This window comes from Arvicola amphibius, chromosome 4 (assembly GCF_903992535.2).
Source record: "Arvicola amphibius chromosome 4, mArvAmp1.2, whole genome shotgun sequence".
Classification (NCBI taxonomy): domain Eukaryota; kingdom Metazoa; phylum Chordata; class Mammalia; order Rodentia; family Cricetidae; genus Arvicola; species Arvicola amphibius.
In genome coordinates this window covers 5,600,691-5,803,115 of record NC_052050.1, presented here as the reverse complement: position 1 = coordinate 5,803,115, position 202,425 = coordinate 5,600,691, and the positions used below count along the sequence as shown (strand labels likewise).

Below are 202,425 nucleotides of genomic sequence, written 5' to 3'. Positions count from 1 at the left end.
TCTAACTCTCCAGTGTGGCCATGACAAGTGTGATTCTTTTCTGGGGCTCAAACTCAGGACCCCTCGACGCTTATGTAGTGAGCACGTCACCTGCTGTTTCGGCTTACACATTTGCTTTTATTTATTTACTGTGCATGCATGTGCTTCTGCTCGTGTTTGTGCTCCATGTACCAGGACACGCAGTGAGAGGTCAGGGGACAATTTGTATGAGTCAGTTTTGTCTTCTACCATGTGTGTTCCAGGAATTGAATCCAGGTCTGAAGGCTTGGTGGCAAGCCCCTTACAGGCAGAGCCACCTTGCCTGCCCCTATTCCCAGACCTTGAAGGCTGAGAATTCATAGGAACCTCTGGTGGCTGAGGCATGAAAAAGGGAGCCGTGCATGCCACAAACATTTATTGAGCACCTACTATGTGCCAGGTAGTTCTTGAGAATGGAAAGGAAGGGCTGGGGCAGACTGGAGTTGTCCCAGCTGAAGTTCTCCTCCCCAAACAAGCCCTGCAAGGGGCCGGGGACCCCTGCCTTGAAAAGTGGAAGGTCTAGTTATACAAGGCAGAGACCTCTGGAAGTGGGGCAGTTGGCAGTGTGGGGGTCTCTGAGGCTGGCGCCTTCTTCTCTCAGGAACTATGGGCAAGGCCACTCCAGGATGAGACAGGCCCGCCTCACCTCCTCTTCAGTACGGATATGCATGATTTCTTGAGGGGCCCAATCTGCAGGTGGGCGTCCACACTCTCCAGGAAGAAGGCAGGCTTGAGCCTGTGGTTGAAGAGCCCTGAAAAGTGGCTGTCCAGGCGACACTGGAAAGGGTCAATGGGGGAGGCCGGGGCACCACTGCGGCGTGGCCTAGAGGCTTTAAGCCTCCGAAGAAGGCTCAGTTTTCCGTCCCGAACGGCATAGAAGGCCAGGGCGTGGTCCGCATACTCCAGGCAGACCCCAACCGTAGATGAAAAAGCGTGAGGTAGTGGGGCCTCCAGCCCGTAGAACCAGACGGAGAAGCCACGCCCATTCCATTGCAGGCAGCACGAGAGTGCGTTTCGGCCCAGGCGGCCCCGGTCATAGGGCTCTTGCGGAGAGAAGCCCTCAGCTATGACACCCACACTGACCCATCCTTCGATGATCTCTACCTCCCAGTAGTAGGTGCCCCGGTCCAGGGCCCCCTCTCCTAGCACCTGCTCACAGTGTGTGAAGCGGGTGGGCGACTCCGGGTAGTTGATGGGACATAATACCCTCTTGACACCCTTGGTTCCGAACAGCTGCAGGAACTTGTCTGCCGTGTCGCTGTCCAGGTCCACGATGTAGGCGACTGGACCCCACGGATGGGAGAGAGACACAGGTCACAGCCAGGCTCTGATGAGACAGGTCCCCTGCAGGGACCCACCTTCCCCAAACACAGCCTCGTCCCTTCTTTAGGACCCGTAAGATCCAGCACTAATGGGGACCACCCGCGGAGATGACCTTGCTCACGCCAGAGATTAAGGAGAGGGGCTTCCCGAGCTTTGTGTTCCGGAAGCCTAGCAGCTAACCGAGGCGCTTTGGTAGCGGCGAGCCGGCTACTTACACTTGAGGAAATAGTCCCTGGAGGCCTCACTCTCCACCAGGTTGGTGCTGTCAGGGTCCTGGGACTCCACATCGGCTGTATAGAAAGGAGCGGTGTGGAAGCCATCTCTTTTGGTACCCGTGACTGGCTGCTCGGCTACCCTCGGTAGTGCCCACCCCCACCTGCGGTTGTAATTCCCTTCACCCTGCCTCCCAAAGCCCCCTGCTACGTGGTAACAGACACGCCCATATGGGACTGTGTTCTCACGCACGTGTGTTGCTTGATTCCCCCCCCACACACCTCCTTGCATGCAAGGCCTCTCTGAAGTTCGTGGGGAGCTAGAAGAATCCCTTCCGCCCCCTATGTGTGTGTGGTGGGTGACTTCAGTTCCTGGCAGGGTTATGGCCCCTCCCCCAGTGCCAGCCACTTTCCCTCCTCCATTCCCGGATGGACACCAGATATGGGAGCCCACACGGTATATCTGGGGGAAGGGTGTGGGTCATCTCGGAGGGGCACCCACCTTCTGAGCCATGTTTCTGCAGCTCGTTCTCATCGCTGTCCAGCCCCCGCAGCTGCTCCCACTGGCTGGCACAGGCTGAGACCAGGATGTCTCTCAATGTTCTGACCACTTGGGAGGACTTGGTGAAGTTGAGTTCCCTGGGGGGCCCAGGGCCAGGGCTGCACCCCTCCTCCAGGGCCAGCCGTAGTGCTAGGAGTTCCTGTACCAGACAAACGCCCACTAAGGCTCAGTTTGCCATAGTTTCTCCCAGCCGGGGAAAGGTAGCAACTGTCTTGGAAGGCCAGGTACCCATCGCCTCTGCCATCATTTCTCAAGCCCCACCCCCATCACTTGGATTCCCCCTGTGGCTCAGGAGCTGCCCTCACCTGAAGAAAGCTGACTGAGTCAGCTTCTGGAACCTGACCGAGGTTGTGACGAGCCCGGCTCAGGCGGTTGCGCTGTTCCTCCTGTCTATGCAGGTCACCCTGGGAGCGGCCCAACATCGTGGCCTCTCCCTCCTCGATGAACCCCAGCACCTTGGTCTGGAAACTCTGTAGCGTGGCTGTGGCCTCGGCAAACATCTGGCTCACCCTCTCCCGCTCTGCCAAGGCCGCACTCTGCAGGATTGGAGAGTGGAGGCAAAGACCCAACCTGGCTTCAGATTCCTTCCCTGACTGTGTGTGCCCACCGAGTCCTATTGGGAGGGCCAGTCCAAGCTCTGGATTTGAGCCGTGTCTCAGGAAACGAGGTGTTCCTGCTTAGTAGAGATGAGCAGTTCCTAATCAGGGTGGTACATGCTAAAAGTTCATGTACAATTCCAGGGGCCTGCTGATTCAGGGGTGCCCATGAGGATTAGCGTGGGGTCTGACCTTGATGAGGGCCACGGTTCGGCGGGTCTGAGCAATGCTGGCGCCCAGTTCATCCATGCGGTCCTCCACAGCACTCAGGACTTTGGACTGCTCGGCCTGTGGATGGGGCTTTGTGAGCCTGGTGTCTAATGTCAAAATATGCCCAGTTTACCCCTGGTTCAGGTTGGTGTCATTACCAAATGCCTGGCAAGGAAGCAGGCTGTGTGCCTCTTACTACCTGTTGATCAGAGAAGCCAGTATAGGGCTATCTAAGGTTCTCGATTTATTTGGAATTTTTCCCCCCTGGTGGGGTAGAGGCAAAGAGTGAGAGGGTAGGTTTGGGGTGTGACTGAACTAGAGGGGAGCACTGGGGATTAGTTTCAAAGGAGCCTGAAAAATGGGGATTCCGGGCAAATCCCTTGGGCCTTATGAGTCACAGCTCCAGGCCGGAGAGACGGAAAATCCCAGAGCTAGAGGCGCCAAGACCGGGATGGAGGCCAAAGGAAACTGGGGGTGGGAGGTGGTGGGACACATGCTCCCGAAGGCCCCAGAACACTCGGACAGAGAAGTTCTGTGTGACCAGCCCAACCTCCGTCTTGCTCCTGGTGCCTGCCACACCCATCCACAGTGGCTGACTCAGTCCAGGACAAATCTGAATGGGGACCAGCAAGAAGAGCTCCATCAGCCATGGGGCCACGCCCGCAGGCAGCCGCTCCTGGTCCCCACCGGCTCCAAGGGCCTAACCCAGATACCTCTGGCTTTACACCTACACTGACCCAGCTACACACACACACACACACACACACACACCCTCCGTTTCAGATCTTTGCCACTCTTTCATCTGCTCAGCGGTCCCTTCCATCCACACCAGCCCCAGAGAACGACACTGTAGACCGGAAGGGGTTGCAAAGATCCTCAAGTTAGAGGAGGAAATTAAGGCAGCGCCTGTTGAGTCAGAGAGATGAAACCCACGTAAAGGTGGGAACCAACTCCGCAAAGATGTTTTCTTAATCTCCACATACACACCCACAAAAATAATAAAACGAACAAAAGTCACAGACCGCCGGGAGCGGGGGGACTAAATGGCTCTCCTGCCCCGCCTGTCACCCATCTCCACGTGCCCGTTCAAGGCGCCCACGCCCCACCTCCTGAAGCGCGCGCTCCTGCTCCAGCGGCACCAGCTCGTGGCCGCGATGCTCCTGAGCGGCACAGGCCTCGCACAGGCACACTCTCTCCACGCGGCAGTAGCGCTCCAGCGGGCGCAGGTGGCGAGGGCACAGGCTCTCCTCCAGCCGGCGCAGCGGCGGCACCAGGCGGTGGCCGCGCAGCGCAGGGCTGCGTTCGTGCGGGGCCAGATGCTCAGAGCAAAAGGAGGCGAGGCAGGAGAGGCAGGAGAATTCGGCGGGCAGGGCAGCGCCCTCGGGGCACGCGTCGCAGCGCACCGGCTCTTCGGCCGGCCAGGGCTCGGGCGCGCAGGGAGCCGATGGCTCCGGAGCCGCAGGGGGTGCGCTGGGCGCGGAGGGCTCGGGCGTCGCGCCCCGGGCGGGGCCTGAAGCCGGGGTGGACATGGGTCCTGGGCCCAAGCCCTGGCGGAGCTGCAGCAGCTCAGACAACGTGTGGTTCTTGCGGAGCTGCAGGCCGTCGGGGAAAGGCTCCTGGCACAGTGGGCAGCGGGCCGGACCTCCGGAACTACTGGTGCTGCCCGCACTCCGGTGCGGCCAGAGCGCAACCAGGCAGGCGAGGCAGAAGTTGTGGCCGCAGGGCAGTGTCACCGGCTCCCGGAGCGGTTCCAGGCAGATGGGGCAGCTGAAAGGCCCGCTGCCGTCCATGGCTCCGCAGCTGCCTGGGCACCGCCTGTGCTGTTCCCGCCTGGGAGGGACCTGGGACGGTTCGCGCCCGGCACCGCCCCCTAGGACCAAGGCCAAAGGTCCAGCCCCTTCCAACGCCTCCGCAGTTCTGCCCGCCCCTACGGGGCAGCAGATGCGGGACCGGGCAGCCTTCCAGGGGCACACGACCCTCTTGAGCCCTCCACTCCGCGTGGGCGGAGCGTGAAAAGGAGAGGACGAGGACGGAGGATGTGAGCGGATGCGTGAGGAAGAGGCTGGGAGAGAATCTCATCCACTGTCCCTCACCTTGGTGAGCCCGGTGCCTCGGGAGAGGTGGGCAGGCTCAGCCATGTCGCCGGTACCTTTGCCCTCTACACCCCCGCCCCCCAGGTGCAGTTAGCAAAGTTCCCGAGCTGCTGACATATAGAGAAAAATCACTGCTGGTGTGTGTGTGTGTGTTTGCCCCCCTTAGCGACTCTATTTACCCCTGCTAGGGAACTTGGTCTTGTCTAGAGCTGAAATGGGAAGCTGACATCACGGACAAATCCCTTGTCTGAGGAATTTACTTCCGTTCATGCACACTCGCGGGTGCCTGTAGTTCCTAAAGGAGGCAGTGGTTAGGACTTGCCCAACTATGCATTTAGAATGGTGCCTCTAATTGTAAGGATTTGTGTTTGTTTTGAGACTTAGTCTCTATATGTAGCCTATGTTGGCCTAGAACTCTTCATCCTCCTGCCGCAGCCTTCTGAGCGCTGGGATCACAGGCTTATGCCATACATTTGGCTTCTTGTGTTGTTTTTGAGACAGGGTCACTTTTTTGCAGGGGGAGCTTGTTTTTTTCTAGACAGTTTCTTATCCTTAGTTGCCCTGGAACTAGCTCTGTAGACCAATCTGACATTGAACTCACAGAGATCCACCTGCCTCTGCCTCCCCAGTGCTGGAATTAAAGTCATGTGCCACCACCACCTGGCTGACAGGGTCTTTCTTTTTGTTTGTTATTTTTCTAGACAGGGTTTCTCTGTAGCTTTGGAGCCTGTCCTGGAACTAGCTCTTGTAGAGCAGGCTGGCCTCGAACTCACAGAGATCTGCCTGTCTCCCAAGTGCTGGGATTAAAGTCATGTGCCACCACCCCCTGGCTTAGCCTAGAATTTTTTTTTTAAAGATTTATTTATTTATTAAATATACAGTGTTCTGCTTGCATGTATACTTGCAGGCCAGAAGAGGGCACCAGATCTCATTACAGATGGTTGTGAGCCACCATGTGGTTGCTGGGAATCGAACTCAGGACCTCTGGAAGAGCAGTCAGTGCTCTTAACCTCTGAGCCATCTCTCCAGCCCTAGCCTAGAATTTTTTTATGTTGGCCCTAACCTTCTGATCCTCATGCCTCCACTTCTCCAGACTTCAGGTGTGTGCCTACATGCCTGGGCAAACTGACATTGTGAATGATACTTTAATAATGTTAAGTTTTATAATACATAGAATTCAAGTTGTCAAAGTAATAATGATAATAAAGTTATATATTTTATTTACATATTATATGTAATTTTATTATCATTATTATTCTTAAAAAGAGTGGAGCCTCATGCTGGGGAGACAGCTGCTCAGCTGGTAAAATGCTGAGCAATGTGAGGACCCGAGTTAGAATCCAGGGCCCATATTAAAGGCAAAAAAAGAAAAGAATGAAAAAAAAAGTGGAATAATGTCGTTATAACCATAAACAAAAAATAGCATCGTTATAACCCTAAACAAAAAATAAGCATCCATGCTGATCTTCAGCTGATATATCAGCAGTGCCCGTACTGATAGTAACTGGATAAAAGAATAAGTAGGGGGCTAGTAGATACCTTTCCATTTCAGAAGAACCCCAAATAATTTCAGTAGGCTCTCCAAAATGAGATCCTACTCCTTACCTGTACTCTAAGCACAATGGCTTTTTCTTCCTCTTCCTCTTCCTTCCCTCCCCACTCCTGGAACTCTCCACGTAGACTTGGCTGGCCTTGAATTTCAAAATCCGCCTGCCTTTGCTTCCCAAGAGATGGGATTAAAGCATGGGCCACCACTGTCTGCTGTGGAATATTACTTTAACTATGTAACCATGTGTTACATTTGTTTATGCTGCATTTGCTTCGTTAGGCAAAGATACCTTGCCTGCCTCAGGCACCTGATTGGTCTAATGAAAAGCTGAACAGTCAGTAGCTAGGCAGTAGAAGGATGGGTGTGTCTGGTGGGCAGAGAGAATAAGGAGGAGGAGGAATCTAGGCTTGGGAGAGGAGAGAATGAGGGAGAAAGAGAGGAAGATGCCGGGGCCATCCAGCCAGCTGCCCCCACCAGCCAACCAGACACAGGAGGACATACAGAAGGAAAGAAAAGCCCGAGGCAAAGCATAGATGAAGAGAAACAGGTTAAGTTATAGAGCTGGTGGGACAGGCATAGGCTAAGGCCAAGGATTCATAACTAATATTAAGTCTCTGTGTTTTTCTTTGGGAGCCAGTAGGTGGCCCAAAAGAAAGCCTGCTGCAACTACTTGGGTAGCACAATGGCTTCTAAAGGCAAGAAAGGAGCACTTTCAGTGGGTCAGTCTAACACACCTTACCCAGGCAATCCTGGTCAGTACCAGCCGTGGCCAGTGACACCACCACACGGTGATGATGGGATGGGATGGGATATGAGCTTTCTTGCCCAAGACACATGGCCTCCCAAGGGCTGCCATTACATTTGTGCACCACCTGGCTAAAGACATTCATTTGGGGGCTGCAGAGATGGCGCATCAGTTAAGAGCAGTTGCTAGCTTGGCTGAGGACTCAGGTTCAGTTCATGGCGTCCGCCTCATTGGGCTCACAAACATCTCTAATTCCAGGTTCAGGGCATCCAACACCCTCTTCCGGTCTCTGAGGGCACATGGTGCACACAAGGACATGCAGGCAAACACTCAGACACATAAAATAAATATTAACGATTTTTTTCTTGTTTTGTTTTTCTGAGACAGGGTTTCTCTGTATAGCTTGGAAGCCTGTCCTAGAACTCGCTCTGTAGATCAGGCTGGCCTTGAATTCACAGAGATCCGCCTACTTCCTGATCTGCCTCCTGGGTGCTGGGATTAAAGGGGTGTGCCACCACTGCCCAGCTAACGTATCTTTAAAATAAATAAATTCCTCTTTATATAAGGATACAAGAAATCGGGTTAGGGTCCACCCTCCTCCAGCATGCTCTCATTCAAACCTGATTACAAATGAGAAGACCCTGTTTCCAAATAGTGTTCCAGCCACAAGCTTGAGGATTAGGACCTGGACATGTTATTAATGGAGGAGCATATATGACCCATAATGGTGCACACAGCAGGGCCAGCGGTGGTCATTCAGGTCTCTCCTGTGTCCCCATCTCTCCCTATATTCTAGGGCCCCACTCCTAGGACCGTCTCAGTGGCTCACTGCTGCCACCCTCCCCCCAGTTCCTCCTCGCCCACTCCTCTAGCCAGACCGGTATCGTTGCTTCTGTTTCCCCAGCTTTATCTGTGCTTAGAGATGGGAAAATTTCCCTCAGTCTCTCGGATCAGGCTGGAAATTTTTAGTTAGTACTTAAGTCAGGAGCCAAAGGGGAAACATAAACAAAACAGCGCGCGCGCGTGCACACACACACACACACACACACACACACACACACACAGACACACACGTCCCCAGTTTGTGTGCTGTTTTTCGGTGCTGGAGCTTGAATCCAGTTCTTTGTGCGTGTTAGGCAAGCACTTTAACCACTGAGTTACACCCAGTGCTGGCCATGTCCACGTCAACGTGACACAGGCTGGAGTCATTTGGGAAGAGGGAGCCTCAGCTGAGAAAAAACGCCTCCACAGGATTGGCCTGTAGGCAAGTCTGCCATGCATTTTCTTAATTGGTGATTGACGGAGGAGGGCCCAGCCCACTGTGGTGGTGTCACCCCTAGGAAGGTGGTCTTGGGGGGCTATGAGAGAGGGGCTGAGCAAGTCATGGGGAGCAAGCCAGTGAGCAGCACCCTCCCGTGGCCTCTGCACCAGCTCCTGCCCTGACTTCTCTGGATGACAGACTGTGAGCTGTAAGAAGAAGCAAACCTCAAGCTACTGATGGCTCTGGAGTCCAATTACAGCAACAGAAACCTAAGACCTGTCCCAGAGTCTGAATCCCCACAGAAAAAGACAGGCTTGATGAACATCCCTGAAATCCCAGAGTGGTGGAGGCAAGAGGTCCTGGAAGGTTGCTAGTCATTCAGTCTAGCCAATAGGTGAGATTTAGATTCCATGAGAGACCTGCCCTAAACAGTAAGGAGGAGGGGCTGGATAGACAGCTTAGTAGTTAAGAGCACTGGCTGCTCTTCCAGAGAACCCAGGGTTCAATTCCCTGCACCCACGTGATGGCTCACCACTGTCTGTAACTCCGGTTCCAAGGGATCTGGTGCCCCCGTCTGGCCTCTGTAGGCACTGCACATACATGGTGAACAAATATATCCAGGGAAACACCCATACACACAAAATAAAAACAAATAAATATAAATGCTTAAAATAATGAGGAGAGAGTACTGGAGGAAAGAATCTGACCTCCACACGCACACAGACTCACCTCACCCCCTGAAAAATGTTGGCAGGGACAGCACACACCTTTAATCCCAGCACTGGGCTGCAGAGACAGGAGGATCTCTGAGTTCAAGGCCAGCCTGGCCTACAGCGTGAGTTCCAGGACAGCCATGGCTACACAGGGAAACCCTATCTCAAAAACAAAACAATAAAGTGTGCAGTCTAGTGCTGACATGATCAAAAATGTTTAGCACCCGGCAGATAGAGGCAGGAGGATCAAGGATTTAAAGCTAACCTCAGCTACATAGTGAATTTCTGGCTAGCCTAGTCTACATGAAAGACTGTCTCAAAAAAGCAAAAAATATCCAAATATAAAGTGTATAGTCTAGCCAGTGTGGCGGTACTTGCCTGTAATCCTAGCATGTGAGAGGTCAGGATGGGAGGTTCAGTTCAGGACCAGCTTATAGAGAAACCCTGCTTCAAAACAGGGGAAAAGAGGGGGCTGGAGAGATGGCTCAGAGGTTAAGAGCATTGCCTGCTCTTCCAAAGGTCCTGAGTTCAATTCCCAGCAACCATATGGTGGCTCACAACCATCTGTAATGGGGTCTGGTGCTCTCTTCTGGCCTGCAAGTATACATGTAGACAGAATATTGTATCCATAATAAATAAATAAATAAATATTTAAAAAAAAAAAAAAACAGGGGAAAAGAATATACAGTTTTGCTTTGTTTTTTAAAAATCAGAGGCAGGCAGATCTCTGTGAGTTCGAGGCCAGCCTGGTCTACAAGAGCTAGTTCCAGGATAGGCTCCAAAGCTACAGAGAAACCCTGTCTTGAAAAACCAAAACAAATAAATAAATAAAAATTAAAAAAAACAGTAGGTTCTTTCTCTGAAGTTACCTTGGGCAATGTTATATGGTGAGCTGTATCCCTGACTTCTTCTACCCAGTGGGTGACAGGGACACCACCTAGTCATTATAGTCAAAATTGTCCTCAGACACTGCTCAGTCCCCACAGAAGGCTGAGTCTCTTCCCTGCAGACGGCTGTTCATGTTTCCCTCTAGCTGGTACAGGAAGCTATCCATGGTCTGCCCGTCTCAGAAAAAGGCAGGTCTCTGTCCCCTCGGTCCTCATTGTATATACAGGACTTCACCCTTCAGAGCCTGTATGGATCCTTCCTCTGGACCTGGACTCTCAAAGCTTCACTGATGATTCGTGGGCTGTGAGAATACAGGGAAGAACTAGGGAGGGAGCCCATCCCTGGGGAAGTAAGCCCAGTGTGGACAGTCCCTCAGAAACCAGGGCTGCTGGGGCCGAGTGAGGCCGCGTGCGCCAAGGACAGCTGCCCTGTATTTGTGGAGGCTGGGAGACTGGGCTGGGGGAGGGGAGGGCTCTTTCCAAATCTGCCAACTGATGAGATTACATTGTTCTCACTCAGAGGAAGGAGGATGAGGTCTCTCTGCATTCCCCTTTAAAGATTTGTTACTCATGTTATCGTTTTAATTTAAATTCTTTATAATTTTTAAAGTTGGTTTTCTTTTATTCGTATTTTGTGTGTATGACGTTTCTCCTGCCTGCATACATGTCTGACATCATGCGTATGACGGGTGCCCGCGGAGGTCAGAGGAGGGTCATGGATCCGCTGGAACTGGAGTTTCAGCCAGTGGTCAGCTGAAGAGGGCAACAAGGCCGTGTGCACACAGATGAGCCCTGGAGAAGCCGGAAAAGGCAAACACAGCTCACCTCTTCCATGGACTGAGTGCAGCTGCTCTTCCCGGAACTTCAGGAACGGTATCATCACCTTATAACCTGGTGACCCTTTGCTGCCTGGTGAGACAGGCATGCCGCAGCCCCAGAATTTTCTTAACTCACACCCACCAAATCTTGAGCATTGCCTTTAGACCATAAACCCTCTTTTTCTTTCTTTCTTTCTTTCTTTCTTTCTTTCTTCCTTTCTTTCTTTCTTCCTCTCTTCCCTTCCCTCCTCCTCCTCTTCTTCCTCCTCCTCTTCTTCCTCCTCCTCCTCTTCCTCCTCCTCCTCTTCCTCCTCCTCCTCTTCCTCCTCCTCCTCTTTTTTTTTTCCAAGACAGTTTCTCTTTGTAATAGCTTCAGCCATTCTGGAACTCACTCTGTAAAACAGGCTGGCCTCAACTCAGAGATCCCCCTACCTCTGCCTCACCACCACCTAACTTGAACATTATTTCTAAGTCAATAAGAAACCATCTTATGGATGAACCCATGTGTACTTTGTCAAGAACCTCAATGTAAACACAACTTAGGCTTTATTGTACTCATGGGGCTGAGTTGTTACCTGAATACTTTTTCCAAAATGGTGCTGTACTTAAATATGTCCAAAGTAAAATGATGTGAGCCAGACTCTAGAAGACTTGGTCCAGCACCGATCACAATAAAATCGGGCTGAGCTGAGTTTCGGTCTTGTCTCTTCGTGGGTCCTTTCCTCCCTGCCTGCAGAGATTCACCACAGTCACCTCCCATGTGGGTGCCGGGAATTGAACCCGGGTCCTGTGAAAGAGCAGCCAGTGCTCTTAACCACTGAGCCATCTCTACAACCCCAAGAGGTTCTTCTTTTTCTTTTCGTTTTCATTTTAATTATGTATGTGTGTGTATCTGTGCACATGAGCGCCGACGCACCAGGGGTGTTGGATCCCCTGGAAAAGAACTGGTACGCTGGGAGAGCAGGAAGCGAGTTGAATGGTGAGCCACTGTCTAGCCTCCATTATTAGTCCTTTAGGTATATGTGTCCGTGCGAGTATATACTGCGTGCATGTGGGTCCTCTGTTCCCCAGGAGCTAGAATTACAGGTGGTTGTGAGCCACTGGCTGTGGGTGCTGTCATTCAAAGGGCTCCCCACTCACAGTCGTTCCCAAAAGTCCCGCCTCCTAACGCCATCCACTCAAGGGTTGGAATTTTAGACGATGGATCCCGAAGGGACATACACACTCCAGTTGTGAAATGCCCCCTTAGGAAGGGAACAGGCGCTAGAAAGAGAAGCACAATGATGTCTGGGGACTCCTGGACGAGGCTGGCGATGGCAGAAGTGGCACCTGAGCTTGGGTGATCCCGAGCCGCTAGGATCCAGGCGGAAGGAGACCTGGTGGGAAAAGGCCTTCTGGACAGAAGGAGCGTGTTGTGTGGGAGGCAGCCTGGGTGGACCCTGCTTGGCAGGAAAGCTGATAATGAGTTCCATACGTTGGTCTCCGCTGGAGCTCTTGATCATGACCAGGGCGCGCTTGCCAAGCCCCAGGCGTGGCTGGGAGGGCGAGCCACAGCACCACCCTGCTCCGAAGTTTGGTGGCCAGGCTGTTTGAGTTTGCACAGACGGCAGACACACCTGGTTCTGAAGGGGAGAAGGTGTTTTAGGTTGAGATGGTTCCTCAAAGATGTGTTTAAATGGTCCCTCTGTCCTCTATATACCAGTTCTCTGTCCTCTTTGCTCCCCTAGAAAGAAAGCATGGAGATATGATTGGTCAATGTTGGCATGTTTTAATTTTTAAATTTTTACGTTTAAAAATTTTAAAGTGTGTGTGTGTGTGTTTCGTGTTTTTCCACCATGGAGTCCAAGGATTGAACTCAGGTGATGAGAACTTGCGTGGTGAGAACTTCCCCACATTGAAGCATCTTCAATTATTAAACATAGTTTATAGCTGGGCATGGTGGTACAGCCTTTAATTCCAGCACGCAGGAGACAGAGGCATGTCGATCTCTGTGAGTTCGAGGCCAACGTGGTCTACAAAGTGAGTTCCAGAACAAGCTCCAAAGCTGTAGAGAAATCCTGTCTCGAAAAACAAAACAATAAGAACAAAAATATTTTAAAAACTTTAGGGCCTGGGGAGATGGTTTAGCAGTTAAGAGGACTGACTGCTCTTGGGTTTTGTTGTTGTTGTTTGCCTACAAGATTTATTTATTATGTATACAGTGTTCTGTCTGCATGTATGTCTATAGACCAGAAGAGGGCGCCAGATCTCATTACGGTTGCTTGAGAGCCACCATGTGGTTGCTGGGAATTGAACTCAGGACCTCTGGAAGAGCAGCCAGTGCTCTCAACCACTGAGCCATCTCTCCAGCCACAGCTGGGATTAATTAAATAACTTAACGGTATTGCAAATCATTGGCACATTAGCGGACAATGAAAACAGCGCTCATCTGGAAATGACATTGAACTCTCAGAGGTTGTCCAGTTCTTATGTATTTTGTTTCTGTAGGGAGGGCTGGTCATGACAGTGTACGTCTGTAAACGCTGCACGGAGGAAGTGCAGGTAGGAACAGTAGCCCAAATCATCCCTGGAAAAAAGAAAGTAGCAAGTGATCTCGGTATGCTAGTGCACACATTTAATCCCAGCGTTTGGGAGGCAGAGGCAGACGGGTCTCTGCCAGTTCAAGGCCAGCCTGGTGTCCACATCGAGTTTCAGATCAACCAGGGCCACACAGTGAGTTCCTGTCCCCACATTCTCTCTCCCCCCCCAAAATAACAATTATTAGGCATGTAGCCCAGCGGTGGTCATAGTTATGACACCCGAGTCCGAGGCAATTGTGTTTATTTACTTTTTTTTTTAATATTTATTTATTTATTTATTTAGTATACAATATTCTGTCTGTGTGTATGCCTGCACGCCAGAAGAGGGCACCAGACCCCATTAGAGATGGTTGTGAGCCACCATGTGGTTGCTGGGAATCGAACTCAGGACCTTTGGAAGAGCAGGCAATGAATGCTCTTAACCTCTGAGCCATCTCTCCAGCCCCCTGTGTTTATTTACTTAAAGATGGGCTCTCACTGTGTTGCCCAGGCTGGTCTGGAAATAACGGGTTTAGGCGATCTCCTGCCTTAGCCTTTTCAGTAGCTGAGTGTATAGAGGCTTGTAAGCACCGTCCAGAATGGTGGTTGCAGCTTTTGTTTAGGGTTTCTGGTTTTGAGACAGTGTCTCACTATGTAGCTATGTAGACCAGGCTCACATCAAACTCATCGAGAGTTCTATGCTTTCTGCTTTCTGAGTGCTGGGATTAAAGGTATATGCCACTATGCCCGGCTTGGTGATGACGCCTCTTACAGGATTTTTGATCACACTCTGTGAAGATGTGTCTCTGTCCTTCCTTGCCCGCCTAAGGTACCTTCTGATTGGTTTAATAAACACCTGAATGACCGGTGGCGTAGTGGTGTTAGGATACTTCCCTGTGACGGTACAGGGAAGGCTCCCCTCTGGTCCAGAGTCAGTCCTGGGCCACCATGGAGCGGAAGATGAGTGACAGGCTGCGTGCCAGCCTCCCGGGGATAATGATGAGACGCTGACACCAATCCTGCATCTATCAGTGCCTTCTGGGAACGGTGGAGTTCAGCAGCTACCCGCCACGCAAGAGCATCAAATATGTCAAGGCCTTATATGTTATCTGCTGAGGATTCCAGGCGGAATGAGGGTGAAGGGGGTGAAGAGGGTGAAAGGGGTCACAGTTCACCGGAGCATGGTGCGAGGTGCTCCTCCCCACTGTATCATCAGCCTCCGTCTATCCGTCGACCAGGCAGAATGATTGACGCGGGATCCCACATGATGTCCTTAGGGAGTCCAGCTTCAAGGCCTGATGTCCGCTCATGTGAAAACAGCGGAAAAGCTTATACCAAGTGCTCTCACCTCGTGAGTCGTCAGCGCAAACACACAGGTGAGAAGCCCTGCACGTGGAAGGCTGTATGTGGCTTTCTTCCACTCTAATGAGCTTGGATGACATAGACAGATCCGCACCAGAGACCGACCACATAAATGCTCAGAGTGTGGCTGACAGTTCCTGAGTTCCGACCATCCCCACGCAACACCAAAACACTCATCAGCGCATGCCAGACCTCCCGACACCTCAGGCCAACAGCGAGAGAATAGGAGGGATGGGAACTCTGGGAAGAATCTGAGACTCGGGGAATTCTCCAGCAAGAGAAAGGGGAAGTCAGATGTAGAGTACAGAGGAGAGGTAACAAGCTACATGGCAGAACGTGGATTAATATAAACCGGGCAATTTAAGTGTTAAGAAGTTAGTTGCCTAAGCTGAGGCCAAGGTTTCAAACTTAATTATAAGCCTCCATGTCATTATTCAGGAGCTGGCTGTCCAAAGAAAGTCGGACCACAGGCATCTGAGAGGCCATTTCCATAGACATTGTTTTCTAATGTCAGAAGTCTTTCGAAATGATTTTTGGCATTAATGGCACAAAGTTATTTCAGAGTGATGCAAGAATGTGAAGAATGTGCCCACAGCTGCCTCTAACACCATCCTTGCGAGGACCCTGTCCAGAAGGGAGGCAAAGGGAAACCTGGTAGGTAGGTTACAAATCTCACGGCCAACCCTGCAGGGGAGGTAGAACAAGCACAGCCTGAATAACCGTAAAGCTTCTAGGAACGTGGCTGCAGTCGTATTGCTTCGGAAACAACAGCAACAATGAAACCTGGCAGGTCTGGTGGCTCACAGTTCATGCCTGTAATCCCAACACTTGGGAGGCTAAGCCAGAGGATTGCCAGTCACCCTACTGAGTTCAGCCTGGAGACGCTGCAACTTCCAGACCAGTCTGGGCTATAGAATAAGACTCTGTCTCAACCCCTCGCACCACTAAATAGTCAAACAGAAACAAAAACACAGGCCAGAAGCAGTCTAGCCATGCTGGGTGGGTGGGACATGTCTTTGATTGCAGTACTGAGAGGTAGAGGCAGGAGGATGCTTGGACTGCAGTGAGTTTGAAGCCATACTGGGCTTCATAGGGAGTTCCTGTCAGCTAGGTTACATAGCTGATGTGGGATTCCCCTCTGTGTGTTGTAAATACCATTGGTTAAAAAATGAACTGTCTTGGGCCTGTGCAGGGAATAGAGGTAGGTGGAGAAAACTAAACTGAATGCTGGGAGAAAGGAGGCAGAGTTAGAGAGAAGCCATGTAGCCCCGCCTGAGACAGACGCTGGAACTTTACCCAGTAAACCACAGCTACGTGGTGATACACAGATTACTAGAAATGGGTTAAATTAATATGTAAGAGCTAGCCAATAAAAATCTAGAGCTAGGTGTTGGAGAAATGGCTCAGAGGTTAAGAGCACTGGCTGCTCTTCCAGAGGTCCTGAGTTTAATTCCCAGCAACCACATGGTGGCTCAAAACCATCTGTACTGAGATCTGGTGCCCTCCTCTGGTGTGCGGGCATACATTGAGGCAGAATGTTGTATACATAATAAATAAAATCTTTAAAAAAAAAAAGAATCTAGAGCTAATGGGCCAAGCAGTGCTTTAAATAATACAGTTTCTGCGTGATTATTTCGGGGCTGAGCAGTCGGGAACCAAGTGGCCTGCTGCCACACATAGCAAGGCTGTCTCTGACCTGGAGAGATAGCTCAGTGGTTAGGAGCACTTGCTGCTCTTGCAGAGGACCCAGCACCCACATGGAGGCTCTCAAAGGTTTGTAACTCCAGTTCCAGGAGATCTGATGCTCTCTTCTGGCCTCCTCAGACATTGCTCACAATACATGAAGGCAAAATACACACATAAAGATTTTTAGAGAAAAATGCTTTATAGTGATATTTTATTTGTGTTTTAATAAATAAAACTTGCCTAAAGATAGAAAGGACAAAGTTATACCATTAGAAGTCAGGCAGTGGTGTCACAGACCTTTAATCCCAGGATTTGGGAGACAAAGGCAGCCGGATCTCTGTGAGTTCAAGGCCATCCGGGGCTACACAAGATCAATGCTGAAACAAATCCAGGTGGTGGTGGCTCACACCTTTACTCCCAGTCCTAGGGAGTCACACACCTTCAATCCCAGGACTAGAGGGAATATAAAATGGGAGAGAAAGTTTTAGTCTGCTTAGTCTGTGGTCACCCTGCCTTGGTAGAGGTAAGACTTCTCTAGAGGCTTGGCTGCTTTGCTTTTCTGGGTTTTGGGAGGAGCCGCTGATGGTGGGCTTTCGGAGAGGGCAGGGTTTGGAACAGGAGTGAGTCCGAGTTCCCAGTCAAACATCTGGGCGGGATTTGGAATGGGGCCCAAGCTGAAGATTCCCAACAAAAAGAATTTCTATAATTTTTTTATTGTACAAAGTTTACCCATGCATATAAAACAGATAAATGCTTAAGAGATTACAAGAGAGAAGAAGAAGTTACAAGAGTGGGCATCCTTGTAAACACCACCAAGATCCGAACACAGGGCATCTCAGGTTAAGAAATTATACTAGGCTGGGGATGCTGTCAGTGAGAGAGGGAGGAATCCTTTTTGTTGTTGTTGTTGTTGTTGTTGTTTGTTCTTTGAGTCAGGGTTTCTGTGTGTAGCCCCGACTGTCCTGGAACTCACTCTGTAGACCAGGCTGGCCACTCACAGAAATCCACCGGCCTCAGCATCATGAGTGCTGGGATTAAAGGTGTGAGCCATCACCACCCAGCCAAGGGATGAGTTCTTGTCTAGCATTCAACACACTCCAGGTTCTAGCCCCAGTACACATACACGAAAAATTCTACTTCCAGAAATGTGAGCAAAAAATAAAAAATCCAAGGACCCTCATGGAAGCATGTTCTGGGAGAGCTGGCCGCTCACATCCACAGCACCGAAGCCCATCACCACATCTACTCTCCACAACCTGCGCTTAGTCTCCACCTGGTGGAACCCTTTGGGAAGGACTAGGAGGTGTGGCCTTGTTGGAGGAAGTGTGTCACTGGGGGTGGGCTTTTTTTTTCAAATATTTATTTATTTATTATGCATACAATATTCTGTCTGTGTGTATGTCTGCAGGCTAGAAGAGGACAGCAGACCTCATTTACAGAGGGTTGTGAGCCACCATGTGGTTGCCAGGAATTGAACTCAGGACCTTTGGAAAAGCAGGCAATGCTCTTAACCACTGAGCCATGTCTCCAGCCCCTGGGGGTTGGCTTTGAGGCTTCAAAAGCCCACGGCAGGCTCAGTCTCTCTCTGCCTGGTACCTGTGGATCAGGATGTAAAACTCCCAGCTATGGCTCTAGCACTAAGCCTGTCTGCTTCCTGCCATGGAGCCATCTTCTAAAACGGTGAGCAAGCCCCCAGTTAATGCTTTCTTTAATCAAACTTGCCTTGATCATGGTGTCTCTTCACAGCAATAGAACAATGACCGAGACAGATGTCTAAATGCCAAGAATTTGGCTTTTGCTTGGGGCTGGAGCTTCCTATTTAATTTCTTTCCAGCCCCTGTCCCCTTCAAAGAGAGTAAAAAGTAAACTTTTATTTAGGGGTTCCCCTCCCATCTCTCTCCTCTGAGTCAAAAGAGGCCAACAGCTATTCCTTTTAGAATGGTGACCTGCAGTCTCCAGGTCAGAGGCTGAGCTACTGCTGGGCACACAGGCATGGCGGCACCTGTCTGTGCCTCCCTCAGGTGAGGGCTGAGGCCTCTTCGTGGGGCCCGGGAGGGAGCTTGGCTTCCGGCTGATGGCACAGAGTCAGGGTCCTCCCCTCAAGGAGCCAGAAGACGGGGAAGAGGGGCTGGCTGAAAAGTGCGTGGAAGGTGTGAAGCAGCTGTGTCTGTGGTTCGAGGCTGTAGAACTTGAGGCAGCCGGAGGTCAAGTTCAAATCTACGCCCAGGAGATGCCCAGGCACCCCGTGTAGACGCTGGACCTTGCCGTTGTGCCAGGCCTGGATGCTGTCCTCCAGGATGCAGAGGCCCCAGGAGCAAGGGCCACGGCCGATGTTGTCCGTGTGGGTCCCCTCCTTTCTGCGTGGTAGTTTGGGGTAGGTGATGCCCAGTGTCACAGAGTGGTCGGAGGTGTGCACCTCCCAGTAGTGCTGTCCCGTCTGGAAACTCTGGGTGCACTGTACCTGCCAGAGCTCGAAGCTGCCTGGTCTGGCTGGTCCCTGGGCCTGGTAATGGTGTGTCACCTTCTTGTCCTTGTGGGACAAGCACAGGTACTGGTTGGCAGTGTCCGGGTCAAAGGTCAGATTGCGGTAATCTATTGGGAAGAGATGAACATAGTGGTGACAGTGTCATTTCCCCCGAGTGGAGCACAGGGGGCGACTGTGGCTTCATTCACAGAGAGTTCAAATGTCTACCGTGTTGTGGACAGAGCACCAGTGAACTGCTCATTGCTGCCTCTGAGCTGGAATCTTCCACACGCCCCCTTTAACAAGAGGGGAAACTGAGGCTCAGAGAGTTAAGTTCACATCGTATTAAGTGGAAGAAATGTGATGGACCCTAGGTCCCCGTGATGAGTAGCTGCCCTTTCCTGCTCTGCTGGCTCGGTGGATGTGGAGGAGGGCTTATAACCCGCAACAGGCGTGCAGAGGTGCGGCTTGGCCCTGGAAGGACCACGGTCGGGACAGTCAGAGCAGGCCCCTCACCCCATACACTCACAGGCATATGCACACATGTACATACTCTCGCATGCACGCAAAGGTGTACACACGCGCGTGGACACGACACAGACATTGGGTCTCCTTACTCTGCCAGAGTTTCTTCCTCAGCGGGCACACTGTGCTGGGGACTGGTGGCGGGGGACCAAAGGCCTCTAAAGAACAAAGTAGAATTAGGGGAGTGGGTAGGGACAATCCCTGACTCCCCCCGTCTACCCACTGGGGGAGGGTAGGACCTAGGGGGCAAGGAGAAGCCAGCCTTACCCACAGGACCAGCATGGGCAGCGCTGGCAGCCACCCTGGGGGGCTTCTCTTCAAGGAGGAGCTCACACAGTGGGCTAAGCAATTCGTTCACGTTGTTCAGTTGCTGCACTTCATCCCACTGCGGAGCCATCAGTGGCTCAAGGGACTCTCCGGGCTCAGAGAGCTGCTGCAACTCCTAAACCCCAGAGACAGTGTCAGCGAGTGGGCGCAAGGTGTGTAAGCAAGGCCCTAGCCCTGTCCCGAGGTTTGGTACCTGGAAGAACACACAGTCATCTGCTTGCTCCAGGAGATCCTGCACCCTGTGGTCGTACTGAGACAGGGCCTCCAGGTGGCCAGCTAGCCACTGTATCTCGTTCAGAGCCTGGCCCAGTGCCTGCTCCTTGGCTGCCTCTATGTTCCTCAATGTCAAGTCCCGCTGCTTCTTCAATGCCTGTAACAGGTTGCTGAATCTGCCGGAGACCAGCGAGGCCAGGGTGCAGGCTGAACTCTGTGTGAGCACAGGAGGAACCTCAGGGTGGCCAGTCTCGGCACTATGGCAAGGCAGGCCAGGTCCTCAGTCACCCACTGGCCTGAAGGGTGGGATGGACGGGGGAATCAGTCAGGGCCCTCAGAACCTTCTCCCCACTGGGGCCTGTCTTCTAGTCTACTTCCCATTCCCTGCCCCTGGGTGGTGTTTTCGAGGCAGCTCAAGGACCATGGCAGGGCCCAGCACGAGGACTTGGCCAAGTACCTCGATCTGGCTCCTTTGCTGCTGCAGCTCCTGAAGCTGGCTCTCTGCCTCAGTGACCTGTTGCCGGGTAACCTCCACTCTAGCATTCAGCTGGTCCTGCGGCACCCAATCAGAGGGCAAGCATTAAAAGAGGGCTGGGTCACGCCACCACCACCATCTGCATGGATACTAGGCGCTCTGCCATGCCACACATGGTCAGAGTCCCAGGGAGGCCTGCACAGGGACCTTTCTCTGCAAGGCACAGGATGGTTTGTGACGGATGTGGATATCCTGAGTTGAAGACCCGACTTTCGGACCCACATCCCACCCCTCATCCCGGGCAAGGAATGAGAGCAGTAACTCCGGCCAGCAGAATCTGGAGCAGGAAGGGAGACGATGGGAGTTGTCTCGGTAGTGATGGGTTCAGCGTATAAGAGCCCAAAGGGAAGACAGGGCCCCGATAATTTGGTTGAGTTCCGTCGTCCTTGGGGCCTGAAATGTGCTGTCCCAGGAGCTGAGAATACCAGGCTGGGGCTCATACCTGGCCAGGAGTCGGTCGGTTTCACTCCCTCCTGCTTTCGCTCCTTCCACACCTTCTCATTACTGCCTTGGGACAAGGTCTCACTGTGTAGCCCTGGCTGGCCTGGAACTTGCTGTGTAGACCAAGTTGATCTTGGACTCGCAGAGATCTGCCTACTTCTGCCTCTAGCATGTTGGAATGAAAAGCATGCGCCACCACCATGCCAGGTAATCGTGTGAGTGTGTCTGTGTTTTCAAGACAGGGTTTCTCTGTAGCTTTGGAGCCTGTCCTGGAACTTTCTGTAGACCAGGCTGGCCTTGAACTCACAGAGCCTGCCTCTGCCTCCCGAGTGCCGTGATTAAAGGCGTGAGCCACCACTGCCCGGCTCCAGCTAATTTATTTCTATTTTTTAAAAAATCTTACAAATAAAGACTTTTATGTGAAGTTGGTGCAAGCATAAACAAATGCTCGAACGCTGAAGCGCACATGTGATGGTCAGAGGACAACCCTGGGGGCTCAGTCCTTGCCTTCTACCTTGAGGCAGGATCTCTTCACTGCACACGCCAGGCTAGTTGGCCCTTGAACTTCCTATACCTCACGTCCTCTCTCGTCTCAAGCACAATTCTGTTCCTGGGAGCATGAGTCACCTGACCGAAGCATCCTCCTTGCTGTGGGTTTCTAACCTCCCTGCAGACTTTTGGGCCCAGCTTGGTTGCTTATACTCGTCAGGAGCAGCTGAGTCTCATCCTTGCTGTCGGGGGCTTCGGCAGCTCCAGGGTTCACTCCCCCAACCCTCTGAAAGTCCCTTTCTTTCTTTCCAAAGCCGCACGCTCCCCTGACCCCGTCACCAGCATCAGAATGGCTTCCCAAGCACTCCCCTCTTTGCTCACTGCGCAGTCCTAACCAGCCACCTGCCCTTCCTTCCTGTCCGCCAGGCTTCTCAGTCACCCTTCTCCTTGTTGTCCATGCGCCGTCCTCCTGCGACGCTACAGAACACACCACTCTCCTCTGTCCCATCCCCGGCAACTTCAGCCTCACACTCTGGGCTGAGACGGCTGTGAGCAAGGGTACAAACCACAACCATAGGGCCGGTTTCATCACCAGCCCTCTATCCAAACCTCTCAGCAGCACGGAGCACCTAGAGACAGCGTTCTCCCTCCTGCAACCCACTGTGCCCTGCCCACTGTCTCTGTAGTCTGTCAGGGTATAGCTGCAGGCAGGCTGTCCCTTGCCCAGCAGGTCTCTACTCCTTCCAACTATAATGACTTCCAACTTTCTCCTCACTGCCCGACTCCCCTCCCAGCTCTCAGCTCATGCCGTCACCTGTCTGGCCCCCACACTTGTGTGTCCCACTGCATCTGCACTTTCTAGCCTTGCCCTCCCTCAGATCTCACCTCTTATGTCCCCAAATCTGATGGTATCATTGCCTTGTCTCAAGCTTGCTATACCCCTAGAGGAAGCTCCCCGCTGTCACTACCCTGCCCATCATGGTCTGGTTCCCCATGACATGGCGATCATCAGGGACCTGCCTATCTCCTCAGATCTTGGGCTAGCCTCTTCCCAGTGCCCATCCCCACAGCCTCTTTTTTTCTGTCTGGCACTTCCTCTCCCCTGATTTTTTTTTTTAATTTAATTTTACTTTTTTAGACAGGGTTGGAGCCTGTCCTGGAACTAGCTCTTGTTGACCAGGCTGCCCTCGAACTCACAGAGATCCACCTGCCTCTGCCTCCTGAGTGCTGGGATTAAAGGCATGTGCCACCACTGCCCAGCTCGCTCTTCTCTTAAGCAGGGTGGGTGGCCCTGCTGTCTCTATAGAAGGAAACATTCAGGTTTTGCTGGGACACTATCTAACCCTGGAGTAGATCCTAAGTCTCTGAGGGGCAGAAAGCCCCCCTTCCATACTGTGCAGTGTTTGTACACTTACTGAATGCTGACCAAAGTAGCAAATGGGGCTGCCAGCCCTGGCCTAACACTCTGGAGGGCTGGGTGTCACATTTAGGTGCACAGGCCCTCTGGTTTCTTCTGGGAACCGGCAGCCTCCTGCTGCAGCCCCAGTCTCTGGTCACGAATAGTCCCCGCCTTCCAAAAGGCCCCATCCCGCACCTCGCGCATGCGGCGCTCCACGTCCAGCAGCGCCCGCTCGTGGTGACGGCACTCGTGCACTGTGCAAGCACTGCACACGCAGAGGCCCTCGGTGCGACAGAAGAACTCGAGCGACCTCCCGTGGCGCGGGCAGCGTGCGCTGTGGCCGGCGCCGGTCTCCTGGCCCGGGATGGCGGTGGCCGGCGCCGGCAGCACGGGAGGCAGCGCCTTCAGCAAGTTGCTCAGCGTCACGTTGCGGCACAGCTTGGTGCCCTCCGGGAAGGGCTGGCGACACACGGGGCATAACTTCTCGCAGCAGCGCCAGGAGTCCTGGATGCAGGCCCCGCAGAAGCTGTGCCCGCAAGGCAGCGTCACCGGGTTCCGGTAGCGACTCAGGCAGATGGAGCAAGTCACCTGGTCCTCCTCCAGCAGCAGAGCCGCCATGGCGGAAGCGGGCCAAAGGGCGCAGACCTCTTAAAAGGGCTGAGACAGCCGCGGGAGAGCGAAGGACAGCCCAGGAAGACACGACAGCGCGCCAGACATTACGGGAACTGCCCTCCGGAGGCCTAGAACGTTCCTTGGCAGGGATCCAAGTCACCCTTGCCCGCCTTCTGACGCACTGGGAGCTGGGGTGCGGCTCCCACGTGTCCCACCCTGGCACCATGTTTCTTCTCTCGCTCCTCCTGAGGATCCGATCTTACTTTCAGGGGACCCCACTAGGAACCCCACTAGGCCCAGGACAGTCATTGAGATACCACCTCTGGGGGCCTTTTCCTGGCCAGTAAATTAAAGTCTGAGTGAGGGTCGTAAGGACTTGGTAAATGAGTGAGGGTCGTAACACTTGGTAAATGCTCCTGACCCTGGACCGTGTTTTTGTTTTGTTTTTTGCTGGAGCAGGATTTTAGGCACTGGGATATACCCCTTCTCTGGGAAATGTGTAATTTTAGTTTTTAAAATAATGATATGGAAATTTCTGGTCACCTTTTTTCAGAGACCCGTATTTTTTTTTGGGAGGGGGGAGGTTCAAGGTAGGCTTTCTGTGCAGTCCTGGAACTCTGTAGCGTGCACCACCATGCCAATTTGAGACTGTTTTGATGAGGTCTCACTATTGCAGCCCCTAGTGGCCTCTGAAGTCTTTCCCTAGCCACCTGAGCAAACACCTAAGCCTCCTCAGAGGCTTCTCCAGCAACCCAATCTTTGGCTGGGTGAGTTCCTGGTCTCTCAGCTGTTTTTGCACTCCATTTCACAGGGTGACTACCATTTCTCTACAGCTGAGCAGAGGGGACGCTAGGCCTTCTCCTTTAGAGCCGGAGAGACATCTAGCCATACTAGCTGTTCGAGGCCTTTGCTGGAGCTGTTGCTAGGTATGACAGGGAGGACCCCAGCCCAGGGGCAGGTGTGCCTGCTTGAAGAGGTCCTGATATCTGGGGCTGTCTCTCATAAACCTTAGAGGACAGGCAAAGCTTCACTTCCCATGCAGATCTCCAGCACCCAGCTGCAGGGCGCCCTCTTCCCACCCCCGGAACACTACGGCTTCACTAGAGGGGGATCTGGTGCCCACAAGAGTGTATGTATGGGCATGAGAAAAAATTATTTTATTCACACACAACTGAAACACCTTCCAGCAAGTCCCGGAGCCTGATGGGACAGGCCCTGCAAGGGAGTGTCTCAGAAAGGGCTCCAGACGGCTTGGCTATTCTGAGGTGTGACCTTCTTCCAGCTGTGCCAGCTCACTCTGAGGTGGATGAGTTCAGCCTCTCAGTAGATCCCATAGGTGGGCTCATGATTGTCCCTGTATCGGTCCAGATAGCGTAGGGGCTGTTCGTGAGGGAAGCGCTTCTGTTTGGGATGGTAAGGGGGCGGCCGCACAAATTCAAACACAGGTTCCCGCATGCCTGCAGAAAAGGAAAGGGACCGGGGTGGACGACTGCTGGAACTGCCCACCTTGGCTTGCAAAGGCAAGGTAGGAGAGGTTTCCCCGAGGCCTGCCAGACCACCAAGCCCTAAAATGAATGCCCTTACCTAAAAGCTGATGGAAGGTGTGGGTGACTGAGTCATCCCAGCGGCACTGGAAGAAAGCTAGACCAGCTGGGGTCATGGCGTCCTGGTGTTTCTTGTAGAAATCGAAAGTGCGGAATGTCCGCTGGGCCAGCTGGAAGCTAGGACAAGATGAGAGCGGGAGGGAGCACTACAAGCAACCCTGGAAAGCCCCTGCGGTCCAGCCAGCATGCTGGACTTCACCAGGAGGAAGAAGCAGAAGCCACGATCACAGAGAGCTGGCCCAGGGTGCAGGGTGCAAGGACGGGTATAGATTACCAGGGTGAGGGACGGGTGTCCTCAGAGAAGTTGATTGGCTTGTCCTGCTTGAAGAGCAAGAAGGCAAAGCGGTGGAAGCCAGAGCCTCGAGCAGGGAAGGGGGGGAGGTAGGGACATGTCTCCTGTCCTTCAGCTACCCTGTTGCTTGGGATGTTGGTCCTGGGAGGAGGAAAGAATCCATTAGCTGCCAGGCCAGTGAGGCGGCAGGAGAATCCCTAGTATTGCACCCTAGAGGCAGTCACCCCCGAGGCCAGACCCTGAACAGTCTGTAGCATGCTGACTTCCAGGACCTCAGGCACCCACTGCAAAGGGAGCAGGCATGGTTCAGAGACCAGAGACGGCTGGAGAGACGGCTCAGGGGTTAAGAGCACTGACTGCTCTACTGGAGAGCCCGGGTTCCATCCCCAGCACCCACATGGAGGCTCACAACCGTCTGTCACTCCCAGGAATCCAAAGCCATAGGCATTAGACTTGCAAGTGATGCACATATAAAAACACACAGCTAGATGTGGTGACGCAGGCCTGTAATCCAGCACTCGGGAGGCAGAGGCAGGTGGATCTGTGAGTTTGAGGCCAACCTGGTCTACAGGGTGGGTTCCAGGACAACCTGGGCTGCTACACAGAGAAATCCTATCTTGAAAACCCAAAACAAATAAACAAAACACTTGTACATGAGATAATAAAATTAATAATTCTAAAAAAAAAGTCTTCTGCACAAAACAGAACAAATAAAACCGAGACCACTACAGCAGTGCCAGCATGAAGCAGCAGGCTGACTCGGGGATGGGAACCGGGTGGCTGCCCATCATTTACGTTAGGGAGCCACACCATTTTGGGGCTGCTTTTCTCTCCATGCCCCAGGGTCATGTCAGGCAGTTTCCAGCCTGATGCTGTGGTAGCCACTGTACCCCTTGCTCAGTCACGACCCTCCAGAGTCCTGCTAAACAGTTGGTAACCGTAGTGGGAGAGAGGCAGGCAAGGCAGAAGTCAGCTTCCTTCCCAGTTACAGGGATCCCAAAGCTCAGGGCAGAAACAGGGGCTGAGTATCTGCAGAGCTGCTGCCACCAGGAGCTGCTCCTGGTCCTCTTCTCCAGTCACAGCACCCTGGGTAGGAAAAGCTGCAGTGACATCGCCAGTTTCACAGGACAGAAAATAAACAGCTCAGATCAACGAAGACGCTTGTGAGGACTGGCAGGGCCTACTGCACTTTCTCTTTTCTTTTCTTTTGAGACAGGGTCTCATTATATCATATCAAACTCAGAAAGATCTGTTTGCCTATGCCTCCAGGGTGCTGGGATTAAAAGCAGGTGTCACACCTGGCTTCTGCCATTTTCTCCTGCATTTGTGCTCAAGGACATACTTGAATCCCAGGGTCCAACATTTCCAGGGCCTCCTGGAATCCCCAGCTGGCTTCCCACCCAGATACTCACAGCAGCCAGTGAACATACTCGGCATCTGGCTCCAGCAGGTGTCCATCTGCACGGAAACACAGAGACTGTGCTTTTAAAGGAGCCAGGCCTGGAGGATGCCACCTGCCCAGATCCCCAGGTTCTTGGCTCAGGGAAGGGAGGCTGGAAGCCAGGTGGGCTCTGACACTTACCCAAATTGGTAAGTAGTAGTGTCCACAAGGAATCCTTGTCTGCCTCATAGGTCACCTCTGGGGCCTGGGAAGCCTAGCAGGGAGAGATTAAGGGAGAGCTTACCCTCACCAGGGAAAACTGTCTTCTCTGTCGAGGGCTGGAGCTTGCAGGGCCTGGAGGAGGGACTGCCTACACTGATAGGGAAAGAGGAGTTTGTGGACTGCCTGCCGCCCATCCTGAGACCTGAACTTTAAGGACCATATGACAAGAGACATGGCGGCCACTCCAAAGACAGCGGCAGCTGAGAACAGGAACACATGGTGCTTCTCTTTGTCTTATTTCTGTGACTTTCATGATATTGACTTCCAAGAAATCAAAGGCAGAATAATCAAACGTTAAGCCTAGACAGAGTGATGTCACGGTGTGTGTGCCCATTACACAGAGTCGAGAGGGGACGGCATGCGTTACCTCTGCTGGAGTCACTTCATTGCCATGATACACCGGGATCAGGTCCTCTTCTCCCATAGCGTAAGCCACGTGAAGGGGGACCCTGGGCACAAAAGTGGCACCGTGGAACAGGTCTCGGTAGAGGCCATAATATTCCGCCAGACGCTTCTTGTGGTAGGGACCACTGGTCCTCTCCCACTCGGCCCGCACTGCCTCCAGTGGGATGCTGGCTGAGGAGGAACAGTGTAGCTTGAATACAGTGGGAAGAGCATGCACCTGGGACCCCTCTTCTGGGAGGCTCACCTGTGCGAAGGCGGGCTGCCCGTTCTTCTTCCACGTTGGCTCGAAGCTCCCGGATAAAGTGTTTCCGCTCTTGTAGCTGTTGGGTCCTACTGACCCTAGGTGGGGGCAGTCCTATGTCAATTTTGTCTTTGGGATCTAGAGAAGATAGATATGCTTAGGTTGGGATAAGCACAGCCAGTTTTTTTTTAAATTCGAGTATGTGTGTCTGTGTGTGTGTTGATTCATGTGGAAGCCACTGTCTTTAGTTTTTTTTGTTTTTGAGACAGGGTGTCCTGTAACTTGCTCTGTAGACCAGGATGGCCTTGAACTCACAGAGATCACCTGTCTCTGCCTTCCAAGTGCTGGGATTAAAGGCGTGTGCCACCTTTGCCCCACCTGAAGTTACCTTTATAGTGATTCAAGACAGCCAGGCAGTGGTGGCGCACACCTTTAATTCCAGCACTTGGGAGGCAGAGGCAGTCAACCTGGACTATGGAGCTGAGTTCCAGGACAGCCAGGAATACATAGGGAAACCCTGTCTTGAACCCTACCTCCCCCCAAAAATAGTAATTCAAGGTGGTCAGGCATACACACCCAAGTCTTAAGTAGAGTTAGTAACAGTTTCAGGCAGATTTAAAGAAACGGCTCCCCAGATAGTGGAAATGCTTTTAATCCCAGCACTTAGGAGGCAGAGGCAAGTAGATCTCTGAATCAAGGCCAGCCTTGTCTACATAGGGAGACCCTAGTCTCCAGCCAGGCCTGGTGATTCATAGCTGTGAAACCAGGACCTGGGAGGTGCAGATAAATCAGAAGTTCAGAGCTGCAGTTACGGCAGTGGCAGTTACAGTTGCGTAGTGAGTTCAAGGACAGCCTAGGCTAGTGAGACCCTATCTCAAACAGCAACAAAAACAAAACAAACAAAAACCAGAAAATAAAACAATGTCATACTTTTTTTTTGAGACAGGGTTTCTCTATGCAGCCCTCCTTGGCTGTGCTGGAACTCACTCTGTATGACCTCAAACTCAGAGATCCGCCTGCCTCTGCCTCCCGAGTGCTGGAATTAAACCACTTGGAAGTTTGTTTAAATTCAGACTTTGACCCATTCAAGACCACATGGCTGGGCAGATCTTAGGGAATACCTGTGCTGTTGGTTGTGGGGTTCAGTTGGGGTACAAGGACCTAGAGAACCTTCAACCCAACACTTATTTACAGAGACATGACATGCACGGAACTCTAGTCTCCGGTGACAGTAGCCTGGAATGCGGGTGGCTGCGTCCTCTGTTCCTTATCACAGTTTACATTTGAGGAGCCAGGAGTGGAAGGCAGAGGCAGGGGAATATCTGTGAGTTCTAGGCAAGTCCAGTCTACACAGCAAATTCCAACCCAGCCAGGGCTACCGTTTCTCAACAATAAATACATTTGAGGCCACTGAGGATCAAGGATGTCAGCCCTCTGAGGAGTTGGAGTCTAAATTAGGCTATTAAGATCAGGCTCGTGCCCTTAAATACCACAGACACTGCTTGTACCGGCTGAGGATGTCGCTCAGAGGTACACTTGCCTAACATGCACTGGGCTCTAATTTGATCCCTACAAGGAATAACAAGAACAGTTAGCAACAAAAAAATCTACCTCTTTCAGGTGGATCTCTATGAGTTCGAGGCCAACCTGGCCTACTGATCGAGTTCCAGGATAGCCAGGGCTACACAGAGAAATCGGTCTCAAAACAAAACAAAACAAACACAACAAAACCCCACCTCTTTAAATCACACAATGCATGTTGTCTTACTTAGGGTTTCTATTGCTGTGATGAAACACCATGACCAAAAAGCAAGCTGGGGAGAAAGGGTTTATTTGGCTTATACTTCAGCATTGCTGTTCATCACTGAAGGAAGTCAGGACAGGAGCTCAAACAGGGCAGGATCCCAGAAGCAGGAGCTGATGCAGATGTCACCAAGGGGTGCTGCTTACTGGCTTGCTCCTCATGGCTTGCTCAGTCTGCTTTCTTATAGAACCCAGGACCAGCAGGGCAGGGATGGCACCACCATCATGACTGCGCCCTCCCGCATTGGTCACGAAATGAGAAAATGCCTTAGAGCTGGATCTCAAGGAGGCGTTTCCTCAGTTGAGGCTCCTTCCTCTCAGATGACTCCAGCTTGTGTGTTGACAGACAAAACCACCCAGTACACAGGTTAAGCCGAAGAGAGATGGTGAGCAGTTCAAAGGACTAGGTGCTTTATCCTGGGGACCATGGTCTGGACCCCAGCAGTGATACTGGGCAGCTCACCAATGCCCGTAAGTATAACTCCAAGGACGGATGCCCTTTTCTGGCCTCTGTGGACACCTACAGACATATGCATGCACATACAGATAAACTTTTTTTTTTTTTTTAAGTTTTTTAAGACAGGGTTTCTCTGTGTAACTACTCTAGCTGTCATAGGACTCGCTCTGTAGACCAGGCTGGCCTCGAACTCACAGAGGTTTCCCCCTGCCTGTCTCCTGAGTGCTGGGACTAAAGGTGAGTGTGCCACTACCGCTCGGCTAACCTTGTTTTTTTTTTTTTTTTAAGGATGTATGTTAGCTTCATGTACTGGTGAATGCCAAAAAACAAGCAAATCAAAACAAAACAACAAATTCTCTTAAGGCAGGAAGATTGCTGCAAGTCTGAGGCCAGTCTAGATTACAGTTTACTCACACTCTGCAAGATCCTGTCTCCAAAAATAACAGTAATACATAAAGAGCAAATTCTTTAAGGTTGGATTCCTAAGTCACTTTTCCCAGGTTTCCCACCGTGTGGGTGCAAGGATCCAATGATGGGCAAGACAGGCAAGATTTTGTGCTCAGGGTAGCGACTCTGGGGAGGCTGGAAGGCAGGACACGGTGTGGCAGAGCACATGAAGAACACAGAGAGGTGCTCCAACTCCAACACGAAACGGGGGCGGAGTCGTCAGGAAAGGATTTCGGTCGACGAGTTAGAAGGAACTCTAAGGGGTGCAAGCAGGTCCTCCCTCCCTCGTCCCGGGGGCACACAGGGACCGAGGCCCGGGGAGAGTATGCTACCGGGTCACCCGGTCTCCAGCCCTCCCAGCTCGGCGGCCATCGCCCGCACCTGTCTCCTTCACGAAATACTCCCGGTACGTCCGCCACCAGTGCGGGGCCCGCGCCTCCTGCTCCGCCCGGCGGCGGTACCGCTCGAAGCTCCGGTACTTCTCCAGCCGCTCCAGGTTGCTTACGTCAATGTCCTCGTTGGGCATAGGCCCGAGAGGGGGCGTCCGGCGGCTGAGGGGCGCTGCGGGCAGAGACCGGGGTGTCACGCCGGCTCCAGGCCCCGGCTGAAGCCCAGGGCTGGGGCTGCAGGACCCCAAGAGCTCCCTAAGCCCACACCACTCACCCGAGGTGCTGAAGCCCCGGCATCTTCCGCTCGCCAACAACGCAGCACGCCAGCAGGGCGCCGCCATCTTCCCCCAGGACGCCAGAAATGCCCTAAGGACCCAGACCGAGGTGGCCAGCGAGAAGCCTGAGCGCCCCGCTGGAGGCTCCGCCCCACTCCGGCCAGCCCCGCCTCCGTCAGAGGCCCCGCCCCTCGGAAGGCTCCGTCCTAGGGACTCAATCTCCAGACTTAATTTTGAAAGTTCAGGGACCTTTCCCGGGGCGACAAGGCTACAAATTGCACTTGGGCTGAGAATTGCTACTACTAGGCAGTAGCACGGACGTATAGCTCCAAGAACAACTATGGGTTTTGACCCGGGAGATCCCATGACACAGGGATTGATGGGGAGGATTCTGGAGTCAGAGTTGGGAATAAGACAGATGATAACAGCGCTCACTTCCTAGATCTGTTAGGATTTGCACGCTGGCGTATCTGTTATCTCTTGCTCGTCTCCAGTTCATAGCTCTGGTGGTCTCTATCCACTTCTGTCCCAGCCGCAGCCCCTCGGCCCTGGAACTAAGACTTCCAATACAGCAAAGCTTCACTTCCTCAGCTTCTCCCCAGACGACAGGGTGCATGTAGTGCTGTTAGGACTTTTCCCTCTGTGACCTGCCTGCCTCGAAGTGGTTCCAGAAAGTCTTGACGTCTCAAGTCCAGGCTGATGACAATCAGTTGCTTTACTAGCAGCTGTGTGACCCTCCAGCTCACACTGAAATGTAATGGGGTCTCTACATCCAGCATAAACGGCTACATCTTAGATTTCATTACTTCCAGACAGCTAAACCTCGCTCATCACTTTTTTTGTACATAAAAAACCCTTCTTGTGGCCGGGCGGTGGTGGCGCACGCCTTTAATCCCAGCACTCGGGAGGCAGAGGCAGGTGGATCTCTGTGAGTTCGAGGCCAGCCTGGTCTACAAGAGCTAGTTCCAGGACAGGCTCCAAAGCCACAGAGAAACCCTGTCTCGGAAAAAAAAAAAAACCAAAAACCTTCTTGTTTATTTATTTTATATCCCAGGTGTAGTTCCCCCTCCCTCTTCTCTTCCCACCCCCTTTTGTTCCCACCTCCCAGTCCACGTCCCCTGTTTCTGTTTAGCGACCTAGGCACTCTTCAATGTGTTACAGTTGTGTAGCTTGGTCTTCTTGTGGGACTCCTATCATTGGGAGCAGAGGCTGTCTCCAACTCTTACTAGCTTTTGGGACCCTACTCTTCATACTGGGCCGTCTTGCCCAGCCTTAATGTGAAGGGGAAGCCTAGCCAATTACCTTGTTTTGTAAGGCGTGTCCTCCTTCGGCTAAAGGTGTGTCCCCCTTAGGCTAATATTGACTTATAAAATCTTGCAGGCCTGCAGCCCGCCTGCTCTTTTGTTTTCCTGTGCTCCTCGCTGGAGTCTTGGATTTGTAAGTTCCCTTTTCTTTCCTTTATTAAAACTGAATATTATATATATATATATATATATATATATATATATATATATATATATATATATATATTAAAGCTAGTCTGGTGAATCATAACTGCCGATCAACCACGCACCTTCATTAATGGGGAGGTGCTTAGTCTTACCGCAACTTGATGTGCCATGTTTTCTTGGCACTCACCATCACTTCTAATTCCTCCAACAGTGAGCACCTGCTGTCCGACAAGTGTTGGCTCTCACAGGTCAGGGACCCCAGAGCCTTGCCCTGAGGAGTTGCCGAGTGTTAGGGGAACTGAAGGTGTCCTGCAGGATGTTTAGATGATCTCACTTGCTGTAGGTGAGCCTCTAAGCTCCCTTCTCTGCCCTTGTACGGCTGAAGGCACAGGGGATCTCCAGAAAGTGTGGAGGCTCAATGCTCACCCAGGCAGCCTGTAGACACAGGGGCTCTCCAGAAAGTGTGGAGGCTCACTGCTCACCCAGGCAGCCTGTAGACACAGGGGCTCTCCAGAAAGTGTGGAGGCTCACTGCTCACCCAGGCAGCCTGCTCTTCACTCTCATTCCATCTGGGAAGCTCTGACGAATGGGGCTTTGGATTTCAACTGTTTGAGAGGCCGTGTGAATTCATACATCCTGACTAGAAGCAACAGCTCAAACAATATTAAATTTAAATGAGTTAGGGTTTTGTTATGTGTCCCTACCTACCTTGGCACTTATTTTATAGTCTGGCTAGCCGTGAACTCATGGCAATCTTTTTTCCCCCCTGAGACAGGGTTTCTCTGTGTGGCCTTGGCTGTCCTGGAACTCGCTCTGTAGACCAGGCTGGACTCTATCTCCCAAGTGCTGGGATTAAAGGTGTGTCTCACCACAGCCCAGCTTCATAACAATCCTCTTATAGCAGTCTTCTGAATGCTGGGATTACAGGCATGTGGGCACCGTTTATCTGAGTGATGCTGCCACCATGCCAGGCTGTCAGAGATTTGGGCTCCTCATCATGACTTCCTTTCTGATGCATGTCCAGGTCCCTAGGAGCACTTTGCTGTGCTCCCTCACTCATGCACCTGACACAGGAGTGAGGGAGCACAGTAAGGTGCAGCTCTGCCCTCTGTCCCTTCCCGTGCATTGCAGTCTTCTGACACGCACACACACGCACACACACATGCACACGCTTCTCATATTCACTCCTGTCCCCTCTTTTGTAGCTCACAGCCACGACTGGTTTTAAAATATGTGAACGTGGGGCCAGAGAGATGATTCTGCTGTTGGGTGAGAGTGCACACTGTTGTTCCAGAGGACTTGAGTTAGGTTTCAGCACCCACATTGGTGACTCCCAACTGCCTGTAGGGGACCCAAAGTCCTTCTGGTCCCCTTGGGCACCCATACATTTTAGAAATGCAAAAGTCCTTCATAAAGCTTCAGTGAGTAGTGGTTACCCTGATAAGCTCAAACTTTTTAAGATTTTATGTTCGTGGGTGTTTTGCCTGCATGTATATCTGCATGCCATCTGTATGCTTGATGCCACATGGGTCAGCAGAGGGCACTGGATATCCTGGAGCTGGAGATACAGAGGGTTGGGAACTGCCATGTGGGTGCTAGAAATGGAACCGAGGACCTCTACAAGAACAGCAAGTGCTCTTAACCATGGAACCATCTCTTTTATTCTTTTTAGAGACAGTCTTTCATTGTAGCCCAGATTCCTAGAGCTCACAAGCCTGCAGTCAACTTCCTGAGTGCTGGGAGTACAGTGTTTACCACCACAGCCAGCCACATACAGACTCCTGAACAAGGTAACACTAGGCTGCCTTCACCTGCTAAGTCTCAGCTTGCTTCACTATGTAGGAAGACCAGGATGTTTGGGACTCTCTATGTAGTGCCTTCCTTCCCATGTGCTGGAAGTTACCCTCTTTCCCTTCAGGTGGTGGCAAACAAAAATGCAAGGTGGCCCCGTACACGCCAGCTGATTGCCCACTTTCAGTGGCCCCGTACATGCCAGCTGATTGCCCACCTTCAGCGGCCCCGTACACGCCAGCTGATTGCCCACTTTCAGTGGCCCCGTACATGCCAGCTGATTGCCCACCTTCAGCGGCCCCGTACACGCCAGCTGATTGCCCATCTTTATTTAGATCCACAACTCTCCAGGCAGGCTTGACTCACGACTGTTTATGTGCTGAGTCCCAGGCTCGTTTAGTCCTTATGGGCACCAGCTAGAGCAGCAGCATCACACCTGCCCCGTGTGTCACATCCTCTTCCCCTATGGGCATCAGGTTGACAGTCTGGGATTTCAGAGTTGGTCTGGGCGGCTGCTGCTTGTCGTTCTGTGCAAGGGTTTGCAATCCCCAATGTCCTCTTCCACCCTTGAGGCAGAGGTCATGAATTACTCACTTCCAGGTATCCCGAAGGACAGCAGGTGCCAGAGGAAAGGGTATAAGGTCATAGAAGCCTGTGCCTGACCACTTTAGGTCAGCTTTCTGCAGGACTACCTGCCTCTTCTGTGGACTGTTTTCCAAAATAACAGCAGCATAAAGCAAACACTGTATTTCATTCTTTTTCCGAGAAAGGGTCTCTCTACACAGCCCTGACTGTTCTAGAACTTGCTCTGTCGATCAGATTGGGCTCCAACTCAGAGATCCACCTGCCTCTGCCTCCCGAGTGCTCGGATTAAAGGTGTGCACCAGCACTTATTCTGTAGTCCAGCTGACCTGGCTTGGAATGTTCTGTAGTTTAGACTTAATCTCAAATTTAAGGCAGTCCTACTTCTTCAGTCACTTGAGTGCAGAGATGACACATGTGAGCCACAACTGGCCAGGGCAAACATTCTAATAACTACGGACACATTCCAGTGGGCCCTAACAAGCTCTAAGGATCCAGATAATAGGAACATATGGATGGGCTTCAAGGGCAACTACGGGGAAGAACATTTATTTACCTACCATGTGTACAGCCCCAGGTTTATTCCCAGCAATGCAAAAACAAAACAGAATCGCAAAGAATAGAGTGGTTTAATAGGTCCAAGAGAATTAAGTTCCTTTGAGAATAGCTCTGGAGAGCACAGGCAGACTCTGGCTTACCCTTTCACACCTTCCTCCTCTGTCCCTGCTCCTGTGGGTACACCTTCATGTGTCCCTCCTCTACCCCTGCTCCTGTGGGCACACCTTCACGTGTCCCTCCTCTACCCCTGTTCCTGTGGGCACACCTTCACGTGTCCCTCCTCTACTCCTGCTCCTGTGGGTACACCTTCATGTGTCCCTCCTCTGCCCCTGCTCCTGTGGCCACATCTACTCAGGTGGAAAGCAAGGAGAACCCCTGAATGCAAGCTGCTGTATTAACAACTGTGGTTTCTTTTTGAGTCCTTCTGTCCTGGTCTGCCAGATCATTTCCCCTCCCCTGCCAGCTCCTGATACCCTGATAGAGAGTCTTGGCATACCAGAGACTGGAGAAGCAGCAGCAGCTCAGCTGTGTGGTCCCTCACAGGCCCCAGGGCTGCCTTATTTCCAGGCAGAGGCTCCAGCTCCCGAAATCTTCCTCCCTCCTCTGTTTCTCTGTAAACCCTCGGGTCTACAACTCCCCATGCCCACCTCTGGTAGAGACGTGGATGGGAGGAAGGAGCTAGTGTTCAGGATAAGTTAGCTGGTTACCAGGGAGTAATGGGAATGAGATGGGGCTCAGAGGCCCTTCTCCCTATTCCCAACTGGGAAGGGACCTCTCAGTAAGGGAAAAGTAGAAGACTGTTCATGGTGTCCCACTCTACTGCCCTGAGATAAGCCCAGGCATGAGAATCTCCAGTGTCCTATGGGACAGGAGTGGGGTTGGTGGTAAGATGGTCTCCATGTCATTGCTCCCTGGGGAGGCACTGCTGCCTCTTAGCTGCAGGTCGTAGAGCATGGGAAGAACACACAGATACTCTGTCCGCACAGAAAGCTGTAATCAGGCTCTGGGTAGTGAGCCACCTTCCTAGGAGCCTGCTCCGGGGAGGGGGAGCTGGTCAGCAGCGGGGGAGAGCTTTGGGTCAGGCTGGCTGAGGAGGCGCTGGCTATCATCAGGCAGAATGGTATGCCATGTTGTAGGGCGCCTTCTTCAGCGTTTCCAGGAAGAACTGTTCATTCTCCAAGAAGTCGTGGTCCTGTGAGGCGGGCAGATTCAGGAGAGCGCTCACACTTCTGTGCACTGACAGGCTACTCCTGACTCTGGCAGAGCCAGCCTGCGCTGAGGAACTCCCTGCACTGGGGAGCAGTGGGGGTACATGGGAGCTCAGGCATGGAATGAGACAGGCCATGATGGCAGTCTTGGCAAGGACTTGAGAGTCTTGGAATTTATCAGCAATGACCTCATGTCTCTAGGCCAGTGTCTTCATCTACAAACTGATAAGACTGTCTCATAGCTGGGCATGCTGGCTCACATCTGTAATTCCAGCACTGGAAGGAAGACTGCATGCAAATCCAAGGCTAGCCTGGGCTACAAAGAGAGACCCCATCTCAACAAAACAAACAAAAAACAAACAGGAAGGAAAAGGCTAAGGCTATGGCTCTGTAGGGCTGTGGGAAAGGCAAGTTCACAATGCACATGCAGTCTTCAGCCTGAGCACACCATGTGGGACCTGCGCCTCGCTTGAGTGGCCACTATTGCCACTGACGACATAGGTTTCTGGCAGGTTAGGAGGGTATTGCTGACCTCTTGTGCCTAGGACAGGTCTTAGAAGCTATGATGTAGGCAGTTTGCCGCCTCATGTCTTTTTTTTTTCTCCTGGCAGATTTTCATTGTGTAGCCCTGGCTGGTTTAGAACTTCCTATGTAGATCAAGCTGGCCTTGAACTCAGATATCTACCTGTCTCTGCCTCCCAAGTGCTGGGGTGAAAGTTGCAGGCTCTGTATTTTTTTTCACTGATTTTTTTGAGACAGGATTTCTATCTGTGTAATCTGCTGGCTATCCTGGAACCCGCTCTGTAGACAAGGCTGGCCTCAAACTCAGAGATCCACCTGCCTCCCAAGTGCTGGATTAAAGGTGTGTACCACCATCACCTGGCTCAAAGCCAATTTTAACAGGGAGTATTACTGGGGATTGAACCAGGGCGCTGTACAAGTTAGACAAGTATTCTACCATTTAACAAATCCCCAGTCCTAGTGGTCTATTCTTCGTTCTATTCTTCCCCTTTATGAGCAGGAGCCAGACCTCCTTAGGGCCTTGGAGGGACAGTTCATTATAAATGTGCATGTGAGACCCCGAGCCCAGCAGCACTCACCTGCTCTGCTGTGTGTGTGTGTGAGAACCCGAGCCCAGGGCACTCACCTGCTCTGCTGTGTGCTTCAGCAGCAGCAGCTTGGCAAGAAGGTGTGTGGGCACCGAGGCAGCAGGAGTCTGGTTACACTGAGGAATGGTGGGAGAAGGGGCCTGGATGGCTGATGAGAAAGGCAAGAGCCAATGTCAGGGAGAAAACTGAGAGGCCTGTTTTTTTTCTGCAGGACCCGTACCCACACTGCCTACAGGGGAAGAGCCTGGCCCCATGCCCTGGGTACTCTGGAAAACCCAGGTCAGTCATAGCACCCACATGGCAGCTCCCAGACATTTGTAACTCCAGTTCCAGGGGATCTGATGCCTTCCTCCAGTACAGAACATCCCACACAACATTCTTTAAAAGGCACACTGTGCTGGAGCAGACACCTGGTAACCTCCTGTGGGCTCTACAGATACACGGGTGCACAGACCCACATACAAAAGAACAAGGAAGAAAGAAGACTTGGAGCCTGTGGTGGCTGGCAGAGCAATCCCAACAAGGGGTAGCAGAGGCAGGAGGAATACTCTGAGTTCAAAGATTGCCTGGTCTACAAGGTCAGACTCCACAGAAACAAAAACAAACAAATAACAACAACAAAAAAGTGTGGTGGCTCATTAATCCCAGCACCAAGAAACACAGGCAGAATTACTAACTGTGACTTCAAGGCCAGCCTTGTCTACATAGTGAGTTCCAGGCGAGCCAGGGCTACATAGTAAGACCCTGTCTCGAAACAAAACCAGAAACAACAAAACTCCCCTCAAAAAGGAAAACAAAGCTGGTGGCGCACACCTTTATCCCAGCACTTGGGAGGCAGAGGCAGGCGGATCTCTGTGAGTTCGAGGCCAGCCTGGTCTACCAAGGGAGTTCCAGGACAGCCAAGGCTACACAAAGAAACCCCATCTTGAAAAAACAAAATAAAATAAAACTAAACAAAAAGAAAACAATATAAAGGGGGTGGGACTAGAGAGATACTCAACAGCTCAGCAGTAGACACACCTATAATCTAACATTCAGGATGCTGAGGCAGGAAGATCTGAGTTTGAACTCAGCTTGGGCTCCAAAGCAAGACCCTGTCTTCAAATACAGCTTCAAGCAGCCCCTAACTTGAGCAGCTGGAGGAGGTCCTGCCACTACTACTCCCCGCTGTGTCCCATCTTCCTGGAGTCACTTACCATCCAGGCTGGCCACTACAGGGCCCTGAACTGTGGAGCGCAGCCCTGGAAGGCTGGAGGGCACATCCTGCCGCACACGGTCCAGCTGTAGCCTCTGCTGCGCCAGGCTCAGATGCTCCTGCGCCCAACCCCCAAGAGATGGACTCAGTGAGAAGGACAGGCAGGTGGGCCTGAGGGACAGAAGAGTGGGGACTGGAACCTTGCCTGGTGCATACGCTGCTCCTGCTGCCGCAGCCATTCCTGCTGCCGCTGAACTGCCTGCAGCCGGCCCTGCTGCTCAGACTGCATCTGCTGGGCCTCCTGTAGGGCCTGCTCACCCTCCTCATACTTCTTGGAGGCCACCTGCAGGGAGACCATGGGTCAGGGCTATCTAGAATCACATGGTGGCTCATCCCACAGCCCTTCCAAGACACACCTTACTCATGTGTTCCAGCTCCTGCGCGCGGGCCTGGAGGCGCAGGCTGGCCTTGTGTAACCTGTCCTTCTCCAGCCGAAGCTCCTGGCGCTCTCTCTCCAAAGCCTCTCTCTCAGCAGCCAGCTTTTCCTCCTTGGCCCGGAGCTCACAGGCCCTGACTGTCAGTTCTGCCTGCTCCTGAGAAGGTGGAATCAATGCTGAGGTCCCCTATCCAGAGCTACACCAGGCTCTGGACAGCCCTTGGGACCCTTCCCCTTACCTCTGGCAGTGGACAGTAGAGCAAGGGGCTTCTTGGACATGGATCAGAGAAGCCTGAAGCCCAGTATGGGGCCCCCACACAAGTCATGTAAATTCAGTGTGTCCAGTGTCTCTACTATCACTTTCCTCTCTTACATATCTGAGTCAAAGGAACCGACTAGTAAGTAAGACAAACGTGCACAGTGCCTTAGAAGAGGAAGTTACCCAAGATGCTGACTGCTGCTCCAATTTCTTGCCATGTCCAGCTGTGTGCTCTTATTTCCTAGGCCTGGGATTGTTTGTACACAGCCGGGAGGCCAGGGCCACCGAGGTTCTGAGCCCTACCTTGGTCAGGCTGATGATGGTGCCCTCCCGCTGCGAGTCTGCATGCAGCGCCCTCTCAGCCTCGCGCTCGGCCCGTTCCTTACTCAGCTTCTGCTGTGTGAAATACTCAGACCACTCTGCCGCCAGGCGCCGGCGCTCCTCCCCACACTTGTTCATGACTGACTTCTGCTCCTCTAGCAAGGCACTCTGTGTTGGGGCAGGAGGGGAGTGTGAGTGTCCTCAGGCAGGAATGGTGGGGTCAGCAGCTGAGGGTGGAGCTGGACTCACCTTGGCTCTCTCCAGCTCCTCCCTCTCCATGGAGAGTTGCTGGACCATGACCTTCCTCTGCTCCTCCAGGCTACGCTGTGCAGACTCTGCCTTGGACTTCTCAGCAGCCACTCGCCAGCGTTCCTGTAAGGCCCAGGACAGAGCTGAGGGTTGGCTCCCTACTCTAGGAGCAGGCCAGACTGTTCCAAAAGAGTTGGGCAAATCTGGCTTCTCCCAGGCTAAGTCATAAACCCCTCATTTCCAAAGAAATACGAAGTGACAGGTGCTTGGGAGGTACTGCCCAGGTCCAGCTCCTGCAGTTCTGAGTTAGGAGGCTCCAGTCCTCAGGTCAGACTGCACCACAGGGAAGGTTCAGGAGTGCCCTGCCCTGAACCGCCAGATCTGACCCATTACCTATCAGTCACACATGTTGGGAACGCACCGTTTCTATAAGCGTGAGGGGAGAAGCTCAGCACGTTTAGTCTTCCTTAAAGACTAAAGCGTAGGGACTAGACCCATGGCTCAGCAGTTAAGAGCACTGACTGATCTTCCAGGGGACTGGTCAGTTCCCAGTACCCCAGAACGGCTCACAGCCATCTGTAACTCCAGTTCCAGAGGATATGATGTTCTCTTCTGGCCTCCAAGGCAAACACCACACATTAAAAATGAAACAAAACAGCCGGGCGGTGGCGCAGCCTTTAGTCCCGGCACTCGGGAGGGAGGCAGGCGGGTCTCTGTGAGTTCGAGGCCAGCCTGGTCTGCAGAGTGAGTTCCAGGACAGGCTCCAAAGCTACAGAGAAATGCTGTCTCGAAAAACCAAACCAAACCAACCAACCAACCAACCAACCAAACAAACAAAAAAGCTCACTTTCATCTATGAATGACATGTAAGGTTGTCACATAAGGGGGTTAAATGACATTTAGTCAAGAGTCACGGGGTGATGTGACAGATCTGAGTGACGGGGGAAGAGAGATGTACAGTGATGGTGGAGGACTCTGCAGGGTGGCTTGCCGAGCAGGTGTTGGGGGAGCCAGCGTAGGGCTGAACACAGAAGAGGAAGAGACAGGAAGAACAAGCCTACTTGAGTGGAGGAGAGAGAATGGCTGAGCATGGGTTTGACATATTGGGTAGTGTCAAATCAGAGTGGCGGCCCTGGACTGAAGGCTTCCTGTACACCAGGACAGGCTCACCTGTTCCAGGAGCCGGCTCTGCTCACTCAGGCGCACCTCCATCTTCCCAATGACCTCCTGGAGTCGGCTGCGCTCTTCCTCCATGTCTCGCTGCTGCCGGCCCAGCCGCTCCTGCAGAGCTGTGGGCAATACACAGGGTGCTCACTGACTGCCATCCTTCCTAACATGGGGGTCTCAGTTACAGAGAGGGGCTACCTCGCAACTGCTCATCTTGCTGCCGGATCCCCAACTCCCGTTCCTGTGAAGTGGTGAGGTGTGAGGCCTCCACGCGGGAGGACAGCACATTCAAGCTGCTGGAAAATTTCTCCATCTGCTCAATGATGCCATTCAGGGACCTGAAGGATTATCAGGGCATCTCATCCTGGGCACGCCCAGGACACCAGGCCCAACCAATCCCTTGGGCAAGCAGCACCAGGTAGCACACATACCGAGTATGGGAGGTGGCACTGGTGACAGCATCAATCTCTTGGTCCTTCAGCATCTTTAACCTCTGCAGTTGGTGCTCGTGGTCCTTGCGCATCTCCAGGATGGATGCCCTGAAGAGATGGCAGCAGAGGCAAGGAAGGCCAAGGGTCACTGTGAGCAGGGCACAGACAGATGACACCAGAGAACATGAAAGGAATATGCATCTGAGCACCACCTCCTCCTCTTCCTCCTTCAGGCAGAGTCTCAGTGCCTCAGTTTCCTGGCTCTTCTGTCTCATCTCTCTTATTGCTTCTATGCCACGTGCACATCCACCCTGCTGCTCAGCAAAGGATACCTTTCACAGCGCTGGAGGAAGCTATGTGCCTAGCCCTCTGATGGAGGAGGGTCATCTGTCTATGTGCTACTTTCATTGGTTAATAAACTGCCTTGGCCCTTTAATAGGACAGAAAATTAGGTAGGCGGAGTAGACAGAACAGAATTGTGGGAGAAAGAAAGCAGAGTCAGGCAGCCGCTTCAGGCAGACGCCATGCCTCTTCTCTCTGAGACAGATGCAGGTTAAGATCTCTCCTGGTAAGCCACCCCTCATGGTGCTACACAGATTACTAAATATGGGTTAAAGCAAGATGTGAGAATTAGCCAATAAGAGGCTGAAACTAATGGGCCAGGCAGTGTTTCAAAGAATACAGTTTCCGTGTAATTATTTCGGGTAAAGCTAGCTGGGTGGCGGGATGCAGCCCTGCTGTCCTTCTACAGCCCTCTGTGCTTGTCCATGGGCTGCTCTGCCCTCCAGAGTCTTTTCTTAGTTCCATTCCCATCCAGAAAGGCTGAGTGCATGACTTTTCAGACCCTCCCATTCCAGTGGAGTGGGTGAAACCCTACCCATGAGAGGCAAAGGATTGGTGTGCTTAGCCTTGAGCCTTCATCTCAATGGGCTGAAGGGAAGGGCAAGCTTATGCACAGGCTGTAGAGACACACTGTGGTCTCCGGGGCATTGCTGTCAGCCGGCCAATCCTCATAAGCCTACTCCCCAGCCCCTGCCCATCCTCTTGTCAGTCCTGCAAGGACACTCCCTAGTCTCCTTACTGCTGCAGCTCCCGAAGTCGTGCCACCTCCTGGTCCTTCTCCTGTGCAGCCAGGGCCAATTGCCGCTGGTGCTGGGCTATGAGCTCAGCCCTGGCCTGCTCAGCTTCCCGGCAGTATGACGCATGCTGAGTTGACAGTGCCTCCTTCTCTCTGCGGAGCTGCTCCTCCCGCTGCTGGTAGGATGCTTCTAGTACCTTGATGCGGCTTCTGTCAACAGAACACCCACCTAGAGGGTCTCACGGAGCACACTGACATGATCCTGGGGCCCAGGGAGATCTGAACATGAGCTCGGGCAGCCCCCAAAACTGGAGACAGCGGATACCTGTGCGCATCTTCAATGAGCTCCAGGTCGGCCTGGTGCCGCTGCTGCAAACTCTCCAGCAGCATGCTGTGCTGGGTCCGCTCCAGCTCCAACTTCCGCACCTGGGCATGGGTGAAGCGAGGGCGGTAGGGTCTTTCAAGCAGCCAATTCCACATTTTGTGCATTCAGCCCCTCCTCCATCCTGGTGATGCCTCCAACTGCTTCCCAAGACAGCGGGCCCCCACTGCCCTGCAGCTCTCACCTGGGCCTCCAGCTCGGCCATCTTGGTCTGGCTCTGCAGCAGCTCAACCTGAAGCTGGGCAGTGCTGCCTGGGAACTGCCCTTGGGCACCCAGGAGCTGCTTCTGGTATCCTGAGCCTGGCAGCAGACTTTGCATCACAGACTCTGGGAGCAGGGGCTGTGGAGAGGATGAGAGCTGTTCCAACCAGAAGCTGGCAGACCTCTTGCTGAGCTCCTCTGCCTCCACACCCGGACCTCTCGGCATCCTTTAAGGTAGCTAGAGACGAGAGAGTTCTAGCAGGACAGGGTCTTGGCGAGTTCTAGGCCTTGGCCTTGCAAGGAAGCAGTCATCATAGCTCTAGTCGGGAAACAGAGCACCCTCCCTTCCCAAGGACATGCTCCTCCGTGAGGAGCCATCTCTAGCCTGAGAGGAACAAATGACTCAGTTATGACAGAAGCTTCTGACCTGGCCCTGTAGGTCAGGCCGATATGCCTAGGTGACAGTTGGTTGCAGTCAGCTCCCTTCAGGGACTCACTCCTGTCTGTCCTACTTCCCAGGCCCAGTGATGCAGTGGGAAGATGCAGAGCTGGGGTGTTTTCCAGTGCAACCACAGGGCATGTGTTTGTACTTTTTTGGTTTTTTTTTGGCGACAGGGTCTCACTCTGTAGTCAGGGGCTGGCCTGCCTGGAACTATAGCCCAGGCCTGACCTCAAACTTGATTTTCTATCTCAGTCTTCTAGTCCAGGTGTCTGTGTGAGACGGAACACAGTGGTGCTCTGAGTGATATTGTCCCCCATAGGCTCATGTTTGAATGCTTGGTCCCTGGTCAGTGGAACTGTTTGGGAAGGATTCAGGTATGGCCTTGTTGAAGGAGATAGGTCACTGGAGGTGGGCTTTGAAGCCCATGCCAGGCCCAGCATCTCTTTCTCTGGTTCTGCTGCCTAAGGATCAGAATGTAACAGTAACTAAGACTACATTCCTTTCTCTTTTTTTTCAGTACTGGGACTGAGACTGAACCCTGGGTACTGGCACACGCCAGGCAAGCTTCCTCTAGAGAGCAACCTCCACCCCTCTTGAATCCAGGCTGGGTTGGAACTCACTATGTAGCTTTAGGCCAACCTCAAACATGTGGTACTCTTCCTGCCTCAGCCTTTTGAGTACAACTGAGTACAATGCCAAGTCTGTACTCATGCCTTCTCAGGGGAGCATCCCAAGCTGCTCCTGCACAGCAGCCAGCTCCAGTTCCCTACCGATGTGGGCAGTTACAGCCGACTCCACTCGAGAGTAGAGAGGCTAAAAGTCCAGGAAGGGCTAATGAGGGACATCAGAGCAAGTGGGCAATGGCCTACTGGATATATGGGATATATTCCAGCAGAATGTCAAAGTCCAGCTCCTGGAGCAGGGGAGAATTGTTCTCTGGGCCCAAGACCTGTTTGTCCACCTTCCCTACCTGGACAGGCACAGAGAGCCCCGTGCGGTCCTGGGAATGTGGAACGTAAACTGCAGGCTCTGAAAATTTGACAACAGAGAAAAGAGAAGAAGGTTCAGGGGCATCTGGGCAGAGTCCCCGTCACTCATCTTCCAGAGTCCCCAAAGGAGCTCAAGGTACCTCTTCCTCACCCACGGCTAAACTGAAGGAAACAAACCTCTGCTAGAGAAGTCCCCAGAGGCAGAGGCCATTCCCATCTTGGGGTCACCTACAGGGAGGACAGTAGTGGCTGGGCTCCAATTCATGGCAGATCTGGGGACATAAAGATGAGGGCATATTGATTGGCTTCTGTGTCAGACAGAAGTAGAGAGGGGAAGCAAAGAAAAACACTGGATTCAAATACTGGGTGAAAAGGTCTCAGGGCTGGTACTCTACTGGACTGAAGGATCGGCTGCACTGGTGGCTTGGTAAAGGAGGTAGTATGTGCCCTCAGACATCTGTCATCTAGGCATAGACGCGGAACACGACAGAGTCAGCAAGCCACCCTGGGTCCCAGCACAGCCATCCGTCTATCCAGGAAAGGAGGCCTGTGCTGGCCCCGTTCCTCTCTCGCCCTCCCGGCCCTGTCTCTGGACATACCCTGTGACGCCAGGCCTGACAGCTGCAATCCCTTGTATAGCTGCTCCCGAGGCTTCTCCAGCAGCGGCCTGCTCAAGGGTCTGAGTGCTCGCAACAGGTTGGCTGAGGAAAGTCCATATTAAAGGTGAAGGCTTGTGGTAAGCTACAGGAAGACAGACCCAGACATGCCCCTAGGATGAAGCTTACTTCTTCTCCTGCCTCTTGGAATGTGTTCTAGGCTGGGCTCCTGGAGTTTGTGGGCCTGCTGCCCACCTCGGCATCCAGTGACCAGTGACACAGCCCCCAGGAACACGGCACACACACGGGAGCTGAGTTCAAGCTCAATCGCTGCCAGCCTTCATTTCTCTTTGTTCAGTGTTGGACTCTAGTGCGGCTCAATCGCCCCCCCCACAGCTACCCTGGTCACTCTCTTCTATCAGCTCCGCTTCTTTCTTGGCTCTCCCTTCAATCTCCGGTCACTGTCAAACTGCTCTCCCCCAACACACCAGCTCTAGGACGTCTAGGACCCGGTGGTGGTGTCCTAAGACTCTCACAAGGTCACACAATCTCCCCGCTTGGTTCAGTTGCAAGGTTTGTCACTGTTTCCTCTGGACTTGGCCTTGTCGGCCCCTTTCCCTTCTGGCCTACAGGGGTCACTCACTCCCCAGCCTCACTGGACGGCCATTCTATCGTTCTCAGGAGCTGCCTCTCAGCTTCCACATTTACTCAAACGCTTCCAAGAGGATACAGGAAGCTCAATTCATACATGCATTAGCCACTTTTAACGAGCTGACAGAAACACCTACATTTGGCACAGTGGGTTTCTTGGCCAGTTTGACTGGTGCTGTGGACAAGGCTTCAGCTCAGACAGACAGTGAATCCTGCTACCTCAAAACATCCTCTGAGCCGGGCGGTGGTGGCGCACGCCTTTAAACCCAGCACTCGGGAGGCAGAGGCAGGCGGATCTCTGTGAGTTCGACACCAGCCTGGTCTACAAGAGCTAGTTCCAGGACAGGCTCCAAAGCCACAGAGAAACCCTGTCTCGAAAAACCAAAAAAAAAAAAAAAATCCTCTGTTTTGTCTTGCCCAATCCAGTCAGTACCTGTCCCCACAGCAGTCAGGGCATGGGTGTCACCAGCACCTGGCCTCTCTGTCCACATTTGGGCAGCAAGGCGGAGCAGGCATCAGTGCCCACAATAGTATCTCTAACAGAGGATGACAGGTAAGGTGGGCAAGGCTAGCCCCTCAGACTTTGCCAAATCCTTTCCACCAACCATGGTAGCCCATGCCCATACCTGCTAGAAGGGGTCTGACCCGATGATCCCAATAAGTTCAGGCCCTTAGAGGGCGCAGCATGTTCCTCTCTGGCTAGACCGTGGGATTTCTTCTGAGAAATGACATGGCTCAGCCAGTCGTCGTCCTTCTCCTCAGAGGTTTTCAGTGAGGCCTGGCTGGCTTTGGGAGAGGGCCTCGCACCCTTGGCTGCTGGCTTTGCGGCTGAGGGCAGTCCAGCTGGCACAGAGTGTGGCTCTGGGGCTGAGTGTGGTTTTGTAGTGGGGGGTAGAGAGGGTGTCAAAATGGTGTCTTCTTGTTGAGCCTTTTGAACAGGAGAGGGATCCGGCAGGGCCAGGTCATCATCCTTAAGGCCTAACCAATCGGCTCCTCCTCTCCTGGGGTGGATGGGGCTGGAAGCCGGGGGAGGGCTCTGTTTGAAGCTAGGTTCTCCCTTAAGGTCTGAGCCACCTTCTCCCAAGAACCTGCTTCAAAACAGAGAAGAGAGTGTTGGACAGGGGAGGAAGTCCAGCCCATTACCCCATTACCCCCTATGAGCCTGACTCTTTGCTGTTGAGGGGGCGCATATCTGGCCCATAGCAAACTGGGCTTAGTGGTTCACACCCGTAATCCCAGCACTCAGGAGGCCGTGGCAGGACTGCTGTAAGTGCAAAGCTAGCCTGTGCTACAGAGACCCTGTGTCAGAACAGTGTGAACAACAGTGACCATCCCACAGCAGCTAGAGATGAGGCTCAGCTGGCAGACGACATGTCTAGCATATACTAAGCTCATCTGTAGAACCACAACCAACCAGGATGGAGGCGTACACCTGTTATCCCAGTATTCTGCCCAGTGACATCCTTGACTACACAGGGAGTTAGAGGCCAGTCTGTCTCAACAACAACAAAAAGGGCTAGAGAGACAGGTCAGTTGTCATATAAGCACGAGGACCTGAGCATCCTCCTCTGACCTCCTCAGGCACCAGGTACATGCATAGTGCACAGATATATACGCAGACAAAACATTCATACACACAAAAATAAAAAATAAATCCTTTTAAAACAAAAACATATACTTGGAGAAAGATTACAAATTCCAGAAAGTTTGTTGTGGTCTATTTCTGCTGCAAATAAGGAGTGTGTGCTATGAGGACACAGCCAATGGCAGGGTTCCTGGAAGGCGCGGAGGAGCCCCACTGCTGATGCAGGGTGGTGGCTGTGCTAGTCCTTGGATTGTGACATAACAGCCTTTCACGACACTCAGGGCGTCAGCAGAAGCAAGCCTACCTCTTCCTTCCCTGCTGAGAAGCTCAGGGCTTAGGGAAGCCCGCCCACTCAGCTCCTGCACTGTTGGGAGTTCCTAGCTTCCCTCTCCCCTTGGCACCTGCAGACTCATGTCTGTCAGGTGGGATGGGGAAGGCTACAGGGACAGGCCTGTGCCCAAGGCTGACCTCCCTGAGTCTCCACTTACCTGACTGACTGTCGGCGAGACTGCCTGCCCTCAGAGGAGGCTACAGTGGGCTGGTAAGCCCCAAAGGTGAGGATCTCATCATCCCAGCTGTCTTCTTTGTCTGTAAATTAAAGGGCATGAACATGATCTAGAACAAGGAAAGCCAAACTTTTTACAGGATCTGGCAAATGCTCTACCACTGGGTGACATCTCCAGAGCGAGGGAAGCCAGTTGAATGAGTGGAGGCAGCTCACAGAAAGCAACAGAGTGTTAGACCACCTACAGGCAAGCTATCTCATGACACAGCTGTCCCTGTGACAGAGTTCAGTATGTGTGTTCTGAAGGGAAGCTTTTGTTACAGCCTGTGGTAAAGATGTGGTTTGAGCTGAATACAGTGGCTCCCACCTTTTAAGTCCAGCACTTGGGAGGCTGGTGGAGGATTATCATGAATTTGAAGCTAGTCTAGAGTAATACACTGTCTCAAAAGAGAGGAAAAAAGTGGGTACAGTAGCACACATCTTTAATCTCAACACGTGACAAGGCAGAAGCAAGCAGATTCCTGTGAGTTCACAGCCACCCTGGCCTACACAGTGAGTTCCAGACCAGCCAGGAACTATATAGAGAAACCCTATCTCAAAAAACTGACCAACAAACCCCCCCACAAAAAAACAGGGGATGTGGGGGAGACAGAGAGAGCAACCTTGCAGCCAGTACAGACTCCTCCCCCCTCCTCCAGGCGTCCTCACCCTCTGGCTTCTGATACTTCTTGTCTAGCTTGAACTCTCTGTGCTCCCCAGTGCCTGGACGAGCAAGGAGCTTGGCAGCTGTTCCTCGTCCCAGCAGTTCATCCAGCTTCGAGCGAGCAGGAAGGGGCCCTTCCCTGAGGGACAGGTATGGAAGGACTGTGCGATGACATGGGGCTCCCATGTTGCTGCAACCTTTGAGCTTTTCCCTGGCCAGGGACTCCCTACTTCATAAGGATTCTTACTGGACTCCGGTCTTCTTCCTCTCTGCTTTGGGGCTGTCTTCAAAACCCAGGGTGGTCATGATGTCGTCCCCTTCGTCAAACAGCAATTCTTTCTTCCGGACAGGAGTATCCCCAGGAGTCAGAGGAACAGAAGGACCTAAGAAAGAAAAGCAGGGCCCAGTGCTTGGTGACTGAAGGGGGTGGGGAGGATGACAACCATTTGCATTTGTCTGGTTTGTTCAGGGACCATGATTCTAACCCCACCCCAGTTCACACATTCACCTCCCTAGTACCTGGAGCCTGCCCTGCCGAGGTCTGGGCTCTGTACTAGAAAGCTGCCATGACTCTGCCCACCCTGGGACCATAAGTAGGCCTCTCCTACCTTGGCTTGCAGCCATGCTGGGGCTCTTGGAAGCAGGCTTACTCTCCATTATGGGTGGTTTCTTGGCAGTCTCTTCCTCCTCATCAGAGAGAAGTCCTGCCAAGGGGTCTTCAAAGTCTCATGGCCAGAAACAAAGACAAAGGTCAGACTGCTGTCCTTTGCTTAGGTAAGCCAAGCCAGAGCTGAGGGTAAACAGGCTCTTCAGCATCCACAGAGTGGGGTCTATGAGGCAGGGTAGGCGCAGAGGGGCTTAAGCAAGGCATAGGGAGTTGAGTAAACCCTGTGACTCCTAGAAATGTCCCAAAGGCATGAATCCACTCATAAAGAAAAAGGGACCTTTTCCTTCACTTTGAAGCCTGGCTTCACAGTCTTTGCGAGTAAGTTCCTCAAACATCCTGGCTGCTAGAGCAGTTAGTTCCTAATCATGACCAGCTCTCTGTTCCTCTGACACACAGAGACTTGGCCTTCAGCAGCAGCATCCAGACTGCTCTCAAGCAAAGCAGTCCAGAAAAGGGGATGTGCGGTGGGAGAGAGGGGACTCTGATACCTTCAAAGGAAAATTTCTTGTACTGAAGCCCAAAGTTGCTGGAAGGGAGAGGCGGCTTCTTAGTGGCAATGGTGTCCCCTACAAGAAGAAGAGAGAAGGCAGTCGTGGAACTGAGTCTTTCCTGCCCAAGGTTTCCCTGTATTGGAGCGCCAGGGACAGTGGGCACTTTGTTCTGACAAACTGAGGTTCTTGGCTGTAAGCACAGCCACGGAGCAATCCATACACCCGCTTCTCACCTGAACCTCTGGGAGGGAGACATGATTGGAAGGTACTCCCACCCCTCACCACTAATCATTGGCTCAGGAGATTCCCAAGCAGAGCCACACTTCTCTTCTCCCTTTTGCAGTGTGGGGTAGAACCCAGGAAGCCATGCAGAGGCAAGTGCTCTATCACTAGGCCATATCCTAGCCCAGACTTTCCATTTTAGATAAAAATGATCCTCTAGCAGCTGTAAAAGAGGTGTGCTAGATAGTTTTAGTCAACCTGACTCAAGCTAAAGTTATCTGAGAGGAGGGCACTTCAATGGTCTGGTTGCAGGCAAGCCTGTGGAGCAGTGTCCTCAGCCATCCTAACCCTGCAGCTCTTTATACTGTTCCTCATGTTGTGGTCACCCCATCATAACATGATTTCATTGCTACTTCACACCTGTCATTTTGCTACTGTTATTAACTGTAAAGCAAATATGCCTTGCAGGATGTCTGATATGCCACTCTTGTGAAGAGCCGTTTGACCACCAGAGGCGCCAGGACCCACAGGTTGAGACCCAGTGCTCCAGAGCATTTTTTAAATTAGTGATTGATGGTGGTGCCCAGCCCATAGTGGGTGGTGCCATCCCTGGACTGGTGGTCCTGGGGTCTATAAGAAAGCAGGCTGAACAAGCCATGAGGAGCGAGCCAGTAGCAGTGCCCCTCTGTGGACTCTGCATCAGCTCCAGCCTCCAGGATCCTGCCCTGTTCGAGTTTCTGTCCTGACTTCCTTTGAGATGAACAGTGTTGTGGAAGTGTGAGCCAAGCAAACCCTTCCCTCCCCAAGCTGCTCTGGTCATGGTGAAGCTTCACAGCCACAGTCACCCTGAGACAAGAATGGAACAGACCTTTTCCCCACATAAACACACACAGTTGGCCCCTTGGCCTCTTCACCCTAGGCACATTGGTGGTCTGAATGAGAATGGCTCCCAGAGGCTCATATATTTGAATGCTTAGTTATCAGAGTGTGGAACTGTTTGAAAGGATTACAAAGATTAGGAGGTGATGTGGGATTCCCCTCTGTGCTGTGAATACCATTGGTTAATAAAGAAGCTGCTTTGGGCCTATTGCAGTGCAGAATAGGGCACGGTGTGAATCTAAGCAAATAGAGGATGAGAAAGTAGGCAGAGTCAGGGAGAAGGAAACAAAAGCTGGACGGTAGACGGAACCTTACCTGTAGGCCACAACCACATGGCAATATACAGATTAGAAATGGATTAGTTTAAGATATAAGAGCTAGCCAATAAGAAGTGTAAGCTAATAGGCCAAGCAGTATTGTAATAATACAGTTTCTGTGTGATTATTTTGGGTCTGGGCAGCCGGGAAATGGACAGGTAGGCTCAGACTACAAAGTCTGGCACTATTGGAGGAGGTGAGGCCTTGTTGGAGTAAATGTGTCACTGGGGGTTGTGGTTTGAGGTTTTAAAAGTCCAAACCAGTCCAGCAGTGGTGGCGCACACCTTTAATCCCAGCACTTGGGAGGCAGAGGCAGGCGATCTCTGTGAGTTTGGGGACAGCCTGGTCTACAAGAGCAGAGTTCCAGGCCAGGCTTCAAAACTACAGAGAAACACTGTATTGAAAAACCAAAAAAAGGCCGGGTGGTGGTGGCTCACGCCTTTAATCCCAGCACTCAGGAGGCAGAGGCAGGCGGATCTCTGTGAGTTCAAGACCAGCCTGGTCTATAAGAGCTAGCTCCAGGACAGGCTCCAAAGCTACAGAGAAACCCTGTTTCGAAAAAAAAAAAAGTTCAAACCAGACCCAGTCAGTGTCTCTTTCTGTCTGTGGGTCAGGATATAGCCCTTAGCTACTTCACCAGCACCATGTGGGCCTCCACGCTCCCTGCCATGATGATAATGGACCAACCCTCTGAAACTGTGAGCCAGGCTCCAATTAAATGTTTTCTTTTTAAGAGTTGCCTTGGCCATAGTGTCTCTTCAAAGCAATAGAACAGTGACTAAGACAGCACAGAAAACTCAAGACACAGAGCTAACTTCCACATACCTTTCTCATTAGCTGTTAATGTGCCAGCGGGCTTGGGATTGCTAGGCACTTCTTTCCCAGAACCCTTTGCAGGTCCTTTGCCAGAGGGTAGATGAGACTTCATCTGACCAAAGAGATCATCGTCCATGCTATCCAGGTCCTAGGACAATAGGAAGAGAAGCCTGATGTCTGGAAGGTGCTGTGGTTCAGATGATACGGAAGTCTTGGCCTTGGGAGGTGGTATTAGGAAGTAGGGGCCTTGTAGGAGCCCCTGAGTCATTGGGGGCAGTGTCTTGAAAAGAACTACAGAACCACATCCATCGTCTTCCTTTGCTGTGGCCATGTGACCAGTACAGTTCCCTGCTGCCATCTGCCACCCTCACCAGAGGCCAAACCAACTCCTGCTCCCAACTGCATCCCAAATTGGGCTAAAGAAATGTCCCTGGTGACTGAATGCTTTTCTGTGGCAGCACAGAGCTGACTGGCTTGGAGGGTGGAGGACTTCAGGCTTGGACACCAGGGGGAGGATGGAAGAAACTGAGGAAACTGGTGAGAAAGAAAAGAAAGCAGAGCCAAAGGCAGGCAGAGTGGGCGGGGGGGGGGGGAACTGGTTCTGAAAGACCCCTACAGCCCCTGCTATAATATCAAAACCCCGCTTGGCTGCTGTAACGCCATTTTGCAAGGCTTACACATAAACAAGTATAAGTTCAGAGTAAAGTCGGTGCCCCAAGGTTGCCAAACAGGGTATCTGTGGTCAGACATCTGGCCTGGGAGGGGAACGGAAAATTCTGGGGAAAAACACCTGTGCCCTAGATAGAGCCCACTCAGATATTTCAGACCTCCTGGTACCCGAGGGAAGTTGCCCTCAAGTAAACCATGACCACATTCAACCTGACCAATGAAATCCCTGTAACCATGCATCTACTTCTATACGCCTACTTCTTCCGCTCTTTTCCCTATAAAAACGCCCTTCCCCAGCCTGAAGGCGCGCAAGTCTTCTGAGGGACTTTGTCACCCACAGGTACCTGTGACAACTCAATAAACCTCTTGCTGTTTGCATCCGTGGTCTCGGCTTGGTCCTTGAGTAGGGGGTCTCTACCCGAGGGAAGGGTCCCTTCGGGGGTCTTTCAGTTCATGAGATTGCAGTGAGAGACACAAGTCAACACAGAGAGAGAACAATGGAGACAAGAAGGAAATGGATAGGGAAACGCACAGAAGCTCTGCCTTGACCTGGGGCCAAGGCAGAACGAGACAATAGTGCTGCTGGCCGTGAGAACACAACAGAGGTGGCTGAGGCCCAGACCAAGCCGCCCTGGCACGGTGAGCCTATGTTCTTACCCACATTTCACAATTCTCTTAAGAGTAAGATTTATTTCCAGTTTTATCTGACGAGAGGGAAGCGCTTTTGACAGGGAATTTGGGGGAAAACACAGGAAAGGCAAGGAACAGACTTTAGAGGAAACTTTAACCCTGATCTGCTCCCCCGGTGGCCCTAGCTAGGAAAGTCTGTGGTTCCTACTAGAGGCCTGTGGCAGACTTCCCAGGCTCCAGATGCCCAGGGCTATACAGGAGAAGTTACAGGACTGGAAAGCCTTGGCTTGACCTGCTGGGATCCCACATCTACCCCAGCCTTGAAGGGGGCGAAGCTGTTTGGTACCTTCATGTTCTGCAAGAAGGCCTGCGGGTCTGCATCCGAGACGCTGGAGACCTAGGCCACAGGTGAAGACAGTGAAACTAGCATTAGTCAGGGTCCAGCAGGCTTGGGGTTCCCAGTCCTAATCACCTTGCTTTTGCTCAGCAGGGGCAGAAAGCTTAATTGATGAGGCATAAACAGGAGGGTCTCTTGCTCCCCAATCTCCAGGGACCAGCTCTTTGAAGTCAAACCTGCCCGTCTGTGGAGACCCAGAAGTGTTCCCAGTGTCTATCCCTAACTGCAGAAGGTATTCCCACCACAGGCCTTCAGGAAGACTCCTTCCTAATCATGCAGCTAGACAGTCTGGACTGTCTCATGGGAAGAGGTGATGCCCATTTCTGCAGTTTGGAGCGCTCTGTCATCCAGCTAATTGTTTTGGTAAGGAAGAAATGGATGCTGTTTGGGTCCATTCAGCAGTCCAGGGACATTACTCTACTTTAAGAATCAAGTACAAGGGCTGGAGAGATGGCTCAGAGGTTAAGAGCACTGACTGCTCTTCCAGAGGTCCTGAGTTCAATCCCCAGCAACTACATGGTAGCTCACAACCATCTATAATGAGATCTGGTGCCCTCTTCTGGCATGCAAGCATACAGGGAAGGAATGTTGTATACATAATAAAGAAATAAATCTTAAAAAAAAAAAAAAAACAAGTACAAGCCGGATGGTGGTGCACGCCTTTAATCCCAGCACTGGGGAGGGGAGGGGCAGAGGCAGGTGGATCTCTGTGAGTTCGAGACAGCCAGGGTTGTTACACAGAGACTCTTGTCTCAAAAAACAAACAAACAAAAAAAAAAGAATCAGCTACAAAGCTAGGCATGGTGAAACATGCCTTTATTCCTAGCACCTACAGGCAAAGGCAGGTGGATTTCTATGAGTTCCAGACTGAGGCCAGCCTGGTCTCCAAGGTGAGTTCTAGGTCAACTAGAGCCACATAGTGAGACCCTGTTTCAAAAAAATCAAAAAACATGTGTGTGTGGGGGGGAGTCAAGTTATATATGAGTTTATACATCTGTAATCCCTGGTCTTGTTGTTTTGGGCTGACAGAAGGCCTGAGTTTCAGGCTAGCTTGGGTCACAAAGAGAAAATCTACCTCAAAATGAAACAAAACAAGCCAACTTTGCAGGAACGTCTAAACTTCTAAAACTTTCTGTGAGCAGCTATTAGGCCACCCCAGTCTCACTTTTTGGGGACAAGCACAAAGGTTAAAGACTGGGGAATGGACCAGGCTCACCTCAGCATCAGCTCCCGGCGCCCCTTCAACACTGTCTTTGGGGAGGGATCTGCAGAGAGATGGCATCATCAACGACCTCTATGACTAAGCCATTGGTAATTTTTAAAAGTAAAGACTTGGGTCTGGGGGTGTAACTCAGTGCTACAGCACATGTTTAGCATGTTCAAGGCCCTGGGGTCAATCCTAGCATCAGGGAAGGGAAGGGAGAGGAAATGACAGAAGGGGAAGGGAGGGGAGGGAGGCAGGCCAGTCAGGTGTAATGGCATACATCTGCTATCCGGCCACTTGGAGGCCGAGGGAGAAGGATTAGGACTTCAGGTCACCCTCAGGTACGTACTCAATTTTAGGCCAGTTTAGAATACACAAGACCTTGTCTCACAGAGTTGTGGGCAGGCTATAGTGTCAGAGTGAACTTGGGAGAGATTTCTCCGGAGGAGAGCAATAGAATAGGAATCTCAGGGCTGGAGAGATGACTCAGCTGTTAAGAGCACTGGCTGCTCTTCCAGAGGTCCTGAGTTCAATTCCCAGCAACCACATGGTGGCTCACAACCATCTATAGCGAGATCTTATGTTCTCTTCTGTGCATTCAGATAGATAACAAATGAATAAATCTTAAAAAAAAAAAAAAGAATAGGAATCTCACAGATGACTGTGTGTGGTGGTGCATGACTTTAATCCCAGCATTTAGGAGGCAGAAGCAGGTAGATATCTGTGACTTTGAAGCCAGCCTGGTCTACACAGTGAGTTCTAGGACAGCCAAGGCTACATAAAGAAACCCTGTTTCAAAAATACAAAACAACACAAAATCCACAGACCACATAGTATAGAAATTTTCTACTTAAATTGTTTTTTCTATTTTTTAAAGCAGTGGAGTTCTTTAAATATAAATTGTTAATAAATAAATAAATGTTGGGGTAAAGGGAAATATTGGGCCAAACGAATGGCTCAGTCAATGAAACACCTGCTCAGTTAGCATCTTAAGCATCCGTGTCCCCAACACCCATGTAAAGAACTGGGCAAGGTCTTGTATGTTTGCAACCCTTGTGCTGGGTGAGGAGAAGAGGGACATGCAAATAAATGAATCTCTGGAGCTCCCAATCAACCAGTCCCGCAAACTGGTGAGTGCCAGACACAATGAGAGAGCTTGTCTCAAAAGATAAGGTGGAGAACCACAGTGGAAAACACCCAAAAGACCAGCTCCGGCCTTCATATGCACGCACGCACGCACACACATACACACACACAAAGTTAGTTATAGTTAAAGCTGGCACAGTGGTACATGTCTGTAATTCCAGTATTTGGGAGGCCGAGGCAGAAGGATTGCTCCAAGTTTGAGACTAGTTCTCTATGGGCTACATGGTTAGTACCAAGCCAGCATGATTACACAGCAAGACCCTGTTTTCAAACAAACAAACAAACAAATAAACAGAAAGAAAATAAAAGCCAACAAAATCCAAATAATCTTGTTTAAAACAAGAGAAAAATCATAATTTTCTTTCTTTAGTCTCCCTCTGTTTTGATTTTTTTGAGACAGGGTTTCTCTGTGTTGCTTTGGAGCCTGTCCTGGAACTTACTTTGTAGACCAGGCTGGCATCGAACTCAGAGAGATTTAGAGATTTGCCTGCCTCTGCCTCCCGGATGCTGGGATTAAAGGCGTGCGCCACCACCGCCCGGCTCTCTCTGCTTTTAAGACAGGGTCTCACTATGTAGTCCTGGTTGGCCTGGAACTTCCATGTAGACCTGACCTCAAACTCACAGGCATCTACCCGTCTCTACCAGGAATAAAGGCGTGCCCCACCCCACCTAAGTGGAAAGAAGGCAAAAGGTGGAGTTCTCATTTTTAGGGGCTGAACAAATCTGAAAGGCAGTGATCTGAGCCATCCTTTTTCTTCAGGGATACGGAAACTGAAGCTCAGAGGAGCCTGGGATGACCAGTAACAGATGGAGGACTAGGAGCCAGGCCTTCAGATTCCATCAGTACTCAGAGCTGAGGGGAGAAGTAGTGCAGGAAAGGGGCCAACAGGGTCTACCTTGCTTTAGCCTTGGAAGCAGGCCACTGAGGTACACTTGCTGTGTCTCTGGCACGTGAGGCTGGCTCAACAGGCTTCTCAAGCAGTGTTGCTGGAGTGAGGAAAACAAGACAGGTCACACTACGCCAATTAGCCACAAAGTAGAGAAGCCACAACCAAGAGGGCGGTGATTCCCCCACTTAGCTGCCTTCTGCACCTTGCACAGAAGCGTTGTTGGCATCACAGGCACATCCTGATGCCATCCCTGATAAACATGAGCGGAGTGGGTACAATTCTCAGTAGGAAGTCAATCCAGATGCCAGGAATGCCAAATGGGCAGTTCAACCCACCCGCCTGTGCCACAGGAAAAGGCAGAGGCACGATGGATTTTCCATAATCCTAATACAGGCTGAAATACATGGTTCTCCCTGGAAACAGAAGTCTGATCCCCTGGTGAGCTCTGCACACCCCTGAGCCCTGTTCCTCAGTGCACTGACATGGAAACAGATAGTGGGCAGCAGAGCACAACGGCTCGTGGTTATAATCTTAGCACGGGAAGGCTGAGAGAGGGAATTTCCTCAAGTTTGAGGCCAGCCTGGGCTATAGGGTGAGACTTCATCTCAAATATAAATAAATAAAAAGCCAGCAAGATGGCTCAGCAGGTGAAGACGCTTCCACAGACTACAAGAAGGGGTCCTCTGACCTCCACATGTGTGCAACTGCACACGCATGCACCACCCTCCAAATCCAAAACGCAAAAAAAATAAACCTAAGAGATTTTTAAAAGAAAGACTCTATAAGGAACCTGGGGCTGAGAGAAGCAGCTCAGTAAAAGAGCAGTGTAGGGCCCTGGTGTCCCCTCCCAGCATTACAAAAAACTTAGAAAAAGAGCAAAGTAACAGAGGATATGAGGACTCTTACAGCCAGGTGCCTCTATCAAGTGGGCAAAGCTCTGAGCAGACATTTTCGTAAGATGATAAAGAACTGTCCTAAGCACATGGGCAGACACTCCACAACACTGGGATATACATCCCAGCCATTCACAGCATGGCCATCACCAAAAGGATGGGAGAGCTGGGCCTGGTGGCACAGGCTGTGACCACCGCTACTCTGGAAGCAGAAGGGAAAGTTCAGTGGCTCCCTGGACACCCAGGGAGTTCGAGGCCAGCCCGAGCATCACGCCGAGACTCTGGCACAAAATACAAAGTAATAAACTGGCTGGGGAAACTGCCCAGTAGAACAGAGGCTGCCCAGCCCGGAACAAAATCAAATGAAAAACCAAAGTTGGGAAATAAGCATTGGTGGGTGTGGTCAAAGCAGGAGCCTTCAGTGCTGCTGAGGAAATTCTCTCCTCCCCCATGTGGATCCTAGGGTGGAACTCAAGGGGTCAGGCTTACGCCCCCCACTCTTGCTAGTCTGCCCTCCCCTGCCCAGGGAAGGAGCACTTACTGTCATCTCCCAGGAGGTCACCAAGGACATCATCAATGGAACCTGAAAGCAAAGGGGCAAGAATGACACTTAGAAACCTGAAGCCCTGAGACTTCTGGGTCCCAGGCTTTGGGCCCAAAGCACTGTCGCTGGCCACGGGATAATCCCTAATGGCAACAAGCCACAGGGCCTTGCTTAAAGCCTCGGGGAGAAATTGAAAATGACCTTCCCGAAGGTAATTTTCTCACTGAAATGTTTCTACCCACTACACCCACCCAAAACACACAAGCCAGCACCGGTCCTCCAGCCCCTAGGCCAGTGTGGTTCCCCTCGAGCCCCTCCCCCACCTGCCACCTCCTGGGGCTGGACTGACTGCACTCTCCCTGGCCACTCTCAGGTGGAGGCATGGTGGGGACACCTAGGTAAGCACAGTTCAATTAATTCTCCTACCCAGCTGTATTTGCCTTCCCCACCCTGAACGTCAACCATATATCCCTGAATTCAGAGCTCAATGAGAAACTGTCTTTTTCTACGACTACATGTATTTGTTTTTAAAAACTGCTGAACAGTAGAGGCCACTCTGTGGTTTTCATGAGCGAAGACTGCTGTTGCCACCCCTCGTCTAGGAGGAGAGCATCAGCAATGTCTTGCTTCATCACACTCAGCCTTCTTGGGTCCTCCAGTCTTTTTAGTTTTTAATGAGACACTGCCTCTCTCTACATAGCTCTGGCTTCCTGGAACTGTGTAGACCAGGCTGGCCTTGAACTCACAGAGATCAGCCTGCCTCTGTCCTCTGAGTGCTGGGATTAAAGGAGTGCACCAACATACCTTGCCTTTTTTTTTTAAAGTTAGAACAGGAATGTGTGTCATGACATCTGTGGAGGTCAGAAGACAACTTGCAGGATTCAGGTTATCAGGCTTGGCATGAGATACCTTTGCCTGCTGAGCCTCCTCACTAACTTTTTTTTGGTTTAAAAAAAAAAAATAGGGTCTCAACCAGGCCGTGGTGGCACAACCCTTTAATCCCAGCACTCGGGCAGAGGCAGGCGGATCTCTGTGTTTCAGACCAGCCTTAAACCAAAAAAGAAAAAAAGAAAAGAAAAAAAAGGAGAGGTGTACTTGGATTAAGGGGATGTTCCATGCCTCCACTTACCTTTCAGTCCTTTCTTGGTTTTCAGTGCCTAAAATGGGGAGGGGGGAGAAAATCACATCAACAAAACGCAGCAGTGAGCTTGTGTTGGCGCTGGACAGGAAGAACACTCTGCCTTCTCCAGGCCCCGGGGAAGGAGCACCAGGCATCACAGATAAATCAGTTGTTTTCCTCCAGCTTCTGAGAATGAAAGCACTCAAGAGGCCAGAGACAGTCCTTCCTAGCCAGCAAAGCCAGGGTGCAGACAACACCTCTCCTCAGACTTACAGACATTACACACAAAAACCACCAGACATATGCAGTCAATACCAGAATGTCTTCTTCTGTTCTGTGTGTCCAATGAGGGTTTTAAAATGCTTGCAGCAGGAAATGCAGAGGACTTAGAGGCTTGAGAGATGGGCTGATGTGGCTCATCTTCAATCTCAGTCCTCGGGGGGCAGAGGCTGGTGGATCTCTGTGAGTTCCAGGCCAGCCTGATCTTTTACACAGCACTTTTAGGGCAGCCACAGCAATAGCGAGGCCTTGCCTCCACAAAACCAAAGAAAAACTACAAAAACAGAGGCTAATGGAAAACTTTGCTCAGGGAGGCAGGGCTGGGAAGGGTCTCACTGTGTAGTCCTGACTGGCCTGGAGTTCGCTATGTCAAACAGGCTGGACTAGAATTCACAGAGATCCACCTGCTTCTGCCTCTACCTCCAAGTACTGGGATGAAAGGCTCAGCTCAATGCTTAAGTTCTTTCTAATCCTACTCTACCATGGAGACCATCCCCTGGTCCTTGCCACAAAACTCCTAGAATATTCTACGCAGTCAGAACGTTCAGGGTGCAGGGGTGGGGTGGGGGTTGTTTATATTTCCCCGCGTCTTATGCTGCTCTCCGCCTACCATCTGGGACTTTGGGGGCTTTCTGCAGCTCCTTCACAGTAGTGTCCGGTCATGTGCATTCTCGCTGAGCAAGTTCATCCTCCCTAGCAGAGAAAATTAAAGTAGCTGCTTACAAGAGTTGTGGCTGGAGCTGGAGAGAGGGTTCAGGAGCTGAGAGCACAAACTGTTCTTGCAGAAGACCTGAGTTGGGTTGCCAGCACCTGTGCTGAGTAGCTCACAACCTCCTGTAACTCCAGCTTCAGGTGGCCTCCATGGGCACCTGCACCCACATATACTTATACACACAATCATATAATTAAATGGAAAATCTTTTTTTAAAAATGTAGTTTAGCTGGACATGGTGACCATCCTGAAATACCAGAACTTGGGAGAGGGAGGCAGAAAAGAATCAGGCGCTCAGGGTCATCCTCGGCTACATAGCAAATCCGAGACCAGCCTGGGCTATGTAGGTCTCAAGAACAAACAAACATACAAAACACCAAAATAATAAATAAATAAAATACAGCATTTATCAGTGCTTGACTCCAAGGTTGTTAAGGACCCTCTCACTTAGGAGGAAACCTCTTAAGGGATGGTGTACACCTTTGACACCTTTGTTCACAGCACTCGGGGACAGAGGTAGGCGGATCTCTTGTGAGTTCGAGGCCAGCCTGGTCTACAGAATGAGTTCCAGAACAGCCAAGAATAGGTCCGTGGGTAAAGGTGCTTCGGCCACCATGCCTGACTATGCGAGCTGGATCCTCAGGACACACATGATGGAGGGAGAAAATGGACTCCTGCCAATTCTCCTTTTACCTCCATGCAAATCTATGTCCCACCCCGCAAACAGATAAGTGCAATTAAAAAAAAATCCAGAGCTGAGTATGGAAATACATAACTTAGCTTCAATAGCAGAACTTGGGAGGTGGCAGGAAGAGCTATGTAACAAGACTTTGTCAAGAAAGAAAAAGCAAGGGGGCTGAAGAGAAGCCTCAGCCATTAGGAGCACTTGTTGCTCTTCCAGGGAAGCTGGGCTGGATTCCCATGACCCACATGGTGGCTCACAACCTCTGTAACTCCCATGGGGGGCAGGAGGGACAAAGGGATCTGACACCCTCTTCCAACCTCCCAGAGCACTTCATGCATGTGGCACACAGACATACAGACAAAACACCCCAACACAGAAAATAAAAATACATTTTTACAAAAAGAAGAAAAGGTTAGGTATAGTGGCTCATACTTGTAATCCCAGCACTTGTGGGGCTGGAGCAGGATTGCTATGAGTTGGGGCCAGCTTTGACCATATAGTGAGTTCTTGGGCTAGGGTGAGTGCCTATCTCAAGAAAGAGGGGGGGGGGGGATGAAGGGAGGGAGGGGGAGGGAGAGGGGAGGGAGGGAGGGGGGAGGGAGGGAGGGGGAGGGAGGGAGGGAGGGAGGGAGAGCAGTCCACATCCTTTACCCTGGGAAAGGATGCTGAAATGGCAAAGAACCACGTGGAAAGGTGAGTGAGCTCTGGGAACGGATTTTTCTAACATCCCCTCCCTTTCTCCCCTGCTCCGCTTCACCCAGACCCACCTTCGCAGGCCTTGGAAGAAAACCGGCTGCAGCGCTCATCTGTCTTCCTGGTGTGCCTAGCCTCTTATTAAAATGCAAAGTGTATCTGGGGTTGTGGACACTGGGGCATGCTTGTGTTTATCCCGCGCAAGGGCAACTTTAGCGACCTGCAAGTCCAGACGTGTTTTGGTTCCTATCACATCAAGGAATTTCTGCTATCTCCTATGCATCCCGTCGCCGCTTCCCAAAGGGGGGGGGGGCATTTTCTAGGAGCGGCTTGTAAAGGCCAGAGGGTCCTAGAATAACGTCGAGTCTTCACACCTATTCAACCAACTCCACGAAGACATTTTAAAAGCCGCGAGCCCGCCCCTCAGCCCCAGTGGTTCGGTTCCGGGCCACAGCTTCGCGCCAGGCGAGGCATGGTGCCGCTCAGTGTTCCATCCCCCGCGCGCCCATCCCGTGCTTCTCCCAGCCTCAGAGAGCCCTGTTACGAGCCGTCCTTTCAGAAACACAGCCACGGAAACCCAACCCAACCACCGTCCCGGATTCCGACTCCACTCAGTCCGCCCGTTTCCGCCAGGCCTACCACCACTGCGCGGGCGACTTTCCCACCTCGCTACCTCAGGCCTCAACTAGAAGGCGGCGTGAAGCATTCTAGGAACTGTAGTCCGTGGCCCGCTCACTTGCGAGCCAAACCACAGGAGGTGCCCGGGAAGAACTACATTTCCCAGTGTGCCCCGCGGTAGGGCGCTTCTCCGGCCAGGGCGTCAGTTGGATTCTCCTCGAGTTGCTAGGAGCTTTCTCAACCCGCTCTGGTGAGAAGCAGGGAGAGCCTACAGTCCGGCTCCTTCCGCTCTGAGGGCTGATTGATGACCGTAAAATTCTTAGTCAATGATAAGGTCGAAAGTGCGCTATCAAAAAAGATACGCGGTGGACGTGCCTCGCCCGGAATCACAGCATTTGGAAAGCCTAGACTGGACCAAGACTGCAAATTTCCTAAGTCAAAACCGGCTGTAGCAAAGATTTGAAACCAGCTGCATAATAGTGTCTCAAAACTACACTTTGCATATTTTCTTGGCTGTACGTATAGATTTTTTTAAAAGGCAAGTTCTCACTATGAGTAGCACTATCTGTCCTGGGAACTCACTATGTAAACCAGAGATCCCCATGCTTTGGCCTCTCAAGAGGTGGGACTAAAGGCCTGAACTACCATGCCCATCCCATTAGAGATTTAAATGTGAGGTTTTATTTAAGTGTTGGCAGGCCAACAGTGTCCAACCATAATTTGCAAGCTGTGGTCCTGGACAACAACCTCCTATCCCCATTTCTACAGGGCTAGGCAGTAATACATACTAAGGGCTATTGTCAGGAATGAAAGGTTAAAGTCACTTAGATAAACACACAGCAACTTAAAATGTTTACCAACCAGTAGCAAGCAGTCTTTTAAAAGAGATTTTAAATTATTGTCTGTATGTGTGGATTTTTGCATAAGTTCAATGCTCACAGGGGCCAGAGGTGGGCACTGGATTCTTTGGAGCTGAAGTTTCATGGCAGACATGGTGTTGGAGAAGTAGCCTAGTGCTTGCTCATTGTTAATAAAAAAAGATTGGCTAATAGCCAAGCAAAAGTATAGGTGGGGCAATCAGACTTAAGATGCTGGGGGAAAGAAGGGCAGGGTCAGACACCAACCAGCAGGATGTCTAGAAAATGAGGTAACAAGTCATGAGCCATGTGGCAAAGCATAAGTAGAAATATGGGTTAACTTAAGTGTAAGAGTTAGCTAGTAATAAGCCTGAGCTATCAGCCGAGCATATACAATTAGTAAAAGCCTCTGTGTGGTAATTTGGAAGCAGCTCCCAGAACAGGAAAACTCTTGTCTACAGCCTAGTGTCCTACATCTTGACTTGTGGCCAACAGGAAGTGGTCTGTCTCACTGGGTGTGGCTTGAGCATGTATGAGACCTCAAAGCCCACTGTAGATGGAGTTCTTCTAGCTAGACCACCTGCTCCCAAATAACTACTCAGAGGTTTAATATAAATTATAAATGCTTGGCCAATAGTTGAGGCTTGTTAACCTATATTTCTTATTTATGTTCTGCCATGTGGTGGTACCTTTATTAGCATAGCATGTTCATCTCCTGCTCCTGGCTGGTAACTCCTCTGACTCTACCCTTCTTCATCCCAGCATTCTCTCTGTCTTGCTCAGTCTCTTCCTGCCCAGCTATCGGCCAACCAGTTTTTTATTAACAGTGAGAGCAATACATATTTACAGTATATAAAAATTGATCCACAGCAGCCCACCTCCACAATGACACACTTCCTTCAACAAGGCGACACCTACTCCAAGGCCACACCTTCTAATAGTGCCACTCCCTGTGGACCAAGTGTTCACACGTGAGTCTATGGGGGCCATTCCTTTTCGAACAATGTGTGTTCCTATGTATGTTTGATGGGGCGTGTGTGCATGCACCCACGGAGGTCAGAAGAAGGTTTCTAACTCCCTGGAGTTACAGGCAGTTGTGGGAACTCTAGCATGAATACTGGGGATTAAACTTGGATCTTTTGGATAGACAGTTGGCTCAGTGGTTAAGTTTGAAAGACTCTGGTTCAAATTCCAACAGGCACATGCACATGGAGGTTCACTACCTCCTCAGGCACCAAGGAATGTGATGTACAGACACACATCTAGACAAAATACTCATACACATAAAATAATATAAATCTTAAAAGTGTAAACTTGGATTCTTTACAAGATTAGTTTCTACTTTTTTCCCTGAGACAGGTTTTGTTCTGGCTGTCCTAGAACTTGCTTCATAGACCAGGCTGGCCTCGAACTCACAGAGATCTGCCTGGCTCTGCCTCCCGAGTGCTGGGATTAAAGGTGTGCACCACCACTGCCCGGCAAATCTCATTTTTATATGTGTCTGTGTTTAGATCAAACTCACCCTCCACTCTACGCTCCCCAACTCCTCCTCTATCCCCTCCCCCAGCCTGTTCCCTCCCAACTTCATGTGCTCTTTTATGAAGCCACTGAGTCCATTAATGCCTCCAGTATGTGCAGGGGTACAGTGCCATGCACATGGGTATCCTGGAGAATGGACCGCCTATGGGGGAAGAATTCCTGAATAAAACTGATACTTCCTCCCCCATCAGCCATCAACTGCTAAAAGTTCCTCAGCTAGAGGTGCACACGAGCCTCTCCCCGTCCACGCTGGAAGCTTGGCCGGCTTGATAGTGCGAGAACAGGGCAGCTGCTGCTGAGTTCTTGTGCGCAGCCGCCCCATCGTGTTTGGAAGGCACCGCTCGCAGCAATCCCACACTGCCTCTACCGCACTTGACCACGATCCCTGAGGCTTGGCGGGTGTGTGTGTGATATAGATATCCCCTTTAGGACGGAGCACTGCTACAGTGTCTCATGGGCTGCACATGGATCAGTTGTCTCTGTATTTAATGGCCATCTACTGCAAAAAGACGCTTCTAATGAAGTTAATCCAAATTTATTTATTGATAAATTAATTTTTTCAAGACAGAGTTTTTCTGTGTAACACTAGCTGTCCTGAAACTAGCTCTGTAGACTAGAACTCAGAGATCCTTCTGCTTCTGCCTCTCAAGTACTGGGATTAAAAGTGTGCACCACCACTACCTGACAACCAGAATTTAAATGGTTAAAGCAAAACGAAACCAGACCACACTAGAATCTAGGAATATGCAACCGTTAAAAAACTTATTTATAAAATGCTAGTTTTAAAAAAAACAACTAAAAACAGAGTTTGTCCTATTTTTACCATTACAGACCACAGGAGTGTTTCTTAAAAATTCAGTAAGCTGGGCTGGAGAGATGACTCAGGTTAGGAACACTGGCTGCTATCCAGAGGTCTCAAGTTTAATTGGCAGCAACCAATTGAACCACAATTGAACAGGGCGGCTCACAACCATCTGTAGTGAGATCTGGTGCCCTCTTCTGTCATAAAGGCATACATGCAGGTAGAGCACTCATATACATAAATAAATAAATATTTTTTTAAAACCTGCAGTAAACTTCCAGGCAGCGGTGGGGCACGCCTTTAATCCCAGCACTCAGGAGCAGAGGCAGGCAGATCTCTGGATTCGAGGCTAGTGAGCTACAGAACAGCCAGGGCTACACAGGAAACCCTGTCTCAAAAATAACAGAGCAAGGCCAGGTGGTGGCGGCACACTCCCTTAATCCCAGCACCTGGGAAACAGAGGGAGGTGAATCTCTGTGAATTCAAGGCCAGCCTGGTTTTCTAGAACAGGCTCCAAAGCTATGTTAGAGAAACTCTGTCTCAAAAAAACAAAACAAAAAAACCCAAAGCAGACAGACAAACAAATCTTCAGTAAGTTGGGGCTGGAGAGATGGCTCGGCAGTTTTAAGAGCACCACCTGCTCTTCCAGAGGACCCGGGTTTGATCCTCAGCACCCACATGGTTCAGGGCATCTAACTCTGCATGTGGTACAGACACACACACAGGCAAAACTCCCATATACATAAAATACAAAGTAAAAATTAAGAGAAATTCACTAAGTGTAGACAGATGCAAGCAAAATTCTCATATATATTCTTTAAATTTACATTTGCACGTGTGTTCTAGATATCCACACACCGCAGCATGTATGTCTGGATGTGTGGAGGACATAGGAAAACTTCCTACAATCAGTTCTCTCCACAACAGTAACAAAAACAATCAACCCACCTGTAGAGAGGCAGGCTGATTCAAGGCTTTTAAGGCCCTGGTGAGAGGACAAAGGATTGCTAGAAGATTGTTAGTTCTGTGTCTTTGCCCAGAGCCCAACTTGACAAGGACTTGGCTGGGGCTAAGGCCAGGGCCTTGAAGGATTAAGGTTTCAGTCTGTGGGCCCCTGACTTTTCCCCCTTGAAGAGACTGGAGTTTTCAGTCAGAAGACTGCTGTGTGCTTTGTCCGTGGTGCGCTTGAGATACCCTGGGTTCCCTTAGTGCAGCACAGCTTGCTGAGCTTCCTGCTGACGTCATCCTACTCTGCGGCTGCTTTCTGTTGACTCTGGTTCATTTTCCTCCTGCAAACTTATATAAGATGATGTACACACACATACACACACACCTTCTACATGCATTGGTGTTTTGCTTGCATGTATGTCTGTGTGAGGGTGTTGGATTCTGGAACTACACACAGCTGTGAGTTGGATGCTGGGAATTGAACCAGGGAACTCTGCAAGAGTAGCCAGTACTTTTAACTGCTGAGCCATCTGTCCAGCCTGATACTGGCCTAAGATACAACTTGGGCAAAACCTCCAAACCCCAAACTTCCCCATCTGTATTTTCTGGTCTCTTGGTCCTGCCTCTCAGGAACCTGTTACTGGAGAAGCTGCTGGTCCAGGTCACCAGCCAGCTGCAATGACAGTCAGGAATTACCCCCACCCACAGCTCACTCACTTCCTAGGGAGACAGACTTGGACGCAGAAAAAGAAGAGCAACTGGGGCAGCAAGCGTTTAAACGTTGAACTCTAGAGAACGCTAGATGGTGAATTTGTAAACTTCTAGGTAGCAACTAGAAGCTGTGCTGTGAAGGAAAGCCAGGAAGACTAACACATGGGTTTCAGGGTCAGGAAGTACTGGGTCCAAGCACTGCAGAACCATGGGGAAGCCCTTGGATGGGACACAGAAATAAGCAAGGCACCTAAGGTGACCTCGAAACCAAAGTGCACTATGATTGCAAGCGCTGTCAGCCTGATAGAGCCTAGAACCTTCTGGAAGACTGATCTCTGGGCATGTCTGCTGGGGACTATCAACTGATGTGGGAGACTTAAGTGTTACTGTGGGTGGCTCATTCCTGGGCAGAGTATTCTGAAGCAGAGAGATCTTTTCTCTTTCTTCCTTTCTTTTTAAAGTTTATTTTTATTCTATGTGTATGGGTGTTTTACCTGCATATATGTATGTGTGTGTGGTGTCCTCAGAGGACAGAAGCGGGCTCTGGATCCCTGAGAACTGGAGTTGCCTATATGGAGGACTAACAAACCTCAGTAACTGCAGTTCCTGGGCACCCATCACTCTCTTTTGGCCTCCAGGGGCACTGAACACATGTACAGGTACACATGTACAGGTACACATGTACAGGTACACATGTACAGGTACACATGTAGGCAAAACACCCAACACATTAAAAACTCTAATGCCAAGGGTCACAGCAGCTCTGGCGGCCTGGACCTCTTTATGTAAACCAGGCTGGACACGAACTCACAGAGAGACACTTGCCTCTCTGTCTTTCACTTTCTAAACAGAACTCAGGTGTTGGGGTTGGAGGGACTTTGTAGACCATCTCTTCAGCCCTGCTAAGATCCCAGGTCTATGCAACAGGATGAGGCAGGCTGGTTCCTACAGCAGCTGCATTTATCTATGATACAGTATTTAAATTCAGAAATAAGTCTACATTTAACAGCCAAGGTTCAGTCATTTAAATTTATTTATTTTCCAGAATACGAACTATTGTCAGTAGAAACCCAAATGAAGTGACAGTACCACCTTCAATCTTAAGCAGTTATGTTCAGGGGAAAGGTTAAGGCTTGTCAATAATCTGATGCTATCAGCTCCCCTGGGGCTGGTTTTACGTCAGTGAAGACACTGCTTCCGCTCCATTTACTATGTTCTCAGTTGTTTTCATGATGCAGACACCACAGACACAGAGATAACAGGTTCAAATGTTTTCTCTACTGTGATTTAAGAATAAAGAGTCCCTATTAGCCAGGCCTTGTGGCCCACACCTATAGTTCTAGCACTCGGGAGACTGAGGATTGAGTTTAAGGCCAGTCTGGGCCCTGTCTCAAAACAAAACAAAACAAACAAAAATTACCATACAAAAATGCACCCCCACACAAAAGGTGCATTCCACCTTTGAGCACAATGATTGTAGAGACTGCACTGCAGCTGAAGGGCCCAGCTGAGCACCTAGTATGGCTGTTAGTGGCTTACCACAAAGCCAGGTACTCAAGAGCAAGAAACTAGCTGTGGCCTCCACTCATCCTCCAGCCCGCATCAGCGATTACATCTTCTGAACTAGAAACCACAGCGCATGGCTGTGGCAAAGGGTCTTCTGTTATTTCTGGGTGTAAAAGGTGATCTGAGTGATTTACTTTTATATGTCAAATACTGACCACCAAGCATTTCAATGGCTTAGATGACAAAATCTTTCAAATCTGCACAGTCCCAGGAAATTCACTTAAAGTCACCAAAACCCAGCAGCGCCACAGCCGCGAGGGCTCGCCCTATGCTTCATCGGATAGCAATTGTCTCTAGTATGTCTTTCAGGAGAAGGCAAGCAAGAAAGGGAAGACAGTCAGCCACCATGATTAACATCCAGGCAATGGTCAAATAAGTAAAGATATGCTTAATTATGTCAGAAAGTGGGGATCAAAGGCAAGACAGTGCTATCAGGAAAGCTAGAGCCCAGAATGGATAATCACTCCCAATGCGTGTTATGGCTCCTAGGTGGCTGGATGCTGAGTTAACGTTAAAGTTTACAGGAGCGACAGTCGCCAGCAGGCAGCAGATGTGCGCCACGTGCCCACATCAGGGCTTCTGTTAGTTTCTGGCTCCCAACCCTTCTCAGTGTAGATCACTTAGGCTGGAAAGCCTGGAAAGTTCCACCTTATAAAACACCTTTGCTTTAAAAAACATAGATCCAGTGAATAGCAGTAAAAATGTGAAAATAACTAAGAATTTAGTAGTTAAACTCTGTTAATCGCCCAAGGTCATGGTCTACTGGGATTAGCAGCAGTACAGCCGTGAAGCCTCTGAGCACCTAAGAGTCTCTGTTACCGCACGTAAAACAGAGAATTTCTCATTTCTGCGCTGCGGTCTGCTCATTTCTCTTTACTTTGAGGAAAAAGGCCAAGCCATCATTTGCTTTACAGCTACACAAATTTGATGAAGGTTTCACAAGGATTAGTGAATCAAAGAGGAGATTTCACGCCGCTTTCTGGAACAGATCAGACTTGTCCCCGGGAAAGCTCAGAGCTTGGACTGCAGGGGCTTCAAGTGCTTGTAGTAAGATTCGTGAACCTGCAGAGAAGCAGACGACGCCAGTGAGGAACTTCCCACGCTCATCAGCATTTCTCTTTACGACAAACAAAACCTTTCAACTGAGAAACTATGTGGACCTTATACAGACACAAATTCAAATATTTTTGTTTGTTTTGTTTTTAAGCCGGGGCTCATTATATAGCCCTGGTTGGCCTCAAACTCATAGAGATCTGTTTGCATCTGCCTCCCCAGTGCTGGGATTAAAGGTATGCCTCACCATGCTCGACCTTTATTTAAAAAAAAAAAAAAAAATGTGGGCTCTGTGACTGACACTGTACAGAATTAAAAGAGAACTTTGGAAGTTGGAAAGATGCTGTCTTGTTTGTTGTACCTCTGTTTTGTTCAGTGGGGACTTCTTGGCCCACTCAAACAAGTTCTCATACACGTTCCCGTCATAGCGGCCAAGAACAGAGCCGAGAGTCATATCCTTAAAGTCAAAGGCGTCCACCAGAGCAACAGCATTGGGGCGGATTAGGGTGAGCAACTCCAGTATCCGATTGTTTACTTGTGACATCTGAGCCCCTGTGATGATGTTCCCCTAAGGAAAAGAGTAAAATGAATGAATAAAATTGTGTACAGATTAGACACTTACACATGCAGAACTGTAAGTAGACACTTACACATGCAGAACTGTAAAGACATTTACACACAGAGAACTGTAAGTAGACATTTACACATGCAGAACTGTAAGTAGACATTTACACACGCAGAACTGTAAGTAGACATTTACACACGCAGAACTGTAAATAGACATTTACACACTCAGAACTGTAAGTAGACATTTACACACTCAGAACTGTAAATAGACATTTACACATGCAGAACTGTAAATAGACATTTACACACGCAGAACTGTAAATAGACATTTACACACAGAGAACTGTAAATAGACATTTACACACACAGAGAGAACTGTAAAACAACTGTTTAAGTCAAACAAACAAGTACAAAAAGGCTTCTGCTTTGAAAACACCAACCTCAAGAAAATCTCCTCCTTTCTTGCTGATGCCATAGAGAGAATACAAGAAACACAGGTTCCTCAGGACAGCCTGGACGGCTTTGTCTTGGATCTTGGGGAGTTTATCTGAAAACAGCTTAACCGCCACATAGTGGCAGTGTGCCTAGAGGAAAGCAAACGTGGAGAGTGGGAATCCTTGAGAGGTGAGTGTGGTGGCTTCTGTGTCTAATTCCAACATTTGAGAGGTGAAGCAGGAGGACTGCCATGACTTCGTGGTCAGTTTTAGCTACTTGATGAGTTCCAGACCAGCCTGGGTTAGTGAAGGCCTGTCTGAGAAGACAGCTACCACCGTGACCAGGGCACTCAGGAAGGGTCAGCAGAGCACAGAGCACAGCGCCGCCGGCATCAGGAAGGGGCAGCAGAGCACAGTAACCCCGGCATCAGAAAGGGGCAGCAGAGCACAGAGCACAACGCCCCCAGCACCAGGAAGAGGCAGCAGAGCACAGTGCCCCTGGCATTGGGAAAGGGCAGCAGAGCACAGAGCACAGAGCCCCTGGCATCAGGAAGGGGCAACAGAGCACAGTAACCCCGGCATCAAGAAGGGGCAGTGGAGCACAGTGCCCCTGGCATCGGGAAGGGGCAGCAGAGCACAGTGAGGAGAGCCGCCACTGACCTCACTCGCCCGGACAAGGTCAACAGAAGTTAGGTTCCATGCTACTTCCTTGCTCTTCCTGTGACTCATGTGAGTCTTAAGTTTTTTTGCAGCAATTTCTATTAATCTGTTGAGCAAGAAGGAAGAGTAGAGAGCTGAGGAAGCCATCATGGCTCTCACTCCTCTGCTTGGCCCCAGCTGGAAGGCCCTATAGGTGGCCGCTGACCTGAATGAGGGGAGCTCACCTGGCTGCTCGAAGCTTGTAGGCTTCAGTTAGGTTGTCCAGGCTGTTGATGTCTACCACAGCTGGCCAGACTGCCACCTGCTGTGGCTGGATGCGCTGACTGGGCAGGTCATTCAAGTAGGACACCAGGCCACCCACCAACTTCCCTGCGTGCACCTGGTCATACATTTTCATCAAGAACCTGGAAGTCACCAAAACACATGCTTTAGTGACGCTATTCAGGTGACTTCACACAGTCTGAGCATGTGCTGACTAACTTTAGATCAACTTGAAACAGGCTAGAGTCATCTGAGGAGGGAACCACAGAAAATACCTACATAAAATGGGGCTGTTGCAAGCCTGTGGAGCAGCGATTTCCAGCCTCCTGGTCACGACCCCACCAGAAAGCAGGTATTCACATGAAGACTCAACAACAGCAGCAAGTCAGTTATAAAGTAGTGACGAGAATGTTGTGCCGGGGTCACCACAGCATGAGGAACTGTACTAAAGGGTAACAGCCTAAGGAAGGCTGAGAACACGGCCGCAGAGCACTGTCTTAATTAGTGCTTTGGGGAAGGGTCCAGCCCACTGCGTGTGTAGTCCCTGGGCTAGTAGTCCTAGATTTCTATAAGAAAGCAGGCGGAGAGCTGGGTGAGGTGGCACACACCTTTAATCCCAGCACTCAGGAGGCAGAGGCAGGTGATCTCTGAGTTTGAGGCCAGCCTGGTCTACAGAGGGAGTTCCAGGACAGCCAGGGCTATGCAGAGAAACCCTGCCTGGAAAGACAACAACAACAACAACAACAAACAAACAAACAAAAAAGGGGCTGAGCAAGCCATGAGGAGCAAGCCAGTAAGCAGCACCTCTTTGTGACTTCTGCATCAGCCCTGACTCCAGGATCCCGCCCTGTTTAAGTTCCTGTCCTGATGACTTTGGGTTTTTTTTTTTTAAAGATTTATTTATTTATTATGTATACAACATTCCTTCCCTGTATGCTTGCAGGCCAGAAGAGGGCACTAGATCTCATTACAGATGGCTGTGAGCCACCATGTGGTTGCTGGGAATTGAACTCAGGACCTCTGGAAGAGCAGTCAGTGCTCTTAACCTCTGAGCCATCTCTCCAGCCCTCCTGATGTCTTTCAATGATGAACAGCAATATGAAAATGTAAATCAAATAAACCCTTTCCTCTCCAAGTTGCTTTGGTCATGGTGTTTCACCTAGAACAGAAGCCGGCACCGGGAGAGTGGGGTGTTGCTGCGACAGACCTGACCATGTTGCTCTGGGGAGGGCGACAGAAGGACTTATCGGGAGCTCAGCGGCTGCTCTGTAGGATCCTGGAAGACAATGCTGAGAGCGGCACAGACGATGGAGGCCTGGCCTGTCAGGTTTCCGAGGGAAGCAGAGACTCCACCAGGCCTTTTGTGTGAAGCATCTGTGGTGTCTGGTCAGCTGGGGCTGAAGAATCAGCTGTGATTAACAGGGGACCAGAACCTCTAAAGTAAAACCTCTGCTCTGCTAGGATGTGACTGAGAAGAGATCAGCATCACTGAGGTCAAGGCTTCAGAAGCATTTTCTCAGGGGTCAGCACACAGATGTGGTCCAGAAGCAGCAAAGGTCGTAGCTTATGTTGGCAGCTGAGCCTGGTAATGTGAGTCAGGTGGTGCTGGTTGTGAAGGGATGGCACTGTGTCAAGGCAGAGTCCCTGAAGAGAGCCCCTGAGAGGCTAATGGTGAAGGTGCAGTCCTACTGGAGCCCTGAAGACAAGCTCTGTGTGCTGCGGAGGGCAGCAGAGCTGAAGCGACCCAAGCCCCTTGAAGGAGCCCAGATTGTGAGGGATCCCAGACAGTGACATAAAATTATTTATCTGCTGGGAGTTTAATTTGTTCAGATTGTGATTGTGCCCTGGTTCTTCCCTCTTCAAGTAAGAAAGTTATTTTTTATTTTATAGGCATCCACAGTTGAAAGGCTTTGAATTTTTAAAAGAGATTTTAGATTTTAAGAGATTTTGGATTTTTAGAGACTGAACTTTGAAAGTGTTTGAAACGGTGGGACTTTCAAATTGTGATATGGTTTTATTTGTGGTATTTATTAATCTGAGATCTTGGGGAAGAACCAAAAGAAGGAAAGGTTATGTCTCAAAAATCCTTCCTCCCCAGGTTGTGCCGGCCATGGAGTTTCATCCCAGCAGTAGTGAACCTAACTAGGGCAGACCACAAATAAGAAGTGAGTCGTGACGGAAGCGAAATGTCCCTGCCTGTCACGGTGGAGTCTGTGGAGACTGCTCCTCACCTGGCCGTCTGCAGCATCATGACAGTGTTCTCCCCTTCGAAGGTGCAGGCTGGGGTAAAAGTGACGTAAATATTTGGAATTCCGCTGCTGTGAGAATAGCCGTGCCCACCACAAGCCATCCGACATTCTTCAATACCAGCATTGGCCGTCCAGGTAGTAAAAGCTTTAAGCCCAGCGGTGAGGGCGTGAAGCTAGGGGACAAGTACAGGTCATGAGAACCCTGGCTTAGAACCCACCTTCTAATAGGAAGATGCATCCTCCTGGAAGTACCAAAGTGTGCATGGCTGCTGAGGAGGGGCAGCTACCCACGTTCTGAATTACCGATGCTCTCACACCTTTCTGAATGGCCGGACTTGGCCAAACACTCACCCCTTTCTTTAAATGCTATCAATAAATATTCTAGCTTCAGATCTGGTCTGCTTTTAATTTTGAAAAGTTTCAAGGTTATGTAATTCCTTTCAGGGAATTCCAACATACAGTTTCTGCTGGATGTGTGCCAATAGGCAAACATGTAACCTAAGGGAATCTATGGAAACCCATGGGTATCAACAGGCAAATGAGAAAAGTGTGTCCATACCTCGGGCAGCTCACTCAGGTCCCCTTGGCCAATGCTCTCATTAATTCGAAGGTAGGTCTCCTTCATGTACCGTCCTACAAAGTGGAAGGCGTAGGCAGTGGCCAGCAGTGGGAAGAGTTTATACTGCTGGGTTTGAAAATCCAAAATCTGTGGTTCTGGTTCACTAAATAACAGAAAAAAATTAATAAATATTTACTTGCGTTATCCCAGGTTTCAATTCAAGTATCCTGATGCAGCAACTGAATTCCCTCACATGGCCCTTCCTGGATGACGGTGACTGTCACTACTGTCATTTTACTAATGGGGAAACTGAGAGATGAGGAAGTCTGTCTGAGGTCACACTGCTCAAAAGGGTAATTCTTTGGCTCTATAACGTCAGATTTTCTTTTTCCCCCTGGTTGTTTGAGATAGAGTCTCTGCATGTAGTCCTGGCTGTCCTGGAACTCACTCTGTAGACCAGGCTGGCCTCGAACTCACACAGATCACCTGCCTCTGCCTTCCGAGTGCTGGGATTAGAGGTGTGCGCCACCGCGCCCAGCAATACTCTTCCCCTCTCTACAGCACTGCCTCAGTGTTTCTGAGAGGAAACTACATCTAATGCTACACAGAAACTCACACTGGTCAGCTCACAGGAAGAGGTCGCCTCAAAAGACCAGCCCACCACAAGGCTCAACATACTGTGTTCTGACCACAAGCCTGGAGATGACACAGTATGTACGTTAAATATTTTAAGAGTTAAGAATTGACAAAGGTCCTGGGGTTGAATATGATGAAGATAACCTTGTATATGTGTATCAAACTGTCAGATAACAATAAACTTTTTTTAAAATTAAGTTTTGTAGGTTTTTGTTTTTAATTTTTAAAGAGAGAAGCAGCTGCCTGTCTGCCCTCAATCCCTCCCCACCATGCATGCTAGGTAGGGGCTAGGCCCTTGGGAGGCCTAGCACATGTGAGCCCTGGTTTAACACTGAGCACCACAGCTGGTCCATGGTGTAAAGGCAGAGGAAGTGGTTATTCTGATCCATCATCTTAAGCACAGAGTCAAAGCAAGCCATCAGAAGAACCCATCTTGGGCCCCACCCTCACCCTGGCTTGATTTCAGACTGGTGCCTCACAGCGCTGTATCGTATGGCAATGGTGCATGCCTTGGACAGACACCGAGCTGCATCTCCCACAAGGAAGGACCGGACGAACACCATGGTTCCATACGTCAGCTTGTTACTCAAGGGTTTCACATATGTGCCGTCAGGCTTTACCTGGGAAAACAAAACACATCTGAGCATCTTTCTGTAAGGCCAAGAGACCATGAACCGATTTTCCAAGTGTGTCCTGGAACAGCAGGGGACCTGGCTTTAGCAGGACCTGGCAACTGGGCTGAAATACTAAATTTTGCTCCCTACTCGGACCTTTTGAACCAGAGATTTTGGGAGCAAGGGCTTTATTGTAAGATACAGGCTTGGAGGCTGGAGAGATGGCTCAGAGGTTAAGAGCACTGCCTACTGTTCCAGAGGTCCTGAGTTCAATTCCCAGCAACCACATGATGGCTCACAACCATCTGTAATGAGATCTGGTGCCTTCTTCTGGTGTGTAGGCAAACACTGTATACATAATAAATAAATCTTAAAACAAAACAAAACAAAAAAACAGGCATGGGCTTACCCAGGCCATAGTGGGGCACTCCTCTAATCCCAGCACTCGGGAGGCAGAGGCAGGTGGATCTGTGTGAGCTCGAGGCCAGCCTGGTCTACAGAGTGGGTTTCAGGACAGCCAAGACTACACAGAGAAACTCTTTCTTGAAACAAAACATAACAAAGTAGACATGGGCTTGCCATGCAGTTCAACCTGACCTTGACTCAGTCCCTCTCTCTCACGTGGACATCGTACTGGGCTCTCAAATCTGCATTCTACTGGCCTTCCAGGTGATTCTAAGTTGCTTAAGGGCTTGAGGCCCACAGGCTCACTAATGAGGTGGTACTTTTCACACCATCCTTAACGCTCCTAAGTCACTGTCAGAATAAAAGGAGTTCAGAAGGAAAAGCATGTCACTTCTGCAACCAACATTTAGAGGCTGAGGCAGGAGGATTGCTGTGAATCTTAGCTTAGCTAGTCTGGGATACATAGAGAAAACCTGACAACAACAAACCCAAAACCAAATAAACAAATATACCTGGGCATACTTCATCAGCATGTTCTCTCTAGGGATGCGGTAATTGTCCATCTTCAGGTAGCCGTTATCCATCTCTTCATAACCAAATTTGGGGCCAATGTCCCCAACAGTGATACCTACCACAGGCGACGGGAAACACATGAGATATTTATGCTTTGGGATTCCTTGCCTCCCTATGTTCCATTCAATTGTGCCTTACGCTTTTTGCAGTTTATTTTATTTTATGCGTGTGGGTACTTTCTCTGCAAGTCTGTCCATGCACCCTTGCATGCCTGGAGCCTCAGGAGGCCAGAAGAGGGTGTTGGATCCGCTGGACGGGAGTTAGAGCTGGTTGTGGGCCACCATAAAAGTGCCAGACTGAACCCTGGTCCTCTGGAAGATCAGCCAGTGCTCATAACTGCTAAGTCATCGCTCCAGCTCTGTGTACTTTTAATGTTTACCTCGTCATCAGATGAACAGTCCTTACCTGGCAAGGGCTTGTGAGTTCCAATTTCACGGATAGGGACAACAAAGGCATGTAGTCCATAGCGCTCCCCTTGAGTGATGAGCTGAGCAAGAACGATGGCATGATTGGATGTCTTCCCGACTGCAGCATCAACAACAGGAACAAGTCAGTGTGCTGCTCCTGCTTTTCAATTTTCCTGTCTCACGAACTCCTGATCCTACCACCGCTATGTGCTAAATGCCGCTGGGATCACACGTGTGCACAGCACGCTTGGGTGCGCTCTTGTATTTCTACTGATTACACTGCTCTGGGGAGGCAGCTCATGCAGGTACTACGCCGTGCATTCGGAGGTCAGAGGAAAACTTGTGGGAACTGTTCTCTCCTTCCACCACACGGGTTCCAGGGACTGAACTCAAGTCATTGGGTCGGCACAAGTACCCCTCCCTGCTGAACCCTCTCACTGGGCCTGTTCTTACATTTCCAAACGGTGGAAACAGGGAAGTGTGTAAAAGTGAGTCCTTTCCCATGCCAACCTCACAGAGCTTCGGGACAAAGCTTACAGTTTTGTTCTTTTTTTTCAGCAGATAAATTCTACATTAAATAAAAAGTTTTTCAGTTGTTTTAACATTTACTATTTGTGTGTGCACATATCAGCACGAAGGAGGCAGGCATTTACACGTGACACAGTGCATGTGGCAGTCGGAGGACAACTTGAACATCAGTTCTTTCCTTCCACTGTACGATTTATGGGGCTCAAATGCAGGTTTGCGGGCTTGTAGCAAGTGTGCCTTTACCTGCTGAGCCAGCTCCCTGGGGAATACAGGCTTTTGGTTCTGGGAGTTGCCCCAGCTCTTTAGCTCACTTCGATCCTGGGATACCTTCGTTCTCTTTAATAAACTGCCTCATTTCTATCACACAACAACACTCTAGTCAGGTGTGGAATTCCAACACTTCAGAGGCAGAAGCAGTAGATTTCTATGAGTTTCTATGAGTTCTAGGCTAGCCAGGGCTACAGAGAGAAACCCTGTCTCAAAGAACTAAAAAAAAAAAAAAAAAAAAAAGCCAGAGGCTATTCTGAAATACTTAGAGTATCTGAGACCAGCCTTGCTCCCCAAAACAAAAACAAACAAAGACAGAATGTAAATAGCAAAATCTACCAGCTACTGTTACACCTGAACTACACATCCCAAGGCCAGAACTCAGAGTGAAAGGAGACACTAAATATATATTTATATAAAAGTTATTTACAATAGAAATCTGAAAGTAACTCAAATTTTCGACAGAAATAACAAGTATGGAAGCGATGCTGGACAGTGGTGGTGCACACCTTTAACCCCAGCACTCAGGAGGTACAGGCAGGAGGATCTCTGTGAGTTCAAAGCCAGGCCTGGTCAACAAAGTTACTTCCAGGATAGCCAAGGCTATTACACAGAGAAACCCTGTCTTGAAAAACAAAAACAAAACAAAAAAATAATAATAATAAAAGAAAAGAAAAGAAAAGAAAGAGAAAAATTTATTTTATTTTTGAGACAAGTTCTCACTACGTAGGTCTGACTGGCCTGGAATTTACTCTATAGAACAGATGGGCTCTGAACTCATGGAGATCCGCCTGCCTCTGCCTCCTGAGACTGAAGGGGTTACTACCATACCTGGCCAGGAATTTTATTTTAATGATGACTATGGGAGCTATGGTACACAGGGATACTTAGAGGAAAAATTAAGCCAAGTATCATAAGACAGTCATTACTGTTATGCTTTTGCCATACACAAACAGACGTAACATGGACCACAAGAGAATGTAAAACATCTCATAATAATTTAAGACTTTAACTATTTTTTTTTACTTCACAATTATATTCTAAGATCTACGTTCTAAATACAATCTCACAATAAGTCCTCAAAATGTTCAACAACAACAACAAAACATTCAACAAATGTTTAAAAAAAAAATCAACTTACGCCCCCCAGGCCACCACTTAATAGACGTCACAGTAGGGCTGTTGAGAATGAACTCTTGGGTTTTGGGGTCGTATGTGGCAGTGGTCTCCAGGCCTCGAAGATGAGTTCCTAAGGAAAGAGAGCACACGACCTTGGATACAGCAGACAGGAGAGACTAACAAAGCCAGGCACAGTCAAGATTCCCTGCCAAATCCTGAAAGGTCCAGGCCTCTGAGCCTCTGAGAAAGCCCAGACCAGCAATGTGTCTGTGACAAGCTGTGAGTGGTGAGCACAGCACGAGGCTAATCCTCCACTGGCTGCACACGCGAGTGCGGGGACATTCCACTTCCTAGTGTGGCTCAGTGGGCGTGTCATATTCATTGAGACTAATGAAAGAAAATGTAAGGGTAGCTAATGTTCTATGTAACAGAGATGTCCACTCTCCTTTAAACCTAGTTCTTTTACTCTGTGTGCAACTGTGCCATGTGTTGGTACACATGAGCCACGGCACACGATCTGTGGAAGTCAGTTTTCTCCTACTCAGTGGGTCCTGGGGATTGAACTTGGGTCACCAGGCTTGGCAGCACATACCTTTACCACTGAACCGCACTGCCAGCCTGGGCCCCATTTCTAAGTTTCAAAATGACGGTTTCAACTCTAGTGAACTATTTACCTCTGTATTTCTGAGGATGGTAAGGCGACATGTGACAGAAGCAGACTTTGGCTAGAACTTCTGTACATTCAGAACTTATTGTAAAATGGTCACTAAAATGGAAGCTAAGAACTTGAAAACATTTATTCATTATGAAAAATGACTTCCTATAACTCTCCTACAAGTCCAAAAATGCCTGGGTTCACTCTGTGGCTCTCTAGGGCCAGGCTCCACCCAGTGCTCACTGCTCAGGAGAGCAAGGAAGCGTGTGCTCCAGTCCCACGTGCTGCTGGAGACAATGGACACTTCCACTCTGAACTCCAGCTGTACACATCTCAGTTCTCTGGAAAGCACTATAGGAAAATGTAATAGAACTACACTGAAACAAATGCTGAAGACTTCTTTTTAACAAACTACTTTGAGGCTTCACTGAACACTTTGACATATCTAGAAATTTCCACACCTAGCAACAGAAATGGACTGTTTGTGAACAACAGCCTTCAAAGCTTAAGTCAAGACACCAGGCACGGAGTAATCTCCTTTGCCAAAGGAACCTGGTGACACATCAGACAGAGCAGGAAGGACAACATGGTCTCTCACGACAGCGTGTCTTGTGAGGAGCCTATGAAACACTGCTCAGCAGTAAGAGACGCTATATGGAGTATACACTTTTTCTGAGCCTCCAAACGGGAACAATTAGGATGGGGCAATCTGAGATGACAACTCAGAACATGAGAGAAACTACCACCTCCAGCCCCACTTGGTTCAGAAAGACAGGTGAGGCGGCAAGTGTGTGCAAACAGAGTTTGACGTCACTGGCCTGGAAGGATGGCTTAACTTTCCTAACCTCTGGTCAAACCACCTTCAGCACTTCAAGGTACAAGTAACTTCAAGGCATACTTACTGCATGTTCTGACTATAGAAAGCTGCATATCCCCTACAGGAAGTCAAAGGGCACTCATATGTTAACATTTATGGGTTCAGAGTCTACACGTTCAGATTCTACAGAATGTGTGGGAAGTAGGCCTAACTGGTCATTCCTGATCTTCTGAAGGACAGTCAGGAAGAATCAGCAACCACAGTGGTAAAGTAACTTCATTTCCACTGCCAGACCCTATCCAGAAGCTGGACTCTGCAGAGGCTCACACAAACAGCCAGCAGCATCCTGCCGAACCATCAATAGCTCATGGCAGGTGCTATACAGGTCCAGTTGGCAGGGCCCACCCACCCAGAAGATAGACTAAATACACTGTACCATGACCCATCTCTGTCTGGGCATAAGTGCCCGTGATCTCCAAATTCCAGGCTGGCATGAAGAAACGCTCTTGCTGCTCTGCGGTGGCCTGGTGAAGCAAGGTGGGCAGGAACATGCCCAAGTGAAGGTCCAAAGGCTCAGGTCGCCCTCGGTGTACAAAGCTTCGAAGAAGTACCAAGGATGGACAATTGAGGGAAGCATCAGCAGGGTGTGAATCAGTGATGTGAACAGACAGAGCAGGGAGGGAGAAAAAACTGTGAGTACGAATCAACCACGTGCACGTCATCAAGGAGGGGAGCACTGCCCTTTTCTGTTCTCTCCGTGACTCTCAACAGTGTTCATCCTTCTGAAGTGGGCAGGGTGTGCAACAGGATGGGCTATGGAGACCCAGGCCCAGGTAGCACAAACAATGTGCAAAGGCAGGACTTCAGGCTCGCAATTAAATGAAAGGAAACAAGAATTTTGGGGAGAATTAAAGGGGAACAAGGAGTCCTTGGGTGGGGCAGAAACAGGAAAATAGGGCAGTTCTCTTGGGGCTAAAATGAATCCAGGCTAAGGTTCTCCTGGATGCAGTTTTAGTGAAGTGTCTAGACTGGGACCCTTTCTGTCTGTTCAGAAAGCATGTAGGACAGACCCAGTTTTTATGTGACTCATTATGCTGTTTGGATCTATGGGTGCAAGCGAACACAGAAACTGACAGTGCTCTCCCTCCCAACAATTGCAGCAATTAAAGACAAACGATCCTAGTCAGGACCATTAGGATTGCAAATTACGCGTTTGTGCTTAGCAGGGCCTGTGCTCCACGATGATGTTATTTAATCATCTTAGAGGTGAGCCTTCCAACCTCTTGGCTTGTTCCAATTTGTTCCATCTAAGCTGGGGAGGCCAAGGCTGAGATGCTCACCAGGACCTCTCCAAGGCTAACCACCCAAAAGACACAGTGATTCCCACTTTATAAACAAACAAAGATGACGGCCGAGCGCCACATCTGCATCAAATGATGGTGGCGCGCCAGGACAAGGGTGGTTGGTGAGCTTAATGTTCAAGTGTGACACGTGCTGAGAACGTCTAAAATCCAGAGCTGCCCTTAGAATCATCAAAACAGAAATCCCAAAAGATTGGCCGCTGGCAGAGGAGGTGAAAGGGCAGTGGGGACTCTTGGTGCTACTTTCGCAACTCCCTATGAATTTGTAATCATTTTGAAATTAGAAAAAATATTGACATTGATTCATGGAGCGAGCTGTGATGGTGCACATCTGTAATTCAAGCACATAGGAGGTTAAGGCAGGATTCAAGTTCAAGGCCAGTTTAAGCCACACAAGGAGAAAGCCAAACCACATTAACCAAATCAAACCAAACTGCACTTGTGAGGAGCCTTTCTTATTCATGAACTCTCCCAGCTTTTAAAAAGCCAGCACTGGGAGTGGGGGTATAGCTCAGTGGTAAACAGTTTGCTCTGGGTTTGTTCTATCACAAACAGACAAAAACCAAGCTATTCTTAATCCCACACACCTAAACCTAGAACTCATACAGGAGGCCCTGGATTTAAATGAGGGGGTAGCTCCAGGCTGTGGGAGCTCATGCTTAGTATACTTAGACCCTGGTTTAATCCCTGGTGCTCTCTTCCCCCAAAAACTAGTATCCAGTGAGAAAAAGAAACACATGCCAGGCCCTAGGTGGTAACTTGCACCTTGGGCTGGCAGCAGCCCACTTGCTGCTTTCAGGAGCTGCTCCTGGTAAGACTGCTGGTGAAGGAGGAGCCTGGACATGGCCCCTCCACACCTAGGGGAGGTTTGTATCTGTGTGGTGTGCTACAGTAAGGATGCAAGTGTTATCAAACACGCTGAGGACGGCAGGGCAACCGCTACAAGAGTATCTGGGGGGAAATGTTCTTGTAGCTAACACAGATATTAGTCACACATGAATAAGATTTAGAAATGCACAAAGAGAAAGGGAGGTTTCTCTACTTGAAGTTAGTTATGCATGACAATGATATACAGATATATATTTTATCAAAAATTGTAAAGCATAGCACTTTTGGAAAAGTGTTAGTCAGTTCTTTTAATGCTGCCATTTGGAAAGGTCTCCTCAGCTCTCCTTATGCAGGCTAAAGCTGGAAAGGCTGGCAGCCAAGAGCAGGGAGATGATCCGAGTGAGCTGCTCTGGGGCTGGGAATACAGTCAGTAGTGGGGTGGCCCAGCATGCATGAAGTCAGTTCCATCCAAAGAAAAACCAGGCCGGGTGATGCACACCTATAATTTCATCAGACACAGGCAGATCCCCACAAGTTTGAGGTTAGCCTGGTCTACACAAGCCCATCTCCCACAAACACACGCCCCACAAGAACTGACTAACAGGAAAGAATTAACTTAGTTTCTGCCTGAGAGATCCAAACAAGGAGAGCATTTCCCAAGAAAATAAAGAGCTCTGCTAGAACCTAACTCAAACTCCTGCCGTGCTTTCTGCAAGGCCTGAGTAGGCCAATGCTGAAGGTGAGGGAGGAGGAGCTCATGTTTGAGGCTAGCCTGGGTTATACCTTTGTGAGGATGGTAGGGCTTGTCTGTAATCCCTATGCTGCAGGGCAGGGGTAAAAGGAATGATGAAAATGCAGGCCAGCCTGGTCCAAATAACGAGTTCCAAGCCAGTAAGGACCCTGTCTCAAAACAAAAGAGAAAGCAAAGGAGGGGCTGGAGAGATGGAGAGCGCTTGTTGCTTTCCCCTAAGACCTGAGTTCAGGTCTCAGTACCTACGTAGGATTAGGATGATTCACAACTCCTGTGATTCCAGCTACAGGGGATCTTCTATGCTCTCCTGACCTCTGTGGACACACACACACACAAATAAAAATTAACCTAGTGTTGGTTTTTTTTTTTTTTTTTTTTTTTTAGACAAGGTCTCCCTGTGTAGCCCTGACCAGCTGAGAACTTACTATGTAGACCAGGCTGGTCTCACACTCACAGAGATTTACCTGGCTAAAAATAAACCCCAACAACAACAAATATAAAACCACCAAAGGATAAAAAAAAAATGTAGGCAAGAATACCAAATGCATAACTCTATATTTTGTTTCAGTGGTTTGGTACGGGAAATTGAGCCCAGGGCCTTGCACACACTGGGCAAGTACCCAACCTGAGCTCCATGCCCAGCCTCTAGACACAGAGAAGCACACCTGTATAGTACATTCTGGAAATAACGTCATGCCATTACAAAACTCAACAAGAAGCGACAAAGCACCGACAGGAAACAGCCGTTAGCTGAGGGACACAGAAATGCGGGAAATGTCTGAGGGTCGCTCTCACGTCAGCAGTGGTCACCACGAGCTCTATGGGCCACGTCACAATTACACCTTAGAGCATTTGATAACTCAGCTGTCAACCCACCAGAGGAATTACTCTCGGATGGGGCAACCCGTCAACAAGGCTCGTGACACTGACTCGGAAAGCTGCTGCTTTCACCTGTAATTTCGCGTGTGCAGTATCAGCTATGATACTTCCCCATTTCCACCATTTTCATGTGATGTGCACATGTAATCTCATGATTACATCTCAGTCTTATGGGCACACACATTTGTGGATAGTCAGGAGGATGACTTCTCTCTACACTATGTTCTCCACATGTTGGTGACAAACTTAGAAGCCTGTTCTCTATCATAGCCTTACTGACAGAACAAGTTGGCCAGACATGCGTCCTCTGGACAGATCACAAATGGAACTTTGACAGATCCTACTTATGAAATTGCAAGTGTCTGGCCTTGTAGGATCTGAGCCCTTCAGAGGATTTACGGTGAACTAGGGCGGTACTGCAGGTGTCTGGCCTTGTCACCGTCCTTCAAGAGATCAACAGTGCCTATGTTGCCCTAAGCTTCCTTCACTAGCACTCCCTGCTCTGACTGAAAATAGCAACTAACACTCTGAGCCAGTTTTTGATGCAAGATTTTAGATTCAGTAGACTGTGTTTAGGTTCTGAGATTCAGGAGATAAGAAAGGCTATTAACTAACTCTCTTCAGATATTATTAATCATACTTAAGAAATGTAAAACAGTCCACGTATTCTTTGCCTCTTCCTTAGATCTCTCATTGGTAGTCTCTTCCCTTTGTGAGAGAATGCTGGGACCGGGGTTGGCTGCAAACTAGCGGGTAAGTTTTGCTATGTGCATCTCCAAAGAATGCCTGTGTCCCTGGGAATTTTCCTTGCAGCTTTTTTATTACTAACAAGTTGCTAATGAATGGAGGAATACATGCTAGGGGTTCTGTAACAGCAAGAAAAATAAGAATACAGAGATAAAACTGAGAATGCAGAAGAAATAAGATTAAAAGAATGTAGAATGTAGAGAAGTAAGAATGATAGAATTGGGACAGGAAGTTAGAGCTAAGAAATTAGAGACAATAGAGACAAGGGAATTTGAACTAAAGAAGAAATAAGGAAAACGACCCTCCTACACTGTGTGACATAACTGTAGAATTCTCTCACTCCTTCCTCCCCAGATCCTGGGAGGTTTTTCTCTGAGGAACCCTGGGTAGGGGCTGAGACTCTCCCTCTCTAAGAGAGACCAATCACAGGAGAGATTTGCACCTACTCTGAGAAGGGCACATTGAACACACAGAAGAAATGCTTAACACATGAGGCAGGAATGGAGAATTATTTGGCAGGCACAATATTGTGAGGTGTAAATATATATATTTACTCCTCCTTTACTGCAGGGCTGGGTTAAACCGAGAGATGCCCATGTGCTAGGCAAGCACTGTTCTTATACAGAGCCAGATTCCAGCAGCAAAGCAGGACTGCAGATGCACGCAGTGCTTGTCTAACACGCATGAAGACCGGGCTCTGTCCCGCATAAAAGCAAAAAGATACAGACAGAAAAAGGTTGAGAAAATTACAGTAACCCAAAATCAAGAAGGAAGTCTTGTGGGAAGTCACAGGATTCAGGCAGCTGGGAAGAATCAAGACTAGCACAGGGGACAGAGTCAGAGCAGCAATGCAGGCATTCATGACTCACAAAACCAAATCTGTTATCATCCAAGTTTTGAAGGGAGAAAGGAACCTTTCCAGCGAGAGGGATCTGCCAGGGCTGTCTCCAGGGCAGCACCTGTGTTACAGAGCTAGATCCTAAACCAAAGTGCTAATGTGAAACAGGCAGCACAAGAAACGGTCCCTGTAAGATGGCGCGTTCTTCAACTGGTCATCTGCTTTGTGACCTAAAGAAACGTGTGGGTAGGATGGCTGAGGTGAGGCTGGTTTCCACACTGTTCCTTCAGCTCCTGAGCCCAGCAGAGTGCCCTTCCTCAGCCCAGGCCTGGGCCTTTCCAAGAGGCTCCCAGATCCACAGAACAGGTCTGTGGAGATTTCCTGGTGTGTCTTAAAGGAGGGAAGCCATACTCTAGAGCAGCATTCTTCCGACTCTCCTCTAGACACCGCTGAGGCGCCAGTCCTCTAGAGAACTTCCTACAGGCTCCTTCATATTACACACATCAACACAACCGGGTGCTCTGATGTGCTCAAATGCCACCTCTCCAAGCTGCTCAGTAACTGTTAACAGTGCATATCCGCGACAGTGACAATGGCTTTAAGAAGTGACACTGAAGGGTGTTCATAGGCCAGAGCCCTGAGGAAATAAACTCAGAAAGGGGAAACTGGATTTTGATGCAACAATTTAAAAATAAATTCCCAAACACATAGCTACAGAGAAGGAAAAAGATCAAATTTTTGAACTCATGAGGTGGTCGCTCCGGGACCACCAGATGTGGACTAACCGTGGCCCATCTCCGTCTGGGCGTAGGTACCAATTATCTGGAGATCTTGGGACGGACGTATCCATTTCTCTTGCTGAGCAGTGGTGCCCTGATTCAGCAAGGTAGGAATAAACATGGAGTAATTGAGGCCCACAGGTTCCACAAAATTGACCAAATGTAGTCTACAGGAGAGAAAAGAAAAGCGTCTCAGCCTCATGCAGGACACTGTACCCACACTCACTCTCGTTAGCTTGTCATTAGCGTGTGCCATGATGGGGAAGGAGGCACGTGGAAGTCAGAGGCAACAACTGCTCTCCTTTCATCTTCAGGTTCCGGAAATCAAACCCCATTTGTCAATCTTGGCAGCAAGTACCCTGAACCATCTTGCCAGCCCCCCAACCAAACAAAAACTCTTGGCCCTGGGGATGAAGAGCAGAAAACTGAGGACCCCGTTTTTTAAACTAAATGTAGCCTCTACAGTTTGCTGTATAAAAAGCCAAGCACAGGCTCTTAGGGAGAGCTCTTCTCTGCACCTCAGGGCAGAGTCCTCCTGTCTTCCTCTGGTGCAGGATGGGCCAGCTCCTCAGACAGCTCAGCTCGTTCCATCCTGAGCCACAGCCTGGAGTCTTCAGAATTCTTGTCTCATTTTTAAAAAAGGAAGTCCAGTATAAATTATACACTTAGTCTGAAACAATGGGCTTGGTTGTCATCTCTGTTCTGACTGCATGGGTGTTTTAGTGTGGGTGTGGGTGCTGTGTGTGTTCTGCGGCGTTCCTTTCTGGGTTAACTTCCTTTGAGGATCAAAAGGAACTCCACAGACATTATTATAGGGCTGCTAGCAAAACTCCTGAGAATAATCTATTTTAATGTTTTGTTTTTCTTCTCTCACTGTATAACCCTGGCTGACCTAGAATTTACCATGCAGTACAGCGTAGTCTCAACTCCTGGGAATCTTCACCATTAGGCCCAGGCTGGGACTGCAGGCATCTGCCACCACACCAGTCCTCAGGAACAGTACAACAGCCTCTGCCTAGATGACCTAAGCACACGCCCTGATGAATAAGTATGTATTGCAGGGCAGGACCGTGGATCTCTGAAGGTCTCCAGAACATCTAGTGGAAGTGATTTAAAAATTGCCCCCAATGGTCAGTGAACATTGCTTCCGATTAAGGCAACTGCACTTGGCCGTGAAATCCAGTCCGCAATCACTTTCACGTCAAACAGAACCTAGAAAACACAAACTGAGCGCACTAGTCAGGGCTGTGCCTGCCATGGACTTCCTGGGGTCTGTTTTGCATTCTGGCCAGGTGTGCACCCAAAGAACTTGAAGTACAAATGCACTGTCACTTAAGAGGTGTTACCCAGGAGACACTGAGCTTCACAAGGAGCAGAGCATGGGCTACAGTAGGAAAGAAAGACTGTCACTCCAGAGGGGCCAGCCCTTAAAAGCAGCAACAGCAGCAAACACAGTAACTGCCTACTGCTTCCTTCCCGCAGTAACACTGCACAACCAGCCAGACTCTTCAGCTTCCCATCAGTCACAGCCACTCTGAGACACTTTCCATACGGATGTTCTTGGGACTGACACTGCCAATCAACCCAAATGAGCCAATGTGATTATAGAGTCTGGCAGAGGGAGTGACTTCTGTGTCCTCCATCCTGGGGAATGTTAATGGGTGCTGCTCCGTGAGCATTTGTACTGAGGTCAATGGTTTCAGCTGTGTGGTCAGGGTACAGAGATCACCTTCCAGCTAGGGCAGGTGCTTAGTCTAGCATGGAGAAGGCACTATATTCACTGCCCAGCAAAACAAATAAAACATTTTTTGGGTATGCTAGGACCAAAGGCCCAAATGACCATGAGATAACTGAATAGCCAACGTAAGTACAGAGATGACGATAAAGCCCCAAATAATGAAGTGTCTCTGATTTCTGTAACGTCATATTTATTAACTATTATTTTAAACTGGGTGAAACTGGTGTGGCACATGCCTATTACCTCAGAGAAACAGAAGGCTACGGCAGGAGGAACTTAAGTTTGAAGATGCTACGAAGTAGAACAGATGAGAAGCTGGAGGGGATACGAACAGAAAAGGGAACTAAAAGCTTGGAGACCGACAAATGCCTAAGTCACCCTCCAGGGAAGACTAGCACGACATCCCAGCAGGCCTTCTGAGTCTCACTAAAGCCATTGCTATCACACACTTCCCATTTCCACGAGTGCGTGTGTGTGCGCGCATGTATGGAGAAAGGAAACAGGAATTTCTGAGAAATAAGGTGTAAGTGGGAAGCCAAAAATGGTGACTATGTAACACACCCACATTTCCATGAGGGAACTGAAAAGGCTGAGCGCCTTAGTAAACACTCTGAAAAGTGGGAGATGAAGTTATAAAGATATTAACACAGAGACAGCTTCAGGAATGAGAGGAGCTGGGTGTGACAAAGCTATCCGATGAGCCAAGCACTCAGAAGGCAGAGCCTGCACATTGCTGAGAGAGCAAAGACAGCACAGTCTGCACAGTGAGTTTCAGGCTAGCCAGGTCTGCAGTGAGACCCTGCCATGACGGAGGAGGGGACAAGTAGGACACAAACGCCAATGTTTTCTTAATGGAAATTTCTGTCGTTTCCCCCTTGCCCAGACCAGCTGAAATTTAACTGAAGAACAAAATCTATAGCTGGAGATTTTGCACACCTGAGAATCCAAACACTCAGAACTGAGGTGGGGGTCGGGGCGTGGAGAGAGGGAAAGTCTGGACTACAAAGGAAGACCCTGTCCTGATCAGAACATAACAAAACAAGGAATAAAATCTGAAAAACTGTACTTTAGTGATGCTTAACCCCCCTGCAGGTGCCTGTCAAGAAATCAGGACTTCAGTAACGAATTCAGAGGGACCGGGGACAGAACCCAGGACCTCAGACATAACCAAGTGTTCTATCAACAGAGCTCTACACCTTAACCAGCTCCAAGGAGTCAGCCTTAAAAACCCCAACTGTCACTCTTAAGAACATTTTCTTTTCATAGCAAACGATGTAGTCAAAAGCACTCAAAAAGCTGAGGCCAGATGTTTTCCAAAAGTCCCAGGCCAGCGTGGGCTACAGGGTAGGACCCTGTCTCTAGTGCAGGGAGACGAAAGAAGTCTCAGTGGTTAAAGTACTGGCTGCTCTTTCGGAGGACCTGGGTTCAATTCCCTGCACCCACATGGCAGCTCACAACCATCTGTAACTCCAGTTGCAGATCCTATACTGCTTTTGGTCTCCTCAGGAACCAGGCAGGCAATTAGTATATAGACAATTAGTGTATAGACAATTAGTGTATAGACATACGTGCATACAGAACATCCACACATACTATTTTTTTTTAAAAAAATCAACTTTGTAAAGTAACAATACATTCTTAAAAAAAGAAAAAGAAAAAAGAAAGAAGTCCCCAAACAAGACATAAAAGAGACCATTTTAAGAATAAATAGTAGGCCGGGTGGTGGTGGTGCACGCCTTTAATCCCAGCACTTGGGAGGCAGAGGCAGGTGGATCTCTGTGAGTTCGAGGCCAGCCTGGTCTACAAGAGCTAGTTCCAGGACAGGCTCCAAAGCTACCAAGAAAACCTGTTTCAAAAAAAAGAAAAGAATCAATAGTAGCTGAGTAGAGTGGTGGTGGTGCACGCCTTTAACCCCAGGGTTCAGGAGGCAGAGGCAGGCAGATCCCTGAGCTCTGAGCTCAAGGTCAACCTGGTCTACAGAGTGAGTTCCAGGACTGCCAGGGCTGTCACACAAAGAAATTCTGTCTTGAAAAACAAAACAAACAAACAAAAAAAAAAAAAACAAGAAAAAGAAAAAAGAAAAAGTAATAAATACATAACGAAGAGACCAATAAACGCCCTGAATCCTCAGAAATCCCCCTGCTTCGTCAATTCTAGACTCCTCCCACGTTTTGTTTATCTGATGTTTTACAATTCATGGTAAGTTTTGGGTTTCTTCCTAACTTTTTATTACCAGATGAAACAGACTTGCAACCTAGTCTGCATGAAGGCAAAATAAGCCATCTGCAAAAGTGATATGGAACTAGGCAAAATGGAATAATGGTAAGTTTTTCTTAATGGCACATAAAATCCTGCCGTGAGTTCCAGTCAGAGCTCAAGATACAGGAGCGATTACACGCCCACAGAGGCCTGACTCCAGGCACTGCCGAGACCAGCCTCCAGCCTCCTCTGCTACCTTGTACTGATATCCTTGTCAGAGGGCACTGAAACTTATCGCTGCTATTTCATCTGAAAAGGAGGCGCGGTCCACAGGCAGGACTCTGCTCTAGGCCTCTGTGACCTCACTCTTGTCTGGCTGCACATTGCACTCCAACACAGGTTACGAAACACGCTGTATCACCCACTGACAGAACAAACAAGCAACGCTTCTCTTTTATGTTGCTTTGAGAAGGTATAAAATCTCAGCAATCTTCAAGTTTGTAGATCCAACATAGTCCATTTTCTAACTCTTTCCTAGGATTTACTGTGCTCCAAAATCCCACAAACTACAAAATTTACAACCAAAAATGATTATTTGCAAGTTGGTGAGTGTTCTGATTTGGGCCGCCAAACTAAACACAAGAGTTTAAATGTAGCTCAGACTGTCTTCAAACTTGACAGACACACAAGGGTGACCTTGATCTGCCTCCACCTCCCACAGGTAGGATTACAGGCACTTGTCACCATGCACTATACAAGTTATTCACGATTAGTACGATTGACTGAAGGTGTGAGGAAGTCTTTAAGGGGCAAGCAAATCATTTCACCGTCACAGTAATGACCAAATCAAGTCAGGAGCACTGGCTGCACTGTACCCGCAGCACGAAGGAAGGAGGAAGGGCAGGACTTGTAATCACTTACATCAGTTCTTGAAAACAGTCTTAGTAAAATTTAATCTCTTTAAGCCAGGCAGGTGACTCATACCTGCAACCCCAGCACTCAGGAGACTGAGGCAGGAGGAGTACTTGGATTTGGAGGCCAGTTTGTACTCACAGTGAGTTTCAGGCCAACCAACCTATCTCAAAAAACCAAACTTTCTGTTGTTGCTCAGACACTGTAGATTTAACATAGGGCCTGGGACATACCAGGTAAAAGTGAGCTATATTTCTGGTCCAAATTTTTCTTTCTTCTTCTTTTTAATTAAGTTATTTACGTACAAGAACACTGTTTGCAAGTACGGCGTTGGGTTCCATTATAGCTGGCTGTGAGCCACCATGTGGCTAGGACCTCTAGAAAAGCAACCAGTAGTTTTAACCTCTGAGTCATCTTTCCAGCTCCCTTTATTTCATTTTTATTTATTTATTTGGTAATGCTAGAGATTGAACTAAGTAATTGTGCATGCTAGGCACCTAGGCAAGGGCTCTACTGTTGTGGTAATCTCCAGCTTCCCAATTTTAGTTTTATTGATGAGAACAGTGGAGTTTCTGTATGATGTAAAAACCCAGAAAGAAATAAAAGATAAGCATCAGAGATGGCACAAAATGTGTGCCCGTTAAGGCTAAGGGAGGAAAGAGTCTCTATGAATAACTGAAAAGCAAAGAGTAACAGAGTGAGTGAGAAAAGGACCCGTTCCCCAGCAACGGGATTACGGCAGGATTATGCACAGGACGTGATGGATGCTAACTGCATTCCACAATGCTGGGTTCTTAGAATGTGGTTTAGAATATCAGGTTCATTCTGAGACCTGACATGTTGGTCATCCTCTCTCACATTTCCCATTACTTTATACCCGAGGTACACACTATAGAAAAACAAATCTGCTATTATTCTAAAATATTTAAATGTCTGGTCTTGCAACTACAACGTTTCTCAGAAAATCAGTAGGCCTTTCTTCCCTCGTCTTCAGTGCTGACGATCAAACCCTGGGCCTGTGACTACCAGGCAACATGTGTCCCACTGAGCCACACCCCTGGCACAGGCAGCTCTCTTACAAAGTGCAAGCTCATTCTGAGTTTAAATAATTGTAACTGGGATGTTTGAAACAAAATAATTTTTATTACTATTTATTTGTCTTGTCTTTTTTTTTTTTTCTGAGATAGGGTTTCTCTGTGTAGTCTGGAACTAGCTCTGTAGACCAGGCTGGCCTCAAACTCTGAGATCAGCCTGCCTCTGCCTCTTGAGCGCTGCAATTAAAGATGTGAACCACCATCACCTTGGCTCAAAAGAATTTTTTAAATTACATTTTAAATTTAATTCTACTGTGTGTGGGAGGGTACATGACGACCACCTCTAGTAAATAGGTCAGAAGACAATCTGTGATTCTTCCTTTAATGTGGGTCCTGGGGATTGAACTCGATTATTAGGCTGGGTGGCAAGCTCCTTTACCCGCTGAGTAACCCCCTCAACCCTTAAACTTTTAAAACATGAGATACAAAACTGAGCATATCCATTCATATTAGCATTTTACAAATATTCTACTAAAAGACTTAGATGCAAAAGTAATATTATTTTGGGCTGGAGAGATGGCTCAGAGGTTAAGAGCACTGACTTTACTTCCAGAGGTCCTGAGTTCAATTCCCAGCAACCATATGGTGGCTCACAACCATCTGTAATGAGATCTGGTGCCCTCTTCTGGAGTGTAGGCACACACGCAGCCAGAACACTGTATACATAATAAATAAATAAATCTTTAACACAAAAAAGTAATATTATTTTTCACACATAAAACTGATTCATGAAACGTTCAATTTGAGCCTTCAAACACCATTTAAGATTAAAAAGGCCTCCCAAACTGCAGCTGTAGTATGGACTTGCACTACGTGTTAACGTGCACCTACTTTTTAAACCACATGATCTCTTCAGGATCTGAGATGCCAAATTCCCTCATCTTCTTCACCATGCTGGCACTCTTCTTAACAGCCACCTCGTAGCGCTGGCTGCGAGTGAGGAAGTTATAGTCTTCATGCTGGAAGTCCGGGTCGTTCAGAATCAAGTTCTCTGCAAGGGAGTTAAATGACATCAAGAGAAACAGCATTCACCCTCCCGGAATCCCAGCAGATTAGAACGGAGGGCTGTCCCCTCCTAAGTAGGGAGTCCCGGCTTCCCCTAAACTCCAGGGACCCCAAGTTCTCATCCACAAGGGTCTTCCGTCTGGTTCTTGAGAAGAGGGAGGCCTGACGCTGCAGCCTCACCGATTTCTCGGCGGCGCCGGGTGTTCTCCGGACTGCCATCCAGGATGTTCGTGATCAGCTCGGGGTTGAAGGTGGCGGCAGCCCGCTCCTTGCGCAGATCGGGGTTCATGGTGGCGGCCAGGGTTGGTGGCAGAGGAGGTGGCGACAGTAGTGACAGACGCCAAGACGACGACGACACGGATCTGCTGCGGGAGCACAGAGCCGGCCCTAAGAGCTCGGCAGAGGCCGCCCGAGGCCCCGCCCCGCCGGCTCCGGCACGCCCCGTCCCCGCCGCCACTCCACGCGTGACGGCTGCGATCCCGGAAGCCGGGACCGCCCGCCGGACGGACGAATCCCCTGCCGCTGGCCAGGGGAGGTCCCCGAGCAGCTCTTCGTCAAGGAGACCAAGGTAGAAGGTCAAGAAATAGCTGCGGAGCAGGGAGAGGAGCGGGGCGCTAGCGGGCGTCGCCACTCCGGGTTCACGTGATCTCTCCTGGCCGAAAGAAGACGCGCGCCGCGGATTGGCCAGGGCTTTGAGGGGCGGGATTGCGCCTGCGCCGTGAGTACTCGCCTGGTTCCAGGCTTTGGGGTCCTCTCGCTAAAGTCTTCCCGGAAGCGAGAAGTGGAATGGGTGACTAGGGCCTAGGGCGGGGTGAGGAGGCTGGTAGAGGGAAGGTGTTGGTTTTCTTGGAATCCACCCAAATTGGAGCAAAAGGGGACCAGGACAAAGGTCACGTTCGGGAAAAGGTTCATTACTATTGGTTAAAAATTTTGGTGACTTGATCTTAGAGGTGTGGGCTGCGAGGCTTGCGGCTCTTGGGAAGCTTCGCGGTTTATCAGCGGACAAGGATGTAGATTGAGAGGGAACAGGACTTGTTTCTCTATGTTTAGTAATCCAAGACGTTTTCCTCCTAATCTGGCAGGGCCTACAAGTTTTGAAACAGACTTTGCGTCGTCATCATCATCATCAAAGATGTAATTGTACGCTTGCCTAAGAAGCCCTAATGTACAACTTATAACAAAGAATTTCTTAGCCTCCAGGACAGCCAGTTTTCGCCAATTTGCTTTTTAGTTCTTATTCTTTAAAAAGCGCAAAGTTGGTACTAGCTTTGACTCCCAGCACTCGGTGGAGTTCAAGGCCAACTTGGTCTACAGAGAGAGTTCTTGTACAGCAAGGGCTACACAGAGAAACCCTGTTTCCAAAAGCAAGAAATGCTCAGTGGTGGGCTGGAGGTGCAGCTTACTTAGTGCTAATCTAGCATGCTCGGAGCCCACGATTTGCTCCCCAAGCATCCCATAGACTGGGCACGGTGGCACAGGTTTGTAATTCCAGGTTGAGGTCTGAGGATCTAGAAGTCCAGGCCATTTTCAACTGTGTAGAGTTTGAGGGCAGCCTGGGTTGTGTGTTGACCTGTTTCCAAATGTTTTTAAATGCTAAATAAAATGCACTTTCTTCACTTAATTTATTGGTCTTTCGACTTCACGCCACATGGGAGAGCTAGTCTGTTACTGCCCTCTAACTTGCCCTTGTAACAACATATTTCAGACCCATTTACATTAACATTGCCTCAAATGGATACAGTCAATGAAGGATTTATCTTGAAAACAAAATTTAAGGAAGCCCCCCAAATTCAATATTTTAATGCACTGCTTTTTTCTCTTGTGGCAGGAGATGGGCCTCTGAGCTACATCCCCAGCCCCACAATATTTATAAATTCAAAAGAGAAAATAAGCAAAATGCACACTCAGGAATCTTGATAGGGAACAAAGCAGCTCCCCTTTCACCCAGATTCCCTGGTTAACGTTTGTCAGGGTTGCTTTGCCGATCACCTGCCACTCAGCTTTGTTTATTCCCTCACTTTTGGAGCTGTTTGAGGAAATGTGGAAGTCCTTATTTGCTTACAAATTATTATTGCTTACGAATACCTAAGAATCTCCTAGAAATAAGAACACGCACAGGAGAATTACGGTTAAGGTAACTGAACGTTGACGAAACACTCCTGTCTGACCTACATCCCTTTTCATGGCTTTACTGTTGTCCATTACTGCCCTTTACCAGATATTTTGCTCATCTGGAATCTCAGCTGGCATCATAAGTGACATTATGTTGCCTGCTGGGGGCTGTTGCAATAGAATGCCGCAGAGTGACTTAATTTACAGGCTCTCTAAATCTGAGATCAGAAGGTCCACGGAGCTGCATCTAGACATGCACACTTTAAATGCCAGCGGTTGGGAAGCTGGGCCAGGAGTTAGAAGCCAGCCAGGGCCACAGAATGAAACCCAGTCTTTAAAATAAAATGTCCAAGGGCTGGAGAGACTGCTGCTCTTTCTTGCAGAGGACCCGAGTTCAGTTTCCACCACCCATGTCAGGTGGCCTGAAACTCTAGACCCAGGAGATTGACCCTCTTCTAGCCACCTAAGCATGCACACCTGCACATACACACACATAAGTAAAACTAAATTTTAAAACATGAAGATAAGGACCTAGAGAGATAGCTCAGTGGTTAAGAACTCTTATTGGCTGGGCAGTGGTGACATAAACATTTAATTCCAGCACTCAGGAGGCAGAGACTGGCGGATCTCTATTGGTTCGAGGCCAGCCTGGTCTTCAGAGTGAGTTCCAGGACAAGCTCCAAAGCTACACAGAGAAACCCTGTCTCAAAAAACGAACAAACGAAAAGGACTCACTGTTCTCAAAGAGGGCTCAGATTCTCGGCACTCACGCAGCAGCTCGCAGACATCTGTAACTACATAGACACCAGGCATACAAGTGGTCCACAGACATACAAGTAAGACACCCGTACATATGTAAAGAATGACCTGAAGAAGCAGTTCTGGGATGGATAACTTTTATGCTGGGGATCCAAACCACGCTAGGCAGCAGCTTTCTGCCAACTGAGCTACAACCCAGCTGCAGGTTGCATACGGGATCTGTTGGGATTAAAGGCACAAGCTGCCAAGGTTACCAGCTTGTAGCCAGTGTTTGGTTAGAATGACTCAGGCTCTTCTGTTTGTTTTACCTATGGCTCATGCAGTTGAGAGCTCTGGCTACTCTTCCAGAGGAGGACCTGGGTTAGATTCCAGCACCCCCATGGTGGCTCACAAATGTCAGCAGATTCTTCCCTCTCTCCTGGCTTCCTCAGGCACTGCTCATACTTAGTGGACAGACATATATGCAGGCAAAACACTCACACACATAAAATAAAAATGAGATGGCTAACGTGAGCAACAATAGAGACTCTCCAGCCCACAAAGACAGAACACACTTGTGCATCTTTTGTGGGGGGTGTTTTGAGACAGGGTTTCTCTGTGTGGCCCTGCTGTCCTGGAACTCACTCTGTAGACCAGGCTGGCCTCAAACTCAGAGGTTCACCTGCCTCTGCCTCCCGAGTACTGGGGTTAGAGTGTGGGCCACCACTCCTGCCTAGTATGTGTTTCTTTACAGACCTCTGCCTTATGAAACTGATGGAGAGAGGAGATTGCTGTGGGAACAGACTCCTCCTGTAACTTTATTTATATACCATGTGTATGTGTGTCAGTGTGTGATTCAGGTTTGTATGTTAGCTTGTGAGCTCATGACATATGTATCATGTATATATGTGTGTCGGTGTGTGATGCAGGCTTGTATGTTAGCTTTGAGCTCCATGACATATCAAAGACTTGCACAGCCCCTCCTGCTGGAGTTAGTCTTCCAGATGTGGCTGGTTTCTCATGTCTTATGGTTGGCTTGGTTTATCAGGAATCTTCAAATCTCCATCCCAACTATTTGGTTCCTGGTGCCATCGATGCTGCCCAGACCTGGGATCTACTTCTTCCCCTGGGAAGTCAGTGATGGCCAAGTTCCCGACGGAAGCACGCTGCGAACTTTTGGCAGGTAAGAATGGTCATCCCTTCATGTGGCAGGGTGGTTACATAGCTCCCCTCCAAAGAAACTCCATTAAAATGGTTTTAATATTATTTTGTCTAATTATAAATTCTCACTGTGCAGCCCCAGCTGACCTGGAATGAGCCAGCTAGACCAGGCTGACCTTAAACTCAGAGATCCGCCTGCCTCTGCCTCCTGAGTGCTGGGATTAAAGGTGTGCATCACCATGCCTGGCTGTATTGTTTTAATACAAATAACCCACAAAGGAGTAAAGAAAAGCAAAAATCACATGTAGCATCACTGTCTAGATAACCTATTGGTAAGTTTGTGACCTCTCTATACTCTCTCATGTGGATCTGTGTGAGTGATCATCTGGGTAGATGCGGGTACACACTTACACACATATGCTATGTTAGTTGTATATTGTCCTGTCACAGGTCACCTGAAAATAAAGTGATACCAGCATGGTGACACACATCTGTGATCCTAGCTTGGGAGGCTGTCTCAGGAGGATCTCAGGGTTCAAGGCTGGCTTGAGAAGCTTGGCAATTTACTGCCTCAAAAGAGGAAAAAAATAAACTGGGCATGGTGGCTCGTGCCTTGAATTCTAGTACTTGGAAGCAGAGGCAGGTGGGTTTCTGTGAGTTCAGGGCCAGCTTGGTCTACATATTGCATTCCAGTCCAGCCAGGGATGCATAGTGAGACTATTACGCCTACAGTCAGACCCCCAAAACATCACCAGGAGCAAAGTCTTCATTGTGAGTTAACTCGGGTCCCTCTGTCCAGCTGAAGCTTCAGCAGCAGCAGGGACAATAACAACAGGAGCAGCACAAGAGAGACTGCCAGCCGTGAAAAGTGGGGAGGGAGTTATATAGGGGAATTCCAAGCCTCTGGGTTTGTGATTGGCTGTCCCCTAGTAGGGTGAGGGGAATTCCAGACTTCCAGGCCTGGGATTGGCTGCCTTCTGTGCTGTAAGGGGATTTCCAGGCCTGGGGGGGGAGGGGGAGGATTCCCAACTGCCAGTGATTGGTCCATTTTTCCTGCTCAGGGATTGGCTGGTTTTGTGTCAAGGGCAAAGATGGCTCTGGTTCTGGGGCCAAACTGTGTTTCTTTCTTTGGTTTTTTTTACCTTTTTGATTCTAATTTTTGGACCAGGGTGAAATCTTTGGTATGTTCTGAATCTAGGGGCTTAATGTGTTCTTTTGGTCCTGGTTTTAGGGTCTGGGGACTTTTTCTCCGGCTCTAGGTTCGGGAACAAAATGTCTCTTCCCCTAGCTCTGGTTCCATTTTTTTTTTTTTTTCAGTTATTCGAGACAGGGTTTCTCTGAAGCTTTTGGAGCCTGTCCTGGAACTAGCTCTGTAGACCAGGTTGGCCTCGAACTCAGAGAGATCCGCCTGCCTCTGCCTCCTGAGTGCTGGGATTAAAGGCGTGTGTGGCCTGCGCCACCAATGCCCTGCTTTCTGGTTCCATTTTCAGGGTGTGTTTCTTCCCCTGGCTCTGAACCCGGAGCCAGGCTGCTTGGAGTTTGTGTTAGGGCCATGGACTCACTGGATCTGTGGGGCCTGGGCCTCTTAAGACCTTGTTTCAAAATAAAATTCACAACTTTCAAAGTCAGAGTAAGAAAATTGACAGGCAGTTGCCTCCTATCTGTAAGGCAGTGGGGGACACTTGTTCCAGTTCGTGGCTTATATTTTATTTTCGGATCAGTTTGAGGCCAGTCATGAACTTCCACGTATTGGTTGGCCTCCTCTATGAAACTTGGAGGTTGGCTTGTCTGAGTAGAAATGCTCATGCTTCCTCTGCCCTCCAGGTTGCTCTGTTATGACATGACACACTCCCTGGTGACCCTGGCAGCACAGCAAAGATCTGATCAGTGCCAGTTGCGCGTCTGCACGAAGTTGGTGGAGCCTTTTGAGCCGCGTGTGGGCTTCCTGTACATGGTTCTTGGGGAGCTGGAGCATGAGGAGGGTAAGATGTGCTCCCTACAGCCTGTTTTACTCTGACACCTCCGCGGGGGTGTCTTTTGTGTAAATCAAGAATGAACTGAGCCTAGAACACACATCTTTAATCTCAGCACTCGGGAGGCAGAGGCAGGTGGATCTCTGTGACTTCGAGGCCAGTCTGATCTACAGTGCGAGTCCCAGAACAGCCAGGGCTACACAGAGAAACCCTGTCTCAAACAAAAACAAAACAAAAGAACCAGGAAAATATGGGATTGGGATATAGCTCAGTGCTTGCCGTACAAATGTGAGGACCCTGAATTAGAATCCACAGAACACAGTAAAAATCAATAGGTGTCTGATTCCAGTGTTCCTACAGAGAGACAGGAAGCAGAGACCAGACTGGTGCACACAGGGCGAGCAAAGAGACCTTGCCTCAAATGAGGTGGAAGAGAGGACTGGCTCCCAAAGTTGGCCTCTAATGTCCACACATGTGTCATGGCATACACAAGCCAACACACAAAGAATAAAAGAAAAGAATGAGGAATAGATTGGGCCTGTCCAATTGTCCTGTGACCTAGTGGGATTGCCATGCTTACAGTTCAGCCCATGAGGTCAGGGACTCTCAGGAAACAGGTCTGACTGGACTCGAATGGACCAGCCATGTGATACTGAGGAACGGTGAAGAGGTACCACCATGGGGAGGGGCAGGGGAGAAATCACAGGTTTCTGAGGATCTGTGTGTGAGGTAGTTTACTTAGGCCTTCCCGAATATGCCCACCAGCCCTGAATCGACATCTTATGTCTCGTAATTTATACTTTTAAAAACCCACAGGCTGGAGAGATGGTTCAGTATTTCAGAGCACTTGCTGCTCTTGCAGAGAACCTGGGTTTGGTTCCCAGCACCCACATCTGGTAGTTCACAACTGCCTTTTACACCTCTTCAGGACACTGCAGTCACTTCTTTCACACTCATGTGTGTGTGCCCACGCATGCACGTGCGCACACACATACACAAACAATTAAAAATAAAATCCTTTTAAAAACAACCCATGGTGGGTTATAACTCTGGATGAAATACATAAATTAAATTCATTAATTAAGTAGGAGATTTAATTACTTTTAATATAGAAATTAATTAAATGGCTGGTTTTAATTATATTGGATTTAATAAGTGTTCATCTCACTCAGATTCAAGATTTGAAGGTCGGAGTTCCTGCCTTCATAATTGATTTGGGAGAGATATGAAGGGAGACACAATGGACCTTTTATCTTTTAAAAAAAAATCATGTATTTATTGTATGTGTGCACACACTAATGTTTGCCTCAGCATGCACAAATGCACTGGCACCGTTCTCTTTAGCCAGCTCTCCAGCTCCTGTTTGGGTTTTTTTTTTTTCAATTTTTTTTCATTTTTCTAAGTATTTCATACACGCCACTCTGGTCTGGAGGGAGTGACCAAGCAGCAGGTAGAGTCCTGTGTAGGCTGAGTGTGGCCATGCCTGGCGTGACCTCTCACCTGGGCAGGAGGGTGTACTTGTGATTGCACTCAACCTTCCTGGGACTGGCCTTAAGTCCTGTCGGGGATCAAAGGTCCATCGGACATGTATTGTGCCCTGTGTCCCAGTGAAAGTCCTGAGGAAAAGGAAAGGCTAGCGAGCGGTACTTTTCTAACTTTTCATGTAGAGCCAGCCATGAGACTGGTGTGGAACACACCAGTTGTGTGATCAGCTCCTAAGATGTGACACCTCTCGGTACCACCCAGGGTCCCAAGGAGTTCCTTTCTGGACATGAGGTGTTTCTGGCCAGTCTGAGCTTCCCTGCTTTGTCATTAGCACGAATTGCACGGTGTGTAAGTCTCACTGGCTATAGCAACTGCCAGTTCACAAATCTCATAGCTCCTCTTTCAGAAACTACTGTAAAAAGGTTTAATTGACACATGGTGATTGTCTATGCATATTATGGGACACAAGGTGACATTTCAGCACTTGTCCACGATAGATAATGAATGACCACATCAGAGCAACTGGCATACCCATCTCGGTAGACATTTCATGTGTGTGTATGTGTGTGTGTTGGGAGTACTCAACAATGCTCTGTTCAAGTAGTTGGCAACAAGTAGGCCCCATGGTGCAGGACTGTAATCCTAGCTACCTAAGAAGTTCAAGGCCTGCCGGGGATACAGCGTGAGTTCAAGACCAACTTGGGCATCTTGGCAAGGCAGTCCTTCAAAAAGTTAAAAACGGAGATAAGAAGAGAGCTAGGAAGGGGCCACAGTTCAGTGGTGGCAGCACAGAGGTGAAGGAACTTTTCTAGGAGAGACACGGGGCATGAGGAAGAAGAGTTACATGTTTGGTGAATGCCTGACTAGCTGTCACAAAGCCCGAGTCCAGGCTAGCCAGAACAAAGGGAAGAGTTTCTAGGCAGATGGAGGGAAGCGGCTCAGTGAGCTCGGAGACTTGGAAGTCTTTGTGCTGCAGAAGCCCATGCAGAGGTCTGTGGGCTTCCTGCGCTCTTCCGTGGGTGGGACCAGGAGGGTAGAGGCTGGGGGTGCATTGGGCAGGAAGCTTGGTAGGCAAAGACTGGTCTCTACAATACCAGGAAAATAGTTGGAAGGTACTTAGGGCCAGCTGAGGGGACAGAGAAGGTGAGAGAAAGTCCAGGAGTCCCAGTAGGTGCAGTGCAGGAAGATGCCGCCGAGAACAAAGTTTCTACAGCAGAGGTGGAGGATTCTGGGACAACCAGTCCAAGGTGCAACGTGGGTGTGGCCGTAGAACTGGAGCAGAGGTGAACGATGGTGTGACTGGTTATCAGTGAGGAGGAGACAGGCACGCCACGTGACCTGACAGTGGGCGAACTCTGGACTCACCTCCCAGCTCAGTGGGGCGCGTGGGTGGGAGATGGAGTGGGGAGTGTGGGGTGGGGGCCTGAGTGGGGCGCGTGGGTGGGGGCCTGAGTGGGGAGTGTGGGGTGGGGGTCTGAGTGGGGAGTGTGGGGGGGAGCTGAGTGGGGAGTATGGGGTGGCGACCTGAGTGGGGCGCGTGGGTGGGGGCCTGAGTGGGGCGCGTGGGTGGGGGCCTGAGTGGGGAGTGGGGGTGGGGGCCTGAGTGGGGAGTGGGGGTGGGGGCCTGAGTGGGGAGTGGGGGTGGGGACCTGAGTGGGGAGTGTGGGGTGGGGGTCGGAGTGGGGAGTGTGGGGTGGGGGCCTGAGTGGGGAGTGTGGGAAGACCCACTTGTCTGGATGATGCCAGGATCTAGCCAAGTCCCACAGAAAAGCTTGGAGCACTATAAAGATTCTAGAAGAGAGAGACACAATATTCCAGAGGGCATAAAGGGAAGGATTGGACACAGGAGTGTGTGGGGCAGGGATGGGAACATGGTGGGATTTGGGGTAACTATGCAAGGACAACCTCTGATGTGGTTGTTGAGGGGTACACATGCTAGGACTAGCGTGCTCCACACAGTGGGGCAGCAGTGGTACTCACAGGTGTGTGTGCTGGACTTGAACCCAGGGCCTCCTGGGTGCTAGGCAAGTGGTTATGCTTTTACTATTCTTAGATCTCTCTTGTATACTAGACTGGCTGTGTGTTGGAGAATGACCTTGAACTCCTGATCCCCTACCTTCCCAGTACTGGGATCACAAGTGTGTGCCACCATGTCTGTTTTATGTGGTCCTGGGGCTCAAAGCCTAGACCGAGTGGGTGCCAGGCAAGTACTAGACCAGCTGACTACATCCCCAGCCCTTTCCTTCTGAAGATTTACTTTATTTTTAATTGTCCGTATGTGTGTGTGTGTTTCTGTCTGTATACAGGTATGTGCACATACACGCAGTTACCCATAGAAAGCAGAAGCCTGGGTCACCCTGGAGCTGGAGTCGAATGGTTGTGAGCAATTGGATGTGGATGCTGAGAACTGAACCCAGGTCCTCTGCAAGAACAGTGTGTGCTCTTGACCACTGGCCCATCTCCCAGCCCCTCTTTTTGTTTGTTTGTGTTTTCAATGCGTGTTTTTGGCGGTGCTGAAGGTCACGCTCAGGACGGGCACACACCGGACAAGTCCTCCATTTATTGTTTGAGATGGGGTTTTTGTTCAGCCACACCTTTGCAAATGCTCGGATTCTAGGCAAGCCCCATCCTGCCCGGTTTACCTCACACCTTCCACCCCAGTTAAGATTGAGGCCACAGGCACCTGTCTTCTAATGACGTATGTCCACGCCCATGTTTTCCATCCCATCCGAAACAAACCGAAGCACCTGGCTGGCCAGCCACAGGCCAATTGTACTGGTGGGAAACCCATCTGTTCGGCCGTCACTCTGTTACCTGCAGTGAAGCGTTGCCCAAGTAGACAAGAAAAGATAAAGCAACCGAGATGGCTGAGCTTAAAAATAAAGTAATGGGGCGAGAGCTGGCTCAGCAGTTGGTAGTGCGCGCTGCTCTCCCTGAGGATCCAAGCCTGGCTCCCAGCATCCACATCAGGCAGCTCACAGCCACCGGCCACTTCAGCTCCAGGGGAGCAAATACTCCCTTTGGGCCTTCATAGGCACTCGTACTCATGGCACATGTCCACACACAGATACACACACATACACTAAAAGTCTAAATCTTCTGGCTGGGCGGTGGTGGCGCACGCCTTTAATGCCAGCACTCGGAAGGCAGAGGCAAGCGGATCTCTCTGAGTTCGAGGCCAGCCTGGTCTACAAGAGCTAGTTCCAGGACAGTAAGGCTACACAGAGAAACCCTGTCTCAATCAAAAACAAAAAACCAAAAATTTAAATCTTCTAAATAAAGCAAACAAACACTTTTAAGATTCTGTGGAATTTAAGTAGATCTCTAAGAAAATCTTCACACCAGAAGTTTGGGAACATTTGTCATAGAATCCTGTTTTGAGGTTAGTATCTCCCGTCCCTCATTTCAGGACCCCCTCCCCACCCAGTGGCGTTCACAATCAAATTGGGGCCTCTTTTCATCCTAAGGAAGGGATCTCAATAAACTCCTTCCATGCCTTCTGTTTTTGCTTTGATTCATTTTGGTTTGAGACAGGGTATTTCTGTCTGTGTAGCCTTGGCTGTCCTGGAACTCTCTCTGTAGACCAGGCTGGCCTCAAACTCACAGAAATCTACCTGATTCTCATTCCTAGTGCTGGGATTAAAGGTGTGCGCCACCACCACCCTGCTGTTTGTTTTTAATTATTTATTGTTACTGTATGTATGTGTGAATACAGGTTCCCACAGAAGCCAGACCTAGATTACAGATGTTTTTGAGCCACCCAACATGGGCGCTAGGAATCAAACTCAGGTCCTTCAGAAAAAGAGCAAGTGCTCTTAACCGCTGAGCCATCTCTCCAGTCCCCCAGCCTTCCACTTTGACATTGTGAACATCCGATTCTGTTCTTGTTCTTGCTGATCCTTCAAACTCTTTAGAGCTAAATGTGTCCCCAGGCTTCTCAGGGTGGTGTGAGTGTTTGATTGACGTGTGTAGATATCTCGTCCAGAGGCCTGAGTGGGGATAGTCGGCAGCCAATACCCGTCAGTAGGTAAAGATGGGGCCACACACTGAGGCCTCTGTGAGCAGCATCACCTCTGCAGCTCAGCACCCAGAAACTGAGGCCCAAACAAGTCCACAGGCGACCAGTGTGGGTGGCTGACACCTACACAGCTTGTTGATTGAAGTCTGCCTCCAGACTGTCTCCAGTCGGGAAATGGCCAGAAAACTGTTATCTCAAATGGATCAAAATCAGATAAAGTCATAGAACATTAGCTGAAGTTCCTGGGAAGAATGAGAACTCAAGAGGAAGCTTTTTCTAAGACAGGCATGGTGACATGCGCCTGTAATCCCAGAGCTTGGGAAATACAGGCCGGGGGATCAAGTATTTAGGGTCACCCTAGGATATTCAGCAAATTCCAGGACAGCTTGAAGTATGCTAAACCCCTGACTAAAAGTAAGTAGGGGCTGGAGAGATGGCTTGGAGATTCAGAGAACTCACTGCCTTTGCAGTGACCTTGGTTCCCTTCCCAACACTCACGATAACTCCAGTCCCAGAGGATCTGATGCCCACTCTGTCATCTGGGGGCACCAGGAACACACGTGGTACAATAACCTGCATGCAGGCATAACATCCATGCACATAAAATAAATCGGAACATAAGTAAGTAAATATAAGGGCTGGAGAGACGGCTCCATGGCTAAGAATACTTGCTCTTGGGGACTGGAGAGATGGCTCAGAGGTTAAGAGCACTGGCTGCTCTTTCAGAGGTTCTGACTTCAATTCCCAGCAACCACGTGGTGGCTCACAGCCGTCTGTAATGAGATTTGGTGCCCTTTTCTGGTCTATAGGCACACATGCAGGCAGAACACTGTACTGTATAATAATAAATAAATAAATCTTTAAAAAAAGAACTCTCTAGTGACTGGCTGAGATTTTTTTAAAAAAAGAGTACTTGCTCTTGCAGAGGACATGTGTTAGTGCCCAGCACCCACACAGTGGCTCACAACCACCTGAAATTCCAATTTCAGGGGATACAATGCCCTCTTACTGCAGGCCCACTGTGCACCTACATACATGTAGGCAAACACTCATCCACATAAACATAGGTTTTGGGTTTTCTTTTTTCTTTTTTTTTTTTTTTTTTTGGTCTTTTGAGACAGGGTTTCTCTGTATAGCCTTGGCTGTCCTGGAACTCGCTCTGTAGATCAGGCTGGCCTCAAATTTACAGAGATCCACCTACTCTGCCTCCTGAGTGCTGGAATTAAAGGTGTGTGCCACCACCACCCTGCAAAAAAAAAACCTATTTTTAAAATAAAAAAATCTAAATGCCTGTTGTGGACACCCCAATCAATGTCTTTCCTGTTTGATGTTACAGGAATATTGATTGACATTATATGTCAGGTCGCCAGCACATCTGCTAGCGGACCTCCAACCTGTCCCGGGGTGGAGTGACTTTACCCTGTGAGACTAGCCTTGCTTGGAGCTCAATTCCTTGGAGTTATCAAACATGGTTTCTCTTCACTCCAATTTTCAGTGACACTGGTTCCAGGATGCCAAGGAAGGCTTTCCCATAGACCAGTGTTTCCTCAGCGCTGGGCTTTTGGAAGGCAAAGGAATTGAATGTGGAGGTTCAACTTCCTGCTCTCTGAAGCATACAGGGGGCCTATAGTTCTGGGTCTCCTGGAAACAAAGTTGCCGACTTCCCGGAGCCTCCGGAGGGAACAGCTCAGGGGAGCATGGGTAGAGCACCGCAGCCTCTCTAGGAATCGCTGCTAATGCCTCTGTGTCTGTTTTCCAGATGGAGGTTCTGTGGTGAAGGCCCGACTGCTCACCTGTGTAGAGGGGATGGATCTGTCCTTGTTAGAAAAAGCCATCCTGGAGCAGAGGCTGTGCCTGCAGAAGAAGCAGCAGCCAATAGGAGTCGCCAGCACCTTGCCCACGCCTCCACCAGCTCCTCCTTCCCATTGACAGCCTTCACCTGAAACCAGAAAGCAGCAGCGGGGGTGGGGATGGGGTGGGGGTAGGGGGGAGAAGTGGGGGGTTTGTGGCGGTGTGTGCCCCTTCTCTGAACACTGGACTGACCTGTAAATGAAAGCCCACCCCAAGCCTGTAAATCCCAGCGCTAGGGAGGCAGAGTCAGAAGGATCAGGATTTTAAAGCCGATCTGAGCTACATGAGACCCTTTCTCTAAAATATATCTGATATCCACCCCAGGGCCCTGGGGCTGAGACTTGTGAAGGATCTGAAGGATTCCTCAGTGTCCTCACCAATAAAGAGCATGAACTTGTAGTGTGTGTGTACCTGGTGCAGAGCCGGCTGCAGCCAGCAGGGGCCAGCAGGGGGAGCCATAGCAAACAGCTTGCCTGACAGAGAAGCCGCAGCCTGCTGAGGACTTCTGGTGACTTCTGGGCAAGGAAGCTGAGGGGAAGATGCTAGGGGCCTAGAGGCAGGGTTGGGGGGCCCAGGGGCAGGGTTGGGGGGCCAGGATGCAAAAGGGTCACCCTTGCTGAGGTTCTGACCTAAAAATTGGCGAACTGGCCAAGTTAAGGTCCTGGGTCCCAGATGTGTGACCCAGGGCAGGGCTGTAGCTTCAGAAGCCTTGGCCGACTCCTGACCTCTGCCTCAGACTGCTACCCTCCCCTGTAGATTCTTTCTGGGTAGATTCTTGTGGCTCTGGAGCACTGGTTTGCCTAGCCTGAGACATGGGCTGAGGCAGAAATTTGGGCTCTCCTGCACTCCGTAGCCAGGCAAAGGAGAAGCGGGCGCTGGGCAGAGTCCGGCTGGCCAAGAAGTAGCATTTAGCCTTGAACCATCTTCCTGAGCAAGATGGTGGCGGGCGGTGCCGGGGGAGAGGGGGTCAGGGTCAGGGATGGGCACGGTGTGATGTGTAGACTGGAGTCTGGAAGCGGGGATGCTTCATATGGAATTTAAATGTCTGGGTGCGGTCTGTTTCCCGGTCAGCTCTACAGACATGGATGTGTTCCGGAAAGTCGAAAAGATCGGAGAGGGCACCTATGGGGTGGTCTATAAGGCCAAGAACAAGGAGACAGGGCAGATTGTGGCCCTCAAGAAGATCAGGCTGGATGTGTGAGTGTCAGGGTTCACCCCAATGCCCCATCTGTCTCCCAGGGGAATACCAAAACCTGTCCTCACCTCGTGGGCTTGCATCCAACCTCAATGGTAGCCAAGAAGGTACAGCCCTGTGGAGCTTGGTGGGCATAAAGTGTGCAAAAGTGGGGAATGCTATATATAATCACACACACACACACACACACACACACACACACACACACACACACACACACCTTGACCAGAAGCAACCCATTGGTCTTCTATCTTTTCCAACAGGGAGGCTGAGGGGATCCCCAGCACTGCCATCAGAGAGATCTCCTTGCTCAAAGAATTGAAGCACCCCAACATCGTCAAGTGAGCTGGGAAAGGAAGTGGGGGGTTGGGATCCTGACTGCCGTGTCCTGAGTCTGACCCCTCCCTGCCAGACTGCTGGATGTGATCCATAGAGAGAAGAAACTCTACCTGGTGTTCGAGTTCCTCACTCAGGACCTGAAGAAGCACATGGATTCCGCCCCCACCCCGGAGCTCCCCCTGAACATAGTCAAGGTACCCAGGGAAAAGCAAGAGGGTAAGGCCACACCCCCGCCCCTGTCGGCCACCTGCTATTCAATAGCTCTTTCTCTTGGGCATTCCCACAGAGCTACCTGTCCCAGCTGCTGCAGGGACTGAATTTCTGTCACTGCCATCGGGTCATCCACCGAGACCTGAAGCCTCAGAACCTGCTCATCAATGAGTTTGGAGCCATCAAGCTGGCTGACTTCGGACTGGCTCGAGCCTTCGGGGTTCCCATGCGTACCTACACCCACGAGGTAGTGTAGGCCAGGGAGCAAAAGGGACAGCCAAAGGATGTCCCTAGTGGATTCGGCCACCATGAACGATGCTGCTTCTTGCCTGCACAGGTGGTGACACTGTGGTACCGTGCCCCCGAGATCCTCTTGGGCAGCAAGTTCTATTCAACAGCCGTGGACCTCTGGAGCATTGGTTGTATCTTCGCAGAAATGGTAGGAGGGGAACAAGCTGGGCTAGGGGCAAATGTCAGTGGTAAAGTGATGGTCTAAATAGGAGAGGCCCTGAGTTCAATTCCCGAGATGGCAGCTTTGAGCCAGTGGCCAGGAAGATGGCCTAATATTACGTAGTAATATAGTACTTGCTGGCACCTGGAGTTTGATCCCTAGAACCCTCGGGATGGGAGAACTGATGTCTTCTGACTGCCACACATACACTGTGCTTCTCTCTCTCTCTCTCTCTCTCTCTCTCTCACACACACACACACACACATACACACACAATCAATAAATGTAACACAAAAAATGTTAAACCAAAAAATTTGAGCTGGGCATGGTAGCATATGCCTGTCGTTCTAAGGCTGGCCTCGAACTCACAGAGATCCATCTGCCTCTGCCTCCCCAGTACTGGGATTAAAGACACGTGCCGCCACTGCCTAGCTAAAACAGGATATTCTTGAGTTCAAGGCCAGCTTAAAAAATAAGGGCTAAGAGCACTTGCTTAGCATTAAAAAACAAAACAAAACAAAAACAAAAGCAGGAGGGAGGAGAAAGAGGTGCACCGAGGCAGGAAGGTTTCTGTGGTCTGAACTTCACAGAACAGGGTAGCCAGGATCGCACTGTGGCTAGTATGTCTATTAGAGATGGGTTGAGGGGTGTCCGTGGCTGGCTGGGGGAAGCAAGGCTTGTTCCAGGAAAGATCAGAATTTTAACATAGCCCTGGGGAAGATATCTTTTTTGTTGTTGTTGTCTGTTTTAAGACAAGACTTCACTGTGTAGCTTTGGCTGGCCTGGAACTCACTCTGTAGACAGACTGGCCTCAGAATCATAGAGACCCACCTGCTGTTGCCTCCAGAGTGCTGGCATTAGAGGCGTGCTCCACCACACCCAGCTTGGGGAAAACATGCCTTCCTGTGTTTTCCCACTTAGCCGGCGTGGGAGCCTGTATCACGTGTCACACAGAACACCCCCTCTCCTCTCCTGCTCCAGGTGCTTGGCAAACCTCTGTTTCCTGGTGATTCGGAGATCGACCAGCTCTTTCAGATCTTCCGTATCCTGGGGACCCCCAGTGAAGCCACATGGCCAGGAGTCTCCCAGCTGCCTGATTATCAGAGCAGCTTCCCCAAGTGGACCAGGAAGGCGCTGGAGGAGATCGTGCCTAGTCTGGGACCAGAAGGCAAGGACCTGCTCCTGGTAGGTACAGTGGGCAGGGACAGCACTTCAGCAGCTCTGTGGCCCCTCTCTCAGTCACCCTTTTACACAACGGAGGCTGGGCTGGGCTCTTCTGACCGACCGTTGTACACCCTCGGCTTGTCCCTGTTTGTATTCAGTCAGGAGTTTCTCTCCCGCTATCCAGTGTTCATCTCCCCTTTGCAAACGTCTCTTAGCTTTGCTTTGGTGTCATGGCTGTAATCTCTTCTTCCTGGTTGTCCTGTGTCTGACTCTCTCTTGTGGGCTTCCTGCCCCATCTAGATGGAGCACTTCCCTAGGCAGAGACCACACCTCCTCCTGCCTCAGTGTCTCCCCCCATACCGTTCTCAGAGGTCGGTCTTCACAGGGGCCTGGCTGTGCAGAACAGGCTGCTCCCTACCTTCTGAACCCCTGCCACCGTACTGACCCTTTAGCTGCCTCCTGGGCCCCAGATAAAGCTGCCCCAGTTTGCCCACAAAGCCTGCCATCCCCATTTCTGTCTTCACCCTGGTGTCGGGCCAGGGAAGGAAGGGCAGGGTCTCTGTCGAGACCATGGTCAGCTTACCAGAGGTCTGTGTGTGTTGTCTACCAACGTAGTGCCATCACTTCCTGCTAAGGCCCCTTGTCCTTCATATGCTCTTCCATGGCATCCTGCCTGGGTGATGTACCTGAGGCTAGAGAGCTGGACAGGCCTGACTGGTCCCTGGTTGTGTTAGCTCCTCCTTCACCTTGCTCATGGTCTGACCTGTACCTGCCCCCCAAGCGTGCATTCTTTGGACAGGTTCAGGGACTGCTGTCTTAGTGTGAAACACACCCATCCTTAGCCAGAGAAGCAGGCAGAACCTGGAGGGAACCCGGATGACTCATAGGCCTGCAACCAAAACTAATGGTTTAACCTCAGTTGTGGGAGCATCCAGAGCTGTCTTAAAAGCTGGGATATGTGGGCTTAGAAGACAATTCAGTTGGCAAAGTGCTTGCCTCGCAAACATGAGGACCTGACTTCGGATCTCCAGAACCCACACAAAGCCAGGGGGCAGGGTTGGGGGGACGGCTCAGCGGGCAAAGCTCTTAAGACACAATTGTAGCATCTAAGACATCATCTAAACAGGAATCTATAAGCCCAGGACTCCCAGGGGAGGATGAGGACCTGAGACGGGAGAATTCCTAGCATTCACAGGCCAGCTCGCCTGGCATACGCGTGTAGGCAAACAACAGAGATGTGTCTTGGGGCCGGACTGATGGCTGTTCTCGCAGAGTTCAGTTCCCAGCAGCCACACCACATGGCTGATAGTCGATGTAACTCTAGTTCCAGGGGCCCCGATGCCTTGGGCCCCCATAGGTGCTGCACCCATGTGCACATACACACACTCACAGACATACACAGAGACACACAGACACTAGGAGGCACTGGCTTCACACAGTTCTGGGTTTAGGCAACCTCTCAGGGACTTGGCTTTTCCACTGGGACCTGTGAAGGGAGTTCCTCTCCCTACCCTGGTTGCACCCAGGTTCAATCTCTTGTCTTTCCTCCTCAGCAACTCCTGCAGTATGACCCCAGCAGGCGGATCACAGCCAAGACCGCCCTGGTCCATCCCTACTTCTCTGCCGAACACTCCTTCGCACCCTGCCATTGCATGATGGAGCGTTTCTACCACTGAGAACATGTATGTGGGGCCCACCCCTCGTGCCCACCCATTTCCAATAAAGCATATTTGGAGAGAGCATACACCTGTGAGAAATTTTATGTCTGTCATCAGAATGTCATCCTGCCCGGACATTGGCTACTTCCTGTGTTGGTTGGATTTAATGGTGCGCTCTCAAAAGTCATACAGGTGTTCCGTACATGGGGTGGGGTGAGATGGGGGTAGCATTGGACAGCTGGTGTCAGGTTAGGCCCCAGCCTGCCAGCTGGGAAGCCAGGCCCGAGGACAGCGCGCCCTCTGCTGGTCTTGATTTTGTTTTCAACTGTGGGAAGAGTTGAGTCCAGGTCAGAGGACTCAAGCCAGAGGTGGGGTAGGACACCCTCATCCTAGGAATAGTCGGGGCACCCGGGTATGTTCTAAGTAGTTGTCTGTGTGACAAGTGGGGAATAAATGTAACTTGTTGCTGCATTTTCTGGTGTCAGTCATTCTGTTTGCCAACAAAAGGGAGGTTGACAGAGGGCTGGAGACAGTTCTGACAGGAGCTGAGGGACCGGGGGTCTTCCGTGGTCTCTCTTCATGACCACCCATTTCTAAGGCAGGTGAGCTCGACCCATCTGCCCCACCTAACACATACTTTGGGGAAAAACTCCCAAGCAGGCTGCTCCTGGGTTCAATTCCTAAACAGACTGATCCCGCATACCCAAATGAGAGCAAGACACGGCACCAAGATAATTCATTTATTAGAAGCCGGGGTGGGGGGGGGAGCGGGGGGCGGGGGATGGGGATGGGGATGGGGATGGGGAGGAACAATGAAAATCCCCGAGTTTGGAGACAGAACCCAACACCATAAATGTTTGAGTAGTAAGAGGTGGATGGATGGTGGGGGGACCCACTGCCTGGGATTACACTGATCCAGGCCAAGGTGGGGGTGCACGCATCCTCCCCTCCCCCCTGCATGGCCCTCATTAACGCACGCAGGAGCGTGGCAGGGTGGGGGAGGCTGCACGGTAGCAGCGGTAGCCTTCCAGCATGGCCGGGAGTAGCAGCAGGCCACTTAGAGGGTCTTTGCGGCAACGACCCATGGCCTCCTTGTAGCTCAGCCGCTCCCTGGTGATGGGGTCTGTCAGATCCTTCTCGTAGACTGATTCATCCTGCAGGAGCTGGCCCAGGTCTTCACTGATCATCCCGCAGAGCACAGCCTGGGGGACAGGGATGCGTCCCGTCCTCTTGGGGTCAATGAGGCCCCCAGTCAGGTGTTGCGCCAGCAGGTGGGGAAGCACACTTTCCTGGGGCATCCAGCCCTTCTGGATGGCCTCGCCTACTGACAGCCTCTTCTTGGTGACTGGGTCCTCAATGCCAGTGAAGGCCTTCTGAGCGTTGAGCAGCCGTTGGGTGGAGGTGTTCTCGATGAGTCCCCGCTCCACTGCCTTGTGCACAGAGTAGCGCTCTCGGCTGAGAAGGTCCACGATGCCCCCTGTGGCTGCCTGGGCCTCCAAGAGCTTCTGCCCAGTGATGGGGTCCAGCATGTTCTTGGCCACGGCCGCCTTAATGCTGCACTTGCTCTCTGTGGTAGTGTCATAAACCCCGGCGATGGGGAAGCAATCGTCAGTGAGCCCGACAGAGAGGCCTGAGGAGAAGAGGCCAGTACTCTGGGGGCCCGGGGCGCAGAGTGGGGACTTGGAGATGATGGATCCAATGGAGAGTGAGGAGCAGGGCTTGGTCTCCCCCGCCACAAGCAGGGCAAACTCGGAGATGGAGAGGCGGCCGTCCTTGTACCTGTGGTATTCCTCTTTAGAAATGCGCCGGCAGCGGAGCGCAGCCTCGATGGAGTATTGCTTCCCGCTCTTGCGGTCCAAGAGCACGGACTCCTCCCCGCAGGGGCTGGAGGTGGTCACTTCTTCCCAGTCGCACTCCAGCTCCTGCAGCTGGAGGTACTGGCCTCTGTCGATGATGCCCCTCTTGTAGGCCTCGTACGGGGACATGTCATTCCCAGTCTCCGGTTCCAAGATGCAGATCTTAGTTGAAAGGTTGGTCTCCCGGGTCTGGGTTTCCTGGTTGAGTTCCTCCCGGCTCACCTTGGTGTGCAGGTCCCGTAGGGTCCTCTCCTTCTCGTAGATCTTGTCCTTTTCGTGGAGAATGGCTGCCTCCAGCTGCGAGAGGGCCTGGCCGCGCTGGGCGGCCTTCTGGCGCTCGCTCTCCGTCTTCTGGCTTAGTAGCCTCCCCTCCTCCTGCAGCTCCCGGGCCTTCTGCTGCTTCTGCCGCTCCAGGTCTCGCAACTCTTGCTGCAGTCGCCCACAGTCCTGGCTCGCCTGGTCCCGGGCCTTCTGGAGATCAGCTTCCTCACGGGACCAGGACCTCCTCAGAGCCTCAGCCCCGTCAATCCTCTCCTGCAAGCTCCGTACCTCCTCCTCCCGAGCCCGGTGGGCGGCGCGCTCCCGATTGAGGGTCTCCCACACTCGGGCCCTTTCCCCCTCCAGCACAGGGTCCTTCTCCACCCTGATCACCTCCTTGTAGATGGTCTTCTCCTGGGATTTGGTTTTCTGGAGGACGTCAACCTGGACCTGCAGGCTCTTGCACTCCCGGTGGAGCTCCATCACCCGGCTCTTCTCTTGGTCCAGCTCCCGCCTCAGGGCTTCCGTAGACCTCTCCAGATCTGGATCCTTCTCTAACTTGACCACTTCCTCCATGATGATCTTCTCCTGTAGGGCGGGAGGCCGCTTCTCCAGCTCCTGGATCTTCAGGGTCAGCTGCCGCAGCTCCTTCTCAATAGCCAGCTTCTTGCTGCGGTCCTCCTGGAAGCTGAGCAGGGCCTCCTTCTCCTCCACAGCGGAGCTGAGCTGCCGCACCTCCAGCTCCAGCTGCCGGCGCCGCTCCACTTCCTCATCCAAGCTCCGGCTCAGCCGGCTGTGCTCCTCGTGCAGCTTGGGGTCCTTCTGGGTGACCACCACCTCCTGCACTACAATCTGCTCCTCTGGCCGCCTCCGCTCCAGCAGCAGGTACTTGTTCTGCAGCTCATAGACCACGTCTTCGGTGGCTCGCCTCTTCTGGACTGCCTCCCGCACCTCCTGCCGGAGCCTCTCGGCCTCTTTCTCCAGCACGGGATCCTTCTCGTGCCGCAGGACTTCTTTGCTCACCATCTTGGTCTCCACCTTGGACCGTTCCCGCTTCCACTCATCCCGTTCTCCCTGCAGCCGGATCAGCTGCTCCTGGCAGCGCCCATGGGTGTTAACGAGCTCATTGAGCTGAGCCTTGAGGCGGTCGATCTCACGGAGCACTTCCGGGCTCTTCTCGTGCCTCACCACCTCCTGGGTCACCTCCTTGTATTCCACCACGGGCTTCTGAGCGCGCAGGGCCTCCAGCTCAGGCAGCAGCTTCTCCACCTCCCTTTCCACGCCGCTCCTCCTGCTGCCTGTCTCCTGCAGCTGGGCCCGGAGCCGAGCGATCTCCCGCTCCGTCTCAGGGTGCACCTGGAAGATCTCGTTGACACGCTCCTGCAGCTGTACCTTAGGCTTCTGCTTCTCCACCACCCTGTACTTGTCCTGCAGGTCTTGCAGTTCCCTCGCCAACACGACGTTCTTGTTTTTCTCCTCCTCCAGGAGGCTTCTCAGCCTGGACGCTTCCTTGAGAAGGCCAGGGTCCTGCTCCACCCTCTTGACCTCCTTCACAATGACCTTGGGCTCCACCGAACTGATCACCAGTTCCAGGTCTTTGATGCGAGCCTGTATCTTGGCAACCGCCTCCTTCGCCCCCTTCCTCCGCGCGGCATTCTCCTCAACCTGTAGCCGGAGAGTCTGGACCGCCTTGACCATCTCCAGATCCTTCTCCACTTTGACCACCTCCTTCACCACCACCTTCTCCTTCACGTTCGTCTCCTTCTGCTCCAGGGCCAGCAGTTCATCCTTCAGTTCTTCCAGCTGGGCCGTCAGGGCGCTGTTCTCCCCACGCAGCTGTTGCATCTCACCGTGCAGCTGGGTGGCCTGGCTGTCCAGGCCAGGGTCCCTCTCAATTTGGGTGACCTCTTTGGTCAGCAGGTGAGGCTGCATGGTCCTCCTCTTGCCCTCCAAGTGGACGACCTTTTGGGCCACCACCTCCAGCTCCCCCTGCAGGCAGGCCCGCCTCTTGCCCTCCTCCTCCACCTGGGATGATATTCTAGCCACATCGCTCTCCAACTGGGGGTCCCGGTAGAATTCCACCACCTCCTTCTCTTCCAGCCTCGCCACAGGCTGCTGGGTCCTCAGCTGCAGTAGCTGCTGCCTCTGCTCCTCCAGCTCGCGCTGCACCTCAGCCACTCGCTTCCGCTCTTCTTCTAGCTGGGACTTCAGGGCCTCTGGCTCTGCCCCTGCTTGCGCTGGGCTCCCGGATCCCTGCCTTGCTCTGTGTGTCACCTGGATGCCCTCACTAAGCTCCTGCGGTTAAGGGAGGGAAAGAGAGAGAGAAAGGGAGAGGGAGAGGGAGAGGGAGAGGTAGGGAGAGAGAGCTGAAGTGAGTAAAGATTGGAGCCCCATTTTTCTGTACCCCACCTCTGAGGTCAGAGACCCCTCCCTGCTTTCTGTAGATCCCAGGTCATGGAGCTGAAGACATGGAATGCTTAAGACACAGGATTTTGAGCTCAGTTAGATGGTATTAGGGTAGAAGGCAGGGTCCAGGTCCTTTGCAGCAAATAGTGCCCACAGGACCCTCCCAAGCCTCCTGGCTCTCAGGCCCAACCTTCTCCAGCAGAAGCTGAAATGTGGCTCGGGAAGGTAAAAGCTGGCCAGCCACTGGAACCATAGAGAGCTCCTGGCTTCTGTTCTACCAGGAACGGAGACCCCAGGTGGCCTGTCACCAGTGTGACTGGGCCCTAAGGCTGATGGTGGAGTGTTTCTTGGCTCTCTGGGGCTAGAGGCCAGGTCCCCATCAGAGGATTGCCTATGGCTAAGCAATGACTAGAGGCCATATCCAGGGTCTGCCCAGAATAGGGACAGGCCTGTATGAACTTCTAGCGAAATCTTCATGCCCAAACCCTCCAGGGGCTAGAGGCTGCAGGAGAGAAAGGATGACACCCAGGCCATCACCTGACCAGATGCGCTGCCGTGGGCACAGGGTGGGCACTGCCTCTTTACCTTCTCCAGCATCTTCTTAGCAAACTCCAGCTGGTACAGCTGCTGCTGCTGGGCCGCCGTGACCTCCGTGTAAGCCTTGGCGAGGTTCTTCTCCTGGAGGTGGCGAAGTGGGGGAGAAGACGGGAGTCAGCTCTGGCCTGAGGAACTGCGGATGCCAGCTGCTAGGCCCTGCCAGGACTCGCCTCACCTGAGCCTGGATGCTCTCCTGCAGGGAAATCACTCGGACTTTCTTAGGCGCTGACGCTGCCAGGGTGGGCTCCAAGGAGCAGCGGTAGGTATCTACTAGCAGCTCATAGTCCTGGACAGGGAAAAGAGTCACTGCCAGAGACTGCAGAGGGAAGGCGGCTGGGGAGATAAAGGCGAGGAAGCCAAAGTAAAAGCATTCACCTGGAGAGCTTCCTGCAGGTCCTGGGTGAGGCGGGACACTGTGTCCCGGTCCTGCTCACGGCTCAGCACTTCTTGCATCAGCCTCTGCCAGGGAGGAAGCAAGAGTCACAGGGGCCGGGAAAGGCTCCTCTCCACCAACCGGCATCTCCAGGGTTACAAGCAGAGGCAAAGGGGACCCAGAAGTGCTTGGCTTCTCTGACACTGTTCTCTGGGACCTTGTCTGATGGCTCTAGGAATTCTGTCTCAGCCCAGAGGTTCTCCCATTGTAGCTTTAGTGGCATTAGTGCCAAAGATCGCTGGCCCCAGCTGCCCAGTGAGAGACTGCAGTCCTGACGAACGCTCTGAACAAGCTTCCAGGTGATGCCAATGGTCAGGGACCAGTCTCTGGGAACCACTGGGCATCCCATCCATCATTCTGAACCCTGGCTATGCCCTTTGATTTACCTAGACTCTTAAAAAAAAAAACGAAACACGGCCGGGCGATGGTGGCGCACGTCTTTAATCCCAGCACTCGGGAGGCAGAGGCAGGGGACCTCTGTGAGTTCGAGGCCAGCCTGGTCTACAGAGCGAGTTCCAGGACAGGCTCCAAAGCTACACAGGGAAACCCTACAAAACTGCCAGGTGGTAGTGGCACACACTTTAAATCCCAGTACTTAGGAAGATCTCTGAGTTCGAGGCCAGCCTGGTCTACAAGAGCTAGTTCCAGGACAGGCTCCAAAGCCACAGAGAAACCCTGTCTCAAAAAACCATAAAGAAAAAAAAAAAGTCTCAATGCTCTGAGAATTCCAGCTTCTTTTTTTTTTTCTTTTTGGTAAGGGTACAGGGCCCCTATCCCTCCGGACTTCTGCCCTGGCTCTCCTGAGGCCTCCTTGTCTCCATCATTTTATCCGTTGTCCATTTGGAGCCTTAGACCACTTTCAAACAATCTGAGGGTGACCCTCTTCTCCCGGGGCTCTCAACGCTGTAACGTCGTCAAGTCCAGATTCCTTCCTGTGCTGAGAAGGACCTGGGTGGTCTGTCCCTGCCTCACAGCCACACCTCCTTTCTCTGGACCACAGTCCTCTGAGGGGGACATTTCTCCTCTACCGGCCTGCCAGGCCACTTGCCCACACTCCCATAAGTGTCCACCAGGGGGCGCTCGCACCGAGCTGGCGTCTTGTCTCGGAAAATTATCAGGCGCAGGCCTGGGATGGACAGATTTTGCATCAGGAGGATTTCCCGCAGGAAGGGGTCTGTACCCTGCACTCCTGGCTCCTCACCTACAGCCTTGACAAGGATTGGGACGGGCACACCACAATTGCTGGAATCCCACCAGAGGAAAGTGCTGTTCCAAGCCCCTAAACCTCCTGGCCTCAACTGTGAGGCCTCTCACTTTGGAACCTCGGCCTCCTGAATATGAACAGCTGTCCCTGAGGGGAGGTGACTGCCCCCACACCTCATCCCCCCCACCCCCCCGCTCTAGGCCAGGCTGTGACTCAGATCATCGCGTAGCCCCGGCCCCTCACCTTCTGTGCTTGCAGCTTGTAGGTGATCTGGCTGGGCCCGTCGCTGGGCTGCACCTGGTTGCGAGGCAGCTGCTCCAGCCAGGAGTTCAGGTTGTCCCTGACATTTGTGAACTGCTGGAGGATGAGCCTGGCATCTTGTAGGGTCTTCTCCCTGCCAGAGGACAAGGTCCCATACGGGAGTGAGTGCTGGGGTGGGGGGGGGCCGGGTACACAGAGGAGGCTGATAGTGTCTCCATCCTGAGATGGAGGAGCAGAAGGCCCGAGTGACCGGCTGGGTAGGTCCTCTGTATCTCAGAGACACAATGCCTGGAACAGGTACGGGCCAGGAGTCAGTATGGTTTATCACCCCCGCTGTGGAGGGAGGAAACAGCCTCAGAGCGGTTGTCACTAGCGCAGCGGCAGCCAGCCGTGCCTGAGCCCCCCGCCAGTCCGCTCACCTCGAATCCAGCTGGTCCCCCACGGCGTGGTAGCGGTCAGTGAGGACGCGCACCTGGCGCTGCTGGTGCGGCAGGTCTTGGCAGAACTCTTGGAAATTGTTCCGCAGCGCGCCACAGGCGTGCTCCGCAGCTTTCAGCTGGCGGTGTAGCCCCAGCACGCAGGCCTGTTGCTGTAGCAGCTCTTTCCGCTGGTGCTGGGGGAATAAAGGGCCAGAAGGGAGCATGCGTGCTCCAGGCTCCGTGGGATAGCCAGACCACTCCTCACCTGCCCCTTCCACCAGGAATCTGCTGCTGAGCCTACCTGCAGCTCACTGACCCTCTCCTGAAGTGCCCCGGAGCCTTCAGGGATGGGGCCCTCCTGGGCCAGGGTGGCCTCAAAGCCCCGGATGACCCTGTCTGCCTCCTGGATCTGCTGCTCCAGGCCCAGAGCAGCTTTGGCTCTACAGGGAGGAAGTGACGGTCACTAGCTCAGTCATAACCACCAACTCCCTCCAGATGCCCCCATTCTGAGCACTCACTTCTCCCCGTAGAGGCGGCACAGGCTCTGCACGTCATTATACTTATTCTTGACGTTGTTGAGGACCACTGGCAGCTGCAGGGCAGCTGGGCCCACAGGCTTAGTAGACAGAAAGGCCTCACATGCCTGCTGGGCTGCCTCCTTCTCAGTTCCCAGGCTCTGGAGATGCTGTGCTGTGCCCTGGGTCAGGGGTGGAGTGGGCAGAGAACGCAGGTCAGAGATCCCTAGGTCACCTATGCGCACGAAGGCATCATAAAAGTTGGAGGCCAGGCCTGGCTATTCTAGTCCCCCAGGGGACAGTCCTAGGGCCGGACACCCTTTCTCACCTCCCATCTCTTCATCTGAAGGATGATGGCTTGGGTGATGACAAGAGGCCCTGTCTATCAGGCTCTTAGCAACAAGAACCAGGCACACCGTGGCCTGTGGTTGGTACCGTCACTCTACTGCTTGCCGGCTTCAAGCTGGGCAGGCAGAGCCCTGGCTCAGCCCACTTGGGGCTGCTGCCGGCCGATCTTATATCACAACTAATTCACCCATCCCATAAGGCAAATGTGTGAACTGGGCTTTTAGTGGTCTTGCCAATACCTCTGATATGGCAACTGACATCAAAACCAAAGGACCACCGATGCGGTGTCTTACAGCTGTAACCCCAGCCCTCAGGAGGCTGAGGTGGGAGAGCCAAGAGCTGGAGACCAGTCTGGGCCACGACAGAAGATTCTGTCTCAAACCAAGCAAACAAACAAAAGACCCCAAAAGACCCCACAGACCTATTTTGGTATGGCAGGGTCAGTCATCAGCCTCCGACATCCCGTACCCACATCCTCCCATGAACGTCCCATCTGTGAGACCCTCCAATGAGTACCCAGCCTCCCCGCTCCACCAATGTGAGAGCATCTATGTGCAACACCTGACTTCATAGCCTCTGCCCTCCTCCCTGGCGGGCTGAGCTGCTGCCTCCCCTCCATCCAAGCTGTGTGGCAGATAGACCAGAACAGGTTACACAACAATATAAATGAACATGGTTCGCATTTTTAAAAGCCAAACACTAAATGGCATGTTGTATTTGAACAGAAACCGGTTTGGAAGGCTGACTGGAATGCTTGGGCTTCTACTCTGGGTGCTGGGTTCATGTGTCAAAAAAGGTGGTCATCCCTGACTGACACAGCATCTCCCCATCCCTCCAGGGAGGGTTTCCGTGCATTGCCTAGAAATCTCCCCCTACAGGATATCCCAGACTTCCCTGAGAGACCCACAACCCTCGCTAGAGAAACGTCAGTGTGTGGGGTTCTCTACTCTGGCCGCATAGACACACTTTCACCCTCAGGATACCGGAAGGATCTGGGGCCACCCTGGACATGAGGAAACCGGAGCTCAGAAAAGTGGCATGTCCAAGGTAACAGAGCCTGTCGTGGAAGAACCAGGATGGGAATCCTGTTTTCTGAGTCTACGGCCCAAGGAGTGTGAGCCTCTCCCAGGCTCTCAGTGCTGCTCCCGTACCTCATGGCCGTGGATGCGGTCCTCCAGGTCTGTCAGCGGGGTAGCCCGGTTCAGCGGCGTCCGAGCCCAGGTCAGCACCTGCTTCTCTATCTTTTCCAGGTCCCCATCCAGCTGGGTCATCTGTGTCAGGAGTTTCTGAGCCTGTGGGTCAGCTGCAACTGAGCCTGCTGGGCCTGGGGGCAGAAGGGCCAGTGAGGGTTCAGGCCTACCTCGTGTCTGCCTAAAATGGGCTCTCCCTGGGTGTCCGCAGGGTATGGAGGACCTGGAGGACAGACTGGGCCTAGAGATGGAGTACCGCCTACCGCATGGCCCTCCCATCAGCCCCCTCCCTGGCCGTCCTCTGGTACCCTGCTGGCCAGGCGGAAAGGGTTCTACCACAGCGTTCTTAAGGCGGCTCTTCACCGTAGACAGTCTCTGTTTCAGGGTCTGCAGCTCCGTGGCCAGCCTGGCATGAGGAGATGAGAGAAGCATGTCTCTCTACCCATCCCGCCCTAGCTCCCACCGCCTCAGGGGAAACATGGGCCTTGGTGCCTGTGAGCATCTCGGGGTGAGCCACCTGGAGGCCTTGGCTACGGCGTCAGGGTCTGGGGCTGGGATCCAGAGGCAGGCAGCGGGGGCGCTCTTGGTCTCTCCTCCGGGGCCCTGAACCACCCACGTGTACGGGTCATCATTGTCCTTGAGTGTATACTGATCTCCCCGAAGCAGCTGCACCTGAGGGAGAGGAGAGGGGCTCGCATGGGACCAAGGATAGGAGCTGGAGAGCCGGCTAGGGTCAAGACGGGTAGGTGCTGGGGACAGGCATGGGTGGGGTCAGCGGCTGGAACGGGAGCAGGAGGAGGGGTGGGAAGGGTTGGGGTAAGGACAAGGACAGATCAGAGGTGGGACAGACTGGAGAGGGGTGGGGCTGGGTCAGGGAAGGAGCAAGAAGAGGGAGGGGCAGAGGCTGGGGTGGGTACGGAGGGCAGGTGGAGCTCACACCTCTCCTGAGTCCCAGTCACAAATGCTCTCCACGCGCAGAGGCTGCTGGGGTGGGGTCCTGCGCTGCGGCAGTGGGGCCACCTTCCGACTCTGCTGCTGCAGCTCCCCGACGGCCCTCTCGGTCACAGCCAGCTGCTTCTCCTCTGCCTGTGGGGGACCCAGGGAGCAGGAGCTCAGGTCAGGCTGCAGTGGAAGCCACCTGCCCGCTTTCTATCTCCCAAGATGGGTTTGGTCTCCATCAGGGGAGAAGTCTCAATCAGACTGGCTGTGGATGGCTGAGGATAAAGACGCTGGCTAGTACCACACAGGCCTCCAGAGGAGAAGCGGCGGGGTCCTCAGAGCTCCCCCAGCTTCTCTGGTCACATTACAGGTGACATACTGAAGTGTAGGAAGGTCATGGCTTCTGCTGGAGCACCCGTTCTCCTGGGGGCCTTGGGGCTGAACTGGGGACCTCTTTTCTGGAGTCAGCTCCATGCCCAGGAGCAGGATGCAGATGGCCCAGTGGGGCCGCGGGGGGACATCTCACCTCCAGCTGTAGCAGGAGCTCTGTGGCAGAGCCAGAGGAGTCCCCAGCCACAAGGCCGTACTTGGTGTCCAGGTTGGAGTTGAGTTTTGCCAGGGTCTGGTTGACGGAGTCCGCCTCTTCCTGGAACTAAGGTCACCCAGAGATTCAAGGGCAGAGCCAGGGAAAACCTGCTACCCAGGGACCCTGCAAAGTAGCTGGAGCCTTGACCAGGTTGAACTCATACTATGATAAATTCAAGTCAGGCTAAACCTGGGCCAGCTATGCTCAAACAAGCTTAAAACATAAACAGGTTAAACCTCAACCAGCTAGCCGGGCGGCGGTGGCGCACGCCTTTAATCCCAGCACTCGGGAGGCAGAGGCAGGCGGATCTCTGTGAGTTCGAGACCAGCCTGGTCTACAAGAGCTAGTTCCAGGACAGGCTACAGAGAAACCCTGTCTCGGAAAAAAAAAAAAAAAAAAAAAACTCAACCAGCTAAACGACGACCAGCTACAGCTACTTAGGCACTGGGACCTTTTTAAAAGGGAGTGTTCACAAATGGGGCGTTTTTGGTTCGTTGAAAATAGCTTTTAGTGTGTCATAAGACAATCTGCTGTTTCTTTGTACTCAGGGCTCTGCTATCTTCTACTACTGAGCTGCGCCCCTAGCTAGTTATCTTCTTCCTCTTCCTCGCCTTCCTCTTCTTTTTTCTTGAGATAGAGTCTGAGTAAGTAGTCCAGGCTAGCCTCAGTAAGTAGCCCAGCCTAGCCTCAGGCTTGTCACCCCTGCTTTCTGCTCCCTGAGTGCCCTTTCTGTCACCATCATCACACTAGACTCTGCCTGCTATTTTATTATTATTATTATTTAAAAAACAGGGTTTCTTTGTGTAGCCTTGGCTATCTTAGAACTAGTTGTGTAGACCAGGCTGGTTTCAAACTCTCAAAGAGCCGCCTGCCTCTGCCTCCCAAGTGCTGAGATTAAAGGTGTGCGCCACCACCGCCCAGCTACCAGCTACATAGTGAGACAGGGTCTTACTATGTAGTCTTGGTTAGCCTCAAACTTGCTAGGTAGTCTAGGCTGTCCTGGAACTGATAGAGATCCTCCTGCCTCTGACCTCCCCAAGCACCTGCAGTCATCTGCACATATTCAGACTCAGACACACAGATGACAAATAGAATAAAAAAGGGGGGGCTGGGGAGACAGCTCAGCGGTTGAGAGCACTGACTGCTCATCCAAAGGACCTGGGTTCAATTCTCAGCACCCACATGGCAGCTCACAACTGTCTGAAATCCAGTTCCAGTATATCCAACACCCTTATACAGATATACATGCAGGCAAAACACCAATGCAAATAAAATAAAAATAAGTAAATATATAGAAAAAAAGAAAAATGAGCCGGGCGGTGGTGGTGTACGCTTTTAATCCCAGCACTCAGGAGGCAGAGGCAGGCGGATCTCTGTGAGTTTGAGGCCAGCCTGGTCTACAGGACAGGCACCAATGAGCGGGTGATACAGGTCGGTTTAGGGTGTGTGGAGAGGCCCTGGGTTCAATCCCTAGCACCATATTAACTAGGTGTGATGGGGCATGCCTTAATGCTAGCCAGCACTTAAGAGGATCAGAAGTCTATGGTCATCCTCAGCCATAGAATGAATCTGAAGTCAGCCTGGGCTTCATAAGATACTGTCTCAAAAACAGGTATTTTAAAAAGTAGAAAATAAACTCGCAAAGGGTGAAGTATGTAGTCTTGACAGCATTCCCCTACAGGGCTGCAGGCTCAACGCCACGGTTCTGTCTTTGCAGTGGGCCCTGTATTCTGTGCTGCCCTAAGCCCCCTCCCCTGCAGCCACCACCCTGGTCCCCAGCCACAGGCTCACCCTGCGGTAGTCTTCCACATGCTGCAGCTGGCTCTCCTGGCAGATGCAAAGGTTTAGGAAATTCTGCCACTCCATCTTGAGCGCCTCCTGGTGGACCTGGAGCACAGCAGGGTGAGCACTGGGGTCTCGCCACACCCACCAGTCCTCCATCCTGTTTGGGGATGGGGGTCATGGGCGGGACCTCCACACCTGAATGGGTCCAATGGCTGGGTGGCCAAGTTCCACCATGCGTTCTGCGTCATCCTCCAGCTGGTTTATATTCTGCTCCTGGGCCAGCAGTTCGTGCTCCTTGAAGTGCTAGAGATGATTGAAGTGGGGACAGCCATCAGCAATAAGATAGCCCTAGACACCCCCACTGCCTGGGCTTGTCTCCACGGACCTCATACTCCCGCCTCACACCCGTGGGGTCAGGCATGAGGTCGCTCCAATCCTGCTGCAGGATGCGGCCTTGCTGCTCCGCCAGGGCGCTCAGCTGCCGAGTGCAGCCTTGCAGGTGTGTGTACAAGCTGCCCAGACTTTGTCGGCGCCATGAGGCCGCCTTCTGTGCTCAGGAGGGAAGGAGGTGATAGAGGTGGTATCAGTGACCCCAGGAAGGATCCAGGTAAGGAGGTCCCCCCAACCGCACCACCCAGGCCCAGCCCATCTCCCAGCTCACCAGCAGGTCACGGTATTGGTTCCTGATGTTGGTTGCATCCTGCCTCAGCCAAGGAGAGAAACGGGGCCAGTGAGAAGCAGGGTGTAGGGTGATGCCCCCCTCCCACATCTGAACCGCTTCCACCAACATCTCTCCCTTGAAGGCCAGCAGATCCGCCTGGCTGTGATACCAGGCCATGCAGGGGTGCACTCACAGGTCCCACCAGGGTCCGCAGCTGCTGCCCGTAAGCCTCGATCTCTCTCTGTAGGATGTTGTGCTCAGCCACCTGCTGTTCCAGCTCTGCCATCCCAGGCCCATACTGGCCCTCACAGACCAGTTTCTGTGGAAGAGCCCAGTCCTCAATCCCACCAGGAAGGCCTGGGTTCCTACGGCTCGGAGAACAACTCCCCACCCTGTCCCCACAGCCACTGGTACCCTCCCCACAGCAGGAGAACCAGGGTTAACCATAGAAGCAAAGAATGGACAGGCCAGGTGAGCAGCCTGGATGAATGGCAGCTCTTCCCCACAGCAGGGACATGCCATCCTCATGTGGCTGTCAGGACTAAGCTCTGAGACACCGGTTCTCAGAACTCAGGTCCCACACTATGTTATCTGTATCCCGAAACCTCAGCAAGAGCTGCCTGGACATGGCCAGCCTGACCCAGGACCTGCCCTTCCCCACGGTCCCTGGCTGTCATCACAATGCACCAAATGAAATCTCTCAGCGTCCTGTGCCTTGGTGTGTCCACTGCCCATCCTACCCCACTCCTCCGGGCAAGAGCCTTGTGCCTTCCTGGGAGGTCCTCGCTCTTCACTGTGACCCAGCCAAGTCCTCCCACCTCACAGTGGCTTCTGCAGGAAGCCTTCCCTGGCTATGCTGTCTGCCCTGCTGACTCCCCTCCTAGATTCCGAGCTAGCCCCAGGTTCAAATTCAAAGCCCCAGGAAACACATTCTGTCTTGCTCTCTGACGGCATCGGGTGTGGGTTTGAGATCCTGGAGAATACATTGATACAAGGGTGCCCCAACCTGTTTCTGCTCCAACACGCGTGCCCAGTCGACCCTGGGCCCCACATCTGGCGGCAACACCATCTTCTCATACAGGGCGCGGTACTCTGCGCACTCCTGGGTCACCCGTTCATGCAGTTGCTTGATGCTGCCAAGGAGTAGCCGCCGGGTCAGAGCTGGGCTGGGTTCTCCGGGGACCCCCACGCTTCCGTTGTGAGGCCCAGCTTACTTACTCCTTCTCAATCTCCTCAGCCTGAGGGTGCTTGAGCCGCCGAGCCTTGTCTACATCCAGGAAAAGATCTTTGAGTAGCACCTCGGCCTCCTTCAAGTTGCGGCCAGTCTCCTGCTGGTGCTCCAAAGCCTGGTTCTGCTCGCCGTTCTGCCGGTCCTGGCATGAGACACAAAGCCACATGCAGGGCCCAAAGCCTCACATCTATGTTTTTTGTTAACCTGCTCCTGCTGGACTGAACCCCGCCCCCACTTCAGCCCTGGGACCCTGGGTGCACCAGCCCACCTTGGGGACCACCAAGCAGAGGGCTAGGGCATCTGTGCGGCAGGTGACAGGGACACCTAGGTCAGACAGCAAAGGGTCCCTCTATTTTATTCCTGAAGTAGCAAGTGTGACAGAGAAAGAAAGTGGAGCCTTCCTTGTGACTGGGGTGGGCTTCAGATGGTTGAGGGCTAGAGAGGTTGTCTGTCCCTCTTCCCAGAAGGCCTTCTGCAAACCCCCAGACATTGACTCTGGGCCTCTGGGTCCCCCAGTCCCTGGTGCAGGGTCCTTACTTGTTGCAATCTCTTCTGAGTCTCCAAAATGTCCCTCTCCACCTGGTCAGCGTTGGCTTGCATGCGGGAGATGAGCAGAGCCAGCTCCTGGGTCGCAGCCCTGGAGGGTGACCAGGGAGAGAGAATAGCATTATGGGAAGGGCCTCCGTACCTGCCATGTGGAACCTCCCCTGTCCTCCCACAGGGAAGAGAGGGAAGAGTCCATCGTCTGAGCTCTGAGGTGTTCAGCCCTACACAGGGCTGAGGGTACTGTCCCCTGTCCCCTGCAGAGGATTTGGAAAGCGACAGTCCAGAGCCATGTGCTGCTACAAAGCATGTATATATACCTCAATCACTCCAAACCCTGTCCAACCACCTGCCTGCTTCCTGGAGTGGGTGGGGAGGTGGCCCAGGGAGAAAGTCAGTTGCCTAAGACAGCCCCGTTGGCTTCGGGAGGCACAGCTGAGCTGAGCAAAGACAGGGAAATAGTGGCATGTCCCCACCCCAACTTCCTGCCATTCCAGCCTCGTCTGCCCCCACCATTCTTCTTGCCCAAGGGACCTCAGCAGTATGGAGACTTTAGTGACTCCCTGGAGGAACCAGTATTGGGACAGAGAGAGGCCGCGAGATGGCTGGGGTACCCTGATATCCTCCAGGGACTGAAGAGCCGGGCCTCCGACCCGCTTCACTCTTTAGCACAGCATCAGGGAGCCTGTGGTTCGACCCTCACAGCCCCCTCCCCCTGCCACCCCAGCTTCTACCCTAGGCCTCATTCAGTGTGGCCCTCTGAGGGAGAGGAGCAGGCAGACTTGAAAAGCCATCTTCTACGGCCTTTGTGCATGGCACCCTGCAGGATTCACAGTCCAGGGGACCCAGAAGTGTTGTCTGGGCTACACCTGGACCCTCATAGGGCAGTGCCCGTGAAGACACGGCCATCTGAGAAGTCTGTGGACAAGAAGGCACACAGCCGTGAGAGGCTTGGTCATCCTGCCTCTGCCTCCTGAGGGGCTGAATTCACAGAGATATGCTTCCAGATCTGGCTTTATTTATTACTGTTATTTCTATTATTATTATTATTATCATTATTATTATTATTATTATTATTTTTTGGTTTTTCAAGACAGGGTTTCTCTGTGGCTTTGGAGCCTGTCCTGGAACTAGCTCTTGTAGACCAGGCTGGTCTCGAACTCACAGAGATCCGCCTGCCTCTGCCTCCCGAGTGCTGGGATTAAAGGTGTGAGCCACCACCGCCCGGCTATTATCATTATTATTACTGTTATCCTCAAAAACACAAACAACAAGAACCCCAAACAAGCAAGTCTTATTCTGTAGCCCAGGCTGGCCTGGAGCTCACCATGCCCGGCCCTGAACACAGAGTTCTCATTGGCATTTGAAGAATTAAGCCATGAGAAACACCCGGTTCAGACCCTCACAGTTAGCAGCCAGGACAGATTGTTTTGTTTTTATGTGTATGGATGTTTTGCCTACATCTGTATACCATGGGCATGCCTGGGGCCAGTGGAGACCAGACAAGGATGCTCTGGGCCTTGAAGTTACAGCTGTTTATGAATGTGCAAGCTGGGACTCAAACCCAGGTTGAGACGGGATCTTACTGTGTAGCCCGAGCTGTCCTGGAATTCACTATGTAGATCAGGCTAGCCTCCAACTCACAGATCCTCTTGTCTCTGCCTCCTGAGTGCTGGGATTGAAGGCGTGCACCGCTACCACCACCACCACCCGGCTAACCTGTACTGATACAAGCACCTTGAAGGTAGGGACACCACTATTTCTCTTGCAGGGCATCCCAGAGCCTAGGGCAGTCCTGGCGCCAAGGTCCTCAATAAAGAAGAGCTAAATGAGTAAGCACCTCTGAGGGGAACAAGGAGCCCTCGGGGGAGGGGGCGTGTGAATAGAGCAACAGAAGGCAAGGCCAGGAGGCTTCCAGGACTCCAGCGAGCACCTAGCCTCAGGTTGGGTCTCCCAAGAGAATGCTTCCACCGAGAGCTGTGCACTCCACCCTGGGCTGGGCTGGGTGCCTCGTGGGGACAGGTCAGTCTAGTGAGAGTCTTTACCGCTGTCTTTCCTGTCTGCCCAGATGCCCAGCCTCTTGGTTGTCACCCTGATCCCTATCGAGGTAATGGGTACCCAGACTTCAGCCTTTCATCTTATCTTGACACCTCTGCACCCCAACACCTGACTCCAGGCAGGCTGCCACCTCCTCCTACAGAGGGCTTGAGGCCAGTGAGCGGGAAGAACATGGCCAAGTCTCTTTGCAGAGAGCTGGCGATGGGAGGGAGGTACCACCTCCTCTCACCCCCATGAAAAAGGCCTCCTGACTCTTCACAGCCAAGACCCTGGGCTGGAACCTGGGGAAAAGTGTGTTAGGTGGGGGATGTAACCCAGCCCAGAAACCCTTCTCTTGAACTTCTTGGTCCTGCCCACCCTGGGCCCACGCTCCAGGACTGATCAAATCCATTGGACCATCAGAGTGGCAAACAGGGAGCCAGACTCTGAAGTTCCCAGTCACTTTGTCCAGCTACTCTGCAAGGCCACCCTCCACCTATGTCCCCCCCCCCCCCCCCCCCTAACCAGCAGGAGAATATGGGTGGCATCAGGCTATCCATCCCTTGCTCAGCCTGGGCCGGAAGCAGGAGCCCTTGGCCTCAGGACAGCAAATGCCAGAACTGGGCTCCCAGGTAGCTGGGATACCGGGGCCCTGCACCACCCTGATCCCAGCACCGCTACCCAGGGTCCCCGCTCACCGATTGTGCTTGTTGGGGGAGCCCTTAGGGGACCCCTTGGCTGGGGAGCCTTTGGGGGACCCCTTCCCCTGGGAGCCTTTGCTCAGCCCCTTGAACATGGTGGTGGAGCAGGTACTGGCTCAGGCTGTGCTCTCCTGGCAGGAGGGCGGGAAGGCGACGCGCGTCCTCGCTGGCTACTAGCCGGGCTCTGGAGAGGTGGGGCGGCGGTCGGGGATGGCAGTTTCTGGGAGGCCCCTCCCTGCAGGTGTGGTGTCTCGGTCAGGTCCGGCCCGCGCATGCCCCAGCGCCCGCTCGCTCGCCCGCCCGCCCCGACGTGCGCGGCCAGCTCCTGCACAACCAGTCTGGGAGGAGAGGCCACAGCCCAGGGGCGGGGCGCCAGCGCGACTCCCACGGAGGTTTGGACTTGTTAGACCCACACGCCCAGCTAAAGAGCAGCGGTCACACCCAGGTGGGGAGGTGGCCGGAGCAAGGCTAAACAGACCGACCTAAGCACATAGGAAGGCGATGGCTCAGCGGGTCCTAGAACTGGGCTTAGCCAAGACCGGGGCACCTTGCACAGAGGCCCACTATCAGCCAGACCCCCACCCACAACTCGGGAGAGGGAGAGGTGGGGTCACCGGGGCCTTGCTCTGTCTCCCACGTGGAAGCTGGCAGATAGTCACACCAGGCAACTTTTTTTTTTTTCTCTGTTAAATTTGAGACAGGCTCTTGCTGTGTAGCCCAAGCTGGCAATCCACCTTCCTGCCTCAGTCTCGGTGCTGTGATTACAGGTGTGAGCAGTGTGAGCCGCCATCACTGCTCACACCTGATGTTTTAAAAATGTAGGTGCTACCCAGCTGGTTCTCCATGGGCCCCACAGCTCCATGCACGGTTAGGACCCTCAGAAGATTCTAATGCTAGCCTCAGAGAGGCCAGGCTACCCACTGTAAACCTTACCCGGTCACTACCCAAATTGGTCAGCCCTACAGATAAGCCTCACAGAGGTCACCAAAAAGTTCATGGTACCCTGGTTGTTCCTCTGTCTGTTTTCCTGGTAGAAAAGCCACTGAGTGACCCTTGTGGTTTCTGCCAAGTCAGGCTGAGTGTCCGGTTATCGCACCGATTTAGTGGCTTTTCCTCAGTCAAGGGCAATTTCTAGCAGGGCCTCAGGGCGACGGAAGAGGCCCAGTCATCTCTTGGCTACATCTCTCTGAGAAGCTACTGAATTTGGCCACAGAACTAGAGAGGAAGATTCAGTTTTTGTTCCTGAAGAGGTTGATAGCAGGTGTGTGTGTGTGTGTGTGTGTGTGTGTGTGTGTGTAGGCCACAGGAGGCCCTGCCAGAGCAAACAGCCACAGGAAACAAGGTGGCCCACAACATCATCTGCTCTAGGTACAATACAACATGATTAGGGAGATGCCACCAGCGATACGAGCCACCCAGCCTCTGTCCCAGCCCTCCCCTACTTTAATCCGGTGATAGTTTCCTGCTAAACACTAATGTCCCCGCCTGCAATCAGCTTGTCTCACAAGGGACCATTTAAGTGACTGCCTGGCCCAGAGATTCACGCTAACTACCACTTTTCTCTCGGACCTGTGTCCACACAGCTGTCTTCACCCTTGAGACAGGGCCCAGGAGGTAGTGGGAGGTGGGGTGGGGTGGTAGACCGTACCGGGCCAGCTGGTCTGTGCCCCAGAGCTCCACTCCTCTGCGTAAGCCCTCCAGGCAACAGATGAGCACTGTGAGGCCCGTGTGTGCCCAAGGCTCAGGGGCTAATTGACTCATTGCAAGAAAAAACAAGAGCTGACTCCCTGGTATGACTGTGGGATCAAATTAGAGGGCCCCCAGCAGAGGGCTGGCCAGTGCAGGCGGTCTGCTGAGAACCATCTCGGCAGGGGGTTCCTACCCAGACGGCGGCAGCGTGGGTCCCAGGAGAAAGAACGGGGACATGGAAAGCTGTGATTGTGTTCCTGTCTCCATGAGACCTGCAATGTTGCACATGGTAGCCACAGACTTGTGGTCGCTGAGCCATGTACAAAATCTCTTCCTCTCCCTTCCCCTCTTCTCAGTTTTTTTTATGTAAAGCTCTAGCTGTCCTGGAAGTCACTGGAGATCCGCCTCCCTCTGCCACCCTAGTAAATGCTGGGATTAAAAGCATGTGCCACCACCTCCTGGCAAGTCTATTTATTTCACGTTATTATTATTGTTGCAATGAGGTTTTGAGCATATTGGGTTTTTTTTTAGAACAGGGTTTTTCAGTAGTTTTGGAGCCTGTCCTGGAACTAGCTCTTGTAGACTAGGCTGGCCTTGAAATCACAAAGATTCACCTGCCTCTGCCTCTTAAGTGTTGGGATTAAAGGCGTGGGCCACAGCTGCCTGTCTCCCTGCTTTTTTTTTTTTTAAATTTTATTTGTCTTTTACTGCTGGGGATGAAGTTCAGTTGGCAGAGTGCCCGCCTGGCACTCGCGAGGCCTTGGGTTCAATACGCAGCACTGCATAAAGCCTGCGCGGTAATACTTGAGATGCAAGCGCTGGAGTGACGGAGGCGGGAAGTCAGCAGTTCAAGGTCATCAGCTGGAGCTGCGTGAATCCCTGTCTTAAAAATAAATAACTAGGGGCTGGAGAGGTGGTTCAGCAGTTAAGAGTACTGGCTGGCTACTCTTCCAGAGGACCTGGGCTCAATCCCCAGCACACACGTGGTGGCTCACAACTGTCTGTGACTCCAGTTCCGGGGGATCTGATGCCCTCTTCTGCCCAGAGTATTGCATGGATGTTGCGCATATGAAAGTATGCAATAAAACATTCACATAAAAATTGAAAAATAAAGCCAGGTGTTCGTAGTGCATGCCTTTAATCCCAGCACTCGGGAGGCAGGGACAGACAGATCTCTGTGAGTTCAAGGCCAGCCTGGTCTACAAGAGCTAGTTCCAGGTCAGGCTCCAAAGCTACAGAGAAACCCTGTCTTGAAAAACCTAAAAAAGTAAAATAAAATAAAATTTAAAATAAATAAATATGTGGTGATGGGGGAAGCTTTGTTAACCAATCACCTCTAAGAAGTGGAATCTAATTAAGGCGTGGCTACCTGGAGCCCAGGGGAGAAAAACTGGGATGGACCAGGTGCTCAGGCTCTCTGGGTGATTCCCGCGGAACACAGCAGAGCTTGGACTTCCCATTCTTGTGGCGTGAGTTTCCCCTTATAATAAGTAAAAATATAATTGTTAATCTTCAAGCTGGCCTGATTATTTCACGAATCGAGTTAACATTCGCAACGTGGCTCTAGTGAACTTGCTGATATAGTGAGGCCTGCATCTGTGGCTCCCATCGGAATTCTCTGGGATGACAGTGCTTGTTACCCTAGTACTTGAGAGAAGGTCAGGGGTTCGAGGTTCAAAGTTCAGCTATGTAGCAGCTTCAAAGCCAGTCAGGCCTCCATGACCACCACAAAACAAAAATTCTATAGCACAAGCCAGGAATCCATCCATGTACCACTCAGGAGGCAGAGGCAGGAGGATTGGTGCGGATTTTGAGGCCAAGCTGGTCTGCGTAGTGAGTTCTAGGACAGCCTGGGCTTCATGCCAAGACCCTCTCTAAAACCGAGAAAGAAACAAGAACAAAAAGACTCAGAAGCATAGGTCTGACCTACCAGTAGGTGTCCACTTCCACCCCTGCAGGTCATGGCTTCTGGTCTTCCCTGTCCCTTGCCCTGCTTCCTCCTCTGTGGATCCAGAGGTTGGAGATCAGCTGATTCCCAGAGTGCTCCAGCCCTCTCCCTGTGACTTTGGTGGCGGTGTGCTCATGCCCCCAGTCTGCAACACTGTCCAGGCTGAGATGGACAGTTCATGTGAAGCTACAGGGACTATCGGGTCCGAGGAGGGCTGAGCAGACCGGGAGCCACATAGCACAGCTAAGTACAAGTGCAGCCAGGCCCTGACGGGGTACTTGGCAAAGATGCCGGGGCTCCTTCCGAGGACCTCATACCCTGGAAGATGGAGGCAATCCTCTTTTCCCTGGAAGTAGGAAATGGTCCTTAGTTTGCACAGGATCTGCCCTCTGGCCCTTGGATAACCTGAGTGACTTCCTTCCCTTATGTTATGCTCCTTGCCCCAGTGAGGAACAGAGGAGCCGCCCACCAAGTCCTCCAACTCGGCCTAGAGAGGACAGCCGGGTGGGGGAGTTGGGAGAAGCCTCCTTCCATCCGTCATCCATCAGATGTACAAGGTTGGGCCACAGGAATCTGCAGGGCTGTCTGGGGGAGGTTCTTTTGGCGGGGTGTCTGATAAAGTGGAATGCCAGAGGAGCAGAGGGTGGCGCAGCCCCCCTGACCGAGGCAGCACCAGGACCGTGTGGAGGGCGCTGTGGCTCTTCGCTCAGGGCCTGTGTGGAGGATGCTATCGCTCTTCGCTCAGGGCCTTCTACACCAAGTAACTAGAAGCAGCACTTAAAAACCACCCAGGGCTGCCAAGCTTCACCCAACCACAGCGCCCAGGGCTGTAACCCACAGTGGAAGGAAAGGACCCTTGAAAGTTGCCTCTGACCTCTACACCCACACCACAGCATGTGTGCACCCCTCCCGATGAGAGGAAATCAATTTAAATGTGTCATTTGAGATTAGTAGACATTTGCGGAGCCCTTCCCATGTACTAGATGGTATACGGATGTCAGGGATGAGCCCTCACACGCACACGGGGACAGCTGGGCTTCCCACCTACCCACGGTGCCCCTGACCACAGCTGTTTCCCAGGCTCTGCAGACCTCTGGCAGCCACCGGGCAAGTGTGTCCAAGGCTAAAAGAACAGCAGGTTGGATTGTTCCAATCGGCGCCGTCAGGGTACAGGCAGCTCTCAGTTTATCCTCTCGTGCTTTGGGGCAACCATAAATTCTGCACTCCCCCTGCTTTCCGTCTCCTTCGTAGCAACAACTGTCTTCAAAATAAAAATAAGTCAGAAGCAGCACATAGCTTTGCTATCTTTGGGTATTTTCTCAGCCCTCAGAACGTGCTGAACTCTTGGGGCCGCAGAGAGCAAGGGGCTGCATAGAATCCTGCGAGCAACTGGCTTCTCTGTGTAATTAATAGTGTGCCGTCATGGCGGATGACAGTGAGCAGGGCCCTTCTCTCCTGGACAGGGTGAAGCCAGCACCCCAGCTTTTAGGAAGAAGCACTTCCTGCAGTCCAGGGCCACTGTGAGACACCGTCTGTCACCTCACTGCCTGGTTTGAGGCTCGGTTGCTATCAGGGCAAGGACACTGGAGTCAAGCCTGGCAATGTCTTACTGCAAGCAGGGGTTCCAAAAATTTACTTTTGACAGGCTCCAAAGCTATAGGGAAACCCTGGGAAACACACACACCAAAAAAACCCCACAAAAGACAACCAACACAGGACTAGCTTATCCCTGGAGTCCCCTGTCAATCAGGAAGATGACAGACAGGGACAGGAGTCCTTTTAGGAAGGGACATGAGCCACAACAGAACAGGGCCCACTTCCTGGGCCTAAGGACTGTGACTCAATCTGCCTGCATGTCCATGAGTCCTGCCAATATGAAAAATTTATGAGCTAGAGACCTCAGTTCTGAACCCCGCCAAGTCCGCTTTCTTACATAAATACACTGTGTGTCCCAAATGCAGTGTTCTACATCATTATGTCATGGTCAGCATGAGGTTGGCAATGGCCAGTGCTTTCCAGGGAGCTAAAGGCAGAGACACTGGGAGGAAGGAAAACCACTGATGCATAATGAAGAGCACCCCCAGAATAGTGTGTGCGCGCGCCTCCATCTCTACCACTATGGGTGTGGACACCCATTGGGCAGTGCTGGAGAACGGGAGGGGCTGTGAGGTGAGAACAAGACAGAGAAGCCCCTTCCTAGGAAGATGAGGAAAACCGTATCACAGCTGAAAAGAGACTCTTCAACTCTGTCCCCCATGGTGCGTAGACACTGGCACAAGGTGGGCTGAAGGCTTCCTGCACAGCAGGGTCTTGGAGCAGAGAATAAGTCAAAGGGGCAGAGGATGCGTGCAGTGGAAATGCAGAGCTGATGTGGGATTCCCTTCTGTATGCTGTGAATATCACTGGTTAATAAAGGAACTGCTTTGGGCCTATAGCAGAGCTATTGGGGAGCAGAGCTAGGGCGGGGAAAACTAAACCGAATGCTGGGAGAAAGGAGGCAGAGTCAGAGAGAAGCCATGAAGCTGCTGCTGGAGAAAAATGCACTGAAACTTGGTGATGCACAGGTTAATGGAGATGGGTTAAATTAAGATGTAAGAGTTAGCCAATAAGAAGCTAGAGCTAATGGACCAAGCAGTGATTTAATTAGCACAGTTTCTGTGTGGTTATTTCGGGGTTGAGCGGCCCTCCCTCCAATACAGAGCCATGGCCACGGCCTATGCTGCTGCAGCACCAAGGAGTAGGGCAGACCCAGTGTGTGCAGGACCTACCTGGGCTCCATCACCAATCCCAAAAGAAAATGATATGACCTGGCACCCCCTCGCCCTAAAGCCAGCTGTTAGATCTTGTCAGCCATCTTGCTTTATCTTCAGAGCAAGGGAAGGGAGGGAGGCAGAGGGGCAAAGGAAATTCTTTTTTTTTTTTTTTTTTTTTTGTTTTTCGAGACAGAGTTTCTCTGTGGTTTTGGAGCCTGTCCTGGAACTAGCTCTTGTAGACCAGGCTGGTCTCGAACTCACAGAGATCCGCCTGCCTCTGCCTCCCGAGTGCTGGGATTAAAGGCGAGCGCCACCACCGCCCGGCAAGGAAATTCTTAAATCACAAGCAGATAGTTAAATTTCAAAACAAAAAAATAATCTGAGTCCCAGAACAGACAAAATTATACGTAATAAACAGCTTTGAGGCTCCCTAATGCCCAAGCAATTGCCTAGGACGTCTCCGGGAACCCCAGCATGTTTCCTCCACCAGGTATGCAGGTATACATGCTGGGATACAGACAGTCTCAGCCGGCAGTCTGCCCTCACTCCATCCAGCGTGTTCTGGTCTGAACCACATGAAGCCAACATTTCATTCCTGGTGGATTCCCCCCTCCCCACGGTGGAACAAAGAACCTTTGCTTTCCAAAGGGACTCAAGGTTTATTCTTTCTTACACCACTTGTTGGGATGTTCATTACTGATGCCGTAGCAGAAATTAGAGAAAAGTATGTCCACAGAAAACAGCGACGGGATACGGGAGGAAGAGGATGGAAATGGGATGGCATCTGCACTCACAGATGGGCACTCTGACAGCAGCTGGGCCAGCCAGGAAGGACGCACCTGCCCTCGTGGCCGCTGAGGGAAGACATGGAAAGAATGGGCACAGTCTCCATCATCTTTGCCTTTTAATAGAAGATTTGGTTTCATTGTTTACGTGTAACATAGTTAAAAATAGAGAGCTCTGCTTGTTCTCGGAGGAGGGGTAAGGCTGACCGTAATCCTGGGGTACACTGCCCATGTTTCAGTCACTGACAGACTTCAGGGGATGCTGGATGCTCACAGAAAGGAGGAGTTTGTTTCAAATCCATGGGACTGAGGACCGATGACAAACACTCCCAAGACCCCCCGAGTCTGTTATGGAACCCCCAAACACATTGACCAAAAGTGATCAGCCATGGCTTACAAGGGCCAGGAAAGCAGCAGTCCCCAGGAGGCACAGAGGACAGAGACCCTGACTCTGGGCCCAGCAAATGACAGGTTATGAAAGTAAGTCACAAACACACAAGATGTAGGGACTCAGGGCTGAGATGCTGAGCTCTGCCCACCAGCCATTTGCAGACCTGGATTTAATGCCATGGAACTCGCTGGGTCTGTCTCACAATATAGAGTAAGTCAGGGCCTCCCTGCCCCCGAGGAAGAGCCTGGTTAGCTCCTGAATCCAAAGATGCCCTTGATGTATCCTGTGAGGCCACTCTTGGTCTTCTGCTCCAACTTGTCCTCAAGAGGCGGGAAGGCCACATGATTGAGGGCCAGGTCAAAGAATAAAGGCTTGCAAGGGATGGGCTGGAATCCTGGTGGGAAGTGCACGAGGTTGGCTTGCTTGGTGACAAGGGAAGGGTCCAGGCAAAAGGTCTCAAACCGTTCAACCAGAGGCTGGAAGACAGATCAGAATGTCCATCAGAAGGCCCACAGTGGGATGCTTATTGTGCTGGGCACGCAGCTTACATGTGCTTTCTTCCAGTCTCAGTCTGTATGGGCACATGTGAACACATGCCTGATGCCTACACAGCATGTTCCTAACTTATCTTTTATTATTGTTACTATTATTATTTTTGCTTCTTTCTTGTATGTATGAATGAATGTTTTGCCTGAACATACCACCTGCAAGCCTAGTGCCTGCAGAAGTCAGAAGAGGGCTTTAGCTCCCCTGGAACTGAAGTTAGGGATGGTTATGAACCTTCACATGGCTGCATGAAATAAACCTGCAAGAGCAACAAATGCTCTTAACTGCTATCTCTCCAGCCACACGTTCCCAACTTTCATTATTTACTGACACTGGAGGCAAGACTTTCCTGTGGACATGGACAGCTAGCAAGGCATCTGAGTTGTTTGTGGGTGTCTGGGCAAGAAAATGAAAGAATTAGGGGTGCCTAGAATTGGGGTGGAGTGTTCTCCTACTCCTCAAATGCCACAGCTGCCTTACCTTATTGTCTTTGACTTGAGAAGAGGGCTCTGCTTGATGGGAGTCGTTTGCATCTGAAAATTTCACAGGGATTCAGTAAGGACGGGGAGTCCGCACATGCTTGCCACATAAGGCTTTCCACCACGGTGGCCAGCATGGCTCTAAATACCGAGCAAAGCCAGTCAGCAGGGACAGAGAGAGTGAGGCTTCCCTCCTGGTTGAAGAAGGGAATAAACAGCGACAAAGCCCAGATCCACTGTGGTTAACCCCTAGGAGCTGTGGGGTTTGGAAGATGCTGAAGAGAGGGGCAGTGACCGGGCTTTTCCAATCCCTCTGCACAGTCAGTGCCTTGTGTGGTAGAGGCCAGGAAATAGCAGTCTTAGGAGAGTAACCCAAGCAATGCTTTCTATGGTAAAGAGTGCTGTGGGTGTGGAAGAAGAGCGATAGAAGTCTGGGGTGGCTCACCCAGGATGGCTGCAGCCTGCAGCGAGCACTTCTCCGACCGCACTTGAGTGATGAGCTCTTGCACATCAGGCAGGTCCTGCAGTAACAGACAACACACACTCAGCAGCAGGCCAGGCGGAGCAGCAGCCTCATGAGCCTGTGCTAGGTGACCCCACTGGGGCTTTGTGAGACTTTTTAGACTTAAAAAAAGAAAAAGAAAAAGTCAGTCAGGCAGTGGTGGTGCATGCCTTTAATCCCAGTACTTGGGGAGAAGCAGGTGGATCTTTGAGTTTGAGGTCAGCCTGGCCTACAAGAGCGAGTTCTGGGACCCTGTTTCAAAAACAAACAAACAAACAAACAAAAAACAAAACAAAAAGTCTATTTAAAAAAATGTCTCTACTATAAAAACCAATACACGCTGGGCCTGGTGGCTAATGCCATAACTGTGGCATTTGGGAGGCAGAGGCAGGAGAACCACGGTCAAGGGAAAGGCTGACAAACTGAAAACAACGCCCGCCCAAAAGAGCATCCGCACCCTCAATGCAGCATGCAGTCCGGGCCCGACACCTGGAGTGTACACAACTGCTAACTTCATCTTCAGGAGCACCCGGGGGAGCTGCTCTGGATGTCCATTTGAAGCATGTCAAGAGCAAATGCGCCCCCCACCCCCCCCCAACAAGGGAGGGATGCCCAGGCCTCACCCAGCTCAGCTCTCTGCATCTGCCTTCCCTCCCCCTCCTTTAGAGACAAGGGTCTCATTAAGGCTCCAAGGTTGGCTGAACTCATGGTGCTCCTCCTGCCTCAGCCTCCCCAGTGCTGTGACTACAGATGGAAACCATGATGCCAGTCTGCCCCACCGCTTCCTTTTGTTTTTCTGAGACAGGGTTTCTTTTTTTTTGTTTTTTGTTTTTTTTGTTTTTTCGAGACAGGGTTCCTCTGCAGCTTTAGAGCCTGTCCTGGAACTAGCTCTTGTAGACCAGGCTGGTCTCGAACTCACAGAGATCCGCCTGCCTCTGCCTCCCGAGTACTGGGATTAAAGGCGTGCGCCACCACCGCCCGGCTCTGAGACAGGGTTTCTCTGTATAGTCCTGGTTGTCCTGGATGGAACTCACTCTGTAGACCAGGCTGGCCTTAAACTCACACAGATCTGCCTGCCTCTGTCTCTCGAGTGCTGGGATTAAAGGCGTGCGCCACCATCGCCCAGCTGGGTTTGTTTCTTTTTAACCGGAGAAGTGGCATTTTCCACTCTATCTCTGGAGCCGGGCTGCTGTGGAGTCAAGGCTGGCTCTGAGCTTGCTCTGAAGCCTAGAGTAGCTTCACACTCCTAATCCTCAGCCTCAGCCTCTGCAGGGCAAGGGTAACAGGTGTGCCCCACTACAGCTGGATGAAATGCTGTCTCTCACAGCTACGTCCTCTTCAGGCCTAGAGCAGGGTAGGTCACACCAAAGATGACTCAGGATGACGGGAGGGGAAGGGCTTCCTCAGAAGCTGCCAGCTGCTGTCTCCTCACAGACCCCGTACCCCTCACCGATGCCTGGAAACAAGGAGAGATCACCAGCTCACCTTCAGGCTGTTCTTGAAGGCGCCCCCATCAGAATTGACTTCATTTGCATACTTCAGAACCCTGTCATAGAGCACGAGGGCTTCGCTCCACTTCTTCACCAGCACATAGGACTGAGCAATGAAAAAACACCTGATGGGGAAAGAGTCACAGCATTCTAAGGCAACAGTTGCCTGCCGCCAGGCTGTCCTTGCTGTCAGGCTCAATGTTAAATCTGGAAACAGGATTCTCAACTCTGGATCATGGTCTCGGAAACCCCACCCTAGCCCTCAGCACACGTCAGCAATCTGGTGCTGGCACACTTCCGGGTGTGCTCCAGCAGCCCCAGCGCTGCGGCTCCAGCACAAGCCCCTGACTTCTGCTGGCTGCCTGCAGAGGAGGCGGTTCCCAAGGACGGTGGCAACTAGAGGCCAGCAAGAGAGCAATGCTGATCAGATCTAACAGGAACCCTCATTCACATTGCCTACATGTCTAAGACACAACTATTTATCCATCTCTAATCATCTCTTTTCAAAAACCAAACCAAAATTTATGGGGCCCAACAGAACCTTAGTATTGCCCCTGATGCAACAGAAGGGACCACATGAGCAAAGGCAGGGTGCCCTAGGGAGTCCCAGAGCATGCGAGCCAGTGAAAGTTGAGAGTGCGCACACTCCTCTGCTGTCTGCCTAGATCCCTGACCTTGCTGAGCGTCCACTTCTGAGTGAGTCACACCTGGCCTCATCTTAGGAACTGAGATGCCCAGCTTCATCCCACTCAGCTTGGATTCCCTGAACCGGCTGTTCTACTCTGCCAATGCCCTTCCCAATGCTTGGCTCTTCCAGTGCTTTCACTGGGAGGGAAGAAGCAAGAGAAGGGAAGCCCAAAGTCTCCCAGAAATGCAGATGAAGAACTCTGGAAGCTACTGCTGCCATCTTTGCTGAGGGCTTTCTGTAAAAACGTCATGTCGACACTGAGCATCCTCCAATGATCGTGTGTCCCACAGGGCAGGACGGGCTGCGAAGCTTACCGCTGGGACACACAGCAGAATCCCGCTCATCCTGAAGGACATTACCTGTAAGCTTTGAACACCAGGGTCTTGAGGCTTATCTCTTTCTGGAAGGTTCTATCCTCTTCTAAGCCAGGAAGCTGCAGCAATTCCACCAGATTCTGTACAACAGATGCAACAGGAAAATCCATGAAGGGGTCTCAGAGTGATCCTGTCAGAAGACCTTCCAGGGGCACACAAGGGCAGAGACAGCATCCATACTAAAATAGCAGGAATCAGGAAAGCAACCTGAAAGTGCGGGCCTGGCGTCCCTCCGGTCCCCACACCAAAAGTGCATTTGTCCTTTACCACTCAATGCTTCTCTCCAACCTTCAGAGACTCCTCAGAACACACAGACCGGAAAACCTTTAGATTGTCCACTCATCTGACTGGCAGTTGGTGTGTGTATGCATATACCTACACGTATGGACACGTGTGTACGTGCACATGAAGGGCAAAAGTCAGCATCAGGCATCTTTCTCAACTCTTCTCTACTTTTCTTTTTTCTTCTTTTTGTTTTTATGGTTTTTTTTTTCTTTCAAGACAGGGTTTCTCTATGTAACAGCCCTGGCTGTCCTGGCATTCACTCTGTAGACCAGGCTGTCTTCAAACTCACAGAGATCTACCTGCTTCTGCTTCCCAAGTGCTGGGATTAAAGGTGTGTGCCACCACCATCCGGCTTCTTTTTCTTGAGACAAGGTCTATTATGTAACCCTGGCAGTCCTGGAACTCACTATGTCGACAGATGCAGCTGGCATTAGCCACAAACTAACAGATACACCTGCCTCTACCTCCCAAGTGCTGAGATTAAAGGCCCAGCACCATCTTTTTTTTTTTAAAATGCTTTAGTTTTATTTATGTGTATGTGTGTTTGTGGATGCCACCTGTGCAGGTACCCAAAGAGACCAGAGAAGGAGTCAGATCCCCAGGAGCTGGAGCGACAGACAACTGTGAGCGAGCTGTGAGCGAGGCTGGGACCTGAGTTCTGGGACCCAAACTCGGGTTCTCTGCAGAGGACTAAAGATGCAGGGTCCGCTGACCTTGAACTCACTACAGTTTGCACGGGCACCCCAGTGTCAGGATCTCAGTGTGACTCATCATGCCTGGCCTATGTGTAACAAGCTTACTAACTGACCAACTCTCAGCTGGTGACACAGTATGGATTCAGTGTCTGGACGCCCTTAGACCTTTGGAAAGCACTTAGTGAATGCCTGTGGGTGCATTTATCACCTCAAAATGCCTGAAATATGGAGCATGAGGCTTCTGATTACTCCAAGACCTTTGTCTTCTGCTAGTCATTCCTAGCTCTCAACAGCCCTTCACTACCCAAATCATTTTGTGTTCAAGACAGCAGAGGGCAGGCTGCCTTTCTAGGCCCCAAGGGTTACCTGCAGAATGATGTCATAGAGCCGGATGAGGTCCTGCGGCCTGGGAGAGCGCTTGCTGTCGTCTTCCGGCTGCTGCTGCAGCAGAGCCCTGTGCAGCCCTTTAGCCATGTTCTCGTTCCTCCTGATGGCCGTTGACAGCTTGATGTAAGTCAGGTAGCTGTAATGCACATGCCACTCATGTTCTGAGAAGTACTGGACAGACTGGGGACTGACCGGGCCGTGGGGGTGGGGCCAGGGGCCACACGCAGGGTTCTCTGACCCTTCACACCCTTTCCCAAGGCCTCAGAGCTCCCAGTCCTCAGGAAGCAGCAGCCAGTCAGCATGTGGCCCCACTCACTCTAAGAGGCTACACTTGGATGAGAAGGAGAAAGCACTGTGGACACAGAGCAGCGGAGCGTGTGCAGAGCTGGGGAGACTACAGCCATAGTGGACATAAAAGAGACCAAGTCAAGAATAGCAACATTGAGAGACAACAAGTAAATAGGCAAAGAATGTTAAATAACTGAAAACATTAAATGTGAGAAATAGGTGAGGTTATGAGAGAAATTTTCCTAAAAGTAGTTATTATACACAAGTAGGTATAGGTTTACAAAGTTCCATGAAAATACAAAAGGTACTTGATTCCTGACTTATCATTTTTACACCAAAGCTGCCCTCCACACACCCCGAACCAGCCTTCTCTGAAGGTGGGAAGGTGACCTCAGGGCAAGGGCTTCACTGCCCTGTCCTCAGCCTGAGAGGCCCTGCTCCAGGTCAGGAGGTGAGCTCAGCTCTGACCTGGGCTCCACACACAGGTGCGGAGCTCTCCAGGATCCGCCTTCTCCTCAGGCTGATGAAACAGGATAACATCTATGGGCCAACCCTGAGTGATAACCAAGGACCGGGAGTCATCGAACAGTCAATTGACAATCACAAATACCAAACCCCCAGGACTGGAGATCAAGTGCTACAAGGGAAGAGAGTGTGTGTGTGTGCATGTGTGTGCATGTGTGTGTGCATGTGCGCACGTGTTGTGTTTGGTGTGGGGGCCTAAGGCAGGCATGCTAGGCAAACCTTGTCACCGACTTACACCCTGCTGGGCCTCTGGTAGTTGAGTATTTATGAGAGGCATCCATTACTTTCACCAGAGTCTCTCAATAAACTCCAACTCCGCTGAAAACAGGGAGAGGAAGGGCTGAAGACAGAGGACTACAGTCACTGTGTAAAACTTGAAGATTCCAAGGTCAAATACAAAGGGAAGTTGGGTGAGAACTGGAATTTTCAAGTAATATATCACTTTGTTTTTTCTTAAGGATACTCCTCTTTTTTCTCTGAGATGAAGCAGCAAGGCTCCGTGTGCTCTTCTACTAGTGAGACTTGATGGCCCAACATGTCTTTTAAAAAACATATCCAGGGGGGAGGAGGAGGGAAGAAAAAGGAAATTTATAAAAAAAAAAAAAAAAAAAAAAAAAAAAAGAAAGAAAAAAAAAATTAAAAAAAAAAAAAAAAACATATCCAAAAACCTTACACTGAACAAGGTAACCATTTCAAAGGAAGAGAAAGAAAAATGAAGCTGACAAGAGAATTGAATCATGTGCATAAAAGAGCAAAAGGGGCCAGCACAGTGTCTCAGGTCTCCAAGCCCAGCTCCTGGGAGGCTGAGACAGAGGGACTGCTGGGAGTCAGAGGCAGGTCTGCGGCTGCAAAGTGAGCTCCAGGCCAGGCTGGGCTGCATACAAAGGCTCTGTTTCTAAAGCTAAACAAACAAACATGTAGAAGAAAAGTGGCAATCTTGCAAGAACGTAAACAAGCAGTCTGACACAGCCCTGCATAGGGCACATTTGTTGCTGTGAGGCAGAAGCAGCAGCAAACACATAGTGGGACAGAATAGGCCACAAGAACACAGACGGGTGGCCACTGACCAAGAGCACAGGAAAAAGCCAGGCAGGCTCTGGACTGACGCAGAGTTGCAGGTGGAATTAAGTTGAGCTGAGATGCTCAGAACAGTGGAGAGCCTGGGAGACGAGGAAAGGGAGCTCTAGGTCACAGCAGCTCCAGAGGGACCAGCTGAGGCCCAAATTCCATGCAGAAGATTGAGAAGGGGGATTTGTTACATCTAAAGAAGCTCTATTTGATGCCAGCCATCTGTCTTGCTATCCACCAGCTGTCTGTCTCCAGTCCCTGGAATGTAAGTCCTTCCCAGTAATCCTGACTCAGTGACCCCTCAAAATGTACAGCCGTGACTGTCTACTTGTTAAAAGTGCTTTTCTTTGCTCTGTAACTTGCTTAAAGACTCCCAGACACTGTTCTGAGTTGCTTTAGCCACCGAATTTGTCAGAACAGAAGAGTTTTTACTTGCTTCCATAGATGTCGAAGGTCTTTGTGTGGTTTTCCACTTTAAAAGTCCTCCCTCACACCCCTCCTTCACAGCAATCTCAAACTTGGCTCAGAGACTGTTGGTCTTGCTAGCATCTAATAAATCTTTTAATTATAATTGGATTGAGTCTATGGTCTGTTCCCTGCGGTCAAACTCCATAACAGATTCTCAAGAATTTGAGGCCAGCCTAGGCTCCCAGTGAGATCCTGCACAAAAAAACAAAACAAAAACAAAAACAAAAATAACACACCCACACAAGCCAAGACTTGTAGCAATAGATTAGCTAGCGAAGGTGCTGGCTACACAAACCTGGACCCCTGCATTCCTTCCTGGAACCCACAGAAAGGTGGGAGGAGAAAACCAGCTTCACAAAGTGTCCTCTGACCTTACATGCATGAACCCCCACAAACTCATCAAGTATGCACACAATTTTTTAAAAAAAGTGAGGGCTGGGGAGATGGATCTGTGGTTAAGAGCATTGGCTGCTCTTTCAGAGGACCTAGGTTCAATTCCCAACACCCACATGCAGCTCACAACCTTCTGTAACACTCCAGATTCAGAGGATCCAACACACAGACAAACATCCAGGACAGACACCAATGCATGTGTGTGTGTGTGTGTGTACACACACATACATGTGTGTGTGTGTGTGTGTGTATATGAAAACCAACCCAAAAGGCCCATTCACTGCCCCACAGCTTTAAATAGAACCAAGCAAACAAAGACCAAACTAAACAGCAGCCAAGGGTGACTAGCTCAAGTGCTCTCTCGTGAGCAACACAGGCACCTACTGAACGAGACAGAGAAGTATATGCAAATCCATGAAACTTTCTAGAAAGAAAGAAAGAAAGAAAGAAAGAAAGAAAGAAAGAAAGAAAGAAAGAAAGAAAGAAAGAAAGAAGCAAGCAAGCTGGGTGGTGGTGGTGTTGCATGCCTTTAATTTTAATCCCAGCATTTGGGAGGCAGAGGCAGGTGGATTTCTTTTTCTTTCTTTCTTTCTTTTTTTTTTTTTTTTTTTGTTTTTTGTTTTTTGTTTTTTGAGACAGGGTTTCTCTGTAGCTTTGGAGCCTGTCCTGGAACTAGCTCTTGTAGTTGGCCTCGAACTCACAGAGATCCGCCTGCCTCTGTCTCCCGAGTGCTGGGATTAAAGATATGTGCCACCACCGCCCGGTGGATTTCTATGAATTCAAGACCAGCCTGGCTCTAGAGATCTTCAGTTAGGAGCACTAGCTGCTCTTGCAGAGGGCTGAGTTTAATTCCCAACACAGCGGTGATGCATCTCCTCTCTTGGTAAGCCACCCCTCGTGGTGCTACACAGATTACTAAATATGGGTTAAAGCAAGATGTGAGAATTAGCCAATAAGAGGCTGAAACTAATGGGCCAGGCAGTGTTTAAAAGAATACAGTTTCCATGTAATTATTCTGGGGCTAAGCTAGCTGTGCGGAAGCCAGGCGGGACGAAAAGCAGGCCTGCCTGCAGCTCCTTCAACACAGCGGCTCACAACATCCAGTTCTAGCGGACCCGATGCCCTTTTCTGGCCTCCATAGGCACAGGGACACACGTGATGCACAGATACACACACAGGTACCCATACACATAAAATGAAAATCTAAACTGGCATAAACACACAGAAGTCAGCTGCTTCTCACCTGTGCAGGTACTGGAGATTGGAAACCTTTCCCGACTCTCCATCAAGGGTGTAATCTCTCTGCTTCTGAAAAGGTAAAGAAGGCAAAAGTAAAACCCACAGATTCAAGTGTCGCACCCTCAGACAACACAACATGACAAGATTACCCAGTTGCCTTGAGTGACAGATGTTGAGCAACAGCCAGTTAGGGTTCCTGTCCTCTGCCCCAAACACTCCGATCAGAGTCCCCCAGGTATGGGGACTCACACCTGCAGTCCTAGCTATGCATGAGACTGAGAAAGGAAGAGCCCACATCTGTTCACAGTCTAGGACACCGAATGAGATGCTGGCTCAAACTAGCAAACACAAACAAAAACCCAGAGACTTGGGGCTGGAGAGATGGCTCAGAGGTTAAGAGCATTGCCTGCTCTTCCAAAGGTCCTGAGTTCAATTCCCAGCAACCACATGGTGGCTCACAACCCTCTGTAATGAGGTCTGGTGCCCTCTTCTGGCCTGTAGGCAGACACACAGACAGAATATTGTATACATAATAAATAAATAAATGTTTAAAAAAAAAAAAAACAAAAAAACCCAGAGACTTGCCTAGCACGCACAAGACCCTGGCTCAGTGTGTAGAACCATGAGACCATGGCACCACAGAGGGTCCTTTCAGACCCAAAGTCGGCTATCCCCGGCTACCCGGCTCTGTCAGCTGAACAGAGGGAACAGCCTAGCGCAATCTGCATCCTTAACCGCCAGCACCCGTGGAGATGTTACCGCATGGGGTAGAAGAGACTGCAGGTGTGAATATTTAAGTGTTTTTCAATTACCCAACTGGCAATCCTCCTGCCTGTTTGCAGAATGCTACAATTCTGCACCACCTCACCTTTATGGCCATCTCTGTGTAGGTTAAAATTCTGTGCAAGAACCAGTGTAAAGCAGTCATGGCTACCAACCTCTGCAAGCCCAGCGCTGCAAAGGCTGAGGCAGGGGACAAGAGCTGAAGTCCATCTTGGGCTACACGCCTAGATTCTAGATTCTGCTTCAACAGAACCCCGACAGTGGAGTCATCAACAGGGAGAGACATTATAGCGAGGACTAGGGTGTGGTGACCCAGAGATATAAAATGGTTCTTAGGTTTTCAGTCCAGATGCCTGAACGGATCACACCATTGGAAAAGGGGAGCACCATACACCAGGAGTGCTCCTGGAGACAAGAGGCTGAAACCATGGGATGAACACTATGAAGAGGCCATGAGAATGAAGTCATAAACCTGGAGCCCAGAGGCCTCTGTTGTTAATAAGCTGATCACATCTGCAAATGCCCCAAAGGCTAATGGTGATGCACGGACCCTGGGCCACCCCGAGGATAGGACAGACGGGGAGGATGCAGCACCAGGCAGGAGATGGTCGCACCTGATCAGGCTTGAGCTCTTCCCGCACGGCCTGCAGGGCATCTCGGCACTCACTGAGCATGGACTCGAACAGCCGCTCCTTTGTTTCTTCACTTTCAGCCTAAACAGTGGCAAATGCAGCAAAAGACCGTTCTGAGCAAAACGGAGGAGGGCACGGTAGTAATATGATCCTCCCACGGCACTTACACACTTACCTGACCCAAGATAGCCCTAGGTTTTTATTTTACTTTAAATAATGTATATATGTGCTTGTCTGTGTACGTACAGGAGTTCAGGTGCCCATGGAAGCCAGACGGCATCAGATCCCCTGGAGCTAGAGTTGTGAGCCACTTAACACATGTGATCTTAACTCCAGCCTCACAAATCCCTTAGCGTGTCACTTGTGCATATGATGTTCTTATCCGCTATATACTACAATGGAAACTACACTGGAAAAGTGAACACGCTGAAGAGAGCCACATCTGCAGGCGTCACCTCAAGCCGCCAGGGCCCTGTGCTTGGAGTGTCTCCCCATCACAGAACGCACCTCCAGTGATTCTGCGAAGGCCGGCACCTAGTGCCCCGGGGGAGTCTACAGACCCCCCCCCCCAGGATGCTGTTTCCTCACACTGAGGAAACAGCACAGATGTCTCTTCCCCTTCCGTTGCTCCACTGGTCCCAGTGACCAACACATGTACAACTAACTCCACTGTTCACTCTGGAGAACCAACCAGTTTATCTGGCTTACAGAGCAATGAGGGTGAGGGACCACAGGAAGGAACAGGTGACCTTAAAGCTCTCCCACTGGAAGGCTTGCACCCAACAGGGGTAATGGCTGTGCAGATGGAGTCCCCTCCCTCAGCTTTTCCCCCAAGGTCCTGTACTATCAGGGAAGAATTCATGCACCTGGTTGGGAGGGCGGCTGGATATTCAGGTGAGGGTGCTATGGCCCTACTGGCACCCTCCTTCTATGAGAAATGTGGACAGTCAGCAAGCTCAGTTATGACAATCTCTTGTGGGCAGCCCCGGCCAAACTCCTGAATATGGCACCAGCATGGCTCAGAAAGGCCTGCAAACACCTTTACAGATACGAGCCGATCTGAAGTGTGATTTCTTTTAGAGTCAAGCACGAAACACATTACTAATCAATATCCCACCAAAAGATACTTCTCCTAAATGCCAGACTAAGTTGCCTTCTCTAGACATCCTGAGTCCAGTGTCATACATATGTGGTCAACTCAGAACAACTTTTGGGCAGAAATGATTGACAGGATCGAGCTGACGATCTCTGTACACGTACTGGGCATCACCCTCCGCTACACGGCCTGGATAGATGACAAAGTGATTCATTCACTGAATGCCTGCCATGCCACATTATCCGCCCTAAAGAATCTGACAGAGCAGGGAACGACAAACGGCGGAAAGCAGACAGACCCATGCTGCCGGCTGGCCCAGTGAAATGAAAACAGCAGCATTCCACGGTTATGTTTGACTTTCCACAGAACTAACAGTCAACCTGAAAAACATTAACATCCAACCAACCTCTCAGGAAGCCCAGCAGCCCGCCCAGAAGGCCCACTCCTGCAGGAGATGAAGGAGCTTAGAGAAAAACTCTCTGAAGAATGCTATGGTTTTCCTACTTTCCAGAGTAAAGAATCTCTTCTGTGGATTGCCCAATGTAAACCAACAGACCCTTCTACTTACAGGTCACTTGACTTTCCTGTCCCTCACTAACTGGCGACAAATCAGGGCCATGGCTTCCTGTAACTTGAAGGCAAACAAGGCCTCACCAGCTGGTTCCCACAGCAAAGCAGCCTGCAGACCAGCACAGCACAGGACGGGCGGTGTTGTCTCCACGCTCCGCAGTGCGGCAGGCATTGTGCATCAGCATTTAACTGAGATTTAACTTGAACAATCCAAGCACATCACAGTACTGTCTGTCCAGTGCAATTCCTCATAACCATCTAACCAAATTCTTTGTTTGCTTGTTTGAAACAGGGTTTCTCTGTGTAGCCCTGGCTGCCCTGGAACTGCTCTATAGAGCAGGTTGGCTTTGAACTCAAGAGATCCACCTGCCTCTGCCTCCCAGGTGCTGGGATTACAGGCGTGCGCCACCACTGCTGGGCTCTGACTAAGTTTCCAATGTAAGATTTCTGTGGAACTGTGACAACCGAGTAAGACACGTGAACACCCAGCACCACTTAGGACTCCAACAGTCAGCCACAGCAGGGTCAGCCCCAGCACCCGTCTGAACCCACATATCTCACAGATCCACCACAGCGCTCCTTTCAGATGGGTGGGTTGTCTGACAGCGGGCAATAACGAGGCTCTGTCTTCCCTCCTATTGGCAGGAAATGTTCAAACTTCACAATTAAAGGATGCCAGAATGCTAGCCCTCTTCACAGCTGTCATCGGCGGTCAGATTTCCCACGCTATCACATGCTCTACACTGCATTCAGGGTTTCATGAACATTTTCCACAATGAAGAAAAAGGCATGTCTGAAGGGGAAGACTTGTTTGTCATGTGCCACCCACACTGCTCAGTGACTCAGAGACCACCAAGTATCTGAGAACTTGTCATGAATCTTCCTGCCCAGGGCAAAATGTCTCCAAACAGGAAGTCTTTATGTATTTACAGCACATTTATTCTAGAACCTATACTTGATGCCAAGATGACTCCTGAAAGGAGACACGCCTCCCGACATGCAGAGACAGGACTCCCTCTCCATATCCCAGCCTGTCCTGTCTGCTGCAGAACCAGCAGGAATGTGCTCCACAAATAAAGGGCAAACTCCCTGCGTAAGAATGTATAGCTTGGCTGGACTCGGCTTCCAGGTGTGCCTATGGCACAGGGTCTGAAGCCTACTAGGTCAATCAGAAAATTCTAGATCTGTTTGATGAAACATGCATGGGGGGGGCACCTTGGGCTCTGTTCTCTAGTGGGGCATCCAGGCCAGCCGGGGCAAAGCCATTGGATTGGGCTCCAGCGTCTCCACTACTGAAGGGGTCCTGGGCTGTTTTCATTTGTTGGTAGGGACTGCTGGAAGATGGTGCAGTGTGACTAAGAGACACACGAGGCAAGTCTAGCCACATTCCCCACCACACCCATAGGAGAAGCAAGGGCACAGGAACCAAGCCTCACCCCACACTGAGAGAGGTCCAGAAGACAGAAACACAAGGAAATACGCTAAAGAAAAGGGTAAATGCTCTCCATCCTAATCAGACATTTAAAAAAAAAAAAAAAGATCAAATCTACTTATTTTGAGATAGGGTCTCACTGTGTAGCCCTGGATGGCCTGGAACTCACAGAAATCTGCCTGCTTCTGCTTCCCTAGTGGGAGGATTAGAAGGTGCTGGCCATGAAGTCTTAAGACCTGAGTGTAATCCCTAGCATGCTTTAGGGTCTGGATTTTGTACCCAGCCCTACAAACCCAAAACCAAACAAATGACAAAACCTCTTTTACAGAAAGCTGTGCTGCGTCCTCACTTTGGGTGCTATGAGCCGTATGCAGCACAGGTCTGATAACAGGCAAGGCGGCACTTAGGAAGCACACTGTTATTACGTGTGGTGTGACGAATGACAAACAGAAGGCATGCATTTACTTCTGCAAGCACATACTTAGAGTAGTGACTAGATGAGCTGACATACTAACTGGATTGCCATTTTATTTTTTCCTTCCCAGTTTCTTCTTTGGTCAGTCTTGAACTGCCTTCTTCCTTCTGGTACTAGAGATTGAACTGAGGTCTCCAGCATGAGTATACTCGCTACCCATGAGATAAGTCCCAGCCCCTCCAACTGCTTTAGGGTGTCTATCAAACGTCAGTCCTTAGTCACAAAAAATCCAAACACGTATGTGTGTGTGTGCCCCCTCACAAAATAAATGTAAAAAACTAAAATAAAATTAGTTCTTCAAGTTGGGTGTAGAGGCACACTTTAAATGCCACCACTTGGGAGGCAGAAGCAAGTGGATTTATGTGAGTTCAAGGACAGTCTGGTCTACAAGAGCTAGTTCCAAGACAGTCAGGGCTGTTACACACAGAGAAGCTCTGTCTCAAAAAACAAAAACAAAATATCAGTTCTATTAGTTGTTCAATCTTCTAGTTTAAGAAAAACAAACTTTCTGGTGTTGTTCCATCATTCTGCCCTTTAAGCAAAGCAAAAGAAAGTGGCAGAGCGACGTGCCATAAACAGTACATAAATAAATCCTTCAATTACTGAAAACTGCCCCCGCCCAAAGCAGCCACCGTGGAAAGTGGCTGGAAAGTCTGGATGCTCAACATCCTCATCAAGTTGCAACGCAGACTCCAGGTCCCATTCATGACCTGGGGTTCACTGGTAACTGCCAGGCCTCAGAAATACCCAAAAGGCCATGGTCAGAACCTCGCAGTCTTCGAAGATGCCCTTCCCCTCCCGTGGAGGAGCTCCAAGAGCCTCAGTCATTGCTGCCTCACTAACCAATCGCTCCTGGACCCGTATCTCTGGGGCTGCCTCTGGCTGTTCTCAGCCACAAGCAGGCGATTATGCAGTAAGCAGCTATCAAGGACAGCTTTTGCACGACTATTACATGCAGAGCACATGCAGAACAAGACATTCTGGTTCGCCCAGGCTCTTCTGAAGGGCCCAGGAATGATAGGTGGCCCTGAGGGCGCGAAGGTGAGGACACAGGTCAGACTCCAGGAGTCTAAGCAGCTGCACCACCTGCTGGCCTGCTGTGCACCTCTGCAGGGAGCAAACCTTCTCCCCAGCAACTCCATGGATGTAATTCCCACTGCTTGACTTAGCCAAAGGAGTACATCTCTAGATTTACCAACTCCCAAACAGCTTTAAGACCATTTGTGTTTTGGGAAAAATGAACACCCTGAGGGACTACAGTTTCAACTCCAGGAGACCTTCAGAAACACACAGCTGGGAGCACCACAGGCCCCTCCTCCTCACCTGGACGATCGCAGCTTCATTGTCGGCCAGTCCCAGTAAGAAGATCCGCACCTTGTCGATCTTCACCGGAACCGTCCTCCCCCTCCACTCCACCTCACTCATGGTAGCCGCCTGCTTGGCTCGAGTCTGAGTGATCAAGGCCTGCGATGCAGTTTTAAGAAGTTAAAGTTTGAACAGTGGCAGTGACAGGTGACAACAGTGCCACCTACCAGCTGTCTCTGCAACCGACACAGCGCACCCTGAAAACAGACAGGATTTCTACTTATTAAAATTTTCTCTGGTATCATGAATTTTAGTTTATGGGAAGTCAAAATTCTTCCAATTTTTTTACATTTCTACTTTTTCTATGAATCTATGTTACTTGTTCAGGAAGAAAAAGGTTTTCAGGTATAATGGCTCACATCTGTAATCCCAACACTTCTAAGGCTGAAGGCAGGACTATCATGAGTTCAAGATCAGTTTATAGAATGAGCCTGAAAACACCTTCATCCTAACACTTGGGAGGCAGAGGCAGGCAGATCTCTAAGAGCTCAAGGCCACCTTGTCCACATAGTAAGATCCAGGCTATCAAAGCCACACACACAGTGAGGTAGAAATCAAGTTCATTGATGGATCCTTGGATCCTGGCACTCAGCGGGCAGAGCTAGGCAGATCTCTCCGAGTTCTAAGCCAGTCAGGATTACACACACAAAAAAGTAGACATATAGCCGGGCGGTGGTGACACATGCCTTTAATCCCAGCACTCAGGAGGCAGAGGCAGGCGGATCTCTGAGTTCGAGGCCATCCTGGTCTACAAGAGCTAGTTCCAGGACAGGCTCTAGAAACTACAGGGAAACCCTGTCTCGAAAAACAAAAACAAAAAAAAAAAAAAAAAAAAAAAGTACATATATATATAATATGCACATATTGATAATAAATATACATGTAAGTTAAATATTTAAATATTAAGGGAACAGCTTTGTAATGCAACCACAACTATAAAGATACATATATTAGTAGCAAATCTCCCCAGGGGCTGTTGTGTCTAGACTGTTTCAAATCACCTCCCATAAACATGTACATCATAGATTACCTCCAGTTTCTCAGCAAGGAGCCCCTCTGTACCCCCAGACCTCAGTCTCATCTGCATGAGTTCATTGATAGCTGACTGGTCCCCTGAGAGAGAGAGAGAGAGAGAGAGAGAGAGAGAGAGAGAGAGGGATCTTTTATTCAGAGTGACAGTACTTTCTCCTCTAGTGAAGTGGACCCATTCATTACTACAGCAGGTCAACACTATCTGCTCTGAAGATAAGTTTTTTTCAAAAACAAACTGACTGGGGCATTGAAAACACTGGTAAGAATGGTGGCTACATGTCATTATACATGTCATTACACTGATCTAAATTTTCAAGAACTCAATGTCAAGCTGAGCCGTAGGACTAATTATAGATTTTGAGACATTATGGCATGTTAATGTAGGTGCAACTGCACAAAGTATACCCTAGTGGGCTGGAGACGGCTCAGTAGTAAGAGCGCCTGCTGCTCTTACAGAGGCCCTGGGCTCAGTTCCCAGCACCCCTACCAGGCAGCTCTCAGTCAGCTGCCCTAGTTCCCGGGATCTGATGCCCTCCTCTAGCCTCCTTAGGCAACACATACAGTATACATAAACTCAGGCAGGCACAGACACAAATAAAAACATCTGTGGGAGATGATGGGAGGGGAGGCTATGCAGGCATGGGCTCAGAACGTGCATGAAATCCTCGCATCTTTCACTTAGCTTCACTGTGGACCTGAAACTCCTCTGAGAAAGTAACAGCACTGGCTGGGCCTCTACACGGTTCTCGGGGAGCAGAGAAGATAAAGGGATGCAAACAGAAGCCAAAGAGCCAGTCTGTAGACTGAGTGAGGCTGTCACCGACAGCTCATCACCATCACCATCACAACCACCCTGTGTGTACACGGGTTCACGTTCCGCAGTGCACATCAGACAGCTCTACTTTTGCTGTCTTCAGAACTAAGGCCAAGCCAGGTACAGCAGCACACGCCTTTAATCCCGGCACTTGGGAGGCAGAGGCAGGTGGGCTCTAGAGTGTGAGGCCAGCCTGGGCTACACAGTAAGACCTGAGACCGAACAGGCAAACAAACACCCTCAGGCTAAGGATGGATGTTAACACAGAGAAGTTACATAAGCCTCCCAGCAAACCACGTCCACGGAAGAGCAAGGCCTCGGTGCCTGCTCACCTATGTTGTAAGCACAGTAGCGGATGTTGGGCGAGATCTCTTCCACACGCTGGTTATATAGCACAGCCTGCTCCTCTGTGAACGCACTGGCCAGCTTCTCATAGATAGTTCTGCAAGCAAACAAACGTCAGACACGTGGCAGACATTACGGCAGCCATATTTAAGGAAAACAAACTCACAAAAGACCACATGGTCAAAATAAAAACACAAGCCCTTTGAAGGTTATTTCACCGACTACAGAGTAGCAAAGCCTAAGGATAAAAAGAGAATAAACTTGCTATAAGGAAAACAAGTGTCCTAACTTCCACGGAGACAGCGACAGGGTTTGCAGTGTGACTGTGCCGCGACTAGAGCAGCCCCTGCACCTGGTCGGGAGGACTTACTTGCACTTGTTAAAAGCCTCAATGGCAGCTTTCCATTCTTGATGCTCAAAGCGCAGCATTCCTGAGAGGTAAGCTGTGTAGGCCTACAAGGGGTGGAAAAGAACTGCTAAGCAGCGGGCTTCCCAGGTTTGCCTTCTGAGTTGCTTTTGGGGTGCTATGGAAGGAACCTAGGGCCCTGCACATCCTAGGCAGGTACTCTACCACTGCTCAGCCCAAAGAACCTGCTTCAGCACAAGTGACCAGGGTTCTAGCCCCATGCCCCTCCCTGGATGGTTCCTAACTCTTGACAGCATGGAATTCACTGTGAAGAGCAGGCTGGCCTGGAACTCAGAGTTCCACCTGCCTCTGCCACCTGAGCGCTGGTGCTAAAAGTGTGCCCCACCATGCCTTGAAATCAGGTTAACTTTTCTTTCTTATTCAAATGTGCCCAGGTGTTTTGCCTGCATATATGTCTGTGCACCACATGTGTGCCTGGTGCTGAGGGAGGACAGAAGGGGGCATTGGAGGAGCCCCTGAGTTACAGGCAGCTGTGGGCTGCCATGCTGGGTACCTGTGTAAGAGCAGCCAGTGCTCTTAGTCACTGACCTTCTCTCCATCCCCATGAAGTTGACTTTTAAAGAGAAAAACTTAATAAAATGATAAAGTGTGATGCACAGGTCATTTTATGGTTTACTTCTCCCCAGGAGAAAACTTCAAAACAAAGGGCACCCGAGGCACAGCTCAGGTAAGAGTGTCTTTTTTTCTTTTTGTAATTTTTATTTTATGTACACTGGTGTTTTGCCTGCATACAGACGTGTAAGAGTATTGGATCCCCTGGTACTGGAGTTAGTTAAAACAGTTGTGAGCTGCCATGTGGGTGTTGGGAATTCAATCCCAGTCCTCTGGAAAAGTAGCCAGTGCTCTTAACTGTTGAACCATCTTTCCAGCCCACAAGGGCAGAGCATCTTACTTCATTTCACTTAGTACCTAGTTTCTAGACCAGTCATTAGCACCAGAGGTTCACTATCTGGCCTTGGAGATGCTCAGCAGGCAAAAGTACTTCAGTGCAAGCCTGAGTCTGACTCCTGACAGTCAAATCTCCCCACAATGGTTTTTACTTCCACAAACGTATCATTGGACATGCATATCTGCATTCACACACAAACACATCAGACACAATAATAATTTTTGTTAAGGTTCAAAACTGCCATGCATGGTAGTACACACCTTCAAACACTGAGCATTCAAGAGACTGAGGCGGGATACTGAGAGGCTGGCTCCAACCTGGACGGAAAGCCTTGTGCTCTCACACTCCCAAGGAAAAAGACCTGAACACATGGTTATAATCTCAGGACTTGTTCAGGCTTGGCTGTAAAGTGAGCTCAAGTTAAGCCTGGACTATATAAATAAGGTCCTGTTTAAAAAAACAAAAACAGGAGACGGTGGTGGTGGCACACACCTTTAATCCCAGCACTTGGGAGGCAGAGGCAGATGGATCTCTGTGAGTTCAAGGCCAGCCCGGACTACAGAGCAAGTTCCAGGACAGGCTCTAAGGCTACAGAGAAACCCTGTCTTAGAAAACCAAAAAAAGAGAAAGGAAGGAAGGAAGGAAGGAAGGAAGGAGAGAGAGAGAGAGAGAGAGAGAGAGAGAGAGAGAGAGAGAGAGAGAGAAAAGAAAACAGGGCTGCAGAGATGGCTCAGTGGTTAGGATAGTTAAGAGCACTCGCTGCTCCTTCAGAGGATCCAGGTTCAGTCCCTAACACCCAATTGGCAGCTCAGAAGCAGCTCAGAACTCTAACTCAGAACCAAAACTCTCTTCTGGCCTCTGTGGGTACCAAGCACACACTGTGCACAGACATACGTGCAGGTAAAACATCCCCACACATAAAATAATTAAAAACAAATCGGGCAGTGGTGGTGCACACCTTTAATCCCAGCACTCGGGCAGGGGCATCTCTGTGAATCTGAGGCCAGCCTGGTCTACAAGAGCTAGCTCCAGGACAGGCTGCAAAGCTACAGAGAAACCCTATCTCAAAAAAAAAAAAAAAAAAAAAAAAAAAAGCAAAACAAAACAAACAAACAAAAAACAAGAACAGGTTGAATATAACCTTTAGTATCTATCATCCCCAGCATGAACACAGAGTACAGATATGTAGGCAAAACAGCTACACACATAAAATAACTTAAAATATACTGAATATAACTATCATCTCTAAAAACAAACTGATTGCCAAAAATACTTCTGGGAGATTTCCCAGGTATAAAATATAAAGCTTTCTACCTATGTACTAAAAGAAGCCTGACTATCATCAAAGTATTACAGCTGATTATGAAAATCTAAGAGCTGAAGATAAGGGACACTAACTTCACCCTCTGAGAGAGAGGGCAGGGCTGTAGCCGCAGGAGGCCGTCGATGTACAAGGTAACAAACTGCTCTGTTTCGCTGTGGTTCTTTTAAAGTCATGACTCTAGTCTCCACAATAAAGGAAAGCTGGGTGTGGAGACAATGACCTGAGCCTCTAGCTTGGTCTTGGCATCCACGCGGTTGCTCTCACACAAGCGTTCCAGTTCCTCGGCATGCTTCACGGCTTTGCGAAGGCGAGACAGCAGGTGAAACCGTTTTCGGGGCTCAGTGTTGGCTTCCTGTTTGAGTTGCATGGCATAGCTCCAGGCTCTTTCTGCATCCATCAGAACCAGCAGCAAGTACCTACAGCAGAGGGTGGAAGGTGAACAAAGGCTATCCTCTGAGGGACAGTGCACTGTCCCTCCCTCAGGACGCATCCTCACAGCACAGGCTCCAGGCCAGCATCTCTGAACCAGCTAGGCTCCACCTCACGTTTCTAGTCACCTGCTAGGTCTAGCCCACTGAAGAGCCTCTATCACTCAAACCAGGCCAGCCTAGGACTGAAGCCCAGGTAGAAACCAGGAGCTTAAGTGCAGGATAATATGCGGCCACGGTGGTGCTCACCGGGAACTTCAACACATAGGAGGCTGAGGCAGGGGGGATCATAAATTCAGGGAAGCCTAGGCTACAAAGTGAGACCCTATCTCAAAGCAAGCAAGCAAGCACACACACAAAACTTCCAAGAAACAAGAGCGATGAAGCACTGAACTAGAGCCTGCGCTGGAGCCCACGGCCTTTCTTGCGAGCTGTGGGACTGTGGGGGCTCCAGCCTGTCTCACCTCTGCACTAAATACCTAACACAGATCACAGCTGGTACTTCCTGACAGGGCAGTAATCTAAGTCTGCTATGATCTTAAGGATTTCTTTTTTTTTAGACAGGGTTTCTTTGTGTAGTCTAGGCTGTCCTGGAACTTGCACTATAGATCAGGCTGGCCTCAAACTCAGAGACCTCCCTGCCTCGGCCTTTCAAATGTTGGGATTAAAGGCATGAGCTACCACACCTGGCTAGCAGACTTTTTTTTTTTTTTTTTTTTTTTTTTTTTGGTAAGGGCCTCAGTCTAAGTAAACAATACTTAAATGAATTAAACAAAACTGTTTTGTGTATGGTATATACACCTGTGTGTGCATGTCTGTGCATGCACTTGGAGGTCAGAGGTCAACAACGGCATCATCTCTACAGTCTCCACCTTGCTTTCTGAGACAGAGTCTCTTGCTAAATTCACTGACTGTCTGGACTGGCTCACCCGCAAACCCCAGGGGTCCTGCTGCTTGCCCCTTCCTTGTGCTGGGTTACTCCCTAGGTTTTGTCTGTCACGTACACTCTAGCAATAAGCTGCCTCTGCAGCCTGCAAACAGGAGGCAAGAGAAGAAGCTGGTCCACACCGAAGCTCCAGAAACTGCTCCACACACTGTCTTTTCTGGCGGGGATAGGGCCTCACACAACTCATGCTGCCCTCAGATTTGCTAGCAGCCAAGGACAACCCTGAATTCTTTTTGTTTGTTTTTGTTTTGTTTCTTGAGACAGAGTTTCTCTGTGTAACAGCCCTGGCTGTCCTGGAACTAAACTCACTCTGTAGACCAGGCTGGCCTCAAACTCACAGAGACCTGCCTGCCTCTGCCTCTGGAGTGCTGGGGTTAAAGGTGCGTGGCACCACCGCCCTGTCAGACTACCCTGAAGTCTTGATCCTCCTGCCTCCACTTTCCAAGTGTTGGGATTACAGGTGAGCTACTGGGAATCCCAGTCAGGGTTCTGTGCGCACCAGACAGGCACTCCATAGCTGGACTACACCCCAATCCCCGCACAGCTCTTGAGCAAGCTACTGGATCTCTTCACCGATAGATGCAGGAAGAGCACAGCACAGCCACCCCACAGAACAGAGCTGCTCAGAGGGCAGGCACATGAGAGAATTCAAGAGCTGGGTGTGCCATCTGGCACTGTGCAGTCCAGAACTTAGAGCCTGCACCTGTTATCAGTCAGGAGCTCCTCGGTTACTTTCTTTCCGGTGAATTTGTGTCTGTTCCCCATCTTAAAGTTGAGTGTTTTCCGGAGACGCCTTTGTCTTCGAGAGCAGTAGCCCCTGTGAGGAAACACAATTCGAGGTCCATTCAGCCCAGCCGGTAGTACTTTGAACAGAACAGTCTATAATAAAGAAGGGCAAAGGTTCCGAGGACTGCTTAGGGTGACTGCTGACATCACGTCACCTGTCAAACACGTGGGCCAACGTGACTGCTGCAACAGAAGACAATGGAATTCTACAGATCTATATGTCAAAGCATAGTTTACAATATAAAATGATTAGATTTTCCCACTTCTTGGCTTTTTGAGATAAGGTCTAACACTGCAGCCCAAGCAAGTATGGAACACACCAGATAGACCAGGCTGACCTCAAATTCCAAGGTAATCTTCCTGCCTCCATTTATCAAGTGCTAAGATTACATGTGTTAGCCAAATGTCTTGCTTAAAATACTTAAATATTACCTCATCATCACAGTTTTTTAAAGATTCTTTATTTTTCTTAATTTTTATGTGTATGGGTGTTCTGCTAACATGCATGCCTATACACCACTTATGTGACTGGTAGCCTCACAGGCTAGAGGAGGGTGTCAGCTCCCTTGAGACTGGAGTTACAGTCAGTTATGCCCCATCATGTGGGCCTCAAACTGGAGTCCTAGCACAGTCAGTGCTTTTAACAGCTGAGCCATCTCTCCAGCCTCCAGAATCGCACACATCCTTTAGCTCTGGAGCCTCTCCTGGAACTAGCTCTTGTAGACCAGGTTGGCCTCGAACTCACAAAGATCCTCCGCCTGCCTCTGCCTCCCGAGTTCTGGAATTAAAGGTGTGGCCACCACCGCCCAGCTTCCACACACATTCTTAATAGCTACCAGGATGCGGACTAAACACAAGAGCCAGGCATAGCGGTGCACACACAGCAGGAAGACCAAGGTGAGAGGACCAGTTTAAAACAAATTCTGTCTATATAGTCAGCCCAAGCTATGAGACCCTGTCCCAAAACCCCAAATAAATAAACAAATAGTTTAGTAGTAAAGTCTAAATCTGAAATCAAAATGCCCTTGATCCCTATTTATTCCTAGGTCTCTAGAATAACGAAGAGATTCATCTGTTTTGGTTCCATTGTTATAACTGTTTATAAATTCATATGCTATAAGAAACTCAAAAAATAAAAGAAAGATGGAGCCAGCCCTGTGCTTTGGACTGAGAGGAATGCCAATAAGGGTGTGTAACTACAATCTCTGCCTAAGGAGCAAAGAGCTGGACAAGCTTTACCCTAGGTAGCAGGCTAGAGTACAGTTCAACTTTTGTTGCTGGAAGGAAAGAACATACGAGAGAGTGCGAGACAGCACTCTCTCTCTCTGTGGAGGTATGGCCTGTATGACAGCACAGCTGTGAGGAGCAACTGCTGCTGTGCCAGACAAGTTCAGAGTTGCTCAAGTCCCCAACATAAGGACAGCACCAATCAGCATCTGCTTACTAGCAACCGTCTGCTCCACTTGGCCCCTAACCCTAGTGACTCTTCCTCAGACGCCATCAATAGGCCAAAACTGGGGTCAGGGAGACAGCTCAATGGGAAGATATCGCTGACAAGCCAACGACAAGCCAATAACCCGAGTTCCATCCTCGGGACTCACATGGTGGAAGGAAGAGAACTGACTTCCTCAAGCTGTCCCCTGACCTCTCCATGTGTGCCTTTGCATGCACGTACCCACGTGAACACAGGTAGATAAAACATACTAAGACGAAGGGCGACAAAGAAGACTTGATGGTGGAGATCACTTGCTGCCCTTCCCGAGGACCCGTGCTGCGTCCCCAGTGCCACATCAGGTGGCCGGTTCATAGCCTCCAGCAGTAACTCCAGCTCCAGGGAGCCAATGCCCTCTTCTGCACTCCATGGGCATTGCTCGAAGGAACATCAGATCCCCTGGAACTGGAGTTACAGACAGTAGTCGAGCCACACAGTGAGATGCCGCCTCAAAACGCAAGACCTAGGGATGAACACAGCAACAGAGCACACGCCAGTGTGTCTAAGCTTCTGTGTATAATCTCCGGGATCATAAAATAAACAAAAAACAACAACCTGAGACTGCCAGGCGTGGAGGCCCACACTTGAACTACCAGCATGCGGCAAGCTGACTTAAGACATCCAAGTTCAAGGCTAGCCTGGTTACATAGCAATTCTGAGGTATGAGTTATAGAGTGAGACTACCTGCAAAAAAAGAAAACATAAGTCAGGTGCCCACCTGTAAACCAGGCACTCGACAGGTGGCAAGACAGCACGTTGGAGGCCACTGTACTACACAGACCCTGTTTCAAGAATACACTAACCTAACTACACACCTAAGACAGATGCACTCTGAGATGGGGCTGTAGCTTAGTAATAAAGATCTTTCCAAGCATGCAGTGGTCCTGAGTTCAATCCTAGTAAAAATAAAGCTGCATTTGAGAAGGGTGCAATCCACTATATGTGAAAATATGACTACGATACACCTGACTTAATAAGGGAAGCCTGGGGTCAGTTATGTCAAAAAGCCCATCTGAAAGGGTTTCTGCTGACCAAGCCTCAGTCAGTTTAAGTATCAAAATATTAGTTTATAAGTCATAAAACCAACTGCACACTATGAGCACATACAGAATACACATGAATATGAGCCTAACGCACATTCACAGAATTGATGTGGGAGTCCCCTCTGTATGCTGTGAATGCCATTGTTTAATAAAGACACTGTCTTGGCCTGTGATAGGGCAAAAGAACAGAGCTGGGGGAGGGACGACAGGACTAAACTGAATGCTGGGAGAAGAAGGCGGAGTTTAGAGAAGCCATGTAGCCCACTGGATAGAGGCCAGAACTTTACCTGGTAAGCCACAGCCTCATGGCAATACACAGATCAATGGAAATGGGTTAAAATAAGATGTAAGAGCTAGCCAATAAGAAGCTAGAGCTAATAGGCCAAGCAGTGATTTAATTAATACAGTTTCTCTGTGGTTATTTAGGGAGTCTGGGCAGCCAAAAAACTAACAGGTAGCCTTCCTACAACACAGAATCTCAGTTTTCTCCCATAAAATACTTTCAGAGTAAAAAGAGTGACTTTACCCAGAGACCTCCCAACCTCCTTAGTCAAAGGCCTCAACAGACCTCAGCCAGCACACAAACCACACTGACTGTTATATTTTTAGGTGTGAGTGTTCACCTGCACGTACGTGTGTGCACTAGATACACACAGTGCTGTATGAGTGTTCACCTGCACGTACGTGTGTGCACTAGATACACACAGTGCTGTATGAGTGTTCACCTGCACGTACGTGTGTGCACTAGATACACACAGTGCTGTATGAGTGTTCACCTGCACGTACGTGTGTGCACTAGATACACACAGTGCTGTATGAGTGTTCTCTTGCACGTATGCCTGTGCATTAGATGCACGCAGTGCTGGCAGGGGAGGTGAGAGCTCTCAACTCCCCGAGACTGAACCACCATGGTGCCGAGAACCAAATCCAGGTCCTTTGATGCTTTTAACCATTCAGTCATAAAATTTTAAGCCTCATATAATTTAAAAATTATACCAGGCAGTGGTGCACATCTTTAGTCCCAGCACTTGGAAAGAGGCAGACTGATCTCTATGAGTCTTTGTAGGCTAGCCAGGTCTATAAAATGAATTTCAGGACAACCAGGATTGCTACATAGGGAAACACCGTCTCAAAAAAAACCAAAAAACCCCAAAAATCCATACCTTTTGAAGACTCAATATAAACGCAATGTTGGACCATCTCAGCATACTTTTTTATACAGCAGTGAGCGAGAAATTAACGAAAGCAGCTACATTATAAAGTATCACAATTACTGCCACGTTGTGTTCAAGACACTGACCTGTACCGCTGGAAGTCTCCATGCCGTAAGCCATGCTGCTGCTGGGACTCCTTAATAATCTGAAGAACTAGAGCCGAGATCAAGGAAAAGCTTACAGCAGTGGTTCCCAGCCTTCCTAGGGCTGCAGCCCTTTAATACAGATCCTCGTGTTGTGGTGATCCCAACCATAAAATCATTTTCATTGCTACTTCATGACTGTAGTTTTGCTACTGTTATAAATCGTGATGTAAATACCTGTGTTTTCCAATGATCGGAGGTGACCCCGGTGAACAAATCAAAAGCCGTCAAAAGCCGTCGCGACAGCACACTGAACACCCGTGACCGATTCTTTCGTCAACATTTTCAACAGTTATCTTGTCAAAGGACAAGGCTAAGTTTACAGAAGAGGGAATTGTCCCAGATGTTACTATTTTCAGACAAAGGGGAGGGCAGTCTGGTAGCTACGGAAACCGAAACAAAGCTGCTGGATTTCAGTGCTGTCCACCTGGACCTCCCACAGCACTCCTGCAAACAGACTGGTTATGTATGTCGGGGCTAACTACACGTCTTGGTGCTGCCAGTGCTGGCCAAACTTAACTTTCCTTAACAGCGACAATGCTCCCAAAACCTATGATCAACACACGTCAACCAAGACAATCCAGTTTCAAAAAAAAAAAAAAATCCAAGTTTTTCCTCCTTCCTGGAGTTCATAATAAAACTAGGGCACTCTAATATTTATTAAGAATGATACAAAGCCGGGCGGTGGTGGCGCACGCCTTTAATCCCAGCACTCGGGAGGCAGAGGCAGGTGGATCTCTGAGTTCGAGGCCAGCCTGGTCTACAAGAGCTAGTTCCAGGACAGGCTCTAGAAACTACAGGGAAACCCTGTCTCGAAAAACCAAAAAAAAAAAAAAAAAAAAAAAAAAGAAAGATACAAGTTGGAGAGATTGTTCAGTGGTTTAGAGCAGTGACTATTCTTCCAGAGGACTTGGGTTTAATTCCCAACGCCCATATGGAAGCTCATAGCTGTCTGTAGCTCCAAGATCTGACACCCTCACGCAAACATACAAGCAAGCAGAACATCAATGCACATATCAAAAAAATAAAAAAAATGACATAACATTACCAGAGCAAAAGCAAAGCCACAACTCCAGAATTCACACAGAAAGCTAATGTTTTATTTCAGAAGTCCCTCTAAAGCATCTCCATTTGATATGCATCTCAGAAAGCACAAAGGAACCAGGCAGTGGTATCGTGTGCTTCTAATCTCAACCCTCAGAAGGTACAGAGAGAGAATGAGCAGGAGTTCAAGGCCAGACTGGGCTACACTGCAAAACTTTTGTCTCAAAAACACAAAAATGGGCTGGAGAGACAGCTCAGTGGTTACGAGCACTTGCTGCTCTTCAGAGGAACCCGGGTTCAATTCCCAGCACCCACATGGTGGCACTTAACCATCTGTAACTCCAGTTCCAGGGAATCCAGAACCCTCTTCAGGCCTCTGTGGGCACCAGGCGCGCGCACACACACACACACACACACACACACAGGCAAACACACACATAAACAAAACAGTTGAGCTGGCAAGATTGCTCAGTCGTTAAAGGACTTTTGTCTAAGCCTGAAGACACGACTGTAATTCCCAAGAACCCATGGAAAAAGGCATGTAAGGTTTGCATATGTCATCCCAGAGACAGAAAGATCCCTATAGTGAGCTCCTATCGAAGACGGTAAAATCCAGTTCTAGTGAGAGACCCAGTCTCAAAGAATACGGCAGAGAGTGGGTTAAGACAATGTTGACCTCTGACCCGCACACACTACACCAGCACCTACACCCACGCGGACTCATACATCCAAGAAAGTAATTCCTCCAGCTCTTCGCGAATATCCCGACAAGACAAAATACCTACAGACCTACTCAGAAGACCACACACATGATATAAAACAAAGTAAACAGGTAAGAAGCCTTTCAAAGCACCCAGCACATAACAGCTGTCCGACTATGGCCCTACGCTGAAAAGTGAAGGCTGCGCTTTCCTCTCCACAGTTCAGGGGCTCGAGGTGCCAACCCGGAGCCCCGCGGGGTGGCCAGGGTGTCGACCCCAGCTCAGCCCTCCAACTGGACATCTGAGGGGCAACGGAGGGAAGCTGCCCAACATCTCCACACCACCTGGGGGAAACCCTTGGACGGCGAGGAGCGTGCGAGAAAGCCCGGAGAGGAAACCCTGGCCCTGTGAGTGAGGAAAAGGAAGAGCAGGGGAAAGCGCACGCCTCGGCCTCCGCAGCCCGGGGCCGGCACCCGCTGCCTCTCCCGCCCCCAGCCCTCCAGATCGACACGTAGTCATTGCTAGTTAGGCCACCGCTCTAGGATACTCTCCAAACTCAGGCTATCCCCGAATTCTTTGTTTGCCTTCGATCCGGCTGAAGGGCGTTCGTTTTCTTTATTCTCGTCTCCTCCGGCACCGCGTCCACCGCCGCTGCCGCCGCCTCCGCCGCTGCCGCCGCCGCCGCCACCACCTCCACCCGGGACCTGCTTCTCAGCAGCCATCTTGCCCCTGCGCCGCAAAGCAGGACGGGATAGAGGAGACGAGACGACGCGCGGCGGGAGAGAGCGGCTCCTTCCCGGCCGGGCGACGGGACACTGGCGGACTCCGCCGCCGAAGGCGTTTTCCTATGCATTAGCCGTGTGTTGGTGTGCGCCTGCGCGTCCCGGGTGTCTGTAGGTCCTGGCGTTCCTGAGGACAGTGTTACCCCACTGGAGAAAGACACCCGCCTCATGCATCCCTGCACCGAAGGGTGGTGGCGGGCGTCTCTAATCCCAGTACTGGGGAGGCTGAGGATGGAGGACTGCCTCGAGTTCGAGGTCTGCCTGGACTGCATAGTTAAACTTTATTTCAAAAAAAAAGGGGGGGCAGGGGGAGGGGAGAGAAAGCGAAATCCTAAAAACTTGGGATTCCTGATTGCAATGTATTTCAGCTAGGGGACTCAAGAAATGAGTGTCCCCATTCTAGGGAGCGCCAGACTTGTATGTAACTGCACCTACCCTTTTTTTCTTAGGTTGATGATGACAAACATTGACTTCAGCCAGAAGGCAGTGTCCCCAAGAGGGCTTGAGACCTGTGACCTTGTCTAGATTGTGTGACCATCAGTCAGTCCAAGGACGACATACACAAACCTTTGGGGTTGGTCACACCCGGACTCTCGAGTCATGAGGCTGTGCCAGGCCCTGTGCCAATCATTGCGGGTGCAAAGATGCTGGGCAAGAAACTCAATCTCGCCCTGAACCAGTTCCCTCATCTGTGACAATAGGATAGCCACTTAAAGTGGATGCTACAGCCTGGTCTACAAGAGCTAGTTCCAGGACAGGCTCTACAAACTACAGGGAAACCCTGTCTCGAAAAACAAAAAACAAAAACAAAAAAAAAAAACAAAACAAAAAAAAAAAAAACGTGGATGCTAAATGGGCATGATAGCTCATGCCTGTAATCCCAGAATTCAGGAGACTGAGGCAGGAGGACACAGAGTTCAAGGCCAGCTTTGCTACATAGTTAAGTTTGAGGCCGACTAGGCACTATCAGACTGTGTTGGTCCTTTCCTTCCTTCCACTTCGGTTGGATGGCAAAGGGTCAGCTACCTTTCCGAGTAGTTGTTATATCATTCCTCCAGACATGCTCACAAATCTTCAGTTCTCATCAACAAAACAACGGTGTTGGCAGCTCCCAAAAGCCGATAATATTCCTGAACAATCTCTCCACTGCAAATGTCCCATTGCACAACCTTTCTGCCAGACGTCCCAGCCACAAAGAGATTTTGCTTGTCTTCATCAGGACTGAACTTGACACAATAGGGTGCTTTTCGGTGTGTAAATCTTGGCTTACCCTGTCTGTCTCTGTGTCCCAGAGCTTCAGGTACCCGTCACAGGCCACACTGAGAAACTGTGTCCCTGCAGTGTTGATGCAGATGTCCCTCACAGCTTTACTGTGACCAATCAATGTGTTCAGACAGTGCCGGTCTCGATAAACTTCCCATAGCTTAACTTTACAGTCCATGGAACAAGACAGCAGCAAACGTCCAGAAAGAGGAAAGAGCCTGACCACACTGACACTCTTTGTGTGTCCAGACCATACAGGAATTTGGTTTTTGGGAAGATAACTTTTTTCAGGTGGCCCAGACGACCGTAGATTAACACCGACATCCTGAGGTGTGTGCACGCAGGGCCTGTCTTGAGCGCCATACATTTCTTCAATGTGTAAGATTGTCTTCTCCTCCCCAGGTCTCTCCCTTTCCTGTTTGCCTTTTTTCTGCCTCTTTTCTGTGTAAATGGAGGCTGCTGGTTTGTTTCCCAGCTGCCCTGATTCAAATAATCACACAGAAACTATATTAATTACTGTAACCCCGCCGGCGGGGTCAGCTATTCAGGGTCCTCTGAAGGGGTGCTATCTGAAAGAAACATGGGGGAGAAAAGAATGAGACCAAGCTAGGTGCACTTGTCAAGGTCTCAGTTTATTGAAGCAGGCTTCTGTCTTAAGTAGTTTTTCGGCTGCACTTGGACAGAGAGGGAGGGGAAAAGGGAAGGAGGGACTCAGCAGCTTCGGCAGCTTTGCAAGGTCAGTGGTTAGAAAGTTAGCGATAAGCTACAGACAAGGGGGGCACTCTCTGGTGCTTTTCGGACCTTGAGTCTCCAAGATTAGCACTCAATGTTTTAATTAACTTTGAGTTATGTCTCACGGTTAAAATTCAAGGCCCTGTGAGAATGAAAAGGCCTGAAATGTCACGATTTTAGTTCAAGGCCCTGAAAAGAAAGAGGCCTGAAATGGCCCCTAACAAATTACAGCAGTATTTGGCCAATGGCTTAGGCATATTCCTAGCTAGCTCTTACACCTTAAATTAACCCATTTCTATTACGCTGTGTATCACCATGATGGTGTGGCCTACTGGTAAGGTTCTGGCATCTGTCTCCTTCGGCAGCTGCGTGGCGTCTCTCCAACTCTGCCTACTCTCTCTATATATCTCTGTTTGCATTTCCTGCCTGGCTTTACTTTGCTAAGCCATTTTGCCGAAACAGTTTTATTCATTAACCAATAAACGCAACACATGCAGAAGGACATCTCACATCATTGCTGTTATTGCATCCAACTCCTTTTGTTCTTCTTCTGAACATCTGGCTACATCTTTCTCATCCACAAATTTGCCCATAGTCCCAAAAAACTATCAATAATAGAAACATCATTTTCTTTTAACTTTTTCCTCTTTTCTGTTTTCTTCTGACCAGTTTCAAATACAAATGTCCATCTTTGCTGTTCAAACATGAAGTCAGTCATTGATATGAGCTGCTCTAGATATCCAGAAAGCTTATTTCTAGGAATAGCCATAGGAACAATCTCAAAGGTAGGATTATATTGAATTTCTTTGACAGCAGGGTCAAGGTGAACTCCAGTCTCCAAATCTTCCTCAATTGCACCTCCAGTGCCCAGTCATCACCACTGTCAGAGAGGGCTTGGCAGAAGGTGGTTTGGTCAAGTGGATGAGAGAGCCTGCAGCTGACAGCAGACACCAACTGCCCTCACTGTTGGAGTCCGACTCAGACCCTGAACCCAAACCATACGAAGCAGCTAGAGCTGCAGTCGCAGCGTACATGACTGCAACAGATGCTCTCTGCTGTGGTCAGGCCAGGGCGGAAGAAGCAGCGACTCCCAGGACTTCGTTGGGTGCCAGATGTAGCGCAAATTCTAATTGGTCTTAAGATCAGAGAAGCAGGGCAGCCAGCCACTAGTTCTTACCTCTACAGAATCCTCACATCCAATGAACGAGAGCTCCTGTCTCTGCAGTCCTCAGACTGAATGGGCTGAGATCCTCTCTCCACCCACTATATATTCCTGTCTCCACCTCCCTAGCGCTGGGATTAAAGGTGTGAGCCACCTCCACTGCCTGGTTCTGCTTCTCTTTCAGATACATTCAATCTGTAGCCCAGGGTGGCCTTGAACTCCTGATCTTCCTGCTTCTTCCTCCTGAGTGCTGGGATTAAAAGTGTATGCCACCACTGCCTGGCCTCTATCGTTAACTAGCGGCTAGCTCTGCCCTCTGATCTTCAGGCAAGCTTTATTTGTTAGAGCACAAACAAAATATCACCACATCTTTTAGTATATCAAACTGTTTCAATAACATGTATGGGTGAATGTGATGATTGTCAACCAGCTCCAGAGATAAACAAAAAACAAAAAACAACAACAACAACAAAAAAAAAACAAGCAAATACTTTAGATGAGTGTGTGCTTTAGCGTGTGAACTGTGGTTGAAAGCTGCTAGGGAAGGAAGTGCAAGTATTGTTAGCATTGTAGTCAAAGTCTTTCACAGCCTGCTCGCTTTACTAGACTAAATGCCACCACCCTCACAGGGGAAAAGGACAGAGCCAGGGATACTGCTCAGTTAGAGTGCTCCTCTAGCATGTATGAAGTCTTGGGCCTGAGCCCCAACACCACATAAACCAGGCCTGAAATCCTAGCATGTCAGGGGGAGAGGCAGGAAGATCGAATGTTCCAGGTCTTTGGCCAGCCTGGTTACAGGAGACTCTGTCTCAGATGCGTGAGGAGGGGGAGGAGTGGAATGGGATGGTGAACAGGGCTGGAAAGAGGCTTAGCCTTTAAAAACGCTTACTGTACTTGCAGAGGACCCGGTTCTGTTCCCAGGCCCCTCTCCATTGGCTCTCAACAATCTATAATTCCAGTTCAAGGAGTCCTGAGACTTCATCTGGCCTCCACAGGCACCACATGCAGGTGTACATACAGATAAACAGGCACATACATGCAATTAAAAAAACAGGCCAGGCTGGGCGGCGGTGGTGCACACCTTTAAATCCCAGCACTCGGGGGGCAGAGGCAGGCAGATCTCTGTGAGTTCGGGGCCAGCCTGGTCTGCAGAGTGAGTTCCAGAACATCCAGGGCTACATAGAAAAGACTCTCCCCACCCCACCCCCCAAAAAACTACAAATTTTAATTTTTCTTCCAGATTTCTAATGAGCACGAGTGTTTGTTCGTGTGTCTGTGTACCCTGTGTGTGCATCACCCTCGGAAGTCAGAAGAGGCTATTAGATCCCCTGGAGCTGAAGTTCCAGATGGTTGTGAGCCACCCTGTGGGTGGGAACAGAACCCAGGTCCTCTGCAAGAGCAGCAAGCGCTCTGAACTGTGGAGTCATCTCTCCACCCTCACAAAAAGTTTAAAGGAAGTCTCGCCCTCAACAATGGCCTCTTTCCTTGTTCGTTCAACTCAGCCACACCAACAGCGACTTAGGGACACAACCACATGCCTACCTTACGGCAGAAGGCATTCCTGTTCTCTCTTTATGTACTCTCCCCCAGTAGTGGGCTGTTTCCTCGCCTCCACACCTATAGTCAAATGTCTGGTGTGCATCTGTAGGTGGAGTTTCTCTGTGTCCTGGCAGCCACTCCCAAATAACCATACAGAGACTTATTATTAATTATAAATGCTCAGTCAATAGCTTAGAGTTGTTTTTAAACTAGCTCTTATAACTTAAATTAACCCATCCCCACTAATCTATGTGCTATCCTGAGGCTGGTTTACTTCATATACGAACTCCCCATGTTGCTTCTTCCACATCTGGCTCATGACTCTGGTGACCCAATGACTCCACCCTTTCTTCTTCCCAGAGTCTCTCTGCCCTGAAAATCCTGCCTAGCCATTGGTCAATCAGCTTTTTATTAACAATGAGATCAACACATCTTCACAGTGTGCAAAAGGATTGCTCACGACACGCGTCGTTTTGTTTTATGTACACTGGTGTTTTGCATGCATGTATGTCTGCGTGAGGGTGTCTGATCTCCCGGAACTGGAGTTACAGTTATGAGCTGCCACGCAGGTGCTGGGAACTGAACCCGGAAGAGCAGTCAGCGCTCTTGACCGCTGAGCCATCTCTCCAAACACTGGTTGTGTTTTGGTTTTGTTTTGACAGAGTCTTGTTGTGTTGTCCAGGTTGGCGCTGAATTACTGAACTCAAATGGTCTTTCTGCCTCTGGCTCCTAAGTAGCTGGGACCATAGATGTACCTATGTGTCCTACCACATCCGGCTAAATAATTTTTCTGCTGTAGAGATATGACTTGGTGGTAGAGTGATTGCCCAGAACACATGGGACCCTGGATTCAATGCCCAGGATACATATACACCGATAAATAATGTCACCTTCCTTCCTTCCTTCCTTCCTTCTTTCTTTCTTTCTCCTTGTGGTCTTGGCTACCCTGGAACTCACTATATGTAGCCCAGCCTGGCCTTGAATTCACAGAGACTCTCCTGCCTCTGCCTCCTGAGTGCTGGGATTAAGGCTGTGCACCACCACGCCTGGCACACCCCCAGCCCTCTTAAGACAGGGTTTCGCAGAGTGGCTCAGGCTGGCCTAGAACTCACTCTGCAGTCCAGGTGTCCTTGAATCCTCCAACGTCAGCCTCTCGAGGGCTTACATTCCATGTCTGAGTCAACAAGCCCCGCTCTAGGAAAAGAATGTTCCTGGTTAAGATCTGAATGGTAACAAGACTTGATCCACTGATAAACTGGCTTCCAGTTTCATGCCTCCCTGTGTTTGGTTTGTGTGTGGGAGTGGGGTGTTTGTCCCTGCGTGAGTGAGTGTATGCGCGCCGTATTTGTTCAGGAGCCTGTGGAGCAGAAGAGGGTATAGACCTCCTGGTACTGGAGTTACCAGAAGTGTTGGCATGTGGGTGCTGGGGACCAAACCTGGGTCCTCTGCAAGAGCAGCAAGTGCTCTTAAAGGCTGGGCCACCATTCCAACCCTTCTCCTAGTAGTCTTACCTCATGCTTCTTTGAAGGCAGTGTTTCCAGGCCCATTCCATCCCCAACAACGAAGGTGAAGTTCATAGGCTGGCAGCTGAAGGAGACCTTTGTATATCGGGGCTCTCTCCTGGACCCGGGATTAGGCACAAACCACACCCAAACACCCGTTTTCACAGAGAGAGCCTTTATTAATCGGGGGAGGGAGGAGATTGAAATGGCTGCTTTCTGACTCAGCAGCAAATGTAATTACAGGCGTCATTTTTTTTAAAAGATTTTATTTATTACATATACAATACAGTGTTCTGCCTGCATGTATGCCTGCAGGCCAGAAGGGGGCACCAGATCTCATCGTAGATGGTTGTGAGCCACCATGTGGTTGCTGGGAATTGAACTCAGGACCTCTGGAAGAACAGTCAGTGTCCTTAACCTCTGAGCCATCTCTCCAGCCCTAAAGGCGTCATTTTTAAGAGGAGAAGAAGGGAAGGTCTGTGTTAGAATGGGCGAGGATGTGACAGTCAAGGAGATAGGGGACAGGGACAAGGAAGGAGGGGAAGGGGACAGAGGTATTTGTCCCAGAGGGACAAAGGACTGCCTCTGGATAGAGAGGACACAGCTGTGGCACATCGGAAAATGGCAGTTCATAAAAGTACACAGGGGAAATCTCAAATTAGGATGAGGTATTTAATTTTAATTGGGTATGTTAATTAGGTGAGCCAAAGGGGACTTTTGATAGCTGGACTTTGGTGGTCTGCCTTGGGAGGAGGAAGTGGTTAAATGAGGGAATAGACCTTGGGGGCTAGCTTTAGGGACGTAATCTAATGGATTTTAGCAAGGCAGAGGGAATGGGGGAGAAGGGCAAGGCACTAGTGGGCTAGTGTCCCTTGAACAGTAGTGCATGTTCAGAGGGAAAACATTTGGTGGATGGAAAAAAGGGAGCAAGATGAAAATACCCATTCTGGCCACAGGGATGTTGGCGCATGGCTGTAATTCCAGCAGTAGAGACTGAGGCAGAAGGGTTGTGGGTTCAAGGCCAACTGGGGCTCTACAGAGGCACCCAGTCTCAAAACAAAACAAAAATCCTCCTTTCCTCCGCCTCAGGGTTTTAATCTTTGGAGTTCCTGTGCGGCAGGGTGAGATGCTCCAAGGAGTCAGAATTGAAGAGGCATGGACTGTATGACTGGCCAGTCCACTTTGCCAGTTGTGTGTGTGTTGGGGGCAGGACGACCAACGACGGCACCTGGACCCGGTGTCAGCCCCCTTATTCCGGGTAGTAGGATGGATCTCTCAAGGGCACCCCACGTCCCGCCCGCACCCTGGTCCCTCCACCGCTCCGAGCGGACTTGGTTTAAAGCTGGGCGAATCCCAGGACTGGAACGCGGAGCCAACAGCACCTCTCCTGGCGGCAGGGCGGGGGACAGTCCTGCACTCTGGGTGCTTGCTCCTCCTCCCGTTCCCTGCGCACCCCTGCTCTCGCTCCTGGAGCTGGGCAGTCTCGCTGGGGCGCTGCAGAGAGGGAGCTGCGCGCTCACCAGGACCAGGACGGCTGGCAGCGTCCGCTTCAGTGACACCATGAACGGCTCGGGCAGCTTGGGGACCGAGGACACCAGCCAGGAAGTCGGCAGCGGCGGCTGGCAGCCCGAGGCGGTCCTAGTACCCCTGCTTTTTGCACTCATCTTCTTCGTGGGCACCGTGGGCAATGCGCTGGTTTTAGCCGTGCTGTTGCGTGGCGGCCAGGCAGTCAGCACCACCAACCTATTCATCCTCAACCTGGGCGTGGCCGACCTGTGCTTCATCCTGTGCTGCGTGCCTTTCCAGGCCACCATCTACACCTTGGACGGCTGGGTGTTCGGCTCGCTGCTCTGCAAGGCCGTTCATTTCCTCATCTTCCTCACCATGCACGCCAGCAGTTTCACACTGGCCGCCGTCTCTCTGGACAGGTGAGCGAGCGTTGAGCGTTCCGTTGTCTCTCAGAACTGGGTACCCTGATAGGGGATTGGGTTGGAGCCGCAACTTAGGGATCCAGGAGCGATGCGCAGCGTGGGCGAGAAGACTGAAATCACAGTGGCTTGAGGCAGTGATACCCAAGCGGGAGCGGAGGAGAAAAAGGATTTAAAGTCAGTGACTAAGACTGTCCCTCTATTAAGTTGATCTTCCGACCTCAAAGGCTGGAGAAATCAGCTCCCTGAAGTCTTCACATTATTAGTGCTTGAGCTTAATGCCTCTATGAAACACTGCCATCCTCAGAGCTAGTGTGTAAGTAACTTGTTCGGGTAGCCAGATGGTAAATTGAGGGCTGCAGGGAAGCATCTGGTTCTTGAAGCCAAACTCAGGACGTGGACCCGTTGTCTGGCGCCTTAGGCTTGGGACTGGGCTGAGTTTGGGAAGGATCCATGCTGAAGCCCAAGGCAATGTGAGTGGGGGCTCCTAGCTGTCCCCAAAACGCCCTCCAGGTCAAGGCTCCCGACCAGAGAAGCCAGCGGTTTGATGCTCCTGCTCTAGTTAAGAAGAGAAAGAGACACTTCTAGATGCTCTGGAGGAATCTTGGCTGGAAAAGACACTAGGAACAGGTCCTGGGGAGGAAATGATCCGATTCTGTTATTTCCCTCCCCTTTCCACACCACCTGGACCTCTCCACTGAAGAGCAGTCAAGAAGTGCCGTGATCCCCAATCTCCTCCCATTTCCACCCAGTGCAGGTGTGGGATCCCAGTCGGCTGGTGGGATGCACAGAATTTCCACTTTCTCCAGGAATTTCCTTGCTGTTCCTTAACCCGAGTCTTCTCCAGGTTGTCCGTCAGAGCCTCAGACACTAGGGATGGCCTTCCCCAGGTTATCACTTGGGGACAATAATAACCCCCAGGAGTCCAGGCAAACTCTCCAACTTTTCGTCTTCAGTGGTTTTGAGGTGTCTTTTCGAATGAAGTAAATCGGTGGAACATTGCCAGAGACAGCCAAAGAACGGTCTAGACTTCCGCCTGGTTTGCTACCAGGTCCTGTCCTAATTCTAGGATCAAGTTAGTATCAGAGGCACTGGGTCTGCCCTCCAGGCATAAGGCATATAACCTTTTTATAAGATGCCTTCTTCCAGAGCGAGGGTGGGTTTGCCGTGGCCTAGCAGTGAATCCTCTCATTTACCTGACACATCCTTGCTCCTCACTGTTCCACAGGTATCTGGCTATCCGCTACCCGCTGCATTCCCGCGAGCTGCGCACACCTCGAAACGCACTGGCGGCCATCGGGCTCATCTGGGGGCTAGCGCTGCTCTTCTCCGGGCCCTACCTGAGCTACTACCGTCAGTCGCAGCTGGCCAACCTGACCGTGTGCCACCCAGCATGGAGCGCGCCTCGACGCCGCGCCATGGACCTCTGCACCTTCGTCTTCAGCTACCTGTTGCCGGTGCTGGTTCTCAGTCTGACCTATGCGCGCACCCTGCGCTACCTCTGGCGCACAGTCGACCCAGTAGCGGCAGGCTCAGGTTCTCAGCGCGCCAAACGCAAGGTGACACGCATGATCGTCATTGTCGCCGTGCTCTTCTGCCTATGTTGGATGCCCCATCACGCGCTTATCCTCTGCGTGTGGTTTGGTCGCTTCCCGCTCACGCGCGCCACTTATGCGCTGCGCATCCTCTCACACCTAGTTTCTTATGCCAACTCGTGTGTCAACCCCATCGTTTATGCACTGGTCTCTAAGCATTTCCGTAAGGGTTTCCGCAAAATCTGCTCAGGCCTGCTGTGCCGCGCCCCGAGGCGAGCCTCAGGCCGAGTGTGCGTCTTGGCGCCTGGCAATCATAGTGGCAGTGTGCTGGACCGCGAGTCCACAGACCTGACACACGTGAGCGAGGCGGCAGGGCCCCTTGTCCCAGCACCCGTGCTTCCCAGCTGCACATCCTCAAGTAGGACCCTCGATCCTGTCTGTTAAAGGATCAAAGGGCATCTAAAGACATCTGCAGTGTGACCTGAGGACACCTGGGGGTTATGCTTGGATGTTCGAGGGTTGTAGTCAAAGACTCAGAATTGTAGGGAACCGTTCTCTGTTACTAGTCACGTGACATAAGCTTTCAATCGCAGCACTTGGGAAGTTGAAGGAGAGAAGCAGGAGCCCTGGAGTTTGAGCCCCCCTTGAACTACATGAATGATAATAAAACTACTGAGTGATCATAAAATTCTTAAAAGGCTCAAACCATTTCATATGCTGTGATACACGTGGGATTTATAATATGAAGCCCCAAGCCTGGAGTAAAACGTCTCTGGGACTTTACAGGGTGTGGGAGGCCTCTCCTAGTGGGGTGCTTAACCATTAAAAACTAAAGTTCCTAACTGAAGCTAGGGATTCCGTGTTGCCTAACATGTGCCCCCACAAGGTGCTGCTTGTACATACTTAGGTCATCAGCCAACTCCCATGAGTTGAAGTTGACTGACAGGAGACAAGCATCACTTGTGTTTGTGTTCCTAGTTTGTCTATGCACAACCACACGGAGGGTTCCCTGAGCCCTTGAAATTGGGGCAGCCTGACCAGTGCTCCACTCTGGGCCTTGTATTTGTTTTCCTGCCTACTTCACAGGACCAAGTACTCAGCATTTAAATTTTGCTTAGGAGTCAAAAAGTCACCTTCCAACAGGTTCCACTCCACATACACTACAGTGATGAATTCTAAGACTTCAGGTTGGGGCAAGTTAATTCGGCAGAACAGGGTTTCGGGTCACTGGTCTTTATCTGTCCCCAGTATTTAAGGAGCAGCAAGGACATGGAGGTCTCCGTTGCACATAATGGAGTGTGCTGACTTTTGTCAAAGGCACCACTAAAGCACACAGCCTGCACCCCAACCCTAATTAGGGCTTGTAGAAGAGACACAGTGGGGCTGGAGAGATGGCTCAGCGGTTAAGAGCACATCTTCTAGAGGTCCTGAGTTCACTTCCCAACAAACACATCTGTAATGGGATCTGAAGCCCTCTTCCGGTGTGTGGAATATACATAAAAAGAAGGAAAAAGGAAAGGAGACAAAGACCCCAGGCTTGCCTCACAGGGCAATGAGTTCCAAGAGCTGGAAACAGAGCAGGAGGGGACACCAATGCAGGTGCAGTGGCTGGGGCTGGACCCTGAGCTCTGGCTTTGTGTGATTGTGGAACTAGATAGAAGTGTTTTGTCCAAGGCTGAGCCCTTGCACAGAGCAGCTGGCTCCATCCAGTGGCTCAGAATGGGCTGAATGGAGGTTGTAATTTAGGCCCCCACTGCTCTGCCCAGACAGACCCTGATGATGGCTCTGTGGATCCAGCTCTACCTAGCCTTCCTCTAAGCTCAGCACCAATCAGTTCTTGGTTCAGAAACCCAGCTCCCAGGAATCAGCAGTTGGTAGGTAGAGGGCTTAAGGGGTTTTGTTTTTCCAGACAGGATTTTTCTGTAGCTTTGCAGCCTGTCATGGAACTTGCTCTGCAGACCAGGCTGGCTTTAAACTCAGAAATTCCCCTGCCTCTAACTCCCCAGTGCTGGGATTAAAGACATGTGCCACCACTGCCTGGCTTGAGGGCTTAAGGTTTTAAGTGTTAGGATTCGGGTCCTGAGATAAACCTGACCTTGTCCATCAGCCTGGCCATCCTCCTTCAACCTCAACTTGCCCCTGAAATTTCAGGTCATCCAGGTTCTGAAAAGTGGAAGCGCACTGCTGCTAATATGCGTGCAGGTGTTTGTGTTCAACGAACTTAATGCAGTGACTGTCCTGATGATGCAGGAAAGCACAGGGCCCAGTGCCAAACTGGGCAGGGGACAGAACTCCGTCCGCCCTGGCTAGTGCTTAGGTTTCCCGTTATCTGTCCCAGCAGCCAACCCAATGTGATGTCCCCTCCCCAGCACATCCTGCAGCAGGGTGTCCTCTGTGTTGATGCTATGGCTGGTGAGGTCCCACCCGGGGGAGGGAGAGGTGGGAACACACTCCAAACATTAGCTTTCATCAGCATACTTAGTTTAAGGACACACACGTGGAGGCTTCACTGACTCCCGGCTGGGTGCTTGTCTAAACTGGAATTCGCTCTGGACACCCAGACTCACAGAACCCCTCCCCACCCCCTATCTCTAGATGCCTCGGGGAATATTTTCCTTTTGGTGGCTACCACAGTAGCAGGAGCAAGAATTTCTCTAGCAGAACCCTGGTGGGCCTGGCAAAACTGGGGTCGAAGTCTCCCCCGTGGCAGCGTAAGAATGGGCTGGGCTCTGGCCGTGGTGCTTCTCCCTGTAGGCTATGGCGAACTGAAAGATCCCAGACCCACAGGTCTGAGTGCAGCAGGATGGTCATGTGGAGTTGACCACAGCGACTGTAGCCTGAGTTTCAACCCTTTCAGCAACACTGCGCTCACAGAGCCTGGGGGATGAGACTGAGTGGGACCTTAGGGGCGCTGGTCTCCAGAAACAGGGCTCTGTGGCCTATTAGACCAGCATGCACCCCCATCACCCCATCCCAGTCTTAGGGCAGCTGAATGAACACAGAGGGGCAGCATCCATGCCTCTCTCCAAATCATCCATCTCCAGTCCCTCGAGGCTCTTCACAGTCGTCCTTCAGAGTCACGGCTCCAGTTCTCGGAGCTGCTCCACAGAAACTGGTCCCTGTCACTTCATTCTTTTCTCCCCAGCTACAGTGTCTGGGCCAAGAGTGCCAGACTTAGAGGCTCATCCTCAAAGGCAACTGAGGGGGCAGCAACCCAGCACACATGCACCAACTCGCCAGATGTCACAGTGCTCCCAGGAAAGCCCACTGTCACTGCCCCATGGGCCCTAGTGTTTCTGGTGAGAGACGATGGACAGAGATGAATCTGCAATCACCTCCCTGCCACGAGGTGTTGTCAAGTGCATTTAGTTCCACGAGGAAAACTCATCTCTGCGGCTAAGGCTTTTCTCTAACTGTAGGCCATCCGGTGCGCCCCCAAAGGCCAGGGAGACCTTGCAGATTGGCTCTCCCACCTGCCCTCAGAAGCCTGCAGCTTCTGGGGCTTGTCTCTCTCAAGAGACATATCCTACCCCTTTCAGTGATGGAGCTGGAGTTCCAGGCCATCCTCTACCATGTGGTAGAAGAGAGTGTGTCAAGAAAGAATATGTAGTTCATGACGCGAAAGCTCAGGTCCCACTCGGGCATCCTATGCCCTGCTTCCCAGTGATACAGAGTCCACCTGAGAAGAGGCTGGTAGCCTGGTGGAGGGGGAGTGATGGTATAAATATCCCCAGAGGCATGGTGGTCTCCCTTCTGCCTGCTCTCTCCACATCCCAGGAAATGCGTTTTTCCTTCCAAGCTGCACCTGAAGAACACTGAGCCCAGTCCATCCCGGTGGGGGTGGGGTTGGTCCCCAGGGAGCCGCCGCTGCAAGCACTGCCTATGAAACGACACCGTTGCTGGCCCCGCCCTCCACGCTTCCCCAGTGCAGCCCCTGCCCCTCCAAAGGCAGCTGACTTCTTCACCTGCTGCTGCTCTTCCTCAGCACCAAGGCTGCCATGGAGAGACAGCCCTGGAGACAAGAACAGCCCCAAGGGTAAGGCCCACCCCGGGAGTGTGGCTCATGGAGATGTAACAGCGGAGTGGTAAGCTGCGCACCTGCAGCCGACCAGACTCGGAGACTGGCTGGCTGCAGGCTCTCAGCATCCGTCTGCTGGCACCTGGCTCTGGTGCCATCTTTATCTCCCCAGGTAGAAGCATGTATGAAGCCAGGCAGAATCATCCCCCCAAAGGCCCAAGAGAAGTTCATGCTTGGCAAATTTCTCTGAACGGGTGTTTTCCTCTAGAGGAGGCTTAGGAAGAACCAGACGCAAACTTTAATTAGTCGAGGATCTAAAGAAGGGACACTCTGGACTAAGAAGCCCTGTCTTTTACCCTTCTGCTCTGGAAGACGGTTCCTTTCCCTGCCAGCAACTTCCGGAGCAGGAAAGAGTTCAAGAAAGGGCCGAGCAACAGTTGCTGAGCACACCTTCTTCCTCATGTATGTGGGAGTGTGATGTGCAGTCAGGTCATGTATGTGGCCAGTGTGATGTGCAGTCAGGTCATGTATGTGGCCAGTGTGGATATGGGACACATGCAAGTGTGACCTGGCCCCTGGCAAGGTAGCCTCCTGGTGGACAGCCCAGTCTGTAACAGGATGGGGCCTAGGGATACAGATTTGAGGGTACAGCACAGTTCCTATGGCTAGGACAGTGTCTCTAGAGAGGGTCAGCTCCATTCTCTAGCAGGAGGCTCATGCATCCCCGTGTATAAAAGCAAAACAAGCCATCACCCAAATGCACCCTAAGGGTCTGCCCTTCCTGACACAGTTGTTCATTGCCAACTACAGCCCAGCTTCACCCTCACGGCCTCACACTTTGCTCCTGAATTGCTTCTCTTTGTCCGCCAGTTCCCTGCCCCTCATGCTTCTAGGCTAAAGTTTCTGTAGCCACCACTGCGTGCCCTGGGTCGTGAGCACCGAAGCTGGGAGCCAGGGAACAGATGCCTGAGGGGCTGGCCCCACAGGGTGGTTCACAGCTCCTCCAAACACTTCTCACAGTGTGCTAGATCCAAAGGGACCAGAGAAAGAGCCCTCCCGCCTCTTGTTGCCAGGGGACTCCCAGGTAGCAGGGCATTCCAGAGAACTGTGGCTACTGCACAAGTCCCAGAGAGTAGGTCACATGACAGTCTGGCCTCCAGCTGTGCCGGCTGCCATTTGGCCTGTTCTTTGAGCCCGCTCATCTGTGGGCTGAAGAGGACGGAAGTAGACCAGGGTGGAGTCTGCCATCCCATTCTTGGCACCCACACGGCAGCACGCGGGCGGGCTTAGGCAGAGGTGTCGAAAAGGCGATCGATCATGTCGCCCACCTGCTCCACACGGTACCTGATGTACTTCTCGGGGTTCTTGGTGAAGGGCACGCTGCCATACCTGACCAGGCACCATGATAGGAGGTCAAGGGGAGAGAATCTCCACCCTCAGCCTAAGTGTTAGCTCCCTTAGCCCTCTGACTGGGTGCTAAGATGGTAGGGTACCCCAAATGACATTCCAAAGCCCAGAGCACCAAACATGCTGTCCCACCCTATTGCAACTTTGCTTCCCTGAGGAAAGGAGCATGCAGGTCACCTGGAAAGCGGGCAGCAGAGGCCCGGGGGGGGGGGGTGAGGGCTCACCTGTGCAGAAAGGCCCCATAGGTCTCCTTGACAATGCTTTTCTGAGCTTGTCGAATCTTGTCCCTCTGCTCTGTGTCGGGAATGGCCCAGGCCTTCTGGATCTTGCACAGTTCTTCAAGGCCATCATTGAATCCCTGACCACCAAACAGGTAGGAAGGAGGGACCAAGAGACAAAAGCTTTGTGTCTACATTGCCACCGTGGCAGCAGCAATCAGCGGGAGGGAGGCCCTTGACTCACCTTGAAACGTTCCTTAATCATCTGCCGCTCCTTGTCCCGGAGCTGGGGGTCCAGAGAGCAGAGGGAGGCAACAGAGAAGGCCTTGCTCAGAGCAGAACCACGCCACCCTCTCCCGCCACCCTCATGGCCTCCAGAGATGCTTGTCCACTTCTCCTAAGATACAAGCGTCACATCGGCTTGACACCCCTTCCCGGCACAGGCCTTAGGCTCACCTTGACTCCAGGCTGGAACACTGGTAGATTCTTCTCTGCGATGTAATCAGTCACCTTTAACCAGCTGCCAGACAGCAGGGTGAGAAGACAGAGAGGAACAACTTCAGACAGCAACTTCTTCCCTAAAGTCAGCTGGGTTTGTTTTTCAAACCTCTCAATCTACTGAAGGTGGGGGCAGTAGGAATTATCTGGGTCAGGAGTAAGCAAAACAACAGAGATGCTCTCCTTGGGAACAGAAAATGCTGAAGCTGCTCGCATTGACAATTAGGAACAGGAAGCAGAAGGCGCTCGATAAACTGAACAAATGTTGCCGACCAGAGTTCACATCAATATTGTGGCAAATTAAGAGAGAGAAACAGATGGGAAAAGAGGGAGCAGAGGACAGATAAACAGGAAGGAAGTGGGAAATACTCAGAAAGAAACAGGCCAAGGAAACCAGAGAAACACCCAGAACCTTTCCAAGTTCAAGGGCTCTCACAACCCCGCTGTTCTCCAGGACTAAACATTGTTCACATCTCTTGACAGTCCCCTTTTCAACTATTCTTAGCCATGACACTTGGCAGACCATTCTGAAGAGGCTATGTGGTCCCTGGGGAGCAGCAAGCAAGGGGAGGAAGAGGGAGCTTCTCTCTCCACCCATGAATTAGATTTAAAAAACAAAAAGAAAAAAAAATTGCTGGGGGCTTAGCTAGTGGCAGACTCAGCCTGAGCAAGGCCCTGGCTTTGAGTCCTAGCACTAACAACAAACCCCAAGAAGGAAAACAGACAGTGGGTTACCAGTGATACAGCAGCAGCTGCTGGAGGGGCTGAGAAGGAAGTGTGGTGGGTTCAGGGGGACCGCAGAGGGCTGGCGGCCTCTTACCTGCGCTGGTAGGTCTGGATCTGCTGCTCGATGTGCTCCCGGTAGGAACGCTCAGCAGTCTTCTGGGTCACAGCCACCAGCAGGATCAGCTCAGACCTGAGTGGAGGAGGAAGAAGAAGAGAAAGAGAAGAAATTCCTGGGGTCCAGAAATCGCTGGCCTTGGCACCTTCCCATTCGGAACCTTCCTGAGCTCAAATGGAGGCCTGGTTGCTGACCAGAGACTGGAGCACACAAGGCTAGGAGGCTGCAGATGCAGTGTCTGGTCCTGGAAGGCAGAGGCTGGCATGGCTGCCCAGCCAAGGCAGGGCCACTTACTTCTCCAAGGACTTGAGGATGTAGTTATAGTTGTTGTGTAGGAAGATGGCGCTCAGTGCTGGGTCCTCATACACCTTGGACTTGCTCAGCAAGTTCAGCTGCAGGTTTCCCAAGACTTTGCCTATACAGAAAGATAGGGCCACTTACATCACAGGATACGAGCACTAGGACCTGCCCTGCTCACTGCCCTGACAACTCTTCCGTGTTCTTCTGACTTCTCAGAGCTGGGGTCCTGAACTAGAATGCAGGTTACTATTCCACGACCAGGGAGGGACCCAGGAATGAGAGGACAGCACTGAGGCCAGGGAGACTCACAGATATAGGTGCTCAGCAGGCGCTTGCTGAACTCGGAGCTGTAGCTGGTGGCCGAAGAGCTGGTTTCTGAGAGGGAGATGTGCTGTTACTGTGGTGGCAATGGTCCCTTTCCACACCCCAGGGGCAGAGGAGGAAATGCTGGGGCAGGCAGGACTGAAGGAAGAGCTCAGGCAGAGATGGGTACCTTCTGAGCTACAGGAAGCATTATGGACTCTTTCTGGATCCCAGGGCTGTCCTCTACAATAATGGGCTAAGGAACCTACCCATGATAGCAGGCAGGCAGGTAGGAGAGGTGTAGGGTACCAACGCCTTCCCCACTTTCCCAGCCTGGTCCCCAAAATAAGATGGGTGGTATCTATTAGATCCCTTTTACTTATTTGCCAACAGCAAGGGTTTCTGGACAGGGCCACCCAGTCTTTCCACCTTCTCTTCACATGCTCTTGAAACCCCCACCCTGCTGATGCAGAACAGGCCAAGGGGAAGGAAGGGCCAGGCAAGCCAGGGGGTATTCTTAGGGTGCTAGACCCATTAGGGTACTGCCTGGATAGACTTGGAGACAGAAGGCAGCTATGAAGGGAAGAGGAGAAAATGAGGGCATCCTTAAAGAACTCATGCCCCTTTGCCCTGCCCCCAGTGGGTCCTGAGAACTGGTCCCCTGGGAACCTTACCCACTGGGCTTTGGAGGGGAGAATGGGGCTGGGGGACACACTGCTTACCTCGGGGGTCTAAAGGAATATTGTATGTGTCCCCAAGAACTACGGAGTGACAGGCAGTGCACACAGAGGGGGAGGAGGGAAACAGAGGAGGGAGAAAGATGCAAAAGTGCAAAAAACAGGTTAGAAATGGCTGTGTCACCCCAAGCCAAGCAGACCTTCCCCCATGACAGCCAGACACAGGCAGCAGACACACCAAGCCGAACTAACTCAAGACCAGAAAACACTGGAAAGCACAGCCCGAGAGAACCAGCAGCTCCTTGGCGTCTTGCCCCCACAAACAAAAATGCCCAGAAGAGCACCCTTCCTTACATGCCAGCCTCCCAAGCTCCAGCCCCACCAAGGGGCAGCTAGGAGATGGAGCAACAGAGTAGGCAGACGATGCAGGAGGAGTGGAGAAGTACAGAAGCCGGGCAGGGCAGGATGAGCACCCAAGACCTGCAGTGCCCACCCCAGAACTGACAGCCAAAGGAGCAAGCAAAGGGCTGGGGTTCATAAGAAGCCAGCAAACCCAACCCTCCTTGTGCTCACTCCAACAAGTCCATGGGGCTTGGGCTCCCCCACAGGCCAAGTCTTAATCCTACTCCACCCCTCAGCACACCCTGCCCTCACCCAGAGCAAGTTAGGGGCCTCCTAGGGCCTAACTCTATGTCCCCAGGCGAGAGGGGGCAGAGGGCACAGGCAAGCCTAACTGGGGTGCTGTGTACCTTGAGAGGCCAGCATGGCACCTGCCGTCTCCTGAAAGTCCAGAAGCTGCTGCAGGAAAAGGATGGCCTGGTGGAGAGAGCACACCCGAGAGGGTCGGGGGTAGGCCAAGGTAATGGCTTCCTATACACCCTTTCCAGCCAGCAGGACAGTGACAAGAGCAACCGGAAAGTTAAGTGCCATCTTTGGACTCTGGCTGCCTGTGTGCTGGAGAAGCTGGCCCCTCACCACCAGTGACTGCAGGGAGGGTCCCCATTGGTGCTATACCCCCAGCGTCTGAGCTGGAGTGCTCTGTCCCACCTCGCCAGCAGCGTTTGAGTAGCACCTACGTTGCTTGTAAGCTCGTGGACGGTGCCATCCTTCGGCATGTTGTATTCTTTGTCTGGATCATTCTGTGGGAGGGAAAAAAAAAACAGCCTCTGGTTCCCAGAAAAGGGCTCTCACCAATGGCCTCTGGTTCACGGTGAGCCCTAGTCGGCCTTCCTATGGCGCCACCTCCTGGTACATCGGTGTTATGCTGCCCCTCAGCCTCAGAAGCTGAGCAAGACAAGGATGTCTGCCTCCGAGGGCATCAGTGCCGGGGAAGAAACAGAGGAGCCCAGAGGATCTCCTCAGGAAACCAGAGTGAAGGGGTTTTTCTACAGAGCAAACCTGACTCTCTTGAAGGCCTGCTCTCTGAGGGGTCCCCATAGCTCTGTGAGCAAGTTGGGTCTAGTGAAAGGGAAAGGGGCTGCGGGTACCTTAATGTTGTCAGCAAAGTCTTCTAGTGCTTTGGCTCCAATGGTCTCCATGGAGGTGATGAGGCTGGGCAGCTTGTTCTTGGTGCTGGCTGCTGTGCCCTGAGGAAGGACGTGGTTGACATCTTCATCAGAGTCCAGAGAGCTGTGTGTCTAATTCCTAGCCCTCACTCCAGAGGCTGCATTCTCTAGTTCAAGATTAGCTACAGCTCTTCTCTTACCTTGTGAGCATCCTAACTTGTCCAAAGCCCCTCAGAGCCACTACAGAAGAGAGGCAGGAGAGCATGAATCAAAGCAAGCCGTGTGAGAAAGGCCCACATACCTGGAGCACCTGGTCAAACTCAGGCTTGGTCTGCTTGAGGTGCCGCAGGATGGGGAAGACTGTGAGCACCGTGGAGAAGTCATGGCGGATGATGGCTTTCCTGGCAGCAGACACGATGTTCTCCCCCTCGAGCATCAGTCCGTCCAGTGCATCCTGAGAGAAGGACAAGGACCCTGTCAGTAAGGCACAGAGCAGAGCAGGTTTCTAGGGACAGTGGGGGAACCCTGTGGGTGTGAAGGATGGAGAGGGGGTCATGAACTACACCAGAGTCAAGGTTTAGGGTGACAGGCTGCCCCCCTCCCATAGCTTCTGCAGTAAGTCACATGGGTCGGTGCTCAGAGCTGCAGGTGGGCAGGGCAAGACCTGAATCAAGGAGTCAAAGGTTCTCTTCTGATGGTGCTCAGGAATGATGTCCGCCAGCAGCTGGTATTCACTCTGGGCCAGCTTGACAAAGGCGCTGACGCAGTGAATGTAGGCGTCAGTCTCCACATCCAGCATGTCATCTCTCCCTGGAGAGACAGCGTGCTCGTGAGTGCCTGGGGCCTCAGTCTCTCCAGCTCCTGGGCTAGCCCAGAGCAGCAGTGAGCAGAAAGAGAGACTATGTGACAGGTTGCCATGAGAGCGGCTCTGGCAGGTCTGGGAGAGCAGGTGCCAAGTCCAAAAGCTGTCCTGGCATCTTTCCACTCAGCACAGGCAGCGCTCATAGCCCCAGAGCAAACATGAGAGGTGGTGGAGAAATCTCGAGGGAAGGAAAGTTCCTAAACCAATGTCCTGGGTAAGGTCGTCTGACCCCAGGCCTGAGGATTCTGAATTGGGCTTGGAAGAGGGCAGTGTGGGATGGGCAGGTGGCAGTGTCCACTTTAAGAGGTAGTCACTGTGGTCCTCAATCTGGGAGATGAGGTTCCTATAAAGGTCGTCACCAATCTCACCAGACCCTAAGAAGCGTAAGGGAGCAGAGGGCTATGGCCTACGAGGCGGGCTGGTGTGTGGAGAGGAGTTAATTCTGAGAAGAGGCTAAGAGTGATGTACGCCTACGATCCCAGCACTCAGGCGGATGGGGTAGGGGTCCAAGTTCAAGGCCAGCCTAGGGTGCATAGTGAGCCTCTATCTCAGCAAAGCAAAACCATCCAAGAAGAGATAATGAGCCCCGGAGTCGGAGGGCTCCCTGCTGAGCTGCTCTACGAGCAGAGCGCATCCCACTCTGGGAAGATGGGCAGGGGCCCCAGGACAGAGCAGTCTGGTTTCATAAGTTATGAGTGGCTCCAAAAGTGAGATACCGCAGCTCATGACCTTGGAGCAGCCACCTGCCCTCCTGCCTGCCTTCCAAGACCAAGCTGCAGCTTCTCCTCTGGCCAGGCCCCAAGAGCCAAGCACGTACTCCCATCTCACAAGAGGCAAGGAGACCTAGTGCCCAAAAGAGACTGGAGGGGGAGCCAGGACACAGGCCAGGCCCGTCCTCAGAGCAGAGCAGGCCATCCGAGGGACTGCTTCATAGGCAGTGTCAGCGGCTGCCCTGGGCTGAACTACAGTACCCACTGGCCAGTGGCCCGTGCTTGTCGGACAGGTGCTTAACTCAGAAATCATGCTCGTGACCTAGCAAGATGTCAGCCCACAAACACAAGCAGCGTTTATCCAGAGGACAGGCAGCTGCCCACTGGGGTACAGGGAAGAAGCCCTTGATCTCCAGGAGCGGAGTGGAGCATGAAATGGGGCACAGGGAGGGACCACCGAGGAGGGCTCTGAGCCCCTCCACTGCCTCAAACCCCACTGGGAACAGCCATTTCAAGCCTGACTCTCAGGGACTGCTTAGGACCATCCCTGGCTGTTTGCTTTCTAACACAGGGAGGCCAAGAGAAGGTGCATGGCCCCAGGGAAACTGAGAAATGTCAGTGCTGAGTGAGTGAGGACAGTCGTCCTTTGCATCCCAGGGCGACTCTTTTGGAGGAGGTGGCTCCACTACCACAGCTGGACTGGCTGTCCCTCTCCTGGCAGCGGAGGAGGAACATGTCCTCTAGGCAGCCTGTCCCCTTAGATACAAGAAGCTCCCTTTCTACAGAGCACAGTAGCCGAGAGGTGTTGACCAACTTGGTCCTGCCCTGCTTATCTGGGCGTGAAAGGGCTGCCCCATGACAATTTTCTCTAAGTTTACACAGGACACAAAGACAGAGACAGGGAGGACGAACCTTAGGAAGGGCAGAGCCAGGCAGGACAAAGCCAGGGTCATGAAACTTGTCCTTGGGCCTGTTGAAGACTGAAGAGCATCAGGGTTTGCCACTCCCGCCCAGCCCCCTCAGGATTTGTCCCAAGGCCCTCCTGGGAGAGGCTCTGCCCTGCCTAATGAGTGAGTGGACTCACAGTAGAAGTGGGGTGACGGAAAAGGAACACAGGGTGGTTACCTTCCAGAGGAATGAGGTTAGAGCCCCCCTTTTTCCCATCTAGACCATGCTGGGAATACTGTTTCAGAAGGTTCTGAGCCTTACGGATCGTCCCTGTCACCAGAGCCACAGAGAGGAGAGAGGAAGACCTAGGAAATGAGTGAGAGAAAACAGCAGCGGCCCTCCACCTGCCCAGCCCGCACCCGCCCCAACAGCAAGTGTGCCCCTCAACACCTCTGCCAGCAGGTCCTACCAGGGTCACCGGAGACCCTGAAGGATGGAGAGCAGAAAGTGTGGCCAAACTCAAGCCCTGGGCTTGACACTGACCCTCAGTTCTGGATCTGAGTTCACTTTAGGAGGGGACAGGAGGTGACAAAAAGGAGGGGCATAAAGAAGGAAGAGGTTCTGCTGAGTAGCGTCCTAGCCGAGTGGGCTGAAGGCCTAGCGGCAAAGCTCTCACACTTGAGGGCAGGACAGGGTAACCTGGGGATTTCCTGGAGACCAGCTGAAACTCCAGGCTGAGTTCCCTGAGCATGCTCAGTGTAGGGACATAAGCCAGACAGCAGTCTAGGGCAGGCAGCCCTGAGGGGTTTGGGGTGGGGAAAACAGAGGTCTCAGCTTCCTGCAGAGCTATGATGGAGATGGAGGGCCCACACCCCAGAAGACACTCAGCCAACACAGCAGTGGTAACAAACTGAAAAGCTAGGGAGGGGCAAACAGGAGCCACCACCGGCAAGGAGCTGGTAAAGGCGACAAGCTCTTGCCATGGGGAAAAGAACAGACAGTATCACAAATAAGAACAAATGAAGTGTGGCAGCCCGGCCTTCGGGGACGAAGACATCTCAGAGCCCACAGTGTGGGGACACAGGTAGCTTGTTGGCCAGTAGGCACTGCTCCTAGTTGGCAAATGGACCGGGAGGTGAGTCATGAAGGAGCCAGACTGTACCACCTTTCCTGAGACTCCTCCACCACAGCAGAATGCAAGGCTGCTGTCCTCACAGCACCCACCAAGCTATGCAGGGCGGGACAGGGTTCAGCTGGCTCATCTCTGTTTGTACCACACTGAAATTAACTACCACTAACTCTTTCTGGCAGGCCAGCTCACATCTGCTTCTCTCCGTGTTCCCTCCTCAGTGAGCACCCTAGTAATGAGTGAATCAGATTCCTGCCCCACAACCTACCCAGGAGCAGATGGCCTGTGGGCCCAACAGGGACCTAACCAGCACACTGGCTGCAAGGAAATGGGGAAGCGACCTGGCAGCAACCGAGTCCATCAGGTGCCCAATTAGAAGAGCAGATGCTGAGGTTGGTGCCTCATCAATGAGGCCAAACTCTTCTGTCCTCAGAGTGGGGACAGATGTCCTGAGGGCCTGACTCCATCACCCTCACCTCAGTCTGAGTCCACTCACTCCTGCCAACTCCTAGAACCCTACAGAACCACAGGGGCCTCACAGTCCTTTGCATCTCCACAAGGACAGGTTAAGTTGATGGAGAGCCCTGGGGTAGGTCATACCCCTCTTTCTGAAAGTCTAGAACCTGCAGGCCAGTGGATACTGGAGCAGGGCAAACAGGGTCCTGGAGTCTAGTGGGCTTGTCAAAGAACCAGGAGGAAGAGGAAGCAAGCAGAGCAGCTGAGGCCCTGGCAGCCTCATGGATACAGCTCCTCCCCATAGGAAGGCACGGACCCCAAGCATGCAGGCAGCTGGTCCAGCAGGGGGGTTAGAGGAGTCCCTGTACAGCAAGTTCTCTACTGGGGCGTCCAGGACCCTCACTAAAGGGTAGAAGACAATGCATGTCCTGCAGAGGCCACCAAGCCCAGAAGGCAGCCTCTTTTGGCCGTGTCTCCAACCTTAAGCAAAGCCTGAGAAGCAGGTGACGTGGTTGCTCCAAAGGGCTTGGTGGGCTGGGGACTGGAAAATGAGGGTGTGCGCTCTACTCAAGGCCTGCTGTTAGGAGAGCGTGTTCCCTAGCCAGGCCTGAGCAGCAGCTGGAAGCCCACGGCGGGCGCTAGTTCCAGCCCTCTGGCTTTCTCTCCTGGTGCTACTGGAACATCCTATCTCTCCTGGGGCTGAGGTCAGCCTCTCTTGAGGCGGAGGACTGCCAGGCTGACAGAGACAGTTAGCCTGGAGCACAGACCATATGGACGTGAGGTCAGGAGTGGACAGTGGGCTGCTCCCAGGAGAGCGGTGTCTCACTGCCCACACCCACCTCTATGCCATGCCCACTTTCCAACTAAGGAGCAGTTTATATTCATCTGGCTCCCTGGAAAGCTGGGGTGCCTGCCCCTTCTCACCCAACTGGACCACACAGCAAGGGGAAGGAGACCTAGCAGGTCACTCTGACCTATGGCCTCTGCCACCCTGCCTCAGAGACAATTAAGCACACTAGTGGCCCAAATCTTCTTCAACCCCAAATCTTATGGAAATCATATAGCTGCTGGGTATAAGAATCTACAGGGCCTTTTGGGTAGGGGACATTTGCTCTATCCTGTGTCCCTAGGAGCCAGGTGACCATAGACATGGACTGATACTGCTCACCCCAGAGTGGACAAAGATAACCCTGTGATTCTTCGGCTACATAAATGGTCAGGGCGAGCTCACCTGGCCGCTTGACGGGCTTCTTGGTAGGTGTGTCTTTCCTCTTGTTGGGGATGGCAGGGGAGTAGGGCACCCCAGAGGAGGAACTGCTTTTGCGGAAATGCTCCTTCAGGCCTTTGATGGAGCGGTCCAGCTGGCTAGAGCGGATCTGGTAGTAGACATTCATGAAATCTGGGGAGAGAGAGGAGCAGAAGTATGCCAGCGGCGTTCCTGTCTCTCTCCAGACAGGGCCCCCGCTCTGCTTCACGTCTGTACAGAGGGGCAGCAGAGGCCATGATGCCACTGGATAATCTCATCTCAAACCCGGCAGTCTCAAAGGGAAAAGCTATCCTCCAACAGAACAATTACAGGCGGGCGTTCAAAGCGAGGAATTCCTGTATGGCAGGCAAGCCCTCTCTACAGAGCCACCACCTACCCTACCAGCTTGTGTTGGTAGCATATGTTTTTCTGCTTTGTTCTGCCTTTGTTTTTGTTGCTGGTCTATGTTGGGGGGGGGGTGCGAGGTATAAGTATTGGCTGCTTTCAGAGAATCCGAGTCCAGTTCCCAGTACCCATGTCAGGTGGCTCACAACCACCTACAACTCCAGAGAGAGGGAGGGAGGGGGAGAGAAAGAAAGAGAGAGAGAGAGAGAGAGAGAGAGAGAGAGAGAGAGAGAGAGAGAGAGAGAGAGAGAGAAAGAAAGAAAGAAAGGAAGGAAAAAATGTTGGGGGAGGTGGCGGGAAAGCTGCCATGCTTCTGGACAGGGAGCCCTCACCTTGGTTCCGGCCATACTCCACCAGCCAGCGGGAGATGCGGATCACATCCTGGAGCACACTCTCAGGCAGATGCTCCAGGGTCACATCTTCCTGGACCTCCAGGTCATCATCACCACTGATCAGGTCCAGGATGAGCACAGGGGAGACAACCTTGCTGTGCCGGGTCATCAGACTGCGGAACTCAGACTCCAGGGACTCCTTCCCCCGCTCAAACAGCAGCTTCTGCGAGGACAAGGGAAGGAGGCTGCTGCTGCTGAGCTGGGATCTGCAGCCCCTGCCCTTCCCGCCCTTGGGCCTCTGGAACCCCAGCCACTCCTCCTTCAAAGCACAGAAGAAACCCTGGGAAGCCTGACTTGGCAATTAATTTCCTTTCCTTCGGTTTCTCAAAACTGATGGTTGCTCCAGGTGTGGTGGTGCATACCTTTGATCCTAGCATTCAAGAAGCAGAGGCAGGTGGATCTCTGTGAGTCTGAGAACAGTCAGGACAACACAGTGAGGTCCTGTCTAAAAATAAACAAAAAATGCTTGATGTTCACAGGCCAAACTCTGCTTAACAAGCATTAGTTTATTATTTTCTCATTTGCACTGCTAATTGTCCTCTAGTTAGAAAGGGATTTGTAAAAGAAACAAGCAGGTAAGTTGATATAGTATACTGCAAACAGATGAACCTTAAAAACATAATGCTAAACCAGCACTTGAGAGGCAGAGGCAGATGGATCTCTGGGAGTTTGAGGCCAGGCTGGTCTACAGAGCAAGTACCAAGATAGTCAGAGCTACCCAGAGAAACTTGTCACAACAACAACAAAAAAACAAAAACAAAAAAAAACAAACCAAACCACATTACACTAAAACAGAGAAGCCAAGGCCGAGGAAGACAGGTCAGTTAGGAATTTGTTTGCCACGCAAGCACAAAAACCTAAGTTCTATCCCAGCACCCACCTAGACAGCTAGGTATGAGCCTGGATGTGGTGGCATACACCTCTAATCCCAGCACTCGAGAAACAGAACCGGGCAGCTCTCTACACAGTGAGACCCTGTCTCAAGAACAAAAATAAAAACATGTGCACACGTGCTAATGTGTTGTGGAAGTCAGAGGACTGCCCTGAGTACGGTGATAGGTGGTTTAATTTAACCCTTGCTCAGGTGTGCGTGTAAAGACAGGCAGATCCTTGGGATGCAGTAGCTGGCTAGTCTAGCCTAATCAGTGAGCCAGCTCCAGTGAGAGACACTGTCTCAAAAAACAAGACGTCAGGGCTGGAGAGATGGCTCAGAGGTTAAGAGCACTGACTGCTCTTCCAGAGGTCCTGAGTTCAATTCCCAGCAATGTGACTCACAGCCATCTATAATGAGATCTGGTGCCCTCTTCTGGCATGCAAGCCAGAAGAGTATACATAATAAATAAATAAATCTTTTAAAAAAATAAATGTCTTTAAAAAAAAAACAAGACGTCATTACTGAGGAACACCACCTCAGGTTGGTCTCTTCAGGTTGGCCTCTGGCCTCCACATACACATGGATGCATGTGCACCCACCCACACATCTATAGACAGACAGACAGACAGACAGACAGACACACACACACACACACACACGAAGCACCTGACAAAAGACAGGTTTACCACTGAGGGGCTGTGGTATTGTGGCTACTGATGTACTAAACTACTGACCCTAGGGAGGTCAGTCCTCAAAATAGCCAAGTGGACCTTGGGCAACCCGAGCTAGTTACCAGCTCATCACACAGTATCATGTACCCCTCATTTCTGACAGAGGCCAGGGCTGAAGGAAAGGGGGCAAGTCTGCTCCTAAGCAAAGGTCTTCTGAGGCTAGGGACGGGGCTCCGTAGTAGACAAGGCTGGGACAGGGCTCCATGGTAGACAAGGCTGGGACGGGGCTCTGTGATTGACCACTTGCTTACTATGTGTGAGTTCCTAGGTTCAGTCCCCAGCACCATTTAAGCACACTGAAAACAAAACAAGCAAACAGTCGAGGGGGAAGGGGGCACTTCCTAGCATGGGGTATCTTACCTGAAACTCTAGTACTAGGGGATGATCTGATGCACCCTGACCTCTGAGGGCACTGCATGCATATGGTGCACAGACATACACCCAGGCATACACACATATACATAAAATAAGCAAATTATTTTAAAAGATTAAAAAAAAGGACTATTAGTGTCTAGGAAAATAGGCCAGTGGTAGAACGCTTGCCTAGCATGTGTAATGTATTTGATACTTAGCATCCCCAATTTCCAAAAGGGGAACCAGCAATAGGATGAAGGTACAGATAGCCCTCCCCAAGTACCCCTTCTTGTGGTTGGAAAGACGGTTCAGTGGTTAAAAGCACTGGCTGCTCTTCCAGACCTAGATTTAATTCCTAGCACCCACATGGAAGCTTACAACTGTCTGTAACTCCAGTTCCAGGGGACCTAGGACCCTCACAATGACATACATGTAGGCAAAACACCTATGCACATACAATATAAATAAATTTTAAAAAAGACATGTAAATTAGATTTTTTTGGCAAATATTTGTGTAACAATCGATAAATACGCCTTTGTACAGCTGTCTGGGGTTTAGCCGTCAGAGAGCCTGGCTCTTCCCGCTGCCACACAGGCCTTAACATTTCATCTTGAGCGCCTTCTTTCTTCAACCAACCCGCGCTAACAGAACGCCCCGGCAGGGCACTTAGGTCACGTGGCGTTAAATCACACAGAGCTTGGGTTCAGGGAGATGAAAGATTCTGGAGATCAACTGGGGTCAGGGTGGGACAACAACGGGCAGGCACGCAGGCCACCAAACTGTGTGCTTACAAAGAGTCTCAAGGGCAACAACTCATGTTTGGATTTGTTAGCCCCTGTGGGCCTGAAGTATGAAATATGGTCCAGGCTGGCCTCACATTTTTTTTTTTTTTTTTTTTTTTTTTTTCGAGACAGGGTTTCCCTGTAGTTTCTAGAGCCTGTCCTGGAACTAGCTCTTGTAGACCAGGCTGGCCTCGAACTCAGAGATCCGCCTGCCTCTGCCTCCCGAGTGCTGGGATTAAAGGCGTGCGCCACCACCGCCCGGCTGGCCTCACATTTGAAGTAATCCTCCTGCCTCTGCCCAAGTGCCAAGAGTACAGGCACTTGTCATCATGCGTGGCTGAAATGGTTAATTTTATGTGATTTATTGGTTTTGTTATGCAGCTTTGGCCAGCCTGGGATTCACTATGTAGCCCAATCTGGACTTATAACAATCCTGCCTCAACCTCCTGAGTGCTAGTAAGGCACCATGCCGAGGTAGACCTTCACTTTACTGAAGTGAAGAAATCACCAACGCATATATAAAAATCAAATGTTAAAGGCTGGAGAGATGGCTCAGTGGTTAAGAGCACTGGCTGCTCTTCCAGAGGTCCTGAGTTCAATTCCCAGCAACCACATGGTGGCTCACAACCATCTGTAATGAGATCTGGCGCCCTCTTCTGGCGTGTGGGCATACATGGAGGCAGAATGTTGTATACATAATAAATAAATCTTTAAAATAAATCAAATGTTAAACTTACATTTGAAATAATTTAACTATAAAGTATGATAAAAGAAAGTTATGTCTATAATTCCTGAGGCACAGGACCTAACACCTACATTTTGAATACTATGTACCTTATTCTTTTTATTTAATTTTTTCAAGACAGGTTTTCTCTGTGTAGTCCTGGCTGTCCTGGAACTTACTCTGTATACCAGGCTAGCCTTGAACTCAGAGAAATCCACTTGCCTCTGCCTCGCAAGTGCTGGGATTAAAGGCGTGCACCACCACTGCCTGGCATATCTTACTCTTTTATATACTTTTTAGTATTTTGAGATATGGCTTCACTACATAACCCAGGCTAGTCTGGAACACTATGTATTTCAGGCTGGCCTCAAACTCATGATCCTCCTGCCTCAGTCTCACAAGTGCTAAGCATGAGTCGCCACACCTGGCTTCTACTCGCTCCTTTCCACTGGTCACGTGTGGCTCATGAGCCCAGGGATGGAGGCCTCCTCTGTCTCACAGGATCCCACTGGTTTCTTACCACTTTGTTGAGCTCTGGGCTGTCCGGGCTGTTGTCCTGAAAATACTCCACAGCCTTCTGGATTTTGGCCATGCTTCCCAGGTATTCTTCCAGCCTGCCTGTGGGACTGGGGAAGGAAAACACTGGATCAGCCTTGAATGGGATTAAAGTGGCGGACTAAGGACACGGTGTGCGGGGGCGGGGGGGGGGGGGGCCTGCACGAGAGGCTCTAAGCTCAAATATGTTTTATTTCCCTTCTAGAGCCTAGAGTCACTGGGCCAGGAGACATTAGTTCTGCAACCTCTGCACGCAACTCACCCCTCCCTGATGATCTTCTCAGTGTCGCTGGCTACGTGGTAATAGCTGATGACATGGTCCAGGCAGGATAATGTCTTTTCTACATTCTCCTGCAGCCTCTGCAGATTCTCCGTCTGCTTGTGCACGGGGATAATAGAGTTCTCCAGCTTCATGAGCCGGCTCTCAAAGGACGACAGGATAGACACCTGCGGGAGGAAGGCCTCTGGCTCTCAGGTCTCAGGGTTATCCTGGCATCTCTTACCTTTTCTTAGTTTTCTAGACAGTAAGCTACATACAGGAAGGAACACAATGGGCTTGTCCCTAATTTGGTATATGATACGTGATTCAAGATAAACTGGTGAAATTTCATCTTTTTATTTTTTTTTAAGATTTATTTATTTTTATGTGCACTGAGTTTGTTTGTTTGTTTTTTCCTCCATGTATGTCTCTGCAAGAAGGCCAGATCCCCTGGAACTGTATTTACAGAGAGTTGTGAGCTGTCATGTGGGTGCTGGAAATTGAATCCAGGCCCTCTGGAGGAGCAGCTGGTGCTTGTCTTCAGGCAAGAAAAACATCAAACTAATTCTTCCTAAGATGATCACCCTAGGGAGCTAGAGGGATGGTTCAGGGGTTTAAGCGCATTGGCTGCTCTTGCAGAGGACCTGAGCTCAGTTCTCAGCACCCACATCCACAACTGACTGCCTTGAAACTCCACTGCCAGGGGGTCTGCTGTCCTCTTCTGGCCCATGACGGTACTGCATACTCACAGAGCAAATACAAAGTAAAAGTAAACTTTAAAAGAGAAATGAAGCTGGGCAGTGGTGGCACACACCTTTAATCTCAGCACTCGGGAGGCAGAGGCAGGTGGATGTCTGTGAGTTTGAGGCCAGCCTGGTCTACAAAAGAACAGGCTCCAAAGCTACAGAAAAATCCTGTCTCAAAAAACCTAAATAAATAAATAAATAAATAAGAAATGATAATCACCTCAGGACAGCTTCCTTTCTACTCTTTGAAGCCCAATCTCAATTTCTGTTCTCTCTGACATTTTCCTAGACTGAACAGGAAGTGGCTTCACGAAGAGTAGTCCCAAATACATTGCTGTTACCTTCAAAACCTCTTTCCCTAAAGGTGAATCTCATAAAGGAAGTATGTGACTTTATTATTGTGTGACTAAACACAAATGCAGGTTCGTATTTACTCAATTTGTGTTCCAGTTTCCTCTAAGAATAAAGAAGCAAGCGGGTGGTGGGACACACCGTTAATCCCAGTCCTGGGGAGGCAGAGGCAAGTGGATCTCTGAGTTCAAGGCCAGCCTGGTCTACAAATAGAGTTCCAGGACGGCTAGGGCTGCACAGAGAAATCCCGTCTCGAAAAAAAAAAAAAAAAGAATATAAACCATTTTTAAAATATGATATAAGGGGCTGGAAAGATGGCTCAGAGGTTAAGAGCACTGACTGCTCTTCCAGAGGTCCTGAGTTCAATTCCCAGCAACCACATGGTGGCTCACAGCCATCTATAATGAGAAATGGTGCCCTCTTCTGGCATGCAAGCATACATGGAAGGAATGTTGTATACATAATAAATAAATAAATCTTTAAAAAAATATAATATGATATAAAAGCATGTTAAAGCACCCATCATATACCAGAGCGTAACAGGCATTGATTTCTATGTCCCTTCTCAGACACGCTGGGAGAATGGCGTTGTCTGTTTTAGTAGACGAACTAACCAAAACAAGTCTTGCCCACCAGGAACCTCATAATAAGCTGTGGGACAAGGGCTAGGTCTAAGATCGCTCTCTGTGATGGTTCTATCCCGAAAGCCCTTGGGACTTCGCTGCCTCGGTGATCTCACGGAACCAGCCTTCCAGGAGCGCACTCAGCACTTGAATGACAATGACAGGGAACAGTCCCAGCCCATCCATAGGGTATCCCTAAACGTTTGCAACAAGTACAGACCCGCGGTGTCTTCGGTGAGGGGGCGGAGACCAGGGAGCAGCTAGCGAAGCCCACACAGTACCACCGTTGCTACCCACGCTGGACCCGCTCCCCCCACCCCGTCCGTCCCAAGCCCCTCCGCTGCGGCCGGGGGTGGGCTGTCTGCGGCCTCCCAGCTGAGGGGCTACTCACCATGTTCTTAGTGAGCTGGTCGCTCTTCTCCAGGCTGTCTCGGATGAAGGACAGCGTCTCCTCCTCCTGCAAGGAGTGGAGAGAAGGACATCACTCCGAGCCGGCGGGGAAAGGAGACCACTACCGCCCGCCCCCACGGCCTACCTCCGCCCGCGTCTCTCCTTCCCCCCGACAGTCCATGCCCTGGCGCCCTGGCTTCACTTTCTCCCCTGCTTCACCTTCTTCAGCTTGTCTTCGATTTCCCGCCGCCGGGCGGAAGCCTCCTGCGGTGGAATCATCGTAGCGGACGGCCCTGCTCCCACTGCCCGCGGACTTCTCTCAGACGCCCGCTCGGCTTCCGTCCCGGTCACACCCACTTCCGCCCTCGGCCCCGCCCCTCCGGACGCGCTGGTGGCGCCATGTTGGGAGTGGCGGGCGGAAGTGTGTAGCTTTCGCCCCGCCCCTCGCGAATGGGCTGCGGGCTGAAGCCATCTTGAGTGTGGCTGGAATTGCTGGCTCCTGACCTGTGAGGCTGCTCTACCGGCTTCTTTGAAAGACAGACCCCTGCTGGGAATGCTAGCTCACACTTCCTACACTGGGAGACTGAGGCAGGAGGTCATTCATTGAAGCCAGTTTGGGTTACATAGTAAATATCAGGCTAGCCTAGGCTACAGCGTCAAACTCTGTCCCCAAACCAAAAAGCAAGAAAACAAAAATTACACCTGATTTATTTGAGACAGTTTCTCTGTAGTTTTGAAACTGGCTATGTAGACCAGGCTGACCTCTGCCTACTGAGTGCTGTTAAATTAAAGGTGTGCGCCACCAAACCCAGCTCACCTGATTTAAAATAAAAAAGATTTAATACATTTATTTTTGTGTTTCTGTATGTGTGTGAGAATGGGTATACAGGTTGGAGTCAGTCTTCTCTTTCCCATGTGTGGGTCCCAGAGGGATTGAATTCAGGTGTCAATCTTGATGGCAAATGTCTTAATCTACTGGGCTATCTCACCAGGTCATGATTTATTGATGGTGTGTGTTGGTGGGGGGTGTTTTGCCTACATGTAGTAAAGTCTTTGTGTGCCTGGTTCCCTGGAATGACAGAAGAGGGCATCAGATTCCCTGGAACTGGAGTTACAGTTGTGAGCTGCCATGTGGGTGCTGGGAACCGAACTCAGGGCTCCTAGAACACTAAGTGCTCTTAACTGCTGGGCCACCTCTCCCGGGCCCCTGATTTATGATGAAAGCTCTGGATGAGGTGACAAATTGGTTTCCCCAGATCACACGTTAAGGGTCATGTCTGGAGACTGTTTGCCCAGATCACACGTTAAGGGCCACTTCTGGAGATGGATTACACACAGAGTAACACAGTAAATACCTGCCAGCCATTGGCTCCTCTGATGAACCAGGAGCTTTGGGATCAGCCCTTTGGTTCTTGTTTTTGAATGAGCAGGTCTGTGTGCCTGCAGGGCTAATGCTTTCCTCTCCAGAGCTGTTGGTTACTTGGGGCCCCTGGAGAAGGAGAAACCAGTGGATCAGGGCCCCGCGGAGCTGGATCTGCACCAGCTCTTGGAAAACTTCCCATTATCCCTCCCTCCCCCAGCTGCACTATCTTTGCCGCTGTTAGTGGTGTGGGTGACTTTTTTGCTGGTGTCTGTGAGTCAGGCATCCAGGCCTGGAAAAATAATCAATTAGACACATGCAAAGGCTGAGAAGGTTCTCAAGTCCATAGCTCCCTAGCAAAAAACAAAAAGGGCCAGCACTCTGGCAAGGGCATGTCTCTACTGGGACAGGCAGACAATTTCAGGCCTCCTCAGTCACAGGTAGAGGTAATGCTCTACCTAGAAGGTGTAGCCTGTGGTAGTGAGAAAAACCAAAGGCAGTCAGCTCCTGTGTGAGGGTGCCCAGGACAAGGTCAGTAAGATGATTCTGAGGCTGTCTGAGAACCAAGTGTGTGTGTGTGTGGGTGGGTGGGTGAAGAGATAATATAGTTAGGAACAGTTAGCGGGCCGTGGGAGGGCCTGGGTAGCGCTAACTCTCTGAAGCCCTGAACAGAACTTACTGGAAAATACTGATGACGTTGCCCTGTGAGTCTCCTGAAAGGAATCTTTACATTTGTCAACCAACAAATGTTATAAGCTTTAGACAACATCATTGGCTTTCTTTTTTTTTTCTTTTTGATAATTTTTTATTACTTTATAAATAATAGGAATCAATCATTGGCTTTCTTTAGACGTTATCATTGGCTTTCTTTATACATTACCACTGACTTTCTTTTGTGTGCATAAATAAGCTGGAGATGCAGCTCAGTTCTGGAGTGCTTTGCATGAAGCCCAGAGTCTGATCCCCAGCACTGAGAGGTGGAGTCAAGAGGATCAGAAACTCCAGGTCAGGACTGGGGAGCCACCTCAGTCCAGTTGGGAAAGTGCTCGCCACTCAAAGGGTGAGGACCCACATAAAAAGCCGGCCATGGTGGCAGAGGCCTTCAAATCCCATGCTGGGAGATGGAGACCCTGACCTTCCGCCAGTGTAATCAGTGAGCCCCTGATACCAGTGAGAGACCTGATACCAGCACACACACACACACACACACACACACACACACACACACAGAGCCTGGGATATAAGTCCCTACCTAGCTTAACAACAACAAAGGACATATGATCCTTTCTGCAGGTTTTTCAAATGCCTTCAATGTCTCCGTGTAATCTGGCAGCTACCCACCGAGAGTGCTGAGAGCCTTCTGTTTGCACATCCGCGTTACAAACACCATCCTTGCACTAGCTCTTGTAATCTTAATGTTAAACTGGGAGTGGGGACCAGCTGTTGTCTCCCTTCCGAGGCAGAGGAAGCACTGGTTCCTTCGATTGTCCTGAGTCAACACAGCTGGCTCAGAGGAGGGAGGCCTCTGCTTCCCCAGTGAGAGAGCACAGGAGTCTCTGGCCGTTAGGAAAAGCAGGTTATGTTTATGACAACCATCACGACTGAAACGCGGACGGAATCGGAAAAGAGGCTAAATGACTCTCACGTGCCGGGCGTGTATTGACAAGTTAGCATGAATTCAGTGAAACTTGTCACTCTCCAATTATATTCAACCCAAGTCAGCTATGCAAAGATGCCAATAATAGCCCAGTGCCCTGCTGGCTGCTCAGAGAGTCTCTCTCTGGA

General features: G+C 50.8%; 11 protein-coding genes, 1 non-coding gene and 1 pseudogene across 21 annotated transcripts; 3 read left to right on the top strand and 10 right to left on the bottom strand.

Moving 5' to 3' along the window:
• Nucleotides 1–381: 381 nt before the first annotated feature.
• Nucleotides 382–4,722, bottom strand: Trim47 (tripartite motif containing 47). Its single transcript, XM_038327341.1, has 6 exons — nucleotides 4,028–4,722; nucleotides 2,904–2,999; nucleotides 2,421–2,651; nucleotides 2,056–2,254; nucleotides 1,557–1,631; nucleotides 382–1,301 (listed from the first exon to the last, which is right to left on the bottom strand). Exons 1-6 carry the CDS (start codon nucleotides 4,709–4,711, stop codon nucleotides 661–663), a joined length of 1,926 nt encoding a protein of 641 aa, XP_038183269.1. The 5' UTR covers nucleotides 4,712–4,722; the 3' UTR covers nucleotides 382–660.
• A 13,645-nt stretch (nucleotides 4,723–18,367) lies between these two features.
• On the bottom strand, nucleotides 18,368–23,739 carry Trim65 (tripartite motif containing 65). The gene is made up of 6 exons (XM_038326550.1): nucleotides 23,182–23,739; nucleotides 20,580–20,675; nucleotides 20,103–20,336; nucleotides 19,850–20,024; nucleotides 19,675–19,740; nucleotides 18,368–19,185 (listed from the first exon to the last, which is right to left on the bottom strand). The coding sequence occupies exons 1-6, from the start codon at nucleotides 23,602–23,604 to the stop codon at nucleotides 18,611–18,613; spliced, it is 1,569 nt and encodes a 522-aa protein (XP_038182478.1). The 5' UTR covers nucleotides 23,605–23,739; the 3' UTR covers nucleotides 18,368–18,610.
• A 993-nt stretch (nucleotides 23,740–24,732) lies between these two features.
• Mrpl38 (mitochondrial ribosomal protein L38) lies at nucleotides 24,733–31,319 on the bottom strand. Its single transcript, XM_038326244.1, has 9 exons — nucleotides 31,174–31,319; nucleotides 30,892–31,071; nucleotides 27,807–27,941; nucleotides 27,525–27,733; nucleotides 27,077–27,149; nucleotides 26,907–26,952; nucleotides 25,477–25,635; nucleotides 25,183–25,319; nucleotides 24,733–25,055 (listed from the first exon to the last, which is right to left on the bottom strand). The coding sequence occupies exons 1-9, from the start codon at nucleotides 31,238–31,240 to the stop codon at nucleotides 24,919–24,921; spliced, it is 1,143 nt and encodes a 380-aa protein (XP_038182172.1). The 5' UTR covers nucleotides 31,241–31,319; the 3' UTR covers nucleotides 24,733–24,918.
• A 3,411-nt stretch (nucleotides 31,320–34,730) lies between these two features.
• On the bottom strand, nucleotides 34,731–63,014 carry Fbf1 (Fas binding factor 1). Of its 6 annotated transcripts, none has more exons than XM_038328150.1 (30): nucleotides 62,991–63,014; nucleotides 62,392–62,537; nucleotides 59,958–59,985; nucleotides 58,826–58,867; nucleotides 57,398–57,488; nucleotides 55,368–55,416; nucleotides 54,101–54,151; nucleotides 52,465–52,603; nucleotides 50,219–50,296; nucleotides 49,672–49,788; nucleotides 49,311–49,446; nucleotides 49,069–49,202; nucleotides 48,344–48,443; nucleotides 46,897–47,361; nucleotides 45,623–45,724; nucleotides 45,201–45,295; nucleotides 45,005–45,063; nucleotides 43,576–43,731; nucleotides 43,335–43,435; nucleotides 43,013–43,219; nucleotides 41,932–42,039; nucleotides 41,699–41,838; nucleotides 41,504–41,622; nucleotides 40,334–40,456; nucleotides 40,067–40,252; nucleotides 39,485–39,661; nucleotides 39,274–39,411; nucleotides 39,070–39,187; nucleotides 37,912–38,021; nucleotides 34,731–36,748 (listed from the first exon to the last, which is right to left on the bottom strand). In XM_038328150.1, exons 2-30 carry the CDS (start codon nucleotides 62,428–62,430, stop codon nucleotides 36,665–36,667), a joined length of 3,492 nt encoding a protein of 1,163 aa, XP_038184078.1. In that variant the 5' UTR covers nucleotides 62,431–62,537; nucleotides 62,991–63,014; the 3' UTR covers nucleotides 34,731–36,664. The 6 variants fall into 6 exon arrangements, with proteins under 6 accessions (XP_038184078.1, XP_038184076.1, XP_038184079.1 ...); XM_038328148.1 differs by having other exon boundaries at nucleotides 62,957–63,013; XM_038328151.1 differs by having other exon boundaries at nucleotides 46,897–47,358; nucleotides 62,957–63,013.
• LOC119813845 lies at nucleotides 59,361–59,488 on the bottom strand. The gene has a single exon (XR_005285290.1).
• A 5,793-nt stretch (nucleotides 63,015–68,807) lies between the features above and the next one.
• Acox1 (acyl-CoA oxidase 1) lies at nucleotides 68,808–94,685 on the bottom strand. 4 transcript variants are annotated; one of them, XM_038326308.1, is made up of 14 exons: nucleotides 94,474–94,682; nucleotides 94,120–94,279; nucleotides 81,599–81,759; nucleotides 79,713–79,820; nucleotides 77,775–77,894; nucleotides 77,309–77,424; nucleotides 76,228–76,397; nucleotides 75,142–75,304; nucleotides 74,565–74,755; nucleotides 72,297–72,476; nucleotides 72,073–72,178; nucleotides 71,419–71,562; nucleotides 70,773–70,979; nucleotides 68,808–70,420 (listed from the first exon to the last, which is right to left on the bottom strand). In XM_038326308.1, exons 1-14 carry the CDS (start codon nucleotides 94,580–94,582, stop codon nucleotides 70,370–70,372), a joined length of 1,986 nt encoding a protein of 661 aa, XP_038182236.1. In that variant the 5' UTR covers nucleotides 94,583–94,682; the 3' UTR covers nucleotides 68,808–70,369. The 4 variants fall into 4 exon arrangements, with proteins under 4 accessions (XP_038182236.1, XP_038182235.1, XP_038182238.1 ...); XM_038326307.1 differs by lacking the exon at nucleotides 81,599–81,759 and adding an exon at nucleotides 87,352–87,512 and having other exon boundaries at nucleotides 94,474–94,681; XM_038326310.1 differs by lacking the exons at nucleotides 94,120–94,279; nucleotides 94,474–94,682 and adding an exon at nucleotides 87,352–87,416.
• A 2,355-nt stretch (nucleotides 94,686–97,040) lies between these two features.
• Ten1 (TEN1 subunit of CST complex) lies at nucleotides 97,041–108,108 on the top strand. Its single transcript, XM_042054854.1, is given in 6 exon segments — nucleotides 97,041–97,241; nucleotides 98,192–98,326; nucleotides 100,129–100,286; nucleotides 107,540–107,696; nucleotides 107,698–107,761; nucleotides 107,956–108,108. Coding segments are annotated over 5 exon segments (621 nt in total). The 5' UTR covers nucleotides 97,041–97,241; nucleotides 98,192–98,237.
• Nucleotides 107,608–112,734, top strand: Cdk3 (cyclin dependent kinase 3). 2 transcript variants are annotated; one of them, XM_038326312.1, is made up of 8 exons: nucleotides 107,608–107,744; nucleotides 108,703–108,828; nucleotides 109,090–109,167; nucleotides 109,239–109,359; nucleotides 109,452–109,622; nucleotides 109,713–109,814; nucleotides 110,808–111,011; nucleotides 112,544–112,734. In XM_038326312.1, the coding sequence occupies exons 2-8, from the start codon at nucleotides 108,713–108,715 to the stop codon at nucleotides 112,664–112,666; spliced, it is 915 nt and encodes a 304-aa protein (XP_038182240.1). In that variant the 5' UTR covers nucleotides 107,608–107,744; nucleotides 108,703–108,712; the 3' UTR covers nucleotides 112,667–112,734. The 2 variants fall into 2 exon arrangements, with proteins under 2 accessions (XP_038182240.1, XP_038182239.1); XM_038326311.1 differs by lacking the exon at nucleotides 107,608–107,744 and having other exon boundaries at nucleotides 107,777–108,828.
• Nucleotides 112,735–113,616: 882 nt separating this feature from the next.
• Nucleotides 113,617–130,718, bottom strand: Evpl (envoplakin). The gene is made up of 23 exons (XM_038328157.1): nucleotides 130,616–130,718; nucleotides 127,875–127,974; nucleotides 127,325–127,479; nucleotides 127,113–127,239; nucleotides 126,300–126,425; nucleotides 126,107–126,145; nucleotides 125,831–125,992; nucleotides 125,641–125,748; nucleotides 125,452–125,547; nucleotides 123,601–123,726; nucleotides 123,075–123,221; nucleotides 122,653–122,807; nucleotides 122,444–122,541; nucleotides 122,097–122,269; nucleotides 120,601–120,779; nucleotides 120,384–120,522; nucleotides 120,083–120,276; nucleotides 119,646–119,796; nucleotides 118,141–118,224; nucleotides 117,941–118,051; nucleotides 117,754–117,846; nucleotides 117,359–117,361; nucleotides 113,617–117,057 (listed from the first exon to the last, which is right to left on the bottom strand). Exons 1-23 carry the CDS (start codon nucleotides 130,711–130,713, stop codon nucleotides 113,617–113,619), a joined length of 6,105 nt encoding a protein of 2,034 aa, XP_038184085.1. The 5' UTR covers nucleotides 130,714–130,718.
• A 7,177-nt stretch (nucleotides 130,719–137,895) lies between these two features.
• On the bottom strand, nucleotides 137,896–167,329 carry Srp68 (signal recognition particle 68). The gene is made up of 16 exons (XM_038326125.2): nucleotides 167,140–167,329; nucleotides 164,791–164,857; nucleotides 160,873–160,986; nucleotides 159,016–159,211; nucleotides 156,526–156,608; nucleotides 156,143–156,252; nucleotides 154,995–155,077; nucleotides 153,923–154,063; nucleotides 149,009–149,107; nucleotides 147,616–147,680; nucleotides 143,610–143,766; nucleotides 142,249–142,343; nucleotides 141,197–141,326; nucleotides 139,655–139,730; nucleotides 139,211–139,263; nucleotides 137,896–138,660 (listed from the first exon to the last, which is right to left on the bottom strand). Exons 1-16 carry the CDS (start codon nucleotides 167,312–167,314, stop codon nucleotides 138,433–138,435), a joined length of 1,872 nt encoding a protein of 623 aa, XP_038182053.1. The 5' UTR covers nucleotides 167,315–167,329; the 3' UTR covers nucleotides 137,896–138,432.
• Nucleotides 167,330–168,415: 1,086 nt separating this feature from the next.
• Nucleotides 168,416–170,403, bottom strand: LOC119811100 (annotated as a pseudogene).
• A 4,729-nt stretch (nucleotides 170,404–175,132) lies between these two features.
• Nucleotides 175,133–177,479, top strand: Galr2 (galanin receptor 2). The gene is made up of 2 exons (XM_038329085.1): nucleotides 175,133–175,500; nucleotides 176,729–177,479. The coding sequence occupies exons 1-2, from the start codon at nucleotides 175,133–175,135 to the stop codon at nucleotides 177,477–177,479; spliced, it is 1,119 nt and encodes a 372-aa protein (XP_038185013.1).
• A 3,849-nt stretch (nucleotides 177,480–181,328) lies between these two features.
• Exoc7 (exocyst complex component 7) lies at nucleotides 181,329–199,620 on the bottom strand. Its single transcript, XM_038325957.1, has 18 exons — nucleotides 199,500–199,620; nucleotides 199,282–199,347; nucleotides 197,174–197,358; nucleotides 196,877–196,982; nucleotides 192,831–193,053; nucleotides 192,079–192,246; nucleotides 187,467–187,612; nucleotides 187,104–187,256; nucleotides 186,785–186,883; nucleotides 186,374–186,436; nucleotides 186,047–186,113; nucleotides 184,627–184,692; nucleotides 184,312–184,432; nucleotides 183,997–184,092; nucleotides 183,135–183,198; nucleotides 182,923–182,964; nucleotides 182,685–182,818; nucleotides 181,329–182,442 (listed from the first exon to the last, which is right to left on the bottom strand). The coding sequence occupies exons 1-18, from the start codon at nucleotides 199,557–199,559 to the stop codon at nucleotides 182,340–182,342; spliced, it is 1,962 nt and encodes a 653-aa protein (XP_038181885.1). The 5' UTR covers nucleotides 199,560–199,620; the 3' UTR covers nucleotides 181,329–182,339.
• Nucleotides 199,621–202,425: the final 2,805 nt, after the last annotated feature.

Coding starts and splice junctions, on each gene's coding strand:
- Trim47 (XM_038327341.1), bottom strand. CDS start 4,711: ATGGACGGCAGCGGGCCTTTCAGCTGCCCCATCTGCCTGGAACCGCTC. Junction 3,000..4,027: donor AGGAGCGCGCGCTTCAGGAG/GTGGGGCGTGGG, acceptor CCCCATCCACAG/GCCGAGCAGTCCAAAGTCCT. Junction 1,302..1,556: donor CAGGGACTATTTCCTCAAGT/GTAAGTAGCCGG, acceptor CGTGGGGTCCAG/TCGCCTACATCGTGGACCTG.
- Trim65 (XM_038326550.1), bottom strand. CDS start 23,604: ATGGCGGCTCTGCTGCTGGAGGAGGACCAGGTGACTTGCTCCATCTGC. Junction 20,337..20,579: donor AGCAAAGGAGCCAGATCGAG/GTACTTGGCCAA, acceptor GTGCTCACACAG/AGTTCAGCCTGCACCCTGGC. Junction 19,741..19,849: donor TGCCCATGCTGGTCCTGTGG/GTAAGGCTGGCT, acceptor TTTGTTCTTTAG/AGGCCTTTGGTCCCCCGCCA.
- Mrpl38 (XM_038326244.1), bottom strand. CDS start 31,240: ATGGCGGCGCCCTGCTGGCGTGCTGCGTTGTTGGCGAGCGGAAGATGC. Junction 27,734..27,806: donor GGCAGCCCGCCTTCGCACAG/GTGAGCCTCCCA, acceptor GTTCCTCCTCAG/CCAGCATCCCACTGGAGGCA. Junction 25,320..25,476: donor GACACCCGTCCCTCACCCTG/GTAATCTATACC, acceptor ATCTTGTCCTAG/CTTCCAGCTGGCCCAGCGGA.
- Fbf1 (XM_038328150.1), bottom strand. CDS start 62,430: ATGAGCGCTGCAGCCGGTTTTCTTCCAAGGCCTGCGAAG. Junction 58,868..59,957: donor AACCAAGAAAGGACTGAAAG/GTAAGTGGAGGC, acceptor CTTTGCTTTCAG/GTTCCATTGATGATGTCCTT. Junction 49,447..49,671: donor CAGCATGGCTGCAAGCCAAG/GTAGGAGAGGCC, acceptor TTTCTTTCTTAG/GTCCTTCTGTTCCTCTGACT.
- Acox1 (XM_038326308.1), bottom strand. CDS start 94,582: ATGAACCCCGATCTGCGCAAGGAGCGGGCTGCCGCCACCTTCAACCCC. Junction 72,477..74,564: donor ATGATGCTGCAGACGGCCAG/GTGAGGAGCAGT, acceptor GGTGACTTCCAG/GTTCTTGATGAAAATGTATG. Junction 71,563..72,072: donor ACCTTGTCCGGGCGAGTGAG/GTCAGTGGCGGC, acceptor GCTTTCCTCTAG/GCACACTGCCACTATGTGGC.
- Cdk3 (XM_038326311.1), top strand. CDS start 108,653: ATGCTTCATATGGAATTTAAATGTCTGGGTGCGGTCTGTTTCCCGGTC. Junction 109,360..109,451: donor TCCCCCTGAACATAGTCAAG/GTACCCAGGGAA, acceptor GCATTCCCACAG/AGCTACCTGTCCCAGCTGCT. Junction 109,815..110,807: donor GTTGTATCTTCGCAGAAATG/GTAGGAGGGGAA, acceptor CTCCTGCTCCAG/GTGCTTGGCAAACCTCTGTT.
- Evpl (XM_038328157.1), bottom strand. CDS start 130,713: ATGTTCAAGGGGCTGAGCAAAGGCTCCCAGGGGAAGGGGTCCCCCAAA. Junction 126,426..127,112: donor GCGTGTTGGAGCAGAAACAG/GTTGGGGCACCC, acceptor GCTCTTCCACAG/AAACTGGTCTGTGAGGGCCA. Junction 118,052..118,140: donor ACCTGCAGGAAGCTCTCCAG/GTGAATGCTTTT, acceptor TTCCCTGTCCAG/GACTATGAGCTGCTAGTAGA.
- Srp68 (XM_038326125.2), bottom strand. CDS start 167,314: ATGGCTGCTGAGAAGCAGGTCCCGGGTGGAGGTGGTGGCGGCGGCGGC. Junction 139,264..139,654: donor GCAGGCTGCAGCCATCCTGG/GTGAGCCACCCC, acceptor TGAAATTTTCAG/ATGCAAACGACTCCCATCAA. Junction 138,661..139,210: donor CTCAAGTCAAAGACAATAAG/GTAAGGCAGCTG, acceptor TCTGTCTTCCAG/CCTCTGGTTGAACGGTTTGA.
- Galr2 (XM_038329085.1), top strand. CDS start 175,133: ATGAACGGCTCGGGCAGCTTGGGGACCGAGGACACCAGCCAGGAAGTC. Junction 175,501..176,728: donor GCCGCCGTCTCTCTGGACAG/GTGAGCGAGCGT, acceptor ACTGTTCCACAG/GTATCTGGCTATCCGCTACC.
- Exoc7 (XM_038325957.1), bottom strand. CDS start 199,559: ATGATTCCACCGCAGGAGGCTTCCGCCCGGCGGCGGGAAATCGAAGAC. Junction 192,247..192,830: donor GGAGTATGGCCGGAACCAAG/GTGAGGGCTCCC, acceptor CTCTCTCCCCAG/ATTTCATGAATGTCTACTAC. Junction 184,693..186,046: donor TGCCATGCTGGCCTCTCAAG/GTACACAGCACC, acceptor TCTCCCTCTCAG/AAACCAGCTCTTCGGCCACC.